The sequence below is a fragment of the Stegodyphus dumicola genome, chromosome 4 (assembly GCF_044657685.1).
Source record: "Stegodyphus dumicola isolate Sdum_Otavi_A_Nest chromosome 4, ASM4465768v1".
In the NCBI taxonomy this organism is placed as follows: Eukaryota; Metazoa; Arthropoda; class Arachnida; order Araneae; family Eresidae; genus Stegodyphus; species Stegodyphus dumicola.
The window spans coordinates 175,233,536-175,521,854 of NC_140771.1; the positions used below are offsets into that span (position 1 = coordinate 175,233,536).

A 288,319-nucleotide genomic window follows, 5' to 3' on the forward strand; every position below is an offset into this window, starting at 1 on the left:
CGACATTTCAAACTACTATTTGCACCGCATATTTTCGCAAGTCATAAAAGCTGCAACAGGAGAAAATATGAGAGCTTTAACGGAATTTTGAAAGAGTTATTACACCAGAAACGCTATCGAAAATATAAATGTAGCATGACATGAATGTATGGCGAGCAGTATACAAATGTATCATATCATATTATGCAAAATGACTGTACTGATTTTGAAACTCGTGTTGTCAAATTCATCAATGACATCGTGAACACTAGACAACAGTTTAATTTCGACGAGTTAGATTTCTTCAACGTAATTGAGTGCATGATATCGAACCGAACACTAATGAGCTAAATGATGAGACATTTATTAACTTAAACGAAGGCCACATTGAGAACGATGACTGAGTTGAAATGCTTGAACGAGAATCAACAGCGAGCAAGTATGAGAGAGATTTACTCGAGGACATAGGTACTCGAGGAGATACGTGAGGAAATACATAGTAGTTATATGTACGTAATTTTTTCGACGTAGTCCCCATGGCGCACAGTGCACGTATTACAGAACTTCAGAAGTGCAAGCATACTTTGCAAGAAAAATTCTTTCTGGTTAACTTATAACTACACGTGCTGCGCGATTTTTAATGCTTCGGATATGCTTGCCTCCCACCACCTCTTTCAAACGTCAGAATATACGGAATTTACTGAAAGAGGCATCTGTTGAATAAGGTGGATGTTTGAGACATTCACATTTCATATCCTGGGTGGCAACAATTATCATACAAGCAGTACACAATCGATCATTGTCATGTGCACCATAACTCATCTAACTCACTCTGCTTCCTACTTCATTGATATAATATAATTCTACCATCAACTGATCATTCTTTGAACAGCCGACAGTTTCGCCTTCAATTTTGCAGAGCACCCCGGGGGTACGGGTCCGAGGGTCTCCTACCGCTCTTTTTCCTACCATCAACCTCTCTAGAGGACTTTTGGATAGCCACATATTTAGACAGCCCTCATGCCACACAGATACTATACATTTACAAACATCCATGCCGTCTCCATGATTCCAACCATGCCCTGCGGTAGGACAGTCAGCGTCGCTCAACACTACCCCGGCTGGAAGGCAGGCTATTACTTTATACTACTGTGGCATTGCAGGGATATGAAACCTTATTTTTATCTCTTAAACTACAACTGTATTGCTAAAAATTGACTTTTAAAAGCAATAAACACAGTTCTTTAGAATTTAAATCTTTAATTTTTTGAAATCAGCGCAGTGGAATATTTTCACAATTTTGGGCATTTATGTTATGTTAACAAGTATTTTATTTTCCAAGCTGCTCAGAAAGTACAGGGATTGGACAAAAATATGGAAACACCTTTAAAAAAACATGTTTCTTTGCTTAATATGGTGTAGGAAACCCGTTGGCATCCAAAACAGCTTGCAGTCTTCTCGGAATGGATAAATACAGTTCCTGTATGTTTGCCAAGGGAATATTATACCATTCTTCCTGCAAAACGGTGGCAAGTTCAGATAACGATGTTGGCGGTGGATAACGAGAACGCACTTTCCGTTCCAATGTAGACCACAAAGGTTCGATAATATTCAGGTCTGGTGACTGTGGTGGCCAGGGGAGATGGGACAACTCATCCTCGTGCTCAGAAAACCAGTCCTCGACAATGTGAGCTGTGTGAACAGGGGCTTTGTCGTCTTGGAAGACACCATCACCATCGGGGAACAAAGTTTGTACCATGGGATGAACTTGATCGGCCAAAATGTTCACATGAGTCTTGGCAGTCATGTGTCCTGACATAGTTATCATGGGGCTAGCAGAGAACCACGATATGGCTGCCCAAACCATAACAGAACCCCCGCCATGTTTCACTCTTGGAAACAAGCAGTCTGTATTATAGGCTTGAGATGGCGTTCTCCAGACGTAAACTCGGACAGAAGTGGGAAACAATGTGAAAGAAGACTCGTCAGACCATATTACTCGCTTCCACTGCTCTATAGTGCAGGCTTTATGACTTAAAAACCACCTTTTCCTGTTACGGGCATTAGCATCACTGATGAGTGGCTTTTCAATTGCCAGCACGGCCAGCAATTCCCTGTTTATGAAGCTCCCTTCTAATTGTTTTGGTACTCACAGGGTTCGGTAACACAACATTCATTTCAGCAGTAACTTTTGCAGCTGTGGTCTTCTTATTTTTCGTCATAATTGCCCTTAATGATCGTCTGTCACGATCACTCAGGACACACTTTCGTCCGCGCTGTGATTTAGCAGATGATGTTTTTCCGCTTATCAAATATGTGGAATAAATCTTCGATACAGTACCTCTTGAAACACTAAACACCTCGGCTATCTTGCTTACGGAAGCACCTACCATACGTGCTCTGACAATTTGCACACGTTCGAAGTCTGTTAACTCTGACATAATGCAATGACAACCTCACATAACAGTACTCCGACAACAACTGAACTGTTTAGCACATTTACGAAGTTGTATAGGAGGCGTCAGTAGTCAAAAATGCCAGCGCCACCTACATATTTCATTAAAATCAATCTTTCTTTTCAAACATGCATTTCACAAGGTGTTTCCATATTTTTGTCCATCCACTGTATCACTAATGGGCAAAAAATGAGTCTCCAGTTTATCTTTTGTGTGGCCTCCCTAATAGCAGTTTTCCGAATTTTGCCATTCGGTAATGCATAAGATGTTTATCTTTCAAATTTAATGAGTGTGTAACTATTTAAAAGTGAGCGACTTAAAAATGTTAATAATAAGAAACGGCGTTTGCGTCGAATCACTATAAACGGCAGTTTCACTTCTCAAATTGTTGCCACCAAATATTATTACCCTGTACTATATTTGAAGAAATTAAATAATGAAGAATCTGCATGAACATATGTACGTTTCTCGCATTCTGAAAAAACAACGGTAGCTAGAGCCTTTAAATTTGAATAACGTAATCCTGCATCCGAATATGGGTACCTGGAAGCCCGAATCTTAAATTTCGAATTTGTTTTATTATCAATTTCATAGATTTTAAACTTTAAAGAATTTTTTAATAAGAAACTCAAAGATTTCAAAGAGAGAATTGGCAACAAACACACTGTGCGGAATACAATATTTTTATCTCCAGCGCGCTAGACTGTTTAACCGAAATTCTAAAGATATGCTGTTTTTAAATATTTTTATCTCAAATGGGCTTTAGCCCAAATGCTGTCGAAATGTGTATGTTTGTGTAAACGGAGGAAACGCCCTTTGGAGGTATTATAAAATCTGAAGGGCCTTCAGATTTTTTTAAGGCTTTATTTTATATTCTAATAATATACTTGATTGATATAATTTAAGATGCCTTTTATTTATAATCTATCCGATTGACAATTTTTACGGACATATGTAATACTGTAATTAATAAAAATGTTTCTAACACCATTATGTTACGTTCATCAGTATAGAATGATTTGATTTTTGTCTCATTTTAATCAGGGAAAAAATTAGAAAACACTCAAAGAAATAAATAACAAGCTTAAATTTAACTGGAAGAGTAATATGCTAGCATAAAAAGTAAGGCAAAAAATATTGGATTCGTGCAGATTTAAAAAAAAACTCTATTGATTTCGGGGTGATCAGACATAGTTATTTTTGTTTTGTTTCTGAAGAAGAGAGACCGATGTATGATCACCTTCGGAATCAATGAAATTTTATTCAAAATGTATGCTTATCTAAGTTTACATTTTTGTCTAATTTTAAAGCTTAACGTTTCTTGATATAGAAAGCATTTTTAGCGAATCGAAAGTCAATTAATAAAGTGGGTGGGTTGAGAATGTTTAAAAGACTTCCCCCTTTTCTAGAGATTGGGCTAGCAACTATTCTCTTTGTGAGAGAGTGGAAAAGGGAAGGAGAAGAATCGAGCCAAGGGGCACGTCCATCTCTTTCCTGGTCCCCATTTAATATCTGTCCGGACACTATTCGAGGTGTCAAATCCTTGCGCGGGCGTCAAATTGAGACGAGAGAGCTGGATTGCCATTTTGCAATATCACTAGCTCATCGCTGCATCTTTCGAGAACTACAGACATGCTTATGCAATAGCTTCTTTGTCGCGTGTGTTTGATTTTGTTGATTTCTACATACATAACTCTTGCTCACAGCTATCGTTGTTGACATGTACTGTCTGACAAAATGATTGGACACTTTCAGTTTCCGGAAATAATGTCAAAAATGTTCAATATTTAAAACGGAATTTACAGGAAGTGGATATGTTTGAAATAAGATTTTATCTCATCGTCCTCTTACAATAAACAGTTTTCTTAAAAATACAGAAATTAAAAATTGATATCGTCTCTTTCGTGAAAGAGTCAACCCGGGAAACCCCTGAGTATACAGCTGCAATTGACACAGTACAGTAAATTTACAACTTTATTCTACTTTAAAGCAACATGAAACGTAAAAAATAATATTCTTAATTTATTAGATAAAGCATTCTTAGAATTGGTCCTACTTCTATTTTTACGACCCTATCTGTTTCAAGAAAGCAAATATGCTATTTATAAGTAATTTATTATTTTGCATCTACGAAAAGAGAAATCTTATTTTTAAAATTTATGGAGATGATTAAATTTAAGGCAGTAATAGTTTTTGATATAATAAAAAAATCATATAAAGCACGAGAGGCTTAAAAATAAAAGAATATTTATAGCCGTTAAAACTGCTTTATGCAATAGTTTAAAAATTATTAAAGTAATTCGGTAACTAAGTGTTCCCAAGCTTATAGCAGAAAGTTTTAAATCCACTGCCACAAAGGCAGGGCTAGCAACGAAAACATTCTACACTGTTATCTATAAAATTTAACCAACAAAAGAAAACTTAGCATATTCGGCAAAAACGGGGAAGTGAAATAACACATAGCCACAAATTTTGTATAACGAACAGATTTACGTGAAAGGAAAGTTTGCATATTAACAATGTATAGCAAGGAAACGGGTTACGTACAAAAACTATTTATTGTATGCAGATCTGTATTACTGCTGCGATACCGACTTTAGAAGGAAAATCTAAATAGTCAATCTGGAAAAACAAGTAGACGATATCACCTGAATGATGAGAAATAAAAGAGCATCCCGAAAGAATTCAATAAAACTAAAGCGAATAGATAGCAGTTAAGATAATTTTAAACTTATGTTGCTAATTACTAAAAGCCTTTATTTACTTAATGACTTTTATAAAGATATATTAACAGATTTTCGAGAAAAAATATGATATAAAAAGATCAGACAGAGAGTAATACATAAGTCTGAAATTTTATTAAATGCACATACATAATATTAAGTTTTACTAATTTCTAGATTTTGACTGTTTAACTGCTGTTAAAGTTAAGACTGCTTTTTCAGAAAAGATTTATTAGCAATTAAGAAAATTTTAAACTTATTTTACTAATTATTAAAAGCTATTATTTAATTAACATGCAACAAGGAAGAAATGTAATATAAAAAACTAGAAAAATCAGAAATACATAAGTTTAAAATTCTATCAAATGAACATACGTAGCATTCAGTTTTACTAGTTTATAGATATTCTTTGCTTAGTTTTCGTTTTGCTTATTTTGTCAGTAAAGATGTATTAGTTAATACGAAATAAATTATAAAAATGTGAAATATAAAGATAAATTGCTACTTATTTTATTGCTCAAAATTTGTATAATCAGAAAATGCATGCATAACAATATTATCATCAGGCGATGATTTGTAGATATTTTGTACTGTGATGTTTTAAAATTGCGAAGTTTTTACATCTCTTTATTCTTTTTCTCGATATTGTATGGAAGGATGATTTAGAACTCCGATGTTTTCGCCTTTCTTTCTTTTTTCCCATGATGTTTTATTTACAAAGATGTTTTCCCCTTCCGGTGTTTTCTCAGCGCTGATTTTCCAAGCGATGCTTTTGCCGCGAACACCTTTCTTCATTAATTTCAAGCGCAAGTTAGGTTCAAGTTGCAAACGTGTCCTATATTTATTTTTAAATAAAAGCATGGTTGAAAACGAGTTTTACAAAGATATAATGTACTGAAAATGTTTTAAAATCTTATCTTTATCGCTTTGTCGGAAATGCTTTCATCTCTTCTTTTATCAAAACTCTTTTATTCTATTGGAACCAAAACCTTTCTAACCCAAAATTGAAAAAACTGCTACCCATATCAGTATTAACGCCTGAGCCGTAGCTAGCATATGACCAGTATGGCGTGACCATAGGGGTGAAATTAAGGCGGGTGCCAAAAAGTAAATATATATGTAATCTACCAGCTTTTGTCCGGAATAAGTAGATTGGTGAAGAATAATAGATGTAGTCGTAGTTCAAAGTATCAGACGATAAGTTTAAAAAACATGTCGTCGTTAATTTAACAGCCGGATGAATTTCGGAGCGACGGCGAAATCCATTTCGGGTCCGGCTTTGGATCCTGCTGGATTCGGCAGTGGTCCATCTATCACAGACCTGGAAGCCGAGAAAACTGCTAACGACATCTTAGTCAAGTTCTTCTATTCCTCAGCTCTTCAGCATTGGAATATTTCCTGTAAGCAATAATGACCTTCAAGTTTGTCATCAAATGCTTAGTTAGTAGTGCTGAAAAAATCATTTCTTAAGGTTTTTCTAGAAAAAGAAAATTTGTGTTTTCTCTTCTCTATCGTCTTTTCTGTTCTTACCTTCTTCTTTCTTTGATCTATATTTAAGCAGCTTCAAAATATCTAATTATAATATAGAGCTCAGTTCTGGTTCCATATACATGCTTAACATTACCCACTAACGAGGAAGTAGATGGTTATATACATAGCTTTTTTCCTTGAATTTTAGTTTTCAGTCAGTTTTCAGTAATTTTAGTTTTAGTTTTTTGTCTGTGTATACTTTATTTTACATCAACATGATTCTGATTTCTTTTCTTTTTATTCCATATTATTTCGACTTTTCATGTGTGCTTAAGAAATCCGACTACATTAGACATTCAGATTTTGGAAACTAGTACAAATAAATCTCATACTTATATTATTTACTATAATGATGCTTAAGATACCAGAAATAACTGATAAACGTATTATTAAAATTTATTTTGCGCTCTTCCGTTGAAAGCGTAAAGTGTACTTTAAACATTTTGGGTTAAAAATGTGTTAAAAATTCAAGATTACTAGAAAATTTTTCTTTTTTTTTAACAAAATTGCCTGTAAAAATTTTAAATATGTACATCAACCTAAACTTGTATTCCATTTAATTCACACTATTTCAAAGAATATGTATAGAAAATTTCGTAAAATTACTATAGTAATATTTTAAGTTAAAATATTCTTCGTATCATTTATTATTATTCAGGAGAAATAGCAGTTGTAAAAATCAGATCTCTGGAGTAAATAAAAAAGAACTACTAATAACTTTTGTATGAAGTTTACTACATCGTTACATTAAAGAAAAGACCCCGATATTCCTTTGCGAGTCCTTTTAAAGGACAAAGGCGGAGCTTCCAAGAAATGACGTCAGCCATTCCAATTCGCTTTAAATATCTGTAGAACATTCTATAACTGTACGTGTAAAAAAGGCGGGGAAAACAACTACGGGGCTGTGCATTTAATTCCACGTACTTTCAAATAACAGACCGTCTCCATTAAGAATGAAAAGAACATACAGTTAGAATTTTAAGTGTATTTTTGACTATGGAATTTTATTATTACATATATATATATAATGTTAAAAGGGCAACATTTTCCATTCAGTTTGAACAATCATTCAAATCTTTTGTGTAAAAAATGCATCACAAAAATAACGTAATATAACAGTAGTGGTACATGTTCCATAGTTTGAGAAACTCTAGTCTAAATCATTGCAAAAATTTGCAAACCGAACTTTTTTGATGCTTTTGGAAAATTTTAAGCTTCTTTTCAAGTACTCAATTGCTTTAATAAGATTTCTCTCTTAAAACGCTACTAACCTTCTGGTCCTTGGCAAGCTCTTTAACAGGGCTGAGTTGTTATAGCAATGCCATTTCTTTCTAAGCTTAGAATGTTTGCTCAGCAGTAATGGCGAACGTGCGAAGGAAGCAAATTTTGCCTCGCGGTGTACATCCTGAATTTGACTCACGCAGCATAATTCTGCTTTCATTAATTTAATAGGGAAATGTTGAAGCAATTTATCCGAGAATATTCAAAAATGGAAACACTCATTTAAAAATGCATAACTTCAACTCAACGGAATGCCTCATTTATTTCGAGAAGACTTTATAAAGTGTTTTTAGCTAAAATATACTTTTTTCAACTTTTCTGAATTTTTCAAAATACAGGAATTATTTAAAATCTTTTTTTTATGCTAAACATTTTTTTATTCAAACTTCTTTTCTATCTCTTCTGTCAAGCTTCACACGAAAACAAATTAATTTGCGTTTAAATAGCAAACGAATTTAAAGCTAGGGTAAAACAATAGACGATTACTCAGGTAACTGTTTACACCTAGAATAAGCAGCCAACCAGTAGATTGATGAATGTAGTTTCCATTTGTTAGAACATTAAAATACCCAATATTGAGTCAAGTTATTCCGTGGTAGTTTGATTTCGTGTTTTATTGCTTTAAATACTTCAGTTCCTGAAACCAAGCAAGTAGCGGTGCTTAACCTTTTTAATCCAAACTTCTACCTAATTGTACTGCAAAGTGTAGCTGTAATAAACATATTTGTTAAATTATGTCTTTTACCTTGTGTTACAGAAGTTTTGTAAGGCTTCTGTGTAGAGATAATAATTCTTTAGAAAAACAACCAATAAACAGATATAACAGGCTTCAATTATTCTGATTATCTTTTGTCTTGCTGATCAAGTAAAATAAAATTTACTCCTTTATTTCATAATTACCATTAGAAACATCAGAAATAATAAATCTCGTATAAAATATCTTGCAGTTGACCATCATATTACATTACTCTACCATGCATTTATCCCCCGCATGATCCGGCACGTTGTGGACTGTCAGAAACATTCCATTTCCTCCCATATTTGACAGTTATATATTTATTCATAGCATTTAAACAATATTTGCTAAAAGCTATTCAAAAATAATTTTTAGTGAGACTTTAAAAATTAAAAAACAAAGGCAATGAATTGGCTTTTGTCCGTTTAATGGTCAACCCCGATTCTCTAACGAACAGAATAATGCTTTAAATTAAAATGACCAATCAACGCACCTGTTTCCTGTCCAAACACCAGCCCTCTTTCTCTGTTCCCAAATATATGTTTTGAATAAATTTGTGTTAAAACTAATGTTAACTCTTCAAGCGCATGGAGGGCATTTTACTGCTGAATTTTGATGTTAGCTCGTCAAGACACAGCTAAAATTTCTTTTAATTAATAAATTGTTTACTCAATGTTCTCTCTTAGATTGCTTTTGATTACTCTACCTTTGAAAACATTACTCGTAAACGTAAACGTTAATCAGCTGAGTACGTCCACTCCCCACACGTTCTTTTTCTCTTCGCCTTTCTGAATCAATGTCACTGGCAACGTTAGAAATAGTAACTAAGCTAGCAATTAATAATAAATTACGTAAATAATAGTTAAAATAAGCAACTCATGCGTTAAGCTCAATCATCTTATAATATCATAAAACTAACACCAAAATAGCTCGCAGAGGGTAAATTATAAAATTAGATCATAATAAAAAGATAACTTCCCTATTGATGATATAACATCCGTATTGAATATAACTTCCCCTATATCTTATAACATCCCTATTGAATATAACTTCCCCTATATCTTATAACATCCCTATTGAATGTAACTTCCCCTATATCTTAAAACATCCCTATTGATGATATAATCGGAATCTTCGAATTCACCATTTTAAGTATATGAAAATAACATCTTACCCGCTTTTAAAATAAAACCTTTAAATTGCTTTACAAGTCGTTGCTTCAGAACGAAGAATAATTCAGTTAAATATTTTGATATTTTCCAGTGTTTTTGAATACTGATTTAGTTTTATATGTTAACAGTTCGTATAAATTTTGTGAGTAAACACGCCCAGAAAGGGGAACAAAAATTAACCAAAAACTTGTAAGCTTTTTTTACAACTCCAGTAATAATTTGGGCAGACGAACATATTCTGAGTAAATCCGAATATTTTCATCTATTGGTTACTTTCATCAATTATTCGTACTTCGCGAACATAAATCGTGTAACGCATAAAAAAATCTGTTGTGGACACCGTATGACTTTTTTCTACAGTCTATTAAGTTATACACATTTTTTGCACTTAATTAAACTTATTTTCTCCAATTAATCTAGCTTAATAACCGAACCTTCAAAGCAAGCTGAAAATGACATCAAAAACTGAAAATTTTTAAATTAAATATCTCGGTCTAATTTTATCACACAAGAGTCAAACTTCTTTTAGCAGAAATTAAGAATCAACTTGCATATGATTTCACATTATGTATCTTGAATTTCTGGAGATTCCTTCCTGCGCTTGTTACGAAAATGTATGGTAACATAACTTAATCATCCGAGGAAATCAATCAATTCGTACCGCTGACGTGATTAAGTAGGTCTGCGATCTTATAGCACTAGCACCACATTGTGCCAAAGTGTTTTCCATAATTTAACTTCACGCGGGAGCAGGGTTAACAAAAAATATATAAAATCTATCTTTTAAAAATGTTTGCACTTTTGAAAAACATGACTTAATTTGTTTTTTAAATTTATAAGATAGAACGTCCGAATTAATGCACTTAAAAATAAAATCGGAAAATAAGATAATAATATCACTGACAATAATTTTACTAATAATGATTACATTTTGACAATATAATTATTTCTATACAATAAAGAAGCAAGAAATATGAAATATTCAAAACATCAAAGCATATTATTTTCTTTTGTCACATTAATATACAAAAGATAAAAGCGCTTTCAACCGGCTGAAGCATTTCTAGGCTTTGGCAATAAATGCATTCATCTGCACTCCTGTAATAAAAATAGTAAATAATACTTATACCAACAAAGTTATTACTGAAGCCATTCCATTCAACAGTATTTCACGACATTTAATTATCATTTATGCCCATTTAATACTTAATAAAATGTTACATTTTAACACATTAAATGTAATACTGTGGGTCTGTAGGCACTTCATTCATATTTGAGAGGGAGAGTCTACGGAGGGAATCTCTAAGAATGAAGAGGTTAAATTTGCTATTTTGTGTGGTGTTACCATACATTGGGTAAGAAAATGAACAGCAAGCACTTTGCGCAAAGTACATTAGTGGTGCGATGCAGACTGCCTTTATAGGTCAGCAGAAGCGGGCGAAACTAAATACTTTACGCGAGAAGTCATTCCTGATCGGAAAGCAATCATTCTGGGAACGAATGGGCGATGAAACTCTCTCTCTATCTCTGTCTTGGAGGCGGGAAGGGGATGAACGATAAAAATTCGTAAAGCATTCTTGCGGTCAGAAAAGGAAGATCTAAAAAAAAATTGATCCTCTATGAGATTCCAAGAGAGCTCCGTTGTCTACTCTCCATTCACGAGTGGGTGGACAGTAGATGGTTTAATTAGCGTCAATCGAGGCGTTATCCTGTTCATCTGTGATGATGGGGTGGCTTTTGGGACTGTTATCATGTAACAGGAATATACATGAACTATTTGAACGGATGTTAGCAATGAAGTCAAATTTAATCACAGATAATTCTGCTTCACCAAAACGGTATGAAATTGTTAGCACTAAAACTCAATTTTAGGAGGAGATTGTAGTTTACAAAAGTGAAAGTTGCTATAACAATTTTTGCTATAACTTCGAATAAACGAAACAGTCTACATATTGATGAATGTTTCGTTCTTGTACTTCATCAGTTGTGACATTAGTTACCACGAATATGAAAAGATACTGAAAATGAATGAATTTTCATATTTCATAATTTAATTGAAAGTTAATCATAGCTAAAAATATGTATCCAAAGTTACTGTTTCCAGGATTATATATTTCACTAAAATTATCAGAAACTAGTTTTTTCTTTTTTGTCTTTGCAAAATTATGTTTTTTAACGATAATGTACATTAAATTACGACCATCTTAACATATTTTACAAAACAATTTTTAAAAATCGTTAATAACAGTTTTTTAATTTAATTTACTCAGTCAATCAACAATACTTTTCCCCATAAGATTTTGCTTTTTAACAAATTTATAACTTTAAGTTTAGCGTATTGTTCATGTTTTGGTAATTTTGTCTTTTACGTACTTTCACATTGTTGTGTTTCCTGTATATTTATTTAATTATTTAATACTAGAAAGCCAGGCGGTCATACAAAGTAACCGATGTTCTAGATATTATAAATTGTAATTAAAATGATTTCTGCAAAGGTGTCTTCTAATTCAAACTGAAATACCCAGGGCAGGCAGCGAGGACGGCCCTTTGCTTACTGCCCCACGGGGTTTCCCCCTTCTACTTGCTTAATTGCTTAAAGTAGAGCCCAATGAAAGAAACCACTGGTGGTGCATTTTTTAAGAGCCACCGCTTTTTCTGGCCTTTTATATCTTCATGTACATTCCCTTTTCTTATTATATATATTTTAAATTTAAATTTTTATTTTTTGATTTGTTTTTGCAAAGATTGCATTATATTTCTTATACTTCGTAATTTTCTAATGTTTATTTCAATTACTTTGAGTTCTATTTCATAATGCCAATTTCCCATGTTTAATTTTTACAAATAGTTTTGAATTAAAATGCATAAACACGAGGGTGTCGGGGGACAGTTACTCGAGTAATTTATCAATTTTACTGCAGAAATTGCTTTTCACTCAAAATTCAATTAGCGAAAATGCTTAATCGGAATGAGTTCTTTGGTGCTCTGCATTGGTTCTTGATTCCTTCAATTTACGGAAATATTTGGCCTATTGCCAAATATTTCCGTAAATTGAATTGCCGGATTGGCATCGCCTTATTACTTGAGTAAAGGACAAAACACCTTCGTATTTTTTTCTTAATTATTGTTCATTGAACGGGAGTTGGTTTGTTCCCCTTGAAAAGTCAACTAATTTCCAATCAATGGCAATGATTACTTGCTTTTAATTTAATTACAACAACAATTTACATTCAAGTTACTTTAAAACAATTTTCGGAATTGAACTTACCAAACCATGGATTCACTCTTCTAAGATAATTCTACTAAAATTAATCTTAGGAGATAATATAATATTTTCAATTTCTTTAGTAATATTTCTTTAGTAAAATATAGATATATATTTATATATATGTCACCTTCGACAAAGCACAACAGAGGAGAGGGAAGCCAACCATAGAAAAAGAAGCCTACTTTGTAGTTTAGAATCTGAAAAAGTTCGAAACGTGTATCTTCTGGTCATCCGTAGAACTAATACTGATTACATCACCAAGAACAACAACACCAAGAACAGACTGCAATCTTCTAAGCTTCAACGATAGGTTCCAATGTTACAAAAATACAGTTCCAGTCCAGATGCTCATAGTCCAGGTACTAAGCTGAACAGTGTCGATGCGTTGTCTAGATTAGCGATTATTATGTGACTTTTGGGAAACGTAATAGTAGTAAGTAGCAATAAATAATAATAATAGTAGTAATAAAAGTAGTCTTTATAGACATATAAATCTCTTTTGATTTTTTTCTTTGTTCGTGATAAAGCTAGTTTGTAGTAATTTTTCTCTAAGGTATAAAATTTGTAGAAATCGAAACGCCATAAGATGTTTTAGCTGAAAGCTGTAGTAATAAATGAAGAAGCTTATAATTTTGCATACAAATGCATGATTGTTTCCACTCGGAAAGTTTTCGTAATTTGATTACTTTTAATTTACGTTAAAAGCAAGTTATTTAGCGGATCATTCAACAGATTACGAATATTTAAAATAAAATGCCCCTATGAAAATTTAACATTTAGCTGTCAATAAATCTGAATTACAAAGTGCAATTAACTGAAATTTCTTGCAGATCCCCAACCTTCACATTTCAGGCAGAAAATAAATGAAAATTAAAATTTTTCTTTGTGTCGTTATTGGTACCGCTAACATATGTTTTGATATATATTAAGTAAATAAAATTTAAAATTGAGTTAAAAAGTTTGTTTTGTTAAAATCTTCTCCTTTTGGCTAACAAAAAGGTTCGGCTGGTCAGAATCGTAGAAGTTTTCAGATCGTATATTTCGCACTTCGGCCTACATGCAATTTGAGTTTGAGATATGTTGCAGTATGAGTTTGAAATAACGTAAGGAAAGCACGTGATATTTGTATCCCGCTAGTGATTTTCTTCTATAGAAAGATATATGAATTTCAGAATTTCTTTCTATGCTAGCCTAATTTTGCAAGGAATCAATTTCTAGCATATCTTTCCTTTCTAAGTCAAAGTGTTGAGAACTGGAAACATGTGTTTTTTCCTTTACTTTTCTTTATTCCTCTTTTTACATTTTCATTACATAAATCTGTCAGCTTGGCGACTTTCTAAATTTTTGAAATTGCATTTTGAAAAACTGTATTGAATTTTTATGTCCCTCACCAACGAACTGTTTCATAAAATAAAATGAAATTATATCTATCTGAATCAACATCATCAATGACAAAAATTATTAAAAAACAAAGTGGTATATGTAAAGTAAGGTGAACGGAATTAGTGAAGAGAAAAAATTTTACTGTCCAAAATTCAGTTTTCCATATTTAAATTTTAAATGATAAGATTTTATTCTTTTGACTGTAAAGTAAATTTTGAAAGAGAGGAGGGAGAGAGAGGAAGGGAAGTTTGTCCATCAATTGAAAATGGATCGGTTTAGTCGTGTACTACAGAGAATACTTCAGGGGACGTTATTCACCAAAAATATTACAAAAAGAAATTGGTACTTACGTATTAGCGCAACCACTTTGGCGTAATTTGGGAAATTTTATAGAACAAAAAGAACGTTGACTTAAAATTACAAAACACAATTTATTACATAGAAGCATATTATTATAGACTTTTTTTACATTTTAATTAGTGATTTATTCCGAAATAATAATCAGTTAAACCTATTGGTAACCTAGCTTTTATTGAGGTGGAAATTTTGTGATGATAGCTTCAAGAAGCGTTTCACAACAGTTCTTCGTTTTAACGATTAAACAGCAGAATACTATATTCCTGCAGTTTATATAGTACAGACAAATCCCACTAGTGTTTAGTTTAAAACTGCGTTTAAGACAAAAAATATCACAACTTATCTATTGAGACTGTTGAATTTAGAATGTAACAAAAAAGAACACATAAGAAAATGGTGACGTTGGTTGTGAAAACTAAGGAATTGGTCTTGCGTAGGGCTGCCTGCAGAATTATTATGTGCGTGTTTATCACAGTTTGGCGTGTTCTGAAACTTCTGATGATTTCTACTAAGGTGTTTGCGATAATACGTAAGTACTAAATATTTTTCTGAAAACTAAATCTTTGAGACTGTTTTCTCATGCATTTTTCTTAAATATTTCCATCATTTTATTCCTGTCTGGTTGTGAATGAAAACTATTTTCTTCTCCCCCTCTTCACAGGTATGTCGTGTCTTCTTTCTCTTCATAGGTATGCCGTGTATTTCGTCACTAACAATCACTACGAAACCAAAAACTGTTCGATGCCACTACAGAAATTTACATCATTTTAAAAACAACAACAAAAAAAGAACTATAAACAACAACAACAACAACAACAAAAAAAAAAAAAAAAAAAAAAAAAAAAAAAAAAAAAGAATTTTTCAGTGAGTATTTAATACTGAAATCGGAATATTATCTATTCCTACATTTAATTTTCAGAAAGGAGATGGCTTTGTGCAGAAGACATACAATCATTCACATCCGATAAAAACTATAATCAGCAAATTTTAGACTGCAGTCTGATATCTCAAAAGAAGGGTTCAGTGGTAAAATTTAAAAATTTAAAACACAATTTTTAAAAAAATTATTAAAAACTAAAATATAAATATAAAATATCATCATAATAAAAAATATTCTTCACGGTGTACGTATGATACAGTGTGAGAAATGTCTTTGAGAAAATTATGCATTTCAACTAAGATGCAGAGTTCCATGAAAATTGTTAGTTGGATATATTACAAGGTATTTCTCCCAGATTCTTAGCATGCCTTCGCGGTGTAGCGGTCAGTACGCTCGACGCATATTCGAGAGGTCCGTAGTTCGAGTCCCGGCGAGGGCATTGCTCATTTTTCGCGTCTCCTGCTTTCAAAAAATACCTAATTTCTCTACAATATTATAAATTAAATATATTTAAATTGACATCAGTTATATATATCATTATAAAAAGTAAACTAAAATTTTAATGTAATAATTTGCGTTTCAGTTTCTGAATTTATTACTCAGTAACAGACTGATAAAATTCGGAAGAAAAGTGAAACATCTTACTTCTTGGTAAATGGCAACTTTCTAAGAATCAGCTATGTTGGAGAGCCATGGAAAATAAGTTAAAGCTCTTATGTTCTACGTAGTGTTAACATTCATTTAAGTCTGCTTCTAGGTACTTTCCATTCATCATCTGTAGCTGTCCTGGTAAAAAGGCTTGTTCCAGATATTAATAAATTTCTAACACTACAGCTCTCACCGGGATTCTTTGTAGAGATAACACACACACACACAAAAAAAAAAAAAAAAAAAAAAAAAAAAAAAAAGCTTTTAACAGGAACAGTAATTGTGAGAAATTAATATTATTACTGTACTATATTTTGTTAGCGAAATATTGTAAGAAATATTTTATTGAATAAGAAATACAATATTTAAGAATTGTAAGAAATAATGCAATTATTTTAGTAAATTTTTAACTAAGTAACTTTCTGTTATCTAATGTATTTAGCTAGATTACTACAATTTACTTTCCTTCGGGTGGAATTTTATTGTTCATACTTTTGGCTGGAAACGTTATACGTACTTATTTCTATTGTTAAAAGAGAAAATAATTTCTATAAATTCTCCTACAAATGTCGTAATTCCAAATTATTTCTGCCCCATTAGTTCAGAAAAAAGGTGCTGTCTTGTACTACAATAATTCTCTATTCTCTAGTCTAAAATTAGTTTCGTTGCTACTTGTTACAACGTTTTTAGAATCTAACACCGACGTTTTTTCTTTTCGTAACAAGCATTGTTAAACAGCTAGGAAAACCTTTCAACATTTCATGACAAGATGAAACTTCTTAAGGAAATTGAATTCTTCAAAGCAATGTCTTTTAAGTTTTATGAATTCGAGGAAACCTTTCATATGATTTGCCTTTTATCGGACTCTTTGATCGTTGACTTTATATTTTGATTTCAGAAATGTCAAAAGGGTGTTTCCGGTATCATTCTAAAACTTACGTTTCGGAGTTATAATTCTGTGTTCATTACTTCTGAATCGTTCAATTCCTGAAAATATTACAGACCCATCAAATTTGAAAGATAAATGAAAGATTTCACGATTTAGAGAATGACAGCAGATTGAAAAGTGTCTGCTTTTCAGGCACATGGAAGATAAATAAATATATTTTTTAAAAAAATCAGTGGCAATTCTTGGCAAGTCTCATCAATTGTAAATCCATAGTAGGGTAACGAGAAAATCCAAAAATTCTGGAAAGGCTTCATTAAAGATATTTCGAGTAAAAAATTATATTATTGCTTTTTTGAAAACATAAGAGATCCGTTAAATTTGAAAGATAAATGACAGATCTTTTGCTTTACGGAATGGCAGCAAGTTGAAAAGTTTAAGACCGTACGGAAGATAAATAAAAGGTATTATTTTTTAGGCAATGGCAATTCTTGGAAAGTCTCCGTAATTATAGATCCACAATAGTGTAATGAGAGGATTAAAAATTCTTGAAAACGCCACTAAAGACACTTCTGATATCAAAACATATTAGTCCTTTTATACTTTTTTACATTTGCTTAGCTTCTGAAATGACTGTTTGGCTTTTGATAAAAATTTTCGTTTGTCAACCCCTTCCATTAGCTCCTTTTTCTCTAAAATATCCCATCCATCCGAGGGGAAGCTCAAGAAGAGGACATTTTCTTCTCGATTCTTCGGAAGCGAAAGGTTGATCATCATCCACTTGGAAATCAATTTAGGGACATTCATTTTTATTATATATGGGCACGGAGGCGGACAAAAAAGCACTTAATCTGATAATCTCCGCCCTGGGGATGATTGATTCGGAAGCCCGCCGGCATCCAAGACTAAATGACAAGCAAGATATCGATATTCATTGCCATTACTGAGAATATAATTTCAATCCTTTTAGACAGGAATGCAAAATAAAATACATAGAAAACGACAGATCGTAGACGATCGCTTTAACAAATTGTCTGCCGAACGCATTTTAGCTGGTATTCTTTCTACAGCCAAATGAATTATTTAATTCACCAACCAATTATCCACATAATTTGATCTTTTTTGGAAGTCATGCGGGTTTGCGTTCTTTTGACATTAAGGATGTCCTTATGAACATCCTTAACCATTCAGGTTATTAGATTACTTTATGTTACACTATTATTCACGTTTCTTGACAAGTATTACCACTGCGGAAACTTAATACTTTTATTTTATTCCTCAAGCACTTTCGTACAGACCTGATTCTTAGGGTATAGCCATTCAGCAATTCAATAAGATCTTAAGGTTATCTTTCAGTCTGTTTCTGATTAAAAAGTATAAAGACTGAAGAGCAATGAATGCACTTTTTAATAATTTGAACAGTTATTTTATTTATTTATAATATTGTATAATTAACCAGAGTGATTTAAGTATGATTTTTTTGAAACATTTTTCGTATTTAAAGATTGTTTTTAAACTGGCATTCGGAGAAAAATTCATAAGAAACAATCATTAAAAAAGTTAAAATTCTGGGCCTCGAACTCGTCTGGGAGTAACTTATTGATTAAAACTGTGATAGAAATACTTCTATCAAATTTATATATTAGGAATTAAATCTCTTTAGAGAATTTAATTTTTAAACATTGCGTCATTTTCTGTAGAACTCTTCAACCAGTGATGAATTAGCACATATTTACCAGTACATATGAATTTAAATTTAAAAAAAAAAAAAAAAAAAAAAAAACACTATATTTTTTAGATTGATTTTTTGTTTCGAGACAAATATTTTCATACCAGCATCAAAAGTACTAAAGAAAAATTAGTTAAAATAAAATAAATGAAGGATGTTGAAAATTTTGCGCGTGTACTTTATAAAGAAATTTAGGTATGTCTTATTAAAATTTAAATATCATTAAAACGTCCATTCTCAGGCTAAAGGATTAAGAGAGTTCAAAGCACACGTTTTTCATGCGAGAATTCCTTATATCCTAATAAATGCTGCTCCATATGCTCTTCTATAGAATGCAGATTTTAATCATTTTAGCGAAATGCTAAGAAGAAACAGAAAAATAGCTATACCGTTCTTCACAAAAATTTATGGAGTACTAATCGGGAGTTACATAAAATCAAGGCAAAGGTCTTATTCCAGTACTGAAATTAAATCATACTTTGTTTAACAATATTTTTATTTCTTTCGTTTCCTTAACACCCCTTTTTTGTGTCGAGAAAGGTCATTGGGGAACTGCTTAAGTACCGATTAGAGCTATCATGTTTCAACAAACTCTCAACATGTTTATTTCTACCGCTTATATGTCCACTTCTATACAGTAAAGAAATAGCAAAGAGAACTATTTGAACTCTGGTTCCCATTAAATCATTTTTGCCTTTTAGTTCAATAATTATTTTATGAGTTTTAAATGAGAGCTTGAATATAAAAATTTTTAGCTCCAAAGGGACTACGAGTCTTAAAAAAGGAATTTTGCAGCGTATTACTATAAATGTCGGTTTACTTTGGATGGCTGAACCGCTCAGATGTTATAGCGGTTAGGGGAGCGGACTACGATACCGAAGAGCCCGGGTTCGAGTCCCAGAGAAGGCATTGTTGTAACCGTCCATCCTTTCATAGGAGATAACGGTGGCTGCTTGTTATATACCTCCACAATAAAATGGCCACCACTTCCGGCCTTAGGAGTGGCCAATGTCGAAAAAAGACAAAAATAGTGCCCATCGTTCGGAAGAAAAACTTTAGATGGCTGGTTCACATTTCAAATTGTTCCCATCGAATGTTATCGCCCTGTATTATTTTCAAAAGAAATTAAATAATGAAGAAAGTTGTTGTTGCTTTTCCTCCGGTTTCTGACGAAGTCCCAAAGACCTGAAATCCGCTGAGTTGGCTTCCGTCCTAGAGTATTACATAATCCATCAAAACTGGGTTAAGAAAGTCGAGCGCAAGGAGTTGATTGGAGTAAATATCCTCCCTAGAGACTCTTAAGCAGCCGAATATGTGCTCGCCAGACATCTAATGATGGAGAAGGGAATATGCAGCTTCTGTTAGTTCGGAGACAGGGGCACCAAAAGGTAGAAGACTATCGTGGCTCCTTCATCTATTGCTTTTAGCTGGGCATGTTGGAAAGGCCTTCACGCCTAGGGTGACTCTACCAGGAGCCCTGACGTACTTCGCCCATTCCACCCAGGAACACCCTCCCGCCACAATGAGGCAATAAGCAGGATTTGGGAGGGATGAAGAAGTGCATGTATGTAATTATGTTTCTCGCACTATGAAAAATTGGCGGTACATAGAGCCATTTAGTTTTGAATAACCTAGGCTTGTAAGGATTTTTTTAAGTTTTACTAACTTTTATTTTATTTTAAAACGTTATTGCCCTGTCTTATTTTCCACTTCCGGCCAGAATGAACGCGGTTAGTTTTAGTTATGCAAAATGACCTTGCAAACTGTTAAGTATTTAAGTTGTGACTTTTAGCCAAGAAGGAGTTAGAGAGACAGAGAGATACTTCTCTCTACCTTACCTCACGAGCGCTTTTCAGTCAGTTGCTGTCCTTCTTTAAAGCTAGAATTTAGTACTCTTAATACTGAAGACGCAGTTTTCCCGCATTCTGCGTACTACATACGTAAAGATTAAAAGGCCAATCTTCGCATTACTAGTCTTTGGAAAATATTTGAGTTTAGCTCTTATTTAATTTAATTAGTTTTAGGTCTTATTTTTACGTTTCAGACCACAAGTACTGGTCTTTGTATCCCAAAACGCGGGAACGTCTGTAAACTTTGTGAAAAATTTAAAAAGGGTAATTAAACCCTATCCATTTGTGTCGTATCTTCTACATTTGTTGGAATATAGTTTTAAGTAAGCTCACTGTTCTTACTCAGGACTACAATATGTTCGCAAAGGCAAATAAGAAGAAATAGTAGTCCTGATAAGGCTTTAACCCGAATATGTGCACCTGCAAGTCCGAATTTGTTTTATTATTTATTTCATATTTTGTAAAACTTTAATGAATATTTGATTAACAAACTCAAAGATTTGAAAGCGAGCAGTGGCAACGTTGTTCGAAATAAAACAATTTTTTATCTCTAGCTCGCGAGACTGTTGCCATTCCGAAAAATGTAAGCTATTTATCATTCAGTTTTAAGTAGAAAACTGAGCTGTATGAAGGAAATGTGTTATCTCTGTCGGAAATAAGGTATTTTAGCTTCCACGAGGCCATACACAAAAGTTCAAGATACTTACAATTTTAAATAAATTAAGAGGTTTCAAATTTAAAAACTAAATTAATAAACTAAGAGGTCTAAAAGCGATAATAGTTTTAATAATTAAATAGTTTAATAAAAATAATTAAATAGTTTAATTAAAATAATAAACAATAACAATTTTTAAAAACATTTTTTTTCGATTTTTTAATGTGATTGATTAAAATAAAAGTATATTGAAACCACGAGATTTCTAATTAGAAGTATTTAATATTTTGATGAAATTACTCTAGCTGGACACCTTGAAATTATTATACACTTTTCTCTTTTATGATGACTGTTTCAGGCGGCTGGTTGCGCAAAGCGGCTAGTTTTCAAAGAAATAATGTAGCAAATATCAAAAATACTATGGCTGCTTCTAACGTTCCATTGGAAATTCTAAAGATATGCTGCTTTTAAATATTTTGTGATTTTGTTGTTGAATTGAATTTTACCTAATAAATACGAAGAAAGTAATATTTAATATATAAAGTTAACTCACAAAATGTTAATAACAAAAAGACAAAAAGAAAAAATCTGATGTGTACACCACATGACTTCCTTGTACGGAATATTAAATTATACGCATTTTTTCTTGCATTTTATTTAAATTTATTTGATTGAATTAAACCTACTTCGCCGACAGCGCATAAATCACAATAGAATAAATGCATTCTTTTTAAAATTCACTTTGTTTACCATAGCAACACTCTGGCGCTAGGTTTACTTAACAGTATTATATTTCATTCATATTATAACTCAGAATACACAAAATGTACATCATTTAAAGAATTATCTAATCGTTGCCACATGTTCTATTCAAATACTATAATAAAGCTAGAACTATGTATAAAAGAAATTAAGCAAATAAAACAAAAAAGAAACAGTTTTTCACAGACGATTGAGTATTTCTCATTTAATTAATTCAGTTCTTACTTCGCGAGAAGGCAAAAATACATAAAAACTCAAAATATCTATATTAAAAATTACGAAGTAAATCTCAAACGCTTATTTCCTCGAAAAAATTCCAGAAAGGATTAAGCATGATTTAATTCGCAATAATAAATGAATGCGTTATCTTTGTTGTTGCGAACCTAAGTTTCTCTAGATTGGCAACAAATCCACTAGTCTCCTGTTTCAAATGTAAACATCAATGGCCGCCATTAAAACAGGCTTAGCGGCAATTAAACAACTTTAAAATTGCTGATAATTCTAAAAATATTGCACACAGATTTACTAAAGGCATAAAATCCTTAACCGGAAGATAAAAACAATATAATTCAATCATTTTTATAGAAAAAAATATACAATTTACAAACATATAAGAGTAAAGAAACTGAGATCACTGAGCCGGGTAACAGAGTATATATATATATATAAATATATTTATATACGTTTTGGGCGGCCGATTGCAACCAAAATACGAGGTGCACATCTACATGTTATAGCAGTCCTATATACAAAATTTCAACGTTCTGAGGCTACTCGTTTTTGAGTTATGCGAGATACGTACGTACGCACGAACGTACGTACGTACGCACGTACGTACATAGGTTCGTACAGGCGCCACGAAAAATTCTCTTCAGAATTAATTTTAAAGTAGTTTTATAATTTTTTTGAAGGAAAAGAGTATTTTATTCTGTCCTTACGTACAGATATCACGCAAAAACATCCTTAAATTGCATTCGATAGCGGTCCAAATGGATATTTTCGTTGAAATATGCTGCCTGAAACTTTTCGCGATTACAATACTTCCTTTTTACTTTGTACAAGGAAGTAAAAAGGTAAGTCATCTTACTAAGAAAATTGAGCACTGATATGACAAACAGAGAAAAGACTGAAAAAATAGAAACTGTTATGCGAACATTTAAACCTGCATCGGGAAGTCTAACAGATGATGCTGTGCTGCTTTTAAAAATTTTGATTTAAGTTTGCTGATGAATTATATGTGGAATAAATGAGTAGAAAATTATGCTTGATATTAAACTAAAAAGGAAAAAAAAAAGAGTTTATTGGAAATAATGGAAAATCGGATTGGTAGACTGGATGCTCAGCGAAAACGTAAGAAACCATAACAAACACTTTTGAGTGACCATTAAAATCTGAATTTTTTTCAGATTTTTTTTTAAAAATTATTTTATTTTAAACATATATGTTTGTCCATAGACTTATGTCTTGTGCACCGTCTGAAAATGAGTTTGAGATAATTTTGAATGATGTTCTTTTGCTCTGAACACAGAAACGTCGTTTGTTAAGCAGTTAGAAAGAAGAAAAATTGCGTCGCGGCGATAGGAGAGTTACCATAGCAACACTAATTTGCATCCAATTCACTTCGTAATTGTTAAAAGACGTCTCTCTCGACTTTTTTTTTCATCCTTGCTCTTTCTAATAACGATGTTTTTAAAAACGTGAATTGATGTGTAAGAAGCGATTTTTTAATGTTTCGTAAGTGGCTCTGATGATGTATATTTAAACTACTTTGTTGGAAGATGGCAAATACGTATGTTATATGAATAATGCAATTGAAACTGCTAGAACTTAGAGCTAATTTTTGTATTATTACTTTTTTTTTAATTGGAAAGAATGTCTGAGATCGTCACACTGGTATGTTACAATTAAATTATTTCTTTATATTTACTGATGCAAGAAATAAGCAATTAAAGGGGTAAATTCCTTAAAAAAAATTAAAGATAAAACAATTGCATGTGAAAGATTCATATTATAATTAACACTTCATATAAAGAATTTCGGGTTTACAACTTTAAAAAAAAATATATGTATAAATATGAGCTAAAAAACACGAAAAATCGTATAATTATTACGCTTGAATTCTTAGGGAAAAAAATAATATCGTCTGCAGACTGCTCCTAAAACTAAATCTTTACAGGTGCGTAAAATTATAATTCAGCTTTAAAGGAAAAAAAGAACACCTCATTTTTAAAAGCTGCGATACTCGTTTTTGCATTTATTCTAAAAATATAAAATGGTGAAAGAAAGTAAAAAGTAAAATATCACAGCTTATTACCATTAAAAAAATTAAGACAAAATATAGATGAGGACTTACGACAATAAAAAATGCATCAACACTAACTATATACGATATGGTTAGTGTTAACGCATTTTTATGCATTTTTTATTAATGATGTTATTATTTATTTTTGTATATACATTTTTTATTAATTTACCAATGCAGAGAGTGTGCTATACTAGCTAACATGGAATATTTTAATTTATTATGTATATGGCATTGTAAATTTCCTTTTCTAAGAGGTTTTGCTATTCCACGATCATAAAATCGTTATTTTTCAAACTCAAACAGTACCTTTCTTAAGGTTGAAATTCTTAAGGTTCTAAATGATTGTAAAGTAGTGTACATATTTTAGAGCAATTTATGTTGTTGTTGCTGTGACTTATCTCACTTGTCTGAGATCAGAATAAGCCCACGAAATTTCTCATGGCAAGGAGTACAAGACTGGGTCTGTCGCTGGCAAGAGTCTTGAGCACCATGCAGGTGACAGTAAGACTTTCTCAATTCTCCCCCCCCCCAATTTTGACGGAGAGCATCCCGGTGAAGACGGGTCCTTGGGTCTCCCACCTCTGTTTCTCTATCATCAATCGTTCGAGAGGACTTTCGGCTCGCCGCATATTTAGAGTGCCATTAAGCCGCACAGACACTGTATTTACAGAAACCCATGTCTTCTCCGGGATTCCAACTTGTGCTCTTGGGTATGGGAGTCAGCCTCACTAACCACTATCGCGATTGGGCGACGCATGTGGTTATTCTTTTAATAATACATTTAATTGAAATAGTAAAGACATACATTTTATAATCTTTTAATTATCCGACAATATATTTTTCTATCCTCAATCCAGATAATATATTTTTCTACCCTTAATGGCCCTCTGAAAACAGTGTGATCGGTATCGGTGTTAATATTAGAAAAATAATCAGCAACGTTCTCGTAAGCGGAAGTCCAATTATAATAAAATTTATTTGTCTTTTGTGACCATTCAAAGTCAAGTGCTTAGGAAATTATTTACATGTTTTAGATATTTAGCACCTTGAAAATTTAATTTCATGTTGTTGAAAAATAAAAATTATTGCCATTTCTTTTGCAAAGAGGTATTTATTTCAAGCTTTGCGAGAAAAGGCAGTTCTTCATAAGCAAATAATTAAGCTTTTCTTTCCAAATTAGTGCAAAGGATTTTAAGCAACTTTTAATTTAAGGTGGATTTATGCTATAGCAAAATTTTATTCCACCGACTTATCTTTGCTGTTTTAGACAATTTGAACTGAATTATATGATTTTAAGCTATATATCCTGAATTGACGGAGATTTAAGCTTAAACTAGTAAGCTTATCGTAACTGTATGGGATATTAAACTGGAAAAGAAATTATACTGGATATATACAACATTTTTGCGGCTTTGTCATTGTAACTATTTAGACCTTGGATACGTATTTTCATATTTATTATATGGTTATAGAGTAGTGTCAGATTATCCAGCAACGTATCTGGTAAAAGATTATGTACTTTACTTCTAAATATCAGTATTGTCTTGAAAGAAGAAATGGGGGATATAAAGGAGAGCACCAAACGTTGTAACGTTAACTAGTACAGGAGTTAAAGAGAATTAAACAGAGCCAAATTAAAAAGTTATACTAATGCTGTGGTTGCATACTATATTTTGATTGGCTAGAGTATTAAGGATTACGTTCTGAATGCAAGTATTATTTCATATTTAACTAATTGGATTTTACAAATATTTCGCTCAAGGAATGAAACGAAGAACAAACGTAAGATTGCACTTATAAATTTACAGTACAGGACAGTGTGGAAGATGATGAAGGCGCCCAGCACGTTCCTCATTCTTGAATGGCTTCCCAGTGGTCAGACTGTTAAGCAATATTACTATAGTGAAGTACTAAAAGGAATTTGTAAAAATATTAGGAAAAAAGGCCATAGTTATGGAGTGATGGATGACTGTTGCACCAGGACAATGCACCCGCTCAACGGCCCTATCTGTCAAGCAGTTTCTAACCAGCAAAAACATTACTGTGATGGGGTACCTCCTTATTCATCTGATTTGGCTTCATGCTACTTTTTTATTTCCTAAAGTTAACTTTTACTTAAAGAGAACCCATTTTACCTCAGTTGAAGTGGTTCAGGCAAAAACGAAGAATCTCCTGAAGGGCCTTCCAAAACCTTCGTTCCAGAACTGTTACCAGCAATGGCAGCAGCGAATGCAGAAGTATGTGAATGCTGAAGGCAACTACTTTGAAGGTGATAATGTCACGGAAAATTGAATCTGTAAGTACAATGATTTATTGGACCAGTCTCGTTTTTTTTTGTGTGTCACACCTTGTATATGTCCATTTTGACAATTTTTTTTACGTAACATATGTACATATATAGAGAATAGCTTGTGCTCCCAAACGGACTGTAAAATGAACTTTTTCATGACGTCTGTCTCTACGTACGTTTGTATCAAGCATAACTCAAAAACGACTAGCCGTAGATCGTTGAAATTTATGTATGGGATTGCTATAACATCTCTTTGCGCATCTCCCTTTTTTGTAGTCGGCAGTATCAAAGGTATATGTATAATAAATTTACAGAAGAAGCCATCAGTTAACTTTTTAGTCATAGCCGAGACGTTGCACAGAGATGTAGCTCGCATACGAGTAGAATGCATGGCAGAAGAAGAAACTTGCAGACGTTGAATACTTTGTTGATAGCAAAATACATAATTTTATTTTCTTGAAAAATAATTTCTTAGGACATATTTTCTTTTCGTCACATTCCAGGAGTGCGAAAAGAAAACCGCAGGAATCCTGAACAACGATTGTACAAGAGTTTTCCAATTGCAAACCATTGCGGAAAGAGCCGCCCAGTCGGTATGGTGGTCAAGGAAGCTGGCTGCGATGCCGAAGGGCCTGGGTTCGAATCCCGGAGAAGGCATGGTTGTAATTGTCCGTCCCTTCATAGGAAAGGCGATGGTGGCCCACCTATTAGGTGCCCCCATAATAAAGAGACCACCACATCCGGCCATTGTATAGATTAATGGACTGGGTTATGTTTGTAATTGTTTCTCTGCCATTGATTAAAAAAAATTGCGGAACAGACTAATGGGTAAGTGAGTAAGTGACGCAGTCCAGTTTCTTTGATGGAGTTGTAGTCAAATCAAAATCGGAAATCAAAAGGGCTGTTGCCAATTAAGCTAGTAATTTGTTAGCAACTTCTAGTAACTTTCTTTTATCTTTTACATACATATACGAGTATATATTCATTTTAATCGTGTAGCTTGTATTGCTCAGGGTTTCCTTTTGATGTCTATGATTGTAATTAGTTCGTTTGGCCTATCGTAGGCTGTTTTAGCATTCTATTTTTCAGGTTTTGCTTAAAACATTTCAGTGATTTCTAATTTGTGTTTTTATTTATATTTTATTTTTGTAGTCCTAGAGTTGCGAATGCATGTGGAGAAAAGGTCTGAACATTTTAGAGACATTTAAATGTTTTTTAAATTGAAAATTTGATTCGAAAATAGAGTCTAAACGATGGGATACGAAATAGAGGAAACCATGTACCGGTTACGCGGGATTTTTTGAAACCATGCCGAAAACGTTTCAGCTGCAGCTCTGTCTCGAGTAGAGATTAACCAGTCAGACGAAAGTTCTGCTTCTGAAGGATCGCGTGATTTCAATCTAAACGATAGTCGATTACTGTTTGGCGTTCAAGTCTTTGTTGTAAGTGAACATGGTAACCTAGCTACGTGGGTTTCTTGGAAATGTGCGGGTTCTGAGAAATGTCCCTTTCGAAATGAAGTCTCTCGTAGCCGAAACATAATGAGATTGGGACTTAAGTCACTGCTTAGAGTCCCGCAGTAAATTAAGATAGATTATTAAAATACTGCCCGCCGATTTTATCCCAAGAATGACTGTATAATTCTGCCCGTGCCATAGCAGTAGCGAAATAGCGGGAGCATTCATGTTTAAACATGTCTGAAATCCATACCTTGCACAAAAGGACTTTTTTTACACAAAGGAACACTGCACAGAGACTTTACATTGCATTAACAAAATTTGTATAAATGAGATTTAAACAAAAAGATTTCTACGCCGGAAATTTTATATAAAATAATTTCTGCATTAATAATGCTTTCATAAGCGGATTGTAAATAATGGATATTATGTACAAATAAATTGTAACAAGTAACTACTTTATTCAAATTACACGTGAATTATTGGAGATTTGTATATGTAAATTTTTATAAGTGCAAAAGGCACCAAATGTTCTAAATCTTTTTAAGTGCGAAAAGGACCGACTGAAAAAGTTTTCAATGTAGGTTCAAGCACCAACTGAAAACATTTCGGGAGATTACTTGTGAGGCCTTGCGACTTGTTGTTGACTGTAGTGTGGACTATATCCACATTACCAATGGATAAACACTGGATGTCCACTGTACTTCAACGTTACCTGATCTGAATCAATATTGCTGAGTGCTAAGGATCCGTCGAGATCTTTTCAGTCTTTACGTCGGACGAATAGGAAGAAAATGAATCTTTACTGAAGTAAATTATAGCTTGTATCATACGATAAGCGGCTATACATACATCAAGACAAAAAAGAGAAGCTCCTTAACATGAAAGCAATGCCGCAAATCACCCAAACTGGTCACAGAGTAAGGTAATAATCAATGAGCAGAACTTGAATACAGTCGAAGATTCTGAGCTGAATAACTGAACTTGCTGAATCTCAGCCCCTCACAGAATCCTATTTATAAGATTGCTTAAGAGGAAATGTAAGTATTTCCAGAAGAATCGCTTTACTAGGGTTTCTGATATACGTCTTTTGCAGAATTTCAAAGCGTCTTTAATTGTGCAAAAAATAGCCAAATGTGGCCAAGATCCACTAGAAAACAAGTTTCTACCTGTATGTTTAACTGAGCTATCTTTGCAAACCGAACGTTGACCAGTTTAGAATCAAAGAATTTTTTCCGTTATATACTAAATAACACCTGCAAAAGCAATGAATGGCACGAATTCTATTAACCGACAGTACACAGCAAAATTGCAGAAAATATGTTAAGAAAATAAACAAACTAATTACAATAATACATAGCACTAGAAAAATACATGAGATCTAAATAAGAAAAAAGTTATTTGCAGAAATGTATTTATAATTTCCAGGTGATAGAAACATATATTAAACAGCTGTTGAAAGGGCAATAATAGATACGCGCACGTGCAAGAAGGAAGAACTGACCGTTGCATTTTAAACATAAACATTGCCTTCATAAAAAAGAGACACAGTACTGGAAAGACAGGATATTGCTGGGGTCCCCTTCAATCAACATACACTGGGGTCGTAAAGCATTCTTATATACACTTTTAGCAATTTAGGATCTCCCATTCATTTCCGCAAATTGGGCAGCTACAGAAAAAAAAATATATTTGGCCTATGGATCGTCCTCTATTAAAACTGAGTAGGGCTTCTCAGCGAAAGAAACTTCATTTATCCAATAAAATAGTGGTGCGGTATCTTCCGGTGACTCCAGACACTGATTTCCTTTCCAGTTTTTTCTTTCACTCCAGAAATCACTTGATTTAATTCGTTAGCACGCAAGTTTCCTACAAGAAACTTGCAAGGAAGGATAATTGGACGGCTTTTTCTTGTCATAAGTCCTCCATCGTGTTACCTCTTTTTGAGATGTTAGTTTTTTTACTACCAAATTTACGCTACCTAAGTTAGTTTACGCTACCAAAATGAGTTTACTTAATAAAATAGTTTATTAAAAATCTGTTGACAAGAATTAAGTTTTGCTTATTTACCCATGAAGACGTACTAGATTGAAGTAAAAGATGGCTAAGTTTGGCTTTATCGCTTAGCTTATCTAAATTTGTAAAACTTCTTGTTTTTGGAAAGTTAAATAGCTATTTCCTTTCTTTAGAATTAATAATTCTATTTATGTAATCATAATGTTTTATTTATTACCATTACTGAAGGTGAAAGACCCGGAAATTAACTCTGTTTAAGAATTGAGTTAACTGGTCACTCAGACGGTATAGTGGTTAGGGGAGCCTATTACGCTACCAAAGGGTCTGTGCTCGAACTCGAAGAAGGCATGGATGTTTGTAAATGTATAGTGTCGGTGTGGCATGGCGGCACTCTAAATATGCGGCGAGCCGACAGTTCTCTCGTGTGGATTGGTGGGTGAGAGAGGGGTGGGAGACCGGAGGTCTCCCACCCCCCGAGTTCACTCCCTCAAAATTGGAGGTGGAAAATAGAAGTCCAACCTCATTTCGGAGTAGACTTTGTTAACACTTGTTTCATGTAATATGGACAAGACAACAACAACAATTGATTTAACTATAAGCGTGACCGTAACTTCACAAGCATCAGAACTTAAGTGAGAAATTTAGGCGCAAACTGTCTATGCGCAACTGGTCTACAGCACTTCCCTGTAGGTTCAGTGTTTTTATAAAAGAATTAAAGGGATTTTTCATTGAATATCACTTTCATAAAAGCGACCTCTAGAGAACAGCGACTGCATTTCTCAAGCGATTGGCGACAGAAATGCATGGCATGGAGTCGTATAAAATGTCTTCCGGTGAGATGAAAACATCAATTTAATGATTGCTTATGTGGAATAATAATCACAGATGTGCATGCTCAATATTAAAAAAAAATTGCTGGACTATTTCTTTTGTGCTTCTTTCACAACTAAACGCGTCTTATCTGACTGGAAACGAAGCAGGCCAATCTAAGATTTTAAATTAAAAAAAATCTGATGTGTACACCACATGACTTCCTTGTACGGAATATTAAATTTTACGCATATTTTCTTGCATGTCATTTAAACTTATTGGATTGAATTAAATCTACTTCGCCGACACCGCATAATCCACAATAGAATAAATGCATTCTTTAAAATTCACTCTAGTATTTGTTTACCATAGCGACACTCTGGCGCTAGATTCACTTAACAATATTATATTTCGTTCATGTTATAACTCATAATGCACAAAATTTATATCATTTAAAGAATTATCTAATCGTTGCCACATGTTCTATTCAAATACTGTAATAAAGCTAGAATGATGTATAAAAGAAATTAAGCAAACAAAACAAAAAAGAAACAGTTTTTCACAGACGATTGAGTATTTCTCATTCAATTAATTCAGGTCTCACTTCGCGAGAAGGCAAAAATACATAAAAACTCAAAATATCTCTCAAAATATCTATATTAAAAATTACGAAGTAAATCTTAAAGCACTTATTTCCTGAAAAAATTCCAGAAAGGATTAAGCATGATTTAATTGGCAATAACAAATGAAGGCGTATATCTTTGTTGTTGCGAAGCTAAGTTTCTCTAGATTGGCAACAAATCCACTAGTCTGCTGTTTAAAATGTAAACAATCAATAGCCTCCATAAAAAAAAAAAAAAAAAAAAAAAAAAAAAAAAAATCTGATGTGTACACCACATGACTTCATTGTACGGAATAATAAATTATACGCATTTTTTCTTACATTTCTTTTAAACTTATTAGATTGAATTAAACCTATTTCGCCGACACCGCATAAACCACAATAGAATAAATGCATTCTTTAAAATTCACTTTGTTTACTATAGCGACACTCTGGCGCTAGGTTCACTTAACAGTATTATATTTCGTGCATATTATAACTCAGAATGCACAAAATTTATATCATTTAAAGAATTATCTAATCGTTGCCACATGTTCTATTCAAATACTATAATTAAGCTAGAACGATGTATAAAAGAAATTAAGCAAACAAAACAAAAAAGAAACATATTTTCACAGACGATTGAGTATTTCTCATTCAATTAATTCAATTCTCACTTCGCGACAAGCCAAAAATGCATAAAAACTCAAAATATATATATTAAAAATTACGAAGTAAATCTTAAACACTTATTTCCTCGAAAAAATTCCAGAAAGGATTAAGCATGATTTAAATAATAAATGAAGGCGTTATCTTTGTTGTTGCGAAGCTAAGTTTCTCTAGATTGGCAACAAATCCGCTATCCTGCTGTTTCAAATGTAAACAAGAGCAATGACCGCCATCAAAAACATTATTAGGCTTAGCGGTACTTAAGCAATTTTAAAATTGTTGATAATTCTAAAAATATTGCATACAGATTTACTAAAGGCATAAAACCCTTAACCGGAAGATAAGAACAACATAATTCAATCATTTTTAAAGCAAAAAATGTACGATTTACAAACATATAAGAGTAAAGAAACTGAGATCACTGAGCCGGGTAACAGAGTGGATATAGTATATATAAATATATTTATATACGTTTGGTGCGGCCGATTGCAACCAAAATACGAAGTGCACATCTACATGTTATAGCAGTCCCTATATAAAAATTTCAACGTTCCGAGGCTACTCGCTTTTGAGATATGCGAGATACGTACAGACGCCTTTAAAAATTCTCTTCAGAATTCATTTTAAAGCAGTTTTATAATTTTTTTTGGAGGAAAAGAGTGTTTTATTCTGTCCTTACGTACATATATCACGGAAATACATCGTTAAATTGCATTTGAAAGAGGTCAAAATAGGATATTTTCGTTGAAATATGCTGCCTGAAACTTTTCGCGATTACAATACTTCCTTTTTACTTCGTACAAGGAAGTAAAAAGGCTTAGCGGCACTGAAACAACTTAAAAAAAATATTGCATACAGATTTAGGAAAGGCGTAAAAACCTTAACCGGAAGATAAAAACAACATAATTCAATTATTTTTAAAGCAAAAAATGTACAGTTTACAAACATATAAGAGTAAAGAAACTGAGATCACTGAGCCGGGTAACAAAGTGGATATATATAACAATATTATTGTTGTTAGATAACAGCAGAAAATTCTTTGTTTATACGAGAGTTATGCGAGTTACTTTTGTTATGACTGGAGAGACGTTATCTACGCTTCCCCCCCGCCCACACACACAGATAGAAAAATTTAAAATTTCTGTATTGCAGGGAGACAGCCCTCGTATGCTTTATCTTATTCAAATAAACAAACTTTCGTAAAGAGATATATACCCCTAAATGCAGACAGCAAGAGCAAAATTGTTTATTTGTGTTTATTTATATAACACTTGCATTAAATAAGAATGTGAATTATTTGTTTGTTTATTTGCTTGCATAAGGCAAATCAATATTTATGGAAGGCATGTCTACAAGACTTTCAAAGGGAAATTAATTGGAATTTAAGTTACCCATTGAGAAAATCACGAAAAAGTCCATATAGGTAGATTGTTCGCAGGGATTTGAATCTAGGTTTGACTAGCGGTATTTGTTATTTTAACACCTCAGTTAATTGATAGTGCTAGAATGCTTCTTAATTTACTTTAGATCCTCCTTCTGTATAGAACTGTGCTAATATTTAAAAATGATATATTAATACATCATATTTGAGCTCAAAGAGAAGGTTTTAGCAGCACTTGAATATTTCTGAATTATAACATGCGGTATTTAATGGCATCCAATTTTTAGCTAACTTCCAGAAGTTTCTAGCATTAAAACTACTAAAGGGCTTTTATTGTTTATGATCCCCTATTGTGACATTTTATCGCATTTGGACATTTTCGTACTTCTCCAACAGAAAAAAGGGAAAAATCATTAATACGTGAAACGGACTACAAAGCGCTTCAGAAGGAGAAATAAAAATAATAATAAATAAAAAAAAAACTAAAATAAAGCGAGACTAAAACACAACTGATCTAGAGTATAATAGTTCGACAAAAAGTGACCGTCACTCAAAAACAGGAAGCGTCTTGAGGAGCGTTCTCCAATCAAAATAAAGCAGCTCAGAATGATGAATATTTATAAAAGGACGAGAAGACCGGCGCCTCTTCTCGATTTTATACACGTATTTTATTGGACTGGGATTTTATCCGATGCAAACAGGAAAGAAGGGCACAACAAGGACACCAAACGCGATTAACAAAATCTGCAACCATTCCAATGCATTTAAACGCCAGAAATTTTTCAGATTATAAACAACATTTTTAATGAAACCTTTCTAAGAGTTTTTGAATAAAATCTTGTCTTTCATAACTGAATTTACCTTTAAATATCGTTTACACTCAAACGTTTTTCATAAAACGATACCCATTGTAATAGCAGGTTTACTAATTACAAACTGTTACTTTACTGCGCATTCTCCAAATGCGTACCCTGGAGAATAGTGGCACTGCATGGAATGCCACATTCATGGATGCCAGAAAATATCAACCTATATCACCACCAAAAGTGCCTTCCGGTTTAATTCTATTTTAATAATCTATCTAAATTTACTGCGCTATTCTATACCAGCGGCATAAAGTTTGATTGTCATTTAAAGTTATCCCCATGTTAGTGGATTTATTGAACTGGATTATGGCTGAACTCATGAGGGATAATCTGCATAAGGAAAGGGATGTCTTCGTAGAGGAATCTCTAAGGAAAACTGACTCGTATTTACTTTAAACATAGGAAAATATTGAAACCTCCTACGACGCAAGCATTTTCACTTAGTCCTGAACCTGGGTCATATGTTTAACATATGTTTGTTGGTCATTGTCTCTAACGTCTTTGCCGGACACTTGTATTCTTCGGCTTAATAACTTTTTGCAATCTATTTGAATCAACAGATCTTTTCTCAACCAATCACAATTAAGCTTATAGAGACATTAGGTTATTTCAAAGCAGGAGACATGAAAAATGTGCAGTGACCTCGCCGGGACTCGAACCTAAGACCTCTCGAATACGCGCCGAGCGTGATGATCATTACACCGCTAAAGCGTTCTAGGAAAGCGGGAGAAATACCTTAGATACTCCTCCGTTTTAAAGGGCGACTGGAGATTAGGGCACCCAATTGCAAAGTCCTGGTGGTGGAGAATCATCACCCACCACTTCTTTTAGTTCGTGTACCACTGCAGAGGCATGAGGTTATTTTGAAGCAGGAGACATAAGAAATGCGCAATGCCATCGCCGGGACTCGAAGGTCGGACCTCTCGAATACGCGCCGAGCGTGCTGATCATTGCACCACGAAGACGGGATAAATAACTTATAAGCTTATTCTTATGAGAAATTTCCTTTCTTCACTGTGTTTCTTCGTTACGTAATTGGTAGCATGCCCGACTGGCAATCGTCAGATATCCATTTCGAATACTGATGAAGGAATAGCTGATATTCTCACTTTTCAAACTCCAAACTTCTTATAAAATCCACAGTGGCGCCCGGATAAATATGTGTGTTTAAAAAAATAAAGTCTTTGTACCCGAATAGTTTGTCTTTATCGCCAGTCTGTCTGTTTTGCCTTCACAGCTGCCTTTTAAATAGGGTAGAGCGTGAAAAATGTTCTTCTTTCTCACTGCGTGACTTCGTAGTGCAATCGGTAGCATATGCGGCTGGCAATCGGAAGATCTGGAATTCGAATCTTGGCGAAAGCATCGCTCGTTTTCCATAGCTCCTGCTCTCATAAATACCCATTCGCAAGGTCACCGGTGTCTAATGATTTTAATGGACAGCCTCGGTTGAATTTTCCTTTGTAAGTAATCTATTTAACTGAAGAGATTTTTAAATACAGTTAACACGTTCCATGAAAATTTATATGTTTTATTTTCAGCAATTTTTTAGTTAATGAAATATGTTTCTAACGCCGTATCTTGTTTATATAGCACGGAATCTTAATAACTTTTCTTGAAAGCTCTCAGTTTTTTTCTTGCCAGAGGGCAACAAAAATTCATTTGTTTTGCTTATTATATTACAGGAAAAATCCGATAATCGAGCATCAAATAATTCATCATACCTGACAATTTCACATCATTTTTGACCGACATTCCTACTCTTTATACTTATATACGCGAAGATAAATCCATTTCTTCTCTTGTACTGCCAGGTGAGTGGATACACGGCTAGGAGTTCATAAAGTGGGAAGATTTTGTTTTCGGTCACCCTGTATAATGCACGGTATTGTTAATATACTGTAAGATGCAGCAATGCTTCTCGTGTATTTACCCTTCATTTACGTGTCATTTGACGTAGATTTAAAATGTTTTCAGAATTTGATAAAAATAATGATAGTGGAATAAAACGATAATATGTAATCTGTAAGGATTATTTTAATTTTCTAACAGTTTTTTTTTAGCTTTGAAACCCTTTCCTTTAAATTCCTGTATCCCATTTACAACTCCCTACCAGAATGAGTTTTTAGTATCCCGTTGCATGTAAATGAGGTAGAAAGAGTATATAAAGGAAGTTTCGCTTACTTCAGCAGAGTCCTTACTGGCGCTGCTGAAGCTACTTCAGCAGAGTCCCTTACTGGCGCGTGTCTAACGATAGGCTACGTTATTAGGTTCACTACGCTTGGTTGTATTAAACGTGGCTACTGATATTCGTCGGTTAATTTAATCAAGGGCCAACTACGTTACATAATTATGCATAGCTTCGGCTAAGTCAGCTTAGTTTAGTTTTAGATTAGTTTCTTATTTTCTTTCTTGAGTTTACAGTCCAAGTGGAGGCTTTCCTGTAAGCCCGAAAAGGGGCCAACTGTCATTATTTCTTTGAATAAATAAAAGGGTATTTATCTGGGGTTTTTCGTTTGCCCACTTGGAGTCAGCAATAAGTCGCTATATAGTTCAATAAGTTCCACTACGTTCAGCATAGACAAAGTAGTTAGGAACATTACAAACTATTCACCAAAGCTTAGTATTATGAATCGGTTAGAAATTGAAAATATAACTGTTATGAAGTTAAATATAAAACAAAAAAGAAATATATGTAACATTAGAAAATTAGGGATTATTCATGTTTAAAATGTGATTTTTTGTAAAAAAAAAGAAACAGAATGTTTTGAAGCAGAGAGGCATTCGAACTTAAATTGAAAAGTCTTTATGCGTTGGCAGTCATGATGATTTCAAAGTAGCGGGTGATTCACAAAGTGGCGTATTCGAAACTTATGAGAATTCCGAAATGAATATTAATTGCAAATTGTTTTAAAATAACACTCACTATAGTGTTATATGTAATGCATTACGTGAAATTTCAGCTGAGGTTTTTACTCATTAGCCTTAAAAATCGCGTGTTCGATACAAGATGGAAGTAATTCTCTCAACCAGAACGAATTTGTAGAATTGAGCATTATTTCCTAACGCAGTCTTGTAACAATGATATCATGCCTTGAAATCTGATTTCAAGAAACTGGAAATGTCACCATAAAAATAAAATTCCTTCTATCTCTTCTGAATTCAGACAGAATGGAAAAGAAAGTCAAGAAAAACAAATCTGATATAGACACCACCATAACATCCTTCTACGGACACGAATCCTTATTAAACTATACACATTTTGTGCTGCATTTCGTTGAAATTTTTCAGATTTCGTTGTTTGTCCAAAATAATGCTTTTTAAATTTGACATTGCCAAAAAATGAATATTTATGTCATTTAAAACATGAAACTGGTGTATGTCTACGACCACGACTACCAAAATGAAGACCGGGTATGGACTTTTAAGCCTAATATGGGGGGTGAGTGTTACACACTCACTCCCCACATAGCCAGCTCTCTCTCTCTCTATATATATATATATAATTGTTTCATAAGAATAAATATTGAAGTCAAATTCAATTAAATTATTTTAGCGAATGTTACTTCACGGTCTGGAATACAAATGTGTAGTTTGTGTACAAATGTGTACAAATACAAATGTGTAGTTTATTTTTGATTTACATACATAATTCGTGTCGGGGAAGTTTTCAAACAGGCAAAGGTTTCTAAGTTACTTTGATTTTTTTTAAAAACTTTGTTTTTATACTCTTATTACATTGCCAATTTACATTTAATTAATATTTTGATTCTTTGTCAATTTGCTTTCTAAATTTCTCAAAATTCCTTTACTTTAAATTTCTTTTTTAAGTAATTCACAACTTTCGGTTTTGAATATTACTATACCCATGCCTATATGGATAACGAAACACGAATTGAGTAATTGAAGAGTTAGGTTTGGAGGCAACTTCCCATTGATAAGATCTGTAATCTGCCTACTCAATAATTATTCACTTATGCAAATTAATTTAGTCTTAAAAATTTTTGGGATTAATTTTTTGAAATATTATATATTGTTTCATGGTTTTAGATGCTTGCATTTAATTTACATATGCTATCAGAATTTAAACGATATTGTAAATTAGTTCGCAGCAATAATTAATCTTTTATTTGATGCAATTAAAATTTCATAATTTAAAATTTAAATTTAAATTAACTTTAAATTAGCTTTATACGAATAGAGAATATTTGTTAAATAGATATGTTACGAATAGAGAAAATTTGCAAAACTAGATGTTATAACAGTCCCATATAAAATTTCAACTTTCTACGGCTAATCGTTTTTGAGAGTTATTAGAGGCACATACGCAGATACGTACAGACGTCACGGAAAAGAAAAAAAATCATTTTAAATGCGTTTTGAATCCATTTTGGAATAAAGGGTCCTTTATTCTGTCCTTACGTACACGTGTCACGCAAAAAGAAGTCCAAATAGATTCAGGAAAGGTCAAAATGTATGTTTCCGTTAAAATACAATAACCAAAATTTTTTGAGATCACATTACTACATTGATTTCGTACAAGGAAGTAACAATGTTGCAGTAACCAATTAAGAATGTCAGAAAGATGGCATAGACAAATTTATGCGTCTCAAAATAATAATCAATAATGTAAATTATCTTTGCTTGAGGAATCTCATTTTCATCTTCCAACGAATCAAAGCTTTTAGAGCGGAGTGCGCAGAAATAATACCTACTGATCAAAGGTAAATTCTAGGTGTCCCTCGCACTTTTCTCTGAAGCAGAGAGGCATTCGAACTCAAATTGAAAAGTCTTTATGCGTTGGCAGTCATGATGATTTCAAAGTGGCGGGTGATTCACAAAGTGGAGTATTCGAACCTCTGTACCTGTACCTCTGTTAAGACACTGATAAACACGTAATTCAGAAGCTGCAGGACTCAACTTTGTACGCAAAGGCTTGGCAATGGATTCTGATCAAGGGATACATTATCTGAGATGCTCCCTGTGGTACAGCTGTGGCACTGTTCCGTCTTTTTAACTGAGCACGATTGTCTTAATGCCTGCCTGTTTTACTTTAGACTCAAGACTTCTTCAGTGAGTTCTTTTTGTGATTCAAGAAAGCACGAAATGGGGGGAACTGACACATTCATGCTACTAGATGCGGGCAGCCTTCCCTTTTTTATTGTATTATACTCAGTGTAGCAGGGCCAGAGCCAAACGTTTTGTGCTGAGAACAATTAAATGATTCGAATGGATAGAGGCATAAAAGTGTCCGAAATTAATACATTATACAAAGTTTTTTTAAATAAATTTCATATTCACAGAAATCATCTCTTCCATGAAAACATCATGGATTTATTAGGATGATTGGTGAGCATTCAAAACATGTAAGATAATCCTATTCATATTACTATTCTATATTCTAAGGATCTAGCTCGATAGGGAACACTTAAATAAGTGCTCTGTACTTAAGGGTTTTAATTTTGTAAGTCAGAAGTAGTGGAAGACAGTTAATGGCTTAAGTTACAAAATTCAGATACTTGTAGTAAATAAATGAATAAATTATTATTCACAAGACATCATTATTCAAAACGTCTCCCACGATTAACTAATGAATATAATTCCTTATTCATCCTTCTAACTATTAATTTGAATGCACCCTCAAATATCCATATAATATATTAAAGACTAAAAATTCACGGTTTGGAATAAATGCTGTAAAACAGGAATTCCCAAACCTTTTTCTTGTATTGACATCTTTCAAACGAATGGCTTTCTTCACTGACTCCCTTACATTTTACTTGATAACATACAGCATACAACATAATCCTAATACAACTAATTGAATAAAAAATACTTAAAGATACATTTAGACTAAATGTAAATTAAAGCTTCGAAAAAATATTTCACAATAGATTTATATTTTATTATATTTTGCGCTATTATTATTTATTTTAAAATATATACACAAGATTTCAGAAGTTGTCCTAAATTAATTTTATTCTTAAATTACTTCGGTCAAAATATTCAACCTGTTCCTTGTTTTCCGTAGTAAATTATCTTGAACAAACCCTCTTCCCTTAAGTAAGAAGAAGGAAAGTCAATAATATTGGCTCAACAAGAACTTTTATTTTAGAATATTTCTCTCACTTGACTTTTAAATTATAAAACTATCCGTACCTGTTTGTTTGAATAAGACTTGTGCTTGAACATCTTGCTTTAGTGCAATTTATTATTTTTGCATCATACTATCAATATTAAATACATTGCAGTTCAGCGGTTCAATGAACTACAATGGCACATTCAAGTTTTCAATCTCTTTCAAGTGGCATTAATATTCTCCTTCAGATTTTGCAAGTGGCTTAATATATCTTCTGAGGAAGTGAAATCTTTTTAGGTGGATAACAGACACTCGAATTAAATAACAGACATTTGCATTAAGTAATGGAATTCGTTTCGATTCGGTGTCGTTATGACGAAGTCATGTATACTTTTCTAATACTTTGTATACGGATAAAATCTGCATTATTGCCTTTGTTTTCTGTTCATTTGTTGAATAAAAAATAATGTATTAAAAACCTTTACTATATTTTAAAACAGTGTTGCGTGTGTACAGGTTCGTAATGAACTAAATCCACAAATCCGATGAAAAGAGAATAAAATTTATTCTTATCCCAAGAATAAATACAAATGCTTAAATTTCCTCAGGGATATATCTACAGTATCGCAATATCTCAGAGTAGTTATAATTTAAATTAATAAACCTTTTACAGAACACAATTCAAAACAGAGAAGGCAAATCCAATTTAACCGCGAATTCGCTACAGTAAACAACAAAAGTTTCATAAACAGCTACTAAAAACTGAATTGAGATGTTTCCTTCCAGCTTTTATAAGCTTTTTAATATCTCACGAGAAGCTTCTCGTAATTTCCCGAATTTTCTGAAAAGCAAAAGAGAGTACAATTATGAGATATCTATTTATTAAAGGCGCGTGCTCCTGCATTTTAACTTTCTGGCGTAGCTTTCTCTTCAAATATGTCTCGTGCTGCATTGCACAGGGATACAAAACAATTTTAATTCACTTTACTAAACACAGCTAAATAAATACAAAAACCGTAACAGTATATTAAATAATTCTAGTGTATTTTCCCCTTATATTTATGTCATATGAATTTTCCTTTCGATACGGTATGGCTTTATATAAATGAGCAATTAATTACCAATTTTTAGCCCAGAAGGACTCTTAGTCTCGAAACAAGATTTATAAATTTTCCCTTTTCCTTCGAGTCATTTGTTATTCGGAAAAATGTGAGATATTAATCTTTCATATTTAACTGCGTGGATTTAATTAACAAACTAAACTATTTAAAGGCAATAGATGCAGTTGTTAAGAATATTTTATTTTTTTTACCTCTTGAATCGAATTGATTTAAGTAAAAGTGCATTGAACTCATGATGCATCTAATTAAAAAAAGTCAATATTTTCATAGAAGTAAATTACATATTTTTTCACTTTTTAAATAACAGAAGATGTATAACATTCCCATGTAATCTAAATGCATATTCGTCTAATACTTTATAGAATGTTCCGTTATTCCACTTAGGCCATCTGTATCAATAATCTTTACAGTGAAAATTTGGCTATCGATTCCTTGGTCATCAGTGCCCAAATTTAAAATTTCATCAAATCTACCCTTCTTGAGAATCCATGCTCAAAAACCTAAAAAAATATGTTTTTCTGGCTATGGCAATAATATGCTTGGCTATTTGTGATTAAACGTGAGATCGCAAGGTTGCAAGAACTTGAATTTGCAATCATATTTTCAAAAGGAAATTTGAAGTCATATAGCGAAGTCGTTCACATAAACTGCTTTTCTGAGCTATAATTTTTCTCGGTTAATTTTCATTGAGTTTATAATTTTATTAAAAATGTTAAATCACGGAAAAAATTACTTTCGAAAGGCGCTTGATTTAAAGAAAACGTTGAATTGTTTAATTTCCTATTTGAAAACAATGTTGAATTTTTTGAAAGGTAGTGTATTTTTTAAGCATTTCATTTGTTATAAAAAGTTTCATTTTTGACGTCTGGTATTAGTTACACGTAAAAAAAATAAAAATCTGAAAGCTTTCAGATTTTATAACAAAGGGGCACTTTTTAGAAGTTTTGTATGTTACCTTTATTTATTAAATATCATGTTCTTCCCACTGAAACCACATAAAATTCAATTCAACAGCAACATCCCAGAACATTTAAAAACAACATATCTTTAGAATTTCTGATAGAAAGTCTTGAGCGTTGGAGATAGAAATGATTATTTCCGTAAAGTGTTGCCAATGCTCGCTTTGAAATCACTGAGTTTGTTAATAAAAAATTCTTTAAAGTTTTACAAAGTATGAAATAGATAATAAAACAAATTCGAAATTCGGGCTTCTAGATACCCATATTCGAGTTTAGGACTATGCTATTCAAAATTTAATGTCTTGCATTGTTTTTTCACAATGCGAGTAACATAGATACATTCATGCAGATTCTTCAATATTTAATCTCTAAATATAATGCACTGTGGTAATATTTGATGGCAACATTTTGAAAAGTGATTCAGGGTTTTAGAATGATTCAACGCAAAATGCCGTTTCGAGACTATTAACCCATCTGGGCTTCTTTGGCTACTAAATAACTAACTGCTGTTTTTCGTATCCTATAAGACAATATTCATGTAAAAGCCGAAAATCAGTCAGTTCACTTTGTAAATAAACAGTCCGCTCAATGGAAATATCATTCTACAGATTACATTAATGAATCCGCAGGGCAGAGTTAATAGAAGATGGTTTGCTAATTAGATGGAAGGTCCTCTAATGGAAACACGTTGAACCGAAATACATTGAATACGGACTTAATATCTGGAAGCTGCCACAGAATTCATTGAAAAGGAGGACACCGAAATTATTCGATGAGACACAAAATGTATGAACTGCAAGAAAGCAAAGTCAATGATTTTATACAGAGGAAACCAATATATGTTGTTAGAAATATCTTTTATTAATTAGAGCTGCGCTGTAAATGTTAAGAAAAATTATCAGGTCTTATATTATAAATCAAATGTACTTTGAATTATAAACATCAGACAGTGTTTTAAATACAAAATAAAATTTTAAATTATCAAAAAGTGCTTTATGATCTAATATCTGGAAAGATTTAAATTTATAAGATAAATCAAATGTTTTTAAACTTTACGAATGGAGAAGAAAATGGTTGTTTGCGAGACCCCACGGAAGATGATTTTAAGATGCTGTGTGTCTGTTCAGAGCTACATTCCCTAATTACATAGATGATGAATGCATAACAGTGCAGCGTGGTGATGCAAAAAGATTTGGAAGAGCCAAAATAAATTTAAGAAAAGGTGCTTATATTTCTGCATTTATTTCAAACTTTAAATTTCCAAATTTACTTACTGTTTTCTTAAAAATTAGGTAATTTATGAGATTTTGAACTCTACCTTTTGCAGTGCGTTCGAAAAATAAGTATACACCTACACTTTCTAGTGGTCCTTTCAACAGTTTCTAGTGGGCATTCCTAAGGATATTTTGGACTACGTTTTCTATACCGACGAGACACGTATCCTTTATTAGGGTATGTCCATGGACAGAACTAACGTGCACACGCTGAGCAGCCAACAATCCACTTAGAGTACGTGACATTCTTTTACGTAAGTGGAAGACTGAGGCATGAGTTGCAATATCCAGGGGAAGAAAAATCAGTCCGTTAATTCTTCATAGGAACAATAAATCCATACCATTATTGTGAAATCAATCACCAGTTCAAGGAAGAGATAACCAAAGACGAAATCGATAATTTCTTGTGTCCAATAAGACAGGACGATTGCACATTCAACTATAATCCCTGCTGCTGCTGCAAAAGGTTTTGGAAGATCAAATCATTTCTAGGGGCTTGTGATCACGTGATTCTCTAGATGTTATCTTAAATATGGATAACAATAGATTTTTCTCTTATTTCATCATACAAAAAGTAATGTTTATTGAGAAAACTCTCACAGCTTTAGAAACTTTGAAACGTTATATTGGTTGTTGATAGTAATAATTTACAGCAGCTACTGTGTATCTCACTGTTACGTATTGTGTAATAGTGCATGGAAAATGCATAGTTACATTTCAAAGGCACTGTATTTTATGATTTTTATGAACTATTTTACAGAGAGTGTTAGTGAAAAGTGTTTGCTGATATTTAGTTGTTATGCTAGTTTCAGGGCATAGTTATCATGAGAAATTACCAACACTTTAACGAAGTTCGAATAAGGAAACTATGCGTATGGAACCCTAAATGAAGATCCAAAATTGGAGGTATGCAGAAAGAAAAAAAAATAAAATGAGGTTCAGGCCACGTGAATTAAATACAGTTTTGGCAGTGAAGAGCAGAATGTTTCCTCATAGAGAAATGAAGTTCCCCAAACAACGAGGAATGATTTGATTTGAATATAACTTGAATGAAATAACGAGAGCGAAGCCCCTTTATGTATGTGTTACAAAATGTGTTTTCATCAGGAAAACATTCATAGCCTTGAATAACAAGAATGCGTTTAAGGCAAATAGCAAAGCAGGTGAGAAACTTCTCTAAGGAGGTCTGATTTAAAATTTGTGATATTAAACCAGAGGCAGTGTCAAAGAAGAAACGGATAGAGGTGGAAAAGACAATTAAATGATTGGTGTGTTAGCAGAATAAGCGTGTTTTCCAGTGGAAAGGGATTGTGTTTTTATTGCAGATAATTGGATTTTGATGGTGTTTGACAGAAAATTAGAACTTAGTGGCGTTATTTTTAATGTAATTATTCATATATTGAATTTTAAGGTCCTGATGGATGACACTATTCCTTACATACCAAGGGCCGTTAACGATCATTGAGAGAGTTTTGTTTGGAAGAATCTGTAGCTGGAGAATGTTAGGTTTAGCAGCTTGTTCCCAAATAGAAAATGCGTAGAGGAGAGCAAAATGAAGGACAAACTTGTACAAAATAACCTTGTTTTTCATGGAAAGCTTGTTGTAGCGTCCAAGAAGAGGGAATATATAACGAGGAATGGAAGCTGCGAATAAGTGTTATATGCGTCATGTTTTGGACATGAGAAAGAGTTTAAAAAGTTTCTGACCAATCAGGAAACTTAGCGGCTGTTAGGAGATGACTATGTCAAACTGTCAAATTACTGATATAGGTGCGAGTCGAAGAAATTCGTCGGTATGCTAAAATTGTGAAACTAGAGTAAATTTGAACTTTTTATGATTTTACGGGTCAAGGTTTAGTGAAACAAATATATTAACAGAGAGAGGCATCTCTAAGCAGGTGGGTAATATAGAGCCTCAGGTTTAATCTGCATCAATAAATTCGTATGTGAAGTTGTCAGTTGTATACGAAGTCGTTATACATGGTTTTGTTAAAAGAAATGTTTATTCAGTTTGCAGATATGGTTTTTTATGATATAAATGTTTAGGACTCTATGAATAATTTTCTTTCTAACGAACTCCCACTGGTTGAAAAGACTGCAAAGTATTGAAAATGTATTGTAATTTTTTATTGTTTTCTTATTTGTAACACTTTGATAGAAATCTCGTAAGCAGATTACATATCGTTGTTACGTTTCAAAAGAAGATAATTTTGAATTGCACATGAACGGGGTAGATGTTTATTTAACGAAACTTGTAGACAGAGCATAGCAGATGACACGAGGTAAATCACGCAGAAAGAGGTTAACAGTGACTTCGCGAATATCTGACATCCAGAAAAATCTCTTAAATATGAAAAATTGAAAAACTTCCAAATTTTTGACAGCTTTTTACGTTGCCACGTCATTCATCATCCACGTGACTTGGCAATAATTGCCATTGCAGGGAACATAAAAGTTTTATTTTTAACGCTTTTAGGCAAGTAGCCGTTCTCTGATGTGTTGTTATTGGACGCGACACAAGATATTTATTATATTTTTCAGTTTACTCTAACTACCTATAACAAATTCAGCGATTTCAAAGCTATACGTACTCTTGTCAATAAATTACTCTTTTTAATAATCCAATTAGCTGAAGTAATTTCAAGTAAATTTAGTTTGCTAAGTAACAACTTAAAATTTTTATGAATAACTGCGGCATTTCTACGGTTTCCACAGCTTTCTACAGTCTACGTCATATTACGTATCTTAGTTTTAGAATATTTTCTTTTGCTTTTGTAAAGAAAATGACGGAAACTTGTTGAATCAAGATTCTGTTGTCTAGAAATTGCATACGGGCCTCACGCACGACCTGAAAGCAACTGCCGAGCCAGATGTTTTTAACAAAATTTTAAAATAAATTTCAAATAACAAACTAAATTTTAATCAAAATTTTATTTGAATGATGTAGCAACGTAATAATTGCAAATTTTACTTACTACATATTTATCATAAATAAAGCGTACATAAACAGTAATAATAATGCAAAGGAAAAAAAAATCAAATTTGTCATGCTTATTTATTATCTGTAACAAATTTATGTTGGTTACATTTCGTATTTCAAATGCACTAGCAGATAAATATTAAAGTTTTGAACTAACATTTATATCAAATAATTCTAATATAAATTAACCACTATATAACTTCTAACATAAACTTTAACTAAGCAAATTTTGAAAACATACCAAATTTTCACAGAAACTTCCCGAAACTTGAGAATAAATACCGACAACCCATTCTCTTTCCTTCATGTATTAAATTTTTTATAGACACATGAAGGAAAAATACGTACTATTAACATTAAATAATTATACACTTCTATATTCGTTACTACAGCTCAACATCTGAAATCGTTTTGAGTTTGATAATGTTTGCAGCCGTGGAGAAAAATTACTGGAAACTATCTTCATCCCAGATTTGTACATGCTCATAGGTCAGTCGGGTCCTTTTGTTAGATTGTTACCATTTACTTACTGATTCAAGGGAAGTAAAAATGCCAACTCATTGGGGGAGGAGGACACACCAGAATATAAACGTTCTACCAACTTTATGCTAGCGAATAAATTTATGGATTGTACCGGCGTCTAACTTTAGTATAGTCACGCACCCTGGCATTGCAAGTGTACATATCTATAAGTTCTTCATTTAACTGGAATCATAAATTTATTCATTGTATTTTATTTTCATTCAATAGCGCATGTAAACACAGTCCATGTGTTTCTAAAGTTGTTTACATTTATATTTTAAATTGTGATTTTGTGGGTTCTGTCAAAGCGTTGATACGGGAAGGTCATAGAAAACCTACACCAACCTATGAACTCCTTAGCGGCCTGTTTCTTAAACAATCGAAATGAAATTTCAGATAATGTTATTTCAAGATATGTGCTCGAGATTGTGATGATTTAAAATAATACAGCTCTTCGAGTGACAGTGATAGTCTGCGCAAATTGATCAGCGAACTGAAAACTCATAAATGGCTTTGGAACAGTACACGTATGACGAAAATTCCTGGCGTAAAAGATTTTCGAAGAAAAGCGTTATGAAGTAAAAATGACGACACAAGAAAGGAGAGGGAAAACAAACTTTTATTGGAATTACAAATTGAAGATAACGCATTACATGCTCGAGATTGCTCGCAACGATGACGCACGTAATATTGCAAGAGGAATCTGTATCACTTCACATTTTATGGCTTGTTTCAGTCCTGAAAAATATCGCGGATTTGATGTGTACACCTTAGATTTCAGATAATCCCAGAGCCAAAAATTTATCGGTGCGAGGCCGGGGAATCCCGGTGGCCACGAAACTGAAAATTTATGGAGGATGCATCTATTTTGAAACATTGTACACACTGAAAACCTGTAAATTCCAATAAAATCTTTTTCCCTCTCTTCTCATGTGTTGTCATTGGTCCTTTACAATGCTCTTCTTTCCAAATGTTTTATGCTGGAAGTTTCTGCCATACGTATATCGTTCCAGCGCCATTTATGGTTTTTCAATGCGTTGATTATTTTGCGCAGGAAAAACTTTATTGTTTTAACTCGAAAATTTCGAAATAATTTCACTGTTACCGTAGCCGTTAGAACTCTATTGTTTTAAATCATCACAATCTAGCACGTGCCTTCAGATAACAATATCTGAAATTTCATTTTGATTGTTTGAATGGATAGGCCGCTCAGGGTTCATATATCGGGGAAGTTTTTTAATGGCCATCCTATATATGTTTGTTGTATATATACTTTAGGCTGAGGGACAGCGCTACTTTCGAATTTAATTGGAATGTAATGACTGCTAAAATGTTTTTTATTTATTTTCTTAATAAACACTGTATTGTAGTGCCCTGCTCGTTGAATTTATGCTACATATAAATCTATAAGCACTGTATTAAAAAAATACATAATTGAAATGCATTGGCGGAAAATTACGTAGGGGGCCGCAGGAAGCCAGTCATAGGCGAAAAGATGTGCGACCTTCAGGTTTCATGATTTTACGAGCAAAAACGCAAATAGAATCTAGTTGCATTAAAAATTCCTTAATCAACACAGCAGTGAAGAAAGGGATGTCACCTATTATCAAGGCCTTACGATCTTTCCGATTGCGTAAAATTACTTTACTTGCATTTCTCTTTGACATCTTTAATTTAAGTAACAATTGCTGCTACTTAGTGGCTTTAATGACATTTATACTCTAGTAAAGTATTTACGATTATTAGCAACTCGTGAGTTACTTTAGAAACATCGTTCGAAATCAATAAATTATGTTTAAAGTCTCAAAGGAAGTTTGCTTATATTATTTCCCAAACGAATAAGCTTAACTTCCGAAAGACTGTTCTAAGGTGAAATAATCGAAATACTGCGATGATTAGTTTGATAGCAAAAAAGTAAGAAAAATCAGCAAAAGTAAAAACTGCAGTATATTTTGAAAAATGTCTTCTTGAAATAGTCATAAATACAAAGAGGAAGTTTACTGAGAGGATGTTTAAAATTGAATTAGTAGTTACAAAATGGTATTTGACAACAGGCTCGTTGAAATCGATGTGCTGTCTATGTAGGGGGTACATTTTACCATTGAGGCCAGAATGTATTCTTTGCAGTTCCCTTCAGCGTACGTTTCCCACTAGAATTTGATGGTTGATTTACGCGAAAACCGAGAGAATTGGTTTTCGCGTAAATCAACCATCAGATATTTGGAAAGTGATGATTTCGGCAAATGTTTTTCTCGATGTGCAGTCCCGATTAACTTTTAGGTCTAATAACGATTTTACGTTATATTACGTTATGTTACTGCATGCATTTATTATTCACTTATTTCGGCAACTATTTTCCTGGCAGAAAACGTAGCACTCCGCTACGCTGGTCTCAGTTAAGGCAAAGAGGTCATCGATAAGCAACGGGCCCTTGCTGTTTAGCTTTGCTTTTATAATGCAATTAATACCATTTTGAACTTGCTGAAATTACAATTTGTTCAGCTCAAAATGTTTAGGGGACATCTGCAACAGTATTTTAATTATTAAAAGAAGTTTGTATTATGTTACAACTACATATCTGGCTCAAAGTCTGATAAAATTGAAGATCCCACCAAATGCAAGAAATTATGCGTAGCTTTAACTGAAGATGCTGTGACTGTAGTAGCAAGTTGAGATTTCATTTCTTCGTGAATATGTAGTTTAAAAAGGAATATATTTTCTGAAAAATGTAGATCAAAACATATTCGTCTTCTCCCCACACCTCTGTTCTCGTAGTCGGTAAATTTTATAAAATAACATTTGGTTCCCGTTTGGTTCGTCACCGGCAAAACACAGACAGAGAAGGAGGGATGTCAAGATGAGTATTCAATTACTTCTCCGCGAAAATTTCTTAAGCCACCTGCTGCCGTTTCTGAAGCGAATGCGAGCGAAAATATTCCATCGGCTCCCGCTAGTGGCGCTGCCGATAGGAAGAAAGGAAAACCGCGCGCTGTCAGTTAACTGACTCAATGCATTGCTAAAGAGCACGAGGAAATGAGCGCTTCTTCATCTTCATCATCTCTGAGAAGAACGATGAATGTGGGATCATCCGTGAGCTGTAACAGGACAGATGTGTGATGTCATTTATCTAGTTTCTTTGGGGATAGTGACAATTAGGTAGTTATTTTACCACTTAACCGGGTGTGGATAATAATTTTTTTTTTAATATTTGCCCCATCATGTGCTACGCCGCGATGAAAAGAAAAACGTTAAAAGGTTTCAAAAACTGAATAGATGAAAAGTACGTCACGCGGAGAAGACTTATTCATGAAAGGAGAAAAGTAAAAGAAACGATTAATTCAGTTTTGCATAATACGTTCCCCATTCTTTAGTCATTCTGGGTTGGTGGAACAAGATTCACTTTGTCATTTTCTGCACAAGAGGACTAAGTATTGTAATGTACTAGTCTAATCAGGTTGAGCGCAGTGTTTGAATCGAATTTTAAACACGCTCTGTGTCTTAAACTATTTCTTTGTTGAATTTTAACTAATATGCAAATTTATACCAAATAACTAAGAAATTAGTCTCTGACTTCGTTGAATATTTCACCTGTGTATAACCCATGCACTAAAACCTCAATTTGGACAACCGAAACTTCGTCTTAAATATAGATGTCGTAAAAACATTTTATCTTTTATTTTTTCTGGTTTATTTTCATCATTTCCTGAAATGATCATTAGAGTTTTAAAGAAACATTTCTTTCTCAACCCTGCTGCAATTATATTTCGCAAAGGAAATTGAATTGCCGATTATAATTTAAGTTTAACACCTTGGTGAAAGATATTCAGACATTCTACTTTGAAAAGAAAATAGAAATGAAGTGGAAGAATACAACTTCCATCGTTGCCGACAGCATCTCCAGGAAGTAACTGCTAAAAGAAATATGGTAGAACATCTATCTTAAAGAAGTAGAATTTCAGAAGGAGAAAATATAGCCATGGTAAGCATTTTGAATTATTGTACTTACTAAAAATATTATGATAAACTTATATTTTGGTACAACTTCTCTTTAGAATTTTTAGGTAAAGAAAAAATTACTCTTATCTATTATTCTGGATAATGATTATAACAAAAGATTAAAAACTTCTAACATAGTTCAGAAAAATCACCATTTACAGGCTTTTGCATATGAGAGAAAAATACATATCGCCTTCCTAGTAGTAAACCCGGCAAAAAATTCTTTAAATAGTTGGTTGTCCCTAAACATTCGTGTGCAATAATCGCTTTTCGAGCTAGTTATTTAGCAGTTATATTTCGAGTTTTAGTAAACAGTTTCGCATTTTTCATTCTAAGTATCTCTGGTTAATATTTAGATATTCACCTAAGAGAGGTTGTTCTCTTTTTGAATACCCAGAACCTGTCTAGTTACGTAACTATCCAAGAAATTCATTCCATGCAAAACAATAAAGCACTTAGATCATAACAAAATAGCTCAAAGTAGTAGGATGTTTGCCTCGAAACAATGAACAACACGAAATTTGAGCTTGCGAACAGATCCGCAATTTGCCGATCCCCGCTAATTATTTGCAGTTTTAACTTATAATTAGACATCTGGAAGATCTTTATCTCTTGAACTATATCTATACTTGAATCCAAGCTGTCAGAGACACTAAATGTGCACGAAACAACCTCTTAACAGAAACTAACATATTCGCTAATGAGAACTACAGGGTGATCTGAAAGTCACGCGCATCGAATTTTAAACATTTTAAAACTCCTAATGGATATTAATGGCAAAGTGTTTCAATGGACGACACCTGTATACTGTTGTAAGTAATATACCATTTGAAGTGTCAGTTGCAGTCCATGCTGTTAGCTTTAAAAACCGTTTGTTTGGTGCAAGTTAGAAATAGGATTTCCCTAAGCAGAAAGAATTTTTATGTTTGAGCATTACTTCGTGATGCATTTATGCTGTAAAGCTGATGAAATATTTCAATAAACATTCCCAGATATTTCTGAACCGAATAAGACAATGATTTTTGGCTTAGTAGTTTGATTGCGAGAACCTGGAACTGTTCAGATTAAAAAAGAAAATGGCTGCTAGTCTCTTCTAATTTGGGAAAAAAATAGCAAAGCCAGCAACAATAACGTTGGATCATCGACAGTGTGGAGAAAGACGGCATTATATTTATATTTATGAGTTGCAAAGTAAGGCTCAATCATAAAAATTCTTTCTATTTGCAAAAATATCATCTCTGTCTTGCACTGGCCCACCAGCAGCCAAGTGGTAAAGTCGCTGAACACTGGTTCGACTTATAGCGAATGGGCTGGCTGCTCAGGTGTTTCGGTGATTTTCCTCATGTGTAACGTGTATATGAGACAGCTTTCCTTAGGCAATCCTTCATGAAGGTATCCCTCCTCTTAGACAGGCTTTGCCATAATCAAATAAACAAAACCCAAAACAAAAAACTGTTGCACCAAACAAAACGTTTTTAAAAATAACAGCATGAATTACATCTGAAATTAGAAGCGATATATTACTTTGTAACAATAAAACATGCAGTAATAGAGAAAAGGAAAAGCCTGTCTTTTTACTTAATACTTCATGATATTCAGTTAACTGAGTTACGCAAAAGCGGGGTTTTAATGTGTGTTTTAACATCGTGGTTTACGTTGCAAATTTAGATAGATTTATTCATTAAAAATTAGAATAAGGGCAAAATACGGAACTAGCTACTCTTCTGCATTGTACTATCACTGATAAAGTAGCAGTTAATTTAACAGATTTTATTTAAACTTAAAGTAACCAGTTTTATACTGCGACGTATAGATATGGGTTTGGCGAAAATATATGGGTTTAAAATATGGGAATATCTTTTGCGAAGTACAGTAATGAAGTAAATATTCATAAAAATTTATATTTGGATATATCCTAGATTGCTTTTAAAATTATAGCAGTAATATACATTATAAAATTTATAAGAAATGCGTTCATTGTTTTAAAATCTTTAAATTCCTTAAGCAATTAAACCATATTTCCATTTAAAAGATAAATAAAAATATTATGAATTATGGTGAGGCTATATGTGAGGCCGTATGTATAGCAAATACCTACTAAGGTAACGTGCTATTTTGATTTCAAAGATTAAAAAGATATTTTAACTGATATTTTTGTCTTAAAAATGATAAAAACCTGCGTCAGAATGAAGATCTAGAAGTATTATAAAGAAATTGAAAGTTGTTTCGCCTTATGTTTGAGTATTGTACATGAAACACTTAAAAATGTAGGATTCGTTTAACTACTCAGTGTTTCTCAGCACTCACGATGTCAAATTTATAAATTATTTTTTTTTTGGTAAAGTGGGGAAATAGATCAAAGGTTAGGTTAGGTTATTTAATTACGGCAAAGCCTCGAGGGCTATCTGCCTAAGGGGAGGAATGCCTTCGTGGAGGACTTTCTAAGGGAATTTGCTCGTATACACGTTGCACCTGGGGGAAACCCCGAAAACACCCATGCAGCTAGCCCATTCGTGGGATTCGAACCTCGGACCGAACTATTAATGTTCAGCGACTTTACCGCTCGGCCGCTGGTGCTCCCGAAATAGAGCAGAACGTTCGAAGACTGTAGCTTACGTTTGGATGTCGTCGTGGTAAAATTTTGATTTAAATATTTTTAGAAAAAGGTTTTGAGCCGTCATGCTACACTACCATGCATGTATTATCCGCAAGTATTGTTATTGTGAGAAATACAGGAACACTTATAATAATCACGGGTTGAAAATAATCTGCTCTGAGACATATCAGATTATCTTTCAAATGTAATATTGTTGTAATTACGTAATGACTTAAAAGCAGTTAAATGCCTTTTAATGATTTAGATAAAATAATGCATATAATCTTTATTTTATTTTTCAAAATTAATGAATTTATAAATGCTTAACAGAGAGCACTGTAGCGAATAAATACTGTTCCTAACAATTTACATTATTACATTTTAAAAGAAAGTGCTACATTTTTATAAATAAAAGTACACTTAAATTGTAATACATCCAACTGACAGCTTTAGAAACGTATTCTATTAATTATATTATTAAAAACTGCAATGAATAGAAAATATTTCTTGTGTCCTACAATACATAATTGTTACAGAATAAACTTCCTGTTTTTGTGATATATTTTTATTATATATATATTATTTTTAGCATTCATATATACCATATTTATTTCATATTTTAATATTCATATATACCATATTTATTATGCATACCATATTTTCTGGTATCTATTTATATATACTATATTCTTTTTTTTTCATATAACGCGCATCTATAATTTGAAGCTACATTAAAAAATTAGGTATATTCGCCGTATAACGCGCACCCAATTCTTCACGAAGAAATCTCAAAGATACATGTGCAATGCTCTTATTATTTGAGGTCACTTATTCGAACATTTGTGTTAGCCTTTCGAACCAGTGTAAACCGCACTGACAAGCGATAAGGGGAACAATATGAGTGCGGTTTAAATGTTTGAGGGAGTAAATATTCCGGCAAAGAAGGTGGGTTGTATTCAATGCAGATATCCAAAAGAATGCTATTGTAGAGCACATCCAACCTGAATGAATTTGGAGAATTAGAAGTTAGATTTTTCTGTTTCTGTAGTCACTTGTAGCCGCGATTTTGACTTGAAATTCGAAGGCTTTAGTAAATCGCATTTGCTCTAGTTGAAGTAGTTGATCTAGTGCTCCTTTTAGTAGTAAATATGGGTCCCGAGAAAAGAAACAAACACAGTACGGGTTTCAAATGCAAAGCCATTCATCTTGCTAGAGAAAATGAAAATCATGCTGCAAGGATGTTTGGGAGTGTTGAAAGATGGAACGAATACTGATTATTTATTTATGGATTAAAATAACAGTGATGATGAAGATGAAACAAAATTCGATGATACGGCTGAAAAAAACCGAAGACGGACATAGCGAGCTGTTCAAATTATCCGATAATGAAAGTGTTTAATTTCATAAGTTATGTCGTTTCTTTTAAATAAGCAACATTTTGGTGCATGTAAAAATCTGATTTTTTCCTTATTTTAAAGCTATCATTTTTATATCTGGCGTATTCGTAAGAAATCGCAGCCGTAAATCGCGCAGCCGTAAATTTCGGTGCTTTTTTTTCATTAAAAGTGAGCGTTATACGCAAAATATACGTTATATATATATGTATATGAATGGATATATATTATTTATAATATATTTCTATATAATATATTTTTATCTTTTGAAAACTTTAATGACAAACTGTGTTCGATGTGTTATACTGTAATATGACCTTTTTATGATTTGGATTTTTTGAGTTAATATTTGCCCTCTTTGAGTACTTCTTTAATTTTTTTTTTCAATAATCGGTTTTATACCGAGAAGCTTAACAAACAATTTTGTTGACTTCAGCAATGGGGCAAATATCAATATTTATCAATTAAGTATGTTTTAAATTACAGCTATTGGCTCCTATGCATGTCACACATGGGGAAAACGACGAAAAGTCTCATACAGATAAGCCTGTTCGCCTAGAATCAAACCCAGGTCGGAACTACTAGTGTGTATCGATTTTACAGTACACATTTTGCACAGATAAAATAAATGATAAAATAACCAGTTTAAACTAGATTTAATAGAAAGAGTTGCCACTCTATCTAAACATCCATTTATTCTTTCACTTTTTTATTTTATGTATGTAGTCGTTAAGTTTGTGCGGCTACTTTGTAAGGTTATTATTATATTACAGAACGAGTTAATTTATGATATAGATCTTTAATGTCCCATCTTCTTTCCGTTTCCCTACAAGAATGTAAATTTACTTTGAGAGTATTTAAACTGAGGTTTTCGTTGTGACACAGAGTGTGTTCCTGCCCCTACAGGACACGTTATTAGGATTCGCTAGCTCTGAAAAAAATAATAATTCTTCGGCTTTGCGTTATTGCTGCCGACATTTAAACTGTTACGTCAGTGAAATCTTTTGAGCCAACTTCGCGTTAAATCAATTGTGCAGTCCTTGACTGCTAGATTTAGTTTTAATTTGAATTTGACTTTATGTTATCCCGCCACAAGTGGTGGTTGAGTTTGACAGGCATGAGAAGTGAGTTCTGTATTCAATTTCTGATTTAATAAAAAGTTTTGCTTAAGACTTCGCAGTCTTTCTCAGACGAAGCGATAATTCGCTCCAAGTCTCTTAGAATTTGATACTAGCTTATGCTACCAAAGCAAGACTAACTCTATAATTTTATGCGAATACTTTGCATTATACACAAAATTATACCATATATATGTAGAAGATTACTACAGGATTACATAAATTATATTATAAAATTATACAAATTATATTATACGTAGAATTTTGCATATGTTATTATTTTCAGACTAGAAACATATTACTGATAAATATTTTTATATATTTAAATTTCTTTGGGTACACATTTCTATCCCTTATATAGAGGATCCTATTGGGCTCATGTGCAAATATTTTATTTCATTAGTTTAGGCGTATATCTGTTCTGTCATATGCCGTGAGATGTATCATAATTTCTGAGAACTTTCATCTTGATTGTTTCACACTCAGGATAGATCTTATATCTTCTAGAGTGACCGATTGCCTGGTTTTGTAATGGTTTTTTTACGAGTTGTCAGCTAAGTATTTAATGATTGGGGTCGCCTCTTTTCCTGTGTATGCATGTATATGTTTCACTTAGATTTCGAGTTAAATAGTGAGCGAGAAGAGTCATGTCTCGTTACGAATAAATTTATCAAAAAAATTATCCGAGATGTTGTCATACTAGGAGGACTTACATATTTTACAAATAATTGTTCGCTCTCGCACTTCCTTCTGTTCATTTTTTCAGATTTCCAGATTTATTTTTCTTAAGAGGTTTTTGATGCATGTCCTTAGGAGTAGAATTTCGATTTTCGATTTTCTGTTACAGGCAGTAATTCATTCTGCGCCGCATCTTTGACAAGAGGCGCCCAACAGCGGCCGAGCGATAAAGCGCTGAACACTCGTAGTTTGGTCCGAGATTTGAATCCTAGGGAACATTTTCGTTGTTTTCCCCCTGTGTTAAGTGTATACGAGACAATTTCAATCGGAAATTCCTCCACGAAAGCTTCCTCACCTTACGCAGATAGCCCCCGAGTGCTTTACCATAATCAAGATAAGTCAAACCAAAAATAATTCAAATAATTTTTGTCAAGAGTATGAATTAACAAAGTTGAATTTCAAAGGTAATCTGAAACTGCAACACAAATTAATCTACTTGAGCTGGCTCAAGATATTTAACAACGCTTATTTTAAAACGTCGGCTGGCAAGACGCTAAAACCCGAACACAAGCAGAGATGGCGATGCTAAGTAACTGTAAGACGAGGCTACCAGTAGCTCAAATCTAAATATTCAAAACGTTCAGCTTAAATATACAAACAACCAATTTGTATCCTGGCAAACTTTACGGAAATGTTAGAAAAGCAATGTTATAGCAAAGGTTTAAGTCATAATAATTGGCTAAGTAACATAAAACAACATATAAATTTAATATAGTAGCTAGCGAAGTATTCATTTTTATATTATGCTCTTGACATTTTAATGAAGTGGAAGGGATTTATAGAATATGAACTTGAATACTCTTTGAGATGGAAATTACCATTAAAATTAGGATTGTTAAACACTGACACGGATCCCGGAACGCTGTAATCACTGATCACTTTACAGTGATGTTGTGCTCTTGAAATTTTAATGGAAGGGATTTGAAAATTAGGAACTTGTGTACTGATTGAATGGTTAAGATCGCTAAACGCTGAATTTTCGCTGATGGGAGAACACTTAGATTATGCTCCTGGAATTACATTGAAATGGTTGGAATTTATAAGATACATCTTGAATACTATTTGAGTGGTTAATATTGTTAAACACTGAACTTAATGCCAGACTCAGGTCGCGTGAACGTGTAATTGCATGAAATTTTTATAGTTTTCCCAAGAGTAAAATAAATACAAAACCAATTTTCCTCAGAAAGTGCTGTAAGAAGGCAGATGTTCTACAAACTCAGGTAGCCCTCTCGTGTTTTGCTATATTAGGCTGATATAAATCAACAAATATTTGATTTGAAATAATTACTAACTAAAGTTTAATGCGTTGGAAAATGGTTACCACATCATGTAATATAAATTTGCAACTACCGAAAAAAATTTATTAAATGCTTTTATTAGCTAGTTAATAGTATATAAGCATAGGTAAGATAGTTAGTGAACGAGATAAAGCTCACGCAAAGATTACAAAATGACAGCTTACAAGTGTCGACAATAATCTAGATTAAATATGCTTATTAAATAGGTAAAGTCGGGGAAGAATAGATACGCTATTACTCAGATATCAGGGCAAGTAAAAATAATTATCGCAATATCAATGCGTGTTGTATTTTTGTGAAGAGTTTGCTCTATTAAAAATGTAAAGTATCACTAAAATGTAAGTAAAATTTAATTTTGAAAAATATCCTGCCATTTGCTCTTCTGCTCCACATGCTGAGAAAAAACGAGATATTGAAATATAGGATTTTGTTATTTTTTTCTTTTCTCCCCCTTCCATGTTGAGGATTTTTCTCTTGTACATATTTCCTTAAAACTGAGTTAAACTATTTTAATATTCTATCAAACTCATGACGCTTGCACAGAACTATTCTTATCTTTGGTGTCCTACTGTTCTCAGTTTTTCTTCCTAACATCAAGAGGCAAAGGAGAAACCTGCATTTAGAGTTTCAGAAGTTATGGAAAGTTTTATATTGTACGAGTTTTACTCTGAAATGTTTCCTTCCCTTGTGTCCAAATCTAGCATATTTAGGGGTTTACTGAAATTACAGAATTTCATAAATATACTTGCTAGTTTCAGTGATCTGCAGCTGAATAAAAGTTCTAAACTTATGTTAATTTACTTATACAGCTATATCATTTAATACTTACTCTGATTTGCAAGAATACTAATTTATTTTGAGGTTTAACTCATTAAATGTCGGAAAGATGCAGAGATTCATCAAAATCTAAGTTTAATTCATAAATGACCTTGAAAACGGAATTCAAATACTCGTAAGCAAGGTATAACTCTATACAACCGTGTAATAATATTTTCTATCGTTGACAATAAGTCATGGTTACGAAGTGCAAACAATATGCCATCACAGAGAGAGATTAGCTTGCTTAATATTCATTGCTAGATATCGAAGAAATAAGAAGACACCTAAGTGTTCTCAGAGTCAACCACTCATGGGTGTAATCTCCCCATATAGTTGAGAAAGTTTATGCAAAGGAAAAACAACATTAAAGACCCTAGCCAAAGAGCCTCGCGCAACTAAATACGAGCTAGTTTGCTTTAAAAAATCCTCCACGAAGACATTTTTTCCTTTGAGCAGATAGCCTTAGCGTGCTTTACAGTAATTCTTTAAATTAAACGAAATTAAACCAGTATTGAAGATATTGTCACAATCTTTATAAAATGAACAAACTGATTCGGATGGACAGACAGTACATGATCTTTTTGCACAAGTTAAATATGATCAAAATAAAAAGGATAGTGAAAGACTTCCGTTATCGGTATGCAAGTACCTCAACAAATAAAGCCGATGAGAGGGAGGAAAGAGAGGTCGTTTTCTCCGATCTACTAGAGGCATTTGAAGAAAAAAAAGACGCACGTTTCCTGTTTTATGATAGAAGGCAAAACATAGGCTCATCTTTATGATCCAAAAACAAAGAATCAGTCAAGATACGGCATTATCTTTGTTTTGAAAATCCCAAAATGATCAAGAACTAGCTGTCAACATAACTCAGGGGACGAAATGACCAGGAACTCATTCTTCCTGATTTTTTGAAACATAGCCAAACTGCAAAGAGCCAGTGATGCATTCAGACACTGTAAATATCGAGAAGCCATAAGGGTGAATGAACAAGAGCAAGATATTCATACTTGCTATGCTAATGCATGACCTCATAAAATATTTTACAAATGATGCAAATAACAAACTAGTTGTAAAATTGTATTTTATCGATTATAGAGAAACCATCTCACACCCCTGAGCCCAATGAAAGTCAAACGAATTCTCTCAGTCTAATGAAAGAAACAATAATTTCCAGATGCATACGAAGTATAAAAGTAGTTGCAAAGAAAGCGGATAAAACTTGATGCCAAAACTGTTCCATAGAGTGAAGAAACTGGAGTAATTTTCCAGGGTGTAAGATTCAGTATTATCTGATGTATACAGAAAGTAGTGTACATTAACATATATAGAAAGGTTAGTTTTATCTTTTATCTACGAACTAACTGTGCAACCAGAACATGAATGTCCCCGCTGTATCAATCAAAAAAAGCACGCGAAAATTTCGTATTAATCCACATAAATATATACTATTTACATCGGGACATATGTCGGTATTTCGATAGTCAGAAGGCAAAAGATCGATCTAGAAATGGAACCTGAAGAAGTAACTCTGAAAGAAGTAAAGCTTTTAAATAGAATTTCTATAGATACATCATAAATAGTTTCCAAACATATTCTTAAAAACCATATTCTTGTTTAGTTTAAAACATTCATGCTTTTAGATTCCACGAAAAGTTACTATCCAGAAAGATATATGGACACCTTTAGAATTTTATTTCTGAACTTTAAAAGGCAGACTTCCTTGAAGGGAACTTCTCATGCAAGAACTTTTTATATAGTTTCTGCGATACAGTTTTGTCATTAAAAGTATCGCAGAACATTGTTCTGCGATACAATAAGCAAGGAATAATAATTTTATTTTGCCCCTCAGTAGGCACTAAATAAAGCATTTAACCCATGAACTCAACGTGTAAACTCCTGGCTTAGATCACCTAGTCTTTATCAAAAATAATGGCCTTCGATATGTACTTCGAAGTACCCATATTTTCAAAATATTCGAATTTGTTATCACGCTTTCAATGGCTCATTTCTGCTATAACGTTTGAAAGCTTTTATAATACTCTTCTCTGAATAGCAGAAGTATTTGGAGAAAGAAACCCTACTTTAATATTTTTAAAAGTAACCTCGCAGAAGTTAACGAAAACTTAAGTCAATGTTTTTCATTTTTCAGTTGGCTATCTCATTTTGTAAGAATACCTGTAAAAATATCAGCTGCACTCCATGAGTTCTTTTCGCTGTCGTAAGTGAAAGATTAATTCTTTATTCTTTTTAAACATCTATGTTTAAAAGCGGATTTTTTTAAGTCGATGTTGTCTTTGCGACATGGAATCACGAAGCAAAAATTTTCTCGAGAGATGTTTGATAGGGAAACGCAGGTTACAGAACTTGAATCCGTCCCCCAGGGTATCTTTCATATATGTCTTAGAATGCTAGCGCTTATTGCACCATTAAAATTATTAATGCACTATAATGTGCCATCATCACAGACCATCAAACTATGGAATCAAATACATTTCTATAATGAATGTTCACTTCACTGATCTACCATCCTGTTTATATCAACATAGCCAGCTATGTCACTCTGGCATGTCTGAAGCCCGGCTCGAATGCTGTTTTTACTGGCGGTTTTCAGACAGACTGTCCCACGAGCAGTGAGTTTTGTCACGTAATGATTTGACTGTCTATATAAGAATGAAAAGGAAAATAAGATTTATTTAACTTGGTCTTCCAAGTAGAACCATGGGCCCTGATAATAGCTTCCCGCTACTAAAACCAGTTTCCATGTATTCCGAATCAGCTTCTATCTTAGAAGTAACCTCTGCAGGAGTTCATTATTTCTGCAGGTACAAAGTATTTGTTCCTTGAGGACATATGTCTATTCGTGTCCTAGATTTCAGCTCATGGAGGTAGCATGGGTAATAAAAACAGCCGAAATCCTAATTAAAAAGGGTGCCAATGCCCAGAACAATAACATCCACAGTGTCATAGTGCCATTTCCTTTTTCCCACATTAAAGAGCATGCGTTGTTTGAAAATGCAAAACGCTACACTATACGGGGATATAAGAAGGAGAACTTTCCCTCTGCTATCGAAAGTTAGCACAAACCTAAAATTCACCAACTCAGTGTAGTTACTAACTGATCTGGAACATAACTATTTGTAGAGTTAAAAAAAAAAAAAAAAAAAAAAAAAAAAAAAAAAAAAAAAAAACGTAGAAGTGACTTAATTTAGTATGTAGAGACAAGCCCGCGCAGACCGTTACTTGTTTCAATGCCCGTGAACAGAAAGGTTTCACCCTATAAAGCCAATGAATTCTGGTCAATCAACGTATTATGCAGCAGATGATCAAAATGTTCCATATACAGTATTCTTGACGCTTGTTTTGATTTGCATTAATACTCTGATTTAGCGGACAAAGTGCATCTGAATCCACTGTATTCTTACACTCAGAAATAATTGTTCAGATAATTCACATGTATTTATTGTATCTGCACATCGGTATCCAGCTTCGCATTTTGAGTTGCCACTTGTTCATTATAATGACTTTAGATTGTCTCCCAAAAAGAAGGTGTCAGAATTATCGCCTATGCCTTTATTACAATTTGGTATAGTTATTTTTGCTGCCTTTTCTTCTAGTATTTTCGTTGTATACTTTTTTAATATAGTAACATGCTCTTTATCGCTTGCACAGAACATATAAACAATCATAATAATGTATGTTATTGCCAATTTGCTTCAGCATCATAAATATAATACCACTTCTGTTATTAATATCATCATCATTGTTATTTTCGTTCTGTGCATAGTATATTTAATTGATATTCTGCAGATTTAAATTAGGTTACCAGGTTCAGAATACATTGTTCACTCTTCATTCGTTATACAATTTATTTCATTTTATCCTATTTTATTTTGCATGAGTTGCACATATATTTCAGTTTTTAAACTTTTGTACCTTAGTACTGTATCTTGACCTGTGCACATATACTTACTCTGTAATACATTAAACATTGGCCAGGTCCTTGGGCAGCTTCAATGCGCCTGAGATACCATTATGGCTTTTGACTGAAGTATAGAAATTAGGAAATTTTACTGCTGGTAGTGTGCATTAGGTTGGAAGCTCAGATACTGGTAAACTACTCTATCAGCTACGTGAAAAAAGCTGTTCTCTAGCAAGAATGGGATGAAGCATCCTGTTTCTCGCGGATGTATTCCGATCGCCCCTTATGGGACATTATGGGCAACGTTCTCGTTGATAATACGGATAAATGACATAGATTCGGCTTTTCCTTGATGAATGGTTAACTAACAAAGTGTCCGGCCTTTTGAAGGGGGGTTGTTTCATCTATATTTTATGTTAGTCATATAGTAATTTGTTATCTTCTCCATAGACTTTCCTTTGGAGTTTCTACATAATAGTTAACGCACTTTCCGCCTCTGTAAATAGACTAATTTCAGACTTACTACAAAGTAATAGTGAAAGTATTTAAGTAACCATTTTTTTCGATTTTTAAGGCAATCTTCTGTTTCATTTTTTAATATCACTGCATATTCTGGCAATGTTCAGTAAAATGTACGTATTTTGACGTAATGAAGAAAATTTTATGCATTTCTTTAGTATCCAGGTAAAATAGTTTTTATCTAGCTAACATCTGCAAAATAATTTGCGTCTTATGTGCCCCCATGCAATTTCCGATGAACAGTGTTACTTATGCCTTTCGACTTTATGAATCACGTATGAATTCAAATGATATCTTCTCTAGAAATTGTGCGAATTCCACTGATTTTGGTGTCAAAAAGAGGTTTAGAAAAAAGGCAATTTAAGTCTTGTAGAAGTATTCTAGAAAAGCAATTTCAATATCTATATTTAATCTTTTTTCAGCTTTTCTGGCATATCTGCCTGCTTATTAGTTCTTCATTAGTTTCATTTTTTTATTATGACTTTAGATTGTCTCCCAAAAAGAAGGTGTCAGAATTATCGCCTATGCCTTTATTACAATTTGGTATAGTTATTTTTGCTGTAAACTGTGAACTGTGTAGTGTAGTAAACTGTGCAGTGATATTTAGAAAATTCCGAGCTTATATGCAACGTTTCTTCAGCTGAACCTATCAAGAGTTCAAAAATTAATCTTTATCTTTCAAGCTTAAACTTTTGTGCACTAACTTTTGCACTTAAACATTTCCATTTTAAAATTACAGATGTTAAAATTAAGAAAAGGCTTCCGTTTAATGTTTGTCCAGACTCAATGCTCATGATTCACCAGTGTAGAAAGACCGCAATTTCTTTCTGAAGTCCTGTTATTTTCTGTTTCACAAGTACGGCCATGATCAATTAGCTTTTCCTGAAGGCATCCTTCAGCATACAGCAGTCATTCAAATGTAACAATGTATGATGTAGCGAGGAAGCGTTTTAGGAGTTTTCTGAGCACCTATGCGAATGTACGTGTAGTAGTCATTAAAGGCATGAACTGAAAACTAAACTGAAACATGGTATTATATTATTTGAAATACTAACAAAGCACACAATGTTATCTACCTAAGAGAAAGGACCCCTTCGTGGAGGATGTTTTAAGGCGAACTGATTTACATTCATGCTGCACACGGAGGAAACCAGAAAAACTTCACACAGCCAGCTAATACGCCGGAATTTGAACCAGGATTGGACTAAAAGTGTTCAACAATCTTAGAATTCTAGACTTGATAGAAAGTAATGGATATTCTGTCATCAAAAGAGAATTCTTCAGGCGTTAAGTGGTAAGAATACTGAAATTTGGTATCTCGATTCGATCTCGGATTTGGGCGAACAGGCTGACTCCATGGATGTTTTCTACTTTTTCTCTAAGTATAACATGAATTTGACCAGTTTTTCTTAGTAAGGCCTGCGGCAAGACATTATTGCCCTTAAATAAACAGTGCTTTTGTGCTTTGCAACATCCAAATAATAATACTTTGTTCTAAAATTCAGTGTTTCACCAATATGAGTTTTATAAAAAGTCACTATGTTTAATTAACGGCGGTTTTTATGTTAAACAATATTCATTTGTTTTAGTTTCTGGAGATAATAATTGTAGTTAACGGCTGATATTAATTATCAATGGGTTTAATGACAGGTATTATAATTTGCATCATTGTAGAGTATCTTTTGTTAATTACCCCGTTAGTTTGATTTTGGTATTTACTATAACGATTTCTTCCCGTATTCCTCACCGGAATGCAAATTAGTAGTTTGTGTTTTCAGCTGATGTTTTGGGATCTTGACAGAGAGAGATAATGCGTTTTCTACCGTTGCGCATTATATGGTTAGTTTCTGCCAGCTGTGGCATTTTTAATTATCTCAACTGTGTATTCTCTCGCCGCCGATACTTTAATCTGACGCGCTGAGGAATTATAGAACCAGCTTCTAACTAGTATTTAACTACGTAGTCTTTGATTACTTATCTGAATTGACTGTTCTTGTTTATTTGCACTGCCAAGAGCTGTGCCGTTGTAGCCCAAGCCTTTATATTTCAACTTCTGTTTAAATAAGTATGTTGTTTTATAACATTATTCGGACTTTGCAGTTCCGTATCAGACATCGCTACATATAACTCTCTACACATGTGTACAATAAACTCGCTACACCTCTGTTACGGTTATAGCATTAAAACAGCAGTACTATACCAAGTAACCTTTCCACATCACGAACTGAAATTAAGATTACAACATTATTCCAACCAAAAGATATTTCCTAACAGCATGGCATACCCGCTACAGAATTGTCTGGTATGCTGTCTTTTTTATAAATGAAAAGAGAGGGTAACAGTTAATTACATGTTTTTTTAAACCACCAGTGCTTCTCAGAAAGTCCACAACCCAATCTGTCTGAAATCAGAGTGCGAGCCAAAAATGCTGAAATGTGAATGTCCGTTTCATATTATCTTCATTAGAAGATATTATGAACTACTTTTCGGAACTGGTTATTCAAAATCGAATCTTGCAACATTTTGTCGAATTAATTTTTTTTCAAGTCTTTTCATTCAAACCTCTGTTGCAACTGATAGTATGCACTGTAGTATCTCTTTGAGCGAAATATTTTCTACACAATTTGTCAAAATTAAAATTGGAATATATAGTTGTGCCAACAAAAGAGCCGGATTTAATATGCTTCCAAAATACTTTATTTTTAGAAAATGTAAAATATTTTTATGTATTTAAAATAAGTAACTGTGTCGATTTAAGAATGGAGAGTTGGATTTAATTTGGAAAGCAACGGAATTTATCACTGTCAGTTCATTTCGCAGCTTCGTTGCAGCTTAGTCGACATGAAGAGTTACGCAAAGGAATAACAAGTTTCCATTTTGAGAACTTATTATAATAATCGCGAGTGTTATGCACATACTGTTAAAATTTGCATGTGAAAGTGTACCTAAGAAACAACAGTTCACAGACGGATAACGAGATTTGAGGACCCAGGTTTGACAGTAGACACTAAATCGCGACGCTCTCGATCCATCCGGTCTGTCGAAAACGTCACTATTGTAAATTGCAGGGTTATTACATATCCCCCCAAAAAATTCCGAACTTAGTATCCTAGAAATACTAGTAAAACTAAGAAGAAGAAAGAACAAAGAGGAAATTAGTGTGTCATTGGACACCTCAATAAGCAGACACGTGAAAATGAGAGTACGAATTTCATGAAAAAACTGAGGTACTGTAGAGTAAGTCGTAGAGAACATGTGTGAAACATTATTTTCATTCTTAAATCGCAATATTTACCTGTTGTAAGGATGTAAAAATATTTTCCATAGTCTAAAAGTAAAATTTATTATTGGGTATATTAAATTCGGCGGTTTGTTTCATGCCCTTTATAAGAAAGCTAAATTCACGGGCTATTGATTGATGTCAGATTATGGCAAAGCACATTAGGATTATCTGTCTAAGGTGTTGAGTAGAGTGTATTCTTTGAGGGATGTCTAAGGGAAGCTGACTCATATTCACATTATATATGAGAAAACCGCGAAAACACTCATGCAATTCGATTTTCCGCTTAGATTCGAAGCCGGATCGAACTGCTAGTATTCAAAGGTCTTATCCGTTGAAGTGTTGTTGAGCGATTATTGTAAGAATCCAAAACTTATATAAAAGTATTTGAGATTTATCTTCGCCGTGCAGTTAAGTTAGCGGTTTTTAAGTGGGATTACCAGGAAACACTAGAGTGAGAAATTCGTATGAAGGAAATAGCGAGAAAGTGGCTTCTTAAATAAAGTTTTGAAATGAGCAAGAGAAGAAGTTCAAAATTTTCGTGGAATATGGTACAAGATACCGTCATGGGTTTTTCGAGAAATATTGAAGACCTTGTTAATCTAGAAGGAGTGCATGTTTTTCTGTTAATTTTCAGTTTTTAAGAAGGTTTTACTTTCACTTAAATAAGGTACGTAAACGTGATCATATTTTAAAAACCGAAAGACGAATAAAACGGAAAGAATGCATAAACACTCCGCGTTAATTATTGCTAATTATTGAAATTTCAGACATTAAATTAGTTCTACAAGCAACCACCCATAGCAGATTCTCACCGTGTTGTCATGCAAAATTAAAACTCATTTCAATAATACTATATTAATGTAGCCTGGTTATTTTTATGAATGTTTTGACTGCTATTTTATAGCATCAGGTATTTCTCCCGCTTTCTTAACATGCTTTCCTAGTGTAATGGTCTGCACGCTGGGCGCGTATTCTAGAGGTCCACGGTTGGATTCCGGCGAGGGCGTTGCTCATTTTTCATCTTGCCTGCTTCCAAAAATACCTAATGTCTCTACAATAGTAAGGCGTGTTTCTAAAGCTGTATACTAGTGATTGAGAATTTAAAAAAAATGTATAATGTTTTACATATCTTAATTTCTTTAATTTTTAATTATTTTAATATTTTACAGGTAATCTCTTCTTCAAGATATTAAAGGATAAAATAAATTCGTTATATTGCAATTTATGTGTTTTTTTCTTTTATAAAATACTTAAAAATGTATTATTGTTTATAAGGTATTTCTCCCGCCTTCTTAGCATGCCCCCGTGGTGGAATGGTCAGCACACTCGGCGCGTATTCGACAGGTCCGTGGTTCGAGTACCGGTGAGGACATTGCTAATATCTTATCTCTTCTGCTTCCAAATAACCTATTGTATCTACATGTTATTTAAGGTTTCAGAAATTGTTGGTGTCATCTTATTTTTGAGAATTTAAAATACTTCGCGTTTGAAGATAATGGTTTTTAAATTTCTTAGATTTGAGAAAAAAAAATCCAACAATCTTAAAAGACAAAACAAAATTGCAGTATGAAATTCCCCAAACGATTTGTTAAGGTTTTTTATACTCTCACTGAGCATCGCAGTTACCAATGCACTCTTGCTAATACATTTTTTTTCTATCCTTTGTGCTTTCTTGTTAAGCATCTCTTTTCTTGCTTACGCTAAATAAAATTCGAGAGCAAAATCACAAAATATTTAAAAATAGGATATCTTCAGAATTCTCGAAAGTGTGTTTGGAGTTGGCATACATTTTTTTTTTAATATTTGCTGTCTTATTTTTGAAAGCTAGCCGCTCGAGAGGCCAGCCTCCTAAAAGAGTTACCATAAAAAACGAAAAAAGTGTATGATGATATTCAATGAGTCCAACTAATGTTATTTCATAAAAATATTTAATATTTCTAGTTAGAAATGCATTTACATCAATCAGGTTAAAAGTGAAAAAAATATTTTTAAGAACTGCGTTTATTGCTTTTCAGTCATTTGGTTAGCTAATCAGTAGCTGAAGGATTAAGATAAAATCTTGGTGCGGTTGGAGATTAAAGTTTTATTTCGAACAGTGTTGCCACTTCTCGCTTTCAAATTGATAATTTTGTGAATCAAAAATTCATTAACTTTCTGAAAAATATGAAATAAATAAAAAAATTTCGAAATTCAAAATTTAGGCTTCCAGTTGCTTAGAAGATAAACAATCCCTGTCGGCATGGTGTATTGAAAGCCGGCTGCTACAGCTTTGGTTTGAGTTCGAATCTTGTAGATGGCAATGACGTTAGTAATTGCATAGTGTGTTTGTGACACGGAGACACTCAAAATGTGGTTGAACAGAAAATCCTCTTGAGAGGTTGGTTGTCAACGAAAGGAGCGCGCAGACGGGTTAGTGGTTAGTAACGGCGACTGCCGAAGAGCCTGGTTTCGAATCTCATAGAAGAATGGATGATTGTAAACGTATATAGTGTCTGTATGCAAGTGAGCACGGTGAACCTAAAGTCCTCTGGAGAGGCTAGTGGTAGTGAACGATGGATGGGAAGCCTTCGGACCCACATTCCCGGAGTGTACTCTTTCAGAATTCTAAATTGGGGAGGAAGCTTACCAGTTAGATTAAGTCAGCTATACCCCAATCACCTGTGGTACTTCAGATGTGCTGGCTTAGTTTCTACCTGGGCCTGTTAGGGAAGACGAGGGGGCTTCGGATCCATTACTCGGGTTATTATCCTTCAAACTGCAAACGCTAAGCAAATTCTTACTTTTTATTAAGGTGCTCAAAACGTAAGCTGCCGACAGACACATCTCTTGCCTCTCAACCACGATACATTCATGCATCTGACCTGGCTCTGATTTCAAATAAGAAAGATAAGGAACGAAAGATATAAAACACTAGGAACGCTTGTCAAGTTGCGTTAATATTAAACGCATGGCCGTGGGATGAATTTTAAAATTCTAAATATTTTATAAAGATTTCGTTAAGTACGTTTCTGAGGTCAAGAAAGTAAATATTACATTCTAGTTTAGAATTTTTTAACTCATTATTATTAATACTTATGTGTAGGGTAATAAAATAAAAGTAAATAAAAGATGTAAATTTTCAACTCGTGTGTCAAAACAAGCTCGTAAGATACATGGAATGTTTAATTTTCTGTCGTATAGTCGTGATCAAATTTTGGTAGCAAAATAAGCCTGCGGCGTTAATTATTCTTTTGCGAATAAACTCTTGTAAATTATTGTTGCAGAAATTGTTACCTGATCGAAATAATTTGTGACCCGCGTTGTTATTACAAAATATTTTCATTTCAACTCGCTCTTAAAAATATTGTCTATCTCCGACGTATTAATTTTATTAGAAAATGAGTTTCTCTTAATTATCTTCTGAAGATGTTCTTTTGAAAGAAACTCTGTTTACTGAGTCTTCCGTGACAGGTATCTTCATCATTATCGCCATTGTTATTACTGTTTCAAGATCCTGAAATTTTTATTGTTTTCTTGCGTTATTCTCATAATTAATCTAATTAGAGTAACCTTTTATGTTGTATTAAAGACAATACAATCGATACATGCTTATAAAAATACCATTTTAAATGGTATTTTGATAAGCGTGAACAAACTTTGAAGAATATGAATAGTTATATATTTTTCTTTCATTAATTCTTCTTTAATTAACAACTTATCTCCCAAGGTAACTTATTTAGAGTAAACATTAATAAAATATTTGTTATAATTAGATCAGTATGTTATAATCCCGCATTCTTTTCCTCTATCCATTTTAGGTACAATGCAGAATATTAGACAATGCAATAAACCCATGATGTTATGGTTATGAAAGAACGTTATATCGGTTTCCAGCTTCTTATGCTGTTTCTAATTTCGAAAACATTCCCTGATAATTGAATTTCTTGAATTGTTGCGTATTTTAGCAAATCATAATTTGACTTCAAGGAAGATGCCTTCGCGGCGAAGACTTTCAAGGCAACTGATTTGTATTCAAGTCACTCATGAGAAAAACGATTAAAACTTCCACACTGCCAAATTATTCGCCAAGATTTGAACCCAGATCGAACTAATGGTGTTAGGAGATTCTACTATTCTCTAGCTATTGGGCTGAATCTAATCGGAAGAGTATTAGAAGCTAATAAATATATCACCAATATAAAATGTAAAATTACTTGAAAAAGCAAGATGTCTCAGGTAAAAATTTGTTTTCTTCCTGATTAAGAGAGATTTATATCTGATGACTCTCGAAGTCGATACAGTTTTATTCAAAACTTTTTGTAGTTTATGATTGCTTTCTTAGTTAATTGTACTTTTCAGCACAGCCACCCAGTCTTCAACATTAGCCCTGTCCCAGATTTGCCCGGGTTACGTCTGGTTGATAAAACCGAGTATATTCAATGTCCTCAAACGCTTAACAAATAATTATCCAGAATGCTAGAAGTAAAAACCTCCAGTTTTCCTTGCATTTCTTTCGCTTCATCAAAGCAACTGCTAGCAGTCAGTGATGTAAAAGATATAACAAAAGATATAACCACAGTAATTTTCAACTTCAGGGTGTTCTTTTGAAGATCAAAACTTCCCCTCTCTTCTTCGAATGCTTGTGATGCTTTAGAAGTCATTTGGGTGTGCAGACCGCAGGATTCCGGTTTAACGGCCCAGTAGAACAGGAGATATAGAACTGTCGCTTTTTTTAGTCCAAAGGGGCAATTTGCCAGGAAAGACTATTAATTCCGTTTTGGCATTTTGCGTTGATTCACTATAAGCGTTGTTTCACTTTTCAAATTATTGCCACCAAAAATTATCGTCCTGTATTATATTTAAAGAAATTAAATAGTGAAAAATCTGCATAAATGTATGTCTCGCGTTGTGATAAAACAACGGTACCTAGCGCCATCAAATTTTGAATAACGTAAACCTCTTGCGAATATGGGCATCTAGAGACTGAAATTTGTTTTATTATCGATTTCATATTTTGTAAAACTTCAACGAATTTTTGATTAACAAACTCAGGGATTTTAAAGCGAACAATGGCAACGTTGTTCATAAAAAATCTATTTGTCTCCAGCACGTGAGGCTCTGTTTCAGAAATTCTAAAGATAAGCTCAATTTAAAACTATTTTGCGATATTGCTCTTGAACTGAATTTTATGGTTTAAGTGCGAATAACGTGATATTTAATAAATAAAGGTAACAGACAAAATGTTAAAAAAAAAACCCTTTGGACGTAATTTAAAATCTGAATCCTTTTAGTTTTTTTGGTAGTGTACATATAATACACATGTACAGTACTTTAAATTTAATCTAAAGCAGAAAACTCGCTTTTGTTTGAACCAAAACGTAATAATACACTCAAAATCAGTGCTCTACTCGCTCACTTTTCCACAGACAGGAGAAATTGTCAAAGCTTTCACATTTCTCGAGGAAAGGAGAATACTTTAACCGTGATCAGCTGGTTGCGTGCATATAGCTTCTTCTAGATTACCGTGTCCATAAAAGCCATTATCCGGCCTTTATTTTTGCAACCTCTGGTATATTAGGCTTACACTTACAGTTAAAAAATATTTTAAATGATACAAACATTCATGGTAGGGCATTTTTAAATTTAAAAATATCGATTTTATAAAAATTACAAAATCTAGCATTTTATATTTTTCTTCGGTCCTTATGCATATATTCTGAAAAACGTTTGTACTCATAATAAAAAACATAAATTATTAGAAGTACGACAAAAATTGACCTAGATATGTGGTTTAGAAATAAAATGATTTCAGAAATCGCACACAAGTTGAAGAGCAAAATGTTTGCATTTGTATATAACTAAAAATAAAACATTGTCTAGAAAAAAATTTTTGATGTTATAGGATAACGTGAGGAGAATTTCTGTGCAGATTATTGTGAAAATATTGATCAATATAATATTTTTTTTTCAAAAAGGAGATCTTATTTACATAAGCTTATAGAATTCGTGTTATAGAAAATAATAGCAGGCTTTCTAATAAGCACGTAAACCAATTCGCCATATTATTAGTATTTATTAAAAAGGGAAATATATTTGTACTTTAACGAATTTTTTACGATTACTCTATTATGGTTGTAAAGTAATAAAACTTCATGCGGATATTAATAGCGTACTTTTAGACTTTGAAAACTTATCAATTACTGGAGTGAAAATGTAAATAAGTTCAAAATAACGGCAAATGTCGAAAATTTTGAAATTAAATATCTCGGAAATAAATTTTCTCGCATGAGAATTGAACTTTCCTTCTTTTATTTTTTATAACGAATACAAAAGTTTGCTAAACATAAGTATACAAACAGGAGGAATGTTCAAAAAGTTACATTTCGTATTTTGTACAAAATTAATTTTTAAAATTAAAACCAAAATATGAAAACATGAGTCTTTGCGTCATTTAAAACAGCTTTGTATTAATTCAAAGTATATGTCTATAACCAATGCTTAAGAAAATAAAATCCCAGTGAGGACTTAAGTAGAACCGCTGTGTATGACGTATGGCATATTGTCATATTTATTAATCCCTTGCGTTTAAAATTATATACCTAGAATATTATAAAAAATTAAATCGAAGGTGACTGCTAAGCCTGTTGGACATTAGAGTGAAGAAGAACAATAGAGTTTCGCAGATTTTAAATCTAAAATGAAATCGCACTATTTAGTTACTAGTCTAGGCCGCTAACTATGCGCGATATAATGTGATCAGTCATCAGCAACCAAGCCAAATGTCCCCGGTGTGGGACATTACAACAAATTTCAATAAATTATTAGGGCCACCAGTGGCCGAGTCAGTGAACACTGGTAGTTCGGTCTAAAGTTCGAATCCCGCGAACATGCTGACTGCATGGGCGCTTTCACCAGGCGTCCCCGTCCTCCGTCACCTGTCACCTGTGTAATATGTATATGAGCCAGTTTCTCTTAAAAAATCCTCCACGAGGCCATCTCAGCAGTCACGCAAATAATCCTCAAGTGCTTTGTCATAGTCAAATAAACCAATAAACTAGTCGATAAATGATTAAAATACAGTTGGAACAAAAGATATTAGTGATCCCTCTAAGGCAGTTGGTATGGTTTTAGTTCATTACGGTAAAGCACAACGACTATCTGCCTAAAAGGAGGGATGCCTTCGTGAAGAACTTACCAAGGGAAATTGGCTCGTATACATGTTATACATAGGAAAACTACGGAAAACACCCATGCAGCCAGCCCGTACGCCGGCATTCGAACTTTGGACCGACCTACTAGAGTTCAGCGACTTTACCGCTCGGCCGCTTTAGGCCGTTGGTTATTACATGTGAGTTTTTAACTGGAATACAATGTAACGGTCTCCGGATTTTGGAAAGGGTGCGCTAAAGATAATCCTAAAATAAAAACCGAAGGATTTTGTTGCAGATACGTAATACATTCTTTTTTAAAAAAAGTCACTTGGGTTTAATTACAGTTTTTATTTTTTCAGTAAAGCAGGCAAATGCCAAATAAATTATTAGAATTTAAAACTGCATTGCAACATTGCTTGGTGTACATGCTGTGTCACTAAATTAAAAAAAAAATTAATGGTTTTTGCGGAGTATCTTGTAGAGACATTAGGTTATTTCGAAGCAGGATACATGAAAAATGAGCAGTGCCTTCGCCGGGACTCGAACCACGGACGTCTCAAATACGCGCCGAGCGTGCTGACCACTACACCAGGAAGTTATCCTATGACAACGACAGAAATACTTTATATAGTCCCCTTTTAAAGAGCGACTGGGAATTAGGGGATCTAATCGAGTAATAATTGGTGGAGAATCATCATCCACCACCTTTTTTTTAGTTTGGGCGCCACATTAGGTATTTTTTGAAAGCAGGAAGTTTAAGAAATGAGCAGTGCCCTCGCCGGGACTCGAACCACGGACCTCTTGAATACGGGCTGAGTGTGCTGACCAGTAACCACGAAGGCATGCTAAGAAGGCGGGATAAATGCTTTATAAGCTCTTCCTGTTGAACTGACTTGTGTCCAAATTTCAACGCGTTTTGCTGAAGACTTCATATCGTATTACCTTTCATTTGAGCAGGTGCCACATACTTTCAATTAAGAGAATAGAAAGTCTAAGGAAGACGTGGCGCATTGTTAACTCTGAGAAAAGTCGCATTGATGCTGCAGTATACGTAGTAGCATTATTCTATTGGAAAATTACCCTGGAAACAGTGTACGTATAGAAATGAGGTTATAATATCCCATACATGAACGCTGTGTTGACGCGGTATGCAAGGGATGGATTTACTTTTCTTTGCATCTTTCACTCACTCGACGCGGAATGTAGTAGTATGTAACCATCATTGTAGCCGAAATGTAACTGTAATTCATCACAGTTGATAAAATCATGCCACTCAGCATCTCAAGTGTGGCATTCGATGCAACATTGCATTCTGCTGTATGTTGTTGAGGTGCCAAAAGTAACTTGAGAAGTGGCTGGAGTACCTATAATTCAAAACTAATAAACAAGTTCGTGCTATAATGACAGATGGCATTATCTAATGTAGTGTAGTTCGTCACTGCTGTCCATTTAAGGTGACAAAGAACGGCTACCGAAAGATCCTTAAGCTAAGATGATTTTCTTTTGGCTTTGTCTGCGTAAGACCTCCATAGTCTTCTCCAAATGCCCTATGCCTTTCTTCGGACCAGTCTCTCTACGATATCTCAACCCCAGAAAAACTTCTCCCAGTCGCTGAGAAACCGGGCAGAAGTTTCTCTAAATCATAAGTCTGCGCGTCTCAGTTGCATGGTGACTGGTAGAAGGGCGGAAAGAAGTACTCTCTTCTTTCATTTTAATAATCTGTCTTTTTTAAATTTACTAATAAATGGGGAATAAATTTATTAATATTTTGGGAATCGCTAATGGGAATACACGACGTAGAAGCATTTTTATCATTACCGAACAGACTAACATTCTTCTCTGCTACGATGCGCTAATAAAAGAATCAAAGTTAACTTATATTTGGGCACGTTTTTAGTTCTTAATTGTATATCTTTGGAAATTAATGGATAAAAAAAAGTTGAAACTTAGTTCCTTATTCGTTATTTTAAATATCCTAAAGCAAAAATAAAATTGTACCAATATTTCTAGTAAGTGTTCCATTTATTAATAGCAGAGTATACTTAGCTTTGATTTATTTTTTATTGATTAAAGTAATGCTGTAAATATTTGCAAAAATTAGCAGTTACTCGAAATGCAACACTTAAGATGTCGTTCTTTCGCGGTGCCCCAGACAGAATATAAGTACAATCTACTGAGAACGTCAGCTTAGGCCGTAAGATGAGACTGATGCCGGTTTAATGAGTGATTTTTATTTCTAAAAGTTGCCGTTACGGCGATGGACAATGATACTCTCTGGGAATCATTCCAGTCTCGCCTTAATGAACTGGAACAACTGGGGAGGGGGAGGACTAAGAGAGATTTGATTCGAAAGACGAATTCTTCTTGTTTAAGTTTTCTCAGCAGTGCGTTTTTGCCTTATAAAGAGCTCTTATAAATTTTCCCCAATGTTATTCTACTTTACCAGCATACTGGGAATGTTTGCACGAACTCACAGAATCGACTGTATGTGTTTGATATGTTTAGGAACGAAACGATTCAGTGTAGAAGGTTTCGATTAATTGCAGATAGGCTGTTTAATATCTTTGTTTTATTTTGTAATCCTTGTTTTCCTACACCGTATACTCTCGATTATTCAGATGCAAATTATTCTATTAGCTGAAAATAAAAGGTGCAAATATTATTCAAATTAATTAAATGCAAATAATATTCCTATTAGCGGAATATTTGTGAGCGTCGCTGCCCACGCACTCACACTCAGCGCTATATGCGAGGTGTGCGGGAAATAAACAAGCGTAGATCTGAGCATAAAATTTCTAATATGGAAATTAGAGATTTATTTAATTGTAAAAAAGTCGAGGCAATAACTGAAGTTGTATTCCAAAAAACTGAAATTGTACTATCATGAAATATATTGCAAGAATATTGTATTGAAATTAGAAACTGTCGATCGGAAAAACATCATTGAACGGTTTAATGGCGATTCAACTGAGTCGGGCCTTCTATGCTTAAGTGATACTTTGTATATAATTTCAAATGCCACAAAAACAAAAGGGGCAGCAAGTGATGTGGAAAATACAGACGAAAACGATACTGCCAATTACATTAGTAACGAAGACAACAATGACTCCTAATAAAACTCTCTTGGACTTCGTCGACGAAAAGGTATTCGAATACAGTGATAAAACATAACTTAGAAAAAATAAGCACTGAAATTCTGGAGATATTTAAACGTTCTCAAAAACAAAATACCAATTTTGTTTATGACATAAACACATACAACAAGCATGAAAATTAATTGTTCAGATTATCCGTAATTTCAGCTATCTGTGACCTGATTCCCTGGCTATAGACTGGAGTATCGAAAGTACACTGTAGTTAAACAGATCTTTAAAAATTAAAATTAAAATTGCTAAAACATTCATTTATTGCATTTATATTTTTCAGCTTATTAAGCAATTCAGAATTCTTTAAATCAGAAAAAGAGTTTAAGGTTCTTCGGTTTTCTTGAGTAGTAACATTCTAAGAATTCGTTATTCGTGAAAAAACTACTCATTGACAATGCACGATCTTTAACTTTGCGCAGCGTTAATACTTGTCAAAATCCTTGTCACAAATGCATGATAGCGTGGCGTGTGGAACGATCCAAAAAATTTGAAAAACAAATTTATTGCTAATAATTGCACAGGAATCAATAATGTTATTTTTCGATTAAGACCTAACAAATTTTCGCTTCGCGATGGAGGTTACGGAGTGGGTGGTCGAGACATTCCCGGACTTCTTCCGGGAGATAGAGAGACCCTATTAGGAAATCCGATATCAGAAGCATCCTTCCATTCCCCTGCCCATCCGGCGCCGGAAATCAACGTTGTCTCGTGAACGGACGGTAACGCAAGCAAAAAAGTAGATTCGTTCCAGTAGGAATGCTTAGAAACGAATGAAATTTTAATCCTACTTCGGAAGGTTCTCATGAAAAGCCCTAAGATTAAAAACCCAAATATCGTAACTGAGACCTGGACTTGCATGTCACTGTCCCGAACACTGGTGAATAGTCAAGCGGGGATAAATTTGGAGACCTACATATTACTATCTAAGAACTGATGTTCGATTTGCCATTAATTTTTTTAATATGAAAAATATTAAAAAACATGAAAATATTTGTTCTCTTCTTAAATAAAAATTTCTGCTGTTGCAACTCATCATGATAGATTTTTAATGAAAAACATTAAAGCTAATGGGGGAAGAAAGAGGGAAGTTCAGTTTGGAACGTTCCTGCGTTCTTTTCTGAAGCGTGAGAAGTAACAGCAACAATAATATACTTAATTTAAAAAATGTTATTAATCTAAATACATTAAACATTTTTTAATTTCTTTCCCAAACCCACAAATTATTTTTCCCTGAAATAATTGAAACTTAAAATTCATTTTGCACAGTTTACTTAACCAACGTTAAACATTTAAGTTTTCATTTTTATACATTTCATTTTGATAATTTAATTTCAGAATTTTTTCACTAGGTTTGCAATCTCCAACATTTTCATTTTACAGTTTTATGTTTTATAAGCTACACTTATACAAATCCGCGTATTTTTATTATTTCCATTTTATCAAACTTTCCTCCTACCACTCTACCATTCATAACAGCATTCGCGAAAATCTCGTGAAGAAACAATGCGATTTTGAATTATTTCATTCAGGTTTTATTTTTATTTTTTCATACTCCATTCAAAGTAGTTTTTAATTGAATTAATTGATTCAGTTGAATTTTAATTCTTTTCAATTTATTATTATATTTCCTTTTTCAATATTTTCAATATTTTCCATTTTAGCTATTAGCTTTTCATGTTTGTATGGTTTATTTTTTCTTAATTTTTTCTTTAATGCGAAAATTTTTGTACAAAAATCATTATTACGGCTTCTTATTATTTTACTTTTAGGAAAATTTCCTACTAAAATGAATTCGTTTCTTCAAAATTTTGACTTTAAAATAAATTTACTTTTGATTTAAAACGTTTATTGGCAGTTCTGCATTTTATTTGGTTCAAAATTTATTTATTAATCATCCAGATGTAACTCAGAAACGTAGTGTTGAAAATTCTTCGATTCCTCCTTGAAAAAACCCAGAAAACTTATTTATTGTATTATTGAGATTGTATTATTTTAAATACGTTATTTCATTGAATCATTTTGATGAACGTGCTCCTTTTTACATGGTTGACCCTTTTTATTAATTTAATTCTTATCTTTTGATTATTTAATTAATATCGAAGTATACTTCACGACTTTAATAATTTATAATCTTAATTGCAAGGCCGGAATCTTTTTAAATATGGTAGATATACAAATTGCGTATTAGATGACTGGTGCTTCGGAAAGCAAAACTAGTTTGATAGTTACAACATCATTTTATTGTTTGGGGGGAGGGTGTAGAATAATTTCTTGCACATATCTTAAGACATCTCTTCTTGGCTTACATAACACTACGGGTGCTGTAAGTATCACAAAACCTTATATACGCGTATTACATCTTTAAACCGTAGACGAAAGTAGCAAAGAGATTAATATCGTGTTTGCGAAGCTAGACAGGGAAGAAAAGTATTGCACATTCAGCACCTGCGGTATTTAATTTTTTCCTTTTTTTATTTTTTTATAATTAATATTGGTTTAAGTATGCTATGTTATAATGTTATTAATTATTTTATTATAGACTTTATGTTTCTTAAAACGGACCAACTGTTTGCTTATTTTGCTACTAAGTTTTATTCGTAACTTTCCTGTTTCCTGAAGAGATTTAAAATTTTAATAAAGTTCGTTCATTAACCCGCGGGAAGGCGCGTGGGGTGTGTCATACCCCACCCCTATATAAAAGTGGAATATTGCTAACTTATGAAACTGAAATTCTGTGCTGCATTCAGTAGCTGAGTTTCTAGTTGTGGTTGACTTACAAAACAGCTTTTTCTTTGCCTGTGTGTTTCAGAAACAGATTTATCGGTATTTTGTTGGAACTGGGGTATGACACACCCCACGCGTCTGTTCGCGAAAGTGTTTTTCTAACCGAATATTTAGTTCAGAAATTTATTTTTGGAGTGTAACAGTAAATATTTCTACTCGCAAGTGATTTTAAAGTACTTGACATTAAATTCTTTAAAATTTCTAACCACATTAACGTAAAAAGAATGACTCCGTATGAACTGAAGATGCGACGACTGTGATATTTATTAGAAATATTTGAAAGCGATGAAGATTGCATTTCGGAAACTGAAGATGAAACTAGGAATATTTTCTACACTGTTTTCGTTCTGAAAAAGATAAAACAGTAATTCCTGATGTTCCTAAAAAAGGAAAAACTGTTCTTATGCTTTCAACATTACATAACGATCAGACTATAGATGATACTATTGGAGAAAATAAAACGTCAGGAATTATATGTTTAGGAGCAGTGGATATGGGGTCAGCCAATTATTCAATTGCCAGAATAACAAGGAGGCGGCCAATGAAAATTTTCTTTCCAGCACTGAATGTTGCTGTAATAAATGCTTGAATTATATTCATTCAACTGCTAATTCCCCAACCAGAAACAGAAGCCTGTTTTTGAAGAACTTAGCATTACAATTAATGAAAACAAGTATTGAACAAAGATCAGAGATTAATACTTTACCAAGAAACTGACGTACTGCATACAAAACAAAAGCAGAAGTTTCGACGAAGAATTAAAACGAATACATGAAATTCGAAACAACTAAGTATGAAAGATGTGATAAATTGCCCTCGCGCCAAGGACAGAAGAACGTGAATGCAATGTTTAAAATGTGAAAACATTCTGTGCCAAGAACACATGAATGTATTTCGTTCAATGTGTGAAGAAATAAAATAAGCGTTGTTTGTTAGAGATGCAATGAAACTTAGAGGCATGATATTTATTTTTTAATTATTTTCATTTTTCTTAATTTTAAGATTATTTTGGAAATTAATTTTTTGAAACCCAATTATTATTCACGTATTTATAATACAAGAGAACATGAAAAACCGCTTTAAAACTAAATAAAACTAATTTTATCGTATTTTAAATATTGGGGTATGTGATACCCCACGCGCCCACTCTAGTAACTTTTCTTGGTGCGACTTCCGCCGGGTTAAATTTTAATTAATTTTCCAGTTTTAGAGCAAATTATCCTTTAAATGGATTCACACATATAAATGTTTCTTGCTTTGTTATATAAATGTTTCTTGCTTTGTTATATAAATGTTTCCTACTTCGTTAAATATACATACGTATATATATATATCAAGCAAGGTAGTAATTACAATACTGAATGACCAATTTGGTCTACATGTCAGACGCCCTTTTGTAATCTTTTCACGTTTTTCCGAGTTTTCCGACCCCCTTCGATATTGGAGACGAGTTTCAGCTAACGGACAATCTTTTCGTATTGGCTGATGCCCACAGAACATCGCTCCCCCCTACCTACGTCACACGACTGAAGTACACAGAAGGAAATTACAACTACTTTTCAACTAGTTTTAAGAGTGAGAGCTCTGCATCACCACAGGTCAGTTTTTTGTTTCTTTTATTACAACTTTTCCTTGGTTTTAGCAAGACCCACTTTGTTGGTTTTCATCTTAATTTTCATTTATTTTAATTACAGATTTCTAAAATATATAAAATTATAAATCTTTAAGCTTGCAGGCCCAGCCCGTATGTCTTTGTATATTTAGGACTAATAGCAGACCGCTATTTATTTTTGTTTTTATTCTTATTTTGATTTTGATTTTTATTTTAGTCTAGATTTAAGATGTATCGGAATAGTTTTTACATATTTTAACACCTTAATGTGTAATTTTGTGCGGACGCGTCGGGAAATTGGAACAGAGAATTGAGACTATTAAAATTTTCCAAGACACTTTGTCTAAATTAAAAAATTTTGCAGCGAAAAAGTTTCAATTGTCTATTTCGGCGAAACGCGTAATGGGGTTAGCTTGATTCGACGTTCAAACAAATAAAATTTCCCTTGAAAAGCCAGTTTGGAAGTCGAGTTAGGCTAATTTACCATTTTCCGCCTACCTTTTTTTCTGATTTTGTTTTTTATGTTTTACATGTTAAATGGTTTGATTTTCATATGTATTAATTTTTTTAAAACGTGTTGAACTTTTTGGAGCAACAGCTCCTGGTAACTTTTAGGCGAGCTTACTACAATTTCTATATATATATATATATATATATATATATATATATATATATGATGTACCAGCTTTTGTCCGGAATAAATAGAATGCTAAAGAATCATAAATGTAGTCGTAGCTTAAATAATCAGACGATAAGTTTAAAAAACAGGATCCATTATTTATTATTTAGGAGAAAATAGCAATAACAAAAATCAGATATCAGGAGTAAATAAAAGAATTACTAACAACTTTTTGTATGAAGTTTACTGCATAGTGACATTTAAGAAAAAGCCCCGATATTCCTTTTGCGAGTTATTTTATAGCCTCTGGAAAGGCGGAGCTTGCAAGAAATGATGTCAGCCTCGTCAGCCAATCCAGTTTGCTTGAAATATTTCCAGAACATTCTATAACTGTACGTGTAGAAATGGCGGGAAAAACAACTTGACTACGGGGCTGTGGATTTAATTCCATGTACTTTCAAATAAGAGAACGTCGCCATTAAAAATGAAAAGAACATACAGTTAGAATTTTAATTGTATTCTTGACTATGGAATTTTATTATTACATATATATATATATATATATATATTGGGTTATATAAAAGTTCTCCGCGCTTATTTGCCACTAGATGATGTTGATGCCTATATATCCGGCAACATTCCCCCGATTGTCTCAAATGAACATGTGCTTAAAAGGTGACATTCAGCTTCCGTTGTTTGTAAAAATAGATTCGTTGTTTGTGTAAAAAGTTATATTGATTTGAAAATGAGTGAAATATCTGAAGAAATACGTTATGTGATACATTTTTACTACAAAAAAGGAAAAAAGGTAAAATGGCTGCAAAAACATGCCGAAAAATTTGTAAAGTGTATGGTGAGAATGCTGTGAATGAACGAAGACCCAGCAGTGGTTTCCTCGATACCGTTCCGGAAATATCAAAGATTAATGGACTGTGTTACACTTTAACTGTTCGCAATCTGTCATTGGAAATAAAAAAGATGCACTTCGCTCTGGTCGGCAAGTCACTAAAAAAGTCGAAGAAGCTGTCAGGAAATTACCGGTGTCAGGAAATTACTGCAAAAATTACCGGCACGTAAGTTGTCAGGAAATAGCAGAGGCACTAAACATCAGCCACATGACAGTTTAGAATCATTTAGAAAGAGCAGGTTACAAAAAGATGCTCAATGTTTGGGTGCCACATAAACTGCAACTTGGTGCAACCTGCCGAAACCATCAATTCGGCCCTGTACTTAATTCGACCGTTTGAACGAAGCAATACAGAAATAGCGACCAGAATTGGCCGAACGAAAGGGAGTTGTGTTCCATCATGACAAAGCGCGGCCACACACATCTTTGATGACTTAGAAAAAGTTGACGGAACGTGATTGGTAAGTTTTGATACATCCACCATATACCCCTAACCTTGCACCGTCTGACTACCAATTTATTTGGTCTCTGCAAAACTCTCTTGGTGGTAAAAAATTGGCCAACCGAAGAGCCGCTGAAGTTGTACCCCCGTGGAATTATGAAGCTACTCGAAAAATCGCAGAAGATCATAGATAATAATCGTCAACATGCGCTTGATTGAAATTTATTTTCAATAAGGAAAATTTTTGTTCACAAATGTACCAAAAAAAAAAAACAAAACCCGGAGACTTTTTATATGACCCATAGAAAGTAACTGTATACATTCAACCTTGTTTCATTGAATTATCAATAATTAACTACTTTTTCTTTATTCGTTTTTATTTTATTTAATTTGAAATTAATTTTAGAGAAAAATATTTTGTCTTAATTAAATTTACAAGTTTTTTTCACGCACATTTATTTCCACAGATACCTTGGGTTTAATAATTTGCGATTTCATTAATTAAATTATGTTAGTCGTAGCTGCGTTCTTGCTAGAATTTAACTTTGATTGTCTAAACATCAATTATTACACATACACACACGCAAACGTGTATATACATTGAGATACATGAAATTCATACGACAAAGGCACAATGTAGAGTTTAAAATACAAAAATTAGAGTAGGAAAAAAAAAAAAAAAAGAGAATGCAAACTGTACAGAGTGAATATATTCGGAGCAAGACCGTGCCGCCAGGCGTCCCGTTAATGTATCTCGCACATGTTCAATAGGATTTAAATCACAGAAGCTCGCTGACCAATCCATTTCGTGAAAATCTTCACTTTCAGGGAGCTTCTCAACAGCATGATTCCCGTGTGACAGTCCATTGTCATCCATAAAAGCAAAGTCGGGACCAATGGCATCTCAGAAATTACTTACGGGGAAAGAATCGATCTTCTGTAACCATCTCCATCAACAAAACCTCTATCGAAAATATGGAGCACCATCTGTTTGTTCATTATAATGCCTTCCCATATCAGCACGCCAAGACTACCCCAAATGGTCTTTCTCCCTGATACTAATTTTTTGTGATGATATTGAGATGAAAGCGTGCCCCTACCTTTCCATATCATCTGGCGTCGAGAATCATTTGCCAGACTGAAATGACTCTCACCGGTAAAGAGGAAGTGACTCCATTAATGGGGTTTCCAGTATTTGTGTTCTTTGCGCCACTGCAAACGGTGCAACCTATGGGCTGTTTTCAGTGATATGCAGCGTTCAACATGGTGGGCGAATAGGCCACCTTTATGAAGTTGTCCTGCCAGAGTAAATCGAGACTTCTGTCATCAGATAGCTGGGCGCAATTCCTGAGTAATCCTGCATGCTCTTTGGTTTCGAGCTCTTTTCGCCTGCAGCGCAAAATATCCGACCATCCGCCATCGTTGTTTTCTTTGGCCGACTACCATCAACCTTCCTTTCAGCTATACTTTGTCATTTGGAAGACTTTACAAGCTCGTGAAACAACACTTATAACAATTCCAAATTTTCCAAATTCTTGGGCGACTACGGCCCTTCTGAAGCTTGCCTATCATTGTACTACCTGTAAGGGTGTCCTGTTGTTTTCTTGTAGCCACACTACAAGTACATCTCCCTTTCACTGCTAGAAGAATACCTGGAAAATGCGACAGGCATTCTTTTCAGGCAATGCGACTTTCCAGGCATTCTTTTCGGGCAATGCGACTTTCCAGGCATATGTTTTAAGTTGCCTTGCACTGCTTATCCTGATTCCTTGCGTTTTGCGAGCTCTGACGTACTCTCTGACGTCATGGTGCTGATATTTCCATATGCATAACTTTTGTACTGAGTTGAACTTAATTGTATTGATCGCAAAAAGTCCTTTTAAAAACTTTCGTGGTTTCATCCTGAAAATTTACTTTGTTTTATACTAATTATATTGCCATTTTCATTCATTAAGAAAGAAAGTAACTTTTTCTTACAGGATGACGAGCACCAAACATTTTTTTTCTTGAGAAATATGTCAATGCTACCTATTAGCCTCAACTTGCTTTTATTTCTTATTACAAAGCCCTCGTTTTCAAAGCAACTATTGTCAATAAAATGCTTTGAAAAACAGATAATCCTATGTCATTTTTTGTTTACTGAAATAACTAATCTAGTAGATGCATATCTCGTATTTAGAAAAATATTATCACGGTAAAAATGAAATGATGATGAATGTATAGAATTCTAACTGTGCAGAAATTAAATAAAAATCCTTCAGACCCTACTAGATCGACAAGTGAGTTTGCGCTCCATCTAAAATATTATGGCAAATTTCTAAGAAGACTGTAAGTAACCTTTTTCTTAATTTATTTAGTAATGATTTTTTTAAATCCTTAAAAATCAACAGTATGATTTTTTTAAATCCTTAAATAAACAGAACAACTTCTGAGCATAACTGCGCCATTTGCAGGTATTTAAAATAAAAAAAAAGTTTCAAATTAAAGTACCTAAATCGGAAACTGCACAAAATGATCATCCTCGACTTCGATACTTTACAATTTAACTTGCATCCTGGTGAGGGACTACGGAAAAAAAAATTGTTGTAAAGTAAGGCACACAACTAAACTTCTTAAATGATTTCATCATGCAGTTATTTAAGAAACTCTAGTGTATATAGATTGCAAGCCTTTTCAAATACTTGCTTTCTTAAGTTTTTTACAAACATTACATTAAGCATTTTTAAATTAAAATTAAGTAATATAGCATAAATAAATACTCCATCCAAATCAACAGTATGCAGGAATGGACGCGAAGAGTTTTAACCCGCAGTTCGTTTTGAGTTGAATTTTAAATTTTTTCAACAATTAAGTTGCAGTTTTTATAAGTTGACAACTGTAGGTATCATTATTTTAAGATAAAAAACGAAATATTTCTATTTTTATATTTTCTTTAATTTTTATTTATATTTATTGAAGAATAAAATTAGTGGTAAATTCATTTTTCAGGAATTAGATTGTAATTCGAAGTTCTCAGGTTGAAAATTCATAATGCATCTTACTTCATTCACGTAACTAATGTAACACGTCGAATGTTTTTACATTTTGTGATTATAATAGCTTTTTCAATATTAGTTAATATTTAAATATAAAAAATACCTGCTCTTTCGCTCGATATGTATTCCCGAGAATCACAGATTTAATCAATAATTTCACAGTTCTGAAAGAAACATGACACGATACTGGACACGATTAATCAGAATCACGGTTTTTCTAAAGCAGCTGCACGCAGATAGCATTTTTCGGATAAATAATGTTCTGGAGAAATCTCTGTGGGTTTTACTAGAAGGAATAATGATTAAGCAAATCATATATCATTGGGCAGGGACTCTCAGAGACATAAGTAAATATCTTACGAAGAGTTTTGCGAGAAAGAAAAAGATAAAATTCCATAACTATCGTAGAGCCGATTATTCAGAAGCTTGGTTACTCTAAACAATGTTCCAGAATCGGATTTCCTCGGAACTTCAACTTTGCGAAGGAATCTCTAAAGATTTGGCTAGACAGAGTAATAAACAAACTAGTGACATGTAATATTTAGGTAAGAGCTGGCTGAGATGTAAAACATTTCAAATAAAACTTCGCAAATAAACAAAGATTGAAAAAAACTTCACTAAAATATGATAACGTTACGAATTACTATCATCATTTTAAATTACGTAATTTTTATGAGGAAGCATATAAAGCTCCTGTTTTATATAGAATGCCTTTATTTAAGGCCTTGATAATCACCTTCAATTTATGGTACACAAACAAAATAGTCCACGACAGATAACTCCGAGAAAATAACGCAAGACAAAACAAGCCATTACGAAATAGCCCATCACAAAACAGCCTAAATCAAATGCTTCTGAACTGAGTCCCATGAATTGTTTTTTAAAATTTTTAACATTGAAATATATGCAGGTGATATAAAAGAGTTCCACATTATATATATATAAATTAGTAATTACATCTTGCAAGCAAATGCATTAGAAAAAATATACATTTTCAAATTTGACATAAATTCAAAATAAAGTAATTAAAAGTAAATTAAAAGGCCTATAACTTGCGCTAAAGCTGCAAATTAATAATAATTCATAATAATTTATAATAAGAAAACTTTCCATATACCAACTTCAAGGAACACAAATTCAATTTAAAACCATGAATGAAAAAAAATTTAGTCAGAATTTAAATTAGTATTTAAAATATTAATTTCAATTTCCTTGTTTAAAAAAATCTGCTAAGAAAAAATTTAATTGCAAAAACACCAAAACCCAAAGTAAATTCTTTTACACGTAATTATATATGCTGTCTGAAGGTTACCGAGGCATAAAAATGTTTGGTAATATCTGGCTTATATTCTAAATTATAAATGTTATTATAATTAGAGAAGATTTACATGTTTTGCACAAAAATACCTAAATATCTAAGTATTGCAGTAATTTTGACATATGAGCCTCAATAAATATTGATTTTGTTGTTTTTACTGCTCTTATATGTCTTGTATTTTTAAATATATATATAGAGAGAGAGAAAGAAAAAATTTTTATTTATTTTTAGTGGATGTGAAATTTGTCCAATGATATAAAAATTCGATATTCTCATAAAATGGTTTTAGAAGTGAATTCAGAAATAAGATATTTATAGTTATAGTTAGGTTATTTTGTAGTGAGCTATTATGACCGGTCACGTCAATTTATAGCTTATTACAATGAAATTAAAATAAGTATTTTTTTCCGTAGAGTGTTGCCATTGTTCGCTTTGAAATTGTTAGAGTTTGTTAATCAAAAATTCGTTAAAGTTTTACAAATTAATAAATTATAAAACAAATTCAAAATTTGGACTCCCAAGGGCCCATGTCTTGTTGGAGGACTAAGTTATTCAAAATTTAATGGCTCTATGTACCGTTGTTTCTTCACAGTGCAAGAAACATTCATGCAAATTCTTTATTATTTAATTTCTTTAAATATAATACATGGCGGTAATATTTGGTGGCAAAAACTTCAAAAGTGAATCGACGCAAAATGACGTTTTGAAATTAATAGCCCTTCTGGGTTAAACATTGAACATTTTTATGTCAGTAACCATTTTTCTTTATGCATACCTTAATTTGTATTGATTATGCAAGCACATTTTACAGAATTGTTGCAAATACACCGCAGTTTAAAACATTACAGACTTTGGTAATAAGATAAACGCTGTTATTCAAATTTAAATTCATTGCTTACGATCACAGTTCGTTAAAATAGGTGATGTGGTATTTCTTTAAATGGAAGATAAAAGTGTCATAATTTTGACAAAAATTGTTTTTGTTTAGATTTTTTTCGATAATATAATGCCAGTTACTGCATGTTTTCTAACTTTATTGGTGGAAATATTTTATAAAAATCTTCGTAGAGTACACGAAGTTTTTAATACTGTAGAACTATAGGAAAATTATCAAGAATTCTGATATTTTTGGGAGAACAATTTTTGACATAAAAAACATCGTAGAAGAAGAGGTGTTTAATTACATTAGTTAAAGCTATATTTCGCCTCGTTATTTATCAGTAGAAACTAAGAAAGTATTTCCAGGAGTGATTATAAATAAGAATAGAATAAGAAATGATCAACAAATTCACCTTGATGAATGGATTCATCTTCTTTTACCATAAGAAAAACTTTCATCAACGTCAGGTTTTACTATTTCGGAACAGTTGATTGATTCGAGAATATTTGGAAAACTATAGTAAATGTACACTTACTATGCTTGTCTAAGTAGGACCAGCTATAAGTGAATCAAAAATTACGTAATAAATGGTAGAGTTTATATTTCCCTTACACGTTAATATCAGAATAAAAGTTTAGACTTTAGTTATGATGACCGATAACTGTAATTCATATTCTCACATTTGAATATCGTCAACACATTCTCATATTTTCAACTAAGTTTTGATTTCACCTTTTCGACCCACTTGTATTAATTTAGAGGTTTTACGCTAAGTTTATTAGCACCAGAGATGCTATTAATTTCGAAATGAACTATTTGTCCGAATTACTTTTCAAATTGTTGCCACCAAATACTCAAATGTATTATCACTCTGTATGATTTTTAAACAAATTAATTAATGAAGAATCTGCATGTATATATCCTCGCATTGTGAAAAAAAATGAAGAAATCTATACCAATCCAATTCTGAGTAACGTAGTCCTCTACCTGTACATGTGCATCTAGAAACCTGAATTTTAAATTTGGAATTTTAAAAATTTATTTATTTCCCATTTTATGCAAATTTAATAAATTTTTGATTAACAAACTCAGCGATTTGAAAGCGAGAAGTGACAAAACTGTTCGAAATAAAACATTTTTATGTCCGACTAAGGCAGACTGTAGCCATTCGAAAAAACGCAAAATATATCTCTTTCTTTTTTAATTAGGAAAATACTTTTATTTTTAACACCGCAGTGTGCTGCCATTCAGTAAAACATAAGATATTTAATTTTCAGGTTTCGTCTGGAAAGTTATTAAGTAACAAACATAAGTTATTTAAAATTAATCAACAGAGCTTTTAAAAATATTTTTCAATTTTAAAATGATTGATTTAAATAAAAATACACTCATATCATCAGATATTCAATCAGATATATTAAAAGTTTTTATAAAATTGCACTAGCTGGACTGATTAAAATGATTATATACTTTTTCTTTTTTATGATAGCTATCACAGGTGGCCGGCGGCGCTAGTGGCTAGTTTTTCTAAAGAAATATTATGTAGGATATAAAAAAATATATGGCGCCCCCTAATATTTTATGGTAAATTCTAACGATATGATGTTTTTAAATACTTTGTGATTTTTTTGCGAAAATTTATGAGATGCAACTACGAAATATGCCATATTTAATAAAATATATTAAAAAACAAGAAGTTACTGATAAAAAGACAAAAAAGTGTTTTGTAAGTCATCTATTTTACTAAGAAAACTGAACAGGAGAATTCAGAAATGGCGGAAAAAACAGAACGATATATGGCAACACTTGACTCTGTATCGATAATTATAAACATGTGTTGCTGTTAAAAATTTTTAGATTTTATTGTTGAATTGGATATGGCGTAAGTGTGAAGAAAGTGATTCTTAATAATAACGCTAAAAACACAAAAATATGTTAGCACAAGAGAGTCCAGCAGCAGATTGGTAATCTACGAAGCTAAGCGAGACGATAAAAAAATAACCTTAATAAATCTTCTGTTGCTATGTTAAAATCTGAATACTTTCAGATTTTCTTTCTTTTTTTAATTATTTTTGATTTAAGCCAGTGATATCGCAAAGGAGCTAAAAATTTCGTAATATTTTTTTCGGATATATTACACTTTCTTCTTGCATAAGTTAGCACCACATATTTTGATTGTGTGGTCACCTTGTGCATGTCCTTTGGACGACCATGGTATTTCGATTTGTCCGGATCTCCATCACATATTGGCGTGGAGCCAGTGTCTTGGAACCGGAAGCGATTCGGCGCAAGCTGCCAGGCGACGTTTTCTGTTAATTTTCGTTGTGTGCTTCCGTCCGATAACGCCGTTTATTTATTTTTTATTCCTTAGCGGGCTGAAAGACAGCATGCACCAAGGTCGGCAAATCAATAAGACACACGTGAATTCGCTACCAACAAAATTTTTTCTCGCTCTTACCTGGTATTTGTTTTCTAACATTGTTACTTTCGCAATACATGATTTTTATCTGCTTTTACTGTCCTTCGTCATATGTGCGTTCAGATAATCTGATTGTTCTGTAGTTCTACCTTTTAGAAATTTTGGTGTTTTGCTGTATAGTATAAATACAAGGAAACTTCATTAATTTCCTAAACGCCATCTGGATTAGTAACGGTTAAATTTACCCAAATGAACTGTTCTTTAATATTTAATTCATTTTGTGTAATTCGTAATTTATTCGTTGTAAGAAATGAATTTATTTCATAGACGTAGTTACTAAATTGAAACAAAATCGTTTCAGTTCCAACATCATGTATATTAGTGCTATTGCCATGTAGCTGTTGATATAAAGCTAATGCCAATTAGAGGCAATAGCTTTATTCCGGATCAGGAAACATGAGAAATCAGCAACATGTCATACGTCTTGATGTCTGCTACTCGAACTCTAGGTCTTTCTATTGCTAGTGGGTCGTGCTTCCAGTTATATCATGAAGGTACAAGCACTACGAAAGGAGAAAATGCTTTACGTAGTTAGAAAACATTAAGTATATAGTTCTAAATTTTTATTATAAATTATAATTAAAGATTTAGTTATTAATTATATAATTATCAATTTTTATTATAATTAAAGATTTAATTATTATAGTAACATTTTTGCTGGAGTACACATGCCTATTCTAGAATAACATAATTTTTTGTTCTGAACAATAGTTCTAAATTTAAAATTCTCGTTAAAAGTTTCTTTGTATTCAGCAAAGCTTATGAAGGCTCTCTACTTAAGGCAGGGATGCCTTCATGGAGGACCTTCTAAGGGAAACAAACTCGTATTCATATTAATCTTGGGGAAAGTCACGGAATCACCTACGCAGTAAGCTGTTCCTCGGAATTCGAATCTATGGTCGAGCTACTAGTTCGAAGTTCTGGCGATCTTTCCTATTTCACGAATAAAACTTGGCAGTCAACTAGTAATACTAGTAACTAAAAGTACATCGAGCTCCCTAATATTGTGCATGTAACAGATTGGCTGCAAACGTTTTACCAATCTATACTGACACAGAAAAATATTTCAGTAGTATTAAACCTTTTTTGAAATTAGATTAATGCATCCTTCTTATTAGGCAGATAGCCCTAGTTGTTTTGCCGTTGAAAATTTTGATAGTTCTGGTGAAATTTAATTTTACTCTTCAACAAAATGTTCTTTACGCCTGTGTAGAAGGAACTTTCCAGGAGACACAAAAGACAAAAAATTATGGCTTTTTTTTATTTCAGGATTTATTATTTAATGCATCGAAATCTGACATTTTTTCAGAAATTATTCTACTTTTTAACTGTCACGCATTTACTGACAATGACAGACATTTTAATATATATAATATTCTTTACGTTTAACCTCCAATGATGGTGAGATCAAATTTTTAATCAAACGGAAATTTAACGAATTGAATGTAGTTTCACGCTATCCAGCAAATGAGAAAATTAAAAAAAAAAAAAAAAAAAAAAAAAAAAAAAAAAAAAAAAAAGATTAATTCTCCACAGATATGCTAATTAGGAGGAATAATTTTCCTACATTTAGATGAAGTGATTATTATGTCTTTATTGTTAGCTAAAAATAAGATTTATATGAAAACCCTTTTTCATATAATTCCTATAATTTTTCATATAATACATATAATTTTTCATATATTTCATATTTTTCATATAATTTAAGTTCGCTTAAAATGTTAAAGAGTAAAAACTAATCTTTTTAGCTCTAGCAATATTTTTCTCATATGTGACTAAATATAAAATTATAAAGCCAAAATATAAGAACTGAGACATTAACAGAAGTTCAAGGAACAATAGAAATGAAACACTTAATAATAGTTATAATCTCTTTATTTAAATTTCTCTTTGATAACTTAATAGATTTAAATTCCTTTATTAGTGGTAACACCAAGATTTTGTTTTTAATCAGGTTATAAGATATATTATATCTCTCTTTCTAACATGATTTCGTGGTGTAACGGTAGCACCCTCCGCGCGTATTCGAGCGGTCTAGGGTTCGAGCCCCGTCGAGGACACTGAGCATTTTTTCACATCTCTTGCTTCAAAAAGACTTAATGACTCTAGAAGATATGCTTAGAAATATTGTGATAACTACAGAAAACAACTTGTATCTCTTTCGCGCTTATCTTCTAAGCACTATAAGTTAAAACTATCTTACATACAATTTATTGCCATTTTAACTCTTCTTCGATACGTTTATGACAGTTTTCCTAATATTTTATGTCTCGTATGGAGATAATTTTTTCTTATTTCCAAAGGGGAAGAAAGGTTATATTATTAATTTACAATAAATTCAATTGATAATTTTTACTTTGTTAACTTTAGCACCTTATTGAAATCAATAAAAAATTGTTTATCGTAAAAGTACCGTCGTGCCACGGTACAGAATCGCTTTGTTTCAAATACAGGAGGATGATAAATTTCAAAAACTTTGTTGCGAAAATTATGGAAATTTGAAAATGGATGTTGAAGGGAGTAAGACTTTTTCGCCAGCGTAAAACATAGAAATTTCACTTATTAATAACTTTATTATTATCGAAGTAAAACTCATTTCAGATTCAAAATGTTTTAATTATAGAAACTGCATATTATTATTAATATCATTATTATTTTTATATTAAAATAAAATTTTAATTCTTGTCAACAGTAATCATATTTTTCAAAATAGTTCTTGACAGGTCCTTCAAATTGTAGATTTCAGATACATAATCGCACTCAGGTACATATAAAAACTTTTCGTATGTATAGAATAACTTTGTATTGATATTAGCAGATACATTCAGAAATTTAAGTGAACCAGTTCTTAGTCTAACATAGAGAGTTAAAAATTTGACAAAAGTTTTAATTCTAGAAAATGGGAATTCTTAAAAAAGTAGCATATTTTTAAACAAAATAATTTCTTCTGAATAGATAATTTCTTCTTGGAGATGAATTTAAATAGATTCACTCAACACCCTTAATGAAGAATCATTATGAAATAAAATTTACTGTTTGTTTTATTGAAAAAACTCATTTTACGAAAAACGCAAAAAATCGTTCTACAATACATTTTCTTCTGATATTTTAAACTTTTTGCACTGGAATGCTGTACAATTTAACGTTCCTTTTATTTCCTTTTTTAAAGATTCTTGTTCCCTGAATGATTTTATAATTTATTGTTTTAACTTAAAAGAATGGATCTTATCAATCTTTCGAATTTCTTCTATACGTGCCCACAAGCGGCCGAGCGGTAAAGTCGCTGAAAACTGGTAGTTCGGTCCGAGGTTCGAATCCCGCGAACGGTCTGGCTGCATGATTGATTTCGTGGTTTTCCTCATGTGTAACGTGTATACGAGCCAGTTTCCCTTATAAAGTCATCCACGAAGGCATCCCTCCCCTTAGGCAGATAACCCTAATGTGCTTTGCCATAATTAAATACACACACACTCTTCTATACGTATTTCTGTAAATATGCATTAATCTTTGAAATTTTCAGCTCTTCAGTTCAAACCTATGAGTACTGCAAAACATATAACTATATAAAAACATATAAACATGAAAACATATAATAAGTCTGAACGATTTTATCCCAACAAACCTATTTCTAAAAGCTTCAGTCCATACATGGATATGTTCAAGTTAATGATTCTTCAAACTCCGATTTCTGAAAAGAATTTCTGTTGCTAAGAGACGTTAATCTGAATAAAAATGCTTATGCATAATACTGTTGACATAAAACAAAGAACAATAATTAAAGAAAATTTTGCTCAGTTAAGAGCTATTTAAATGACACTTCTTAAAAATTGTCTCTTTAAAGAAAGACCATGTCTCTCTTAATAATAAATCTTTTATATTAATTAAAAAGCATCTATTGCTTCAAACCTAAACATGCTATACATTTTTTAAATTAGAAAGATCAGCTTTAAAATGAAAACTGAAAAATCAATTTTTCAGTTTTCTGGTCTTACTTCCATTAATGAAAAATTATTGCAACAGATGATACACCTTACTGTAACAAGTAATACATTATTTGAGGTTTCAGTTTCAGTTTACGCAGAAAGCTTTAAAACCTGCTGTTTTTTTTGTTTAGATCAAGACAGCAAGACTGAGATGAAATTTTGCCAAGCAGAAAAAAAATATGATTGGGCATTACTTCGCCTCATATCCTTAAAGGCATTTTGTTCAAACACTTAAAAACACCTTCCGAAATGTTCTTAAAACTAAAAAATTAATGATTATCTGTTTGATAACCTAACTTCGAGAAATTGAAAGTGTTTACTTTAGCAAATGATATGATCACCCATCTCTTGTGAACTTAATTTATATTTTGGTATAATTTGATATGGTCATATGATATGGTTCATGAAACTAACAAATTAATAATTATTTGTTTAATAAACTAACTTCGAGAAACTGAAAGTGTTTACTTTAGCGAATGATATGGTCACCCTTCACATGTGAACTTAATTTACATCTTGGTATAATCTGATATGTCACCAATCCTGTGAACATTATTTATAATATTATAGGGGCGTCATCTATTAGAATAATTTGCCTTTAATATCTATTTTAGAATTTTCACAATTTTTGAAAGTTTTATTTGCGCCATCTTTGTAACATCTGGTAGTTTCTCCTGGAAGAATGAAGAAAAATTTAATAGTTATCTCGAAACTAGACACGAATCTTGCTCAAATGCAAGCAGAAATTGTCCTCGTCCTAACCATTCGGTTAGAAGATTTATTAATTTCCCTCAAAATGCGTAAATGGACTTCAGCGTATGTAGGAATAATTCTGTCATTTAAAATGAACTACAAAAAGCTATGAGAAATAAAGGGATTAAAATATTTAGGAATTACAATTATTGCTTTCATATTCGAAGTTCTTGTATCGATTAATTTTATCACACATCAATGAGACTGAAATCCTCATTCACTATGAATACTGATTTGTTTTGAAATTCATTCGAATGTTATTGCTCGATGTTTTAGAGAACAGAGAAGATACTGTCGAACGATGGAATGGAATTTCAGGGACCTACATGTTTTCATATTATACATCAATCGAAATCGATTTATGGGACTTCAGAACGTAATGATAATGGAGCAAGGAATTGGGTGGTGTATTGAATAAGCATGAGGAAGTACAACATATCCCATTCGCAGATGCTCTGTCAGTTCTGGAAATTGCAATTTGAAAACTTTAGTCTTAATACCTCAAAAGAAGAATTTACTCTTAAATATTTGATAAAATATTAAAACAAAATGAATTCAATTTTAAATTTGAAGTTTGATATACATACTGAGATCCCCCTTTAACTTCTACAGCAAGGTTTTGCTGAACGATCATGATTTACTTATTATCATAATCGTTTAACATAAACTGATGTTAAGCAGTTACGTTCGATACGCTTTTAGGCTCTTAAACGATTCTAGGGTTGAAACACCGAATCTCAAAGTATTCAAAATACAGAATATAAAATTATTGAAACGAGTTGTTCAAAATAAGGGCATCAAATGGAGGAAAGAATAAAATAAAAATAGCAGTTACAGAACTTCAGGTTTTACGCTTCGAAAAGATTTTAATTTAAAAGGCATAAAAATTATAAAAGTAATAAAATATATATATAGCAGTTTAATTTTTGTATTGAGATTACTGTTTAACAGATGAAACAGTTATGACTAAATTATTAGTTTCAAAATTTATTCATAGAACTGTAAAGTTGAAAACGTAAAATATACAGGGTATCTGCAAAATCCCTTAACAACTTTAATGGCTTGTTGTTTTGGAATGGAATTTGGTACTGGACACGCTTTATAAAGCAAGGTTCAAAGTTCAAAGTTTTTGTGACTAGTGACACAAATTATACAACTTCGACATACTACAAAATGACCTCTAGACGACGGCCTTTCAACTTTAGGCAAAGTAATTAATCAACATATCGAGATAAACTCCAGCTGTTAGCATTTGATCAGTGAAAAAAAATTTCCCTAAAATCTTGTCATACACCCCCCTTCCACAACAAATATTCACTTTCTATCTGTCCACTTCAACTCCCGTGTGATATAAGAATTTTCGGAATCCCAAATCTTCACATTACGCATATATTAAACCAAAATAAATTGTTGGGAGAAAATTTTGACATATGTATAATAATACCAGAAAAATATACAGCACTTCTTCTTGCAGGGTGTTCATAATAATAGGCTAAATTTGTTCAGGGATTTTGTGGACATCCTATACTTTTAACTATCTCAGGATGACCACCTTCGAAAGTAAACAATATTTCAGAAACGAAATAAACATCGGTATTGTAAATTACATTGGCATTCTTAGACGATCAACTGCCTAAGTTAAGGCCCTAAACGGACCGACATCACAACAGCTGTCCCTCCCAGAGGGTTGACTGAGGGCAACTCTCGGCGTCCTGGCTGGGACCTGCACCTAGAAATACTCGACTTCTGAGGTAAATAATCAGTCTTTACAGTGACGAGAACCATCGTTTATTCGGTGGTAAGTTCAAGCTTGGCAGGGAACTTACTGGTACTGTCTTGTCTGCTTTTTGGTTCCAGAGGCTTCAGATATCAAAATTGTTCTTGGGGTTTGGTCAAAACTTGGAGACAGTTTACGAAGTATCTATGCTCTCTTTGTTGGTGACTGCTTGCCGGTCACCATTGACTTGTATTCCTTTCCCAGACTGCTGTATCAAAATTGTCCTCCTGCGTTGAACGGGGCCATTATGCCTCTTTGGATCACTTCTGGGATTTGGGGTATATAACCGTTTAAGGCATCTTAAGCCAGATCTGGCAGCCCTTTCTTCCTGATGTACGGGTGTACTGCCTAAACTGACTGAGACCTTCAAGCGTGTATTTAGTCGATTACCAAAATATCAATTTGGTTATCAAAGAAGATTATATTACGAAATGAACCAAAGATTGCGCACATGCAGTTCCTATTGTAACAGCGAAGTTTATTGCATCATATGTCGTTAACGACAGACTTCATCAAACCAAAGCAAAAATGCAGGAATGGATTAGGAATGTAATTGGAAGAAAAACACGTCGAATGAAATTAAAATTACGTAAAAAGTAACCTTATTATACTGATGTAGAGTTTGAATAAAACTCTATCGATTTCAGTGGCAATCAGTCATGGGTCACTTTTTTATGAAGCAAATATTTACATTCGTGAAGAAGGACTACATCTGATCGCCTTCGAAATCAACACAGTTTTCAAAATCTACTGCAATCTAAGCTTGTTCCTCTGTTTAACGTGAAAGGAACTAATAAATACCCTACAGGGAAGCATTTAGAAATTAATACTAATGAATAAGAATTCTTAGATAGGATTGGAGCTACATTTATTGTATAAAGAGGTAACGATAACGCAATAACAAAGCATAATAACAAAGACTTTTTATGTTATATAACTCAGCAATTGATCTCCAAACTGAGATTTTGATCGTAATGGAAGTGGTTAAATGTGCAACAACAAAGGTTAGACTCACACAACCAAATTAATGGAATAAATATATACAACGATAGTTAGAGGGTGCTAAAATGAGTAAATTCTGATCACACAAGAACCATAAATATTTCAAAGCTCAAACAGATGGTAAATTAACTTTATAATTAATTTAAAAATTTAAAAAAGGAACAAGTGCGGAGTTCAGATAACTTGGATAAAAAGCCATGTTAAAATGTACCGTTATCAGGATGCTATCAGGATGCTGACAATGCAACTAAAAAGGCATTAGAGAAGATAATACCAGATGCCATTGTACCCATTCCGGAAGAGACTGTTAAATCTAAAATAAAGAGAGTGATAATAGAGGAAAGGCAATTCCAGTAGGAAGACGCTGATGCAGGAAGATTGCAATTCAGGGTCACATCGAAAATACCGGAAAACCATGCATGGACAGATTGTTAGTAAATCAGTTAGTTACTGGGCGTGGAAAATATTCAGTTACCTTCAAAGATTTTTTAAGTTGTGTTTTTTAGATGTGAGACGCGGATTTTTTTAGATGTGAAATGTAGACGCGACAGAATTAATAAAGAGAGAGAGTAGATCTATATAACTGCATATGAAGCTGCTTATTATGGGGTGATAAATGAATAATTAATCTGATCACTATAAAAATATAGAAAGTAAATATACATTATTGAATTACTTCGGGGCCGTTTAATTAATGCTTGAAATGTAAAGAGTATTTTTTAAATGCTTGCTCTGTTAGTCTTTTTTCTGGACTATAAATCTTCAGCGTAATTTCCACGACAAAAGGACATCTCATAAAACTTTCAGGGGCATTGATTTCCATTCCTCTTTTTTTGCTTTCCAAAGTCCATCAATCGGGGTGGGTTTGCGCTTAGAAAGAGCTCTTTTCAAGCGACTAAAGCCACAAAGTCCAAATGCGAAAAAGAAAGTTCGCAAGAATACGTTGAAAAGTTATATATGCAATATCTGTATCAATCTTCATTCTTTCAAGGAATACAGGGGTACCTTTCGAAGTATGTCTTGCTGTTTTGTCTTGATGAAGTTACATTCTTTGGAAGTCATTGGTATAAAAAAATGGAATTTCTTCTGTAAATACCGAATATAAAACTTCCTTTTCATAGTATGTTGATCTGAATACTTTTTCACACTCATCTTGTTTTTAATTATACATGGTAAGAGAAATCTTGCGACAATCATAAACTGCTTACTGAGACTTTCTTTGAATTGACAAAACCAGCTTTGTATATATTTTTCTCTTCGTTTTTACAATAAATAGACCTTTTTTGTTACCGTCATATAGGCAAACCCATGATTTATCTAATTTAGTATGTGTTTCCATTTATCTCGTGCTAAACAGTTTTCATGCAGGGTTCTAAGAATAGTTCTGCTTTGAACCTCATGTCTGGACGAAAGACAGTAAACATTGAGTGTTTTAGGTTTTTTTCAAGTCCTAAAGCTTGGTTTATTATTATTCTTTTTGTTACTATAGATATATTTAACGATTTTGTAACTAATTTCTGCGTCGACAGATTTTCTCTTATTGCCAATGATTTAGAAATAAAAGCATTAGAAACAGTACATACCTTTTCCGGTATTCATTTGGAGTCTCCTTTAAAGGCAGAAGTAATGATTGACAGTTTTTACATTTTCAATAAATAACGTTGCTCATTTTGCACTTCGAAATTTTAATACCATGCATTTGAGAACGTTTCTGAATTATGGAATAGGAATCTTTATCTTCGGAAAGCACAAAATCGTAACCTTTAATCCACAGCTTGTTCACATTCGACAGTTTGAAATAAGAACAAATTTAACAGTAGCTGACAGCACTTCTTATTTCAAATAATAAGCTGTTGCCAGAAATTTTTATTTCAATACATTTGCGTTCTTCAATTCTTTATCGAAATCTTTCTAAAAATGTGCAATCATTCTCTATATTTGGAACAAATGTAATATTACTAAATTTTACTTTGATGTAGTTTTACCTTAGAAGTGAAAAATTGACAAATTAATGCATGTAGGATAAATATGAAAAGAGAATGCCAAAATTTACCTCATTGTATTAATTTGAAATGTGAGCTACATTTTTCAACAATCACATTAGGAATCTGAATTGTAACTATAGTTTTGACATGTGTGTTAATTTACCATGTAATTTAAATCATATTGTTTGATAAATAAACATCAAATTTTAAGTTGCTAAATGTACTGCTTATATATAAACATGTTTTTCCACCTATAGGGAAAGCATAAAAATATATTCATTACTATTCACTAATTTTTATTAAATTAATTATTTGTCCAAAAATCGTAAAATTTGCAGAATGTAGTAATTTTTGTTTCATCAGAAGATGTCTAGTTATTAATGAAGTTTTCAGTTGATTTTTTTTCTTTACTCTCATTTGTGTCATTATACAAAATATGTTTTACCAGTTTATCATAAGACCAGGAAGGTACAATATAATGTTAAATAATGTCATCAGAATAGAAAACCTTTATTCTCTTACACAAGTTTTAATTTCAAAATTTTTGTTCACCAAAATCTTGAGCTAGTGTTCGATTTTCAAAGCTTTTGAGTTCAGATCTTATCGTTTCTATCAAGGCAAAATGAGGTTTGCATCATATGATATTATACAGCCGAAATATGGGTGGACGACATACAAAAGGAACCCATTTGAAATTTAGATTTAATTTATGAAAAATGCTCACTGAGGATAAGATTTAGACGAATTGGATTAAACTGTATTGTTTGGATTATGGCAAAGCAAAGCACCAAATCTTTGTACCGAAAGGGAGGAATGTTTTGGAGAGAATTTTCTAAAGGAAAACTAATTCAAGTTCTATTACACATGAGAAAAGTACGAACGCTTCCATGAAGTGGTGGGAAATTGATAAAGATCTGCCTTCACATTTAAGTGTCAGAAACCTTATGCAATCCAATCTCTACTTGCCAGTAACTCCAATAAAACAAATTTCCTGCATATGAAGATAAATGCTACATTGAACAAAAATCGACCTTTTGCAGCTTATGGGACATACAATCCAACAATAAGAGCTGCAACATCAACAGAAATATACCAAGATCCACTCTCAGAATTTAATACTTTTTCTCGCAATGGCAGATTGTGAACAGTTACTGTGTAACACAGTCCATTAATCTATACAAGGTCAGATGTGGTGGTCTATCTTTATTATGGAGGCACCTAATAGGTGGACCACCATCACCTCCTGTGAAGGGACGGTCAGTTACAACCATGCCTTCTCCGGGATTCGAACCCAGGCCTTTCGGTATCGCAGTCAGGTTTCCCTAACCACTATACGATCTGGGCGGCCATGATTACGATAACGGAAAGAGTATGTTTAAGAAACTTGGCTGAAAATTTTGTTTTTACATATTTTAAAAGTAAAATATGTTTTTGAATGTTGTATATATATATTCAAAACTATATATCACATACAAAGAATATTCGTTAAAAGCTGGAAAATTTTAGGCAGGTTCAACTCATGCGGGTATACTTAATTTAGTTTAATTTAAATTGCCTATCTTATTACGATTTTGGGTTTTCCATTATCAAATTCGCAGATACATTTATTGTGAAGTTAACATCGAATATCAAATATGCTTTGAAATCTATGGTCAAAATCCTCTGATAAAATGGAAATCAGTGTCACGTAATTTTGACAATTTAAGTACTTTTGTCTGGAGAGAATTCTGGAATGAATTAAATGATTGCCCATAAGGTAGATTTATTTCAGGACTTTATTGAAGGAAGCGCATATTCAACGAATTTTTATTTTAAATCATGAAACTCAACTGATATTTTAAAACTTTGTGTCACATGCGTTCACATTTTTGCTGATTTTTCAGTTAAACGAACGGCCTTTGAATACCTCACACAGTCCGCAGGGTACGTTCATGACACAGTAGCTATATCAGATTACCAAAGCATATAGCTAAACATTACTTTAGCTATATTCGTAAGCTTCCCTTCAGCATCTTGTGTGTTTTATTAATTACTCGTCCATTTCCTTGGAATGAGTGTATTTTTATTATATCACAATGTCTTGAAATGCATAACGCCGGATATGCTATTAAAATGAGCAAGGACAAAAATAAAGCAAACATTGTTTAGTTTAAATGAAATCCGATTCGAAGTTTCGTGAGAGAAGGGTGAGTCTGGTGTTTGCTTTGGAACCACTCCAAGAGAACAAATTCGTGAGGAGGGTGGCTACACGTCGATGGTAGCGATATCAGCTCTCGATTAAGTCATTAATATTTCTGTAGAAGAGGAGGGTGTGCCCTCATTAGCGAAGAAATGATCCCATCATGGGCATCTCTTTAAACATGCAACCCGAGATGAAGTGGTTCCACTTCTAAGGACGTTTCGGACGTTATTCGCCGCTCAGTAATTTACAGTCCTTAGTGCGGCGTCGCGCTCTTTGCTCATACTGGAATTACAATACGCTGTCAACACAATGTTGGTATCCTCAAGTAGTTCAGTGGGTATTCGTCAAGTCCAAAACGTTTACAAGATTTTCTATCACAGATGTCTCGCTGTCTCTATGAAAATAAGATTTTAACTTGAAAAAAAGTAACCATAATGATAACTGATATTTTATTCAAATATGATTTTAGTTTGTTCACTCTCTGTTAATTACGCAAAAATGTTTTTACTGCATTGAAGTGCCAGCACCTTTGTTACGGGGACTATTAACAGCTTCTGTCCGGAAAAATACTCACTGATTTGCTGATTTGCATAAAGATACCAATAAACAGAAATCTTACATTATGCATCTTTACAGACATAAAAATCAAGTAGTAATTATCAACAAAAACTTGCACCTAGCAAATCGGATAGCAACCGTAAGGCTTGGTAGTAATTGTATTACATTTCACTTTCTCTCTCCGTGGATGTAATAATGATTTCATCGTATTATGCAGTCTTTTCAACAGGTTACAGCATTAGTAAATGGCCATTGGATTCGGCTATTATTCCAGACAAATGATTGAAGTGCAAGCATCCGACCACTTGTAAAAAAAAAGTCAGACGTTTTTGTATAATTCCCGAGTCGAGAGTGGTATAACAAGTGCTTTTTGTCCAAAGATAGACTACACAAACTCTGTGACGTTAGGTCTGTTACCTATATAAGCGAGGAATTGTTTGCCTTAAAATATGCAGTGTAACTACAGCTGTTTACTTTGTGTTAGTTTTTGGAGTGAATTGCGTTTTTCTGTTAGGGTGATTGCATATAAAATGCCTTCCTCTATATGAGAATTTAACAGGTGATATTTTTATTAAATTAATGACGCTCAGTTTCTTTTATTTATTTTTAAACGATTTTTATTTAAATTAGATTCCTCGTTTGTTTCAATTTTGGCATTAAATCTTGAAATGAGTTTTTAACCTCTTCTTCTACGAAGCCCATTTTCTTAGAATTTTGCTCACATGTAAATATACTATGATAATAAAATATTAAAGAATTATTTATATCATTAATAATTTTTTCTTTATATAAGCTTAAAGTTCAAAAGGCGTAAAAGATTTTTAAAAACTGGTTAAAGCAATAATAATAATAGTTTTCTCAAAATTATTAGCAATAAATAATACCTACTTCAAAAGCCCTCATTTGGAGTATACTCATCATTCATACAAGCAAAAATTGTTACCTCTGTAAAAGTGTTACAAATTGCAAATTATCAGTAACATGTATAGCTAGCAGTGCTATTTGTGATACTGATCATTTACTGATAATTCTCTCGCCAGAATAAAATTCCACTTTTCAGATCAGCATTTTATCAATGAAAAGTTCTGTTCTAAGCTCCGCATTGTCTAAAGTTTCTGCAAAACAGTATAATTCTTTTTTTCTGCAAACAAAAATACGGTTTCGTCCTATGCATCTCTCTCCATTGCTAGAAGATCATTTTCCCCGCTCAACATTTCATAACCGGAAATATAAATTTGTAAAGTATCTTAATTACCAGTGAAATAACCAGTTATTATGAACTAAGTCTTCACTATAACTTCTTCCTCCCGCATTCCTCACCAAAAGGCAAATTAGCTTTCTGTATAATTTAAGCTAAGAGTTTTGATTCGTTAGAGAGTGACGATGCTTTAATTATTTTGTACATAAAATTGAGAGGCAAAATATTTTCAACCATCTTGCTTAAATCTTAAAGCGCGCGATAGGTAATATGATATGACAGAAATATTACTGGACGCCCATTGGTCCATCCTAGAAGCCACTCCCTCGGTGGCTACACAGATGTGCACTTGTGAAATATGCTTACCGGTGTATCCATGGTAAAACGGTAGATGATAAAAGGTTTCATTATAACCAAAGGGAAATACGAAAAATTTGTGTTAAAATAAATTCTGGTGGCAGTAATATTTGACCCGGCTACTCTTGGCCTTAGCGACGGTTACGGAATGCTAGTGGGAGTTACGGAATGTTAGTGGGATAAAGTGGGAGTTTGTACGCGCTCAAATTTATGAAATTAAGCCTGAATAAATGTTTCTCTGAATTGTGTCAGTGTGTCGGATTTTTTCTTTTAACACTTCGCAGCCTTTCATATTCCAAACATTTTCTTCATCATTTAAATCTAGATTGTAGGCGAGAATTATACAAGATATGCTGCAGAGCATCGGCCATGTTACGATAGTCCTCTTTAACGACTAGTTTGAAATTCAAACCATTCCTTCATTAAAGAAATCAAACATTGCTTTGATCATCAAAATCTGAGATTTAAAATTTTCCTGATTTTCGATGATGATCCAGGACATAGTTCGGAAGCCCTCACAGAATTGCATTCAGATGTAGATGTTTTATGCCTTTCACTGAACACCACTTCGTTAATCCAAGCAATGGGTCAAGTAATCACAAATATATTCAAACCTCATTCTGTCAGGCATGTTTATATCTCGACAAATAAAGCACTAGATGAAGATAAACACGATATGCTAATGGCAGTTTGGCAGTAATTCAACATAAAACACACTGCATACAAATGATTGAACTCTCATTGGAACAAGTGAGTTCATCAACAATGAAAGCTTGCTGGTAACAACTCCGGTCAGATGTTGTCAATTATTTTATTCTTTCTTTTTTTTTTGGGGGGGGCGTGATCCCTATAGAAATCAAATTCCTGCACATCACGATGATGCTATTTAAATTCATTCTTTGGTTTGCGCCTCATCATATTCTGAGATACATTTGATATCAGTTCTGTTTTCCGAGTGCCGGACGAAAAGGTGATGGTCCTGTGAAAGAATATATTATTTTCAGCAACCATTGCTACTTTTGTTTTCTACTTCCTATTTGATGGAATTTCTTCATCAAAAGAGCCATAATGGGTTGGTTATAGCTAATCCTTTAAGTATCGCAAAGCGTTAAATATTGAATATTGGAAGAACACTTATTTTAAAGGGACTCGTCTACACAAAAGAAGTCCCTGCCTTATTTCCGAGAACTATTTCTAAATTATGTTGACTCACAACAAAAAGCAACTACAGGAAGGATTGTACCCCTAAAAGAATAATGCAGTCAATCATAATGTTTCAGGCAATTCGGAATACAGTTTTAATTTAGGTTGATGCAGTATCGCAAATTGGTGAGCTTTTGTATAAAAAATATAGAGAGACGCAATCTGTTTGCAGAACCCTGTATATTGTATACTACTTGATATTGCTATTCGAAATTCTCACATTATGACATTTTCAAGCAATGAATAATTTTTACTTTGTTGTTTCAAACGTAAACTGAGTACATTGTTTGACTAACACGTATGCAAAATAAGGGGTATAAAAGGATACAGAGAAGACATGGACGTTATTATAAAATTAATCATCAGCTAATCAGCAAAGCTATGTTTAAAATTTAAATTTTGCTTACATTACCTTAATAGGATAAAGGGAACTTTCAAAAATAATATATTTGGTGATTCATCCAAAAGCGCATATTTTTAAGTATATAAAATGTTTGGTAATAATTAATTTTCTTTCTTTTTAAACACTTATTTAAGATTTCTTGGATGTTTGTTTAGAAACGCTGCTCTATATCTAAGAAATCAATAATATATGTACGTATGCATATGAAATAGAAGGCATCAATAGATTAAAATTCTAAAGTGAAATTAATAGAGAAATTAATATACTGATAAAGCAGTTTAACAATTAACTTTCATTCCTCAACCATCAAAATTATTTATTGCCAAATGTTACGTGCTTTCATTTGCGTATCAGTATTCTCTCCAGGATTTTCGAATCATAATTTATTATCTTTGCGTCAACAGGTCATTTCTTAATTATCTCTCAAAGCGGCCCATCATCAGAATTGTTCCGGTGTGGTCGATAATTATTGTCGAAAAATCTGACTGTCACTCAGTCTTGTTTAAATAAAGTGAAATTTCCAACATTCTGTGTAAGTGTCAAACGAGCAGATTCATATTTTCGGCCATTTTTGACAATAAAATTTCATTAACCAAATCCTTGAAATTTGTCACCTCACATTATCTGATGGTAGGTTACAATATTTTTTATGGAAAGCGGCCAGGGAATTGTGATTTGTGAGATAGATTTCTATTCTGTTTCGTCTAACACCCTTAAAGAGTCTTTGAAATGAGTTTATAAGATGCTTAACTGGTCCAGTATTAGATTTTTGCCAGAATATATATGAAATATCAGCCATGCTATTGTTGGCAATCAAATCTCGGAATACCATATGGAATATGCTAACCACTATATGGATATGCTAACTATTTAACTAGAACGTATGGGAGGAATATTTTTAATTCTGTAGAAACTGAGCGGTTTAGCGGTAGCGCTCGCAATTCTCAATATTTTATATCTTTTTAGTAGTATCTTCATCCAATGTAATATATAACATATCTAATTTGTATGATTTATAATATGCCATCGATAACTTTTATGAAAATTTTCCCGAAAAATATAAATAAAAGATGTTTCAAAATCTTGTTTTACATATATTAGTAGAGATCAACCATTTTCTTTCATTAAAGTGTATACACAAATCATGTGTACTATACAGGAATAATTTGGAGATCCATGATTTATATGGGCTGCCATTAAAAATTGCGTTGATTAAAATAATGTTTTGACTGGAATTTTTATTTTCGGTACTATATTTTGTTGCTAATAATTTGCTAATCTTTCAGTGGTTTTAGTGTTTCGTTTGATGACTTTTAAAATTTGTTGATAATTTACTCACCTTTCATTTGTTTTATGAATATATTCAGTTTCTATGATACTGTATGATTCTGCTGTAACTGGAAGCTTGTAATAAATTCCTGCAGACCCTACTAGACTGATAGTGAATAATCTCTTAGTCTTAAACTAGTCACAAATAGAAAATTAAAATAATTTTTTTATTTGTACTTAAATTGAACAGAATAGGCACTGCTTGTGCTACAGATGCAATTTCCACTACTTGTGCATATTTAACTTAATGTAACTTATTGTAAGTTAAATTCAACACAGATAACATAGTATAAGACTGCATATAAAGTAGATTACTTAAGCTGGATCAGATAATTTATCGGTGCGTATTTTAAAGCAATGGCTAGCAAGACGCTAAAGCCGGTCTCCAACTTTTAGCAGAGCTTTCGAGAGTAAATAACAGAAACATGCGGCTACCAAATACACCGCTCTAAACATTCAAACCTTCAACTTAAATACACACAAGCCTAACTTGCATTCTGGTGACGAATGCGAAAGGGATAAGTTATAGTAAAGACTTAAATCATAATAATTATTAATTAATATAAGATAACCTAAGATACCATACACCAGTTTAATTTTGATCTATTTATCATTAATTTAACTTAATTTACTAATATTACTTTTTATATTTTTATATTTCATATAACTTTATTTATTTTTGTTCACCACTCCTGCTGAGTTTCCATGGGATCCTGAATATTTAATATTAGTAATTAAACCTTGATTGCATAGAGAAAACCATTCCGTAGAAATAGCGAAGTTAGCAAGAGGGTGAACCATACTAATATTAAAGTATTTGCTTTCATCTTCACAAATTTGTAATGATCACTAATTTTCTCTCCGCAAAATAAGGCTCTAATTGTGTAAAAATTAAACCAAAGTCCTTCTGACCGTATAGACTGACGAGAGATTTATCGCTTTTCTGGCTAGAATTCATCTGAAATAATGTGATAAAGTCATAAGAAAGTTTTAAATAACATTTGTATTACATTTTTAAACGAACAGAAAGCACAACTTACGTCCATAAAAAAGCTCCTCCACATGTGGGTATTCAAAATTATAAAATTGAACTTTCGAACTAAAGATACAGTTCTTGAAGTCTACCTAGTCTGGCCTAATAAAATCGCGTTTTAACATCAGCTAGCAGAATGGCTAGCAGAGCCTGAATATTCACCGACAGAGCTGAACGATAGAATATAAGTTGCAAGCATCGCTGCCAAAAGCTATAATCAAAAACATTCAAATTCCTTAAACAATCTACGATCTAATTTGCATGCTGATGAGGGCTACGGAAAGACGAATTTATAGTAAAAGTTTAAATCATAATAATTCGTTAATTAAATAAAATAATCTATGAAATATTTTATTATCTCTGTAAATGATTTCGAATCTTAATCTGTCTTACTTTCCACAGAATTTAGTTGGAATGAACTAAGCTTCAATAATTTGCTTACACCCAGTCAAGTAAATTCTAAGAAATCGCATATGAATTCCGTATAAATTATTGTATATTTTCACTGGAAACGAATCTTCATTTCGTCCCGGTCACAAAATAAAGGACAGAATTTGGACATTCTAAGAGCTTTATTGACACACAATCATACCGAAAAGAGAAGTTCTGATAAAATATTATTTCTGAACCACGTCTTTTACTCTTGTGTTAGGACTATGCTTATGTTAACTCTTATGCTCACCTTGTTTTAAAACGAAAGAAATCTAAATTTATGATATAATTTTTTTATATTAATTCAAATTTGATTAAAAATGAATCAATTTCATAGAAGTATGTAATATATAGTATGAGAAATATGACTTGTAAATAACAATAAAGCTGTTCGGCTGTATATATATAAAGTTGTATGTACTATGTATGTACTGTTCAGCTGCATGTACTATAAAGCTGTATTTATAAATTAAAGCAAGTTGATGTGCCTATAAACTGAATGTATAATAGACAAAGATTATTAAAAACAATAGTAAGCATCTAAACTAATCAGAAATGTGTTTATTTTTTTAAAACACTTAAATTTACTCAGTCATAATTTGAAAGACTGTATAAAAACTGAATAACAGCACTCGGGAAATTAACTATTTGTCAACTCGCTTGAAAGATGAATTAAAAATCTTAACATCTCGCGCAAAAATAACGTTTACTTGGTGAGGTAAATGATAAATAACTGAAAGCGTAACGAGACGTGGCGTAATGAGCTTCAATTTTGGTAATATGTTACAGTAAAATGATTTCACATAAAAAGTGAAAGAAAATATTTCGAGAGATGAAGATGACGCTGTAGGCCAGCAGGTGGTAGAGAATTTATGCTTATCATTCAGTTTTGCTGAAATTGAGTACGTGAAACCTTTTCCATTGAGGTAATCATTGAAATAAATGGATTATTGTACAAAATCTGAACAATAATTAATCTAAGAAACTTTCTTTATAAATATCGACAGACTGGAATATTAATAGGCAGTGCGGTTAATATTCCAGTCTTAATATTCCAGTGCGGTTAATATTCCAATCTTGCTTTTAATCTGAAATTTTACTCCATTTTTATCTCTTTCTTACGTTACTTTTCTAAGCGCTTTTCTTCTCCTTTTTCTAAGCTCTAATATTTCATTAAGGTGGCGTGCGCCCAATTTGAGAAATGTTCTTGTCCGTAACTTTCATACTGTGAGTTATTCATTTTGTTTTGACAAATTCGTTGAAGCGTAGAACTGTTTGTATGTAAGTGAAAAGGGGTGGTGGATCTGATGAATAAGATCCATGATATTCGGGTTGCAATGTGGGGAAGGGGTAAGTAAATTATTATTATTATTATTTACAGAGAAGATTTATTTTAGTCTCTTTTTATTTTCAAACTTCGATGAGTCTTTTTTTTTAAAAATGCTTCATATTTTAGATTTTACATTTCATACATTTACTTTTAAGTCTTATTTATATTTTAAGTACCTTTGCGAACAGAAATTTTGAACTAGTTTCTTAATCACAGGTTTCTACCTAGGTGTACGCAGTTAGAAACAAATTTTTAATTAAAATAATGACGTAAATGTTTATGAAAATAATTAGTTGAACAAAATTTATTAAAAATTAAATTAAATGTTTAAATGGAAAATAAATTAAATGTTTAAAAATATAGAAAATCGATAGACTTTTAAGATAAACCGAAAGTAATCATTACAGTCAATGATCATCATAAATTATTAAAACAAATTTAAATTGAAGATCATCTGTCAACGCAAAAGGCGAAGATCACTAGTCTGCCATTTAATATAGGCACTTCAAGTTCACAGCGACCATTCCCCTCATTTACAATCGCAGCGTGTGCATTACGCCACATAGCGAGTTAGGCGATTTTAGCAAATTAGAGTAATTGACAGTTCCCCCCCCCCGGTAATCTTTGCTATGGTTATCACTCATGATATGGGGGGGGAGGAAACGATACTGAAGTGCTGTTCTTAAGCAACGGAGTATACTGTTGGATGATATTGGTAAATTATCATGTTATTATTATGTTGGACGATAATAGTTAAATATCGTTAACATGATAACTTACCATTATACGTTATATTACTCTATATGGTAGCATAATGTAGCGTTATCATTAAACTACAAAAGTTTTGGATGGACATTTGTAACATTCAAATATTTCAAGCAGCTACACAATATCTCTCTCTCTCTCTCTTTTATTTTATTGTTAGTAGATGAATGTAGAAATAAAATATAATTTTTCTACAGTCAACTTTTATTCATTTAAAGTACATAAATAAACATTCCTTGCAGAACTAGTTCTTTTGAAATAATTACTTTGTAAATAATAATAATAACAATAATGAATTCATCATCCGAATACCTGATAGTCAAGTTGATTTTGGATAAGGGCATTCGTGAGAACTGTGCAATGACAGAAGGTCAAATTCCCCATTCTCGTATAGGCGTGAAATATAAAAATAAATTCTATGTCCTCTTTTCCAGCCTGGAATCCCTTGCGTGTCACGAAGTATCGCCTGTCTCCTTCCTACCCCATCCCCCTCTCCGTTTTCCTGAAGAAGACATTTATTCCAACGTCTCGTTCGTTTTACGGCCCAGTCGTTCGGTACGCATCCGGAGCCACTTTACGACCCAGATCGCTATTTCGGTCCCCCTCCTCCTCCCGGAGAAGGCTTCTCGAATTCTTTTTGGCTGTCCGGAACAGGATACTTGTTGACTTTTCCGAAAGTATCCAGTGCATGGCTCCGGAAAGATCGTTTCATCGACGCCTCGTATCATGACTCGTCTCCAATAGCTCGCCTATAGTTCCTAAATTATTGTTGAATAGTTTGCGGTGGCGAACAGGAGAACAATTTAGCGTTTTTATTAAAAGCGCCGGTGCGATAAGCTGCTGTATTTTCCAGATGACAAAGGCTTTAGATATTTAAACCGCAGAATTCAGTTTTTGAGGCTGTAAACCCCCTTGGTGGATTCCTACCGAATTTCTTGGAGCGTATCTTTATGTTGCATTAAATATATGCCACATTTTTGTTGTGAATGTAATACTGAACTCATTTTAGAGAAGTTTGCTCAATGAAAGATACTTTTCTTGGAGTTTTTATTTTTAAATGCCGGCGAAATGTCTCCCTAAATTTAATTATAATAATATATCTAAATTTTTTGCAGTGCCCCTATATATATCTGACCGCCAGTTATTTTTCAACGCATAGATCACGGAGAGCAAAAGCCAAGACGAGCAGCATTGTTCTAATATTTAATTTTATTTTAATGTGATTTCCAGTGTGATATTTTCTGTACTAGCCCGAATTTCTTATCTTTAGATCATAGTTTAGCATTGATGGAGTTGATAAAGTTGCAGAAGTTATTTTTGGTTTGAATATATTTAAATCCGAAATAATCTTCTTACACCTACAACCACTTACACAAACACTAATTAAAAATTTAATCAGCTTTAATTGTCCATTGTTAATTGATTACAGCTAAAGCGAAAATTTCAGAACTTAAAAGCCTTATTGGCAGTAACATGTAACACTTCGAGAGATTTGGCTTGAAATTCACAGTTACCCAAATGAAATCTTTTAAATCAAGATTATTGTTTTTACCTTCAGCTAATCACTATAAAGGTGTCATTCACCAAACTTAGCGGCAACAAGAATAAACTGATGCCACTTAAATAAACGTTAATTTTACCAAGCAGATCGACGCTAGGTGTTACAAACAGCAAGGAGGCTCTGTATTCCATAAGGCATAAGCTATAGTTAACATTTTCCAGCTTTAAAACTCTAGTCTAAGGGAATATGTGAAACCCGAAACAACATATGGCAGTGTGTAAATAAAATTTAGCTGTAAGTAAAACATAAGAGTCAGAATATCATCACTCATCTATTGAACAAGCATCTTGGTATAAGTGTTTCCACTAGAAGAAAAGCTACACTACACTATAACCTCTCAACCCATATATCATCCTTATGTCGGAGTTTATATTTGCTAAAATCCTGTAATTTAATTTTAATAATTTATCTTAATCTACTGCATTGCCATTATATTTCTGACCTGTGCACTAGCCCAGTGTTTATCTGACCTGTGCACTAGTCCAATTTTCTGACCTGAGCACTAGCCCAGTTTTCTGACCTATGCACTGGTCCAGTGGATTTACTCCAAGGACCGGTAAAATATTTCAGTACATTCTCGCGGTCTGGTAAGTTTTAATAATTCGACCCATTGGCTCAATTTTTTCACATAAATAAATCATCATCGATCATATTATTTTCTAAACTAGTAAACTATTGTTATTGTAATGCAGGTGCTGTTGTAATATTGGTTGTCGGCCGATGACACTTTGGATTTTGGACAGATAGCTGGATATTTCGCGGACCGGCGGTTGAGAAACACTGCACTAGCCAACGTTTACTGCCAACCCAAAGGTCAAGGAAAGCAAACGACTTAGACGCGCAACATTGTTCTTATGTTTGATTTTATTTTATTCAGTTGCCCAATGTGAAATTTATTGTGCTGGCCCGAACTTGTTACATTCAGGGACAGTTTAGGTCGATGAAGTTGGCAAATTTGAGAAGTCATGTGAGGTTTGGCATTACTTTAATAATCCAGGGAAATAATATATTTTTAAGATATTTTAACTTTCAGTATGCCTAACTGATAGTTTTCATGAATATTCGCAACGTTGTTGTAATTAATAAATAATATGTCTAATAAGTGCATTGCGAAAGTTAGCTTAAACTTTTTTATGTAAATCTATATTTTTTAACGTTAGTTAATATACAAGGGGTGATCAAATGAAAAGGTACGAAACAACGTGAAAACGTAACAGTTAAATATTTGTATATTTCGCCATGGGAGAACGCAGCGAGACATCTTGGGATGCGATTGGAGTCTCTGACTGGGATCGGATCATGCGCGGGCGCCCGCATGCGCAGGAGAGAGCAGAGGCTCTTATCAAAAGCGGCGTCCAAATGATGCGGCAGTCCGTGCGAGGACAGGATGGCGTTCGCATTGCAAAATTCGACGACTGAGGAGCAGGCGTTATCCGATTTCTGACAGCGGAAGGTGAGAAACCGGCAGCTATTCATCGCCGAATGGTGACAGTTTACGGAGAGAAATGTGTCTCTGACAAGTCTGTCAGAAAATGGAGTGCCTGTTTTCGTGCAAGTGTGAGTGTGGCCGTGAGAGTGTGGGTGATGACCCGAGATCAGGCCAGGCAAACACGGTCATCACGAGCGATCTCATCGACAAGGTGGACGACCTAGTGAGAAGTGATCGGCGTGTCACATTGCGAATGTTGGCGGTGAAGGTGGATGTCAGCTATGGAACGTGTGGACAATTGTTCACGACAGTTTGCGATATCGGAAGGTGTGTGCCGCTTGGGTTTCGAAGCAGCTCACCGACCAGCAAAAGGAACTGCGTATGGGGCTAGCACTGCAACATCTGTTTCGGTATCAGGAAGACCCCGCTTTCAGGGAGCAGATTGTCACAGGCGATGAGACCTGGTGCCATCACTACCAGCCAGAGGCAAAGCGGGACAGCATGTAGTGGAAGCATGCGTCGTCACGTCCCCCTAAAAAGTTCAAAGCCGTGCCGTCAGCAGGCAAGGTGTTGCTCACCGTCTTTTTCGACGTTCAAGGTCCGCTACTTGTGGAATTCCTCGAGCACAGAAAAACCATTAACTCCGATGTGTACTGTGAGACACTTCGAAGCCTACGCAGGTCCATCAAGAACAAAAGACCGGAGCTGCTCACAGAGGGTGTGGTTTTGCTCCATGATGACGCACGTCCACACGTCTCCAGAATCACACACATGGAACTGGCCAAGTTCAAGTGGGAGAAGTTGGACCATTCGCCCTACAGTCCGGACATGTCGCCCTGCGATTTCCATGTGTTTGGTCCACTGAAGAAACACCTGAAAGGGAAGCGCTTCAACTCAGACGACGTACTCAAGGACGCTGTGAAGGACTGGGTCTCGTCACGGCCACAGGAATTCTGGGAACAAGGAATTCTGCGGCTTGTTCATCATTGGGATCATTGTGCTTAGGCCTATGGTGTATATTTTGAATAAAGTCTACATTTGTACCCACCATGTCATTTCGTACCTTTTCATTTGATCAGCCCTTGTATTATATCAGTAGATATGGTATAGACTGAAGCATAGAAAGGTTCAATATCATTTTAGACAACCATTACGTTTATAAATATTTGATGCCTTCATGCCCTTTTCTTGGAAAGAACTCAATCACTGGACGATACTTAATATTTTTCTTTCCTCAGCAGTTTTTTTTACCAATAGCGGGCCCTCAGCCGACTTCGGCTTGGCCACTTCTAAGGCCAGAATTGATGGTCACTTTATCATGAAGGCACTTGATAGTGGGTCATCTTTGCTTCCTATGAAGAGACAGACAGTTAAAACTATGCTTTCTCCAAGATTTGAACCCGAGCCTTTGGTGTCATAGTCGATTCCCCTAACCACTACACCGTCTGGGCGGCTCTTTTGCCAGTATTATGCTCTCGATATTGCTTTTGAATACAGCAGCATGAATTGTGAAATCTTTCTATTACAATATTTTCGTCTGCAATATTAATTTTTTAATTTAATTCATTTCCAATACATTTTAAATATTTGGCCTACAAGCATACGTTTTTAAATTTTAAAATATTTGAATTTATAGACGAAGCAATTGCATTGTCGTGTGATATTATAGTAGCGTTATAACCAATTTATCACTAAAGAAGGTTATGAAACGTAAATTTATAATACTGTTGCGTGCGTACGGGTTCGTTATGAAATGAATGCACAAGTCCGATGAAAAAAAATGAACAAAAATTTATTATTATCACAACAAAAATGCTTAAATTTTCTCAAATTATCACGCAGTATTACAATATCTCACAGTAGTTTTCTTTTAACTACTCAAATGTCCAATAGAACGTAATTCAAAACAGCTAAAGAACGCTAATCTACGAATTCGCTACAATCAACAACAGTAGTTTTTTTAAACAACAACAAACTAAGCAACTGCTACAAACTGAGATGTTTTCCTCCTTTTATAAGATTTTAAAATCACGCGCTAGAATTTTCCAGTACTTTCTCGAAATCAAAAAGAGATATTTATTTATTTAATGCACGCGCTCTTGTATTTTCAATTTTCCGGCTTAGCTTTCTTTTAATATTCGTCACGCGCTGCACTGCGCGAGAAATAAAACCAATTAATTTATAATTGAACTAATATTAGCTTTTTAAATACCAAATTCGTAACAATACGTTACGTACTTGCAAGTAGAATTTCTTCTGCTTCAATCTATCTTAAATACGGCTAATTTTAAAAAGTAGTTTTGATTACTTATGGAGTTTTGTAGTTCATATCTAGCGTCTCATGACAGTTTCAGTTCAGCTGAGACCAGATTTGTCAGTGCGGTATTGATACTAGTAGTGATCGAAAGAGCAGTGATGGCCTTTCGGAACATTTTTTCATATGACTTTGACAGCATCTGAGTAAAACCTTCGTCAGTATTTACTGTTGGTACTGCTCTACGAGGAGCGCTCAACAGTATTCTAGTTAAGCACACAAGTACCAGATAAATGTCCAACACTGTTTACTTAATTGTTTTCTATGTAATTCTTATTCAATTCAATGCTCTTAGCGATCTAATTCTAGCAGGAAAAGTAAAAAACAAAGAAGAACTGTTTCGTCACCGTTCTAAAATCATACTCTAACGGCGGCTTTCATATCATTCTTGTGGCTGAAACGTGGACCGCGTTCAGATTTTGAAATAAAACAAAACAATGATAAAAAAACAGAGCCATTTTGAACAATGCTAATGTTCTTCTAAATGCAATGGGTGATTGAAAAACGCAAATTCTTATTTTTGTATAGCAATTTGTCAAATCTGAGATCTGAGCAGGAAAGAATCGTCATGCAAAAGTAATCGATAACCTTTTACTGCACTTGCTATAGCCTTTCTGCTAAAAACGTATTTATGGTCCATTAGAGTTACGTCAGCATATTAATAATTATGCGTTACTGGGGTTAAATTCTGAAAATTATAAAAACGTTTCTTTATTTTAGAACATGAAAGGCTAAGAACTTGGAGATTCAGAGAAATGCACTTTGCTTTTACAGCAAGCTGTTCTCTTTCGTTTCCAAGTAATAGTGTTGAAGACGCAGCTATTCTGCTCTTTTTAGCAGTAAATAGCAGTGTCTTCATCGATGGTTATCATTGTTTGTTTATGTGATTAAGGCAAAGCCCCGAGGGCTATCTGCCTAAGGGGAGGAAAGCCTTCGTGGAGGACTTTCTAAAGAAAACTGGCTCGTATACAAGTTACACATGAGGAATACCACGAAAGCGTCCAGACAGCCAGCCCGTTTGTGAGATTCGGACCTCGGACCGAACTACCAGTGTTCAGCGATTTTACCACTAGGTCGCTGGTGGCCTCGATGGTTGTTATAGAAAAGTAACTCTCGAGAATATTATACGCAACATTCCTTTTTCCATTTCTATTGTTAACATTCTAGGCATAAGTTTATAAATATATCTTTGATATCCCCATCTTTTAATTCAAGATTTGGTCCACTGATCCAATACTTATTCCCATCACAATCTGAGTCACATCCCGGTTTTCTGTCATGTATCATTCTAAATGCAAATTTCTACGGCAATCGCGTCGATAACGTGGTTTTGGATAGAATGTCTTCAAGTGATTTTTTCTGACTTTAATGTGCTGATCTACCTTTTGACAGAGGCATAGAAAGGCTCAGTATCATTTTAGACTGCAACCGTACTTTATAAATATTTGCTGGCGTCATGCTTTTTCTTGGAAAGAACTCAATTACCGGACCATGCTTGGTATTTTCAATATTCATCTATGTTAAAATAATCGCATGTAGAGCAATTCATTTTTCCATATTCCAGGGAAATGATTCTATTGCTCATTATCCCATTAATATTAAACTATAGTGGAGCTAGAAGCGATAAACGCCATTTGCAAATGTTATAACTTCTTTCTGCTAAAATAACTTAAAAACTGCTCTAAATTTTAGTTTGTTTTCCCATAATGGATAACGGCTACAGCTAATAGTAGGTTCAATACGTAATGATTAACTACAAAGATTAAATTGAAGCTTAATACTGTTTAACTATTAATCTCAAAATTTAACTCAAAAACAAAACTTAACATGAACTTTTTTAACCACGACGTGCAAAAATGCTAAACTACAATGGACATCTTCGTGTCAAAGTTCACAACAACAGACTGCGTCGCTTAGGCTAAGGTCACTGTGAGATTACAGTATCTTTACTCAAATCTTTTATAAACTAAGGTCAACATGGAAACCTAACTTCAATACTAATCACGTTGAGCCAAACCTTAGGAGCTTTTCCATAGCTTTGCAAGCAATTTCCACAGGCTAGGTCGCAGAATCACGGAATAGACTCATATTAATATCAAATCCTACTTTTAATTTACGCCATTCAGTTTGCATAAGCATCTAGCTCGGAAGAATATCCAGACAACCAAAGAGACAAAGGATATAAATTAACATAAAACTAGGTGTTAGTAAAACTTAAATCATATTTGCTACACCGCCACGTAAATGAACTGAAGTAAATAAGTAATTCACTAGTAAATTAAGACATAAATTAAAATAAAATTTGTGTAAAACAGAAACAAGAATAAATTTAACTTTTATGGCTACTAATTTTTTATCTGCTAACAGTTTTGTAATGTATATTTCATACAGAAGCTGCTGAAGTACATTTATACATAATTATTATTTAGCAGATGTACATTGCTTGGGACTTTCCTACTGTTTTCATATCAGCTATGCGTCAAGTATAAAAACTCTAGATAATGAGCGGTTAGCAATTAACTGAACTGCATTTATGTTACATTAATCGTGCTTATAATTTTTTTTTTTTTACTTTCAGAATGGAAAAACAGGCAATTCTGGAAAAGAGCTGCAGATGTCCTTGCTGAACGACCAACGGGACAAATGTCTACGATCCATGCAGAATACCTTCTCTCAAGAAGATAAAGGTCAGTTTAATAAGAAATCTTCCTGTGTAAAATATTACCATTTTATTCTATGACCTTTGGAAAAAAATAGTTTCTCGTATAATTACCAGAAAATGCTCTTTTCTTACAATGAATAACAAGACTAAAAGATTTTCTCTAAAAATTCAAATAATTTTAAAGTTTTAGAAACAATATGAAAATACAATATAGGACAATAGCACTACAGTGACAGCGATAGCATAGAATGTACTGTTTCATTAGTCATAGGTGGCAAAATATATGTTTTGTGAAATAAAGTTTATTATATTAAAAATGCACAATAAAGTTATTAATTTACTAATTGAATATTGCAATTAAATGAATCCATGCAGATGAATTATTTCATATTTATTTATTAAACCGGCAGCATGATAATTAAAAAGGAATTTGTATTTTGTTTCGATTACAATCTAATGCTCAGATGGGAATACTAATTCAGAAGTCAAACAACAAAAATCAGCGTTATATTTTCAAAATTTTCACAGGACTAGTTTCGATGGTTTTACCGAACCACCCTCCTCAGCTGCAAAACCGCAAATGATAACGCTGATTTTTGTTGTTTGACTTCTGAATTAGTATTTGTTCGGCGTGTTATTGTGTCTTAACACAGATGGGACTTTAGTATTAAATAATTCAAAGGAATACCTACTGCTGCCCACTATTAAAACTAATTCCTGACTGTTAAAAACTTATTCGCTAGTATCAGTAACACCAAAGAGGGAAAAATCTAAGTATCAATAGTAATTCTGTATGAGATTTTTCTACTTCCTTACTGCAGGCCTTTGTGGTGTAACTGTAAGCATGTAGATTTAGCATCGAAAGGTCGAAGCTCGATTCCCAGAGATGGTATACTTCTTTTTCACGTGTCTTGTTCAAAATTAAATCTAATGTCTCTGAGATTAAGTAAATAAACATTTTTAGTAAAGTAAGTTCAGAACTGAATAAAATAATTTTTTTTTTATTAAAATAGAGATTAAGTTACAAAAATTGTTGGCAATAACTAAATTCCTTAGGAAATAACATTGCAATCAAACACTTTTTGGCCGCCATTGGTTGAGTAGATAAACCAATGATACTTTGCTCTAGGTTCAAATCACGACCAAACAGACGTACTGGAAAGTGGCTACTCTTCCTCTTTCTATGAATAACATGGTTGGTTTGGTTTGGCTTATTTAATTATGGCAAAGCACACTAGGGCTATCTGCCTAAGGGAAGGGATGCCTTCGTGGAGGACTTTCTAAGGGAAACTGACTCGTATACACGTTACACATGGGGAAAACCACGAAAATGACCATGCAGCCAGCCCGTTCGCAGGATTCGAACCTCGGACCGAACTACTAGTTTTCAGCGACTTTACCGCTCGGGGGCTGGTGGGCCCCTATGAGTAACTTGAATACGAAATAATTTCACTTAGAAATTCCTCGGCGGAGACATCCTTCTTCTTTAAGCATTTAACTCAAGCCTACTTTGTGTTAACAAAGTAACCAAACCAAGTAAAATTTTAGTTAATTATTAATGATTTTAAATTATTTAATACTTAAAGTGAAATAGAAAATTAGTATTTTGCATTCTATTAATTTTCAGCTGCCTTACTAATTAAAAATTAATGCATTAAATTTATACAAGGTATTGAAAAATATATCGTTGGAATGGCTGGAAAGTAATATCATCTTGAAGCAAATAAGTTGATAATTTTTACTCGTGCTATCAGCAATGCATTTAGCATTGCAAAAGAGAAGAGGATAAAGCCTTGCAGTCAAAATCTGCAATTATATATAAAGCTACATTCTTAATACGGTGATTAATATGATATTTAAATCCAGGGGAAAGCATAACTACTTGGGCAGTTTCGTGCTTTTATTTTATGTGTTACATAAATGTGGGCAACATTTTCTTTAGAAACTAGTTCACGAAGGCATCTCTTTCCTAAGGCAGGTAGCCCTTATATGGTTTGCCATATTGAATTAAACAAATATAACAGAAGGATAACCATATACTAATAGTAGATGAAAGAAAATATTCTTCAAAAATGTGCCAATTTAGCTTTAAAGATGACTAAATCATCCGAACTTGTAAAGAAAAAAAAATGGTTAACAAGTAAGGTAGTTAAGGATCAGTGAATAGAAAAAATTTATTTATATTCAAATGCCTGGCTTTTGGCATTCAAGTTCTAGCAAAACTAACCTTTTAGAAAAATGTTTTTCCCTATGTGAACCTGTTTAATTGAGAAATAAAATTATGTATTCAAAGGCTACCTCTGTCCTCAAACTGTCATCCATTTATCTATGCACCTGTTTAATTCGAATCCTCAGATAACCATCTATACCAAAAAAATAATCTTGAGGTTCCTATTTTAAGTTAATAGACTATAATACATTGCCTTTACGGCAAAATCACTTTCCCCAAAGTTAACTTCCTGTGAAGAAAAATGTTTACGTGTAAGTTATATTAAGAAAGTATATGTACTTTAAGTAAACTAAATTTCTGCTGAAAGTAAAAGGTAAAACCAAATAAATATTAATTGAAAGCATTCTTTCAACTTCTTAATAAGTACGTGATACAATTACGTTTTGATTTTTGCTTCGAACAATGGTGACGCGACTCATGTTTCGTGGTAAAGGAAGTAGAGTTTTTTAGTACCTCTCATACAACGCCCTTTTCTTTCTTCATTTGGGTAAAACGTCTTTGCCAAAATCAGATATTTCTTGTTCTTAATTATTCTCAGATATTTCTTTTTCACAATTCGTTTAAGTTAAAGGCGCTTCATCTTGTTCTTCTTTATTTACTTTTTCTATGTCGGTGGTTGTTTTTAGATTATCGAAATATTCATTCATCACTTCTCGATTAATTCTTTGACTTCTTTCATGTCTGAAAATTGTTCGCCCATTAAATTCTCTTGCAATTTGTACGATTTCTTTGACTGAACATAAGGATGATTTGGAGGCCTTAGGCTCGGACATTGAAAGCCTATGTAGTATTGATGACTATTGGTCATGTACAGATTTTTAAATATATTTTCTACTTTTAGAGGTGGTTGCAGCGAGAAGTTTTATCGTAATTATTGTCTAAGTATATGATATATTCAGTAATTGCTCTGAGTAAGAATAGTTCAATTATTAACGTAACACATTTAAAAGAACTTGGCTGCTCTGATTGTTGAAAAACGAGCTTGTTCCTTTCCAATAAATTGCAGCTTTACCTAGGATGTCTCAAAACCAAAGCAGGATTTAAATTTTCTGGTTTGGTTTTAAGACCAATTCCATTTTTTTCATTGGATTGGGGACACTGTCTGAAGCACATGTTGTTACAATCGCAGTAAAGTTAGTAGTGAGTTAGTCGTCATGGGGAAATATGATGCAAAAGAGCATAACTGTTATAGAAGCACATTAACAAACACGGAGAGCAAGCTCAGTTTATCAACTGACAAGGTTTATTCTGTTCCCAACGCTCGAGTTCAAAGATGCCACTTAACTTTTAGAAGTGGGATGAAGATACAAAGGGAATAAGGAGTAGTTATATTTCAGCAGATTATGAACAAGTTACGTCTTGCGCTTAAATATTTTTAATCGAGAAGAGTGTTGTACTGAAACTGCGCGAAAATTACTTGCTATCAGTATCCGATAGTAGAAGCAGTGGTTCAAAAGTTTGAAGAATCAGAATCATTGATAGACAAGAAAAACGTGATGGCTTTTGGTTCGCACTCAAGGCCAAATTAGTATATCTGAGTGTCCGAGAGCATCAATTCGCTGTAGGTCTTTGAGTTAGATATATCGAGGAGAACTATTTAGCAGATTATAGCAAAAGATTTGCGTATGCACTTCTGTAAGATTCATATGGCTCAACAACTTAAGCCGAATGGCCATGTGAAGTGACTAGTATTTGTCTAGTCCCATCTCAGATGTGTGGAAGACATTTGCCGGATATTATTTTCCAAATTTAATCGGAGTGTTACTCATACAAAGTAGGTCACAATTTAACCTATTCATTCATAATGTTATATTCTAAGATCATTTTGTAAATTTAAAACCTGCGTTACTTTTGAGACACCCTATATTTAGACAAACCTTTAATTGTTAAGTGTTTCATTTCCTTTAATAAACTGTATTTCTCTGAAGGGTTTGTTACGGTATAGGTATCCTTCTTATATTTTCTTTCATAAATCAGTCTTTCTTCTGCATGTTTTCATTCTACTATAGCTCAAAAGGTGATTTATTTAAGACTCTTCACAGGATTTATTTCATTGTCCATTTTCACAATACAATTGCAGCTGGAATAAAAATCTAGAAGTTGTTTCATGAATCAGTCTTTTTCGTGGACTTTATAAGTTTCCTAAAATATATATTTAAAAAGCATAATTATTTGATGAATATATTCTATAAAATGAATAATTATATGTAATGAACATATTCTATAAAATCACATACAAATGTTTCTCGACTATTTATCCCCCAGAAGTATATTATTGACTGTATTCGACGAACGACATTATGAAAATCATGTCAGCTGTATGCACAAAATTCATGAATATTTACGGAATACGAAAATATTTTCTGGGGATATTCTGAAGCAAAATAGTGCATTGAAAAGCGAGACTTCACATAATCTGGGAAGACAAGTCCTTTATTCTCTCGACTTAGAATATGTAAAATTCATATAAATATGCGAGGATATTTTAGACACTGGAGCTAATGCGGTCACTCTTTGGATAACATTTCGGAAATCCAACCACGCTAAAGGCGTCAGCTCATGAAAATCAAACTTCGGGCAAAATGGGAAAATTCGAGGTTGCTGCGGATTGAGACATTTGCATATGTTTGTAGGATACTTGTACGGATACAGGGAAGTCCTTTGCATAAAATATTGAATATAGTATTACAAGCAAGCCAATATTTGTGGGGTAAAGTGGGGCTTTGCCGGAGAACGGCGTAATCTGAAGGCGGAATGATTCAGATCCGCGCTTGGAAACTGCAAGCGTCGTTGTGTTCAACGTGATTATGTTCATTGATTAAATATTAATCCTACTCCGTATAGAGAAGGTCTCTGCGTAATCACTGATGCGTGCGCCGAGTCGGTGATATACAACACTCGGGGTGAATATCGGAAGCTTCCGATAACATGGCGCTAAGTACGTCGGGAAAGGCGATCGGTGCGTGACCGAGAAAAGCAGTTTGGGATTCGGGAATAAAATATTTGGATACAATAAGTATAGGTGTAGTTATGGCGATAGCACGCGCTATCCGCTACTTGCTGACTCAGAATATAACACAAGCGACAATCAATTCTGATAGCCTTTCTGTCATCCACGCCATTGGCAATCCTGAGCATTCCTCTCCAATTATACGAGACATTCAACAGGACTTACGTGCTCCTCCGTCTTTTACTATTCATATTGCTTGGGTTAAAGCGCATGTGGGAGAATATGGTAACGAACTTGCAGATGCCTATGCCAAGGAGGCGGCTTCTGGTGATGCTGATGAGAATATATCCATTCCTTGGCCACATTCTTTTCTCAAGCGAACTTTACGTCTTCGAGCAATTAGTAAGTGGCAAGAGGAATGGGACAATAGCTTCACCGGTCGACGTACTTTCTACCATCTTTCATATGTGTCGACAGATCGCTGCTGTGGCAATGCCCATCTTTCCCGTTACATTTCGGGGCATGGACCTTTTCCTGAATTCTTCGCACGCTTTGGCATAAGTGACACCAATGTCTGCAGTTGTGGTGAACTCGGCTCTCCGGAGCACTATTTAGCCAATTGTCCCCTGACAGAAGGCCTACACATACGATTTCCTACGCAAAATCGTCAGGCATTTTGCAAACTCTTAGTTAAGCAAAGACACCTGATCCGCAAACTAAATTGCGTAATGGAGAAAGTTTCCAGCATTGGGCTTGACCTAAGTCAAGTTTAATCTAAATGATTTACAGGAAATATATTAACCATGTACTATCTGCTTTTTGTAGCTAGACTGTTAATAACAAATGAAATATAAGTTTGACTGCATCACGTTAGTTTGTGTGTATCGAACTCCATCTATCACCTTTTCAGGTTTATTAGAAATTTTTATTTTTATTTTTATTTATCTATTTATATATATATAGATATATATATATATCTATATATATGTTTAAGCTATGCCTTTACATAGTTCTCACGTTGGTTTGATTGTACTGTACTCTTCTATCGATAGTATGCTTTTCTTATTAAGTTGATTGTCTATAAGACAATCATTATTTTAATCATTGTATCATGCTTACAAGTATCTTCATTCAGTATAGTATTATTAGTAAATTATGTTGGTATGTTGTATTGTAATGTATAGTGAGCCTTTGTACTATAACAGAAATTGTAAATGTTTATTTGATGGCATCATGTTAATTTAATTACATTGAAATCTGTCTCATGTTGTAAGAATCTGTCTACTTTTTATTTAGTACACAATTTCAATATCATTGTTTCTTGTCTCATGTTAGCTATTTTCATTCTTAAGTCAGCAAGTATAGCATTATCAGTAAATAATTCTAGTCGATCTGCAAATATCGCATTCAGTCAGTAATATAGTTCTGTCGGTACTATAGTTATTGTTGACAATATGGATAGTTTCAGTCAGCAAGTATAGCTTTTTCCGCAAATTCTTTTATTTTGTATGCAACTTTCTGTCTTTGTATATGTTTTTGTTTAACTATTGCATATTTGAGCCTAGTATTTTACAGATGACTTGTTTGTTTGTTCCGTATTCTCCTACTGTTCATATGCTATGCATTTTTTTTTTTATTTTTATTTTTTTTTTTTTTACCTTCCAAACTGTGTATCATTGCAAATTATGTATTCATCTCAATTATGTATCATTGCAAATTTTGTATTCATTTCAAATTATGTATCTGTTTGCTAATATCAATAAACGACTGGGATCACGTAGTGGGGAGACGGCGCTAAACCAATTAACCAAATGGTAAAGGCGTGGTGCCCGTCTTCCCCGTTCCTAAATCCTAAATCCTATATTTCTGTAATGAATATGTTCAAGAGGATTCCACTTGTGAACTTTATAAACTATATTAACTTACTCCAACGTACCATTTAAAGTATCTTTTAAAAAACTGTGTTGCTTTCTTGTCAAAATTATTTTCTGCGTTCCCAATTTTTGCATTCTCATATCCCTGAGCTCCCAGATACTTTCTCACAGTGTTTTCTGATGTTATCCTCAAACGAGTTGTCCCCGTGGACAACTTTTTAGTATTATTAGTTTAGTTCATTATAACATTGCGAACCCAGTACTTATTATATTTATCTTATCATATTTATCTGTTACTTTTTTACATCAGAACAAATGTTCTCATTTTAATTTGTGAATGTTAGAGTGTACTGAAACGATATTGTAATCTCTTTATATCCTACATCATAATTTTTAATAAATGCGGTATGCGAAGTACACGGTGGGATGGCACGATGTACCAAAATAGGCAAACTCTCGATCCTTTGAAAAGCTTCACTTGCTCATTTGTTCGCAAACTCTCATAAAGCTTGCAAATTAAAAAAAAAATCTTTATTTTTTATTTTATTTTTTTAGGGTTAGTTATAGTATGAGAAGACATTACCATTAATGTTATCATTAATTTTATACCATTAAATGACATTACCATATATCACTAGTGTCCCATCCAATGAAAATGAACAAATGAACAAAGTTAACTACTCGAATTAATGAATTATCAATTTATGTAGGAATAATCAAGTTATGACTTATCAAGTTATGCAGGAAAAGCCATTCAGAATATCTACAGGAAACATAATACGATAACATAATACTGTGAAGAAATTTTGAGTTACAAAAAATTACCGCCACCCCAGGTGGTTATCGGAGGTTAATTGCTAACTCCAGAGCCGTGCCTTTATATTTTTTCACCTGGAGGCAAAGCGGTAAATGTGCGCCCCTGTATACAATGCAAGATTATTTGTTTACCTTTTTTTTGGGGGGGGTTAATAAAATAGTACTAAATGATGTTTGAAAACATAACGTTATACAAACACGCGCAATATATATATATGCATTATTGCGTATCTATACATATAATCATATATATAGAACAAATTAACTATATTTATGTGGGATTTTAAATCCATAATTTTAAATCCTTAATATTTTTCCTCGCGCACTGTCTAAATTTTAGCTGTTAGCACGAGTGAAATTGATAGAACTCTCGCCACTTTGTTTTATGGGAGGAGATGTAAGATGATAAAGATGTATTAATAGGTGTAAGATGTTGTTTTATAGATGTAAGAAGATATAGATGCTGTATTAATAGATGAATTATGTTATAGATGTATTAATGTTTTATTAAATGTGTTTTGTTTGAACATGAATTGTGATTTTGAAACTAAAGAACCCACATTTATATATATTTTATGCTCATTAAAAGTAACTTTTTCAATTAAAAATACAATAACTCTTACAGTAATATTAAATTATAACTCTGTGTAATTCACAAAGTGAAACATATATAACAATTTTGAAATGGAAAACATTAAAAATATGCTTAAAATGGCAAATAATATTAAGTAGCATAAATAAAACATCTGCTCAAAAAATTGTGGCATAAACCTTTTAAGCATATTTATAATTTAATTTTTCTTCCTTTTAAAGAAGCAAAATCAGCAGTCTCATACAGTTCTTTATTATTTTAAGTCTGCTAAAGCTTCTTTCGCCACTAGCTACAGTAACTGACGTTAAAAAATTCTTAACGCTGCTTCCAAATTCGGATAGGCCTGAACTAAATTATAATTATTTTTAAAAATTCTAAGCGTGTAGCTTCTTTTGTGTCCGGAATTATTGAAATAGCATGGTTTCTAAAACTAGAAATGAAACAATCCATACAGTTCCCGCACAACGTGAGTGTGAATGCCAGCCATAAATGTCAAATTCATGCGCTTCGTTTATTGGAAAATTTTATACAAAAAAAAAAAAAAAAAAAAAAAAAAAAAGTGCAATAACTAATAATATAGTACATTTTATTTCCAATCACCCTTGTTTATTCTTCGGATGCTATTCAAGAAAGCGTTTATGAAATTGCAAAACTCAACAGTTATGTCGCGTCTATGTTCAGTACTAATTTCGGCAGTATAATATTTTCTATGAAAGTTTAGTCTATACCAGCGTTTGTTAAACTGTTGGTCGCGACCCCCAGGAGGATAGCGGGACCTGCAGCAAGGGATCACCAAAAAATATTTAGCAGCTTCGATATTTCTTTAACTTATTATAATAATTTGCAATTACCAAATATTTTTACCCAATGTATTTGAATATAGATAAAGATAAGACAATAGAGACAAATAAAAAAGGAAAACGTTTCGACGCATCCATTCTTTTTATAATAGAAACGTTCATTTTGCTTGCTTTGCACGTGACGCTATCATTTCGTCTGTTGCTTATTTAAAATTTACGCATTGTTCTTTGTCTTAGAATTAGAAATTAAAGTTGATGACCTAAAACTGCAGTAGTATATTACAGTAAAAGTGAAAAATTGACAGATTTAGTTGTGCAATGCTTATGGGGTCCCACAAAATTTTCGTAAATATTATGGGGTCCTGAGGATCGCGAAAAAATCTCAATGATAAAAAGGGGGCGCGACTGAAAAAAGTTTAAGAAACCCTGGTCTATGCATTTCGTTACATAAAGTGTAAATATTTCCTTCGTTACAAAAGTGTAATTAAGCTACTTTCAATAGCAAATTTTAATTTTAGAAAATATTACATACACTACTGTGAAATCCACATGTTCTTTGAGAATAAATTAATGCTATTAGTTTTTCTTTTTCTACCTGGATTGTTTATAACACAAAATTCTTTTAATATTCAATGATGTATTCCGAAATTAAAAGTTAAAAATCATAAGTTTTAAAAATAAATTTCTGAACTTTTGATCGAATAGCTAATTTGGCGCCCCTTCTATTTGTTCACCTGAGGCAAGTGCCTCACCTGCCTTACCCTCGTCCTGGCTTTGGCTAACTCTAAAACAAAGTATTAGGTTTGATTCTCGCGTATAGGTTGACAGTATCTATGCTTTCTTTGCCTCTCTTTTTGGATGTAATATAGGTTATCGGTTCCTCTCTGTGTGGGTAGTCTGGGCGATACTTTCGGGGATGAGAACGGTCAAGTGACCAATGGTTTCACCCATTCACAGCGAATGCTTAAGATATATGCGTGCAACGAATTGGAAAAAAAGATAACAAAATAAACAAACAAAAAAGAATTAGTAAATACTTTAAGTTTATACATGACTAAAATATGAAACATACCTTGGTGAAAGGAAACTGCAATCCCATTTTGAAATATACGTTCTCCAAGATTCAGTGGCTATGCAAATATAAAAAGTGAATCTGTATGTAGATGGTACTTAGTAGATACAGCAATTATATGGATATAGTAGGAATTTACAGTAGGAGTCAAATTATATAGGCTAACTGGGGCCAGAACATGTCCGAATACTTGAAAATTCATGATAATTAGAATGCTTTTGTCTGTAAGGTGCTAACATTTAATAGAAATCGGGGGATTTTACTGTTTCGTGCATTGCCTTTTATTTCAACTAAGATAATACATATTTTTAAATACTTAACGGTTCTGCACCAGGTATACAATATATGATGCAAGTAACCATTTTTGTGAGTTAAAACAATGCTGGAAATGTTCACGAAAAGTTGGGTATATTATAACTTAAATATATGTAAAGCAATGTAAATTAAATAATGTTACTATAAAATTTAAATATTTAACAAACCTGATCCTTAAGGCGATTTATCGAGGACCTAAAGCTGCGTTCCCACTGGGGTTTATCTGAGGTAACGAACACAATTGACGTAGCCGACCCGTCTCCAAAACCAGTTTTTTCCCATAGGGCGGCAAGTTGAAAAATCTGAACTGCAGGCACAGCGGAGCTAGTCGATACATGGAACTGATTCCGTTAGCTCAGATAAACCCCAGTGGGAACGGGCCTTTAGAGTCCTAAGAGTCCCACTTATCGGGGTGGGATATTAGGGCAATATTTTATGTAACAGTAACACTTGCCAAGCGCATGTTAGTGTAACTGTTACGTAACTAAGCGTTCCTAAATTTCCAAAAAATCCGTTAAGGGCCGTTTCCACTGGGATAACGAACACAGCTGACGTAGCCGACCCATCTTAAAACCAGTTTTTCCCCATAAGCAAGGCATCAAGTTGAAAATTCTGAACTGCAGGCATATCAGAGCTAGTCGACACATGGAACTGATTACGTTAGCTCACATAAACCTCAGTGGGAACGGCCCTTTAATACTCCGAGCTTTACGGTTTTGGACCTGAAATTTTAAAGCTCTGCAAACTGTCATGAATAAGTGTTATTTTCTTGATTTTAATACCAAATGACCTTTTCACTTTGTATCTTGCCTCCTTTTCTTCCAATGTGCTAAAATCAAGCTATTTTTCAAAACTTTTTTGAGTTAAGTATGAAGATACATACGTCTTTTATTAAGTGCATTAATATTGAAAGTGTTCATAATTATTATTTAAAATCAGGCAACTTATAAATTAATACAATTTAAACTATATCTTAGATTTCATATATATATATATATATATATGAAATAAAAATTTAAGTTAACAAAAATTGCTTTTGAATTGTTCTGCATATTAAGTAATTAGTTATTGATTGAACATAAAGGTATTATGCTTTGTCAAAATGAAACGTTCTGAGACCACCCTATTTTGCAAGACCATGTAAGGGATAAATTAAATAGTTTGTACTTTGGGCGGTAGTAATTCACTTATATTACAATAAACAGTATATGTTTTGTCTACCGATAAACTGGTTAAGAGGTTGGTTTAAATTCAGTGGTTAAGGATTCTGGATATTTCGAGTTTTTTGCAACAGAAATACTTTTAGTGATATAGTAACACTGTGGAAAATATAATGTTCAATTTACGCAACTAATTCGGAAGAAGTGATAATGAGTATTCTTATACAGAAAGCATGCTACAGTCATGCTACGAGAGGAGATTACTCTACATACTTATTATGGTAATTACTACCGATAAGGCGACAATAATTATAATACTTATTATCGAGGAGTTATGTATTATGGATGAGTACAATATTAGTTAGTACAACCTAATACTACTCATTATTTGACAAACCTATTATGGAAGAAGATTGCACAGTTATCTGGTTAAGAAGAATACATTCGCTGCTTATGTTATCGAGAAAATTCTCGAGCATAGTTCAACCATATTAAATGCAACCTTGCCTGGCATTCTGCCAAAACGTGTGATAGGATCTTGCAGAAGATATCCATCGTAAAAAAGAGTGCGTCTTTTACGACGAATCTACTTAAAAATTAAAAAAAAACAAAATCTGAAATGTTTCAGATTTTAAATTACGTCCAAAGGGGCGTTTTTTAACATTTTGTGTGTTACCTTTCTTTATTAAATATCATGTTCTTCGCACTTAAACCATAAGATCCAGTGCAACAGCAATATCGCAAAATAGTTTTAAAACGAGCATATCTTTAGAATTTCCGATACAGAGACTCACGCGCTGGAGATAAAAATGTTTTTTCTGCACAACGTTGCCATTGCTCGCTTTGAAATCCTTGAGTTTGTTAATCAAAAATTCGTCAAAGTTTTAAAAAATAGGAAATCGATCATAAAACAAATTTCAAATTTCAAATTTGGTCTTTCACATGCTCATATTCGTTGGAGGATTACGTTATTCAAAATTCGATGAATCTATGTACCGTTGTTTTATCACAATACGAAAAATATACATACATTTATGCAGATTTTTCATTATTTAATTTCTTCAAATATAATGCAGGACTCTAACATTTTGTGGCAACAGTTTGAAAAGTGAACCGACATTTACGAGTCCGACGCAAAATGCCAAAACGATACGGTAATTACAAGAACAATTATTATAAAATAATATAAAATAATATTATCTATTACACATTGCCATAAACTTATGCGCATATATCAAAGTTAAACTTTGAAAACGCTCATATGTTTACCAATATATAAATAAATATGCACAAAATTATACACAATGTATTCAAACAGTTAATTATAAATGATGATCACCATATTATCTTAGATTATTGAAAAGTAATTTTCTGCTTTCTTAAACCTGTGCTCGTCGAGCAGCGAAAATAAACAAGGAAAAAATGAGAGGGGGGGAGGGAAGCTCTTCTACCTTATTTATGACCATCCACCCTATTTCGTCCGTAAATCGGTCGGAAGGGCGCATGCGTGTTTGTGCTCGCGTTCGCCGGCGGCGCGGTTAAACTATATTTCTAGTTTAAGGAGGGATACGATGTTTGACGTGGTTGACCTCCGAAGGGACAATCACTAATATTAAATATTAGATCTTGGTATCATCATAAACTACTCGGTAACCCAATCAGTGTTGAAGAACCAGACCTGAGATTAAGTTTAATATTCCTGTCCTCTCAACCGCTAGTGAGTTTTATATGCTCTTCAGTTTTTCTAACGGCTGGATACAGCCATTTTTCAAATTCCAAATGTTGCCTAAGGGAAATTTGAATTTAGTGGTCATAAAAACATAAATATTTAAAGTACACTAACTACTAACTGAATTGTGTGAGACATTTGACTTTAAGGCTTTTTTCAAATCAGCGATATGTTTTTCTCCCAGTATGTGGAAGCCCCTTCCAAACCATTTCTTTGTCCAACTGTAAAGGAAGTTATAGTCTTTTTTGGGGGCCTCACGTCTTTGAAATGTACAAAGTTTTATCATAGAAATCCAGTAAATATGTAGATTTTGTCCGAATCTCCCAAATACAAAAATTTCTCAGAGGGGTACCCGAACTTCATATAAGCCTCTTATTAAAATTCATGCATATTGAAGAGGTATAACTACCTGTTTACATTGTTTTAAAAGCAGTAGAAACAATTTTAATAAAAAGGAATATCTGAAAATTGCATTAAAAAGGATTCCTTATTTTTGAATTAATGGAATTAATTCATAAATATTAATAAATAATTTGCTCATGATCATGCTCAGAAATTATATTTCTCCCAATTTTAAACTTTTTTACAGTATGCCGAGCATAGGTTTTTAGTTAAAAAACAATCATGTTCTTCAGTGATGCAATCTTTTTTCTTTGATTGCTGTTATCATTCGATTTGAAAGAACTGCACTAAAAGTGATAGAAAACATCATGAAATTTATAATAATATTAAAAACGTTTTATTCGAACTAAGAATAATGAAGCAGTTTGAAAGGGAAGTAGTGTTTTATTGCTGTTAACTTATACAAACTCATCTGGAAAAAATAAGCGAGATCTTACAGCTCCCATTCCAGAGAAAGCGCAGTTGAAGATATGAAAAATACCATAATAGAATAAGTTGTTAGTTTACAGAGGTTTCGAATAAATATAGTTGAGTTTTTCTTTCACAACAAACATGATGATCAAAGTAAGGAAATCAAATTCATCTTTAATTTTTTTCAATTAGTCATTAAATAATAACGGGATCATAGAGGCGCTTTTTCTCAGTGTATATGCATATATTTTCATAAAAAATGTAATGCATATATTTTCTTAATACCTTAAAAAGATATGTCATATATCAGCCACTAGTGCAATACACACAGTTGTGTTTTTCCTGCCATCTCTAAGACTATTTCTTGTATTAGCATTCCCGCTGTAGTAGGTGGCAGTAATTGCCTACTGTTTATTACTTTAGTGATCAGAACATGGCCAATAGTTTGAAATTTTTTATTATTTTACTCTAATTTCAAATTATTTACTCTAATTTCTATTTATACTTTTACTCTAATTTCAAAGATTAAAACACTGATTTTTAAAATCGCTATGTCATAGCAAGATTTTTGCTTTTAATTATAATTGTATTTTGAAAGTAAAACTACTCTTTGTTAACGCAAGCACCATTTAGAGACGAAAGGGCCGCAATTTGTTCATGCGTCTTATATATGACCGATATCTGGTAGTGTTAACTGTAAATTAACTATTTTTGTAAGCTATGTTATTCAGCATGGCGTCAACCAAGTTAACTACAACGCAGAAACAATGGGTGACTACGAAATGTTGTGATAAAGAAAGGTTCAAATCTACTGAAGTACATCTTGGATTGTCAAGGGTGTTCGGAGAATATATTATAGAATCTTGATCAGTGTTTTAATACTACAAAAGCTTTCATGAAACTCGTAAATCCATCGAAAATGATTCTTATATATGACAACCAAACGTGCTTCATCCATACACAGCGCCGAGCAGATCATTTTCTTAGTTTTTTAAAAATATTTACTGATTGGAAACTTACCATAATATAAGTAGTGACCATTTCTGACGTAAAACTTCTGTCGATATCATTTTTAAGATTGGAAAACTTCTGTCGATATAATTTTTTAGAATTACTCTCAGTTTTGTTAACACTACCTCTCGATCGATGGTGAAATCACTGAATTTTGACCAAAGGCGGCAAGAACTCAGTATACTGAGATTAGTTGTTTTTCTATACAAATGCTACAATGATGATTTTCATACGCTTGAAGAAGGAAGAGAGAACCAAGAGAATGGTAATGCGAGCATTAACCACCTCTGAAGAAATTTCTCACAACTTCCCCGGAGTAAAGTTATGGCATCAGGGTTTTGGGACTATAAAGAAGGATTGTCTATTTGGATGTCTTATAGAATGGACAGAGTATAACTTGTGAGTGTTATTAAGGATGCTTTCTGCTAAAATTCGGAAAACAATATACAAGAAACGTTCAGGATTGTTCAGTAAATGTACTCTGCAGTACGACGATGTGATATCCCATTGATCCCCCAGAATTGTAACAATTAGCTATCAGCTCCATAGAAGCTACTATAAAGTTTATTCTACAGTACAGAGTTGTTCCTAGTGATTTTAAATCATTTTGAACCTCTGAAAGAGCGTCTTAGAAATTTCACATACATGATGAAATGGTGTGGTGGTGTGGTGTATTTAATTACGGCAAAGCACACTAGGGCTATCTGCTAAAGGGGAGGGATGCCTTTCGTGGAGGACTTTCTAAGGGAAACTGGCTCGTATACACGTTACACATGGGGAAAACCACGAAAACACCTATGCAGCCAGCCCGTTCGCGGGATTCGAACCTCGGACCGAACTACCAGTTTTCAGCGACTTTACCGCTCGGCCGCTGGTGGGCCATGATGAAATGATTCGTTCAATTCTACAGTTATTCAGGGATAAGTCAACAGAAGTTTAAACTGTCTAAATACAGATAATGACAACTAGATCTGAAAAATATTTTTCATAGACAAGCAAATGCGTCAAAACGTAATGCAGATGATTTAAATTTTTCTCTCACAGTTGTCTAGAAATTAAATCAATCTGGAGTTTTATTACATTCTCTAAGTTATTAAAAATAGCGTTTAATTTTTTATTCTCTGCATGTTTTTATTTTTAAATTCTCATTCGGCATAATCGATTGGCGGATTAAGTAGAGGGCGCTTCTAATCTGAGACTTTTGGGATCAGATCTCAAGATTTAAGTTTTAAGATCTTAAGATTTACGTACAATTACTATTGTTGGGCATCAGTAAATAACGTGAGCAACACTTAATGCACGTGGCCCCCATCGCGATTGTGGTTGTGCATCTTTAGTGATATCAATTACGTGTAATCGAATAACTGCATTTTTAGTTTTTTATATAACGTTTAATTAGAAAAGCAGAGTTTTGAGTTTGTAATCTGAGGTTTTCGGAATGTAATTCATTTTTTTAGCTTACGGACAAGAACAATTTATCTCGATAGCTGGAGTTCTAATGTACTTTTATCATTGGTATTTTCCAAGAGGGACCTAAAAATCCAAGTATTCTTGGGAATGGAGCTCCGCTTGTGTTTACCGCAAGATGTGTCAGAAATCACGCAATTCGTGACAGGGAACTGCAGCGCCAAAAATAATCTCTGCGGGCACGATAGATGGGTGAGAAAAGCATGCGCTCCAGTTTCAGTCTTCCCCTTCTTCGAAAACAATTTCGAATTCGCATATGAGATTTTTTGCACTAAAACATTTCTTCCTCTTAGCAGTTAGAGTGCGGGAGCGAAGCTATAAATCGCGTAATGAGACCGTTCGTGTTATACACACCGCATTTTCGCCACTCGATTTTGTTTGAATTTAGACGATATGGTCACAAAAACATTTTATAAGGTGCTAGAAACTTGTTTTATTAGAAATATAAACTTTATTTATGACTGACTGATTAAAACTGCTTATTTATGACGTTTGCAGTATTAATAGGTATTCCTGCAAAATCTTGTTAGAGAATGAGGGTAAAATAACAACTGGTATTTACCTTACTTCCCCCGCAGCTGAATTCCAATTTCTGAAAATTCAAACATGATTCGCATTATTTTCCTCTTTCTCAAAATGTTCAGAGTTATGAGCGTTAAAATTTTAAAATGGATTCGTGCACGTTATGACCGTTTACATCTCACTAACAAAGATGAACCTCCACAAACCACCTGTAAAGACACACCAAACGTTTCCCGTGTAACTGAATGAACTTCATGCTAACCTAGTATAAGACACGGCCAGTCCCACCGAAACAAACGCTAACTGACATTTTGTGATTTTTATGCTAATATTCTGTTTCTGATTTCCCTGAATCGGTTGTACACTCACTTTCTCTGATTATTTATAGAGGATCTGAGGTCAGAGAAATGGCAGATATTATAATCAGAACGGGTGAGATTGATGTTTTAGGGAAGTAGAAAATAAGATATTTAAACGGATATTGTAATGTTAATACTTAGAGACATTAAGTTATTTGGAAGCAGGAGTCATAAAAAATGAGCAATGCACTCGCCGGGTCTCTAACCATAATAATGGCAACTAGATCTGAAAAATATTTTCCATAGACACCTCTCGAATTCGCGCCGAGCGTGCTCACCACTACACCACGAAGTCGTGCTAAGAAGGCGGGAGAAATACCTTACATCTCCCCCTTTTAAAGGGGGAACTGGGGATTAGGGTACTCAGTTGGAAAATCCTGGTGGTGGAGAATCATCATCCACCATCTTTTTTTAGTTCGGGAGCCATTATAGAGATATTGCGGATTTCTTCGATTTCCTTGTTTCGAAATAAATCTAATACCTCTACAGTGGCGCCCGAAATAAAAATAGTGGGTGGATGATGATTTTTCAGCACCAGGATTTTGCGATTGGGTCCCCTAATCCCAGTCGCTCCTAAAAGGGGGAGTATGTAAGGTATTTCTCCCGCTTTCTTAGCATGCCTTCGTGGTGTAACGGTCAGCGCACTCAGAGCGCATTTGACAGGTCCGAGGTTCGAGTCCCGGTGAGGCATTTTTCATGACTCCTGCTTTCAAAATATCTTAATGTCTCTACAATACTACTAGGTATGTTGGAACGTAGCTTTCTTTTAAAGAAACAATATTGTCATAGTTATCTGTAGTTTTATATATGACTACTTTTCATCTGTTATGTTGTTAGTGTAACCGTTTTCGGAAAAAATATTATTAGCATTATTTTCCTCTCTCGAATTTTGGGCGATAAAATTAGTATAAAGTGATAGAATACGCAAAAAATTACTGTATACCTTGACCGCAAAAATATTTATTTAAAATGGACAGTAAACTGGAAAGTGCAAGAATTAGTAATACCTCTTTGAGATGTTAAAAAACTGACTTGCAGCTTATGAACGTTAAAGAAATCAATTGAAAAATTAAAACAATTTTTTTTTAAATAATTAAAACGTAAATAATATGAAAAATCTTAGAAATATTGCGCTTCTGTTCCTCAATCGAAGTATTAATAATCTAAGTTTTTAATGTTAAACCAACATTAATATTCTCCTCAAAAAAGGTTGTCATTTTAGAAGCTCTGGCTTCATTTCTACATTTCTTTCTCTAGCTAAAAATGACATAAATTGAAAATACCAAATTATTCAAAAACGGCATTAATGTTTGGAAAAGTTTATACCTTTAAAATTATTATAAAAACTCCTTCAGTTAAGAAATTAAGATTACCATGGTTTTATCATTATGTTTATCATGAAAGTTTCAAAAATTAAAAAAATTAAAGTATCTGAAACGTTGTAGAGACATTAGGGTTTTTTGAAGCCGGAAATGTGGAAAATTTTTACTGCCCTCGCCAGGTGTCGAACCTGGACCTCTCGAATACGCGCCGAGTGTGCTTCCGTTACATCACGAAGGCATGCTGGAAGGAGGGTGAAAATACCTTATAAAGTGTAAAAACTCATAAAATAAAAATAAATAAATGAATAAAACTGAAATCTGACCTTGGTATGCAGATTTTAGTTTAGCATCTGAAGTGGATTTCAGCTCAGCAATTGTGATGGGCCTTCTTAGGTTAAAAATTAATTCCAAAGAAATTAAATAGTTAAAATGAGCTATACAAAACTGCTTAGTGAAATGGGGAGGAAAACTTGTGCTATAATATTATTTCATGTTACATTACTGCCATAGAGATAAGTAATATCAAGTAATAATAATAATAATAAATTTAATTATTCAAGATGTAGTGTACATTTATTAAACTGGCCCTTACACTGTCGTAAATATTTCTGTCAAGTGGGACGTGTTGCTCGGACATGTAATTCTGCTTACTGAAAGCAATAACGACTCCTTATAAAATTTATAAAACAGGGGAAATTTAATCTGAGGATTTCACATTAAAAATATTGAAAAATAAGAACTATTACAAAAAATAAAAAACAGATGATTCTATACCAGTCAGGAACCATACGGCGTTATCTGTTATACACATATTTCAAATTAAATGTATTTTCATTTATATGAATCAGGTACATTATTTAGAAAGAATAGAGTAATGTTTTAAAATATTCAAAAGTTGCATTACTTTTCAATTACTCTGTTAGATCATCACAACACTTTAATAATCCGCTTTCTGAGAGTGCATGTGGAAAATGAAAAAGTCACACAGCTGCAACAATCCTTATGGAATACTTCTAGATTCTTATTGTTCTATTCGTCTGTCAGTTTTCAAGACTGACTACTACTACTGCTTTTAATTTGTCAAGACATGTTTTTTATGCATTATATGAAATTCGAGTTGTAAAGAAAAAGGCGTGGCAAGAAATGCAATGCGATCGAAGATATGGAAAAAACTCATGTTTCCCTAGTTAGCATCAACGGTAAATTTCATAGAAAAATTTGCATTATTTTCAAATATGCCTCTTATTGTCGACAGATTATGGCGAAAATATATATTTATGTAAAAGGAAATATCGCTTCCGTTAGCTCTTGTAAATGATTACCTCTTTTCCAGCTGGCAAATGAAAGCAGGAAAAATTTGTTTTTCACGTATCTCGTTCTAACAAATTTTATTGTCTTTACAATTGTCTTTAATACACTGCTTGATATTTTCTAAGAAACAGTTGATTTATGCAAATATTTTCCTTCATCCGCGCAATTGCAGTAAGAATAAATGTAGAGGGCGTTTCGTAGGCAATTGCATTGTTTACTTATTTTTTAGGGTGCTTATGATCGCGGTGGAGCAGTTGGAAGTCTCGAAGCACGGCAAAGTCTCACTTAAAATTCCACAGCAATAAGCATGTCGAAGAGTTTTATTTCGTAGTTAAACAAGGGTTCGAAAGAAGGGTTCGTAGGAAGACTACCATAACTCAAGAGGATACATATACTTTCTTCGTGCGAAAAGAAACAAAAATATTACTCCTGGCTGGATAACAGCAGATCTTGCCAATGTTACTAACACTCACATATCTGCAAGAAACAATTTCTCGGCCATTAAATAATAGTTGCCTATATGTACGGAAGCCTGCTGTGTGCTTTTCTTTTATAAGCACAGTACTTTTAGGAAAATTTATTTTGGTTAAGGAGTATATTCATTGGGGACAGCTGCAATGGTCCACAGTCATAGTTTCTGATGTCCACCATCAGTAATGATCCTAATCATCAGCTATTTGAAGAGAAAACAGAACTAGTCACTGTAATCAGAATGTCCAGAAAACTGATCGCTATGGCCGAGACATAAATATTTGGGGAATATCATGCACCATATCCGAACATCGTGGGCAGAGATACAGTGATTCCACAGATACAGGTATAAGTAGGGGGATCACGAGGTATTTACCAACAGATGAATCATGTACTGCTCTCTTCTATTAACTATTCAGACACACTAACGCCCTACAGAACCCAGAGAGTTCCCATGGATCAGCGCATCCTACAGAAACATTTAGCTCTATAGGCCGCTTTAGACACTGATATCGCAACAGCTTTCAGCTTCAGATATCGATACCGCGGCAGTATTAGACAAGCTTTAAGCTTCAGATAGTGATTCACAGCAGTATTACACCGAATTTCTCCTGTATCATGTCCGTCTTTTCTAGTATGCAGTTGTCGCAGATTTCCCATTCATGGATAGCATTGGCAGCCCGTATATGACAGCTGAACTGTCCACTACATAATAAGGAAGATACTGATTGCCTGACATGATCTTCATTTTCAAGGCAAATGAATCCTATAAAGCACATTTAGGATGAACTGAACAGGCTTAATGCTCAGAGAAATAATCTCCCTCAAATTACACAGGAGCTCGAAATCGCCATGAGAGATGAATAGGACAAGATTCTTCAAGTTTTCTTCATTTCTTTAAACGATGCTCAACATTAGTTATGAAAGCAATGACTCTGTTCCTTATCCGTTAGCCTTCAAGCAGTGTATTCTTTAAATATGCCAGAATATTTTGAATTACCTAGTGATTTCTAAGACGGATACGGTATAATAACAGAGCTCTAATTATCGAAATTCGAGGCCTCTGAATCGCCTGTTGGTTCTTGTATTTAAGACAAGTTTAGCTTGTTGTTACTTATGATACTTAAAGATAATTAATAATAATAATGACGCATATGATACTTAAAGATAATTAATTATTTGCAAATAGAATACTTATATTAATAAAAACGATATGTCGTAGCATTTTGTCGTTTTCTTTTAAACTAATTTCATTTTTAACTTTTGTCGAAATAAATTATACGTTCAGGTAAGTATAAAACGAATTCCATTATTCAATTATCTAAAAGAGTAACATTTCAGTTACAGAAACAAAAGTATGTACTTTTTATTTTTCTATTTTTGTTAAAATAAATCATGACAAGGGGAAAAATAAAATCTTTACTGGCAGCAGTCTTGTGAGCTTACGAAGTTAAAAGACAGATCCAATTGTCCGGATTTAATTTGTTTTTATTTTTATCTTAGTTTTTTTTGTTAATTTGAACATTATAAAAGGAGGTTTTTGAGAGGCTATTGAATTATTTTAGTTAAACCTATGGCGTATGTTTATTAGGTTACAACAGAACAGTGCCTAGATATTATTTTTGACCTAAGGCAAAATGATAAATGAGCTACCTTACTTACATTCAACTTAACTGCATCTGCACATTTTGCATATAACAAAAAGAACTATATTAAATCATACAGATTCCACTAATTTTCAAACTACTTATTCTTGCTTTTAACGAAGCAAAATAGATAATAATTTTGGCAAGACATGCTTAATTACTTAATTCATGTTTTGTGGAAAGAATATTGATCTTTGAAAGCATTTTGCAAAAGACATGATTTTGATATAATTTTTATTATTTTAAGTTTGCTGAATTGCTGATTTTTTTTTTATTCTAACAACAGAAAACCAAATTAAATTACAACCAAATTTTATTCAAAAACAAAAACCAAATTAATTAAATAAAATTACCAAAACTTCAGAATATTTGTAATGCAATTTTCTGATTTGGTTATGCTTTCTGAATGAGTTTTAAATGTTTTAGTCAGATTTTAGTGGCAAAAATATAATAGTGTGTTTTTTAAAAGTCTGTTTAGTGTGTTTTTTAAAAGATATTACTGATAAAATCTTTGGAGCATTTATATCATATGGATATTTGTTTCGTTCAAATTAAATAAAACCAATATTATTAAATTTCATCAGTTAAAAATTAGAAGCAGGAAATAATCTCATTAAACTGTAGCTTCGTTTATAATATAATTGTACTTATAAACTGTGAAATTACAGTTAAGTTGTAAATGAATTTATTGTAATTTTAATTACATTTCAGATGTAAGATTTATAATTAAAATTACATTATAACGTACAATGTATATGTAAAATTGCATTGTAATTGGAGTAATTGTAATCAAATAGTTTTACTATACGTATATGTTGTTGTTAATTCTGTACTATTTAGAAGTATATCGTAATATAATTAATTGTAATTAGAACTGCATTGTAACTGTACGATTTATAATTAGAGTTATACTATAAATAAATTAATTTTAATTAGTTAGAATTACATTGCAGTTGCAGTGTTTATATTATAATTACATTGCAATAGAACAGTTTCTACTTACAACTACAATGTTTGGCAATTACGCTGTAATAAGAAGTAATTCAGTTACAATGTAAATGCAGCTACATAATTACATTGTAATTGAATTACAGTCTAATCACTTGCAATTAAAATGTAATTCAGTTATGAACTAGTCCAACTCTGGAGCCAGTTCATTTGCAAGGAATGGAACTCGGGCACTCGACTGATGATTTTTTTTTAACTTATTACGTGCTCCGCTCTGAGGCAGTACACGAAAAGGGAGGGATACTCCGTGCGAGACTTTTAAGGGAAAGTGGCTCATATTCACGTTACACATGGGAAAAGTCACGAAAACGCCCATGCAGCCAGTCCGTTTGCCGGGACTCGAATCCCGGACCGAACTATCAGTATTCAACGGCTTTCACTGCTCGGCCGCTGGTAGGCCGCTATTGACGATTAACGGTGTTTCTCTCTAGGCAGCTACTGAAACAGCAGAGCCCCCCCCCAAAAAAAAAGAGATATGTGTTTTGTACAATGATAACTAACGTCAAAAAGTATAGTAATATAACGTAATGTTCGAGAAATATTAGAAAGAGAGTAAGACACTTCATTAACCAAAACAAAATAAAGATCTAAATTACTAAGAAATGTTTTTATTATTTTTAAATCGTTCGATTTTTTAAATAGAAATAGTTTGAAAGATTTTACGTTACTAAGATTTACTTTGACGAAGATTTTATATTACATTTAAGTGCAGCATTCGGAAAACTTGACTATATTCCAAGCTGTATGGAACGTAGATTTAAGATTTTATGGCTCTTAAAATCGACAAGCTTGCCAGATTGTGTCGATGATAAATGCATGGTGGCACAGCTTAACATAATTGCGATAATGAACGAAAACGTAACGTCAAATTTAATAGTATCTGAATGGATAAGAGAACTGAACACTGCTTGTTCTAAATGAACTTTACATCTCGACGAACGAATTGGTAGCATGGGCATTACCGTGTTTTATATATGCATAACATTAATATGCACTTGTTTTCCCTTTAAAATGTTTTCGATGGATCCATTTCATCCATAAGGCAGATATGGCCCTTATGTGCTTCGCCATAGTCAAATTTTCCAATCCTAAAACTTCGGAAGGATCTAAGGTCGAGATATTGTTAAGGTTAATATGAGTGTAAATTTAAATTTATGCGAGTAATATTAAAAATTGTATCAAAAGTAATCCATCACCGTGTTCTACTTTTATCATATCTATTGAGATTTAATAACAAAAGGGTTAACAACATTGCATAGCGTATGGGATAAATTAAAAGGACTTCATTTTGTTTTCTTTTTTATGAAAACAGAAGAATTCTTCGCGTTGAATATGCTAATTAACGTTATAAACTGGTAACGCTAAGCACGCCTTTGGGTGGAAAAGTGTTCCATTCGTGTGAAAAGTTTTGCATTCCCGTGCTTAGACTGTGCCAGATGTCACGCAATTTGGAATCAACGAGGTGCGTTGAGAATCTTCTTCTTTTAAATATTCATTACTTTTAAAACAAACACTTCGTTTTCAACATCTTTGCCACATTTAACGTTGCTCAGTAAAATAAAACCGGAAATGTCAACGGAATATCCTCTTTGAGATTCATGCTTTTTCTTTGGCTTTCTTCCAAACGCAAACGTCGGAACGAGGCCAGAAATCATTTCAAAGCCACACTGGAAAGCAGCTACTATAAAACTGTTTGGTGTACCATTTCGCGTGCATGAGGGTGAGTCATCTCGTTTTTCCAAATCTTCATTACATATTTATCAGAAAATGAGCTATTGTAATATATTCATAGCGGAAAGCCTATTTTCAAGACTTACTACGGATATCTAACATCGCAGGTATTTCAGATGCCGTATATTAGAATGCGTACAACGTAAGTAAACTACTGTAATAAATACCGTTGAGCGAAACGGGTTCATGAAGTTTCTTCAATCGTACGACAAATGAAGAGGCAACGGACAATTTATTATAATTGATAAGAACCCACAGCAAATTTAACAAATGTAAATAGCTCACAAAGGATACAGATATACAGTAAATTATTCCTTAAAACACGAGAAATATCTTAAATACCTATAGCAATTACTGCGAAAACTCTAAAACGCAATTCACGATTCATTCAATCAACCCATTCAACCGCACTACTTTCTGAAACAACTGTAAAGTAACTAACATTTGGTTCTTAAAGATATATTTATATAGTGTTATCAAGCTTTTGGGAATCTTCCGAAGAAATAGCTACTTAGGTTTCAAAAATGATTTTCTTTCAGAAAATCCCCAAATTTGACAGTAAACCCGAAACGTCCCCCATACGGCAAAAAAGTGCATTTCTGCGTGTAATTAGGCTTCTAATGAACTATTTTCGTAACTTAAACATTGATAGATTCAAAGTTAGAAGATCTAAACTTATATGAAAGAAGTAACCACCTGCAAATAAAATAATTGGGCGCAAATTCGATTACACAAAAATACACAGTAAAAGAAGCATAAATGAGGAAAAGAATTAGACAGCATTATAATAATACAATCAAATGGCCTCAAATATGTACATATATGTAAAGCACATATATGTATAAAATACTAACCATGATATGATACGAGGGACGCAGCACAACCCTCCTGGCAGACTTTACGTCACCCTATGGCCTTTTTGCGGAGTGCGCCAGAACAAGTCAGAAACAGCACCTTCAACAGACATAAAGAACATAACTAAAAAACAAAATTCAGATTAAAATCCCTACTGAAAGTTTATTATGATTAATTCTCTCCATAATTTTTCTGCCAAATGTTTTCAGTCTTTTAAAATCATTTAAAATATCATATATATTAAAAAAATAATTTTTCTTAAACTCGTTCCTGATATCAGTAAAATATTTACCATGTTTCCACATAATGCTCCGCAGTGCCCGGTTCTTTACAGATATCACAGAGGTCAGACTCTTGCAATTTAAATCTTTTAAAGTAGAAAGGAAAACGGTCATGACCTGTAATGATTTGGTTAACGTCAATGTCTGAATAACATAAACCTTTTTTTAATTTAACAAATTTCATATAACCTTTATTTCGATCAGACCTTTCCCACTCCTGCCTCCATTTATCATAAATATAATTTTTCATAATAGTCACAGCTTTCTTTGTTGATCCCTGTACATCAATATCACGAGCATTAACATCGGTAATTGCCTGCTTGGCCAGAGCGTCCGCTCTCTCATTTCCAATGTCCAACATGTGCCTTCACCCAATTAAACACAATATTTTGATCTTCTCTCAAGTCTTTATATAACTCTCTATTATCTACTATTAAAGAGTTGTCTTGATCAGGTCGAGAGAGAGCTTGAAGAACTGTCAGACTGTCAGAATAAATATGTATATCATATTTCCCTTTATTAGTCTTCTTAATCCATTTCAGTGAATAAGAAATAGCCATAGCTTCCGCTTGATAAACTGAGCTATAAATATTGAGTTTAAATTTATTATTCTCAATCTCTGTTCCATAATAATATATATATATATATATATATATAACCGAATATGCTATCATATTCCAGAATACTCTATGCTGGCGCTAGAGTCTTCAACGTCGGCCTACAACCGTCCTTCAATATCATTAGCCCAAAGAGGCGGGAGCCCAGAAGAACTGTTAGTCTCAAAACGGCATTTTGTGGCGTATTACATTTAAAGAAATTAAATAATGAAGAATCTACATGAATGTATGCACGTTTCTCGCATTGTGAAAAAATGACGGTAACTAGAGCCATCAAATTTTGAATACCGTAATCCTTCACCCGAACATGGACACCTGGACGCCCGAATTTTAAATTTGTTTTATGATCTATTTCATAATCTGTAAAACTTAAACGAATTTTTGATTAACAAACTCAATGATTTTGGGGACTTTTAGCCGCTACTGTGGGAGTGACTGTTAGGTTACCCTGTGTTGAGTGGCGGCAGGTAGCGTATCTGACTTCTTATAATGATTGGGTAAAGTTGCGAGGTTGCGCATTCCTACTGCATTTTAAGCTCAAAAGATATTTATTGCAATAAATAGAAACTCTTTACACACATATATATATAATTCATAGATAGCATAGATAATTATTTAAATGAATTATAGTCCTCTTAATGTGAGGAGTCTGCTAACGAAGGTCTCTCTAGTCGAGAGCTCAAAAGCATTGTTGGTCTCTGTAGTCGAGAGTTAAGGAGCGTTCTTCTGATGTTACTCCCATGGTGAAAATCTTCAGACTGAATTAGCCACGCCTTCTTAATTTTACAGTAGCATTTTACATCCCCTGATTCGTTATATCTGGAACGATATCAAAGGAAATATCAGATCATTGGTTCGTCACCCCTACTGAAATCGAGAGGCTTTGATGACAGACACGGTGCTAAACGTTAAAATCTCAAAAGATAGTCATGAAGTTATGTCATGTCAAAAGCATGTCGTGTGGCACATCGTAAAGGGTGGCAGCAGTGAATTGCAGGGACCGCACACACGATTTACTTATCTCTGTGTGGTCCGCCGCAATTTCAAAGGGAAAACTGTACGGTAAAAACACTTTTATCTCCAGGGTGCGAGATTTCTATCGGGAATTCTAAAGAAATGCTGTTTTTAAATATTTCATGATATTGCTGTTCAGTTGTATTTGATTTGGTTTGAGTGCGAGGAACATGATATTTAATAAAAAAGGGTAATACACAAAACGTTAGAAAAAGGCTCCTTTGGGCGTAATATAAAATCTGAAAGCTTTCAAATTTTTTTCTTTATTTTTATTTTTTGATCAATGATAGAAGAGAATTAAGGAAAGGAAATTAAGCAACAGGACACATTTAAAACAAACTGTACTTCGGTAAAAATACATGATCTAAAAATTAATTAAACATTTATGTGTACAAATAAATAATTAAACAATAAATTTCCCTTTTACACAAGCATTTTTATTTAACCATTTGCAACACAAATAGCCAAAGTCAATAATATTCTTAATGAAACGGGCAAGTTAGAAAATATAAATCCTAGATGTAATTAACTACCGAATGTCCAAATGATTTTGAGTTTTCATAAATATCTATAAAAACATACATCAGATTTTTTTTTCAAACCGTTATAGTTTTTCCATAGATCTTCCGATAAATTGTGTAGGAAATTAAAATTACTATAATGCATTTTAGTATTAAAAACATTCATTTTAGGACGTGCATGCATTATCTAAAAATATATAAAATATATTCTAAATTTGTCTTCAAGCATTTGCAGTTCATACCGATTACGTTCATATTGTTATTGATGTTCATACCGAGGCTGATGTTTCTTTTGCTTTACGCGAATTTTAACTGCAGATGTAAATTCAAATTCCTCAGCCACATCTTCATTAAACGTTTTGCTAATTTTATGCAGATTTGTGTGATTAAAATCTGATCTGTATTCTAATAAAAATATTTTTCCCTTCAGTGGACTCTAAAGTTTAATATTCAGTGTTTTTATCTTGAAGTTGGTTGGTGGTAGGATTTATTCTTAAGGAAGTTGGGCCAAATTATACTAGAGAAAATAAATTTATTGATCTTTAATTTAAACACGCAAACTTTGTGCTTCATGTCACTTTGCACTTTATTAAAAATGTTGCTGTTCATTATTTTATAAAAATGCGTCGTAAATTTCTCACAGCTGACATCTTCGAATTTGCTTTCCTAGCAGGCATCTGATAAATATTTCAGCGTTGAGTTGAATATTAAAATTACATTCAAAGAATTGCCCAGCTCTTTGGTAAAGAAGCGAAGAATGAATATTTTGTTGACTATAAAAATAAAAGATTCTTTCATATCTGGAAAAGAGAAATGGAATGAAAGCTTTGTGAAATTTGGGAGGAGAATAAAACCCAGTACAGGTAGAAAATTAAAATTAGAGGCTTTTTTAAAGAATTGGAAGAATATTACTAAAGAGAGATTATTAGCGATTACGAATAAATTTTAGAGGTCAAAACCTGACAAATACTTGAGGGTATAGCGGTATTAGTTTTCTGTTAGAAATTTTGCAACTTCATCAGTGCATATATTTTTATTCATAACGACTTATTCCATTATCAGCTTTAGAGATAATTATAGTACTTGGGTCAACTTTCATAGAAGACCATTCTAAATTTTAGACGAGAATGCTGGCCTCTTATGCTACTTCTGGTGTTCAAGAGTCTGAAAATATAAATGAAGGAAGCAAAAGAAATGCAGACAAAAAGAAGAAGTAGAGCGATGAAAGTAAAAATAAAAAAGAATAAACTTAATGAGGCACTTTAAAAGTTGTGTTAGAATAAATTAGTGTCACTTTTGCGTAATGAAACATGCCAGCGTCAAAAACAAACGATATATTGGTGGGAGAGGATTCTACCTATGCTTTTCTTGCACAAATCTAAAAAAAATTAACTTGTCTTGTGTTTGAGTCTAATATTTTCTTTTATAGACATGTTGCCTTTTTTTAAATATATTTCTGATATTAATGCGTAGCAAGTAAGCCTGAAGATATTTAAAACTTGTAAATCAGTCTCTTGTAAGTTCCTTTTTTTTTCAGCACTTCAATTTAAATGTTTGCGAAGACTTTTAATTTTGATTCGTGTTCGAGTTAGGCAAACTCTCTAAATTTTTAAATAAAGATTTCATAGTAATTCTAACATATGATTCTTTAATAAACTGAGCAAAATAGAGGATAGTGTAGTGAAATAGAGGATAGTAATCGCCTCAGCTGTGTTAAATGCACGACATACCAATGATTATGAGGCTGAGTAATTTAATAAATTTGAGAAGTTGCCCTAATGGAAATGTTTCTAAAAGTTGAAATTATAAAATTGAATAGGTCTTCTGTTGTAGGAATCCAGCGGGCATAAGATATTAAAAAGTTTTTGTTGTTTCTGAAAATACTAGTTACAAAGTTAAAAGTTATAATTGTAACAAATAATAATGTCTATTCTAAAAGAATCAATTTATATAGAAAAGTTAAGAGACGATAATTATTTTCTTGCTTTCTTTTTTCTTTTTTTTCAACAGACGGGCACATTGCTAGTTAAGCATTCGTGGACAATGACCCCCTCCATCAGTTATTTAGCCTCATAGTCATTTAGTATAATAGGCGGCCACTGCTTCTTCCTATGAAGAGACAGACAATTTTACATCCATGGCTTCTTCCTGGATTTAAACCCGGGCCTTGAACGAGAACGTTGTCCTGTATGAGATCAAATTATACCTGCAAGGAAAGGGAAGCCATCCCTTTTCTTTTAAATGTTAAAATCGCATGGATAGGCTATTTTCTATGTAGGTTATCTCGGTCATTTTAATGTCTAGTTAAATATAACTAGATATTACTATATGTACTAAATTTCCCTCGCATATAAAACAGTGGTCTTTAAACGGTGTTCCTCGGAACTCCAGGGTTCCGCTAGTCAAACCCCAGGGTCCTCAAATCAGAATAAAATTCGAAAAGAACATTGTAAAAAATATATAATAGTATTTTCTAGAAGAAAAACATTACGTTTGACTGGCTAAAAATTCGTCCGAGCACTAAGATAAATCAGAAGGCTTGCCACTGAAGGAAAGAGGACAGTTTAATCGACATATCAACAGATTTGACGTTAAAATCTAAATCTAAGTAAAACGAATTCGGAAAGTTTAGGTTGTAAATTCATGTAGAATGTCTAGAAATTGCCCACAAGTTTAAACATGCCATTCGGAATAACTCATTAAGTGAAAATTGTTTTTCAACTCGTGTGGCAACTAAAATAAAATATAGAATCAAATTAAATGCTGAATATGAAGTGAACACCTAGAATACGAGTTAGGATGATTAATGAGTAAATTACCTTAATTTTATGTTAAAATGTTTTAATAAAAAATGCAGTACCTTTCTTTACTTATCTTTACTTAAAATACATATAATATTTTGATTTATTTTAAATATTATTTTTCTAAGGATTGGATGGGATTCCTTGAAAAATCTTTATAGTTTTAAGGGTTCCATGAGTTCATAACGTTTGATAACCATTGAGCTAAAGCAAACGGCCATCTTGTTTCTCGGATGCAACTCATTCAAAACAACTCCCTGTCATTTAAATAAACGTGAAAATGCTCGGTCTCAGCTGCACGAATTGTTTAAAATCTAATTACAAGAGAGCAAAATTTTCCTGCAGAAATTTCGCGAATTCTCATTCGCTGTGAAAGGAAAACGAAATGAAACCCGTCCGATATTTAGATTCTAACTCTTGTTATCCCTAGGGAGTTTTTTTTCCAGACTCTTTTCTAGTTATTCGATAACTCGGTCTGCTCTTCTGGGCCGGATAGGCAGGCCAATTTGGGCAATTTAAGAGAGACATGGCGGAAAACTGTAATTACGTTCATTCAATTCGAGCGAAGGAGCCGGAGCCGCCTTAGTAAGGGTAGAGGTTGTGAGATAGAGAGATGGTGGAACAGAAGTCATTTTGCGTGAGGCAGGCATTCTGCATTTGTTGCAGGGAAAGTTTTCAGAGCGTGAGGAATTGTTAAATTAGTATTTGCGTTGGCTTCTTCGGTCTTTAGCAATAAGTTATATTGAAATACGCCATGAAAAGCTATCATGTATTCTTTAACTGTTCATACTGATTACAGCCATGGAACTTTAACTGATAAGTTAGATAAAAAAGAAGCGAAATATGCTAAAAATTGAGGTTGTCGGGTAACCATTAAAAGATGTTTTACGTCACAAATTAAAAACTCAAAATATGGAATAGTTTTATACAAGTACACATATTTAAATACAAAATTAACAATCTGATCTTAGAATTATGGTTTTTCGTCTAAAAAAGTACAATAATTACCCCGGGCAAACTTTTTCAGAATTAATTCCCAGAAATTAAAGGTACAGGACATTTAAACTGCGTATTCAAAACGAGCTGTTGAAAAGTCCAATGCCAAATGGTAGCAGGGGAAAAAAACTTATCTTGATATTACTGCATCTAAGTCAAATAATTTGCACTTTTTCTTAAAAAGAAGATTAAATTATTCTAAGTTCAAATGCAAATTTTATCACTGAACATTTGTGAAATCCTTGCAAATATTATGCATAAGTGAAACAGAGAATTTTATAGAAGAAAAGAATGAATACTTACAATATCCAAAAATTTATTACATATATTACCGGCAATGTATGAAAGCCAAGATTCTGTAGAATGACTACACTGCATGAAACACATTTCACACATTTTTCTAAGGTCAAATAATAAATCGGCAAAGTGTAAAATGGGAAGGGGGAGAAAGAAAAAAATCGGAAAAACAATTTCTTTGTGCTTTTTTGAGAACTACTGAGCAAATCCCTATTCTTAAAATCGACAATGGTTGGTTTGATTTAGTTGAATATAGCAAAGTACACTAGGGCTATCTGCGTAAAGGAAGGAATGCCTTCGTGAAGGAATTTCTAAGGAAATCTGGCTCATATGCACCTTACACATGGACAAAATCTCAAAAACGCCTATGCAGCCAGTCGGTTCACCTGGAATCAAATTTAGGAAGTACTAGTGTTCAGCGATTTTATCAATCGGCCCCTGACGAGCCGAAGTCGAGAAGGGGTCAAGTAATTCGAGCAATATATAGGCACTTGTACTGAGTGTGACAAAGGAAGGTTTTTTACTGACTTGAATCTTCTGAAGAAATTTTAAAGCAATTATATGCGGGATCACAATAAACTTTATACTCTAAAAGCTTACCTAAGCAAGTTTTTAATTACCTGAGTAATTTTCTAACTTACCTAAGTAAGTGCTGATAAGGACCACGTGTTTCTGAGACTCCTTCCCCTTTATTTTTCTTCTTTTTAGGTATTTCTTTCTCCTGATGAGGAGGGACCTTTAGCTGCCCTCGAAATCGATGAGTGTTTCAATATATTCACGCTAAATACAAGGTTGATTTTACGTTTTTGATTACCTAAGTAAGTTCAATTATAAAATTGAAGATATTCCTGACCGTGAAATCCTCTCCGGTCCGCTGCAGTTGCTCAGTCCAGTGGAAGCGGCCAAGGATTTGTCGAGTGTACGTGTAAAACAAAGTGGCAAAACATGAAATGTAGCCTTATCATGATCTTTGAATAAATGGCATTTGTCATAGAATACTTAGGATTGTACACAGCCCCTAGGAAAAGAGTATAATAATTCTCGCACTTTGTACATTGCCTAAAATCTTCAGGCACTGTACAAAATAAAGAGGTATCCCATAGAATGCCAGCATTTCATGTATTGCAGATAATGTATACATATCATTAAATACGTATAAATTAGGTATTTATCACGAGAATCAGTCAATAAACTTACGTATAAGGGAGTAACTTTAGTTTTGCTGGATAAGACAAAGAACGTTACTTAAAGAACAGATTCAATGCAATTATTCCTGCTAAGCGATTTTGCGACAAAACACCAGGTTTCTGTAGAAATTTTACAGTCCACCTCAGGCGAATTCCAAAAGAACATATTTTCAAGTTTTAAAAAAAAATCCATGATTTTTTTTCATACAAGCCTTTGATTACTGTGAAGAGAACGCATACCAAAACGGCGATATTGCTTGCTTAACGGTTACTTGAATGATTGCCAGAGTTTAGCGCATTTTAAAAATGTGGTGATTTCTACTAAGATCATTGAGTTAATTGGTGAATACCAAACAATATTTTAATAATGGAAGATGGAGATGTAATGGTATTCGTGTAATGGTAGTAAAAATAACATCTACCAAATGTTAAACCGCACAATATTTAAATACGAAAGTTTAATGCAATTTATTTATTAATGTAGTATTTTCAGATATTTCTCTTTATTCCTCTAATCGTAATCCAAATATTTCTTTCAGGTTTGTTCTGCCCACAAACATGGGATGAAGCTTACTGCTGGCCGAAAACAGCAACCAACACTTTAGCCATAAAACCCTGCCCGGATTATATATTCGGATTCAATCCGAAAGGTAAGGAGCTTCTTTGGAAAGTTAAATAACAGTAGAGGTTCAACTAAATTGAAAAACTCCGAAAAGTCGCAGAAATAAAAAAAAATGGTCTGGAAATACCGGAGAAAACACTTTTTTTTTTTCAAAACGGTCGGGGGATTTAGCAGTTTATGTTGCTTTTAACAATTGACGTGATTACTCATGAATTATACTTAACTAATAAAACAGCATATGTATACACTCATGTCCATAAATTAAGGATAATTCGGAGTCACGCGAAAATCGAACTCTAAAATAAATATATCACCTGTAAAATCACTACACACATCTTCAAGAATCATATGCAAATTTCAGGAAGTAACCAGATGATACCGATGGTACGTCAGAATGACGAGAGTGTAAGAGAGTGATATATGAGGAATACAGGCAAAGAAGTAAAATTGTTCCCAGGCGCTTTATACGCATTTCAGTGCAATAACCGAATAGTTATGACACAAAAGACGCATTTGGATGATTTTTTACGTGGTAGAATTATCGGTCGTCTGGAATGTGGGCGTACCCAACTGGAAGTATCAGACGAACTTGGAATTGTCCAGAGTGTCATCTCCAGGCTTTGGCAACGATTCCAAGATGATGGTAATGTGAGTAGACGTTACAGCACAGGTCGCCCCAGAGTTACAACACCGAATGAGGACAAGTATTTGTCAGTTACTGCCAAAAGAAACAGCCGGAACACAGCCTCAGACCTGTCTCGTCAGCTCTCTTCAGCCACTGATACGGGCAGACCGTGTACAGACGCTTAGGGCAGATTGGTCTATATGCTCGTAGACCTGTCAGATGCGTTCCACTTACTGCAACTCACTGTCGCCTGCGGTTAGCCTGGAGTAAAGCGCATGCATTGTGGGCACTGCGACAGTGGCCTTGTCTGATGTTTTCCGACGAGCCCAGGTTTAGCTTGCAGTCTGATTCTCGCCGGACTTTCATATGGAGAGCTCCAGGTACCTGTTACCACCAAGAAAACATCATTGAACGACACCGTTACGGTGGTGCAAGAGGGCTCGTTTGGGGTGGAATTATTCTGGGTTCCAGAACTGACCTGCATGTTCAAATTGGAACCATGACAAGCCAAATCTATCGGGACGTCATTCTGGAACAACATGTACGTTTGTTTCGGGGCGCTATGGGCGCACAATTTGTGTTTATGGATGACAACGCCCTTCCTCATCGTGCAAACATCGTAAGCGAATGCCTTCAATCGGAGGATATCACCCGTATGGGCTGGCCAGCATTCTCACCGGACTTGAATCCAGTAGAGCACGTGTGGAACATGCTTGGCCGACGAGTTGCAGCCCGTCAACCTCCTCCTACATGTCTACCGGAACTTCGGAGAGCATTGATTTTTGAGTGGTGTAATATCCCCCAAGATCAGATCGATAATTTGATACTCAGCATGCCTAGGCGTTGTGCGGACTGTATTGCATCGTCTGGGAGACATACAATGTATTAACAATCATACCAACCATGTAATATTGTTTTTTTGTAAATAGGTTTTTTTTTTGTAATTTGCTCCAGGGAGACAAAATCGCTATTTTTTTTAATAATATCAAATATATAGCATCTTTTTTTGCTCTTTACCTTTTGTTTAACAAATAAGCTTTACAAATAAGTCAAATTTGTTTTGCTTCTACTTCTTCCTTTGCCTGATTTTGCATTATCCTTAATTTATAGACATGACTGTAAATAGAAGGTGCAGTAACGTCCTAGAACAAATGTCCAGACATCTGATCCACGAATCCACGCTTTTCAAATTGTTTCCAAACACGAAAACTTACACAATGGAATGCATTAAAGAAAAAAACCTAGATCTTTAATAGTCTAATTTGTTGCACTGAACGCTAAAAATAATCACAATTAAGAAAAATAATCACAATCGTTTTTCAAGAATTTCCTGACAGCAGTGAAACTCATCTATTAAAAGGTTTCCAAAAAGCATCATTTTCAACCAATGCCTAATTTATGCGTTTATGGAGATAAATCCTAATTTGTTCTTATTGCATGATATTTGCATATTCCTTCCCTTTTACAACAATGAGGTTCTCCAAATGAAAATGAAGGACGTGTTCTTAAACGCAGAAGGTGCATTGCTTGCAAACCAGTGCCAACGCTACAGCCAGGCCAGTCACTGCAGCGCACCGAGCGACAGATTCTACGAACGGCAAAATTTTAGAATTTAGAAAAGAATCATGCAGGAAAATTTAGGCAGCCGGGCAAAAGGTTTGAATTTAGAGGGCACTCTGCAGCAGAATTCTAGTACGTCAAAACTTGTAGAAGACAGGGAGAAGAAATTAGGAGACGCAAAGCGCGAAACGGAAAAAAAGTCGGCTCCGTTCGCTTGCTTAAATTTTCATGAAGTGCAGATTGATATTTCCTACTCACATTAAGCTGATCCCAGTGGTGCTTCTGCGCATGTGTGGAAGAACTCAGTTAATTCGCAAAAAATGGCAGTCCGGTTTATTGAGATGAATCGATTTACTTCATTTTTATTAAGATCTTTCACCCGTATTTCGCATTTTTCAATCCTGTGTTTTAAATACATGATGGTATACAAGCTTTCAAAGAGCATATGAAATTTAAAAAATATTAGAACGTTTATAATAAAGAAATAATATCAGTGTTTAAATGGGACGTGTACTCTTATAAATATTCCTAAAAGGGGAACCGAACATTCCTGGCACGCTTACAAAAAGAGATCTACCATCGATGGGTAAGTCATAGTTTGAAATGAAATTATCAACATCAAATCGTGAGCTATAATGTACTTTTAAATTCTACTAAGGCAATGACTGCACATTCATTATGATTATACAATTCTAACTACCGTTTAATGAAAATGAAGTACCTAGAAACCTTCTCATGACACATATTTAAACCTTATCAAGCATATTTGGTAAATATATTATATTTAGAGTTCAGGAATATAAAATTTAAATATAAAACTTTTTCAAGTGAAAGTTAAAATTAGCAAGGCAATGTGAATGGCAAAAGTATAAGCCGATAATATTTAAGAAAAGTCGTGCTGAATCAATCTTAAAATTTTTTGTTTTTTGTTTTTCAACTTCATTCAGCATATGACGATTCAAATAATCTAGGTGATTGTTCTCTGCATTAGTGACTATTTTTAACTTGAAAGTAATATTTATTTATAAGTTTGGATATAAGGGCTTAAAATTCCCATTTTCACTAGTGAATCCAAATCGTTGAAAGAAACTATACACAATTTACCAGCAGCTATTAAAATCAAATAAAGCAAATGCTATAGATAGTCGAAACTCATTCCTGCAATTACCTTGTAGAAACGCATTATTATCATGCAGAAGTTCACATACATTAGCGGTACACAAACCGCAATTTACCTTCAGACAGCCCTATCTCATAAACCCTTGGGTAACTGTAGACCTGGAACTCGGGTTCCAGTGGGTAGCATGCAGCTCACGGGAGAGCTGTAAAGCTGTAGCAGTTTTGTGTCGCGGAGCTGAAAGTGTCAAATAACGATCCTCATTTGTCGTTGTGGATCTGGTCGACCTTTTCTAGGGCTTTTATATATTGATCCAGTATCCTGAAATTTTTCCACTAATTGCACACGGTATTGGAATTAAATTGTACTGTGACTGGCCTGCTTCCGATCTACCTACGATTCTCCATCTCATTCCATCGCCCATGCACTCGTGTCTACTAATTTTACCATATATCTTATAAAAGTTATCTAATTCTTGAGAGACACACGATGAATATCGTGAAGGAGTACGAAAACAAAAATCACCGAAAACCCCTTGTGAACTTGTATTCTCTCCACAATGGCAGTTCCGCATATGTATATGTGTCGTTTATGTATTCAACCCTGAATATTTGCATAATTTTTGGCGGCATAATTAATATCTTTGATTCAATATTTAAAAAAAAAATGGGCGTAATTTGCAAATTCTCTTAATTTTGCACACCAGTATAGTAAACATAATTTTATAGTCTCACACTCTAAAACGAAGCATTTTTTTGTAAACACAGACTGTTTCTATAAATTGTCTGAATAGATAATTAAAGTCCTTATTTCAGCAATCAGAGCTAAAATATTTCAGAAATCTGTTTTACGCAAATAGTGATAATCGAATGGGACCCAGCACGTTCATCACCGAAAGTTAGGAAAGGTCTGTCTACGTAGTGAACGTCACCTCTGAAATTTAGCTGGTGAAGAAGAAAATCTCTTTATCGTAATGTTTGCCATTGATTTCCGAAACATAAGCAAACTTTTCCTGATTGCTCGCCATTTTTCTTTCGACAGGAAAAAGAATTGAGACGTCAGTTAGATTGCACAATTTAAGAAATCTTCTTTCGAAGATTTATTTCAGCGGAATTGAAAAAGAATGCAGAAAGCAGGAAATTTCAGGTTTGTCTTGCTCTCAGGGAATCGTTTTTTGTGAATACCTTGGCATATTGCTTCATGTTATTTATGATACTGTCTCAAAATCTCGAGCCATTCGCCCCCCCCACTTAAATATATCTTATGTTTATTCTTTTATCGTTTGTGAAAAAAGAGTTACTTCACTTATGGCGCAATCAAGATTGGGGGAGTAAAATTTTGATTTAAAACGTAAGATTTAGAACAAAATCCAATAAAGAGATCCAACAAATTTAAATTTATTCTGATGTCAAAATATCTTTAACAGAGACTTTTCAAACTCTCTGCATCGTTACGTCCATTACATTTTATGCTACACTGCATTTCTCATGCACGAGACTTCGCAATTGTTCTCATTATACGAAACACGCAAGATCGTCATCTTACACGTGTCCTCAGAAATAGTTTTTACATTGCTGCCATTCGAAAAAACATACTCTTTGTTAATCTCCCAAATTTAATCAATATGTAATTCATTTAAAATTCATAAATGTAAAGAAATAAATTAAATCTTTATTTCATTTTTAATAATCTATCTCCCATTGCCATAATTGAAAATATTTTGATTTATAATGTAATTTGATAACTTTTAGTAACATTTCTCCGCATTATTACAAAGAATGAGAGATATTTCTAATGCTATGTGCATAACCTTTTTTCCCAACTAAATAAATATCCGCTAAGATAGTATCTGCGTGATTTAACGTTTTTATTTTATAGCGATCAACTAATAAGCGAGAGGATAATTTAATATGATTGCATAACAACGTGAATATGGTAGTTTTCATCGTCATTGTTTTACATTATAGTATATTTTCGCACTATGTCTAGGCGAAAATAAATTGGTGCAAGGTATAAATAAAGATTATGCACACTAGAATCTAAGCTTCCGTCTGTCATTTTTGGTTTGTACAACAAGCGCAACATGATCACATTTGTGCACAGCTCTTTTGATAACATTAGTCGATGAAAATATTAAAGGATGAAAAAAATCCTTCAAACTAGCAATAGTATTTAACCAAGTTAATACAAATACAACTAGAAAATGCAAAAAAGGACTTCACAATATTTTAATGAAGAAAATGTAAAACCTTTCTTATGAATTGTACAAATTTAATGCGAAAGTTCATTTATGAACTTTTTATAATGTTTCTGGAAATTTTTTGACCAATTCTGCATCCTTAGTACTTAAAAGGCTTCCTCACTGGAAGAGACTGGAGCCAATGTAAAATTTTAAATGAGGGAACAAAGACAAATTTAATTTGTCAGGAATGTTTTAAAGGAAATTTGTTTTGTAGGAAAATAAAAATTTTGCCAAAATTTACTTGACTTTAAAAAAGAGTGACTTGTGTCTGATATCGATGGGTCGATGGGTAATTAAAAATTTACGTTAAATTAAAATTGTTCCTTGGCCTAGTTTTAATGATTGACTAAAATTGAAAAGCTGTTTCGCGACTTAATCCCATGCTTGGCGAAATTTCTTTGTCACTTGGAAATTTTTATAATATATTTTAAATTTATTTGTCAACTTGACTTCAGTTAAAAAATATTCGGTAATATTTTGATCATATTAACCGAATTGTTGATCACGATAATAGATACATTTGCCGTATGGAGATGCTTAATGTAGTGAATGGGGGAGGCATATATGTTTCAGGCCCCAGGGAAATGTTAACAGCATCTTCTAGACATCTAATTAAAATTTTGTATGGTACAGCATTTGGTACATCACACCGCCCTAACTGGGAACATTTAATTAAAACAATTCAGTGATATCGGGAAAAAATATAGCAAAGTTTCATATTACGATCTGCTTCGTTTTTGATTAAAAATACACAAGAAATAAACTGGTAACTTTAATTCATGGAGGAGAGGCATAATGTGTAGGGCAGTTCCAAAGTAATGGAGCGAAAGTTCGTCTACGATTTTGCACTAATAGTTTTATCAAAATTCGCTACCTACACATTTTTCCAAACGATATCACTAAATATAGAGGAATAAAATCAAGTAAGTTTTGGTACTTTCGTCGGTATACTGGTTTACAGCAGGAGATATTTTTTCCTGCTTTTACCAATACCTTAGAAATTCCCGTTCAGGGCCTGACCTTTGTGATTTCTGCTAACTATATCCTCTAGATGAGGTGAATTTGTCGGGGAAGAACTTTCGAGCACTTTGTATTTTGAAAGCAAACCGGAGGCTTGCGAGATAATCAGGTGAGTCCTTTGATGAATCCTGAGATGTGGGATTATTTGCAAACTATATACAGCGACTACTCAAAATGTACAGAAAATTACTTTCCATATGATGGAGACGAGAAAGAATTTGTCAGAGTCGTAAATTTGAAGAAACACAATTCTTTTACAGAAAATTGTCAACGCACAGAAATGTAGATGTTTAATTATATTACGTATTTTTAAACGATTACTTCGTCCACCAGCTAACGAACGTTAAATTTTCTGAACACTGATAGTTTAGTCCGAGATTCTAATCCGTGCGAACGGGTTGTCTACATGAACGTCAGCTTCCTTTTATCCGTGTGTAAAGTGTATTTGAGACAGTTTTCGGAGAGTCCTTCACGAAGGCATCCCTCACCTTGGGCAGATAGTCCTCGAAAGCTTTGCCGTAATTAAATAAGCATAAATAATTATTTCATTTAGAAAATAGCGAAATATTAGCTGTGATTGCTTGATTAAAGCTATGACACTCTGGTAGTTTGCAAAGGATTTAGACAAACAAGATTCTTAGGTGAATTGTTGTTTATCTGAGAGGTATAGAATGTTTGTGGCTTTTCTTATGCTTAACGTAATTACAAGCCACTATCCCTTAAAATGTCTTTCACGAAGTAATTGCATAACATATTTCGATACTTCATCTGCCTTTGTCATACTCAAATCATCTATTTCACCCTCACTTTTAGTAATATTATCAACCTATTGCATTAAGTCCCTTCCTATTGCACAAGATAAGTTTTTTATTTAAATTAATAACGTTTTCGTGCATTATATTGTGCATGTCTTTACTTTTTTTTGTTATAATTTCATTTGCATTGTAATACGCTTTTAAAGTTAGTGTTACCTCGGTAATTATTAAATATTCAACTACGAAAGTATTCCAATAATTGCGATAGAGGTTAAAAAGTACTGCCATTTAGCGTTTTCAAGAACCTCCATTTTATGAATTACTAGGTTTTAAAAGTATTGTATTGTATCATCAACATTTTTTTTCTCATTTTAAATATAATGTACATTAACCATACATTTCCTAATTCAAATATTCATCGGAAATCGGAGAACCCATCGGGCATTTATTTTGCTTATCAATGAGAGCGTTTGCCCAGGGTACATCACATTGGGTGACCGAGTTTACTTCACAAGGAAGGGTTCGGTATTCGAATTCAGGGCTTAATATTAGTGCAAGCCGTTTATATATAGCTGGTTTTCTTAAACGTTTTTCAATCGCGACCCCTTTTTATCACTGCGATTTTTTCGCGACCCCGAGGACCCCGTTATATTTACAAAAATTTTGTGGGAACCCATAAGTATTGCGCAAATCCGACACACGCGTGAGTGACACTGTCAGTTTTTTTCACTTGTACTGCAATATACTATTGCAGTTTTAGGCTATTAATTTTAGTTTCTTGTTTTAAGACACAGAACAATGTGAAAATTTTAAATAAGTAACAGACGAAATGATAGCGTCACGTGCAAAGCAAGGAAAATGAACGTTTATATTGTAAGGATTATGTTAATTTTATTAACAGTTAAATTTTGAGTTAAACTTCTCTTCTGTCAAATTCTTAACTTACTGCTTCCGGCCAGAACAAAGTTTTAGAATCACTTCTGAATACTGTTGCGTGCGTACGGGTTCGTTACGAAATGAATGCACAAGTCCGATGAAAAATGAAGAAAATTTACTATTATCACAACAAATATGCTTAAATTTCCTCAAATTATCATGCAGAATTACAATATCTCACAGTAGTTATCTTTTAACTACTCAAACGTTCAATAGAACTTAATTCAAAACAGCTAAAGAAAGCTAATCCGCGAATTCGCTACAGTCAACAGGAGCAGTTTTCTAAACAACAACAAACTAAGTAACTACAACGAACTTTTTATTTAATTTATTTCTGATTCACCTCAAGTATACAACTACTTTGAGTTTTGACCTGTTCAATCTGTGCAGCCTATGAACGCCATTCACGGTTTTTAGTACATTAAGGTGCTACTGCACCTCTCCCGGGGGCGTGACATTAGAACAAGGTGAAATCATTCCGTGACGAAGTCAAGCTGAATATACGAAAATTGGGAAATTAGTACTTCAAAAACAAAATCATCCAGCATTCAAGTCCATGCATGATGCATTCGGTCAGGATAGTAGCGTAAGGTTACTGAGATAGGGTGCGCAGTCCAGCAGCGAATCAGGAGTAGAACCACAGCAGTGGGCGTGGTGAGATCACACTATACACAGTACTTAACACATATTAATTAATTCAGAGTCTCTAGCCTGCTTCCAGGCAAATAGCCAATTGTGGCAGTAACACAATACTTGGTTAAATAAGGTTAGATAGAGCACAAAACACAGCTTCATATGTACACTATTTACATATTTACATCACCACCGCGCATTATGGTGAATTGACCGAGGTCTCTTCACTCCGCTGTCCACCGTAGGGTCATAATTACCGAGTTCTCTTAGCGTGTGCACTGGAGAATTATCCATTTTTTCGAAGAAGTTGTGCGCCTCCATGAGGATTTGTTCAGGAATGGGCTTTATTTTCAAGTCTGCATGAATGATGCTATTTCGTACAAACCAGGGCGCGTTAGTGATGGCTTTCAAAATTTTGTTTTGAAGGACTTCTAGTTTTCTCCTATCCGTCTTATTGGCAATTGCCCACGCTGGGGCGGCGTAGAGCATAACTGGCCTAATCATAGTGAGATAGATCATGCGTTTAGCTTTTAAGCTCAATTTCGATTTCCTACCTATAACAGTATAAAGTGACATGAAAACTCCGTTTGCTTTATTTACTTGGTTGGTTACGTGCTCTTTGAAGGTGAGTCTATCATCTAGGGTAACTCCCAAGTACTTTGCTGACGAGCAAACTGGAATCACATCATTCTCTATCTTGATATCCGTGTTCGTAATGACATTTCTTCTGTAGCGACGGAATTGGACAATTTTACATTTCGCGGTATTAATTTTAATTCTCCAAAGTTGACACCAAGCAGCTACTATGTTGATGTGAAACTGTAGGTTAGTAAGAGCAAGTTGGGGGCTTTTAGATTCCGATAAAATCACCGTGTCGTCTGCATATTTCAGGGTTTTAGCATTCAGTGGGTTGGGTAAATCATTAACGAAAATGTTGAATAATTTTGGTCCAATAACAGACCCTTGCGGGACGCCGCTGGCAATGATTTTCCTTCCGGAAAGGGAGTCTCCAACTCTCACCTGGAAGGTTCTTCTTTTTAGGTATGAGATGATTAACTTCACAAGGCTGACAGAAAAAAGAAAGTTATTTAGCTTGTAAATCAGTCCTTCGTGCCAGACCTTGTCGAAGGCCTTCTCAAGGTCTATGAAGCATGCTGCCACACCAGTCTTGTGGAAAAAAGCTCTCGTGATAATCTCAACGACATTTAGTACTTGATTACAACGAACTGAGAGGTTTTCCTCCTTTTATAAGATTTTAAAATCGCGCGCGAGAATTTTCTAGTACTTTCTCGAAATCAAAAAGAGATATTTATTAAATGTTACATGCACGCGCTCTTGTATTTTCAATTTTCCGCCTTAGCTTTCTTTAAATATTCGTCACGCGCTTCACTGCGCGGGAAATAAAACCATTTAATTTACAATTCAACTAACATAAGGTATTTAAATACCAAATCCGTAACACATAAGGAGGAAGAGCGGAAAAGAGTTCTACTTGCTGAGTTAGAGAGAATCAGAGTTTCTGATTAGCCTGCGCGTCCACCTTTTTGGCTACTCCCTCTGAAAGCTGTTATTACGCTCGGCCGTACTCAGGCCCTTGATAGCTTCGCAGTCAATCAACGTTAAGGGGCCAACTCGGTTAGAATCTTGATAGCTTCGGCTATATCTCTTTTTAGTTTAGATTAGGTTTAGTTTACTTCTTAGCCTCTTAAGTTAAAGCCCAAATGTCGGCTTTTATTGTACACTCCAAGACGGAATTCTGTTAAATATTATTTGAACAATAAAGGGTTATTTACCCTTCCATCTTGTTGTTTCTTGTCACACGAACTTAAGCGATTATTCGCTTATCAGTTCTTAAGATTCTTCACGTTCAACTGTATATTAGCATTTACGTTTCTTACAGTGAGGGACTCTGCAATATTATAAAAAGAATGCGTCGAAACGTTTTCGTTTTTTCTTAGTCTTTATTGATCTGTATCAATTTTTAGATACATTGTGTAAAAATATTTGGTAATTGTAAAATTATTATAAGTTAAAGAAATATCAAAATTGTTATAATTTTTTGGACTCCTTGCTGCAGGTTCCTCGACCCCTTGGGGGTCGAGACCCCACAGTTTAGGAATCTCTGATATACAGTAATGACGCATAAGGCCGGTTAAGACGAAATAATGTATACCAAATTTGTGATTCATATAAATTCGTAAAATAGAAATCACACTGTAAGGAAATAAAAGCAAAATTTGCGATCTGATCTGACAATAGCAAAACTCCTATAAATTTCAATAAAATAATATTAAAATCTAGCTGCACGATAAAATTCCTTCTCCAATTCCTATTTCCTCTTGATTTTTCATTTGTCCCAAATCGTCTTTTCCATTTCCACGTTTAATCTTTTGTGTTCTTTAAGGATAAACAATGCATCCTTACTCTCGGGAGATCATGAACTACTTTTCCAGTATCTAATTTGTTCGTCTGATCGAATGCCTCTCGAGGAACGAACAGATTTGCTCGAATGTTTTGTTTGCAATGTACTGGAAATCCCTAAAGCAAAGAAAATACCGCTGATCTCCGAAAGATTTGGAAATGATTTGATATCCTCGTTCTGAGTGGCAGATCTTCGGGTCGAGGATTTTCCTGCAAATCCACTCAGCATTCGTTATCGAAAGCAAAAGAAAGGCCTTTCCTCCCTCCCTTTGTGGCGGATGTTCAGTAAGCCAGACAGATATCAAGTCGCATCTTCTTAAAGGCATAAAATAAATCCGCAGCTTGTAAGACATCGAGAAATAATGCAGGAAGATTCTAATTAACGGAACGTTTTTCCTCCTTTATAGGCCCAATCAAATTTAGCTTGTTTCCAATTTACTTACTTTCTTCTTTTTCTCTTTGATTTAAATATGGCACAATATCCATTATCCTAATAATACTAGATATGTTGGATAACATGACTCTTAAAATAGATTTGATTAACAAAATAAAAAACGTAGCCGCCAGAAGCTTTAACTTGGTCCATTTTCTGCAATATGAATTTAAAAAAATTCTAGAAAATTAAAAATAATTCTAGAGGAGCTAAATCTTTTTGCAATCTCATTATTATTAAAAAGGAATTTTGGAAGTTGCAGATTTAATGTCGGTTAATTTTGGACCTGTATTATTCCTTTATTTTGCCATCTTGGCGCACTTTCATGATAAATTGGCGCTATTTGTTTTTATTTCCTTGTACGAAGTAAAAAGGAAGTATTGTAATCATGAAAAATTTCTAGTATCGTATTTCAACGAAAATATCCAGTTTGACGGCTATCTAATGCAATTTAACGATGTTTTGTGTGACATCTGTACGGCATTAGCTATTTCATATAACAAATAATCTATAAATACATTAATCGCCATTCACATTCTGTATAAAGCATAGTATCAACGTTATACAATCATTTCTGATTTACAATAAGTAAAATACAATAACACTTTATTAAAAAATTTGCAATTGTAGTTTCACAAAATAAAGCATCGTGTATTAATAAAGCTTCGTGTATAAACCTAGAATATTACTACAGAATTAGGGAATTATCTTTCCCTAATTCTGTAGTAATATTCTAGGTTTGTTCACAGAAAAAGCGATTTTGTTTAATTAATAGGGAGACCGGAAAGTAATGTCGCTTTCTTACATTAAATTCAAACGAATACATTTTAACAAGTTTTTATTTTTAATCAATAATATAATAACCCTCGTTATCAACAACATTTTGCCATCTAACGTGCAGATTTTCAATCCCAGACCGATACAAATCAACTGGTTTTTGAGTAAAATATCTCGAGAGGACATTTTGGACATCATCCAAATTTTCAAATTTTTTGCCACTAAGAAAATATTGTAGGGATCCGAATAAATGGAAATCCAATGCTGCGATATCGGCCGAGTATGGTGGGTGAGTATGGCAGTATCTACCACCTCAATTCATTAAATTTTCCAGTGTTCGTCTTGCACAGTGCGGTCTTGCATTGTCGTGTTGCAGAATGACGCCTTTTCCGTTGACAATTGATGTTTTTCGATTAAAGATTGGTTCACTCCTTTCAATTGTTCAAAATAAGGGTCTGCATTAACAGTTTGTCCAGGTTTCAGCAATTCAAAATGAACACTTCCACGAAAACTCCATTAAACACCCAGAAGCGCCTTTCCGGGATGTAAACCCTTTTTAACCCCTATTAAAACTGCCTTTTGAGTTTGGATTATCATATAGAACTTATTTTCTGGTCACCACTAATCAAACGATCAAAAAACGGTTCTGTATGGTGCCGTTGAAGCAATACGTTGCATGTGATGGATAGGTTGGCTTTGTTCTTTACGGACAGATTATGGGGGACTCAAACACCTGCTTTGCTTATTTTTCCATTCTGCTATAAAATGTTCTTGGATGTTCGACCAAGGTTGGTTAAGAGTGTTTGACATGGATTTGCTTGCACTTCTGCCCTCGGCATGTTGTTGTCGACATGCACAGAAAGGACATTACTTTCCAGTTCCCTATTATTAATGTTTTCTCCGTTTATGTTGTAATTTATTTTAATTTTGGAGATTTATTTTTCACACAAAATTTGGACAAAAATAGGAAATATCTGTAAAGTATGTTTTCTGCGTCCCTTCGTGACTTAATTGGAAGCATACTCGATGCGTATTCAAGAGGTCTCGGGTTCAAGTCCCGGCGAGTGCACTGGACAATTTTCATGTCTCATGTTTAAACAAAGACTAATGACTCTACGTACGTATGAGCGAAGGTTTACATGTTATCAAAATGTAAAATGTATCAGTCATTTTTACAAAAGGGAGATAAATCTATTGAAAAATAAAGTTATATTGCAAACCTAGGTAGCCGCTGATATTCTCGAACAAGAATGCAAATGTTTTGAAATGTTTAAAACTTCATAAGAAATTTATGTTAGGTGAAACTCCATAAAAGTCTAAAAACAAGGCTCGTCGTGTTATCAGAGCGATATAGATCTAATCGCCAAAATTTCGCTGCCTTATTTAGAAACATGTATTTGTTATTTCTCATGATTACATCACTATGGTATAACTAGGTCTTGGCCCTCGAAGTTTTGTGGAAGAGCTAGTATGGCCAGCGGGCTTAAACTATTGGAGATCACTGGTTTAAACCATTAAATTCATAAAGTTATCAAGAGCGTCTTACTTTTTTTATTATTCGCTATATAAAGTTGTAGATGAGTTTTATAGCGAGAGTTAATTAATATCTTATTGCCATAAAATTATATGATAAATTATTTTTCTCTTTTTAACTTATTAATTATTTTATGAGTTTTAAATAAAAGCTTATTTTATAAAAATTTACAATTTTTTGTTACTTATTTTTTAATCTTTAATACCTAGTTTGAGATCTATAATTAATGAGGTATATTAAACTACTCTACTTATCGGAAATGTCTAGTTTTATGTAAATGTTAGTTTTTGTTAAATGTAATAACATAATTTAATTAAGAAAAAATATTATAAAACAAACTTCAAATAATACATCTAATAAATAAAGAAAATTAAAACTAAAAAGTAAAAAATTAGCAATAATAAGAGCTGGCATGATCTGAAGTCTACGAAATTTTACTCAAACCAAAAGCTATTTTGAACAGTCATCCAATAAATGCTATTTTACGAATTCTTAATTAATACAAAGCAATTTTCAGTAAAATTCTTCAACCCAAACTATATGCTTATTTTATTAATACTCGAGGCAAGTATATTAATCTTACTCTTTCAAATTACTTTGTGAATTATTTTTTTTCGAATCTTCTAAAGAAGTGATAAATTGTAATTAATTTTAAGCAAGATTCTGGCATTTATATTTTAGATCATAAAAGGAAACTTAATCAGTCTTTCTGTTAATAATGCATATACTTAATTCAATATTCTAAAAGTAAAGTCCACACTTTATTTAGTTCTAAACCTTTATCTCAAAATTAAATTTTTATCGCAGAAACTGATGTTTCGACATTAAAAGGGGCTGGTGTTTAACTCATTATTATCTGTCAGTGCGGCATGAATATTTGCAGTGGCTGAACAATATTATTATCAATTTTTTGTAACAATTTTCTGTAAAAATAAACTACTATTGAACAGTTAGATAAATATTAAGCAGCTACTTTACTACTTGCTAAAAGAAAGCGCACCAGTGGTCGAGGCTATAAAGCAACTAAACGCTGGTAGTTTGATCCAGGCTCGAATCCTGACAAACGGACTGGCTGCATGAGAATGCCTGTGATTTCCTCCACGTGCAACGTGGATACTAGCCATTTTCCTCTAAAAAGTCCTCCACAAATATATGCCTCTGAATAGGCAGATTTCTCTCGATGTGTTTAGCCAATCAGTTAACTTAATTGCTAAGGCTTGAACCACCCTTCACCGAAATAGGTTTCACATGTTGCTCTGGCGTATTTATCTTCATTTTGAAGGACCAAAAAACAAGAAAAGAAAAAAAGAATGGCTGTGTGGCTAAACCGACAGAAACTGTTGGTGACATCATTGTGTATTGAAATTTATATGACTTAAATAAAATGCGTTATTTCAAATAATTACAGAATTAAATTTCTTGGCAAGGTTAAATAAGTATAAAGATAATCACAAAAAACCTAGTATCCGTATTTAAAATAAACTATCACTATTAGGTAAATCGAATTGCCTGAATTTGCATTTAGCTCCTCGACTGAAAATTATGCAGATTTAGAGCAGTTTTACAAGATATTTTAATCATCTTCGCAAAGCAGTAAGAAATCATAAACGTCAGTTTAATAAGTCAAGAATATTAATGTATTTCAAGCCTTTCACATCATCCAATGCTGAATACTATTTATTTTCCTACATGTTGTTTCAAATTTTAGCATTTCACCTATACGTTTCCGGGTAGCTTAAAGAAGCTGTGAAAATTTGTATCGGCTGCACAATTTTCTAGGATACGATCTGCTTGTGTTTCGGTGATCTTTAAAGCGTGCATTCGAGGATTATGAGTATATTTAACGTCTTACTTCGTTGTTGTTAACAGCTCATAACTGTAAAGAAGACACCGAAATTTGGTAGAAATGAAGCACTGTTTGGTCAATTTAGACACAGTGATTTGGAAATTTCAGTACTTTACGACTGAAAAAGAATCATTACTGTGATTATTCTGAACTACATTTGCTTGAATGTTACTAAATTCTTTTGAATGCTGGTAAACCTGTCTCTGGAACTTTCTATAATGTGTAGCCGTCAATGGACTTTCGAAGTTTTAATGATCTAAGCTACCTCTTTTCCCGCAAGTGCAGTTGTGGTTAAGAGGTTAAGACATATTCCATACATAAAAATTGGATCCTAAAGTATTATGCTTAGGCAAGCATTGTGTTATGTCTATCGTTTTTGACTTTTGGCCAAAATTCATAAAGTTTTCTACCTTCAGCGACATTATGCTTAGGTCCATTTCTTTGCTACAATTAATTATCTGTTTCAGGCATCTGGTTGAGAAGATATGTTCTTGGTTCTTTCTTATCTAGGACCATAACACTTATTTTCTGGGCCGTTTCTTTTGCTAGTTGATCTGCCTGTCAACCGTCGGAAGGGAAAGAATCCCTTTGTGCAATGACTTATAAAAATTTGAACAGAAAATTAATTAAAACAAAATAAAATGTTTAACTAACGGGCTTAATTATATAAAGCAAGTAGATAACTTAATTTAGATATCGAAGAATTAGTAGGAGCTCTATAATTATTGCCTACACCTCTTCTCCAAGCTCATGCTGCAAAGTCTATCTTCCCAAATAAACTAGATTTCACTTCTGTATTCTATAAAAAGGGCTCGTTCGAGCCTTCGTCTCTTCTGCAGTTTGATTCGTCTTCAGTTTACTGCAAGTATTAATCTCAGGTATTGGACAGAGGGTTTTAGAAACACGTTACTGTGAATGCATGTAAAGCAACAACTAATAAAATTAACTACACAATTTTCCTTCTTATTGTTGGCCCACCAGCGGCCGAGCGGTAAAGTGGTTGAACACTGGTAGTTCGGTCCGAAGTTCGAATCCCGCGAACGGGCTGGCCGCATGTGTATTTCGTGGTTTTCCCCATGTGTATACAAACCAGTTGCCCTTAGAAAGTCCTCCACGAAGGCATCCATACCCTTAGGCAGATAGCTCTAGTGTGCTTTGCCGTAATTAAATACACCACCTTCTTAATGTTGTCTTTTTCAACATTCATACACCATTCGTTTCTCTTTTCTACCATTTCTGCTCGAATTTAATAATAATAACTACTCTAAATAAAGATGCTTTGCTTATATTTCTTTTCTCAAATTCTTTACTTATATATTATATTGTTTTACTTATACATTATTTACATACTTATATATTAATAATTGAAGTTTAATTCTAATAGTCCCTAAACACTGCTTTTATTTTGGTTATTTCTTCTTTCTATTTTAAACAATATCAAAACACATCTCAAGATATCAAAAACATATTCATATTTTCCTGGATCGCATGAACCTAGGCAAAATGATATGAATACTAAATGAATATACATATTAAAATGATTTTTTTAATTTATCGGCCTATCTGATCTTGATGAATCTTGGAACGTTTTTCAAATGTTCACCCTTCTCCTGGGATTGTCTGGTTTTCTAGAGGAAAGCTGTCAACAGATCTCTTGACTACTCAGAATGACTACTTGGCTTACTTATTCTCTAATCTACTCAGAATGACATCTCGGATGATTACTGTGCCTTGCCGTTCTTTGAGAAGTAGGTCTTCGAGATCTGATCTATGGATGGGAGGACGCAGCACAATTTTTCTGAGCATTCATCGATGATGACGTTGTGGGGGTAAGCATTGCTGTTATCGACTTGACATGGATGATCAAATGCACAATAGCAAAACGTCTCATCAGCTCCGTTTCTGAAACAGAGTGAAGATTCGTTACAAATATTAGTTCTGTAACTTAACAGGGCCTTGGCTTACGATAGCTCGTGCACAATTTATTCGACTAGCTGGTGACAAGTATCATGAGGTTCTCTTCTAAAGTAATGAAAATAGGGTGATGTGACAGTTGCACAGTATGTAGCACAGAAGGTAGAAAATAGGGTGATGTATCGATACAATACTCACATGACTGAAAAGAATGGTTTCCTTTCTATGCTGGTGTTACTTGTATGCAGGTACCATGAAAACAATAATTTAATTTAATTCTTAGGTTTATTATTATGCACCACTCCTAATTATAAATCTTATTGCTATGGTGTATGTCGTAGCGTCGACAGGTTGATGAGTATGATATGGTATGCCATCATGTGGCCATTTGGATTGTGTGCATGGTAGATCGAATATCTGTGCCGGTGGAAAATGTGCTTTAATTCTCATGCATATATTTTCATTATCGAAATTTTTACGGTGTCGATCATAACGCTAGTAATGAATGTTTAATGTACTCCAGGATCGATTCTATGCCAATGTCGAGTCTACGCTGCGTCGATTCCATGAAATCTTTATTCTATGCAAAGTCGATCCTATAAGTCTGAAAGCTCCAGTTATTCTGTATAAATCCTTTTCTTTTGTCAGAAAGCTCTTGCGTACTTTCCGTTAATTATTTAACTAACCATCACTATAACATTTTGCCTTAATCATTTAACTAACCACCACTATAACATTTATACCAACTTCGTTTGGAAGAATGCAAGTTTATAAATATTTTAATTTGCTTTTGGCTTGTTTTGGTGTTAGAACCGTCTTTAGCAAAGTCATTCTAGACATTCTAGAGCATTTCATTACATTACAATACGGTTACACTGCCTTGCGTTATTTCACCCTATGATGCCATGCATTTATGATCCATGCTGATGGGCAAATTTTATCACTGACTTGAGAATGTCAGTGTGCATCTCATTAATTATTACTGGTCTTCATTTTATCCTCTGTCTTCTGTTTTAATCCTATTATAGTAATATATCTAAATTTAAACTTTCATCCCACTCGGGTGAAAGTTAACCCGTACGCACCGGTGACTAACAGGGCTTCATGATTCTTTAGGCTTTAATTTAAATTTAACAATCAATTTAATTGATGTAACATAAAATACGTTTCATTTAAAAGGTGTCCAACTGATAATTTGAAGAATATTTAAAACATTAATCAAATGGAAGATAAACACGCAGTTATAGATAAAATTAGACATAAAAGCAACTTTAAGTTAGCATGATTTTGAATAAAGCTCGCCATTTCGTGGGTGATAAGAAAGAGTCCCATGTTTTCAGGGGCAAAAATATTTTTGCACAAAATGGAAAGTAAAAAATTATTTGTATCGAAAGCAGTAGGTGAAGCAGAAACAAAATTAGCTCCCTCTCTTCAGAAGTCATAAAAAGCTAAAACTCAGATATTAACATTCTGAAAGCTTTAGAAAGAAATAGATTAGGTTTTGTTCCTGAAGAAGATTTTAAAATTAACAATTTTAATAACTGAAAAATTCTGAGTTATTAGTGGAGTTCAGCTTTATGTAATAAGCTATGTGTATAATAAATATGAATTTGATATTTAATCTCATTTTTAATCGCCGACTGGATGTAATATTTTAGAGTTATAAATGAAGCAAAACGAAGGTGTTTATACAAGAAAAATTCTCACCTTTATGAGCTTTGTGTGATTCTGGACATGTCATGGATGCTGCTCATCTGGACATGTGCTTTGCACTTAAGTGTTTGGACTGTACTGTAAAGAAGTATTGGAGAGCTCGTAGTCTAATGACCTGATGGTCATTGACCAGGCATTTGATAAATATAAGAAAAAGCTTTAAATATTAGGCATCGTAGCGAAGAAAAGCAAGTGATATTATTTGCGAAGGAGAAAGCTTGCAATATTTTCAAAATTTCCTTAATTCACAGAATTGCAACATTGAAAAGAATATTTCTAAACAGTCTTTCTGTTTTCTTGAAGGAGAAAATATTTTTTTCTCGCGGAGTCATTTTATTTTCAGGTTTCAGGTTTCATTACATTGGGGGGGGGGAAACTTGCAATTCCGTTACATATCACAATAAAATTAACTTTCAAACTTCAATGAAATTAATTGACTGAAGACTTCAAATTATAAGTCTATATCAAAGAAGAACTTAAAAATTTTTGAACTCAAAATAAAATTATTTTAATTTAAACTAAATAACTGCTAAATAAAAAAATTTAAACTCAATATCTGCTTCGCATTTATGTTATATATAGAGAAAACCACGGAAGGTCTCCCATAGCCAACCCATTCGCTCGAGTTTGGACCGAGTCGAACTACCAGTGTTCAGTGGTCCTGACTATTCAGCTATTGATGGACAAGTGTACGGAACAAGTGGGATTAGAAAGATTTTAATCAGTCCATTTACTATAGGATATAAAATGTATATTTTATTGATTACACTGGCAATGTAAAATAATATATATTCCAAAGTGTTGCTAAAATTTACAGATAAAAAATAAAATATTCCATAGATGAAAAATGTCCTATTATATTAACAAAAACATATAAAAGAAGCTTATGCCTTCTCAACTAGAAAGTACGGGATTGTGTTTGTCTGGTTGTTATCTAAACACGTTAACAACTCTTTGAAGTTTATAAAAAAATAGCAATGGCTCATATATGAATAAATAATATAAACAGTTATGTTTATCTTCATACGACCGTATGACACCATTTCTCTGAGGAGCCTTCTAGATTTTGCAGAATATAGTGATGTGCTCAGTTGAATGCCTCTGAACAAAACGGAGATTCTTAAACTCGAAATTACATCGCTATCCCTCTCTGGGGTGTTTTTCAGCCGCTGGGGAAAACGCTTTGTAGGATGCGCCGAACTATCTACCGCTTCATTGCTCAAATCGTTTCCGAACACCATAAACATCGGTCCTTCCATATACTGAAGTCAACCAAAACTGCGACTAGATGGTTTTATAGGTGCAACGTATAATACGGCTTAGTAAGCCGTTGCGAGGAATAAATCTCATTGGTCTATTCCATGGCCCATTTTCATGTGCGTGACAAAAGTTGCGCTAGTCAATTATTTTCTTTTCTGCTTCACGTTCTTCAGAGATATAAACTATTCTCCTTTAAACTATTTTACGGTCTATCGTATTTTTGGATGTTATACAAATACTGCGTTAAAGTTAGGTTTTGAATGGGATAGAGCCCTTTATTGCAGTCACACGTCTTTAAATAAAAATTGCAGTTTTCTTCGTTCTAATTTATAAAATTATTTTTAAAGGGACTTTTATAAAATTATGGAAATGTTGCGTTACATTATGTCAGGGAACCATGCATTTATCTTTCCCTCAACATGGCAAGAACTGGTACTATACGAAAGATTGGATTTTTAATTTGATCTTCCACACGCCTTGCAAATAGCTATTTTATTGAGTGGTTACCATTTGATGCGTTCAATTTTTTAATTTACCATTTGATGTGATGCAATTAACTTCGTAAATTTGAGTGATACAATTAACAAATAATAATTGTATTTTTTAAAAACCTCATCAGTTTATAGGCACTAAATATTTTCATAAATCTTTCATATTTATTGATTAGGTTAACTAACTGATATATTTTCTATATTTCATATTTAAAACATTTAACATTAATGAATGGTAGTAGCATCATTCTCATTCCTGAGACCATATATAAGATACTTTGCTCAGAACTGCTTATTTCTCATAAATATTTTAAAATCGTCCTCTGTGTTCTTCAATAATAAGCTGTAAACAATCATAAGATTATTTTAAAAACAAATGAAAATGTAACTCCGTTCTGTATTTACAGCTTTTACTCTCCTTCCTCCCCCCTATATATATTTTCTCCAATTCCTCCCTGTTGAAACGATATTTATATTCTCCTTTCCTTTTTCAGTCTTTTTATAGAACTATCAATTCAACAATTCTTTTCATTTTGACAGATTCCACTAAATTTCATGTATATGTATTATCAGGTTCAGTGTTCCGCCTTACTTGCTTTGGGAACATGCAAAGACCTGACTCGGAACAGGGAGCTTACTAAAGCTATGTTCAATAAATGTGGGAAGTAGACAAGATACACAGGAAGGGTATACGAAACCCTTTACTTTTCACTCTTTACAATAATTTCCGAACTTCGGAATACAGAGACCAACCACTTGTGGTCTGAACGTAAGAATATAAAAATATTAACTAAACTCTAACTTAACTTTGGAATAATAAACAAGGGCCTACGTGGAAGATTGGCCGTATATTAACAGGAAGCCGTATGTAGTACAGAGAACTGTTAACACTACAATACGCTTAAAATTATCAAGAGGATTAAACCTCTGGCCTGGAAGGCAACCAGCAACCGAGTAAAACTGCTAAGGCAAGCGACCTGCTTCGACTAACTCCTTCCTCTCTCTCGCTTGGCAAAAAGCCACAACTTAAGTACTTGGCGTTCGACAGACAAATTTGCATAAATAAGTTAAAGCTTTTAATTCTGGTCGGAAGTAAGAAATAAGAAGTGATAGTAAAGATTTAAAATAAAATAAACGTTAGTAAAACTTAAGATCCTTACAGTATTATCTGTTATCTGTATATGTATTATCGTAATATAATAACTAATATTAATCAAAACAGAATTCAGGCCTAAATTTACCCTTTTTTAACCGTACCATTTCAAATAAACTTTTTAAGTTCAGCATGTTACCTTTTACATTTTATATAATTTATCATAGATGACAGCACACAGGACTTGAACAGAAAGTCCGCCCTTACTGAATGCTGTTGCCGTAGCAAAAATATATACTATCTGGCAAATTTATGAGGCATAATTGGAAGTTTTCCAGTCTGCAATGCAAATCCTGAATGAAACGTTTGCCACCGGTCGTGCCGATCCTAGGCAGAAAATTTTGTGCGGAATATGCAAACCTTTGGACGTTGTAACTACCCGAAATTTACTGCGTGATGGAACACAGTAAATTTCGGGACACATGTATAATTTTGGAACACACGTATAGATATTAATATAAAATTTTGGAACACATGTATAGATATTAATCTAAAATTTTGGAACACATGTATAGATATTAATATAAAATTTTGGAACACATGTATAGATATTAATATAAAATTTTGGAACACATGTATAGATATTACCTGCTTTACCAATGTTCATTTTAAAAATTTCCTTTTTACGAAAGATTGTAATATGCTATATTAAGTTAATATACTACATTATGAAAGTCAATATACTACATTATGAAAAACAGAGTTAGTTAATATACTATATTATGAAAAACAGAGCATCTACAGAAAGTGTAACTGCAAATTCTGTCTTTGCAAGATAATGTGAAACATGTAATACAGGAAGTAGAATAATTTGAATTATTTACGTCAATACAGTTATCATTATGCGTGTCTTTCTCTAAATTCTACTCTTTACTCTGCACGTTGTAGTATTGAATGAAAAATAGTTTGTACAGACAATTAGGTTACTTGGAAACAGGAGACGTAAAAAATGAACAATGCCCTCGCCACAACTCGAAACTCGGGCTCCTCGAATACGCGCCTAGCGTGCTGACCATTACACCACGAAAGAATGCTAAGAAGGCGGGAGAAATACCTTATAAGTTTTAAGTGTGTTTAAGAGTGCATTGAGGCGTATCCAGAGTTATGAAGATTTGTTGGAGAAATTTAGAAACGCATCCCATATGACTTATATTTTCGATGATAGTATAAATCAGGTGATCAAACTAGCCAAAAAAGAAGAGGGATATTATTAACTCTAAATAAGGCTCGCTTTGCTGTTGCAGTATAAACAGTGGCTTATCCTTGCTGGGAAATCTTCCAGTAAACTTCGCAATTACGAAATTGCGACTGATAATCAGATGTCACTGACGTATCAAACAATCATTATGGTGGTTAGAACATTTATAACAGGTAATATTCTGCTAAATTTAGTATCTTTCATAGAAGGATATTACTTGGTGGCGGATATGTTGGGCACGAATGCAAACTTCTTTACCTCTCTCATCTCTTCAGTGATAGATACTTACATTGACGAGCCAAAACATTATGACCGTCCCCACATATTTCAGTGAACTCACCTGGATGATATGCAGGGCACGTGATTAAGTGCGAATGGTATTCAACTGCTGCTGGAGAAAATAATGAATCCTTCTAGCACTTACTTTTGAAAGTAATGCCAAAGTATATTGATCTAAGCGAATTTGATAGAGGGCAGATAATGACCTAAAGACTAGGAAGGAGTATCACCGAAATTGCACGACTGGTAGGTTGTGTACGATATGTCGTTGTTAGTATTTATGCAAAGTGGATAAATGGTAAACTCTCAGCAGATGCCAAGGATCCACGCGACGATGAACGGAATGGACGTCCACGCGTCATCAAAGAAAAAGGACGTCGTAGACTGTCCCGCTTGGTACAGGAAAATCGGCGCCAGACTGTGGCTCATCTGACAGTCCAATAGAGTGCAGATCCAAGCGCAAGTGTTTCGAAACACACAGCTTAGATGACACTGTTGGATATGGGACGGCGCAGACAGACGTCCAACTAGTGTGCCTCTTTATACCAAACGTCATTGCCAAATACGCTTGCAGTGGGCTCAGGAACATCAAGACTGGTCCATGGAGAAGTGGAGCAGAGTTGTCTGTTGAGATGAATTGCGATTTTTGATTCATTATGACGACTGTCGGGTCAGGGTACGTCGTCTTCCAGGCGAACAGTTGCTCCCCCTCTGTAGAGCAGATCATACACAGCTTGACGATCGCGGTATTATGCTTTAGGAGACGTTCACATGGGCGACTCTGTGACCCTTAGTTGTGGTAGAACACACCATTGAAAGCTGCATGTGCACTCTTATATGGCTTCTGCTTTCCCAAAAGGAAATGAAATCTTCTTTCTTTTCTTCTTTCTGACATCCTTGCCAGGGCGAGTTGCAGCTGTTTTGCAGGTCAAAGGTAACGCGTTACTGATTAGGTGGTCATAATGGTTTAGCTCTTCAGTATTTGTGATCGCCGTTTTTGCCTGTACAAAATCGTAATATATGAGCGAAGAGGAAATTAGGAACATCCAGTCAGCTAGGCATGATGCTCGATGCAACAATGCAATCTAGCGGTAGGTTTTTGAGGTGTTAAGGGTAATTTGCAAGACAATTTATATTCCTTTAATTCTTGTTGTTGTGATAAATAACCTTAGTAGATGTTTTGTCAAGCGTTATCCAAAATAAATTGGCGCTGCTGTATGGATATCATTTAGTTAAATAGCTTTGCTACTTATTCGTTTTTTACATCCATGAATTTGATAATTTCATTTCCAATAGTGATGTTGAGATGTGTTAAGCAGTTAAACTTTCTTTTTGTTGTAATAACTTTCTTATCTGATTCTGGTTTGCAGCCTTGGCCAGCAAATTCTGCTCAGAAGATGGCACCTGGTGGAGAGATCCTGTAACTAACAACACTTGGACGAACTACACTTTATGTGTCCTCAGCCAGCAGCCAAGAGACGAGTCTGGTTACACTGTAAGTCTCGTTTTACAGTTTGGAAAAAATTCTCATTGAATCAAAAGTGAATCATCATATAGAACAATCAGAATACAAATTTTGCTAATTATATTGCATTTAATTATGTTATGTATCTTCATTTGAGAATAGTTATTTAATTTAATAACCAGGCAAGAGCGAAAATTATCAGTATAAATCAAGAAATGCATAGAAAGGAAACTCGTAAAGGAGTTTGGGGTATACTACAAGTTGTGTTCTTTAAATTAGGCAAAATTGGGACCTGTCCGCTGCCGACTAATAAAAAATGGCAGAAATAGAAATATACCTATAAATCTACATGCATCAGCTAAAAGTGTGCTCAGCCATTGAGCCTGCACATCCATTCACATATAGGATGTGATGCGATAATATGTATCACAAGAAATCTAAAAGCATGCATTCGTTAATATTCAAGGCGTTAAAAACAAAGACCCTTTTCTAGGAACAGACGTGGTTTTTAACATGTTAGGAAATGAGAAAATGTAGCGCTTGAAAGTTGTTGAAATCTAAGGAGCACTGTAATTCGATCAATTTGTGCTACTCTCCAGCAACACTTAGCGTTTTCGCCATAAGGTAATTGGCTTGATTGAATTCTAGCTGAGTCTTTAAATTGCTGAAATCTTTGAAGATATAATTTTTCCAATATTCACTATGAGAAATCTGCAAACCTTCTTCAGCAAATTTGACATATTTGGATATTTCATTTTTTTCTGAGGGCCGATTAGTGAGCAACTACTTGACAACAATAGGAGCAGTTTTAACTGCTCCGAATATCCGGTGCGGAGTCCGTTCTTAAAAACTATTGACAGTTTTGGAGGAAGTCATTCTTATAATTCCGTTGAAATAACTCACGAAAGATTTAATACACATATTATAGCAATGTATATTTGTTACTCCTAATTTAGAACTTTCCAACATTTTTTAAACTAGGAATCAAATTAGCAACAAATATTGTTTAGTTTCAAAATCGTATTATTTTGTATAACACACGTAATCTAAATAATTTTAAAACGTAAATTCGTTTCCAGACTGATTTCACGGTTTCAGTGCATTCCAGAAGGATAGCAAATCATCAGCAAGAAGAGCTTTCACAACAGAATAGTCGCTGGCCAGCAGGTCTGGAAGCTCATTAACCCCTTAACTGCCGCGGAAAACGTACAAGTTTCATTTCCCAGTGCCACGGTTTTTTACATAGGCAAGCGTAGTTATGCGATGTATTAGGAGGAAAATTAGTGCAAGTTTTACTTTATAAAAACTGTTTACTTTCACAAAATAAAGAATAAAAGAAAAAATAAATGCACAAAATTTAATGCTTTGAGTAAAAGTATAATAAATAAAATGTAAGTATAATAAAAAAGTTCCCTAAAATGGAGTTTCAATCAATTCGTTTTTAGAACAGTAATGTGTAATACCAGGTTTCAGTGTTATACCTTGTGAAATCAGTATGCCTAAAAAAACATATATTTCTTCTGAACTGGTTGAATGCTACGATTTTGTTCTTGATTTTTCGTTTGCAAGATGTTGGTTCATATACTTGTCTACAAAACGGTTAGTTTCAGTAACAATATGAAGCACGAGCAGTTCATCAAAAATTAATTCAAAAAAGATAAAATGGGTTTGAAACATCCGTTATATCTTTCTTTATTCCTGGAACCTACTAAAAAAATTAAGCGAAAACGGAGGACACAGAATAAGAAAAATGCGTTTTACTCAAACAACACCAGCCAATACCACACCGTCATTACTTTCACCGCTTTAGACACACCCTTCTCTCCAATTTCTTCCCACACTTCTCTGAAATAGTATTCTCCTTCGCATACATTGTCAAGGTCATTGTGGTGTTGTATTCCAAAGCTTTGCGAAGAATTTTACGGGTAGCAGCGCAAAGCAAATTATAGTAGTTTGGAAGGGCGTATATATACGCCCGGGGCAGTTAACGCATCGGCTGAGCAAGGCGTATATATATGCCCGCGGCAGTTAAGGGGTTAATATATATATACTGAACAATAATGTACTAATAATTGAAATTTGAAATAGATCAGTATCAGTTTGTTTAAAATTTAATGTTTGTTTTCCATATCAACCACACGGAATCTTTAAATATTAATGTCTTTGATCCAGCTAAACTGTTATCAACTAAATCAACAGCCTGAATTTTACGAATAGCATTTAAGCATCATATGTTGACTAATTTGCTGACTAATGCTGATTTTATGGATGCTAATCAGGGCGTCTTTAATGCATTTACTGAAGAAATTAAACCGTCGGCCTGTTGAGTGGTACTTTCTACTGCCAACTTGAGAAGTATACATAATATTATCATATTCTAAATCATTTTGGACGTTGTCATGTGTTCCACAGTTTTCGCTATAACGTAACTAGTGATTTAGGTATATATATATATATACAGTGTCCAGCAAAGAACACTGTGTATACATATACCTTAATCACTGATTTCAAAATTAAAAATTTCAAAAACAAAGATTGATAGAGGAATACAACAAGCGGCATATTAATTGTGAAAGCTGTAAGAAAATTATATATAGAAGTTTCGAAATAACGGTTTCAACGCTGCCAACTAATGACGCTGTACGCTGGCACATATGTTTAATCACAATCCCCTACTTTAACTCTGAGCATGGAAATTCTTGTTGCTACTTTCTAAACTTCAGAAAATTTATACAGGGTGATTCTAAATTGTTTTACACACTAAGAGGGGTGATAGTACCCATCCTGATGAACAGTAATTACCATAGAACATAGGGTCGCGTTTCACTCTGAGGGACATAAAAGAAGAAAGTCGAAACGCATCAAGAAAGAACAAGGAGATTATCTACTAAGACTATCAAGAATTAACCGTACGCAAATTTGCACCGCGAAAAAGCAGTGTTTTGTTCTTAGTTGTCCGGAGAAAGCTAATCACAGCAGACGGTGTCATTGAAAACGGCAAACAACATCATCGCTTTCAAGTATTACTTCGGCAACATCGTTTGAAACTTTTCGTGAATGCCAACCCTTTCCAGTGTTGATTGAAGAATGCGAGAAAGCTTTTTTTTTTTTTTTTTTTTTTTTTGTTATCTCAAAAAGCAGTGCAGGAAGTTTGCGAAATGTACAAACGCCAGAAATGGAAGGGCGAGTTGTTGGCATTTTGAGGACTTTCTGTGAGTTTTTAAATAAATAATAAATCTGATTGCGCAAATTTTGGTCTCGTTTATTCGCTTTCCCAACACTGTTGTAAGTTCAGCTTGGAATTTTAATATTCCTCTTTTCTGCCTCTCAAAGTGGAACGCGACCTTATGTTCTACGGTAATTATTGCTCGTCTGGATGGGTACTATGACCCCTCTAAATTGTTTATCTTTGAACTGTATTTGTTATTTTGAACCGTATTTCATGTAAGTAGCAATTCCAGAAAATTCAGATGATGGAGTGCTATTTATACGCATTACATATTGAGATTACAGCGCCATCTGTTTGCAGCTTTTGTAAGTATTATTTGCAAACTTCCGTATAACAATCTTGCAGATTTCGCAATAAATATATCGGTTTTTCCCCTTTATCTAGCTTTGTTTTCGAGATTTTTAATTTTGAATTCAGGGACCCATTTGCTGAACACCTTTCTGGTGTATAAATATCTGCAGGAACTTTTTGTTTGTTCTTGTGTTTCGAATGTTTTATCTTAATGCCTGTTTGCCACTGTTAGGAGGTACTGTGACCTAGCCAATTGTTATCTAACATCTTAATATCGGCATTACAGAATTAGCATCATTAAACACGCATCACATGTTTAAAAGCTTTTGGATGCAATCAAGTTCAACAAAAATTTTTAAACTGGTGTTTAATAAAAATAATAATACAAAATTTTTGCATTGAAAATATTTTTAATAAATTATTACTGAATGACAAACTAACACATCCACTATGTATGCAAGCAAATGGTTCGTTAGCCAATGCACTTATTATTTGTCATTAAGTAACATCTTTCAGCAGATTCACTATTAATAGAAATGTGTATAAATTACTTATTAGGTATATATAAGTAATTAATCAAAGTTTTGTTGCTGATATTAACACATTATTTTTAAACGGTTCTAGCACTAAATTTCTGTAACTTTAAGCATAGAAGTAATTTAGGAGTATGTATAGTGTTTTCAAATCACCTATTCGGGAAATTACTATATTCTTGCGCATAAATTGAAATTGTAATTTGCAAGTGTAGTGTCGAGTTGGCTTAAACCGTAAAACCTGTTTTAATCTTATACTCTATTTGACATCGAGTTATCGCCAATAAGAAAATATAGCCAGGTTGCTTAGGAGTTTTTAAATGCCTGTGTATTATATAAGTTATCTGACAGCCCCTGACAGTAAAGATAGCTGAAAATACAGATAAAATCGATTTTATGAAACTGAAAACAATGTCACATCTTCTATCTGTTAATGAAGTACATCATAATAATTCCTGTGTGTATTTCAGGTTCATACTCCAGTCATCAAAGCTATTTCCCAAGCTGGATACTCCATCTCCCTCACCTTACTAGTCATAGCATGCCTCCTTTTGGCCACTGTTAAGTAAGTATTCTCTCGCCTACCACAAATGAGCAAACTGCTAGCGAAAAGCGAATATCGTACGCCTATGGCTTTAATAAAGCAACCAGACTAGTTGCACGCCGAACCGATTCATACGGCCGAGTATTTGCATCAACTTCCATTTGTTAACTTTAAACTGTACTCTGTACGGTTCGCGTAATTTGCCAAAATGTGATGGGAGAAACGCCTGGAAGAAACACGCAACTTAACTTTGAGCTACTTAAGTCATTTTCTCTGTGCACCTGCAATATTTCTATTGGAAAAAGTACAGAATTAATTAAGTATTATATAGAGGAAAGCGGAAATAAATTAAAAAATGTTTTAAACGTATAATTTATTTATATAAATTATATAATTTATTATATAATATATTTATATATATTATAAAATTTCTCTTGATATTTTTATGCAAGAGTTAGACAATTTTGATTTTTGGCCTACAGTTTCCCTTATTTTTACTTAAACCGTGAATTTAAGAAACAGATTTCGCCACAAGAGTCACTAATTCGTAGAAATCTGTTGACTGGCACTCTTTGCGAGTCTATTTCAGAACGAAGTCTTCAAAATCCTAGTCCTCGCTATTCGTCCACTCTTTCCATAAAGTTTATAGGAAAGTGGAATAGTCATAGTGTAATGACAACAAGCAAATCTTAGAGATTTATTCTGTGAGAGATCAAATAAGTAGGCAAAATCCTTTTGACATAAAGTTGTTTTAGAAACTATTGACAAAGTATATCTTCAGATAAAATTATATCAAAAGTAATAAAGGCTGAAAAAAATAACAGAACTTCCTCTGTAAATATAAAATCAGTGGAAGGGTTCAATGTCTTTTCTCCTGTGACATACTTCCAGTTGCTAGTCATGATTAGATACTATAGACACTGAAAATCTACAGTTATTTTTCGTTATTTTATTACAAAATTTATCATTTACAAGTCTCTATTGCTAACTAAAACCTCATTTAAACTTGTAAGTATTTGTTTACTTTTATTAACCAGTTATTTTATGCTAATTGTGTTTGTTGTCTTTCTCGTTTTCCATTTTCCTTCCAGAATGCGAATTTCTAGTTCGAGTATATTCAAATGAGGTAGAAAGAAGAAAGTATTTAAAGGAAGGTTTTACAGGTTGGAATCAGAGCGTGTTCCGCCTGCTGAACTCCATGTTTGCTAATAGATTCTCTTAAGAGCAGTGCAGTATGGCGTTGCGTTATTCTCGCCAGAAAGCGTATTTCGTCGAAATTAGGTCTGAGCGATCTTACGGGTTTCTGTGTCTGTGCAGCCGTTGGTCTAATTTACATTTTGCTTAGTTAACTTCATTACTTTTGATTTAAGCCATAAATGCTGGATGTTCTCTAAGTACGAGCTGTGCGTTGTGTTAGCTTTTATTTAAATAAAAGGGTATTTTGTAGTCTGTCTCAGTCTCTGTTGTAGATTACAAGATCTAGCGATAAGTCGCATTAGTCTTTAGAGTTTCCGATCTAATTAATACTACCAAAGGAGACGAAATTCTATAAGCTGCATAGATTAATATGAAATGTTGTTTCTATCCGTAGTCCTAAGGATGAATAGCAATATAAAAGAAGTAAAAAAAATATTGAAGACAATAATTATGTCATTTCATTTACTCATTTCCTTTATATGTCATTTTTTATATCACATAAATTCATTCTTTACCTGGCCCCTTAAAACTGGCAATGTTTCGCCCTCGAATTTTAAGCAGAAAAATTAGTTTAAAAATAAAAAGTATAGAAAATTTCACGAATGATATTCAAATTCGAAACATTCGATGATAGATGATATTCAAATCAGGAAATTGAGTGGCACATCTCTTGATTTTACGGAATGTTAGCATATCGTGATGTAATAACAGAAAATTTATGTATATACTCCTTGTTATTTTTTACTGTTATTATGTTTTACTACAATTAGATTAGTGTGAATTTACCTAGACTCATTATACAGGCTATAATCTTGATCATCAAAGGTTTTAATCCGGCCGAAATTTTTAAATTACTTTAAAACAATAAAATCTTCAAAAATACAATTAGAAATTCAACTTTTGATGGCTAAGGAGCTATTGAAATTTATTGTTGAGTCGCATTACCTTTAAATGGAGGAATCTTAATTTATTCACTTTAAACTCTGATGAAAATATGTTCATGAAAAGAGCTTTTCTCTTAATCATAGCCTATGTACTTCTAGTTTCCGATTTCTGTAACTGCGACAGATAGTTTTGCGACTTCAGCACAGATCATTTAAAAGCAACCTGTCGAATCAGAAGTGCATTTAGTTCGCCATCATAAGTTAACAACAAATATCCTGTATATTTATGTGCAAAATTCCATTTTGTATCAAAGGTCAATAATTTCTAGGTGGCAACTAAGAGTTAATGCTGTTTTATTAATATAATTAACTAATGCTGTTTTATTAATAGCCAACATTCATTATTTGGATTTTCATTATAATCATTTGTTTTAACTGCTACTTGAGACTTCGGAAAAAATTATGGAAGCTTTAGGAAATCCTTATTTTCAGTCTAAAGTAATCACTGAATAGTAACCTACGTTAGTAAATTTATTTTCTAATATATTCACCAATTTTGAATCTGAAGAGAACGAACTTCTTGCATTTCACTTAATAAAGCACAATGAAAGTTTTGCTAACTGTTCTTTGTGCTTGAAAGGGATAGTATGAAAGCTGACTTTTGAATTTTCAAGATCTTTCTGAAGTGTCGTGTGAATGAGGTGATTAATAACCATCTAGGATATCTGTTATGAAACGGCATCCAACGAGGATCATACATTTTTCAAGTTAGATAGTGGTTTCTCCAGTGACGTCTAATGATGCATTTCAATTCCGATCCAGTTAATGAGAGATCGCCATGCAGGGGTTTGAAAGAGCATTGTTTTGTCAGAGCATTGTGCCGGATTACTGTGGACCACCGGTAGGACCGCAGGATCCACAATTCACGTTACACTCTGATCTACTGGCGAATGTTTAGAAAAGTGCACAAGGAGTGTCTAGTGATCGAACATGATGCCCCCTCCACAAATCATGTTATCAAATATGAATTCGATGTCATTCTAGAAGAAAGAGCTGACGCGTAGCATTTTATTCATAGCTGAACAATTGTCCATGGTTGTTAAAGCAATCTGATTTTCGTATCTCAGTTTCAATTTATCATAATAAAAACCTAAAGAAAACTGAGAGACGACACACTGGTTAAAGCACAGAAATCTTCATCGAAACTGTCATGAATTACCGCGGGACAAGTAACATAGTATTATGACTCTCACAGAGGGGCGCCTTGGCAGTCAACATTTATCATTGGAATCCGCAAGCCGACTTTGTACGTCGGCTGTGCTGGACACAAGGCATGGATCCTATCCATAATTTTTAACTATCCATGATCATCCTTCTTCCTTAATTGGAAGCAGGAATAACAACCGATGTCAGTCGCAACTCCTGTTCCAATGACTCCTCTAAGCAAGCGTTGTGATCTTCATGAGAAGAAGACCGTGAAGACATATGACAACCGATATCGTAATTGGGAAGTCTGCTAAAAATTAAATTTTCCATCTGAAAAATAACTTTAATATTTTGCCTATTTAATTAATACTCATTATCAGGAAATAGGTCTTTTAGGTTTTTAGTAGACATTTTAATTAACTTTCTGCATAAAGGTTATGATACACAGATAATTTATCTTGAACAACAAATGATTCTCATTTGATAAGTAAACTTATTGCTTCGCACAGAAAAAATTATAAGTACCATTTTTTGTGTCTCCAACATATGCAAATGAATATCTACCTAATTAGCTAGGAAATGTAACTAAACATATTTCATGTAAACTAGAGTAGCATATTGAAATATGTTTTTTGATGAAATCTTTTATTATTACAAATATATATAAAATTAGACAGTGGAAGTAATTAATATTCGTATAACTAAATGTATTGATAAAAACGTAAATTGACATTTGTAATAAGGTATTGATCAAAAAAGCAAATTTACATGAAAATAATTTTTTAAATACATAAATTATACATTTGAAACTAAAAATATCAAAACAGAGAGGAATAAAACTTCAATTTAAGATACATAAAAAGGATTTATTAGCTTATTAGATATTTTCTAAATTTTCGATTATTTAAAAGATATTTCCCTAAAATTCTTCATATGATTATAGAAATCACGATTACAAGATTATCAAATTTCGTTCTGAGTAGTCCACAATAATTAATATTAATTTTAAAGAATGAAACGGGAATTTAATACTGATTTTGACATTTTTAATATTCGTTTTATTTTTTTTAATATAATCGATACATTACGTAATTAATTCACTAACTTCTTTTGTACACTTGTAGAAGTTTAAAAAAGGTATACAATGATAAATTATGTGTGTTAAAATTTCATCTTCATGAATCGATATATTTCCGTATAATTTAAAATATATTGTAATTAAAAGAGGTTGCTAAATTTGTTACATATGCTATTTTATCAACTACGCATTTAATTGGAACTACTCCCAATATGCTTGAATGTATTAATATATTTTTCTTTGTGGAATGCTTTGTGCAGTCACAGTTAATGCACTATCTGGCATCTGATGACACAAATCAAATCGAGCTTTCACAAACAATCCATTTGATGCTGACATGCCAGAATTCGTTTATATTCGTAAAGAATATTTCTCTTGTAATTAAATCTCTGTAGAAATGGAAACAATAAGCAAAGCATCTTTTACTTGGAATAAAATTCGTAACTGATAAAACTGAAGAATTGTTTGATGTTAAAATTGCGTTTATGTGTCGTTTTTCGAGAAATAGTTCTTTACTCCAAAGCATTTGGTTTTATAATTCGGCATACAACACTGATGAGCCATTAGTAAAATTATATACTGACAAATATTCTAGCAAAAATTTACAAATAACACACGATCACCTGAAAAAGTAAACAGGTTAATGCAATGAAGAGAAAGAATGATTCATCCTCGAAACTGCTTGGCAAGTATCATATCCTTTCGTTCCTGAAGGTCTTAATGTCTCAGATCACCACTAAACACACGACAAGCAGCAAGGATAAGGCAATCACGCTGATTGCTGTGTGTGCACCCTATTTCATGTAATCTATGCGCATAATTTGAGTGGTTATATACCTACAACATTTTATGGGCAGTACGAGGACAGAGGAAACTCTGCTGAAGGTCCGTAGTGCTTAATTTGAGTAGATTTACTTATTTGATTTACGCGCTGAAGGATCCAGAACAGCTGGTTTCCATGTCATAAATTGTACTTTTCAGCTTGCTGTGATTCACGAGTTATTACTATCTACTCCTCTACTATTTTAGATGTTCCGCTTGTCTTAATCCGTCTCCGATAGCATTTGAATGCCAAGCAGCTACCGCCTTATAGAGCCCAAACCCGAATGCCGCCTCAGGCAATTTGGATACTATGTGAATCCTATTGCATCTCTGATGTCTTTTGGTTTTTGATTTCGCCTACGCTGGCGGAAAAAAGTTTCTGTAAATTTTTATTTCCATTTTGATTGCTACTTACAACATCACGCTAGAGGCAAAATTCTCAGAACAAAAGGTTGTACCCTGTAACTACTCTGCGAAAATCCTTGTAAGAGAATTCGTTTTTATTAAATGTTAGGGAATCCTTCTGGTTTAATGAAGTAGCCTTTAAACTGTTAGACTAGATAATACATGTATATTTGATATCCATCAACATAGACAAAAGTTCACAGTGGTTTCTACTTGATATAGTGCTTTTGGATACTAATATTTGTGATTTCTTCAGGCGTCTTCGCTGCCCTCGGAACAATCTGCACCTGCAGCTGTTCGCCTCCTTCATCCTGCGAGCTTCAGCATCGCTTTTTAGGGACATCGCCTCCAGGAACAAACTGGAACAGGTGAGCAACTGCAGTTTCTCTTTTAACAATTGATGAGCACTGTTCTCACGGAAAGCTATCAAGGTAGGAAATTCCCATTGACTAAGACGGAGGTAATTAGAAATGCATTTTATAAAATAAATGAAAATTCTTTCTACAAACTTTCCAAGTACGTTTGGAACGTACACATGATCTTAAGGAAAGCGGCATTTTTACGCAGATCGGACAGTGCCCTTCAGTTCACAAAACTTAACAAATGAACCTTAACATAAAGATGCCAGAACATTTATGAATACGAATTCTTAACTTGAAAAATTCCTAACCAAGCAAACATGCCAGCAGGCTCGTGAAAGTAGGGATGTCGTTTGTTATTTTGTTCAATAAGAACAGTTTATATTATGTAATAAAGTTGCCAAAACTTTTATGAAGTTTGCTGCCTTGAAGTTAAAAAATTTGCTTCGTAAAGAAATGCTGGTGCACAGACTCCTGCTTTGGTAACAGTTTTTGTTCTTTGCTACGATATCGGAAACATTATGACTTACACTGCGTTCCTAGCCCGGTGTGCCCCAATAAATCATAACCGTGTAAAAACAACTGTTCAGAAACACAACCGAAATGTGTTCCCATAATGAGTTGGAAAATTCAAGATAATTTCGAATATTATTTAAAATTTTGACACCATTTTATTAAAAAAAGATAGTATCAAAATTTAGTTGAACAAGAACTGTAAAAGAACAAATGTAGTGGAAATAAAATCAATTAAAAGTAAAATAATAAACAGTGTAGTAGACTCAGTTCCGTTACTTAAATTTAAGAGTAATTAAATGTAAAATAAGCAGTGGAGTAGACTGGGAAGTCACCATTCGTCGAGTGGATAGGTTCATAATGAACTGTGATAGACTGAAATGGGTTTGGATCCCAGGGTACAAGCTGTCTACGTGGACCAGCAAGTTCCCGATTTGCTTTTTCGATTTAGAGGTTTTCATAATGCATAACACGAATATGAGCCAGCTTCATATAGTTTTTCATGAAGTCATCCCAAAGCTTAGGACAATAGCCCCCTATTCTTTGTCTTAATCAATTCGAAATATGGTGACAAATTTGGCAAGTTGTATGTTAAAATCTTTCTCATGATTACCCTTACCCTTCATTATACAAAAACAAAATAAAATGTGGAACTTTATTTGGATAGACTACCAGGCCAGGGATTTTGAATCAGAGGAAATCCTACCTTTGTTTCAGGGGAGAATGCAGACAGCCTTTTAGTTAACTGTTAAGTATTTAGTTTTAATTTGTGAATGAAAAAATTAATTTTATTCAAGGTTTTGTATTTACCAACATTTTATATACTTTTTGTAGTTTAGTTTATAAAAAGACTTTAAAACTAATCTAAATCTAACTAATGTTATATGTATTTTTCGAGTTTTATCAAGGAGTGGGGGAATGGTTTTGTAGCAGGGGTAAAATAGATTCAAAACAGGTTGAGAACTACTGTGTTAGACTATTTATAGAAAAAATATAAATATTCAACTGCACCTTTGTCAAAAACTGAACTATGGATCTTCCAGCTGTTAGTGAATATACGGCATAACAGAAAGCATACACCAGCAAGTGAAGTATATTGTGATTCCTCACAAACTTAAATTATTGCTCCTAATTGTAATAAGAGTGCTAATGAAGCTTCTGACTATAAGCCAGTCTTATCAATTAAGAGAGATGACCGGATATGTGTTACTGCTAATAAGGAGTACGTAAATTTAAGTGGAAAAATAAATTTTTAATGTGAAAAATTCAGGTTGTCTGACACCGAAAGCGATTTACATTTAAAATTCAAAAAAATTTAAAATATGAAGAAAATAGTTAAAAGATAATAAATTAAAACTTCAAAGTTAGAATAATACTATATATGAAATTACAGAGGAATAGAATAAATGAAAGGAATTTGAAAATAAACAAGATGTTATTTTGTAGTATCTTTTCAGAGGATTGGTACCATTGGACAATGTAACAAGATAGCCATGTTTTTAAACTATATAATGAATAACTTGAAGTAGGAAAAAATTATAACAATTAATTCTCGTTGTTTTGCAAATGAAATAATTAATTATTCGTTAATATAGTTCAAATCTTACATCGCTTAAAAGGAAGACTGTAATGCAATTTCGACCCAAAATAAAGCAAAATAACTAGTTAAGAACCCTGTGGTATCAATCAAAAACAAATATACAAAACAAGTTGTAGAAAATTTGATTACGGTAATATCTACTAAAAGAAAAAAATAGGAATTAAATGCAACAAACCAATAACCAAAAAACAAAAAATTAAATATTGAATTCTAATAATCAACTGAAACTCAAAACGGCAACCTTTTGGGGACTCTGTTACAATAGTCTAAGATATAAATTAAATACAGTTAAGAAAGTACAACAAACTCTAAAGTAATTAAACTTACTGTAAATTAACTATGGTTAATTCCAATAAATGAATTAAAAAAATCTGATGTGGACACCACCTGACTTCCTTGTACGAAATATTAAATTATATACATTTTGGGCATTTTTGGTCGCACAAGGAAATAAAAATGGAAAAGGTTGAGCAAAGAATGTAATAGTTAAAAAATGTTTATAACAGTTTAAAAAATAAAATATTAGTATATTTATAAAATATGGAGATGTAGTTTGTATAAATTTTGAGTGATAAAAGAAAACGACCAAAAGAAGAATTTTTTTAACACCTTTTACTTCCTTGTACGAAGTGTAATCGCGAAAATTTTCGGATGTAATATTTCACCGAAAATATCCATTTGACCTCTATCACATGCAATTGAACAATATTTTTGCTTGACATCTGTACGTAAGGACAGAATAAAGGACTTTTTTGTCCCTAAACGGGTTGCAAAAAGGATTTAAAATGCATTTAGAAGAGATTTTTTTCCTGACGTCAGTACGTACGTACGTACGTATATATGAATGTATCTCTTATAACTCAAAAACAAGGAGCCTCAAAACGTTGAAATTTTGTATATAGAGCTGCTGTAATTTGCAATTCTGCACCTTCCTTTTTGGTTACAAAAAGAAGTATATAAATATATATACCGAATCTGTTACTCGGTTCCATGAGCTCAGTTCTTTTTATTCTTATGTGCTGGTAAATTTTGTATTTTTTGCTTTAACAATGATTATATTATGTTGTTCTGGTCTTCCGGCTGAGGTTTTTATGCCTTTAGTTAATCTGCATGCAGTAGTTGTATAATTATCAACAATTGAAAGTTGTTTAAGTGCCGCTAAGCCTAATTTTTTACCATAGCAGCCATATTTGTTAACATTTGAAACTTCGAATAGTGATGCACCTTTAGTGTCTTTTTGTGGAGTAAGACCAAAAGTAAACTTTTAGCTTTGTGTACCGCACTTTTAGTTTTATGTTTTCTACCTCTTTTCCCGCTGATCGAATTGCTTGTTTTTGCGTTAGACCAAGGGCCAATTAGCCCAGAAGAACTATTAATTTCATTTTGGCATTTTGCGTCGATTCACTTCTGAAATTGTTGAAAATAAAATAATCATGTGATCTTTAGCGATCGTGCGTTTGCAATCGTCTGATATTTTTCCCCGCCAAGTCTTCTGATAATATTTATGTAAACAGATATTTAGAATTCGGAATATAACGGATATGTTTTGCCTACTAGGTTAGTTTATTCTTTATTCATTTTCCTGATTAATTATACTTGAATTATATATCAATATAAAATGTTTACATATGAGATGTGTTGTGAATAAAAATAAGAAAAACTTGGATGACATGGTTTACATGCGAGAATCACGTTTATTCTTTAGTGTGATTTTTTTTTGTGTGTGATATTGCTGTTGAGTTGAATTTTATGGTTTAATTGTAAAGAAGATGATATTTAATAAGTAGTTAAAGGTTAAAACACACTAAACGTTAAAAAACAGCCCCTTTAAGCGTAATATAAAATCTGAAAGTTTTCAGATTTTGTTCTTTTTATATTTTTCTATATTTTTCAATTTTGAATAAGGATATTTTGAGGCTTTATGTATTTTTGCTTTATCTCGAAGTGAGAACTGAATTAATTGAATGAGAAATATATCTCTAATGAAATTCGAGGAATTAAGTTTAAATGAAATGCAGCAAAAATTGCTTATAATTTAATATTCCGTGCAAGGAAGTCATGCGGTACACATCAGATTTTTTTTTTAAATTTTACGTCCAGTTTCTAAGATGGCGCGTTTTTATTATATCATTTCTTTTAAATTTATTGCCGCTTTTAGAATGCAAATAATAACTGAGATATTCACACAAATAAGTTAACAAAATTATCATCCTTCATCAAGCTGTTTTTTTTAACCTCAATTTTAGAATATTCGTCTACTAGATAAAACGAAAAGAACCGAAAATATTGTTTAGAGTTATTTAAGTGAAAATAAAAATTTTAAAAATGTCATTTTTCAAGTTTTATGCACTAAATTTTCTGAAACTGCGTGCCGAAAATGTTTTATACGAAAGTGATCCATTTAAATTCCTCGGTACTGAAGATGACCCCGATACAAATTTATTCGAAAATATATGTTTTCCAGAATATTGTGCCCATTTATTTCGGGTAAATGTGTTTCTCCTGTATAGCTTTGTATCTTTTTTTTCACGAATTATTAAATTCTTTCGAGTTATTTTTTTTCCATTACGGACATGGCTATACTGAATGGCGCGGCATCAAATGGCTGTCCTGAAAAGACGGGCGTTAGCTGAAGAAAAAGAAGATATTTTTTCCATTTCTGTCATATTTGTGCATATCTCGAGGTACTAGTTTCTTCCGCCTTGTCTTGCACATATATTGACGTTACAAATGTCTTTAACACAGTCTTTCCAAAAAGAGACATTATGTTTCTCTTTCATGCATTAATCTACTCAATTTGGCGAATTTGACCATTGCGCGAACTGTTAGATTTTTCACTCAAAGTGATTAATAAGTAGTATCCAGAATGTTGCCATTTGGCATTCTTTAGTTTATCTTCCAAATTATAACTTTCTCAATGTGTCGAGACATATTAGGTATTTCGTACAAGGAAATATGAAGATTCGTCTGCATTTTTTTCCTGGATCCAAATCAGGAACCTTGCAGTTCTAGCTTGACGGACTACTGTATAGACGCACGAGGTAATGCGATAATTCCGTACATTATCCTTCATTTAAAGTGAGACTACAGAAAGGTACTACATCCAGTCGATCAAATATGTATGGTCAGAAAATATCATTTACCACATTTTTAAATCGGATGTCCTTGTGAAGAGTTTTGTGATTTTCGATACTGAGACATGACCCGACAGAGTCCGAGCGGTAAAAGCAGTAAAAACTGGTATTTGTGTCCGGAATCGGAGCCCCGGCGAACGGGTTGACTACATGGGCGTTTTCGTGGTTTTGCCCATGTGTAATGTGGATACGAGCAAGTTTCCCTTAAAAAGACCTCTACGGTGCATCTCTCCCTTTCCGCGCAGTGCCTAAGGACGGAGTACGTCATAAAAATTAAATAAAAGATACTCAAACATATGAGTAACCTTTTCTGAGATTGAAACTTAGATTTTCTAAGCTATCTGGACAAGTTATTTATTTTCACTCACAGGTGTAATGGCATTTCCTTATAAATGAATTGTGGGATTTACAAGAGATACACGCATTTTTTAAATAATTTCGTTCCTTGACAATACACTTAAATAATATAATTTATATTTAATTTACATTATATCCAATTGTTAATGATGCAGATGTACAGCATCAGTGTAATTAATTAAAAGCGTTTAAGAAGCCACGTATTGCGTATCTACGTACCTAATTTTTTTAATGTATATTTTCTTTTGAACTATATCATCGCAAGAAAATATAAGTTCTTAAAAAATGTGAACAAAAATATTAGCCATTCTTTCCAAGATAAACATTCTGAATATTTGAAAAGTCGCGGAAGTATTTCATTTCCGAGATGTACAATACGAGAAAGAAATATTCAGACATGGAGAAGCTTTTTGGATTCTCGGCTCGCTATGAAAGCATTCTCTTTTCTTTTAAGGAGATTAAGTGCTTTTACTTTTCTAAGATTCCTACCGGTCGAGCAGACCTGTGTTCCATTGTTCAAACAAAGCGGTGAAAAAGCATCTTCATAATCAAGCACCCATTTAATTAAATTTTTCACCACCACGGCATTTAAATTAAAAGCATGTGTTCTCCAATGATGAAGTTGGCTTTTTTACTCTTAATTAAGTCTTAAGATTACACTTCTCTTTCAACCTTTCCTCTTAGAGATTTGCGAATGCGTGTAACAAAAGGGTACCTACTGTGTCTAATTAATGACTGGAAAAACTTAAAAACTACATTGCAGCATCTTCATAAAAAATAGCGTGGGTATGGAATTAAATTCCAGTTATGCTGGAAAAAAGTGCAAACTTCCATGAATTAAAAAAAAAAAAGGAAATGTCTAACGCTATTGCTAACCCGACTATAACTCGACCTCTCATATGCAGGTGTTTCATAAGGTTAAATCTTCCAAATAATACACTATTTTCGAACAAGCTGTATAAGAAAATAATAAATAAACATAAAAAAATAGTAATGAAAGCGAATCTATCGTAGATAATGTTAGGAAGGTACATTAATATTGCAAATGCTAGTAAAAATTATTAATTGCATACAAATTATAATACTCTTACATTCTATCTGTTAAGTGTATTCTTAAAAATCAAATAAAAATATAGTTAATTAGGAAATACTTTAAAATAACACAGTTTCAGCAGTTATAACTCGAAAGGCAAATTAAAGATCTTATGCTCCATTAAATGGTGAAGCTCTGTGAAAATTGAGTACGGCCTTTTCTTGACAGCAAATTGATCCGTCCTTTTTGTTTTAATTTTGTGAAAAAGTGTTTTTCTGCTTAGAACCGGCATTATTAACATGATACATAAAGTAGGTGGGGTATCCTTTGTCGACGGAAACGAAAATTTGGGAAAAATATCCCCGTAAGCAATGAATCTTGCATGTATGATTGAATAGGTGTGTTAGAAAATAAATTTACCAGCTGTTAAGTTACGCTTTTGGCATTCTAACTCTGGAATACATTTTTCTCAGGAAGGTAGAAATAATTAAGGATATGCTTAATACAGAGCGTGTTTACACATTTTCAGGAGAATTTCGATAAGCAATGCAAATAAAGTAAATGTTTTGGAATAAAACTTTCTGGCAATAGCTTATTACTTGAAATGAGAAGTATCGTCTATTACTTTTACATTTATTCTTCCTTCAAAATGTCGCATGTAAACACGCTATAGCTATATTTTTGCGTTTTCTGTAAAGAAATATTTCAGTTCCAAAATTAAAAACGTTGTGATATGCATGGTTAAATTTTCGAAGTCCAAAATAAGCAACATTATCAACAGGAAATGGAAAACCTTCATTCGTTACTTCAACATGGAAAGAAGAGTCCACACCAATATCAGAAAAAGGTACATAATTAATTCTAATGCTCCTGACGTTAAAGTGTCGGCAACAAGAGAAACTACACCGACGTAGAAATCAATGCAAAATCTTTAAATACATCAGGAGCAACAATAAATAAAATAATTCGAGTGGTGAAAAAGCATTCTCATACCGTATCCCTCTACCATATACACCAAGATTTACAACTTAAAAAACTAACACAAATGGCTAGCTGGCATGTGGCTCAACGCAGAGCAATTTGTAGAACAAGAAAAGGTTTGTTTCTCATTCGAAAACGAAGAGGATAAAAGTGTATAAACACGGTTCCGTTACTGCAAAGAAAATTCCAGCAAAGTGTTTTTGTTTGTCGTAGTATTCTCTTAGAATGGAAAATCAACTCAATATACTCACATTCTGTGTTTACAGAAAAAATTTTATTAAATAATTTTATTAAATAATTATTATTAAAGTGTAATTTCATCAAGACAAAGAAACAAGTCATAATTCGAAATGTATCACTGAGTTCTTTAAAAGAACAAAGACTGATACAGGTATAGCATATATACGTTTCAATGTATTCCTTCGAATTCTCTTGACGTTTCACCTACGGAATATTGTTCCTTGGTGTCTTGAAGAATTCTGTCTGAGCTCAAACTCACCAGGAGTTATGGAAATCAATACCTTTGAAAATTTGAAGAAACATAACTTCTATCAGGAAATCATGATGCAGACGTATAGTGCATGGAAAGGCTACCAGATCAAACATTTAAAAAGTAATCTTTATGTTTTAAGTATTGACTGAACGGCCCCAAAATCATTTTTAAAATGTGTAAACTACCTCTGTAGTTGCTTTCTCCAGCAAAAGAAATACTTGATGAAGACATGGTGACCATCTTCCAGTGGAATTAGGTTTGAATGATTTCGAGAATGTCTAGCGTATGAAATATTCGCCAGTGCATTCCTACATAATTCAAATTCTCAAGAAATGGTTAGAAAGCAGAAATTTCAAAGCAAGGCAACATTTGTTTGAACTCCCTCGTGAAACGTTGGGTGTTTTCGCTTGTTAAACTCTGCTTGTTAAACTTCTGTTGAGCAAAAGTTAACAGAAAAGGGTCAAGGTAGAATACTAATAGAATCTGCAGCATTTCGAAGTAAAGCAGTACACCGAAAACGATTATCCTCTTAGTCAGATAAGAAATACTTATCATACTCCGGCATATTTTGCATGCTAGAAAATCTTACTGTAGACGAAAAAGGAAAAATCGAAGTGAAATCATGTCAGCAGGAAATGAAGAACTATTGCTATCCTTAGGCTGCTTCCTTCATTCATTGTCTTCAACTGCAAGATAATGCCAAAAGAGGGCGTATTTCCTAAAAACGTATTGTAAGTGCGAATGAAATTAGGCGCGAAGAATAGTGAATGAGTTATTGATGGCAGAACGCATTACAACCCCTCTACCATATAGCTAAATGGTATCGCGCTGTGTCCATTTTTATCTTTATAAAAAATATACATATATACATATGATGGTTGATCATATGGATATACATATGGAAGTTAAGACTGATTATATTTGTACAGTGAAATATGTACATACATGATTGTTCAATGGTATATAATATTGTTAAACATATTGGTTATAGTCAAACAAATATTTAATAAAATACTTGCCGTTGGTCTACCGTTCAATTTTAATCTAAAACAATTTTGGTACAATGCATTTGGTAAATAAAAATTAGATAATACAGTATTAACATGTTTGATATGATAGTTTGGACCTAATTTATAATACTACAGAAGTTTGATCTAATGTCTGTTATACGTTTGGTAAATAAATGCGGTTACATATAAATAATATAAAATATATGCAGTTTGTATACTGTTCAGTTTTCATATAGTGCGGCTCGTTTATTACTTTTTATGCATGCATAAAATATAGTTGTATTATACAATACATCTGGTGTAATATAATTTGATGCAATAATAACATTTTACTACAGTTTTATTACAATGCCAGTTTGGACAATATATTTGGCACATTACTATTTTTATAAGATTTACGGAGGAAGAATACAAATAATATATACAACAACTAAATGAAATTAATATTAAATTTTTATAGATATAGTAATAATTATAGTTTGGTTATACATATATCCTACATAGATTTATGGATAAGTCACGTAATATTGACATACTTATGTCTTTCATATGTTGTTATATATAATAACGTAACAGTTTCTTGATCACAAAATGTTATATGATGTCACATAATCACGTCACAAATTTATTTCACATCGCAAATTATCACATAATCACATAATACTCTCCTGATTAAATCATGTAATAACGACGTACTTGTGATACATTAATATATTGTTATACATCCATATGCATGTTGAATATATTGTTATACATCCTTATGCATGTTAATCACATACGAGTTTTTGATTCACGTAATGGTGAAACAAATTTATGATACCTTAAGACATTGTTAAAATAATACTTAAGTCGGACAAAAATGTCAAATGGTCACTTAATAGTCTCATGATCGAGTCATAAATAATGACACAATTGTGATATATTCATATATTCGCATACTGATATTATAGTCATAGGCCCAAGTAAAAGAATATGCAGGTTCATAATCACAGTGGTATGTCAGAGTCGTAAGTTATAATTATAGTCAAATTAATTCTCATAATCATTAACGTTTTCAGAAAGATCTGATCGCCTTCATTTAACAACTATAAAAATTAAATAGAATACATTCAAAATGAAAAATAACATACCTTCAAATATAAAAGTAAATTTGAAAACAAAAATAAATCTGAAAGCTTGCAGCTTTTTTACATTACGCCCAAAGGAACTTCTTTTAACCGTCTGTGTGTTACCTTTATGTATTAAATATGATGTTCTTTGCACTTAAAACCATAAAATTCAATTCAACAGCAATATCTCAAAATAACTTTAAAATGAGCATATCTTTAGAATTTCCAATTCACAATTTCGCGCGCTGGCGATAAAATGTTTTTTTTTTTTTCTTTTTTTTTTTTTCTTTTTTTTTTTTTTTCCACACAGTTTTTCTATTGCTCGCTTTGAAATCGTTGAGTTTGTAAACCAAAAATTCGTTGAAGTGTTACAAAATATGAAATCGATAGTAAAACAAATTCCAAATTAGGGCTTCCAGGTGCCCGTATTCGGTGGAAGATTTAAGTTATTCAAAATTTGATGACTCTAGGCACCGTGGTTTTATCACAATGCGAGAAACATATATACATTTATGTAGATTCTTCATTATTTAATTTTCTTAAATATAACACAGGGCGATAATATTTGGTGACAACAATTTGAAAAATGAACCGACATTTTAAGGTTTCAACGCAAAACGCCAAAACGAAATTAATAATAGCCCTTCTGTGCTAACGCTCTTTCGGCTAATAATTGCGCAGAAAATACGTGTGCAAAATTATAAATAAACTTAGCATCGCTCTCAGATCCTCGCATGGGGAATTCCAGGTCGTTAAATAGAGTCTGAGAAATTAAACATTTTAATAAATAAAACATTCAAGAAGAAGCAAAAATTGTTTATAAAAAATGGTAACAATTAAAAACAGAAAAAAAAAGGCATGCCGATGTTGAATAAATTTGCTTGGCAGATATCGTGAAGAACAAAATTGCACAGAAAATCATAACGTAAAAATAACGTCCACACTCGAACTGCGAAGGATAGGAATGATACTCTGATACTTTCGTTTTTGCCGTCGTCATCATTAAATATATTATGCTATTTCCAGCACCTCAGATAATCCCCTGGTGGAAATTACTATACATACAATACCATGAGAAACGTTCCAGTAGGAAAGTCCGAAAATTCAAAACAAAAGGAGACCTTAGAATCAGGAATCGTAGAAATGACTGTCTGAACAAGCAGATATGCAGGCGAACTACTTTCCCTTGCAATAAACAAACGTGTCGATTGGTTGAAATATAAACGATGATGTTAGGCGACGTACAGATTAGTTTTTAAGAATGTATTCATTCGCCATCGCGGATGCACAAAAGGTGTGAAGCTGCAGGGTAAAATATACAATGCCATTCCCTGGATTCGAACCCTGGACCTCTCGAATACGCCTGGAATATGCTTCCAATTACACTTTGAAGGCATATGGGAATGAGGGTGAAAAAACCCTTATCTACTCTACCTTTTAAAGGACGACTGGGACTTAGGAGACCCATTTGCCAAATCTTGTGATGACGATTTATCGTCCACCACCTTTTAGTTCAGGCGCCACTTGTAGAGTTGTCATTTTTTTTAAAGCAGGAGTCATGAGAAACCTGCATTGCCTTCACCGTGACTCGAACGCTGGACATCTCGAGTACGCGTCGAGCCTGCTTCAAATTACATCACGAAGGCATGCAGAAAGACGGGAGATAATACGCTTCTTTGAAAAGCTTATAATTTAGCTTGTTTGAAAAGATCAGAATTTAAAGCAGATGATCAGGATAATGTTTGGAGTCTGCAGTTATCGATCTAAATAATTCCCGAACTACTGGTAAGTGTATCATAGAATAGCAGGGATTGTTTTCATAAAGTATAAATCTAAGCAATTTTATCAGTACTCAGTCTATAATTAATATGAAATAATTTTGGACAGAAAGTGTAAAATATAGAAACTGCTATTAGTACACAGTATTCAATATGGTAACTGTGACGAGGTCACATTGAATTAATTATTTACTACGTTATGGCAATATTTAGATATTTGCATCGGATTCCTTTGGTGACAGTTTCATTTTTTTCGCCAACTTGTGTTGTAAGGTTAGGAACAGATTTCATCAGACAACTGCTGTAAGCGGAGGAAAGTATTGCGTCAGACAACTAGCGTCTTCACTTCTGTTTGCCTGGGTAGCTGAAGGTATTTCGTGATTGGTTGCCTTCTGACGCTGGATCTTTTTTCATTGGCGGCAAAACGTAACTGTGGAACTTTATAAAAGGCGGTATTTTTTGTCCACGAGAAGGGAGGAGAAGGAGGAGATTGTGAAGGTGCGAGATGGAGATGCTGCATAGAGAAAGACAGTAAGAGTGGAGTAAAAATGCAAACTTGTGGGAGTTTATCGTGCAAGCTTTCTTTGGTCTCCCAGTGTCTATGAAGGAAGTGATTTTCTTTCTCTTTGATGTTGTAGCTGCAAAATTTAAGCTAATCTCCTTTTTTCCCGGGCTTGGCATTTTCGCCCGGCATCCCGATGAAGAGTACCTGCATGTGTTTGAGCTGAAATACATCAAGTCTTCGAGGGGCTGTGTGGAAGAATTGATCTATCTTTTTTTGTTCTGAGTGAGGAGGCCTCATATCGTCATGTGACATACCGGATTACAAAAAAAATGGAATATCTCTTCAGTATTGTTGGTATCCAATAAAACAAGAATTAAATCTGTTTTCACGTGTTTGTCACTCTCTCGTCACGGCGGGCTATAGACCTGGATATTGTCCTGGGGTAAGTTGCCACTATATTCCTGTTTATCATAACATGTGACATATACGTTTGCCACCACAACCAACATAATATTTATTACCACAGTAACTTTGGGGATTTTCCAAGCTATGACGGTATATAATTTCGTTTGGTTCACCTTCGTGGGCTGAAGCTATCTTAGCAGTGCACTCTTCTTATAATTTAGGCAAAGAATAAGTAGCCACATACCAGTTTTTGCCGTAATTAGATTTGCAACCAAATGTACTACAATGTTGAGGTATTTTGTATTCAAATATGATATTAGAAAGAAATATTTTAAACAAAGTAAAGAATTCCTAATGTACTACACCAGAGTTTCTTAAACTGTGAGTCGCGACCCATACGGTTAGTAGTTTAGGTTAAAATTTTATCAGTTTTGATATTTCTTTAACTTATTATAATAATTTTACAATTACCAAATATTTTTACATAACGTATTTGAAAATAGATAAAGATAAGATAATACAGACAAAGAAAAAAAAAACGTTTCGACGCATTCCTTTTATAATATAAAAGCTCATTTTACTTGCTTTGCACGTGACGCTGTCATTTCGTCCTTTATTTAATTAAAATTTTCACATTATTCTATGTATTAAAATTATAAATTAAAGTTAATGACTTAAAACTGTAGTAGTATATTACAGTGCAAGTGAAAATTTGACGGTTTCACTCACGCGTGTGTTGAATTTGCGCAATGCTTTATGGGGTCCCACAAATTTTCGTAAATATTATGCGGTCCTGGGGTCGCGAAAAACGTCTGAGTGGTAAAAAGTGGTCGCGACTTGAAAAACGTTTAAGAAGCCCTGTACTACACCAAATCATTTGACTTCTGCTCTCAAGGCCGTAATAGAGTTGGCTGTGGTTACACGGGCCTGCTACTTAAAAATTAGTTAAAATCTGGCAGATTATGAAACAGTTACATGACACATTTATTACTTGTTATACCACGTTAGTTTCTAGTAGGTCATCTTTATCTGTCCTGACGCTCATCGTCTAATGCTGTTTGAGTACATTTTAATTTCTTTAGCTAAATTTGTTGCATTTCCTTACGCCGCTTATCTGTAAAGTAACTACTTATAGGCAGCAGAAAAATATTTGACCGGTGACAACAAAAGTTATCTCGATCATCGATGCCCGTAAGTTTAATTTCATTTTAATAATCTATTTAATCTCATTTCGCGACCTAAACTGCGGATCGTTGACTAATAACTGACAAGCCTTATGTCACACCGTAACCAACATCTTTTACAGTCGCCTTAAATTTATTTTGCTAACTGTTATAATTTTAAATACATATTTAATTTACCGTGTGATCAAAATGAAAATTTTCGACATGCGTAAATTAAACACATGTTCAAATTTTAGTGTTGAATTTTTGAACATGAATTTAATTTATTTTTAATTAAATTATGTCCAAAACGTTTTGAAAAATATTCTGTGAAAATTTTTAGTGTTATAGAAATTTTTTAAAATTGTTAGTTGTTTCTAACTCTATGTATTACTTATATCGTGAATGTCCTTTTATTTAGATATTTATTGAATCGCATTTTTTCAGGACAGTATCGTCTGCAAGAGTCTGACGAGTATCTGGCAGTACTGCCTAGCCGCCAATTACTGCTGGATTTTAATGGAAGGACTATATCTCCACAACCTGGTATTCCTCTCCATGTTCACAGACACGACAGGCATCCTCAAATATGGCCTGATGGGTTGGGGTGAGTTCTTTCTTTCTTGCCCATAATTTTTGTGAGGCATATGAAAGAACACGGTCATCAGCAGGAAATACATTCCAGATTTAATAAACAAGATAATGTTCATAAAAGATGATATCATAGTGGCGTGTAATCTGTTTGCATTTTTTGACACTCATCAACTTCATTACTACTTAAATTCTAAAATTCTATAACGTTATTTTCTCTTGGGAGGGAGGGGAAGCAGTGCACCCTTTATCATCTTGCTAAAATTTAGAATATTACACTAAATTCGGATTCGCTTCTGATTGGAAAGCTCTAAGAAATCAAGTATCTGGATAAATTCGCAAGTCTACTTTCAATGCGTTGATTTAAACATAGTGACGAAATAAAGAATATAAGAAAACAGTTAATAATCTGTATTTATAATCAAATAGTCGTTTACTTTTGGTGAAAAGTAAACTGCTAAGTTCGAAAGTTTAAAATTATATCGGGAATAAATTCGAATTAAAATAAAAAATACAAATTTGAGATAATAGCCAAAAAATCAAGCAATTATTATATCAATAGACGGGTAGTCTCAAACTCAGATCGCATGCGGGCCGAAAGCGTGATATGAAAACAGCTAACTGGCCAGATCTTTTTTAAATCAAAATCAAAAAAATGTTTCTTAACAAAAGAAATTTGCTAACTAAATTTGAAATTTTATTTACTAAACATATTTATCAAAACATGTATAAACAGGAATAATAATAACGGAAATGAAAAAATTCCAGTTTACATTTATTTTTTGTCTGAAAGAGTAAGAGCTGCAAGACATTTCTGTTGATTACACTTTTGTACTTCACACATGCTGACAACTAAATATTGCTAAATTAGTCCTATAACCCTAACAGACGTGAGGCGAATTATTACTACGTCTGAGAACAAATATAAAGCCTTGAGAAGACATAAACTAATATTTTTATTTAAACAGAAATTAGAACATACGGTCACTTTCTTGTGCTACAATTTCCACAAATTAGGTTATGCAAATAAAACAGAATAGTTCAAATTAATTCAAATGCTGAACAGTAGTGAAGGACTATACAATTAGGTACTACTAGGAGCTGGCTCCCTTACTCTATCGGAGCATCAGAATTAAAGTGCCGGGAGCGATAAAACGCAAAGCCAAATAATTACAGCTAACAGACCTGGCAGGATACTAATAACACAGCGCGCACGGTATACCAGAAACATTCTCTGTCTTAAAATCGAGAAACCTCAGTTTAAATCCTGACTACTCCATTGCATTCTGGTGAGGAATTTGAAAAGAATTTATAGTAAAGGTTGAATTTATAAACAGCTGGTTTATTAACATAAATTTCCCTACACATTTATTTCAGTTTCTTTTAATGTGCTAAATTAGCCACTAAGTAACTTACTCAGAATAAATAAATTATGAAAACCTTCCAAATGACACAAAACTGAGTATAAATAATGACTACCTATACTGTTAAAATTTTGGTCAAAGATTTCACCAAATTAGTTAATAAAATTATTGCAATCAAAATATACTGAAACGTTGTTCCGTTATTTGGTGCTTCGATTGAACCATTGCTTGGTAGTATTTTGTACCATGAATTTGCAATATTTGATCGTGATAGGGAATGTTGAACCGTAAATTACGAGTACACATTAAACCATAAACTGGGGATTAACAGTAACTGGCCTTTGTAACTGTAATTGTACCCGGCCTTATGCAACTATAACTGTGTATGCCTTCCAGTAATTTCGATAAATCGAAGGTACTGCAAATTTCTTGGCGGCCGGGGGGGGGAAACAATATTAGACAGGAGAAAGAATCAGTTTAGTTGAGTACAGAGTGTTGAGAGATTTCAGTTCGAACTTTGCTTTTTAGATTCGCTTTGCATTGCATTGTGTTTAACGTTTTTAGTCGTCTGAAGTGGTGACTACTGATTGCGCTCTGTCATACTGAGAAGAGCTATACGAGTACTTTTAATGATAAATTCCAGAACTGTTAAGTGTTTATTTCGGAAAAATAAATTTTGTCAAGCTATCATCGGTATCGTGTGCATTTAATACATTACGAATTCGTACACATATAAATCTAATAATGGGATCTTTGTGGCTGATATTTTGATATTAGCATATTAACATTTGAATCAAATTTTGTGGGAGTAATTTTAATATTTGTCATTTGTACAAGTATTTTCAGCTTTAAGCATGAAAGTTTGAGAATTAAAAAAAGGTTAGTAAAATAAAAGGTAAAAATATATATAATTTAAAAAATGGACTGAGGATTAATATTTTTATTTTATTTTACCGAAGGTTTCAGTTGTATAGCTGCTCATATCAGGAGTCGCCAATGCTTGTAAGTAGTTATGGAAACACGTTGTACACTAATCTTTCAATAACAGATCAATAACAGTAAAATCTTTCAATAACAGAAGCAATAAATTTCACTGCAACAATACCAGTTACACACTTTTAAATTGAAACAACTATCTCTGATCGACTGATAGTTACTATAGTTCCTAAATTAGTTGGTGATTTCTTTTCGAGACTTTTCTATGGATAAAGGTTTTCTGCGTTAACTAAAGAAAGTTCCAGGAAATATGAGTATCTTGAGAATTTCTGGACTTTTGTGTGATATTATTATATTTTATTATTATTATTAACTCCCAAAATCTAAGTTTTGGTCATATAGTTGGTTCTCTTCAAAATTCCTCTCTATCTCTGGGGGACCATGTGGACCATGTGGATCTCTGGGGGACCATGTTGGGAAGCACCGAATTAGACAATTTTCTGACTTGACGCATAATCTCAAGTAACAAGAAATTAGGGAAAACTACGTATTTAACAAATAGTTTAGGAAATGACAGTATTAGAAAATTTGGGAAAGAATTTGGGAAGACAATTCCAAAGCCAAGCCTTCTATAAGTTTACTTATCTTTTGACCTCTTATAAATGCTTGTTATCGATTCGTGGCTCAATTTCTTTTCCATTTCGCAGGCTTGCCTCTCTTGTTCGTCATTCCATGGATTGTAGTGAAAGCGACCCTCGAAGATAACGAGTGAGTATAGCACCATTGTTTTCCAAATATTTTCAATATATAAGTAAATTTGCACTGGATTTGTTACACAGAAACTTAATTTCATTAAATGGCATATACAATGCATTGTCTGTGCATTTAAAGATTATAAAATCTTCGTTTCAGGTGCTGGACAGTTAATGTAAACCCATATTATTTCTGGATCATTCGTGGGCCCATTACTGCATCAATAGTGGTAAGAGAAAACATATGGTATATCTTGCACGCCCCATGTATATTTTCTTCATTTATCTTTCTATCAATAACATACTTTCGCCATTTTTATTACAGCTGAACTTACTCTTCTTCATCAACATCACGAGAGTTCTTTTCTTGAAAATGTTTTCATCGCAAGCCATTCAGAGCCGTCGATATAGATACAGGTAAGAGTTTTCGTTCTTTCTCGTATAAATAAAATCTCATGTTCCAATTGTAAAAAGCACTGCGCCCGTGAACACTGCCTCCATCGAATCCAGTAACTTCGCAAATAACACGCATAAAAATGATTTTGCAGTGTAACAATTACTGCCGCTCCCTTTCCTACGTTAGTTTTATTCCTGAAAAATCAAAGAGATGGAAAATTAAACCGCATGTATTATTTCTGAAGTAAGAAGTAAAAGAAAAATTTTACAATTTATGTATAAGATATAGTAAATTTTATCTTCAAATTATTATCTTTAAATTTGTTTTTTATTTGCTTAATTTATAATGTTATCCATCCTCTGAAGTATAAGAAGAGGAAAAAGAAATAAATGTTGCAATTTAAGGCTCAAGATTCTTACTATTAAGTCCTATAGTAAGACGCAAAGTCTTTCAGTTTGCGAAAAAAAAGGAAAATCGTGCTGCAGCAAGAACGTTTGGTGTTGGTGAAAGATGGAAAGGATGGCAATTATTTATTAATGGATTAGAGTAACAATAATGTGAAGATGAAACAGATTAAGATGACGTTCTTGAGAACTTTTCATGTAATCCGATAAAGAAAATTTGGTCTTCAAGGCATGTCATTTCTTTTAAACAAACGAAATTTAAATATAAGTAAAATTGCTAACTAATTTTTTTTAAACTAATGTTTCTATGTTGGGTTTTTCCGTATTTTTAATTTCATTTTTATATCTTGCACATTCGTAAATTTCGATCTTATTTTTGTGTTAAAAGTGCGCTCTATACACCAGAATGTACAGTGCATATATATATATATATATATATATATATATATATATATGTGTGTGTGTGTAGGGGCAAATTAAATAACATTATGACTACACAGAAAGAGATAATTTTTTTATAAATCCTGCCGCTAGGTCTTGTTAACTCAGAGTTTCTGGCATATCTTTGACAATCTGAGTATAGTTGTATTCGTCCTGATCGCTGAGTGTTTTGCTCGCAGCATACTACCATTTCTAGGCAGTGCAAAATAAAGAAAAAAACAGCTGGAATATTTTTTCTTGCAAAAAATTGCAGTTGAAACCATCATTACCTTTGGCAACCTTTACATCACAAGTGTATAAGCGCTTTTCCTAGATACCAAAAAAGTAGTATGTCAGATGCAGAATAGCACGAATTAGTCTCCTTTAATTGAAGATCTGTGAAAGCTTTGTTCCAGGTTGCTAATTAAGATCGTCGAAAGACCATTTGCTAGGTATTTGATGAAACTCTTTCCGTTCATTAATTCTTGGCGAAAAATATCATGTTACTCACTCACATTACTAACCAATACTTCTTGCTCAATACGACATTTTTTATTTTCATGGATAAAGAACATTCTCAAAAAGAAGGTCAATGGGGCGGATGAGGTTAAAAAAGTACCTTGCACGCCTTGAATAATAGTCCGCCTCAAGTTCCATAACTATTTCCGTATCCCCAGCAGTAGGAGAAACGTCAGAGAAAATGTATCGATATTGGCAGAGAACACTTTAAAATGAAATATTTAAAATATTTAAATCCAAAGAATAATGCAATTGCTTAAGAGTAACTCCGATTATTTTTAGACTACCACTCCTTTATACATTTTATTCTCGAATTTTGCTTATCTTTATTCTTGCATCAGAAGTTTAAGTGTGCAGCCCCATTTGGGAAATCGCTATCTTCATTTAAAATTTGCGTCGAGTTTGTAGCCTTATAAACACTGCGAAGAAATGTTTTCCTATCTTTGACGATTTCGTATTCTGCGAGAGTCCCCGCAGCGAAGATCGATTGGTTATTAGACTTCAGTTTCTCTGGGAGAGCGAGTGGTACACTGGGGATTCATTGCGATAAATAGGAGCCATTACACCCCGTTGAAGTCGTTCAGCGATGTCATAAACTTCTGCAGTTTCACATCAGAGGGATTATTAAGTCCCGTTTGATATACAGCCGCATCTTCCGCGTACGAAAATGTGTACATAAAGAATTCCAATGAAAGGGTTCAGAGACCCCATTGTTGGTACACAGTTTCGAAGTTAAAAATGAAAAAAAAAAAACAGTCCATACACACAGGAGAAAAGGAAAATGTTAACTTTCCACCTGAAGATTATAGTTTTACAATCCAGAAAACAGTTTAGCATTAAAGCTTTTAAATATTATATATATATATATAATTATTGAAATATAATTTTTGGGATACTACTAGGTTTCTCTTTATATGTGTGTGTTATGTTCTTGAATAGGCACCATTTGAGTGCCAAGTAAGTTGTGGCTACAAATATCAATTGAAATAAAAACGAAGATTTAATCTGCTTTGATTGCTTGACGTTCATTAGGTATTCAACATTTTAGCATTCAAGATAATCGCGCGAACACCTCTCTCCTTTTCTGGAATAAACATTATATTTACTGTTGAGACTCGCAAAACTAAATATTGTCGAATAAAACTGAATTTTAACTAAAAGGATTGTAGAAACATTAGGATTTTTGATGCTGAGAGACGTGAAAAATGAACAATGCCCTCGCTGGGTCTCGAGCCACAAACCTCTCAAGTACGCATCAAGTGTGCTGACCACTACACTAGAAGGCGGGAGAAATACCTTATAAGGTAAATATAAGGTTCTAATTTTTCAGTGATTGTTTCTGCACTTCTTTCTTGAACGTAAAATGATATTAATAAAATAATGTAAATAATTATAAAATTATATATTTTTGGTTACATGACATAAAAATATACACAGAAAATTATTATTGTACTTTGAAATCAACATGTAATTTTTATTATTTTAAGCCTACAATAGTAGAATTATTTGATTAGAAAACAAATGTAAATTCATTATGATACACAGCTCAGTGTATATATGGCGCATAATAGAAAAGAAATACTTTGGAGATGAGTATTTTATGTAGTAACTTGTTTGTCAGTTAAAAACTTTTAGTATCGTTGTCAAGTTTCCCTTTTAGAGAACTACCAAACAAGTAAGCAAGTGTTATCTATCTTAGAATGTATAACTTCGAAAAAGACATTTTAAGGGGAACTAGTTCACATCCATTTCCATATCGGAATAATTACAAAACCTCCATGCAGCAAAGGGTCCCAAGAAAGCGGACCCGGCATGAATTATCTATATATACAGGCATTATCCAATGAACTGTTAGTGACTTAGCAATGATGGTGATTATGATAATTGCAAAATCAATAATAACTCTTATAGAATCTATCTGTCCTTGTGCACATAAACTAACCTAGATCCTATAATTGAACCTGGCGACTTCTCGCACAGGCATGAAATAATGTCAGCACAGAAGAAGGGTGAAATCTTTATTATTCTCAACTATGAACAGAAAAGCAAATACTTCGCGCTTTACAATAATACTGACAACTGCAGTGGAAATTAAGAATTTGTAATACAATAAATCCAAATCAAAAAAGATTAGTGCTGGTTTAGCACTTTAAGTTACGGCTGTGACTCGACAAACCTAACAGGCATGATAATTAATCAAAATGGCCAAGAGGGGCATCAGCGTAACAGCAAGGTTAGAAACGAAACGTGCACTAGCTAGCGAAAACACGCTCTGAATAAACTTCAAGATTCCTCCGTTTAAATACATACTTCACTGAAAATTCATGAAATTTACATCCTGCGACCAAATTCGAGGAGAACTTGAGGAGTTCAGAAAAGATAATAAAAATTTGAATAATAGGTTAGTTGAACTAAAGAAAAACCTATACTCTTCAATAATAAAAAGTTCCACCAGTGGCTAAGACATCAGAATTCAGAGAGGGATTTCACGTGAACCGGCTGAGTACATAGATGGTTTGTGTGGTTGTCCCCAAATGCAATGTCAATGCGAACCAGTTTCCCTTGAAAATCTTCCAAGAAAGGAAACCTTCTCTTAGGCAAATAGTACTCGTGTGCTTTGCCATATTCAGATAACTAAACCAATGAATAACAGAAAAATGTACATCCAATGAATGAGCGGATGCAGTAGTTCGAATCTTGGTGAACTGGTTGCAATATGCAAGTTTTCTTGTTTTCCCTTATCGTAACTTGTTTATGTTTCATTCGAACCAAAAAAATTCATTATTTTAACAACTAATTTATGTCCTTTCAAAAACTTACTATGTTGTTGCTATTACCACTTGCAGCAATCTAATCAAAATCATCTTTCTTAATTCAATGAACATTTTCTTCAGCATTTAAAAAAAATCTTCAGTTAAATCAAACTGTATAAATCATATTTCACAAAACATAACAATATTTTAAAGTGCACTTTCTTACGTATTGAGCAGTTACACCGAAAATTTTAATAATTTTAATTATTAGCCCAAAGAGCTTTAGCCGAAAATGGCTATTAATTTCGTTTTGGCATTTTGCATTGATTCGCTTTCTGCGTTCATTCACTTTTCAAACTGTTGCCACCAACCATTACAGTCCTGTATTATATTTAAAGAAATTAATCTTTCTCGCATTGTGATAAAACAACGGTACCTAGAGCCAAATTTTGAATAGCGTTATCCTCCACCGAACACGGACATCTGGAAGCCCTAATTTGGAATTTGTTTTATTACCTGTTTCAAATTTTTTCAGCTATTAAAGAATTTTTGATTAACAAACTCAACGATTTCAAAGCGAGGAATGGCAATACGATACGAAAAAAAAAAAAAAAAAAAAAAAAAAAAAAATTATCTCTAGCAGCCAAGACTGTGCATCGGAAATTCTAAAGCTATGCTCATTTTAAAATTATTTTCGATATTGCTGTTGATCTGAATTTTATGGTTTAAGTACAAATAACATGATATTTAATAAATAAAAGTAACACACATAACGTTAAGAAAACGTCCCTTTGGCGAAATGTAAAATCTGAAAGTTTTGAGACATTAGGTATTTTTGAAGCAGAAGAGATGAAAAATGAGCAATGTCTTCGCCGGGAATCGAACCGCGTACCTCTCAATTGCGCGCTGAGCGTGCAGACCCCTACACCACGAAAGCACGCTAATAAGGCGGGAGAAATAGCTTATATAACCCCCTTTTTAAAGGGCGACTGGAATTTTATTGGACCCAATCGCCAAATCCTGGGTGTGGAAAATCATCATCCGCCACCCTTTTTAGTTCGGGCGCCACTTAGAGATATTAGGTATTTAGAAGCAGGAGAGATGAAAAATGAGCAACGCATCGCCCCGAATCCAATCACGGACTTCTGGAATACGTGCCCAGCATGCAGACCACTACACCACAAAGGCACGCTAGGAAGGCGGGAGAAATACCTTATAAAAGCTTTCAAACTCTTTTTATTTCATTAGAATTTTCATATTTTATATAATGGTACATATTTTGACTTTAAATTGCCGAGAGTGGTTAGTGCACTAGTCGTTTGAGGTGAAAAAGTACTTTACTAGAAAAGGTACTTTCTCCCTCCTTTCCGCATACCTTCGTTTTTGCAACTAGAAGCACGGTCGTTGCGTGCACTAGTTGCACTTCTAGTTGCGTGCTTCTAGTTGTAAAAATTCTTACAGACTCTACAAGTGGCGCCTTAGATAAAAAGTGGTGGCAGATAATTCGTTACCACTAGGATTTGGCAACTAGGTCCCCTAATCGCAGGGCGTGCTTTAAAAGGGGGAGTATATAAGTTTTTTCTCCCTCCTTTCTCCATACTCGACGCATTTTCTATCCGTCCAAGTTTAGAGTGACGGCGAGGGCACTGCGCATTTTGAACGTCTCCTGCTTCAGAAAAAGCTAATGGCTCAACAGGTTTAATCAACCTTTCTAATTTTTATCCTTACTATAGAAAATGGTTCAAATCCACTCTAGTGCTGGTTCCTTTGTTTGGAGTCCATTACGCACTGCTGCTGACCGTCAGCTTGCCTGCTAGTGTCAACCAGACATTGGAGATTGTTTGGCTCTACATTGACCAAACATTCTCTTCATTCCAGGTAAGACCAATATTTTGTTTAATTAGGATTAAATATTCTTTGGTTTGGTTTTTCAGTTCACAGTTGTTTCTCTTCGAAATTGTGATTTTCTCTACCAAAATTCTTTTTCCTTCAAATACCAGTCTCCGTAATTTATTACTAATTACTTTCGAACACTGCACGAAATAATCGAAAATCAAAGCCCTAAGATGTTCGTCGCTTCTGCTTTGCGTTTAATACCGGGCTACTAAGAGAAATAATATATTTTGAGTTCAAAATTATTTTTATTGCTGAAGATTTTGATTAACTAGAAATAGCTCCTAATAAAATTTTAATTATTGCTCGCTCATTATTAGCCCAAAAGAAGTTAGCCCAGAAGGGCTATTAATTTCGTTTTATCATTTTGCGTCGAAAACTTTTAAATATCCGTTTAACTTTTCATATTGTTGCCACCAAATATTATAGCTCTGTGTTACATTTAAGAATTTGCATAAATGTATGGATGTTTCTCGCATTGTGATAAAACAGCGGTACTTAGAGCCATCAAATTTTGAATATCGTAATTCTCCACAGAATATGGATGTCTGGAAGCCCTAATTTGGAATTTATCTTATTATCGATTTCAAATTTTGTAACACTTTAACGAATTTTTGATTAACAAACTCATCGATTTTAAAGCGAGCAATGGCAACACTGTAGGAAACAAAATATCTCCAGCGCGCAAGACTGTATCGGAAATTCTAAATATATAATTAAGACTCAATAACACGCCGAATAAATACTAATTCAGAAGTCAAACAACACAAAGCAGCGTTATATTTACAAAATTTTCACAGGACTAGTTTCGATGGTCTTACCGAACCACCATCCTCAGCTGCAAAACCGCAAATGAACAAAATAGGAAATAATGATTAGATAAGATAAGAAAGCCTGGACAAGAATAAGCAAGTGGCCCCATCTGTTGGTGAAACCAGAACTAAAACATAATTTCTTTAAAGGCCGAAGGCAAATTTGGATTGAATTAGGATCGTTAACTAGAACAGAAAGATTTTTATGAATGTGAAATCCAGTTCTCCAATGGAAGATGTTTCTTGAATAATTTTGGCAGCAGAAAAATTGAAAGTGTGATTTTCGGACCAACAATGTTGAGCAACCGAAGACTTCTGTGTTTCCTTTTTTCTAACATATGCCTCATGTTCCTTGACGCGAAATTTTAAGGCTCTCTTAGTTTGGCCAATGTAAATTAAACCACATGGCAAGGAATCCTATTAATACCCCAGGAATTCATATCCGGAATGGGCTCCCATATGCCTCATGTTCGTCAAGGAACGTGAGGCAGAATGTTAGAAAAAAGGAAACACAGAAGTCTTCGGTTGCTCAACATTATTGGTCCGAAAATCACACTTTCAATTTTTCTGCTGCCAAAATTATTCAAAAAACATCTTCCATTGGAGAACTGGATTTTCTAGAGGCATTTCACATTCATAAAAATCTTTCTGTTCTAGTTAACGATCCTAATTCCAATCCAAATTTGCCGTCGGCCTTTAAAGAAATTATGTTTTAGTTCTGGTTTCACCAACAGATGGCGCCACTTACTTATTCTTGTCCAGGCTTTCTTATCTAATCATTATTTCCTATCTTGTTCATTTGCGGTTTTGCAGCTGAGGATGGTGGTTCGGTAAAACCATCGAAACTATTCCTGTGAAAATTTTGTAAATATAACGCTGATTTTTGTTGTTTGACTTCTGAATTAGTTCTAAATATATGTTCATTTTAAAATTATTTTCCGATATTGCTGTTGAATTGAATTTTATGGTTTAAGTGCAAAGAACATGATATTTAATAAATAAAGGTAATTCTCAAAACGTTAAAAAAGCACTCCTTTGGGCGTAATGTAAAATCTGAAAGTTTAAGATTTTTTATTTATTTTTATTTTTATTTTTATTTTTATTTTTATTTTTATTTTTGTAATTTTATAACATTGAAATAGAGCCTCAATTCTAAACATGGCGATAACAATTCAAATACAGCTTAAATTGAGTTCAACTATCTATCCTTGAGAAGAGATTTTTTAAAAAAATTTAATTTTTTTTGTTGAGGTAAAAGTAAGCAGAACACCACGCCGTCATAATAAATCACCAGGGTACTGGGACATAATGAATCTCACTTACTAGTCTCCTTTCCTAATATAAAGCTGTGTTGTTCCAGGCCACAGAAACAGCTCCGCTATCTTCAGCAGTCCATCATACATATCTCAGGCAATCAGATCATTATTTCCGGTACACTGAATCAAACAAGTACATACATTATAATAGATAACAGTAATAGCCATCAGTTATCATATAGTAAATCAGTTGTAATATGAAAAAAATATAATATATAACCTAAATTCTGATTGTGAAATGAATGAAATATTTTTAAAGGTGCTTTGGAAACGAACTTGCTTGTCACTAATATTTGTTTAATTTTTTTCAGGGTTCTTTCGTGGCATTCCTGTATTGTTTCTTAAATGGAGAGGTAAAACTAATTTTTTATATATGTTTCGCTTTTTATCCCAGAGTTCTCTGTAGAGCTCATAATATATTAATTCTTCACATATCTTTCTCTTGTGTAAAGAAATCCTAACTAAGAATATTTGGAAAGACGATTTAATACAATTCAATAAAAGATTTCGCTTGTGACTAACAGGAAATAAATTAAAATTTATTTAGTCACAGGAAATAAAGTTAGTTCCTGTTAGTTTATTTTCTGTTAGTTAATAAATGTTAATTTATTTCCTGTTACACTCAAAGCACAATTAACTTATTTCTTGTGTAATTTATGCTAAAGATAAATTTATTTCCTTTATCCATAGTATTAAAATGTAACTTTTTCCAACTACCTAAATGTTAACTTTTATGCTCCTTGTAGTTAATGCAGTTATTAAATTTTAATTCCCTTCCTAAATGCTAATATGTTTTAAACACTTATTTGAATGCTTAATATATTAACAATGTAGGTAGTAACGATGTATAAAGGGAGATTGGCAGTCAAATTGAAAAAAATATGTAGATGTTCTTATGTTAATTAAGTTTTACAAATCGAAGAGACGTATCACTTTTACGAAAAAATGATTAGTTCTCAAATTAAATTAAATTAAGATCAACTTCATTATCAAATCACCATAATTTGTTAGGTTATGGTAGATTATTTGTTTACGCAAAGCAAATGAGGACTATCTGCCTAAGGGAAGTTATGCCTTCGTAGTCGGCGTTTTGAAAAAAACCCTGGTTGATATTTGTGTTGCACACAGGGAAACTACGAAACACCCTGTATACATAATACTTTCGAAGGAATCTGAACCTGAATCGAAGTAACAACGTTCAGCTATTTTAAAGATTTCTGGCCAATCGGCGTGCTGATTTTGATACATTTTCTTACCCAAAACAGCTGCAATTTAAGGGCGGGTAAAATAATCAGACAACAGGAAAATATATATTTCGAAAAAATGGCAACAAGAATTTAAATCTAAAATCATGTGATTAAAATTGTCAAACAAAGGGTTTGTTTCTTAAATAAAGAGTTTTGAATCGTTTTCGTTATAAAACAACACGCGCTAAATAATTTTTCTAGAAAGATATTTGAGTCAACTTGATACATTCAGCGGGAAAAATGTTTTTCGTCATTGCATCGAATAGGATACTCGTGGCTAAGAGGTAAAGAAGCTAACTGCTAGTAGTTTTGCCTGGGTTCGAATCGTGGCTAACGGAGTTTTGCCATGAGTATTTTTGGGATTTTCCTCATGTGTAACGTGGATCTGAGGTAATTTTCCTTAAAATTCCTACACGAAGATATCCATCCTCTTTGGCATGTTACCCTTGTGGGGTATGCGATAATCAAATAAACTATACTTGCGTATCGACCACGGTAAATATTTTTAAGCATACGACTGTATCTCTTAATTTTTTTATTTCAATAAACAAAGAATAAAAAGGAGTTACGCACTATAAAAACTTTTTGCTGACAATACTTACTTTAAAACAAGAACTCTGTTATAGGAGATAACAACAAACACATTTAATTTAATAGTGCTCATAAGGCAACGCTGGCACAGATATCTTTCTTAAACATTTTTTATCGCATGTTACCTTATTAAGAAAACTTTTTTTTTTTAAAATTTATTTCTGTAAAATGTTCAATATCTAAAACAGATCTATTATTAATGATGAAAATAGCTGAATTTGTCAGAATTCTGTGCAATATTTTGAATTAAAAGAAATCTACAACCATAAATATAACTAGAGAATGAGGGAACAGCTATATCTATCTTTATCTAAAAAGATAAAGATGGCTATAGATTTTTTTAAATTCAAAACATTTAACACAAAACACAACAGTCGTCCTTATTGACCATTATATGATTGTTAAGGTACCGGATACCTTATTTTTAGTTCTGGGTTGAAATTCCGGAAAAAGCTTAGGTAGTTGAAAATATACAGTCTATTTTCGATACAGGTGATTTTAATTAAATAGAGTGAAAATAATTTAAATGTCGTTTGTAGTGGAAGAGTGAATTGGACATTTTTCTGTTCATCTGTCCGTGTTCCTCCATCAAAATTTGGACTATGCTGTGCAAACACCGACTGTCACCTTGTAAGATGCCCATGACTTTGGGCCTAAGCCGAAAGTCATGACGAGCCTAAGCCAAATCAGGTCCAAGATAGGCTCGTATCAGGAGTGACGTTAACAACAACAGCAATAAAAGCTAAGAATTTTAATTGAAAATGTTACATTTTATTATGTAATTTTGAAGATAACAATATGCCTTTTCGTGCCTCATTTTTTAAAGAAGGTACTCAGTAAATTGTGATCTATTGCAATCAAGAGCAAATCTAAAAGTTCTTATGTATTTCACGATTATGGCGATAATCCATTTACTTCTTATCTAAAGGAAAATGTTGAGTCAAACAGAAAAACTTTTCCTAGTTATTCTTTCGAAACTGCAATTGATGGAGCACTACATTAAATTTCCAGTATTTCGCCAAACTGACATGAATTATAAACTCAAAACAATGAGTGGAGAAACGATCACTGCAGAATCTGAGATAATTTTTATTCAAAAACAAATTTACCGTTGTTTCAGAAAAATACAAGCGAGGATTCTACAGAAATGATGGTAAATTCAGTTTCGAGAAACTATTCCTAAGATTTATAGTTTTATTCCACTTCTTAAGCTGATCCAATGGAATTAAACGCGTGCAGAAGTGAAACTAGATTTTCTCATCGGTAGGTACAGAGTGAGGTAAGGAAGGGCATCGAACGACTAAGAGAAAAAGATGGCCAACACCCTCAGCATTCTCTCATCACACAGTCCCTCACCTACCTGAGCAAAGGAAGATCCTCCGTGCAGTCTCTTCACACGGCCCCAGGTAAGCATCGGAAAGTACGTATTCTCGCCAAGCCAAGATGGCATTTTTTTAACTTTACATGCATAGCCAATATAATAATTTAAGTATAAAACATTTTATAAAATACGCTGCTTTAATTAGATGCGTTAAAACAGCGTTTTTTAAGCTGTGGGTCGTGAACCCTAACGGACTCGCAAAGAAAATTTTATGTCGCAAAATTTAACTCATATACAAGAATTTAAAGAAATTTAGCACTAAAACTTTTAAAGAAATTATATTAATTTATACTAACGAATTTAATCACTTACTATATAAAGCTCAAAAAGAATTAGTTGAACTATCGAGTGACTCAAATTTGAATATCTTTGACTAAATTCTGGATAGGAGCTAGATCTGAATTTCGGACAACTTCTGAAATGACATTAAATGTTGTTCAGCATTCAGCATTACGTACTTAATGAGAAACGATGTTTTCAGCTTTAACATTTTTTAAATCCACATTTCATTCAATTCTGAAAAACGTTTAAGATGCTTTACGTCAATCAGTGTCAAATATTACACCAAGATTTATTTTATTATGCAGCAAAAGAACAAGCCTAGCCGTCTGATTAATAGGCACTTTTCTTTCATCAATTTTATATGCTTGAAACAAGTAATAAAATAACTTTTCATATACATATCTCGATGATAAAAAGGTCATGAATGAGAAAAGTTTAAGAAGCGCTGCATTAAAATTTTTTTTAAAAATATGTTTTTAGGTGATACAAAACTCTTAGTGTGTAGAAACATTAAGAATTTTTGAAAGAAAGCGAGATGAAAAATAAGCAATCTCCTGAGAATCGAACCAAGGACCTCTGGAATACGCGCCCAGCATGTGGACCACCCCACCACGAAGGCACGCTAAGAAGACGGGAGAAATACCTTATATACTCCCACTTTTAAACGGCGACTGGGGTTTTTAGAGGACCCAATCGCCAATCGTGTGATAATCATCACCCGACACCCTTTTAGTTCGGGCGCCACTGTAGAGACATTAGGTATATTTTGGAAGCAGGCAAGTTGAAAAATGAGCAACGCCTTCGCCGGGAATCGAACCACGGAACTCTGGAATACGCGCTCAGCGTGCGGACCACCTCACCTCGAAGGCACGCTAAGTAGGCGGGAGAAATACCTTCCGCCTACTTAAAATTATGGGGTTGCTAATAGTCAAATATTAATTAATAAAATTTAAATTATGGGGTTGCTAATAGTCAAATATTAATTAATAAAATTTAAATTATGGGGTTGCTAATAGTCAAATATTAATTAATAAAATTTAAATTATGGGGTTGCTAATAGTCAAATATTAATGAATAAAATTTAAATTATGGGGTTGCTAATAGTCAAGTGCATGATAACAAAATTATTAAAATAATTTTAAATAAATGGCTTATAACTATTCTTGTGCATGTCATTTCGTTGCTGTTACTTTTCCTTTTCCTTGAAAATCCATTAATGTATGCATGGTTTTAATTTTAGTCTCGTACATCAACTTTGGGAGATATGAAATAAGTTGTTTTCCCTTTTTAGTACATTTGGTCCAAAATCATATAATTTAAAATGATTTTTTACATATTTTGTCTTATATGTTTCCGTCCCGTGGAAGAGAGAATGAAAAATCTCTAACACTGAATGTAAGAGAATTGTTCCCTCTAATCAACAGAAACAAAGTCATAAAGATGCATGCATCAATTATTATAATGTGAGGTAGTGATAATGCGTACCAAATATAATTGTGACATTACAATAATATAAGGTAGGAAGTGACATTGATACCATTGACTTTTTAATATACTTTTTAAAATTTTGCGCAACATACATATTATATAAAAACTGAATTTGAAATTCAACATTCAGGCTTTAAGGTTGATATGGTTGAATGCAAGAGTAATGTGCATTAAAAAATTGGTGAATTTAATTGGTACCTCTTTCCCATGTTGTAATCAATACGTAAATTCTTCATATTCTTCACTTGGGTTGGTCGCAAATGATGGTCAGTCTGCAGATCTCCACTGACCAACAGGCTTGACCAGCAGTAATATGCTTTTGTTTAAATTTGAGATATCTTATCTGAATTTACTGCAACTGATACCGATGAAATACTTATTGATTCGATTTAACTATCATCATGTGACCAAGAACCTTGACAGGTAGCACATCCTTTCGATTTAATTTTACATTAAAAATGTTCTTAGTAGATTCCTTTCATAATTATGAAGCTGGAATCTAATTTTTAATCTTTCATTCAGGTAGTTAATTTTTAATATTTTGACATTTGCTTATATACAAAATTTTGCATTCAAAACGTAAGTACAGAAGCAACCTTCTCATCTTTCATCTGTTGAGTTTTAGTTTCATTTAAGAGTAAATGTTTATTTTATAAATTAGCAATAAAATGGTAAAATAATTGCTTTCTGGTTTCAAAACTATTATGCACTAAATGCGAAAATCCCTTCTGAAGTATTCTACTTTAATATGAAGTTTCAGACTTCAAGCATTTTTTACGAAGTACGAAAGTACTTCGTAAAAAAAGTACGAAACGAAGTACGAAAGTACTTCGTTTTTACGAAGTACGAAAGTACTTCGTAAAAAGTACGTAAAAAGATTTTACAAGTACGAAAGGGTTTCTAAATGTAAGTTATACTTGATTATTTTAATAAAGCAAAATTTATCGGGTGGCACGCTAAAGTACAATATGTCATAAACGAATACCACTACATTTCAACATAATCAACTATTCTGTATAAACGCTTCTTTGAATGTTCGTATACGTTCAGTTCTCCGAAGATGGAAATCTGATCGTTACAAATATCTGTTTGCACTCTTTCATAATAGGCAAATAGCTATCCATCTAATAGATATTAACATCTGTGCACTTTTTCAACTTTCACGCTAAGTCTTCCGTGAAGCATTTCATCAACTTTCAGCGTTATGTCTTCTGTTATCGAAGTTTATGGGCTTTATTGATATTCAGTATCAGTTAGATCTGTAGGCTCAGTTTCAAAATACTGGCATCATTTGATCATGGTTGTTTGTAACATTTAATTTGTCATACGTACTTCCATTATTTCAAGATGAGTCCGTGCAACTAATACAATAGAAATCCACTTATATTCTTACTTCAACGTTTGAAGCAAATTACCAGTTAACGCACCATTTTGCTTTCGGCCTGTTATGCATTCCATAACGCTATTATAATCAAATAATTTCCATAATATGGTATAGGTATGAGTTTTTCTGTATATGCACTATTCTCGTTGGTCTGTTCTATCAGGTGATATCAATAGTGGTAACTTCATTTTCAATTTCCTACATATTTATTTTATAAATCAGCTACAGTTGTGATGAGATAAACTACAGTAAACTTTTTCTTGCATTTTCAGAAAGAAAGGAAAACTGGAAAAACGGTGACTTGCCCCTAACCTTACAAAATGCGGCTCACGACAAAGATGACTGGGCTATGTCTGCGGATCGGCAACTTCTGAATGAGAGTCTGCTGTAGAGGAATGTACTTAAAATGGAATCATCCAAAATATTGGTTCTTGTTTGTCTTCTGAGGAACTCCTTTCGTATAACGACAGGAAAGATACTTTCACAGAAAGTCGACGGAATAGTGTCGCCTTTGCTACGTATCTTTGGAAAGAATAGTATCACATTTTCTAACTACCCGTGGAAAGAAAATTATTATTCTTACAAAAGCTGTTCAGCAGCGCCATGTTTGCTGCTAAACCTCTTGACGGAGCAGTGATCCTCTTGCAAATAATCTGTCGAATAAAGTGGGTAATTTTTTGTTGAGTATCTGATGATAAAACGGTGTTCTTCTTGCAGAATAACTGAAGATAAAATAGAGCCCTTTGTATAAATCATTTTAAATGATGGAATAATGCATGTTTTATCAAGCCGTAAGGCACAGCATAACGTTTATAGAGTACTTGGTTAATGAAAATATATAATTATGTGAGATATTATGTGACATATATGAGATAAATATATAATTGTTATAATGTAGTACATGTGAGCAACGGACGAAACAGTGGTATTTAAGCTGAATATCTCTAGAGAAAACTGCGCCATTTTGATCAGTTTCAGAACAGTGCCAGTTTTAAGTAGAAAAGGATAAAAGCAAAAGATAAAGGCATTTCTTTCTAGTACTGTGATTTATTTAATGAATTATATGCCGGAAATTCTGCATCTCCTTCTTAGTTTTTGTGATCGAAGGAAAGTCTCAATTGTGTCCTTGTACACAGTGCTAAAGAACCGTCCCGAAATCTCTGTATATTGCTTATTTATGACATGATAAATAAGAAATTCACTGAAAGAACTTCATTGAAAACATTTATAAATTATTTATCTATATATCTTTCAAGCATATTTCATCTAAAGCTATCAAAAAGTTAAATTTCTGTTTGCAAAGAGATGCCGAGGAAGATTAAAATGCATGTCAGGAAAACATAAGGAGATGCAAGATTTCAGTGTATTAAAATATGTAAAGCTGAACAGTAATAATAATGTATGTTTCATTAGTGTTGGGACATTCTTAACCGTAAATTATCATTGTTATGGAATTAAAAAACATCAGTTCTTTTGTAAATTTAAAGTAAGGGCGTTAGGTGAGTATATATTTTGTAAAATTATTGGAATCTTCAGAAACTATCCGATTAATATTTTGTACATATGCAGCGATTATGTATTAATACAGATATACAAAAGTATAAAAATTATAAGCTCTTAGCGATTTTTATAATTCACTATTCCTTGGGGACTTGGAGTTGCCCTGTTCGTTGGTTGATTAACATAATGCCCAAACAAGTCTAACAGTTTGAGCTATTTTCTAAAGGTAAGGTACTACCTTGAATGTTCTCATTCAGAACCACGTTGGGGATCAAGTAGATAGCCGGCGTGTAATTAGAATCATATATATTTTTGCCTAAGTTAAGAAATCCAATCTAGTCCAGTTCAGTTCCAGAACAGTCTTACTTTTTGGATGTTATCAGCAATCAAAACTGCTGATAATAGAGCAAGATAGAAACAAATATAGGTGTCCCTCGCCTTACGAAAGCAAAGTCTTCGTATGAAATCTTTTATAAGTGTAAATTGCGTAAAGTGAATTAGCAATAATTTATACGAAAAAATCTTTGCGCTTTCCCAAATCTTCTGTAAGGCTATCATATCATACCATGCGTCTTTTAAAGTCTAAAATAGCAGTAAAATATTAACATCACAAATAAACAGACCATATAAGTAGACATAACATAAGCAAGCAGAAGTGAATTGGAAACCGTGTAGATGGTCGCAGTGATCATAAAGCATCGATTTGTTGGAGATTGGATAGTGGGAGAATCATCGGTGTAGGAAAGAGAAGAAAATGATAAACGTTTACTTGCTTATCGTCACTTGATTGCATCAGACCACTGTGTGTATAGATTGTACGCCAGGAAGGCAGGAAGTTAAAAGATAAAATTTGATAAGTTAACATGAAAGGTCAGAAGCTGGGTCGTATACTTGTATCACTTACATATCTTTCCCTACCATACAGATCTTAGTCGAAATATGTTGTAAAACTGTATGCAATAGCAATATTTTTCTGCTAATAAGACACCACTTAGCACCAAACAGGAGGTTTGGCGAGAAATTTACTGAATTTAATTTATTAATTATAAATTTTGGCTAGATTGGAGAAACCCTAATGACACATACAGCTTCATGAAAATAATAAGTATTTATATATATATATATATAATTAATGTAATATATATAATGTTTAAGTCCATGTGTGATGTTATCTTGTGAAATTCTCTGATGTTTCTTTAAGCTAAAACAGATCGTTGAATAGATGGGGAGAACGAAAGGGTTGTTTTCATTATGTAGACAACGATTTATTTATTTATTTATTTATTTTTTTTGCTTAAAAAAATCAGAGAACTGCACAAATTAGGCATCTTGGATGAATTCGGCATTGCGCACAGTTTCGGCTTCGCTTATAAATCCTGCATGGAGCATAGTAATTGCGCACATTAAACATTATAGATATTATCATTGCACAGATGCTCATGAAAAGGTATAAATAGCCTCCCACATTTAGCGCACATTTAACAACTGGTGTTTCATTAGCGAAAAGTACTGCTATATTATTTTTAATTTTTCATAAAACAAACTCTGAGCCCTACTTTAGGTTTTTCCTTTTCTTTTAGTTTTCATTAAAGAGAAAACCGTTTCAGGATTTCTTTGGTAAACCGACAAAGGTACTAGTGTACTAGTGTACTAGTAGTGTACTAGTGTACTAGTAGTGTGGATCTTCTGTAAAAGCGAAGTGACGTAAAACTCGGGATACCTCTATGTTCTGGAATAATATCACTATCAGAACTGTTCTTGCAATTAAAGTATTTTCCTCTACATTCGGAGTTTATTACGTCAAATTTTATTTCTGAAATAAAGAGCTGTCAGAAAGCTATTTCGGTCCAGCTCTTCAAAACTCTAAAGGGTTAATACTCTTAGTACTGAGCTTAAGCTGTAAATTCTTTCATATAAAAATAAATTTTCAGTTGTCAAATGTTGTTAAATCTCTGTTGTAAATTTCAGTTCATTATAGTAGAATTCGTGTTAGATTCATGTTTCTGTGAGTGCATATATGTATTTAACTCTTTCTGGTCGCGTTTCTCGTTGGTACAGTCTGTTATTGCTTTAAAAATATAAAATTTCTTCGAATGAATTTATTTAAATTATGGGCATGTTAAAGGTATTAGATATTTATTTACATTCCTACATTCCCTGTCAAAATGATTATCGATTGCCAAAAGTTATATATAGTATATATGTGTATGCATGTGATAATCAAGTGCTAATAATAAAATCATGAAAATAAACCACTTTCCAACAGGAAACGTACAAATTAAAATCAAAACAAAATTAATAAATATTGAATTAAAAGCAATTGTAAAATTAACTAAATTTAATAAATTGGTATAAAAATATAGTTGTCGAAGATTCCTCGGTCTTTTTCAAAGAGCAGCCGAATAATTATAAACAAACACATTTCTGAACTACACCTAGATGATTTTTAATTTTTGAAATGTTTCATAATAAAAAGTAAAATTATAAATTAAGTGGCAATTGAAACTATTTAATTAAAATAATCAAAGTGCTTTAAAAGTGTAAAGGGCTCTAGGGTTTTTTAAATGCTTCCATAGGCTTCCGGTTTACGAAACTTTAAGCACTTCTCCTTATTCTTCGGTTAGAATTTATTTTCTGCATATTGAACATTTTTTTCATTTCTTACTCGATATTCTTCTTTTAATACTTATTTAAGAGTCAAGTTGGGGCAGATTATATCGTGATGATTAATTAAATCAAAAACATTTATTAAAAAAATGTTACTTTGTTCCATTTTTAAAGCCTTTGTTTTAATTAAATAATGTTATTTGGCATTGAATGTACTAAATTTATTTTCAAATGTTCCAAAAATTGACAGTCCTCTAGCTCTAATTCATAAAAACAGTTCTGTTGAAAATTCTTCGGCTGCTTGAATAGAACCAAGGAGTTTTCAACGGTTATATTTTTTATACCAATTTATTATGTTTTATTAATTTTTTATTCCTTTTATTTCAGCTTTGTATTGCTTTTACTTTAATTTTGATTTGTGCCTTTCCTGTTAGAAAGTAAGTCCTTTCATGAATTTATTTTAATTTAATTATTACCTCTTGATTATTCAATTAATTCTGCAGCTTACTGAGCAAATTTAATAATATATATCACCATAATTGGAAATTTCTCAACTTTTGATTATATGTATATAATAATAAGTATGATATAAATGAAAAATTTCTATGATAATTGAGACAAAAAATTATTTTGTTATTTAGTAAAATTTAAAATTTATTAAATTTGTGTCATTGTTCAAAAACAAGCTGATTCATTTACTTCTGCCGATACACGAACCCCCGACGACGATGTCTGAGAGATGTAAATTATTGATTATTTGCACATTCTTTATGATTTTTATATGTTTTCATTAACTTTTGCATTATACATCTTACACTGTATACATTTTGCAATACTTTTTGCATTATTTTTATGCATTTATACACTATTGATCTCAATGCTGGGCACGTTTATTTTTTCACAGTGGCTTAATACATATACACACAATTTTATTTTTATTTTTTAGTTTTCCAACTCTTTAGTGTAGTGTGAATACGGACTGGGTTTAAATATGATTTAATTTTTCAATACATATAGATACAACTTTAGACTGGTTAAACGTATCCCGAAATCACCTACAAAATGTTTTCAGTTGGTCAGTTGGAGAAGCTCAGTAACAGCTGCTGAATGATTAAGACTGCTGAGCATTGAACTTGAACAAAAATTGAAACCTTAGTTTCAGATCTTCGTGAGTGGGTTGACTATATGAGTTTGTGATTTTTCTGACGCATAACTTGCATATGAGCCAGTTTTTCTTGAGAAGTCTTTTACGAAGTCATATCTCCATTTAGGCAAGTAGCCACAGTTTGCTTTGCCCTAATCAAATAATCCAATTCATTCTTCAGCTTTTTAAATTTGCATACTTTGGTTAATAATCTTGATTTCAATGTAGCATTAAACAATATTCTCAAACTTTTAGCACCCCTTATTATTATTTGCATCAGTTTGCCGCAGCATCGGCCAGGTGATACTACTAGTTCAACCTGAGTTCAAATCCCAGAGAAATAGCTTACTCGCGTTGGACGATTCGCTCTGGAGCTCATTCAAAAAACCCATTCACTTTACTGCGCGAATTTACTCCGATTCGACGAAACGGAGTTCCAGCTTATTACAGTCCACGCAGAGCTTTACTGGACGAGCTTATGCCTGACTGGGAAAAAAAAAACGGAGCTGTTATTGAAAGCGTGCCAGGAAAGTTCACTTTCCATTTTAGAGGACAGAAAGAATGTTTATTCGTGTTAAATGCGAGTTCAATTTTTATCTCTTTCTAACTCTTTGAAATATTTTATTGTTAGTTCTGTGTAAGGAGGTTTAGGAAATCTTCAAAACTAAGGTTGAAAGAAGTTCAAAGAGTTAGCGTTTCAGTCAGTTCTTCTGATCTCCCTTTTCTTCCATTCTCTACCCATACTCTTTGCTCTAGTCTTGTTAATCCTCGTTAGCAGTCCACATCGCTAGCAGGGAAATTATTGGATCCCACTGTTTGTTCGATTCTTTCCACCGTTTGCTCCATCTCGCAAACCGCTCTTGATTCACCAGTCGTTCCGGATTTGTTTCATCAAGGTTATTCTTAGAGACGTGAGTCATAAAATGAACCCGATTCATTTCAATTAGCAAACCGTTCTGATCCGATCCTGTAAAAGAGTGCTTGTGCGATCAATATATCTGACTGCATTCTTTTTCTCATAGTTATCTTATGTGTAACGTAAATAGAAGTTTTTTTAGCAGAAAAAAGTCTTCAGAGAAGGCCTCTTTTCTTTCAGGCATATATCTGCAGAACCAAATAATTCATTTAAAATACATGCTACACTATGTTTATATTTTCGTTTAATTTTACATTTTACACTTTCTCTTCGATAAGCCTGTGGAATGCTTCTGCCTAGAATATTCCAGCGCGACCGCAAGTTAAAACTACTTTGCTATGATTATTCTGTGGTTTGATCAGAAGGAGTTAAATTTGAAATTTTAAATATAATTTTTGATTCATTGCTTTAAATTATTCACTTCTTATGACTCTTAGGGTAACGGATAAAATGTTTTAAAGTCTTTTGTGTTTGCTGGCAATAATTGTTGATATTAAAAATATTATTTTAGATTTGTGTATTAATTTAATAAAATGTTTTACACCACATTGAAATTCTGAACCGTCGGGATATAGGTACAAAAGTACAAAATGTTAAAACCATTACGTGGTTTTTAAGAAATTCCAGTAATTTTTAGATATAAAATGGGTTCATTGCGACTCTTATTTTGTTTATGTTAAGGTGAAAACATACTAAAAATCCTGTATTACTCCTCCTTAAATCACGAGAAATAACAAAACAGACAAATATACTCATCAGCATACATACGCTCTAGGCAAAGTAAACAGTCAAATTTTAGTTGTGTTGAATTTTATTTGATGGAAATCACATTGGTAAGAGCGCAATTTAATCTTATGCTGAAGATTCAGACAAATTTTTTGATAAAGCTACACGTAAAGATCCAGTATAATCCTGCAATTTTTTAATGTTTCATTCTCTAATTGTTTTTAAATTTTTAGTCCCTTCGAAACTGAAATATGTATACTTATATACAATGAAAAACCTGAGTACTTATGCACGTGTCAACAGCACTGCTTATACGGCCTTGTATTTAACAAAAGTTGGAGGTACACATACACTTTCAATCAGAAAAATGCGTTCAATGCATCAAGTATTTACGTTATGTTAATTATATATTATATAATTATTTTAAATTTAAAAAGTAAATTTTCAGGTTTGTTAATATGATGCTTCCCGATAAAGAGGTAAACGTTAATAAATTATTCTGAAAATTAACTACACTCAGCATAATAAATAACTGCAAATATCTCAAGAGAATGTGGTGGATATTAAATAATTCTTCCTTAGGACCCGCGAGTTATCGTAAATTGCCAAAATTACTTACCGATTAAAAACTGTGAATGGCAATTCAGCTAATTCTATATCTCACAGCTGAATAACAACTAACTAACAACCACCACCCGTTTGATATTTCGAGATTTCCCGATAAGCTACCTTTTCGGGAATACCAGAAATCGAAATTTGGTTTTCGAAATTTGGTTCTTCATAACGATTTTAATGTAAACTCTAGTAATATATCCACTATTTAAGGAAGCTAAACTCGGTTTCAAGTAAATTACAATTATCAATAAATTTTATACTTATTGATACTAATTTTTACTTTGGATTCCTTCATACTGTATCGTACAGAAATGCTATTTTTCTTACTAACTTTATACTTACCGCTCAGACGTTAGCGGAGGCTACTGCGGTACCGAAGGGCCTGGGTTCGAATGTCAGAGAAGGCATAGATAATTGTAAAAGTATAGTGTCTTTGCAGCATGGGGGCACTCTATGGCATGGGGGCACTATAAATGGTGAGCCGAAAGTCCTTTCGTGTGGTTTAGTGGTAAGGAAGAAGGGTGAAAGACCTCCGGACCCCCTTCCTGGGTACTTTCCCTCAAAGCTGGGGTGTAAATTAGATGACCAACTTCCTTGAGGCTCTGGCAATCATTCTTCCATGAAATTGCATGGACAATACAGCAACAACTACGACATTATACTCCATCAAATACCTTATGATCTCGTTGCCCAGTAATGAAATTCTGTATGAAATAAGTAATGAAATAAGACACTTGTGTAGTTATACCAGAGTGAGAACACTTTCTAAGAGTGCCAGACAGCTGTAATTTGGTCAATCATGCTATAAATGTTTATTATGTCTTAAACATGTATGTATCTTTAATTTTACGGCTGAGAGAATGAAAATGGATTCAAAGGAAAAAATACCATTTTCGAGCCACAAATCGGACTCATTTGACCTTCTCCGTGATTGTAGTGCAGACAAAAGTAATCAAGCGAGAAAACTAATTTCTCGCTCTTCCTGTATTAAAAAAATAATTAATGCAAGTAGGAAACGACAACCTGAACGAGAAGACTCATTAAACCACTTCTTAATCCTTACTTGCTCGGTTGGAATTGAATTTTTTTGTAATTTCCGCGCAGAAATAAAGTGAAAATAACAGTAATTTGCATCACCTCTCTGTGGATAAATCATCTTCTGTTTCGTTATCGCCAATTAATGCAGTATAATTCTCATCTCTCGAAATCCTATTATTCAAATTTTTCGATGACTTAGATGGAATTCTTTGCAGAAATTTATGAGCATCAACTTTCGTAGATGGCTCAGATTTCCTTAACGCGACATATTCGATAAGGTGAACATTTTAGAATGTCGCTGATATAATACATTTGTTTATTTATTACCAATACCTCGAAAAAAAGGGTTATGGTTTTCCCTTGGCAGTTTTCGCATCCTTTCAAAACGGAATGTTGATATTAACCGCTGTGCCCTAATACCTTTCATTTTGTCTCGATCTTATGAAGCAGTACTGTTGTAACAGAAAGAATAATTCGTACTATAAATTAAACTACCTTGGCTCAATTTGGCGAATTTTTTTTTAGTTTAAAAGGTAAAAGTTACTTAAAGTTGGTGGTTTCCGTGTTTCTTTTTGTTTTTTTTCCAAAGATTTCTCAGCTGTCAATATTTATCATAAGCTGGTAAACATTATGAACATATAAAAAGAAAACATATTTTATCAATTTGAAGTATTAAATAAGGATCACGTGATACATAATGTAAAGCACTTACATTCTTCTAATCGTTCTGCAATGTTTTGCGCTTTGCTTTTCCCGAAACACAGAGCGATCTGTTTTCGCTTACACAAACATCAGGGATTTACAGAGATTTCGGCTTCGTGCAGTCCCCGGCTACAGGGGCTATCGAAGAAACGCTTTTCGCGTTGTTCCCTTTAGAAACTTTTGGTTAATCTTCGGATTATGGTAACTTGGCGAGTTTTTGGCGAAAATTTGGCGACCAACCCTGCTACAGCAACCTACTAGTTTTCTTTTTGGATGCCATTTTGTTTTCACGAAGTAAAGGCATGGGTTTTTTTTTTTTTTTTTTTTTTTTTACTCAACATTTTTTTTTCAACAATCTGCTAGCCGAATTACGCTTATGCTAGAACTTTTATGGAACAAAAGTGCTTAATCATGACGGAAATTAAGTGCGAAATTGGGAGAAAGTGCAGAATCGCCCACTGCTTGCCGCGTTTTTAAGAATTGCACATACACGGTATCCATGTACACGTCGACCTATATTCACTTTAAAACACACCCCAGAATTGCACAAAAATGGCATTGCGGACACTCTTGACTTTATCCATGTACACTGCTAAAGTCCTAGCTAGTAACCTTTATCGCCTTACCAAAATGTCACCAAACTACCTGTTACCATATTCCAAAGATTAGCCAAACTTTTCATTAAAATTGTGTATTCTTGCACAAATTTTACCGCAGTTTCTTCCGTTGCTAGCGAATTCTACAGTTACGAGTTCGTCAACAATGGAAGAAATTCATATTTTAGCACTACGTTTAAACACAAAATATCACAATTTGTTTAGGAAAACCTCTGGAAATTTTAATACAACGAAAAGGAACTCGTACGAAAATGGCGGCGTTGCTTGACTGAAGGATTGTTATGAGGATGATTGCCAGAAAATGGTATGCGCATGGTTGCCAGGGTTTGGCACATACTGAAAATTTGGCGAATTCTACTAAAGTGGTTGTGTTAATATGCAAGTATTGAATAGTTTAAAAAAATTAAGCATTTAATCGGAACTGTTTAGTAAAAATATGCGTCATAAATAAAGTACGCATGTTAGCACCATATCAAAATTTGCACCTGTAATACATACATAGCTATTTGTTCTGAATAATAAAAATGAAATTTTACGATAGGATATAAGTTTCAGTCTGTGTTATATATATGATTACATATTTCTAAATCTTGAATTTTTATCTACTAGCATAATTTTATGTTAAAAAATACATACAAAAAAATAAATAAAGGAAGAAGAAGAAATATGAAAAGGCTGTTTTAAAGTTTGATATGGTTTATCAGTAGATATTTTTGACAAAGATGGCCCAGGTAGAATAGAGAAACATTTTAGAGGATATTAGATGAATCTGCATTTACACAAATATCGTAGCGTTATATAGCTTCTGCATATTAAAAAGTGAAAATATATGTAACTATATAAGAATATTAAAGGTTTTCATTTAAATATATCATGAACTTTTTGTATTTTTATTTAAATCAATCAGATTCAAAAGTGAAAAAATGATATTTTTAACAACAGTATCTATCGCTTTTATGTAGTTCAGTTTGTTAATAACCTGGAAAGTGTAAGCTTGCACGGTTATCTCTCAACTGAGCGAAAACGGAAACTGAAACCTACTTTAGTCTTATATAGTAGTTTTCGCGTCCGCTAGAGAAATTTCCAGTGGCTTCGATTTCTCCAAATTACCCAGTTACAGTTACATAGGGCCACATACAGTTATAGTTATGTAGCAATGGTACCAAAATGCCGCACAATAATTTCCAAGCATGGCGACTTTTAACGATTTCTAGCCAAATTAAGCTATAAAAGTTAGTCACCAAAACTATCAGTGGTTAGGCGCTATCTTGCCAATTTCGCAGGATAGCCATTTACATCAGTGCTAAAATTTACATATAATTTCACCAAAATAATTTACATGTATACGAAATTCGTAATAGTTCCCCTTTTCCAAGAACTCCACTTCTCGGGCAGTATAATCTCTGGAGAGGAAGCTATACTTACAACTAAGAAAAATCAGTAACAAAAAGGAAATACAATTCTGAAACGTAAATTCTAATAAAAAACATTCAACTAATAATAAATTTTCGTACACTTAAGAAAATGGTCTTAGTATACTTTATATAAAACACAGGACAACGTACTATCGCTAACGTAAGGGGCCAGCCTGTCGTAATAAACAATTTTAGGTCTAGAATTTGAAGGCGTACGGATACGGACTATTAGGCCGTTCAGCCTGTTTAGGACATAGCAAGGATCGACCCAGGGTAGCTGCGGTTTAAGGGAACGTACTTTCTGTCGAATAGGATTTTATAACCACACGTTGTCACCTACTTCTAATCGATTTCCTGCGGCTCTCGCGTCGTATCGGCTATTCATCTTTTCCGTCGCCAAACCAAAAATACTAGCTCTCATGCAAAACTGTGCATCACTTCAAACCGTGCCGGAGCTCTTGAAGACTCTTCAGGATTTAAAGGTGTATTAGGAGGGCGACCAAACAACACAGACGAAAATCACAACCAAAAAGCGTCTGGGATCTCTTGGACAGCGCAGCAATAAGCCAGTAAGGACAGAAGTTACTTCTAGTCCAGGTCCTGATAATTTCTGGAAACCATCAGGAGGAGTTAATGGTTTGATCAAAGCATTTTACTGTGCCATCTGATTATGGATGTAAGATTGTAGTTTGAGTTTTGTCTGTGCCGAGTAGTGCATATAGTTCTTTAATTTTAGCCAAGATAAAATTCTTTCTTTATCGAAATGTAAAAGAAACGACCCTCTAAACTGGAAATCCGATGCTGTATCATTACCTCTACTATTGCGACAGCCTCGTGATCAGAGATCAGATACACTTTCAGACCACGTTTTGAAGCAATCAATGACAACGAGCCACTGGCAGATCGTGGCAGAGGTCCAGGAACGTCGATGGTAATGCATCCATCAGAGCCATGCGTTCAAAAGCACCTACATTATAACGTCGCGGCGTTGCTCACCTGCACTTCATCGGTCATTTCCGACCCTCATAGATATCACAAGACTGGCACTACTTTTGAGAGTCAGCTCTTCCTTTACTTGAATACAAACGTCTCAAGTCTTCATTACTGTGAAGTGGCCTACTATAAAAGACTGCTGAGTAGTTCTTTAGTGCAGGATTCAGCTTCTTGGAAGGATCCACTACAAATGGAATGCCTTTCCACTGCAATTCGAACTTCCGGTACAAGACGACGTTTTGAATATAAACTGACACCAATATTCGCAGCTGTCAAAAAATAAAATTCTGTTTTTGAATATAATATTAATTGCATTTCAAAATAAAGTTTTAGCTTTATCACTTGGCTAGAACAGATTAGGCAGTAGTCTTATTTATTAATGCAACATTTTTCCTGAGGTGTTATAGTCTGGAGTTTCAGATTAGAGTCTGGCATGTAAATTCCTTTTTTCTATTTCTAAAATTGATTCACCATAGATAAAAACGTAGTTCCCCACACATACAACTTCTCATTAGTTGTTACACACAAATGTATAGTTATAAGAAAATTGTAATTTATTTCATAAAAGCAATTTTATGTTTAAAAAATGTTACAGAGAGATTTTAGACATTTCGAATTTTGGTTTGTTGTTTTAGAACTTTTAACACCCATTCTTCAGATAAATAATGTCTTTAAAAGAGAGTTTTTTGTCTTTCATTTTAGTAAATATTTTACGTAATATTGCTGCAGTCAAAGAAACAGAGATGTTATGAAAAGCTAAGCAAAATATTTTATTAACCTCTTCATATTCAAGTAGCTATTGTATATTAACGGAAACACTGCTTATCAACATCTAAGGAATAGCCAATATGTTGTAACATAAGTAAAGCAAAATAGAATATCCTTACTTAATAGTGCAGATCCGTACTAAAATAGCGCAGATTTTGGTCTACAGAAGAAATTGAATAACGAAAAGAAGTATCATAAAGTATTAGAAATAATGACTGAAATGCCATCTTCCATGCAAATGGTAAATGACATAGAATGAATAGGTATCATGAGTTTCTCGAATTCCAGTACACGTTCAGCGTTAGTTGACATGCTGTCCATAAAAGTGTTCAGAAACCTCTAAACCAGATATTTTCGATTGTTCTTGGAAAGAAATTTGCTATTGCTGCATATTTTAAAGTTATGTTTTTCTTGACTTGCTATATTTCTTAACAATGACAGTAGACTAACAAAATTAGGTTCTTCGCAACACTGACACCACTTACTTGTAAAAGTGGAAGAAATGAAGATCAGGCATGTTGAACGGGTCTAATATATACATATGAGATAGGCCAATGATGGTGAAACTTTTTGGCTGGACGTGCCAAAATTTGGAAAAATCCTAGCATAATTCTGGTGACCTGTAACATGTAGAAGTATTCATATTTTTTATGTTTACAGCCTTAGTTAAATAAAGAAAACTTGTATGTCTGATATATTTTATTTTCATTTTTGATATTTTTAAAATTTACATTTAAAATAAAAATAAGAACAATGATTGTACGAGAATAGAAAAACTTATGTAACTTTACAGAAAAATACACTGGCAAATACATTCATTTATTAAAAAAAAGCAAAAACCGTATTAGTCATTAAGTTTTTGACTTTTTTGTTGCTGAAGTGTGTTTGATAAAGTTTTGATTGAAGGTTCATATTTTGTGCTTTTAAAAGCCAAGCAAACATTGCTTACTTCATCTGTTAGCCGGCTTCTTTTGTTTGTCTTAATACTATTTAACGCTGAGACCAAAAACTGACAAAAATATATTAATGGAAAAAAGATAAGCAAACGTATCATTAGATGCTAAATGAGTTAGGTAATCGGATCCAAGCATTCAAAAGCACTCACGAACACAGCGGTGAAGTGAATCCGTCTACCAAGAATGCAGTCGAGTGCATCCAAGCTAAACGCAGTAGATATTAACAATGACGACGTCGCTACAAGAGATAAATAATTTTGTACTATGCAATCTATATCGACGGCTATGGAAATGCGTGATGCGTGTGCCACCCAAAATCCAAAATGGGTTCTCGTGTCACTTACGACACGCATCTCATAGGTTCGTCATCACTACGTAAGCCCTGTTATGCAGGTTACAGTCTTTCTCACCGGTACCTTAGTCATATTCTGTCCTCTGTGCAAATAAATACTGTAATACATATATAGGAAATTCGGATGCATTATATTGTTGTTTAACATCATATACACTTCGGTCCAAAAATTAATGAACAGCATGTTTTTCAAAGTTCACCATTACAAAAGGCCATAACATTTGAAGTCACAGTTTATATGCATAATAGTAATGAAGTTTAAGAAAATATATGCAAAAACAATAGCTACCACTTTTACGTTATAGAAATGAATACTTATATAGAAGTTGGACAAAAAATGCAAAAATTGTAAGTTTTGTTCATGACGACTGATCGTAAATTGTTATTAGCAATTTCGTTGACAATGTCCAAAAGAGTCTATTAATGTCCAGGAGAAGCAGTTTCCCCGATTCATTTAAGTGGCGAGCGATCGGATAGAGGGAAATATCGACGTCACAAGCTGATGATGTTTCAGTGTCTCTCGTAGTATTGCTCATCGAGTACGGAATCAGTTTGAATTTCAGCTTTCTGTGTCTGGAAGACATGTTCCAGGCAGACCAAGAATTACAACACCTGCGAAAGACAGCTCTTTCGGCACGAAGTAGAAACAACATTGCTGTGCCTTAGCTCATGAAAGATCATTTAGTCACAACAGGAACAAGAATCTTGACTACTACAGTACAAAGATACTTACACAATACAGATCTGTATGCAAATGACCAGCTTTTTGTTACCCTAGGACAGAGAGGTGCCCGTGAAAGTTGGGCAAGAGAACACATCTCCTGGACCATCCAACAGTGGGCGTCTGTTCTCTTCACAGGCGAGACCAGGTTCACCTGGAGGGGGATTCAGGTCATCAGCTGGTCTGGATGGAACAACGCACCAGATACAACCAGTCCCAGATTGTGAAAAGACACCGTTAAAGAGGTGGTGGCATTCGGATCTCTCTGGGTGGTCACATTGGCCTGCATGTTTTCCGTGGAGGAACTTCGAATAGAGTGAGATATCGAGACGAGATCCTTGATCAACATGTCTGCCCATATGCCACTGCTATTTGTCCTGGATTTCTTCTGATGGACGACAACGTCGTTGAATAAGTTGAAGGTCACGTTATGGAGTAGATGGAATGGCTAGCTCAATCCGCCTACATGAATTAGAGCATCTCTCGGACTACCTTGGGAGACACGTTGCTGCTCCAAAGTCGTTAGATGAGCTTGAACAAGGATTACTCTGAGTCTGGTCGTTGCTGAACATTTCACTGGCGGACAACTTATATGACAGCAAGGAACGTCACTGCAGCCAATGTATTTCAGCTGGGGTTGGATACATTCCTTATTAGAATCCAGTTTTGTAATGTTACCTTCACATTTGTTTCTCTAAACACTGTCATGTACTGTTCCTCCAAGATTGAATATATCTGCCATGAGTGCAATTTTTTGTTGTAATTCATGTTTGAACTTTAGAAACATTCTATGTCGCATTCGTTAAAGAACTGTTTAGTGAATGTGTTCTGTAAATTTATTGTTTATATGTTGTTTCATTCTCAAATTAGATACAAAACTTGCTGTTTCTTAATTTTCGAAGGCTGTGTATTACGTACCTCAGTGCGCATAAGGTGTAGACTTATGAAGTTCGAATTGTGGTAAAAAATTGCGTATATGGCAGTTCGGGGTATTTTTCGACTGGCAATATGAATGAGGTACAGTTTCTTACAAGTAAATTTTCACGAAAGCATGCCTCCTGGATGGTAACAGCTCTCTCGCACTTCATCGTGTTTGATTATGAAAAGAAACTCTGTATGTCTTGTGATATTGATTTGTAAGTTTTGCTAATAGTTTAGCTTAACTGAAACATCCTATCTTCTCTCAGTTAGACGTCACATATTTAAAGCACGCGAAAAAGCATTTAAAAGTTAGAATGATAAGTAGGGTGAACGTTCATGCCCAGCGAAATGAACTCATACCAACTATCAAGTTGAATGTATGACATCCATGCCACTAATGCTCTCATGCCAAGTGGAATGAAAAGCCACTATGCAACGTAGCACCAGTTTGATATTGTTAAGGCGTGCAGTGTTTCCCATTTGCTATTCGATTTTGATAGATTAGCTGAAACGAACAACCACATTTATTTCTTGAGAAAAATTTGATCTTAGCAATTGTAACATTACAAAACCGATTATTCTGTAAGGATTATGTTAATTTATCTAACAGTTAAATTTTGAGTTAAAGTTCGTTTCCTGTCTTCCTGAATTTCAACTTACAACTTGCGACCAGAAAGTATTTTTAGAATCACGTTTGAATGCAAATGAAGAGAAGTATTTAACCGTGGAGTTCTTTTGACTTCGTGAGAGAGAACCAGTGATTCAGACTAGCGCGCGTCCGCCTTTTTAGGCCACTGTCTCTTAAGCTATTATTACGCTCGGCCGTACATTACGCCCTTGATAGCTTCGCCGTTATTCAGCGTTAAGGGGCCAACTCTGTTACAATCTTGATAGCTTCGGCTATATCTTTTTAGTTAAGACTAGTTACGTTTTAGTTCTTAGTTTCTTAAGCCCAAGTGGCGGCTTTATTGTAAAACTCCAAGACGGAGTTCTGTTAACTTTATTGGAATAATAAAGGGTAATTTCACCCTTCTTACGTGTTGTGTTCTCTATCTCACGAACTTAAGCGATTATCTGATTAGTTCTTAAGATTCTTCAACTTCAACTGTAATTTAAAAGTACACAGCTCTAAAGTTAATGGCCTCTTTGAGTTATGCATCTTAGTCCTTTGAGCGCCATGACCATCTTTATCGGCAACGACCGTTTTTGTCACTTGCTATTTGTTATATATTAGCTTATAATTTAAGATATTGTTTCTTTCTTGCTTTCTTTAATAATACAAATGTTATCTTAATGAATGTAAGTTTCTGAAAATAGAGACTTAAATGAATAATTATACAAATTTAGTTAATAAATGATGCTTAAATACTGGTCTTCATGACATATCACAGGATCATGCCGCTCAGAGGATTCGCTTTAATTCTAACCTGCCAGAAGTAGATAAATTAAGTTTTGTTGAATTTTTATTCCGTCTTTCTGTGCAAGTTTATTTCAGATCGCGGGTATTCCGAGATCATCAAAGTACTGTTAAGTAAGCTTACATTTATTCAGTAAATACTCTTACTGGTTTAATAACAGAGCTATAGACCCGTGGTGAAATAGTTTGCTTTTTATTGATTTTTTTGTTGTCTTTTCTGGTTGCATTCCTACTTTTCCACTAGATTTACAGGATTTCTTTCTATTAGTGTTTTTTTTAATTAATCACGCATTTACTTATGTCACGAGTTTTTGCCACTATCTTTACTATTCCGTTATTAAGCGGGCTTGTTTGTGTTAATAAACCTATAGATAGATGAAGAATTCGACTCAAATGTACCCACATGTGTCAATGATTTGATGTAAGTAACTACGTTCCGGTAAATAAAATGCGTCGTTAGACCTTAATTCCTTTGCGCACTCTCCAAATCGGAATTCGCAATTTATCTTTCGAGAAAAGAGTTTTAAGGTGTTCTATTAATTTAGCTTCTTGTTCTTTCTACGCATTCGCCGAAGGAATCAATGTGTCTAATATCGAGGAAGAATGATCCTCCGAGGAATATTAGTTAGCAGCTGCGCACGGAATCCTCAAAGCTGACACTAAGAACTTAAGTGAAATTCCTAAGCACAATTTCTTCACTTTATTTTCCCGAAAACGTAATTTTATTAGACACAATTTCTGATGGGGTATTCCTTTCTTATTTTTTGTTTCGGCCTTCTTTGGACAGGTATTTATTTCCATTATTTATGGTTCAATTACTAGAGAATAAATCTGGTTTCTAGATAGGGAGCAAAGAAATACACATCACGGATGACTATTACAATGTTTTACGTTTAAAACATTGTTTATCTGAAAAAGGGTAAAATACAAAATATGCTGTAGTATTCAATAAAAATCTCTTTCCTTTCATTTGACTTATCCTTTTGTAAAACCCACTTTCATGTAAAAGGGGTACTTGCATGGATATGACAAATGATTAATCCATTTTGTACGTATTTATGTAATTATATATGTTTTAAGAACCATTTTGTATTAATGATATAAATACTATAAAGCTTTAATTACCCAGTAAAATGTTAATTGCTTAGAAATTATTCATTTTTCTAAAATAACTTTACATATATATATTAGGTCCTATCGTTCTTTGGAATTGAATTCGAATTCCTGAGAAGACATGTATATTTTTAAATACAGTATCTGTACAGCATGGGAGAACTCAAAATATATTACGAACCGAAAGTCTTCTCGAATGCTTTGGTGATACGGAAAGAGGAATGGGAGACCCTCGGTTCTTTCTTTCACGAACTATTCTTCAAAGTTGAGATAGTGCTGGGCAAAATTTTATTGTCCCCTCTAAGGGGCTTAAGATCCATGCCATCGCAAATACATTCCTCTATAAATTTCGTAAAAGTTTTGGAATTATATCAGACAAACCATAAAAACTTTAAAAGATGATTAATTTTGAAATAAAAACTAAGGATCATTCGTTTTGTCGAATAGCAATACTTTCAGAAAGTTCTGTTTGCTAAGCCACGTGATAGGTATGTTAAATGCCTCATAATTTGCTCATAACAAGCACTAGCAAGTCATGAGAATGTATGCGTATATGATCAAACTAAATTCTCTCTGAACAGTAATTTAACCTTCTAGTTGCAGGAAGAACTATTGTTTGTTCTATACCTTTTAGTAACACAACACTCAGTTGTTGCAGTCCTCCGAAATAGTTAAAAAGAGTTATTTGGACATCCACTTAAAGTTACAGAATTAGAAAAAGTAACAAACTTAACTTCCTTTAATAATGTTTAGACAGGTCCAATGGTTAAAAGTCGAAATTCAAAGAGCACTCAAGGAAGACAATAACATTGGAGTTTCAGAGACAGGATATGAAACAGGTCATCTTGAGCTAAAACTACGTAAAAAATTGGCTTTTGAAACCAACAAGAAAATTAGCCAATTCTAATGAAAATATATACCTAATTGAACATTACTCTAGGCCCAATTAACTTAGGTTAACAAATTTAAGTTCTCCAGAAAGGCAAAATTTGACTGCATAATGTATAAAAAGTAATGGGTGAAACAATAATTACTATTTTTAAATTTCAATAATACTCAGAATTTTACCAAATGCACCTTGTCTCTCCGACCGAGCTAAACAACAACAAACCAAAATCTGATTTTACAACTTCCTTATGATAAAACAAATTAACAAATGAATAACTAATACCCTTAAGAACGTAAAATTTGTGTAACCGAAATGTGGAACAATTGATTTAATGGATTAATTAATTAGGAATAATTCAATTTGACTACACAACACAGCCAAATAAATAAATTTTAAAAATCTCAAAGAACTCAGATTTTAACGAAAGGGCTTTTTTAAAGTTTCGTATAGTTTATCAGTAGAGATTATTAATAGAGATGGCGAAGGTGGAATAGAGAAAAATTTTATAAAATATTAAATGAATATTCATTTAGCTTAATATGAGAACGTTAACATGTTTTTAATTAGACATATCATAAAACATTTTTATTTAAATCAATCAGATTTAAAAGTAAAAAAAAATTATTTTTAAAAGCTTCGCCTGTTTTTTAAGTATTTTATTTTGTTAATTTGTAGCGTTGCGCGCCTCCAACTTGCACGCAACCAAGAGGTGACTGTGAAAACTGGATAAAAGACAGAGTCTTGTTAAGGGTTTAAGTCCCTTTTTATTCAACGTAATAAATTACAAGTGCGTGCTCTTGACGCTCACAAACTGCGCGAACTCGGCGGTCAAATAAAAATAATAACCTGAAAAGATACTAAAGACAAGACTCTAACTACGAGGCTCTCTAAAAGTAACTAACCTCACCGCGTTTTACAATACCGCTGCTAATTCAGCAAACTTGAAGATCACGTTGAACGATTAACAATACTTCCAGGCAAGCACACAGGCCGAAACGCGGGGTTCTTTAATTTCTGGCTAACTACCTACGCGCTCGTGAAGTAAGAACAGCACACCTTGAACTCGTTTCCTTTCTATTTAACTCAGAATACTTCCGCTGATAATTTGAATCCTTGCGCGTTCTACTAAAATTTACATACTCTGGCATTGGCAGTTCCAGGGGAAAGTAAGGCTTGACAGGAAAGGTAGTTTAAACTTAAAATAAATGTTAGTTAAAATAAATATAAACCCTACATTTGCCGCTGCCAGAATTTGGAAAACTTGGAAGCAGGTCCTACAAACGACCTGTTGTAAGTTTCTATAATTCTGAGCTAACTCTCGAGAACCTCGTTTACACAAAAAAATCTTATGTAACAAATTGTATACTAAAATTCTGTGTATACTTATAACTCTCTCTTCTTACAGCAACTTTTCCTGGACTTCATCAATCAATCTTGGTCTTTTCCTTCCAGCATGCGGAAGGAATAAGTATCAGTATCTTTCTAAATACATTATAATTTACACTTTCTTGACACAATAAATTTTTGTTTTTAAACGATTCGTTTTCCTTAGTTATTGCTTAATTCACATTCATTCAATTTTTCAAGCATTAATTTAACTTTACCCTGGCTCTTCACCATGTGTGGTGTCAAACGGGAATATTCGTGTTTTAGTCTTACAACACTTCCCCTAACCACCATGATTTGTTAGAATTCAACGACCAAATAGACACACCTTACTCGACATTCTACAACTCAATGAGCTACTTTAACATTCTTAAAAATTCAAGTGTAGGTGGAGAACCCTACAAAACACATTCATTCTAATTCCCCCTCATTCATCTTTAAACATGCAGGCTTTCGCTCTAAAGCATGACTTTATCTACAGTTTAATACTTAAATTTTGAATTCATTCCTTTTGAGCATTTTACTTTTAGCATCTAAAATTTTATGCTTCTAGACTAAATTCTACTTTTGCATAACATTCAAGTATTTACGTACATTTACAAAATTTTAATACATATGATTTTTACAATTTACCATAAAATGAAATTTTTACTTTACTCATTCTTCGCCAAGCTGGCGGCACTGAAACTAAAATTCTTATTAATACAAGAATACGAAGTTATTTTTATCTTCGGCCAAATTTTGGCTTTAATATAACAGAATTAGTCTTTCGACCAACAGAAAATGCTTGTTCTTAGCTTTTATACTTAAAGAAAATAATACTTTCGCCTTAGCTAAATAAAGTAAAACAAAACTAAGTCTCAACCGAGACATATTGACTTTCGTCAAAACATAGAACTTCGTACTTATGCATAACATTTCGGAACAAAAGAGAAAAAAAAATTATAGAAGGTTTTAACTTATCTTTGAGTTTTCGATGCTTGAAACTCCGTCATTCGTTTTTAGCAGAATTGGTCCCAAGTTAGAGGTTTCATGGATGTTAATCTTCTCCTTACTGATCTCCGAGTGTCGTCCACGTTGCTTTTTCTTTTGCGTCCTCTACATGCTGGCCTCTTGGCGGAGTAATCGTCTGGTTGTTGGCCTTTTCGTTTCTCCCTGGGACGGCTGGTCTTGACGTCCTCCGGTCTGGAGTCCTTCTTGAATTTCTTCTGTTCCTCGTATTTTTGTGCCTCCTGCTGGCGTTTCAGTTTCCGGAACGGCGGCCTTGCTGGCACCTGACTCTCTGGCCCTGGGCGCGTTCTCCTTGATGTATAATTTCTCTTGCGATCCTTTGTAGGTGGTGTTTTGCTCTTTACCACGGTTTCTTTACGCGGTGCATCTGTATTCTTGTTTTTCTTAAATGCTGGAGTTTGAAAGTTTTTCTTTTTTCTTTTTGGTACCGTCGTCCGGGTTGTAGAAGGGCTAGGTCTCTCTTCAGTTCTCTGCTTCTTGGGTGCTGGACAGTTGTTGTTATCTCTGGACCTTCTACTTCGTTTAGACTTGAGTCCTGCAAGAAACTTTTAAGGATTTCAAAATCATTTGAATTATAGTATTTTTTCACCTGGTCGGGACTTGCTTTACAGACCTCCCCTCTCTCGTTCTTAAGATATAATACGACACCTTTGATTTCCTGAATTACATAGGGGCCTTCAAATTTTGGAGTAGCTTTGCCGTAAAATTGTCTGAGGCACTTGATAAAGAAAATTTCCGCTTCAATACCTTATCCCCAACTTTAAAATCTGCTTCACGGCGTTTTCTATCATAATATGTTTTTTGCTTATTTCTTGCCTTATCCGAGCTTTTAAGCTCCTGATCAATCAACTTTTGCACATCTTGTTGTTTAAACTCCTGCTCTCTTTGTTGCACAAAGAATAATTTATCTAAAGGCGTAATTAACTTTCTGCCTAAAAATAATTCTGCTGGGGTTTTTCCCGTAGTATCGTGATTTGCCGTTCTTAAAGCATAAGCTAATTCATTTATGTAGCCATCCCAACGCTTGTGATATGTGCTCACGTAACTGCGAATTATTTTTACTATGTTTTTATTCACTCTTCCTGCTATGTTTGCGTGTGGTCTATACGGAACCATTTTGATATGGCGTATGCCAAGTCCATTGCATATGTTTTCAAATATTTGACTAATGAATTGTTTTCCGTTATCGCTAATGACTTTTATCGGTGCACCGTATTTTAAAATGTATCTGTGTAAGAATGCATCTGCGACTGTTTTGGCTGACGCGCTTTTAAGTGGAACAATTTCTGTCCATTTTGAAAAATGTTCTACTATTACTAAAAGAAAACGATTTTTATTTAACTCGCTCTGGAGGAAGGGACCAAGAAGATCTATGCCTAAAATTTCATTCGAAAATGTAGCGCGAATGCTATTTAAGTACCCGGCCGGGCTGTAATTATTATCATTTATTAACTGACATTGATTGCAGGACCTGATATACGCAGTCACTATTTTGTATAATTGCGGAAAATATACCGCCTCGCGTACCCTTTTTAAAGTCTTTCTGACCCCTAAATGACCCGCTGTTTTCGCGTCGTGTAATTCCTTCAAAATGCTTAATCGAAGCGAGGCTGGGATGACTGGTTTGTACTCAAGATTTTCGTTTGTTGTTTTCGTATAAAATAATAAATTATCAATTATTTCATAGTTTTCTGCTCTATTTCTTATCGCATCGATATCTGTGTGCTCAAAGCTTTCGGGGTCCTTCAAATATGCATAGATATTTCCAAATTCAGGATCAGCTTTCAGTTCAGTGATAATCGTATCTCTAGAATCTAAAATTTTTGAAGTCAACACAGCGCATTTAAGTTCATTTCCTTCATCGTCCAGTTTTATACGAGAAAGTGCGTCAGCTACATTGTACTCCTTACCCGGTTTATATTTTATTGTGATATTATATTCTTGGAGTTTTAAAGCCCATCTTATTAACCTGGGCGTTAGGTTTTTCCCCGAGTAAAGTCTACCAACAGCCGCATGATCCGAAAAGACTGTTACTGGCGCTTTGCCGAAATAAACTCGAAATTTGTGTACAGCCATTAATACGGCTAATGTTTCTCTTTCTGTAGCTGTATAATTCCTTTGTGTCTGATTCAATGTTTTACTAAAAAATGCCAGAGGATGGCTATTTTGCATAAGAACCGCACCCACCGCATAGTCTGACGCATCTGCTGCAATTTCCAGGTTTTTGTCCCCCTCCGGGAATTTTAAAACAGGGGCATTAAGAAGCGCTTCTTTTAATCTTTCAAAAGCTGTTAGCTTCCGCTGTCCACGTAAATTTACCCTTTTTTCGTTTGATTACTAAGAGTGGTTCAATATTAGCGAAATCTTTTATGAAAGATCGATAGTAAGAACATAACCCAAGGAAGGAAGAAAGTTTCTTGGCGGTGTTGGGCGGTGGGAAATTCTTGATGGCTTTTATTTTTGAATCTTGCGTTTCTATACCCTTTTTCGAAATTTTATAACCGAGATATTTAAGTTCTTTAATTGCGAACTTGCATTTTGAGGCGTTAATTGTAAGACCGGCCTCTTTTAATAATTTAAAAACTTGTTCTAGATCCTTAATGTGTTGTTCCAACGTACTACTCGTTATAATTATATCATCTAGATAAATTAAAGTTGATTTTCCTAGGACAGGCTTTAGAACAATGTCCATAGCTCTCTGGAATGTTGATGGGGCCCCACACAACCCAAAGGGCATGCGTAAAAATGCATAAGTGCCCGATTTTGTTATAAACGCGGTTTTATGTACGTCTTCCGGTCTCATAGCTATTTGATAGTAGCCAGACGTTAAGTCCAAAGTAGACATGTATCTTGTCGATTTGATCTGTCTAATGATTTCCTCTATAAGCGGCAAAGGGTAAACTGGAAATTTACTAATACTATTTAGTTTTCTGTAATCGATAGCAAACCTCCAAGCCCTTTTATCCGAAGGAGGAAAATCGTTTTTTTTCCTACATAGTACGACTGGACTCGCGTACTCACTATTTATGGGCGTTATTATTTTATTCTTTAACATCTCCTGAATATGTTCTTCGATGATTAAGTCTTTTTATTTGTCATAACGGTATGGCTTAGTCCTACAAGGTTTTTCGGCATTTAATTGAATCTTGTGCGTCACTATTTGGCAGTTTCCTGGTTTTTCTGAAAACAAATGAGAAAAATTACTCACCACTTGCTGTATTGCTTTACTTTCATGGTCATTCAGATGGCTAAGGTCCACTTGAGGTGTCTCCACAGGTTCCTCCACCCTCTGGTCCATCTCCAGCACCACGGAACTCTCTTGAAAATTCAATTTGGCCCTCGCGGCCCTTAAAAACTCCATACCTAAAATAAGAGAATTTTGCAGTTTTTTCACTACAAAAATTAATACTTTGAGGCTTTCCTCTTTTACCTATATGTTTAATGATATTTTCCCGATGCAGTGACATGTTTTTCCTTGCGCCGCTATAATTTCCGTATTTTTGGTTTTAAATAATTGTACCCTATAAAAATTCTTTTTGAAGAAATTTTCGCTCATAAAATTCCCTTCTGCTCCTGTATCGATGAGGGCTTCTACTGGTACATCGCCAGCCAGGACTTGTATAATTGGTAGATGTCAGTTTTTTACGATGACCGTATTTAAATGTCTTTTTGAGGGTTTTTTTAAAACTTCCGGGGTCTGGACCCTCCCTTTCACAGGCCCCTCTACTCGTTTAAAGCTTTCCTTTCAATCTGTGCCTTCTGGGTACGCGGATGTTTATTTTCGAATTTTCGTTTTGGGCCTTGACCTCCGAGTTTCGATGAGTTAGCTTGATAGCTCTTTCCCCCATAAGAGCGATTTCCATTTCTGGTTTCCTCATTTGAAGATTTCCTTCGGGTACTTTGAGAATATGTTTCCCCTCTCGCTTTTTCCGCTATTCTGCGATTTTGAAACTTCACCGCCAATTCGAAGAGCTCCTGCAATGTGCTTGGGTTTCTAATTTCGAAGTAGTCTTGAACAGCGGGTAACAATCTTGGTAAGATTATTTCAATAATTTCCGCATCGGGTTTCTTCCCATACAGCATATCCGTCAGCTTAATTTTTCGTAGAATAAAGTCCGTCAATTCTTCTATATCCCGTTGATAGAAACTATATAGTTCGGCTTCCAGCGTTGCTCGATCTTTCACTATGGGGAAGGCCTTTACTAACGATTTTTTGAAATTTTCAAATGTATATGTCTGGCTTCCAAATTCCCCTAATAAAAATTTGCCTATATTTTCCACCATAGCGCGGCCTGTCCTCTTAGTGCGGATGTGGCGATGGCAACTTTTTGTCTTTCAGAAACAGGGTAGAGCTGAAAGTGGTTTTCTAGACCTTCTAGAAATACCGCCACCGAATTTTTTCCGTCGAAATGGACGTTTGGCTTGATTGACGCTCTCAAAGTTCTGGCCAACTACCTACGCGCTCGTGAAGTAAGAACAGCACACCTTGAACTCGTTTCCTTTCTATTTAACTCAGAATACTTCCGCTGATAATTTGAATCCTTGCGCGTTCTACTAAAATTTACATACTCTGGCATTGGCAGTTCCAGGGGAAAGTAAGGCTTGACAGGAAAGGTAGTTTAAACTTAAAATAAATGTTAGTTAAAATAAATATAAACCCTACAAATTAATAACAGATAAATTAAATATGAAAGAAACGTATTTTAGATTTTTCTAAATTATAACTCAGATGAAGAATGAAATAACGCATGAATAACGTAAAATCGTATTTCGTGAATAATAGCCCTTTTGTACTAACAAATAAAAATGCTTTTGGACTAATAAAGGAAACAGTGAATTTATTTCATTTAAATCTAGTTCTTATTCGAACCATTGGAGCCCCGGTTAATTGGGCTCATACTTTCCTCACAAAGCTGCTGAGTTTAAGTACGCCTCAAGTCATTTTGTGAAGTCTCAGCAGTGAAATAGAAGTGGAAAATTTGTTTGGTCATTGCATCATCAGTAGAGCCTTCAGCTACCCTCCATCTGTAGGCAGAGAGGCAAACAAACTGAAGTTTTCTGAACTTACTGTTATATCTGTGGGAGGGCGCTCTCGGATGTTGACTACAAAATTCGTTTGCACAGAAGAGCACTTCGAATTAAAATACCGTATTTGCTCGTGCATTTCTCCCCTTAACAGATTGATAGGGACCTCTTCGTAACTATGCGCCAGCATAAGGATTCAACGTACTTACGCAAGTCTTCCGCTATTCCGAAAAACAAACCTTCATAAAGTTATCTCGGTATTAGGGGGCGCCCACAAAATGAAAATAAGTTTATAGTTTAAAACTGATATTCGGCACACTTATATTAATTGGCGTTTTTCTAAAAATGAGGGTAACCTTATGTGAATCCATTACTTTTCATACAGGTCCCGATTATTTGTTTCATCCCTTTTTTAATTAATATATCAGTAATTGATACTAAAATAAGATTTGCATAAGGATGCCTTGGCATTAGGGTGAGGATAACCTTATGAATTCTTAAGCTAGAAACTAGTCTTCAATTGCATGCGCTTCCTTAGCCGGCGAAGCTTTATGAAGGTTTATGCCTTTTTATAACAGCGGCCGATTTGCTTAATGTGACAGTACATTTATTATGAGACAGGCTTATGAAAGCGTCCCTTTGATGTTAGAAAATTTTTACTGGAGTTTGTTCAAAATTTTTTTAGGCTACCAAGCGTTTATATTCCTTGCGTTTTGCCAATGTCAACCAGTAGTAAACTGCCACTGGTAACCATCTAGGAAAAGCACAAAGCCGAACAAACACACTCTGCTGGCCAGGATAAACCTAATTTATACAAGAAGAAGTCTAGCCAACTCTTGTAGAGTTAATGAAAATTAACCTTAAGGCATTAGGTATAGATTCCGAAAATAGGGTGGTTTCGAGGTTTATGTGTCTAAGCTATTAACAAAGCCGGATTTTGCTTAGCAGGTAGTTGCTGAAACTCTGCACAAAAGAAAGTTAAATTTTAACATTGTTTGGATAAACAGTTTTTCCTTCCAGATTCCTGGAAGGAGAGGAAATATGAACTGAATAGTAATTCCATCAAATCTGTCGAAGGGAAATCGCAACATCTGTAAACAACTTAAATTTGGATTTAGACATTTAATTAGATGACTGTAAAAGTTATCAGTTTTAAAATTTGAAATCGTTAACATCGTTTAAGCTCTTTGTTTGTGACTGTTCTGGTGCGGGAAGATGTAAGATTTTTATTTCAAACTAACCAGTTATTATAATCTAGTTTTTTACTTCAACTTCTTGTTTCCATATTCCTTACCAGAATATAAATTAATTTGCGTACTTAAACTGAGATTTTTGAATCTTTGAGAGATAATTCCTGGCACTAGAGTAGCATGCTTAGATTCAGCCACTTGTAAATATCTCGGCTTTGCGTTGTTTCAACGCCGATGCTTTAAACTTACGCGCTGTTAAATTGTTGAGCCAGTTTGTAGCTTAGTATATAACTGCGTAGTCTTAGACTACGGATCAAAGTTAAATTTGTATTGATTATTCTTATTTTAATTTTCTTTTCCACAAGCTGTGGTTATTTGTAGCACAAATTCGTGTTTTTATATTCAAAGATCTGTTTCAACAAAAAGTTTGTTTTTCGATAAGGTATAAACTATTATACAAATTAAAGTATTTAAAAGCAGCAGATGCAGTTCTTGAAAATATTCTTTTTTACTTATTAATGTGATTGATGTAAATAAAAATGCATTTTATTCAGGATATACTTAATTAAAAATGTTAAGATTTTTTTATATATTTTCTTGTGAATATGATATATTTTTTCCTCTTCTTAAGTACATGGAAGATATATAACGTTCCAACGTGAGTTAAATGTATATTCATCTAATATCTTTATATATATAAGCGGCTAAAGTGTGTGTCGCCGATAGTTTATTGTTGCCACTCGGAAAAATGAGGGCGGAAATTAACGTTTCTGCGGTTTTTAATAAATATCTCGGCCGATTAAAGTCGTACGAAGATGAGAACGGTATTGATGGATTCGGAGAATTTTTTGGAATCCGAGGATACGCGTCTCGAATTTCAACTCGGCGCCGTTCCGTAGATATTCGAGAAAAAAGAATTTGGCACGTAGCCAAATTCCTGTAATAGGGAAAATCCAAGAAAAAAGGGGAAAATGTACGGAAAACGTAAGGGAAAATTATTTTTTAATTAATAGCTTGGCTAGTTAAAGTCCCAAGAAGACGCAAATGGTCAAAATGGCGTGCCACGGACCTGCAGAATCCAGAATCCAAAGGTGTGCTTCGCTAAGCCCGGGAGCCAGCCGTTTCGGAGGAGAAAATTTTACTTCACCCCATATATATATATATGCGGCTTAAGTCTCTGTTTGTCACCGATAATTTATTGGTTGCTTGCGTAACTGTACTAGCCAATGGGGTGAAGTTGCCACGGTACAAGGTTGCCGTTTCAATTGAGACGTAGACAATTTCCTGTAAAACTTGCCTTTGCTATGATCATCAATAAGTCTCAGGGCCAAACGCTTAAGCGTGTTGGCATTTTTTTTTTGCCTGAGCCTGCATTTGGACACAGTCAACATTATATTGCCTGTTCAAGAGTCGTGAAAGAACGAACATAAAATTAAAAATAATGGATGGTGCTCTGCAAGTCGAACTTAAAAATGAGGGAAAGATCTACACAAGAAATGTTGTGTATGAAGAGATCTTTGACATGTGAATTAACATTTCATTATTTAAATCACCTGTATTTATTGAGCTAGCGATGGCTCTTAAGAAATGTACCTTCATTGCACTCTACTTTAAGCAATTAAGCAAGTAGAAGGAGAAAACCCAGTGGGGCAATAAGCAAAGGGGCGTCCTCGCCGCCTGCCCTGGGTAATTCAGTTTAAATTAGCAGACACCTCTGCACAAATCATTTTAATTACAATTTATAATATCTAGAAAATAGGTCATTTCGTATTACCGCCGGGCTTTCTAGTCTTATAATATGCTTCACTATTCCACTTGGACCATCCCTGTACATAATCCCTACTGATGAACCATATTAAACTTAAAAAATGTCCTTTTTATGATCGTTAAAATTTGACACCTTTCAAATTCTTATTCTTTTTACGTTTATTTCTGTTTCTCTTCCTTTATTTATTTTGATCAACTTAATATACTTTTATCTTTTAACTATATATGAGTCAAATTTAAATTTCTAAATTAATAGGTGTTTGCCGAGTATCCCAGGAGCGCCTAAATTCAGCTGTGTAGTTGCTGTGAATCTAAGTGCTGTTGTAAGACATTACAACAATTGTCTTAACTGCAATTTTAACACTTAACATGTGTGATAATTTAGCATACCATATTTAGTCCGATTTTGGTAGCTTAAATAAATCTAACATTTTATGTTCAGTTACTTACTAAGTTACTTACATACACTTTTAAGTATAAGAAAGTGATAGAAGTATTTATTCATTCGTTTTGGCAGATTTTGCTAAATTAATTAATCCTGGTAAATAATAAAATCCGCAGCTGATGAATGTTTCAGTTTTCTTCTGTTAAAGACTATTCATCTGTCAAAGGCACGTGCAAGTTATATTTTATTTTCATATGGTGTTTCTGGTGGAAATAGTCTTTCACTTCTTGTTGATGAATCAAAGAGATGCTATAACGCTTTAACTGATTTTATTAAATTTAGAAACATTTATTTTCATTTATCATTTTTCATCCCAAAATTTTATTCCAAACAATCATAACCTTTGAAATTTTTTCAATACTTCTGTAGTCTTTAATAACTGAAATTTTCTATCAAGCTGGGCATGAAGCCTGTTTTCTTCAGCAACACACAGAATTTTTAAAATAAGTAAAATTAAACTTAAAAAATAACTTGATTTTACGTTTTAAGATTTGATATCGCTAATAATAGGACATACTAAATTTATTTGTTTATAACATTACCCACAGAACTCAATATAGCGTTTTAACTTAAAGTATCTTCTGCCTCTTTCTGGAACTTGAGCCTTACATAATCATTTTGAGAAAGGTTTTCGAATCAGACATGGGACCTCCTTTCAGGTTTTCTGAGGCAAACATTTTTTGCTCCTGAAAAACAGAGATCTCCATTTGAAACATCTGAAACCGATAGGTTTTTTTCCAAAACCTTCACACATGTATACACATTGGCTTTCTTGCCTACTTTTAAATTTTACATTGAAAAGTTTTCTCTTACAATTAGAATATTACAATAATTATTAAAGCAATATTGGGAATCCATATATATAGGATATACAGTTTGTCCCGTAAATGTTGCGACAGACTTCTAGGCGAGGTAGGGCCCATCATAAGTATAAAGAATTGCTTAGAAACTCATACTCGGAAATGTCAGGGGTAAGTGGTAGGAGGTAGAAGATGGGAAAGGAAACAAGAGAGGGATTAAATTTGAAACGTTTATTGCACGTGAATACAAATGGTGTACGATAGCTTGATGCTCGAAGTTTGCACCATTAGACGCCAAACATGCCTGACACCGACGTCAATAATAACTGGACCATTGATTGCCGGATATGTTCAAACACAACGGGAGTTTCTTTGATTGTAGCAGCTGGGCAGGCGGGTCTTGCCACAAGATCCATTTCAAACACAACAGGATCGTGATAGATGCACTTTTGACGGCTCCCCACAAGCAGCATTATGCAGTCCCTATCAAACATGCCCATACATTAACTTTGAAGCGTTGTTGTGCCGCCCACCGGGGGGGGGGTTCTTGAGCCCACAAATGCTGATTGTGGTGACTAAATATGGCGTCATGCGTCAACCACAAATGAGCTGGGAAACTAACATCACAGGCGGTTTCTTGCAGAAACCACTGTGCGAAATGCACACATTCAGAATAGTCATCGGGGAGCAATAACTGAAACCTTTGGAGACGAGAGGCGTGGAAGGCCTAGGCGTTCAAGACACGCTGGGCACTGGTACGAGACATTCTTAATTGAGACGCAATGGCATGTATGCTGGTCTTTAAATTACTCTCCACGGTATCTAACACACTTTCTTTCCTAACGACCGAGTGAGTGGATCATGGCCTGACCTCACTTGTCCTGCCATTTCTTAATGACCTGTAGTCTCACAAATTTTGATGCAGACATGCAAACAAACTGTTGGTGGTTGCTATCTGGTGTTCTGGATAAATGCTTGCAGCGGCTTATCCCTTACCTTCAGCTATTACATACAATAAGTGCATATCTGCAAGCTCTCCGTTCGTACAGCATTCCATTCTCTTCGTATGGTACCTACCGCTCGAATAAGACAATCCTCATTTTCCCCTAGCTGTCTCTTGTACAACACCCCCTGGCGGCGTACAGTGATGTTTCTGGGCATGTGTTCTTATGCAATTCTTAATCCTTATGATGTGTCCTACCTTCCCCAGAAGTTTGTTGCAAAATTTATGGGACACCCTGTATATAGGATATATTGTAGTATCTGAGACTACAATCAGATTTGGTAATTACAATAAACTGATGTCTTTTTTCACTGATTTTAGCAACATACTTATTCGTAAGTCCTTAAATAGAGTACGTGTTTCTCCGTCTAACCCAATAGCGATGGTTGATTCCATTGTTAACTGCCTGAGGGGAAGGATAACATCAATGAGAACTTTTAAAGAGAACGTAGCTCGGATTCCAAATGTATACTTCTATTAGCCCCGGAACCTTGACAGGAACAGCACTTGAATCACTGCAAAGCATCTTTAGCGCATTAAAGATCTCGAGCATGAAAGACGAGACCCTACTTGCTGAAAAGTTAAAATTCAATGATCATTCTTAGTTTAATACTATTTTCTCTTCTTAGAAATAAAAGCAGTTAAACGCTTATAAAACTACTAATTATAGCTACTCTTTAAAAGGGGTATACAGGGTATATTTAGCGGACGCCAAAGAAGTAAGCTCTTTATTTGTGAGTGTATGGTTATGCATATTATATTACGTTACATTATGTGAGCAGTAACTTATAATTATTTCCGTCTTAAAAGCACGCGTTCTAAAATGCCTGGAGATCGCTGGGTTAGACGAAAAGACATTTTTTATGTTGAAAATATTAATTGTAGCAGGATCATTTTAATAGTGCGTACCACGGAAACACCTAGGCAGCCAACCTTTTCGTGAGGATACGATTTGAATTGAACTGCCATAATATTCGGCGGTCTTTATATTTTCGGCCACTGGTGCATCTTTCAGGACATCAGCTGCGATAAATACAAGCGAAATAGAATTGCAGTTATCATCTCTAACGTGGCTCACTGTCTGTGTGGATACCGGAAAATTCTGGATAACTGTATAGCGCTTTTTCCGTACTTGGAATTCCTATTTATTGCAATGCAAACGATTGCTACAATCTGTTGTAACAACGCTTAAACTGTGAGTAATTATTAATTGGATATATTATAAATTAAATGTGATATGACTGATAAAATATTGATATGATTTAGAAATATTGTTAGAAAAATAAAACAAACATTTAAATTATTAAAAATTGCATTTATTTTTTTCAAATAACTTAGCTTATTAAGTATTACAATCTGAAAGGTGTGCCAAATGGCTGCATTCTGAAACCTGGCGGAAATTAAATGGAAGATCCTATGTTTCGGCACTATTAACATTTGCCCCGTCGACTGGATAGTGAATGCAGGGTTGCGTAATGTTAAACGTTAAGTCATTTTAGCAATTCAAAGATTTTTAAACGACTTTGAGCAATCCAAAGATGTTCCTTTTGTCTACAGAACGAACCCAAAACTATTGTTATGTGTCAATAATATTCTTCTCTAAACGGCGTTGTTATCTAAAAGTAATCGAAACGATGCTAGCAATCATGTCCATTATTATTTTTATTAACGTTTTTCGATGATATTAAAGCGCAATCCGTGTTCGTTGCGTTCTCTGACTAAACTACAAATCTGGTATGATGAAATTTTTCTTTTACGATTGTCACACTTAGGAAATGAAATGTTTTTACAAAATAGGATTTAGTTTCCGGGGTTCCGATTGTTGCGAATTTAACCTCGCGGTTCTATTTCTAACCGAAAGAATACAGCTTTCTCTCAGGAAGAAAAAATCGATACCTAGTTAAATTAATACATCCGCTTAAACACTGATCATCGCGACGAATTAGTTAACTTAATTGTTTACTGCCGCGATTATATTTCATTCTAAATGGTTTAATTCCACATGAATTAGGGAAACAAATTGTTTTGTTGCTATCCGCTTTGTTCAAGTCCATTAGTTTTAAATGCGTTATTGTGATTTATTTCGCTTTAATTTAGCTACGCTCTTAGCAAGACATTTGGAAAAATTAAATAAATAAAAATGAACATCTTGAATAAATACACTAATTACTTAATTTTAACTGAACTCAAAATACAGTAACCTGCAAATTATAGTCTAAGACTTGGGGAAAAATTACTCAATTTTTAAAATATTAAAGAACATAACAAATCATGCAAATATATCGCTCTTCATCTTAAATGAAAATATAGAAGCTATTGTTGCTAACTAAAACTAAATCGTTACTCTCGGGGGGGGAAGAAAATTAATTATTTGTCGAAGAAATTTTTCGACACCTTACAAAGCCGGAGAAATTTTTCGACAAAACTGGAGAAATTTTAACCCGAAATTTACTTTAAATTACAAAGCAGAAGAAATTTTTTGACACAACGTAAGATGTGGCATTTTTTTCTTCATGTTCGTTCGAAGCGTAAAATGTTGTAAAAAGAAAGCACGTAAAAATATTAAAACAATATATAATGTAACCATCTAAGTAAAAATTAAAAAAGAGAAATTTTTGTTTTATGAAAACTATTTATCCAAGCAATGGACCTAGACGGTCACTCTATTCAAACTTTATTTAATTTTATTACCTGGATTCTATACATTACTCTTCCAGAGATTAATTACTGGCTGACCGCGTATGTCTCTCAACCCATATATCACCGGTAACCAAAGGCTTGTCGCCCAGATGGTATAGTGGTTAGGGGAGCCTACTAGAGTACCGAAGGGCCAGATTCGAATTCCGGAGAAGGCATGGGTATTTGTAAATATATAGTGTCGGTGCGGCATGGCAGCACTTTAAATATACGGCTAGCAGAAATTCCTCTTTTGTGGATTGCTGGAAGAAGAAAGGGGTGGAACACCCCCGGATCCCCCACGGGGTGCTGCCCCTCAAAGTTGGGGTGCAAAATAGAAGTCCAACCTCTCTTTGGAGTACTCTCGGAAGTAATCTTTGGATTACTTTTGTTTCTTTGTTATTTATTTATTTGTTTTGCATTTTATGGCTACATTTATTTTTAATATATGTGTTTATTTCTATATGCCATTGCCGCTGAATCCGCCAACGTTCAGAATATAACAATAGCTTGAAAGCTCATGTCTTAATACGCCTGTGGGAGTTCGGGCGAGTTTTTACAAACGCCCCTTGGTACCTCAAGAACTCTGTCCAAAGCAAAGGTGTGAAAATAGTGTCACAAGTTGTTCCAGCAAGTCTCTGTTTTTCCTGAACTTTTATGTAAAATCACATCCCCACTCAGCCATGCACTCCTATCTACATTTAACGGTAATTCAAATACCACAAACTTTAATTCTTTCTTCTGCTCTCTCCTAACACTAACGCAAATGCCTTCACGTCATTATACAGATTAAAAAGTTATTACAGAAGTTTACCATCAGCTTCTTGATACCTGGTAGTAAAATTTCTAAAGTAAATATTAAATTGAAAACTAAGAACCTGGTTCCTATGTTAACAAGTCTTCTAGAGCTAAACTGCCACAAACGAAAGCTAAACTGTCCAACAAACAGTACAGCACTAATGTAGATTCAGAGTTGCAGCGCTGCTTACATTTTGTCTCATTACTTAAATTAATTTAAGTTGCATTTTCAGTTTTTCAGTTAATTTTCAGTTTCATTTAATTTAATTAAGTCGAAGCTGACCGAGCACACAAGAGCAAGAAAAATTTAACATAAGGAAATTAACATATTAGTTAAAATAAACTTTTGTAATTGGCCAATTAAAAGATTTACGCTCTTTTCATCTTTCTTTCTCATTTTATGTGCAAACGTACTCAAGAATTCGAACCGAGTGCTATTCCAATGAACTTTCCTCAATTCGTTTTTATACATTGTATTGCCCAAACATTCAGTTTAAAGACAAGATGGAATGTGCGACGTGTGAGATCCAAAACCTTTTTTTTTAATGCAGGTACGAGACCAAAATCCTTTTCCCAGAACTGATTGTGATTAAAGAAAGATATAGTACATCTTAATTTGTTTTAGTAATTATTTCTTCTGTGTAATGTATAACATAAAGTTCCCAGTTTGATTTCAGTCTTTTTTAATAAACTTTTTGTCTTAATGAACTTTAAGAACTTAAGTTAAATCTCAGTAAGCGTCAAAGACTTTTATATCCGGTTTTGCTTAACCTGTTTCCACCCTTCCAACGTCAGTTTACTCTGAATTGCAAATATTATTAAAAAAGGTACAGAATCAAATGCATGAAAACAAAGTAAGCGGCAAAATTAAAATCCAGTACAAAGTATACGACATATAAACACGTATGTACCAAAGGATATGAGAAATAAATAAATAAACGATTAAAAGTAAATATATAACTTTGTCAAATGCAAGCAAATAAATATTTATATAAATTACGAAAACATTAGAGGCTTAAGTCTCTAATGCAAAATTTACTGTTGTTCATTACACAGTTATATTGTTACGAATTTGGTATTTAAAAAGCTAATGTTAGTTCAATTATAAATTAAATGGTTTTATTTCTCGCGCAGTGCAGCGCGTGACGAATATTAAAAGAAAGCTAAGCCGGAAAAATTAAAAATACAAGAGCGCGTGCGTTAAATAAATAAATATCTCTTTTTGATTTCGAGAAAGTGCTGGAAAATTCTAGCGCGTGATTTTAAAATCTTATAAAAGGAGGAAAACATCTCACTTTGTAGTAGTTGCTTAGTTTGTTGTTGTTTAGAAAACTGCTCTTGTTGAGTGTAGCGAATTCGCGGATTAACGTTCTTTAGCTGTTTTGAATGACGTTCTATTGGACATTTGAGTAGTTAAAAGATAACTACTGTGAGATATTGTAATACTGCATGATAATTTGAGAAAATTTAAGCATTTTTGTTGTGATAATAATAAATTTTTGTTCATTTTTCATCGGACTTGTGCATTCATTTCATAACGAACCCGTACGCACGCAACAATTTTTGGTGTCAGAAGTGGGATCTTTTCGTTTTTCTCTTGAAATATAATTACAGTTTCCATGATGTTCTCATCATCAGATCGAAGTATCCGTCTTCATCAATCGATGCGCTTACTCCTGTGTAATAATCGATAAATTCTTCTTTTGTTACGACGCCATCGACAACTCCGCTTTCCTCGAAATTCTTCAGAAACCTATTTAATAGTTGCTTTTCATTAACTTGTCCATTTAAATAGTCAGGATGTTTATGAACAGAATATATTCCCTTTAAGTCCTCATAAGTGATTTTACCGTCACCCGTTTTATCCATTTTTTCAAAAGCCTTCTCCACTAAGGCCAATCGGCTAGCACTCATTTTCGGCGTCACAGCTCTGAGAAATTCATCGTAATGAACGACTCCCGATCCATCTTTGTCGAATTGCTTAAAGAGGTTTTCGGCTTCTTCGTCGGTTATGTTGAGTCCTGTGTCACGAATGCCTTTCACGAATTCTTCCATATTCAAATCCCCGCTATGGTTGTCATCCATTCGTCGGAAAACTCTTCCTAAGCCAAGGATACCTTTAGCTCCCCTCTGTAGACATAAAAGGCGTAATTTCTCCAGCGGGTCGTCAGTAGCCATCAGCTGCTTGCCCGCCCTCTCCTTCATTACTTGCTCGTTTCTAGTTTGTGCAGATAGCGGTCGCGGCATAATTCAAAATAAATGTCCTTATTAAACCTGTAGTTCCAGAACCCTATGAATGCAGTCGACAAAGTTGGATCGGGAGTTCACACGGCATATGTGGCGGATATTACAGATCCATGCATACTCGGATTGGACTTTTTAAGGAAATACAATTTTTCCTTAGATTTCAAAAACAATAAGCTGCTTTCAGCATCTGATGGCATGACTATCCATCCTCAAAAGGGATCCTCGCCTGGAAATGTCGACGCCTTGTCCGAAAGATCGAGCTCGGGAAGCTGCCGAAATCATACCAGGGTCGAAAAGAAACTCAAGACTACCAGCTATTCTCCATCCCAGAAGCTCTTCGGTCGAGACCTTCGTCTGCCTTGTGACCGCCTGTTTAGTCGCCCTACGGATGCGCCTTCATCGCCTGAGGAACACATCCAAGATGCCCAGGCCCGGTTTGAGGGGATGCAGCGTTCTGCACGAAAGCGAGTCAACTTGGCGACGGAGAAAATGAAGACCAGATGCGACACAAGAGCTACTAGACAGAGATCCAACAAAGGAGACAAGGTGTGGTTGTGGAACCCAATTCAACGAAAAGGACTGAGTCCTAAATTACAGTCACCTTCGGATGGTCCATATACAGTGCTGACCACGAATGACGTCGTGGTTCGGATCCGTGAGTCTTCGAACTCTTACGACAGGTTAGCTTATTACTATGGCCATAGTACGTAATGTAAATAATTGTAAATAGTATCAGACCATGGTCCTTTTTGTTTTTTTAAATGTGTATTTGATTTGATTTGTATTTAGTATTTGATTTGCATTTAGTATTTGATTTGTATTTAGTATTTGTTTTGTATTTAGTATTTGATAGCATTTGATTTGTTTAAGTTAGTTATTGCATTTATTGTTCATGTTGTTTGATATTGTAATGTAATGTTTATGCCACAGTTGTAAGTTTAGCTTCCTGTCCAGGGATTGTACTGCCCGGGACATGCAGTCCTTGGGAAGGGGGCAGTGTTACGAATTTGGTATTTAAAAAGCTAATGTTAGTTCAATTATAAATTAAATGGTTTTATTTCTCGCGCAGTGCAGCGCGTGACGAATATTAAAAGAAAGCTAAGCCGGAAAAATGAAAAATACAAGAGCGCGTGCGTTAAATAAATAAATATCTCTTTTTGATTTCGAGAAAGTGCTGGAAAATTCTAGCGCGTGATTTTAAAATCTTATAAAAGGAGGAAAACATCTCACTTTGTAGTAGTTGCTTAGTTTGTTGTTGTTTAGAAAACTGCTCTTGTTGAGTGTAGCGAATTCGCGGATTAGCATTCTTTAGCTGTTTTGAATGACGTTCTATTGGACATTTGAGTAGTTAAAAGATAACTACTGTGAGATATTGTAATACTGCATGATAATTTGAGAAAATTTAAGCATTTTTGTTGTGATAATAATAATTTTTTTTCATTTTTCATCGGACTTGTGCATTCATTTCATAACGAACCCGTACGCACGCAACAATATTTTCTAAACTTTTTCCGTAGCAGAAAATGTATGTTCAGATAGATAAAACTGCAGATACAAACAAAGCGAACGATAAATAAAAACAAAATCTCTAATAATTTCTCATGAATAACTTTCCCGACATCGCTAACGGAAATTCTGAAAGCTGTGGGAAGAGAATTACGAAAATTCTTTCGGATGCAGCACCTCGGAGCAAGTTAATATAAAAATTGATGAATACTTCCGAAATAAATCCATGTTACTTTTTCAGAGAAGAGATGTCACGAAAGTTCCGGATTTCCCCACGGATTCGCAGCTCCACAGTAAGAAATCAAAACTAATGCGGTAAGATTGCGAAAGAATTCTGTAGAAAATATAGAAAATATTTCTCGCCCACTGGTATTTAAATCTGGTCTGTATGAAACAGATTTTTCCAGACAGCAAAATGTAAACAGGGTGTTTGAGGAGTGGAGGAGGAAAATGAAATATATAAGAGAGAATACCCGAATTCACTCTCTCTGAGTACTGTAAAAATCCTGGATCGCTTGAGTTCCTTTTGAGGCCACTTGTTGATAATTTATTATTTTAATAAATTTAACTAATATAGTGCAATGAACATATTTTGAAAATACATATTTTGAAACGTGCAATTAAATTAACTCAGACTAACTTTCTGATGTAAAAATTAGGCTAAAATATTCCGAAAATACAGAAATTATAAACATTTTTAGAAAAAAGGTAACTACATAAATTGTAAGGAATTATCGAATATCCCTGTGTATGTCGTAGGGGTGTAAATGGCTACCCTGTCCAGTTTGCAGTTGAAACATCGATTATGCACAATGGAAAACACAAATGGTTTTTACTCTTTCTGCACCAAGCAAATGTATCTGCAGTGAACAAATAATCTCAACAAAGTCAGAAGGAAAGCCTTGCTTTAAGGTTTAAGCATTCAAATCCTGTCAAAAAACACTTCATATTGAACTATATGCACTTCAGTATTCAAACTCAAACGTCGAACCAACTCTTAATTATTTTCTCAGGCCTAATTTCTCGGGCGTTTCTTAACTTGTGGTCCGCGAACCACAAGAAGTTCTCGAAGCCTCCCCTTGTGGTCCTTCTTCCTTTTGTTTTAATTAATTATATTTTAAAAATATAAGTGTAATGGTAATAATATACTCGTGCTAAAAAATAAGTAACGAAAGCTGAATGAAGAGGTACGAATATAAAAGGGGAATTAAATCATGCATTTTACATGTGAGTTAGAAGTTATATCGCGGAATGCAAATAGGCTACAAAAATTAGCATAGAACGCAATCCCGCAGTCACACCATAACAACTTAAATTGGGGCGTGACTGATGACTCAGTTCGCAAGCAGCGACTGTTCCGTGTAATCCGAAATAGGCAAAACTGAAAGCATGAGCTGAAGACCTTATTTGCACGATGAAATACGCTGGAGAGCTATCGAGATGTTGCAACCTTATACAAGACAACCCGCTGTTGCGAGAGAGCTGAATGTGCATCCCAGTGTCATCAATAGGCTGTGGAAACGTTAACAAAGGTATCGAAACCGCTGTAGAAAATGTAGATCTGAACACCGGGGGATTAACACGACGACAAACGATTCTTTCCATTTGCTATGTGAAACACGGTGTAGATCACTAACAGCACTACAGTTGGCGTCATATCTCTCTGCTGCTATATGTCAGCCCATATTTCTTAAAATTGTGTCAAGTCGACTACATTAAGATGGATTGTACGCCCAATGACTTGTTGTTTGTGTTTCTTTATCCCTATCGCATGTCAGAGCGCGTTTGAATTGAGACCATGAACATCGCTGTTGGACACCAGAGCAGTGGATCCACGTACTCTTTACGGACAGTCTCGATTTAACATCAAGAACGCTGATATGGCGAGAGTAAGGAACACGCTATCGGACGCCAAGCATCGTCGAAAGAGACTTTTATAGAAGAGAAAGCTTATTTGTATGAGCTGGGACAGCAGCGAACGACCGCACCGACATCTGTGTGATAATTGGTATTTTCATCACAACTGTCCGATATTGCGACGAAATTCAACAGCCTCTTGTTCGCCCTTTTTTGCTGCAATGCATACCGATGAGGTATTTATGGACGATAACGCCCGTCCGCATAGACCTCAAGTGATTCAGAGTTATCTAGAGAACGAAACCTTTCCTAGATGATCAGACATTTTTTAATGTGGCTGCTAGATGATCAGACATTTATTAATCCCACAGAGCATGTTTGGCACATGTTGGGACTACGGACAGCAAGTCGCTTTGTGCCTCCAAACCCTCTCCACTAACGCTGACATTCATTAATATAGGAATGAGCACTATTGCTACAATAAGTGATCTACGACGCTATTACCAGCTTGCCTCACAAATGTCAAACATGCATTTCAGCCAGAGGGTATCATAGTCGTTATTAGCTTGATCTTCTGATTGCACATCCTTCCGACACGTTTGGTATTTCGCGATGTGGTGGTCTACATGTGTTTTTGCATAGCTTTGATTTATTGTTTGTTATGTGGTCTAGCAATGCAACACCAACACCTTGGATCAATTTGACGCATATCCATTAAATAGTTTTTGTTTCTGTGTTTTGTCTTTGCTGCTTTTTTTTTGAACAGAAGTTTTATAATAGTTGCTGTCCAAAGGGACAAGACTGATGTGATCCTCAGAAGGTTCTAATTTGTATAGTGGACCGGAGTGTTGAAGAGACAGGAAGGATGATCATATTACGAACTACGTTCCCATGCAGTCCGAGGCACATGTACAAATATACTCAAGTCGGTATGATCGCAACCGTCATCGTGTAAACTTTTATGTAACCTTTTTTATTCAGTTCAAGCAAAAACCTATCAAACTTACAGACGTTATTATGAAAAACGACATATTTGAGAGGCTTTTGAATATATTTGATTGAATGGCAAAAGCGACGCCTTCCACAAGCAAACCTATTAGTAAGCTTTAAATAGAAAAATACGACAGACCTTTATATTTCTAAAACTGTTTCAGGTGCACATCATCCTTTTAAGTAGATTAAGAACATTTGCAAATACGTCACCAAAGACAGCGAAATGGCCGTTTACCGGTTAACCGAAGAAAATGCGGCAGATAAAATGACTCAGATGGAGAATTATATTAACATGAATCAGGCTATTTGACATCTCTTAAATTTTCTCCTAACGATACCCAGTTGTTGTTCGCTTAAGCGCTCACTTAGAAATCAGACAGAGAGTATACTTTAGGAACACAGATAGAGACTTAGAAATCAGACAGAGAGTATACTTTAGGAACACAGATAGAGATTTTGAAATCAGACAGAGAGTATACATTAGGAACACAGATAGAGACTTAGAAATCAGACAGAGAGCATACTCAAGAAAATGCTTAATTGGATTCCATCACAATATAAACAGCGTTTTTGTAGCTGGGTCAGAAATATGCATTTGCCAAGACCCTCTGCATCGAAGTACCTTACGCTACGTCAAAGTACCTAACAGGCACAACTGTTATAAGTCACAAAATGTCTTCTGTAGGATGAATGAGGAAGCTTAAGTTCTAAGTCACATCGAAGTAAACGCAACTGCACATATAGTAGCTACACATAATCTAGTTCTACGTAGCTAGTTCATCTTACCTAGTTCTTATCTAGTCCATCTCGTTAATCATATCTACATCGTGTCTAGTTCATCTCACTAATGCTAAAAGTTGCTATCTTAGAATAATTCTTCCCGTTGTGCGAGGACCAAAATTATTAAATACTCTAAAATCTTTCGAGGTATAACTGCGTGAAAGCTATCGAAAAGCATGACAGATACTCATACTGCTTAAAATGATCAACATTGGAAAGTAATGAACGTAAAGCTTAAAATGATCAATATAGGATGGCTAAAGCATCCAGAAGTGTTTTCCATAGCAACTCAGGAATATCTTTGTTGTTGTAATCACGACAATAATAGACCCCTGTTAGTCGCAGACCAGAGGTATATGAGCATCTTCTAACTGTCACTTAGTCTGGAAATGGAAGTCTGAAATTCTTTGTGGTTCATTTAATTATTTTAAAACGCTCGACCGCTACCTGCCTAAAAGGTATGATAGCTTTCATGGAGGACTTTCCAAAGGTAACTGGTTCATATGAACGTTACACATTTGGAAATGAAAACCACGAAAACGTCCATGCATTCAAACATTCGCCGGGATTCAAACTCTAGAACAAACTACCAGTATTAAAAGAGATTTAATCGCTCGGTTGCTGGTGAAGTCCACATGTTTCCCTGTTGCACCTGCAGGGAAAATAAAAACATTTTTTTCAATATTTTGCTGGCTGATATTTGCCAAAGAAGTGAGATTGCCTTGGCTATGGCACCTTTCAGGATTGTATCGACACTATTGCAACGGTGATAGAACAAAGCATTCAACTTTGTAACTACCGCTGAGTCAGGATGAACGGCCCATGTACAGCATAATCAAAGACCGCGGACAAGCAGAAGTGCGAAAGGGCACTAAAGTTCTTGATCGCAAGTGAGTGAGTGTATCATGGGCAGTGATGATGTCCTCTTGGCAGAAGATTTTTCTGGAAAGATTGGAGAAACCTTGCTTGTGATTCCTCGTTCTACGTCAGTGTATGAACTTAACTCGCGCAGTAAACAAATGCAGAGCATTCTGCGCAGCAACTGCTCTCACTTGGTAATGTAGAATTTCCTGTCGATCCCTCTATTGGTCTAATTTCGTTTCTCTCAACTTTCTGCAATATGGTCTAAGTACACGATAACTATAATAGTTTCGGATGTGCTTTCGGATATATACGTAACGTATATATGGTAAGTGTTTCCGGTTATACGGTAAACTAGGCCTAGCATCGGTGTCTGTGTAAAAGGGCTATTATAGTACCAATAAACAACAGCGTTAAATATAATGACAAGCTTATGCAGGAAATGCTTCCTCGAAATCCTGTCACCTTTTCTTACATTCATCCAGTAATGGATACAGAGAAATCTATGCATTACCTGACAGAAGTTTTAAATTCCTTTCAGCTCCCAGCAATACGGCCACCCAAGTTCACTTCGAAAAAAAGAATCCGCTTTCATCCTGTTATATAGCATCAAACCGTCCAAGCTTTGCAACGGGAAAGGGTTCAACGTGAAGTATCTATTACTGAACATAACAGAGGCCACTATCATCACGAGCAATGTCGCAGATGAACACGATTTATGACACGCATTCCGTCGATACTCAAGAGATTTACTAAATACACCCTTTGATTTCAAGCGACTGCAATTTCTTATCGGACTTGCGTTCGATGTGAAAATGAACAAAGCACAGGGTTACTATTTTTGTTTGTCAGGTATTAACTTATAAATACCGTGTTTTTCACATGGCCATTAATACGTGGCGTGCTGGATAGTCGGCACGCCAGATAGCTTGTTTGTTTACAATTCCGGACAAACAATCGAAAAACATTGTGTAAATTGTTCGAAAAAAAATTTTTTTCCCCATCTAAATAAAATCTACAGCTTTTTCCCATCTCGGTAAAATTTTGCTCAATTTTCCTTGAACCGAAATAAGAGGAAAATTACTCTGTAATAAGATTTTGAAAAAAAGCTATCCTCAAAATGCTGCGTAAAGCCCAAGCAACACCAGGTACTTCTTACCAGTATTTGAATGTACATATATATATAGAGAGAGATAGATATATAGAGTGATAGATATATTCTTCCCCATTAATACATAAATATAAATCCTTGCTAGAATCGAAGAAACCTATTCCTTCCGGCAGATGCTTTTGGCTGTGAAACTAACTAACGAATTCTGGATGATATTGAAACCTTAAAATACCACGACACATTATTATAACATTTCAAATTTTCTTTCTGACAGAAGTTAGTGTTCAATAGACATATTCGAGTCAAGAAAACAAGCTCATATAAAGAACTAAGAAAATGGCATATTTCTGCATCAGACTTACCTTTATCAGAAAAGATGATTGAATCAGAATTCTTACATTCTTTAAACCAGGACGAATAAATAGCTAGTATAGGAATTGCAAAGTAACCAGAGGCAGCAGTATTTCATTTAAAGTATTGTTATACCAAATCAAAAGAAGAGAAAGTCAGAGATAAAAATGTGAAAAGTTAAACCCTCAGATGTAAAGGAATTAACAATATTAAAACTATTTGAATATAATTAAATAAAGAATAATTATTGACTTAATCATAGCAAAAGGACAAAAAAAACATAAACCAAAGAAGGGGTACTTAATTATAAATAAACAGGTAACTCAGGTAACCAGTTATTAATGAATCAAGCGATCTTGTAATTGGAAGCTAATGACAAACATTAAGTCATTAGCTTCCAATTACAAGATTTACTGTAGACTACATTTCATGCAGGCACTCATAGCAAACATTGTATCGTCATAAATATAAGATGTTCACATATACTGTGAATTCGTTGTCACAATACTGTTCAGGTATTAATGCTAGTGAAGAATTGAACCTTGGGAAAACATTTAATTTAAAAAAATTGCAATCTAAGGGAAAGTGCAAGAGCCCTCGCCTGCTATTAACAATCAAATATTAACTATCGTTTGCAATATCGAAATGAGAGCTTAATGGAAACGTTATAGTGAGTGACTAGAGCAGTGCTTACATATTTTCCCAACTGAGGGAAAGAGGTAAATAATTACTCTGTTGAAATGAAAAGAATCAGATAATTCATTTCTGAGTATTAGCAAAGGACATCTAAAATAAAGTAAACAGTCCCATTTACTTTGTTAAGCATTTTTGATAGTTTTAATTTTATTTCTTTTAAGGATAAACTTTTAACTTTTTCTTTCTTTTAATTAACATCAATAATTTCCTCAAAATCTATTTGATCATTTAATTCCATAGTTTCATAAAACAATCAGGTTTCAAACAGAATATCTACTTTGAACTAATCGTCATATAATGGTAATGTTTGAAAAAGATCACGTTCCTAAACTGGTAGGGTTTCTACTTTCAGGTCTTACATGGTCGTCATGACAATTGGCAAAAATCTTGTAATCCATGCAAGTTACTTCTAGTATAACAGTTGAAATAAATTAAATAAATCTCAACTTACTAAAAACGAGCCTAGTATCGATGACATTTTAAACACTGCTGTTAAAAAGATACCAAGAAAAACTGTGTGCAACTTCACCAGTATTCTAAATGATTCTTTTTATAATTCTTACTTCCCTAAGCAGTGGAAAAGAGCAAAAGTGATCTTAATCCCGAAACCGGGAAAGAAACGTATCCAACCGGATGGATATAGACTCATCACTCCATTACCTGTACTAGCAAATATTTATGAGAGAATAATACTGAAACATATTCATTCTTATTTATCACTACCTCCTCCGGAACAATTCGGATTCCGTAAACAACTGAACAGTTCCTACGTATTATCGAGTTTGTAGATTCGGCACTTCCCAGTGAACGGACTATGTTAAGTGGTATACCACAGGTTTTGGTCTTAGGACCAATCCTCTAATTGTTTTACGATGCGGATTGTCCTAAATTCCAGCACAACATATTAATTCTTGCCTTTTATGCAGACGCTACTGCCTTGGTATTAAAGTCTGCTTATGCATACTACACGATTAAAAAACTGCAAAACTTCGTCCCTCAAACAAAAACTGGTGCGCTAAGTGGAAGGTTAAAATAAATGCCAGCAAATCACAGGTTCTCATCATCAGGAGACGGAAAAGAAATGTTAAAATCAAAAAACAATTCTCTTGCTTTGATGAACCAGTCACTATTGTGCCCTGCGCTGAATATTTAGGAGTCACGATTAATAATCGACTAACAGGGAATCATCACATCGATAACTTGAGAGACAAGGCTTCACGAGTGATTAAGTTTCTTTTCCCGATTATCGGGAAATATTCAAAACTGAGCCAAAAAAAGATAAATTAATCTCACTATTACACGACCCATTATGATGCACGCTTCTCCTGAGCCACATCATTCTTCTTCATCAGCCACAGAAGCATTTATTTATTTATTTAGGACGCAGTCCGGCCCGCCTAACGAGCGAAGCTCGTCTTATGACATTAAGGAGCTACACCCATTATCTTATATTATATTATCTTTTAAGGTTATTTTCTTCCTCCAACCAGCATGCCTCCATGCCTTCACGGGGTAATGGTAGCACACTCGGTACGTTTTCGACAGATTCAGGTCCGAGTCCCGGCGAGAGCAGCCACAGAAACATATCTAAACAAGCTCCAAGTGGTGGAAAACATATACTTCAGAATTATGACAAATGCCCACTACTTCGTGAAAGACAAATGCCTCCACGGCGATTTAAAAGTCGAACCACTCATTAAATATTTACAAAAATGCAATGAAAATTTCTTCAAAGAAGCTCAACACTGTGAGTTTATGAATTATTTTAATGTGTTCCATTCTGAAACTCTAGATGAAGACCGCCACCTACGACCTTTCGCTGCTTTCTTACTAGGCGATAATCAAAATTACCCTACTTAACCTTTATTGAAAACGTGCCATTTAAAATTGCTGCTTAATATTTCCTGATCTTGAGATTTATTCAAGCAGTATTTTCAGAGCCAGCGCGTGGAAGAGTGACCTGGTCACATGACGCGTTTGAGCACTATTCTGATTTTCTACACTATTTTTAATATGTATATAGCTGTATAATTTCTGTAAATAGTTTCATTCACTTTATTTCCAACTTACGTTACACGTTTTTGGTCTTACTATATTTTATTTGCAATATTTCAAGACTTTTCAGATTGTTCTACTGGAAAAAAGGTTTCAGATTGTTCTACTGGAACTCGACGATTGAGATGTCTCCTGGATCACACGTGACAAATGGTGACACCCCTTGCTTCTGTCATCCTGTCCTCCCGGACCCACACAGCAGCGTTTTATAACATCAATGAATCTCAAGCACCTAGTTCAACATAGCCGGTAAAACGTTTGCAATTATGCAAGCTAAAATCGCGGCTCTCAGCGGCACATGGAACATCACAGCTCAGTTGTTTAGTCAGTTTCTTAGTTACTATTGTTGCGAGTTATTATTTCGGCGTGAATTGAGAAATCCGAGTTAGCTTTTTCATTAGGATGCGCATGTATTGCTTTTATATGATGTTTATAGTAGTTTGAAGTATGACTGCTGATTATATTGTGTGATACTGTGAACACTTGTCTGAATATATCTGAGGAAAATTCCAGAGTTCTGATAGATATATTTTTGATAAGAATAAATTGTTTTATCTTATTATCGGACTTGTGCATTCAATTTATTACGATCCCGTACGTACGTAACAATATTTTCCTTAATTATATTTTTACATCGGTTATTTTAGAGCCAACTGAACGAAATTAAACTTTTAAAAACATGTTGTTATTTGTTGATATCAGTTATTAGAATTATCCAGAAATATTTGTCTTAAATCTTCTATGAAAATTCAAAATAGTAAATATTTTTGGGCAATTTATTTTATTGTTTCATTCATTATAAGTAATAACATAACTAAAAAAAGCCTCCCTGTCTTACCTTATATGTGTGAATTAGACATAGAATAAGATTATAGTGCTGATTCTTAAATCCGTCTAGCCATATAAGTAACTACTTCAAAAACAAATGTAATAAAATCAGCTGCACATTTCCGATGCAAATTACATACGGAAACAACAAGACAAGGTCTTGAGACATACACTGGTGTGCAAAAATTAAGGACGAAGTCGAAAAATTAGCATATCAGCTGAACGAAGAGGCAGAGCGGACAGAAAGACCAATCAGGAGATTAAGTAAGGTGATGCACGGTAGCACATGCGCAGATATGCAGGTAGACGTAATGGGGGAGTGTCTGAGTAGTATAAAGCATGTTGTCGTTGTAAGATCAGTATTTCTGGCAAATAGATTGCACGCCGTACAGCAGTTAAAATCACACCGAGTTGCTGCCTAAGCGAGAAATGGCGAATAATCAATCTGTTAGACGACATCTGGATGCTTTTACCCGAGGTCGAATCATTGGGAAGTTGGAGGAAGGCCGCAGTGTGATAAGTGTGGCTGCAGAGTTCGGAATTGCTCACAGCATCGTTTCACGACTTTGGAGACAATTTCAAACTACAGGAACAGCTATCCGGGGGTTTAGTAGTGGTCGTCCACGAGGAACCACACCCGCAGATGACCGGTATATTGCCTTACAGGCCAGAAGAAACAGGCGGCAGACAGCGGGAGAAATCGCTAGACACACGACACAGGCGACTGGACGACCGATATCGCGTTTTACCGTGGCCAGAAGACTGCACGGTGGTGGTCTGTTTGCACGACGCCCTGTACGGTGTGTACCTCTAACGCCTGCCCATCGGAGAAGGCGTTCTCTGTGGTGCCGGGAACACCGGAATTGGAGAGCCAATGAATGGGGACGAGTACTCTTTACAGATGAGAGCAGATTCAGTCTGAGTAGCGATTCTCATCGCATACTCATCTGGAGAGAGCGGGGAAGCCGCAATCATCCCTCGAACATCATTGAAAGGGACAGGTATGGAGGTGGTGGTGTTCTCGTTTGGGGAGTCATCATGCTTGGTAGTCGTACAGACCTTCACATCTTCGACGCAGGTTCAGTCAACGGGACCCGTTATTGTAACGAGATTCTTCTTCCATATGTGCGCCTTTTCAGAGGCGCTATGAGTCCGCAGTTCCTTTTCATGGACGACAATGCACCATGTCATCGCACAGTAGCTGCCGAACAGCTGTGAGAGAGTGAGGATATTGAACGTATGGATTGGCCGGCACGATCTCCGGATCTCAATCCCATCGAGCATGTATGGGATTTTCTAGGCAGACGCTTGGCAGCTCGTACCTTACCACCAGTAACGATTCCGGAGCTTCGATTGGCGCTGCAAGACGAATGGGCAGCAATGCCTCAACAACTCATTGACACCCTCATTCTCAGCATGGGCAGACGCTGTGAAACCTGCCTAGCAGTCAGGGGAGATCATGTCCCCTATTAAAGACCGGATGTTTCTTGCTGGACACCCATCACAGGGATGTTTCGGCCTTCAGTCGCATTTCGGCCTTCAGTCTCCATGCTACTTTTTCAATAAAGCTTCTTTTTATCCCTCTGATTTCTCTTTTAGTAAGTGTTGCTTACATTACTCATTTCCTTACGTATTGGGGATCTTACTGTATTAAATCTGTTGATTTGGAAAGCTTTTGTACAAAGTTATATTGAAAAAACCGTCTCGTCCTTAATTTTTGCACACCAGTGTATGTCTCATTCAATGAAAATGTTTGCGCAAACAATGAAGCGAAAGATTGATAACAGGGTAACATCTTTATCTAGTCTTCTGATGCTATTCGAACGGGCCTTTATGCAGTAGGTCTGTTGCGATGAATTTTAGGGAACTGTGTATTCATCCGTACACAGTTCATGTACTTTAGAAAATTTATTATGACGAAAAAGAAGCTATATTTCAAAATAAAGGAAGATATACAAAGTATGGACAGTAGTATGAAACTTCAGTATATTCGAAAATAAATTAATGTTGTTAATTTATCTCTTATTTCAGCTGAGTTCTTTAGACCTGAGGCAGGTGTCTCACCTGCCTCACTCTTGTCCTTCCTCTGGGAGTGCCTAGTGGAAACGATATATTCCAAAGTGATTGTTTGGTACCAAATTTGGCCTCAAAATATATCTTTTATATAAAGCGTTTTCTTTTGTATTTGATCCAAAGAATTTCGAAAGAATGTCTTTTTACTACCTGATATTTTCTTTTTTACGCTCTTTTCTGTCAATCATGAAATCACGCGACCACAGAAATTCGATTTTGGAAACTGCCTTCGTAGTATCTGCGGAGCGAGCTGCTCATACTTCTTCTTTATTATACTTAATGTTCGATAAATATATTTAAAATATCATCCTTATTTTTTTAAATATTTCGAAACATTTGTTAATTTAAATAAAATTTTCCTCCGATAATCTAACCAATGTATTTTTGAAGCAATACGTTTTTCAAATTTATACTCCCAAAATATAAAAATCTATTATCTCAAATTTTATTAAATTATAATCCGAAAAATTTGGAAGATCTATTACTTTTCACCTTAATAAATTTAAATTGTTTCTTTTCTTAAACAGTGCGACATCTATCAATGATTCGCCTCCGAGAATTAGCAAATGTTGGTACAGAGTCTGGTTGATTAATAACTGAGATGCCATCAGTGGAAACAATCTTTGCTACTTGAATAGCTCTTGTCCCTGCATAAACAGGACCCATAAAGATGTCTAATGTTAATATATCCTTATATTAGAATGGTGTTATCTCAGGTTGAGAAAATTAATGTTTGCATTCCACATCCTTGATATTTTAATAGCACCTGTTGAAGGATAGATAATGTACAGAAACAGCAATAAAGGGTTAAAGATCCCCTATAAGGAAATAGCAGCATGTAATTCTGAAGTATGTTTCTAATATTGAAAGAAAAGGTCAAGAAATTACAACCGCTGTCTTAACATATTATCTACGATAATATTTATATATCTAAGGATAATTTATTATATATGAGCGAAGACCCTGGCACACATGTTATTATTATGGGAATAATCGTATTTCAAGTCTTTCTTTTTTATGTTGTTGCACATCTGAATGTGCGTTAAGTTTAATTATATCATGCATCTATTATCCATAATGTATACATTTTCTCCAATGTTCAAATACTGTCCTATAACAAGAATAGTCCTTTTCTTTTTGAATCATGTTTAGAATCCAAATTTAGATTAAACTTGCATTTGCTTTGACACAGTTTATGCATCTTTGTTTTTACATATGGTTTAATACCCGTGCACTCAGAACATTTGTTTCTTTGCAAATTATTGCGTAAATATTCATTTATAAAATTTTTAGGTTATTACAATCGTATATTTTCACAAAGTAAATAGGATGTGGTTATATTAATGCTAAACTTCCAAATATTAATTTCCTAACTTACTATAGCTTGCAGGTACTTGCTGCAGATATCCTAAGATTAAAATGAAATTAAAAAACAAAGAGAACTATTACCTACAAGTATCATAAACCAGGTATCAAAAACTGGATTATGTATTAATAAAATAAGGAATAAGTGTAATAAGCGAAAGTTTAAAAAATTATTGTAACTGATTCAGGACCCATACGTAGAATAGAAACGTTTAAAGTGAACAATTAAAAGCATCCACAAAATCTATTTTAAATTCTATGCAGAGAAAAATGTTTAACATATTTGCCTGGAAATATTTGGTGGCAAAATCCTTATTATATAAGGTGTTTCAGCACAGCGGTTTTAAACTTGATCACATGGAAGATAGAGTACACCTAGACTACGGAAAATCACATAAAAACTGCATCGTCGGAAACGCTTTTCTTTTAAACCCTTCCTTTGGGTAAAGTCTATAAAAGCTATTCTTCTTGAAAACACTGCCTTCCTCAGATGTAAAGGTTTACAACGTATTTTACTCTTTCAAGATAAAGCAAGACATACATTCAGTAGCGAACATTAGCGTCTGTTTTACTAATTGCTAGAAGAAATTTTACATTAGTAGCAACATTTTCTCTTCGTATTGCGATTTGATCTCTGACAAAGATCACTTAACCTGAGGCTTTGGTAATCTTTGATAAGAAATACTATTTCTCTCAAGTACTATATTAGGTCAAAAATCCGGATACCGCCGGCAGCGTTCCGGCTGACTTTAAGTTCTTTTTCAAACATGTACTGTCTATTACAAAATTTCCTAAGCTTAGATACAACTTTTTATGAAGATTATCTCAATGCTGTTTTAGGAGTGGGAATGTAAATACCAAACTTAGCTTCTTTATGGACACGGTAGCACAAAAATACTAATTATAAAATATTCATTATGCTTTGGAAGAGTACCTTTTCGAGTGAATTTCAGAAACATAGCTGAGCAGGAATTCACAAGCTGAGGTGATTTTTCTATGCTTATCACCGACTAAATTTAGTTTTGTTTTGATCAAATTTAGGAAGCGGTATTATCATTGCGACGGTTAACAATTCTTTATGTGGTTGGTTGGTTAATAAAGTATTGGAAGACACTTAAAAATTTTGATCTCATTATTTAGATTGTGGTTACCCTATGAAATATATTAATGATGAGTCATTTTTGGGAATTTTGAATTTAAATGCATGGAATGCTTTTCATTGAATTCAATAAATATTTTTTTTCAAGCTAAGATTGGGGATGTTAGATTAGGATAAGAGATAAGGGAATTAGGCATTTACGGTCCGCTCGCGAGGTGATCCAAAGAACCAATTCACTTAGTGTATGAGCGAACGCTAATTCGACAAAGCTGGGCGTCGATTCCCAATTTAGAAGACAAAAGAATATTTCTCTTCCGATCCCACTCTTCATTCATTTCGTTTCACTCTTCGCTTCATACTTGCTTGCAATCTTCGCTCCATACTTGCTCAGCGCTCTCAGTTCACACCCTCTTCCCAATCTTTATTAATCAAGGTAATTGTTAGTGAGCGATGAAAAAGAACCGATTCAGTTCAGTGAACGAATGTTTCTAATCTGATTCCTTAAAAGAGCTGTTTTGTCTACTTCTACAAAGTTAACTGTAAAATCTTTAATAGAGACCACTTCTCTAAGAGAACTCCCCCAGGATTGAAAATGCTGTCTTAGAATTATATTCTGATAGTCGCGACTAGCGCGATGGCTACATTATGGCTCATTAAAAAAACACCTCATCCACGGAAGATTGGCCCACGGAAATGGTGACCCTGAGAAACCAGTTTAGCATTGGGTGATAAGACAGAGTTCAAAATTTAAAAGTGTGCCGTCAGTGGAGTGGGCTTCCATGGGTTTTGAGGAGAGTCAGACGTATATTATCCTCTGGAGGATTTTTGGGCTTTCGACGGGCTACAACTCAAATTCTGCCTAATATGGAGGTCAATAGTCATTTTGTGTAGTGATTTTAGAACGGCGGAACAAGTAATTAAATTTGACTTCTGCAACAGGTGAAAGTGACAATTATTTCTAAAATCAGACATAGGTGGATCCAAAAATTTCGTCTCTGATATATTTCTAAAATAAATATAGGAAATTTTAATAGTATTTTTTTCAATGTCTTCTTCTTATACAATGGTACACATTTCATGCTGTTTACGGAAAAACTCTGTGCCTCCAAAAGGTAATCTGAACGTTTGTCCTCGAAATAATCCATAACTACTTTCATGCCATCATTGTCTTCATTAAACCTCTTTGCACGAAGGTTCAGATTTCAATAGAGAGAAAAGATTAGAGTATACCACGCTAGATGAGAGTTAAGCTGAATTTTTCTTTCTGTCATTTTTGAAAATCTAGGAGGACAACAAAACTATGGGTAGACTTCAAGATCCACTTTTGCTCCGAGGACATCAGATTGAGAAAGCTGCTCTAACAGAACTTTCAAATTTATTCAATTAGTGTTGTGCCTGCCAGAAGATTTTATTTTCAAACATTTTTTTATATGTGAGCCGGAAATTTTTGTATCCACGTACATGATTTAAGTAACGGTAATAAACGTCACCGATTATAGTGGTCTCTAAAGAAATCGCCACTGCAGAAGATCACAAATTGTAAAAAACTGTTTCCTATATATATAAAATAAAATTACGTTTCCTATTTACAGAACCCTCAGTTTTCAAAGCGTTTCGTAAATTATGTAACGTATTTTCAGAAACCTTTTAACTGAAAGTATATTTCTGAGGTCATTATTTAAGGAAAAAAACCTACAGCCATCCTTTGCGAACACACTGTAAAAGACATTGCTTTCTCTTAGAATGAGGTTCATGAAGGTATCCCTAACCTCAAGCACACAGCCTAAAGAACTTTGCAAAAATTAATTGACAAACCAACCAAATCCATTTGGAAAAAAACAAAAACAAAAAAGAAGGGGGTGGGGAACTAGAACCATTGCGAAAAAATGCTGCTAAAATAAACCACAGTAAGACATATATTGTTCTTAGGCTATTATTTTGTTTCACATGAACACAAAATTTAGGCTAATTTGGCTAATTTGCTGATTTTGAAAAAACACCAAAATTAAAAGCTTGATATTTAACATCTAATACTGTACTTATCTTCTTAAAATAATGCATAAAAACAGTTTATTTTCTAAAAAGTTTACATTGACAAGAAAACATCTTTTGCTATATGCTCTGCATGGCTTTCCAAGGGTTGCAATTTTAGTCAGTGGCGTCATCTGCAGTAAATAATTTTAACTTCTATAGTTTCTCAGGCTTGCAACAGATGGCATCACCATACTTTGAGCAAAATGAATTCCTGCCTTTCAACAGGTCTGAGGATAATAGAATTTAACGTAAGTTTAACAAATTATTTTGAAAAAATATTTCAGATTTATTTTGTAAGACGTATGGGTAAGTCCTAAAAAATTATACGAGTACACAGTAAATATTTCAGGACGCTTAAATGCCATCTTTTGCTATGTGGGGAAACAATTTTATGGTGCTTGCATAGAGAGTGAAACCAAAAGCAATAAATATGATTAATAAATAAAATCAAAATGACCTTTCTGGCGCACTTTACCAAAAATCTGAACGACTCTATCTCATTTTAAGTTTTTTAACAAAATATATATGTTTTTATATATTTTTAGATATGAAAGAAAATTACAGAAATTACGAAATAATCTTAAATTTTCGGGAAATACACAAAAATCTGAAGTTTCTCGAATAAAATATAAGATTAAGAAATGAGATAAAAATGAATGATATGCTGATGTTTTTCCAAATCCTTCAAATATTCGCTATCTATCATACCTTTAGAGTTGAATAGGTAATTTCCTTTTTTAATTTTCTTGATTGCATTATTAAAAAGATTTCCATGCCGTTTTCTAAGAAAATATACTTTTTCTTTATCATCTACTTCTATTTTTACAATACATAAATCTTCATACTTGGTTTAAAGTTTTCTCAGTAATATTAGATTATATCTCCCAGGCTCTAAATCTTTTAACTTTAGGATAATATCCCAGACTATCCGCTTTCTTTAAACCAGAATTTAAAAAATTAATTTTACCAAACAACAGAAGTCAAACAGTCTTTTCAGTGTCATATAAATGTCCTAACCCTTTCATTTTAATATCTTCGTTTTTTTTTCCTTTTTAATTACAAGTAATTCAATCATTATTTGAAATTTTACTGATATTCCTTCTCAGACAGCAAAGCGAGCACTTCTGATGTATATTTTTCATACAAATCGTTACAAAGAGAATCAATTTTTTTACGATTTGTAAAATTTAATTCTATAACATCATTTATTGATTCTTCCATTTAATTAGAGCCTTTTTTGGAAATCAAAGAGGATATCTCAGTGGTACAGTTCCCTTAAAATTTTTCTCTGAGTTTCTTCCAATTTCTGATCTTTTAAAACATAAATTTTACTTGAAATTTTTCCATAAATTCATCTGGTATATCTGAATACCTATAAATACAATTCTAATCAATCCTATCTTGAAAATTTTCAATAAATTCTTGTGTTAATTTTTGATATTTAGAAATATGTCTCCAATCAACCTTATCCTGAAATTTTTCAATAAATTCTCCTGTTAAATTTTGATATTCAGAAACACATTTCCAATCAACCTTATCTGCGAACTTTTCAAAACACATTTTAAGTCAGTCTTATCTTGAAATTTTTCAATAGACTTCTTTATAATTCCTGCCATTTATCTAAAAATTCGTCTGCCATTTATTTAGAATTATTTTTTGAGAATTTTGATAATGATCTAATACTCTTGTATGAATTCCATCTTCTAATATTAATATTTTTATCATCTATTAAGAGAGAGCTAATTTGTTTATTTCTGTTGAATATAAACAATGCTTCTTACTTCTGAAAGATTTCATGGTTCTGTATTATTAATTTTTACTGAATGAACATTTTTTATTATATTCAAATCCATATCAAATCACAATTTAGCATAGCTTTCATTGGTTCTTTGATAGTATACATTTCATTACGGAAAATATTCCTACAAAATTTCAACATTAATACTTTAGCACTTTTTAGGGAAGAAAACCTTTACTCTTCTGTCAAATACATCAACAGATTCCTTATTCCACACATTCAACTGCTTCATATTTAGTTTTTAATTTTTAGGTGGTTAAGGTAGATTATTTGAATATCTCAAAATAAACAAAACTATATGCCTGGAGAGAGCGATCGTTTCGCGGAGAACTCTCCAAGGGAAACTGGCTGATATTCACGATGGAAAGCAAAGAAAACCAACCGTATAGCCAAGCAATTATCGAACTCAGCAATTAGCGTTCTTAGCTACTCGGCCACTAATGGGTTTTTTAATGCTTTGAATGCTCCAGATATCAGTATTAGTTGAATAATCTAACATTATATTTACTATAGTCATTCATGATGATGGTACGAGAAAATGTTACGAATTGCCAAGTTAAAGTATATATGAAGCTTTTTCTCAGAAACAGGATAAAGGATTTCAAAATTAGTGTTAATAAAAAATCTTTAAATTGTCGAAACAAGTTAATATGAAAATATATTTTCTCACTTGATGTGCCAAATTGGCGCATAACTTTAAGATAATACCTTTTGGCTCTTATTATCACATAAAGGTAAGGAACCGATTAAAATAACAGTTATTTTAAAATAAAGTAAAAATAATTTGAGTGAAAATAAAATGCTTATTTTCTTCGGCATGTTAAACATAATGGGATTATTTTCAAGATCAATTTAAATCTTATATTTTTATTTTAGGCTTATTACGCATAATTTTCCTTTCATTCTATTTTTACGAGTAACAGAATACTAAGGTTTAAAGCAGTGTTATTCTGTTTACTCGTGAATACAAACAATCAAATTCAAAGGTTTACTGTTATTACAAAATCATAATTTTTGAAAATTTTTGTTATCAGGAAGATATCTAATTAAGCTTAAAGAAAAGTTATACGTGTTTTTACATTACAAGAATAAATTTTATAAAATTAAGTAAAAATTCCAAATTTCTCGATATTATTTCTATTAAGCAAAATCTTTAGATGTAGAATATGCAAAAATAAAAATGTAAAAATGTTTAATTACGTGAGCTAAACGTAATCTTTCTAATCAACATAATCTTTAATGAATTGCAAGCCAGCACACTAAAAGGATGTTATCTGCGACTTCGCGACTCATGATACTGAGAAAAAAAAATCTGATGTGTACACCACATGACTTCCTTGTACGGAATACTAAATTATACGCATTTTTTCTTGCATTTTATTTAAACTTATTCGATTGAATTAAACCTACTTCGCCGACAACGCATAAATCACAATAGAATAAATGCGTTCTTTAAAATTCATTTTGTTTACCATAGCGACACTCTGGCGCTAGGTTTACTTAACAGTATTATATTTCGTTCATATTATAACTCAGAATGCGCAAAATTGATATCATTTAAAGAATTATCTAATCGTTGCCACATGTTCTATTCAAATACTATAATAAAGCTAAAACAATGTATAAAAGAAATTAAGCAAACAAAACAAAAAAGAAACCGTTTTTCACAGACGATTGAGTATTTCTCATTTAATTAATTCAGTTCTCACTTCGCGAGAAGGCAAAAATACATAAAAACTCAAAATATCTATATTAAAAATTACGAAGTAAATCTCAAACGCTTATTTCCTCGAAAAAATTCCAGAAAGAATTAAGCATGATTTAATTGGCAATAATAAATGAATGCGTTATCTTTGTTGTTACGAAGCTAAGTTTCTCTAGATTGGCAACAGATCCACTAGTCTCCTGTTTCAAATGTAAACATCAATGGCCGTTATTAAAAACAGGCTTAGCGGCAATTAAACAACTTTAAAATTGCTGATAATTCTAAAAATATTGCACACAGATTTACTAAAGGCATAAAATCCTTAACCGGAAGATAAAAACAATATAATTCAATCATTTTTAAAGCAAAAAATGTACAATTTCCAAACATTTAAGAATAAAGAAACTGAGATCTCTGAGCCGGGTAATAGAGTGGATATATATATAAATATATTTATATACGTTTGGTGCGGCCGATTGCAACCAAAATACGAGGTGCACATCTACATGTTATAGCAGTCCTATATCCAAAATTTCAACGTTCTGAGGTTACTCGTTTTTGAGTTATGCGAGATACGTACGTACGCACGCACGTACGTACAAACGTTCGTACAGACGCCACGAAAAATTCTCTTCAGAATTAATTTTAAAGCAGTTTTACAATTTTTTTGAAGGAAAAGAGTGTTTCATTCTGTCCTTACGTACAGATATCACGCAAAAACATCGTTAAATTGCATTCGATAGCGGTCAAAATGGATATTTTCGTTGAAATATGCTGCCTGAAACTTTTCGCGATTACAATAGTTCCTTTTTACTTCATACAAGGAAGTAAAAAGATATATAAAAAATGCTCACAATTAAAACAAGATTATAAAATTCAAATTCTGCTATTCAGAAGCCAGTGCATCATAAACTGATATTCTTGGATCTTAAATATGCAATTTCTTTAAATATGAAATTTGAATATTTTACAATGAGAAATGTTTACTGCATCAGAATTTATTGTTACATTTGATTTATTAATACTTCACAGAAATGGTATTATTTTTTTAACTAAGCGAAAAAATTATGGCTGATATAAATAAAAATTGTTGCTAACGGGCCATGTATATGATTTTTCACTTATCTTCTACGTCATAACACCATGTTGCTTAGAAGAGTGTAAGTCATTTTATTTAGACTTCTCAGTAATACTTGCAGTAAGCGTTATTGTATTCCCTGATTGTCATAAATAATTTAAGTTTCCGGTACCGTAAAATGAATCAGCTGCAAAACATCTGACTTCTTGCATACGTAATCATCTACCTGCAGAATAAAATCTAACGGTTATGAGACAAAATTCTGCCGAAACATGCATTGCAAGTCTCGACATCCTTGGTGTTTCTAATAAAATTATACCTAAAACAAAACCGAAAATCGGATTAAGTTAATGTTATTCAACAAAAATAAGTGTATTCCGATATTTTACACAACAGCAAGTCTAGATCAGGGGTTCTCAACCGGTGGTAAGCGTACCACTGGTGGTACGCGAGAGAAAAACAGGTAGCACGCAACGAAGCAAAGTATTCTTAAGTATTAAATTCAAAAATTAAAACCCCCGACATCCTGATTGAGTTCTTTCTCTATCACCAGTAAATTTATGCTATTTGAGCTTTGTTCAAGAGAGATGGTGGTAGTCGTACTTTATTGGTGGTACTAAAGGTTTTCAATTTTTATTTAGATGGTATGCGTTAGTCAAAAGGTTGAGAATCGCTGGTCTAGATTAAATATTATGTGACTACTTCTTGCATAGTTACGGTATTTTCCTCTCCTTCTTACGGGTTTGTATAATATTAAATAAAAACTACAATTATTGCTGCGATTGTTGATATGAACTTACTGTTGGGCCTAAAATATCTGTCGTCTTACAAATGAGTCACACATATAGCATTTGAAACTTTGTAATATAATCTTGAGAACATATTTTTCTATTAAGCAAGTATTTCAGACGTGGTACCAAAACTTTTGTTTCTGTAAAATTTAGAAAATATTTATTAGCACCAAAGGTACTATCAGACTCGACAACCATTTTTTGTCCTAATAACTTTTCAAACGCTTAGAACTAAACGTTAATAGAATGTACTATTTAATAAGTAGAATGTACTATAATGAAGAATCTGGCTGTATGTATATTCCTTGCACTGTGGATAAACGATGCCACCTAGGGCCCCCCGAAATTTTCCTACTCTTGATCCTCGACCGGACATAGGCTCTTCAAAGCCCGAAGTATGAATTTGTTTTTGATTTGTAAGGTTTTTCTCCTTATTACCCCATGCTTTCGTTGGGTAAACGGAAAGCATGTCCAGCTATCAATCGGAAGGTCTGGAGTTCGAGTCTCTTGACATCGATAGGGAACGAGATGATTCACGCAAAATATTTGCACTTGTAATGAGTGTTAATGAGGACCTTTTCTACCGACTTGAAAACCTTATGTGCGAGATCACAGTTAACTTTGTGCACTGAGAACTTGCTTAAAATTGAAGATATTCCTGACCACTACATTATTCCTCAGTTAGTTCCAATTGTCAGTATAGTGGAGGCGACAAATGATTCGTCAAGCGTATGTGTAAAACAAAGTGCCAAAATATGAAATGCCCTTGCGTGAAAAAGTTACGAAGTGTAATTCAAAATGTCATTCGAGCTTACTATGCTGCACCAAGTAGGTCAATTTTAATTGCTTATCTTTTATATGAAAAGTTTGCTTTCTTTAATAAGAAACTTATTCATTTTGTTTTGTGAAACTTCCATTTTTCTTTATATATTTTAAATGAGCGGTTGTTTAATAGCACTCTTTCATGAGTACTTTGTTTTAAATTTAGTGCCCTAACAGCTGAGAGGAATGAAATTGTAATCTTATCACGACTTTGTTTTCACACTTTGTCTAAATAACATGAAATTCTATAGAATGCATAGGTATTACAAACAATGCCTAGGGAAAGTATATATAAATTCTCATTACACTGCCGGTAACATATCCAACTTGAAGCCGCCAGAAACAAAGATAAATATTAACTGGTCTCAGCTGTTAGGGCACTAAAAATGAGCTGAACGGAAAAGAAAGGACGCTCATTTGGAAAGGACTAGAGGAAAGAGGAATTAATATGAATACATGCATATCTCTGAGGTGGTTGTTTGATTTTTAAACCTATTTTCATTTCTTGGAAAGAAGCAATTATACATCAGATCAAGTAAATTAGAACAATAAGCGTAAATAAAATAATAACAATAATAAAGTATATTTGCAACATGTAATGTTAAAACAATCTAATAAACATAAAAAAATTTCTATTCAAATACATGATACCTAATACAAAATGTTGAATCGTTTTTATAATTTAGATTTTGATTTTTCACGCCTAAAAAGCATGGAAATATTTAAAATTGACGTGTTATTGTTTTACAATCTTTCATAATTTAATAAATTTAAAATTAATTATTTTGTATTAAAAACTATATACGTCTCGTTGTTTAAAAATAGAGGACTGTAAATTGACTTGATATTACTTCAGTATAGAACCCAAGAAACCTCAGAGTCATAACGTTGACCGAAACTTCTTTATTGGTTTTCAAATAGTAAGTTGGTTGAGGAACGGCGAAGACCACATTGAAACCTCAGACTTCAGTAGCGGCTTATCAAGAAACTCAGAAGAACCTCTGCTTAGTTGAAACTCCAGTAATTCACAGCTACCTCAAAGCTCTAAACGCGTGCTTTAAAAACCTAACAAATTTGCGTCTGCGCCGCTCCTCGGTACAAAGAAAGAAATACAATTTACATAACATCAAACATACCCCCAGCCTTGAAGTTTCAAGAGGGTTCAAACAATAAATTTAATCTGTTGAACTGAATAAACCTGAAAATAAAAATTAAAGTCTCTAAATCAGGAATTAAATGGCAAAGCACATAGCTTTGCTATAGGTCATTTTATTTCACCATTGGACGTGCGTAAACTCACCACTCGAACTTTCTCATCAAGACCAGGATACACTTTAGTAATTCTACCTAATTTCCAACGTAGCGGAGGTAGATTTTCGTTCTTAATAAGAACCGTATCACCAATCTTCAGATCTTATTGTAACTTGCACCACTTGGGTCTCTGCTGCAACCTAGATAAATACTACTCCATCTCTTCCAGAAATGTTGAAATAACCTTTGCACGTTCCTCCAAGGATCACTGCAGCTCATGGTTTCTTGAATTTGGTTAGATTCTGGAATATCGCTTAAAGTGGCTCCGGTTAAAAAGTGTCCTGGTGTTATCGCCTCCAAGTCGCTACAATCACTTGAAGCTGGTACCAAAGGCCTAGAATTAAGACGGGATTCAATTTGGGTTATTAATGTCAAAAATTCCTCGTATGTTAAAGTAAGTGTTCCTAAACATCTTTTAAGTGATGTTTCATAGACTTGATACCCGCTTCCCAAAGCCCTCCAAAATGAGGGGCGGAGGGAGGATTAAATAACCATTTAATATTTTCTGAAGAAATATAACCCTGTAGCTGTTCATCACGTTGAACAGTAGAAAAGGCTTTCCTTAATTCTTTACTAGCTCCTATAAAATTCGTTGCACAATCACTGAATTTCACACGGTTTGCCTCTACGAGCTATAAACCGCTTAAATGTCGCGAGGAATGATTTTGTTGAAAGATCCCCAACTAATTCTAAGTGTATTGCTCTTGTAGTAAAACAAATAAATAGACATATATAACACTTAAAGATTTTGACTCCTCTACCAGGACGATATTTAACATTAAATGGTCTTGCTAAATCAATCCCTACACGAGAAAATGCTCTACTTTGAGCAACTCTTGAAACGGGTAAATCTGCTATCCAACATTTTACAAAAGCTGAGTTGCTGAGTTGCAGTTTGCGCTCTAACTCTACGGCAGATAACACATTGGTTTATACACTTCCTTATAATATCTCTAGCATTCACAATCCAAAATCTATGTCGTATGACAGAAGTGAGTAGCTGCGTACCTGCGTGAAGATACGTGTCATGATAATGCTTAAATTTAAACGCGTAATATTGTGATTCTTAGGTAAAATCATAGAATGTTTCTGATTATTTGAAACTGCAGAGTTTCTGAGCCTTTCGCCTACACGCATTACTCCCGCGGAATCCAAGAAAGGACTTAAAGACAGTAATTTACTTGATGTCTTCAAGGGTTTACCAGATTCTAAACAGAATAATTCCTCTGGAAATTCGGCTCTTTGCACAATCCTAACAATCATAGAAGTAACTTCACAGAATTCTTCAGTAGATAAATAACCCTTTATACGCTCTGTAGGTAACTTACTACAATTATTTCTGAATCTTAAACACCACGCTAACACTTGACATAACTTTAACCATGATGAAAATCTTGAAAACACACTAGGCTCTTCAAATTTGGAAACATTTGAACTGAAACTCTTTTTCAATTCCTTCAACGTAACTTCACCCTCTAATTCTACACTTGAATTTCGCAGCACATGAATTAGGGATTCGTTTAACCACTGCGGTCCCTTCATCCATAACTCACATTGTAAGAATTCTGATGGAATAAAACCTCTTGTTCCACAATCTGCAGGATTTTGTTTCCCAGCAACATAATTCCATTGAATACCTGGAACAGCTTCCTGGATTTTTGCAACTCGATTTGCCACAAAAGGTAGCCAACGGCGAGGTTCGGACGAACCCATGCCAATGTAACCCGCGAGTCGGTCCATCCGTAAATATTGTTAATAGGCAGTTCTATGCATGATAATACTGCATGTAAGAGGTTGGTTAAAAGTAACGCAGCACACAACTCTAGTCTCGGAAGAGACTGGAGTTTTTAAGGGCGCTACTCTGATTTTCGATGTCAGAAGACTGACTTTGACTGACGAATGAAGGTTGATTGTTCGGAGATAGATGAATGCACAATAAGCCTTTTCTGAAGCGTCGCAGAAAGCATGGATTTCTATAACTACTGCCTTCGGACTCAAGACAAACCTGGGAAATTGTAAGCTTGAAAGTAAGGGCAATTCTAGATAGAAACGCTTCCATTTTCTACTTATTCTCTTATCAACGAGTTCATCCCAACCCAGCTGTAAGTTCCATAACTCTTGTAATAATATTTTCGCGTATATTATTGTTGGCGCTAACCATCCCATTGGTTCAAAGATTTTGGCTACCTCTGATAAAATAGTCCTCTTAGTAAACTCTTTATCACTTATGCATACCAAAAATGAAATGCATCACTAGAGTTGTTCCAATTAATTCACAGTACCTTTACTTTCTTTTCACTGGTTATTTCAAGAAAAATACTGGATTCTCGTAAGCACTCGGGAATATTCTCTAAAATAGCTGAACTGTTTGAAATCCACTTCCTTAAGCGGAATCCACCCTCTTTCCACCATTTCCTTCAACTGCTGAACTAGCACATTCGCTTCCTCTTCACTTTGTGCCCCTGAAAGCAAATCATCAACATAAAAATCACGGAAGGCAATTTTTGATGCTAAAGGGAATCTCACTTGTTCATCTAATGCAAGTTGTTTCATTATTCTAGTAGACAAACATGGCGCACATGCAGTCCCATATGTAACTGTCACTAATCTAAA

The 288,319-nt window shown here is 33.7% G+C and overlaps 1 protein-coding gene and 1 pseudogene across 3 annotated transcripts; one reads left to right on the top strand and one right to left on the bottom strand.

The window, feature by feature from the left end:
- Window positions 1-50,641: 50,641 nt before the first annotated feature.
- Window positions 50,642-229,511, top strand: LOC118188708 (parathyroid hormone/parathyroid hormone-related peptide receptor-like). Of its 3 annotated transcripts, none has more exons than XM_035359204.2 (14): window positions 50,642-51,601; window positions 119,830-119,938; window positions 154,221-154,331; window positions 179,581-179,705; window positions 184,199-184,293; window positions 190,121-190,232; window positions 204,752-204,911; window positions 207,903-207,963; window positions 208,108-208,177; window positions 208,273-208,364; window positions 214,174-214,318; window positions 216,773-216,814; window positions 219,567-219,705; window positions 223,107-229,511. In XM_035359204.2, exons 1-14 carry the CDS (start codon window positions 51,599-51,601, stop codon window positions 223,223-223,225), a joined length of 1,383 nt encoding a protein of 460 aa, XP_035215095.1. In that variant the 5' UTR covers window positions 50,642-51,598; the 3' UTR covers window positions 223,226-229,511. The 3 variants fall into 3 exon arrangements, with proteins under 3 accessions (XP_035215095.1, XP_085671920.1, XP_085671919.1); XM_085815794.1 differs by lacking the exon at window positions 50,642-51,601 and adding an exon at window positions 68,591-68,668 and having other exon boundaries at window positions 219,567-219,719; XM_085815793.1 differs by lacking the exon at window positions 50,642-51,601 and adding an exon at window positions 68,591-68,668.
- A 30,409-nt stretch (window positions 229,512-259,920) lies between these two features.
- Window positions 259,921-260,651, bottom strand: LOC118188703 (calcyphosin-like protein pseudogene; annotated as a pseudogene).
- Between the last annotated feature and the right edge of the window lie 27,668 nt (window positions 260,652-288,319).

Coding starts and splice junctions, on each gene's coding strand:
- LOC118188708 (XM_085815793.1), top strand. CDS start 68,603: ATGCCCCCGTGGTGGAATGGTCAGCACACTCGGCGCGTATTCGACAGG. Junction 208,365..214,173: donor AGCCGTCGATATAGATACAG/GTAAGAGTTTTC, acceptor TCCTTACTATAG/AAAATGGTTCAAATCCACTC. Junction 219,706..223,106: donor GTCTCTTCACACGGCCCCAG/GTAAGCATCGGA, acceptor TTGCATTTTCAG/AAAGAAAGGAAAACTGGAAA.